We start from the raw sequence: 288,358 nt of genomic DNA on the forward strand, positions 1-288,358 counted from the left end.
CCAGAGAAGGGACTCAAGAAAAGGGATTTAAAATGGGTGCATTTCTAGCGTGGCAGCTGTGGGAATTCTCAACCTCACTTTTCTAATTGTCTAGGATACAAACGACTCACCGTACGTCAGCCCTCAGGTTGCTTAATAGGCAGCCTACGTGTGGGGCTGGCTGCTCCGCTCATTCTTTCCTACAAAACAAAACGTGTCTCCTTCTTAGAGACGAAACTGCACTAACAAACCAAGGTTGTTGTCATGGAACTTTCAGTTACAGGCCAGCAAGGACAAGCCCGCTGCCTTCATCATGTTTAACTGGACACGGAGCAAAGGAGGAAAGAAAGGTCTTTCTTGCTCCAAGGAGCCCAAGACCAGGGAGGCCTTCAGAATACTGGGTGAGCCCAGCTCTGAGGCAGAGCCTGGTGGCACCAGGGGTGAGGGGCTGCCAAGGGGGCATCCTTCTGAGGGGGGCCGGTTTTCTGGGGCTGAGGTAATCACAAGAAGCCTGGGTGAGCAGCAGCCCCTGAGACCACTGCTCTCTGCATGCAGTTCAGACAAGTGAGAAGCTGTTTAAAGGCAAAGATTTGAGCTGCTTTGGGAGCTCTGGCCTTTTCAATGGAGACGCCCAAGAGACCGTCTGTCAAAACAGAAGTCTCTTACTGGAACTACCCAGCTGAGAGCACACCACACGGAGAGGCAGGAGGGATGGGGCAGAGGAAGGGGAGACTGAGGAAGGTTCCGCTCGGCACGACCGCAGAGTCTGGGTAACATGCAGAAAGAGGTTGGAGGAGGAGGACACGGCGGGGGGTGGGGGGAGCAGGGAGGAATGAAGGAGAACGTGTGGGCCTGCCTGTGTCTCTGAAAGCATTTCCCCCCAGACAGCGCGCTGTGGCTATGGATATTTTTAAAAATTCATTAATTCAGTTTTGCAAATAAGAAAGTGGGTTTCTTTGCATTTCCCCTGATTACATCTTCCTCATACCCTTTTCTACCTGATTCTCTCCGCAGCGATTCCCACTGAGAGATTGCTGTGGGGCCGCACTGCTAAAAAAACAGTTGGGTATTCTGCTATTTCTGCACTCCCTTTCCTTTTTAAAAATCATGTCAAAGCCCCTTTCCTTCAGTAATCCTTCATATTCCCTCAGGAGCTGAGTTAAGATTTAATTGTGAAATTTGCATAGTAACTCAGCAAATAAATTCTCCCCTCTCTCTTAGACCTTACACTGCAGAGGGCCGTTTTAGTTCTAAATCACTTATTTCAGAGATCGGAACTGCATCAGCGTTTTGGACCCCTGGGGAAAGTGAGAAGGGGGGAAGTGAAATGACAGGCAGAGTTAGCACTTGGCTTTCATTTCTCTGCGCACGGTGGGGTTGGAGGTAGGGACGAGATGAGGAGTGACTGATAAGTGGCATTTTTTCACCTGCTGCTTCTCCAAGGAAAGCCAGTGTGGTAGTAACCTGGCACTCTGGCCTACTTCCCAGAAAGTTCATACAGCCTGTCTTAGGGTTCTCTAGAGAAACAGAGCTGGTGAGATATATACAAATGAGAGAGAGATTTACTTCAAGGGATTGGCACCATGATTGTGGGGCTGGCAAGTCCAAAATCCATAGGTCAGGTGGCAGGCTGGAGACATCTGCAGACTTGTGTGCCAAGATTGTAGGTCAAGCAATGGGAAAAGTGCAGAGTGGAGAGAGAGTGAGCTCTGCCAGGGTATCTATGTACAGTCTGGAGGCAGACCACACCCTAGGGAAACTCTCCCTTCAACTGATTCATTGATCATGTTATAGTAGATTACATTATGGAAGGTGATTATACTGCATTGCATTGAATTACCTTTCAGAACTGCAACTAGTCTAGTGGAACCATAGCCTAGCCAAGTTGACACAAAAAATTAACCATCCGTGCCCCTTCTCCTTTCAGCACATGCCAAGGTACAGAGTCCAACCCCAAAAACCAAACCCACTGCTGTCAAGTCAATTCCGACTCATAGCGACCCTATAGGACAGAATAGAGCTGCCCCATAGAGTTTCCAAGGAGCACCTGGTGGATTTGAACTGTCGACCTCTTGGTTAGCAACTGTAGCACTTAACCACTATGCCACCAGGGTTTCCAGAGAGATTCCAAAGGGGTAAGCAAAAATTGGAGTCCCTGGGTGGTACAGTTAACATGCTCAGATGCTAACTGAAAGCTTGGAGGTTCAAGTTCACCCAGAGGTGCCCTGGATGAAGGGCCTGGTAATCTACTTCTAAAAAATCAGCCATCGAAAACCCTATGGAGCATATTTGTACTCTCACACACATGCGGTCCCCATGAGTCGGAATTGAAGACGATAACTGGTTTTCTGGCAAGGACTGAACACATATGTGACAGTTAACGTGTACCTCGCCCTATTAGTAATACATTGGAAATCACTGGATAACAAGATAATCACAGTACCTGTTGGAAATCAATCCACAGGTAATAGTCCAAGGAGAGCTATAATCTGATGTAAATATCAAGGTCGAAGAAGACTGTGTCCCCAGTCTAGTCGAAGTTCATCTAAATCTTGGGCTCCATTTGGGATTTAATCTAGAAAGAGGCTTTGTTTGATATTGTTTTGGTCCCCCTTTCCCCAGGCTGTAAACCCCCTCCATGCTGGACCATTCCACAATATTTTAAATACGGTTGCTTGGTAAAATCGAATTAAAAAAAAAAAAAAGATTTTCCCTAGGGCACAGGAAACTTTTTCTGTAGTATCTCTGCATGCTTTATCTTAGTATGACAAGCAGCTTCTCCTCCTTAAACAATGTAAGCATGACTAACATGATGAAGGAAAGTCACAGTGTGTTTCATGACTGTGATAACGGGAGAAAGAAAGGAGTATTATCAGAGAAAATCAAGGAAGAAGACAAGAAAGGGGGATAGGAGGCTATTTGACTATTCACCCTGGTTATCCAATATCTCAGCCTAGAAATACCAAAACGTAAGTGCTACTAAATTTGTTTGAGCTGTTTCTGTCTCCTTTACAACTTTCAAGTCTCCAAGCAGGAAACCCTAGCAACCCTCTTGAGACAACCATTCTTCTGGATGATCAGAGGTTAAACTACTAATAAACTGCTAAAAATATTTTTCAAAGAACAAACAAGAAATTTTATGCGTATATCTTACTTTCACCTAAAAACTCGAAGATTGCTGATCAAACGCAAGCCCTGTAGTCATACTTTCCTCAAACAACTCATTTTGGTTCCTTATTTATCCTTGAGCTGATCAAAACGCAGTGCCCTAATTTTCAAGTTATGCTTGTCAGCCTCAGGAGATGAGTGAAAATTTGAATTCCAGAGATGAATCAACAAGTCAGCGCATCTCAGCAGATTCATATCTCTCCACTGACATGTGACAAGTGGTCCTTCATTACAAGCATTTCCTTCTCTTCTCCTTTTCTAGCTCTCCAATCTAAGTCAATGTGATGTTCTAGCATTCAATTAAAGTTGCTTTTTCCTCCCTACTCTGTAATTAAATCCATATAACTCTTCTCAAGAAAATGTTATCACAAGGAATCATAAGGAATCAAATATTGATATCGGCTAAAGGTTACCTTTTTAAAACCAAATCAGGGTTATGAGTGAAACACTAGTAATGTTATATTAAAATCAGAAGCAAGAAAACGTGTCTAGTTCTATTAGTAATATCATTTTGGAAGTTCTGGTTAATGCAATGAAAAGGTAAAAATAATAGTAATAATGTTGTTGTTGGGTGGTGTTGAGTTGATTTCAACTCACAGCGACCCCATATGACAGAGTAGAACTTCCCCATAGGGTTTCCTAGGCTGTAATCTTTACAGGAGCAAATCACCAAGCCTTTCTCCCGCAGAGCCACTGGGTTAGCAGCCAAGTACTTAACCCTTGCTCCACCAGTCCTCTTAAAAAATCCAAACTCATTAAAAATAAATTAGAATTACTGTCAAGATAGCGAGAAAGGAAACAGTATTCCATTCACTTAGCAGTAAAAGTAAGACTATCAGAAAATTAAGAAGAAGACCTAGAAGAGGCCTAGAGCAGCAATGAGGGAACTACCTTGCGGAAAAAATAACCCAATAAAGATTTCTCGGAAATGGCGTTCGAGTGAAATCTGGCGTGCCAACCATGAGCAGTCAAATGCTGGTTCCCAGGAGACTACCAAAGAAGCTTATATTCTGGAGGAAGAAGACTGGAGGAGTCTTCTCTGATGGAACTGATGAGCCGTGAAAAAAAGGGAGCAACTGACATTTAGGGTATCACCAACAGAAAGGCTGGGTCCCCCCCCCAGTCTTCCTAAAGTAAGGGTCACTAATCAGTAATCCTGCCAGTGTACCCATATTGAAGAGCTTTCAGCTTGTTTTTCAGTGGCTTGTCTATACATATGAGTAGGTACACAAGGATAGCCATACATTTGAGGAAGCCTCAACTTAAAAAACAGAAAGAGTCAAAATAAGATGAAAAGAAAATTTGGTGGAAATAGACACAACAGATGCAGAGAAAAGGGAGAGAAAAAACTTGCAAAATTATCCTCAGTAAAACAAGAGGAGTCATTAATCCATAAAATAAGACCAGTGGGAGACAAAAATGATCATCAGTGAAACAGAAAGAGCCCTCAGAATTAAATTAGGATGACAAAACTTTAGAAAACATATCAAAAGAAGATATGAAAAATAAGCTTAAGAAAAAACTCCCAGAAAGTAGGCTAAAAAGGCAGAGAGCTGCTCAACAGAAAAGGATATAAAATTAGAAGATCCAGCCAGAATGTCTAATATCTAAATATTAGGAGTTTTAGAAAGAAACGACAGATGAAAAAGAGGAGAAATACAATAAAATTTCTTGGGTGTCTATTTCTGATACCACCCAATGTACAGTACATTCAATAAAAATACCCTCACTCATTCATATCAGTTTGAAATTGTTTTGAAATACATGCCAGTGGGGGGCGGAGGGCGGGGAGGGAGGTCCTAGAAGTGTCCAAAAAAAAAAAAATTAAAAAGCCACAATCAAAGGAATATGAATAATAATTGGCTTCTCAAAATCACTATTTGAAGACAATGGTGAAATTCCTTCAAAACCCGAAGGAAAATTATTTCTAACCTAGAATTCTAACTCAGCCAAATTATCAATTAAGTGTGAGTGTAACATAAAAGTATTTTCAAAAGCTACAAATACATTTCAGAGTATTTTCAGCCGGTAGAACCTGTGCTTCACCAAAACTAACTAGCTAAATAAATAAGGCAGAAAAGATGCCTTGAGATCCAGTGAATGATGAGAGCGAAGGCGATTCTTCAGAAGAAGGGCATTTTCCAAGTGTACATTAGGCCCAAAGAACAATCAGTTTATACTGAGACAGGAAGATTCCTGAGAAAGATAATTAACAGATAGATTAGCTAATGTATTGAGAAGAGTTTACACTTTCGTAAATATTTTAGTGAGTAATTAATAAGAAGTTTACAGAAAACGTAAACAAAAATGAAGCAAACATAAAATTTGAAGGAATCTGAGCGTCGAGCAGCTAAAGCAAAAGGAAGAATTGATGAAGTAAAAGAATCGAACAGAAGATTTCAAAGGGCCTCTCGAGAAGACAAAATAAAGTATTATAACGACACGTGCAAAGAGCTGGAGATGGAAAACCAAAAGGGAAGAACACGCTCCGCATTTCTCAAGCTGAAAGAACTGAAGAAAAAATTCAAGCCTCGAGTTGCAATAGTGAAGGATTCCATGGGGAAAATATTAAACGACGCAGGAAGCATCAAAAGAAGATGGAAGGAATACACATAGCCATTATACCAAAAAGAATTAGTCAATATTCAACCATTTCAAGAGGTGGCGTATCATCATGAGCCGATGGTACTGAAGGAAGAAGTCCAAGCTGCTCTGAAGGCATTGGCAAAAAACAAGGCTCCAGGAATTGATGAAATATCAATTGAGATGTTTCAACAAGCAGATGCAGCACTGGAGGTACTCACTCGTCTATGCCAAGAAATATGGAAGACAGCTTCCTGGCCAACTGACTGGAAGAGATCCATATTTATGCCTATTCCCAAGAAAGGTGATCCAACTGAATGTGGAAATTATAGAACACTGTCATTAATATCACACACAAGCAAAATTCTGCTGAAGATCATTCAAAAATGGATGCAGCGGTATATCCACAGGGAACTGCCAGAAATTCAGGCTGGTTTCAGAAGAGGACGTGGAACCAGGGATATCATTGCTGATGTCAGATGGATCCTGGCTGAAAGCAGAGAATACCAGAAGGATGTTTACCTGTGCGTTATTGCTTATGCAAAGGCATTTGACTCTGTGGATCATAACAAACTATGGATAACACTGCAAAGAATGGGAATTCCAGAACACTTAATTGTGCTCATGAGGAACCTTTACATAGATCAAGAGGCAGTTGTTTGGATAGAACAAGGGGATACTGATTGGTTTAACGTCAGGAAAGGTGTGCGTCAGGGTTGTATTCTTTCACCATACCTATTCAATCTGTATGCTGAGCAAATAATACCAGAAGCTGGACTATATGAAGAAGAACAGGGCATCAAGATTGGAGGAAGACTCATTAACAACCTGCGTTATGCAGATAACACAACCTTGCTTGCTGAAAGTGAAGAGGGCTTGTAACACTTACTAATGAAGATCAAAGACCACAGCCTTCAGGATGGATTACACCTCAACATAAAACAAAAATTCTCACAACTGGACCAATGAGCAACATCATGATAAATGGAGAAAAGATTGAAGTTGTCAAGGATTTCATTTTACTTGGATCCACAATCAACAGCCATGGAAGCAGCAGTCAAGAAATCAAAAGACGCATTGCATTGGGTAAATCTGCTGCAAAGGACCTCTTCAAAGTGTTGAAAAACAAAGATGTCACCCTGAAGACTAAGATGCGCCTGACCCAAGCCATGGTATTTTCAATCGCATCACATGCATGTGAAAGCTGGACAATGAATAAGGAAGACTGAAGAAGAGTTGACGCCTTTGAATTGTGGTGTTGGCGAAGAATATTGAATATACCATGTGCTGCCAAAAGAACAAACAAATCTGTCTTAGAAGAAGTACAACCAGAATGCCCCTTAGAAGCAAGGATGGCGAGACTGCGTCTTACATACTTTGGACATGTTGTCAGGAGGGATCAGTCCCTGGAGAAGGACATCATGCTTGGCAGAGTACAGGGTCAGCAGAAAAGAGGAAGACCCTCAACGGGGTGGATTGACATAGTGGCTGCAACAATGAGCTCAAGCATAACAGCGATTGTAAGGATGTCACAGGACCGGGCAGTGTTTCATTCTGTTGTGCATAGGGTCACTATGAGTCAGAACCGACTTGATGGCACCTAACAACAACAACAACAACAAATAACTCCAAGGGGAACAAAAATTTTCCAGAAATTTTGACTCTAGGCGACTCAAGGTGAGCAACGTTGATGTGAATTCTGATGTTCTGAGTTGTGGACCCATCAGAATCCTGTAGAATGTGGAGATTTGGGTTCACGACCAGAGTCAGACTTGAGGAGCCAGACTTGGCTCAACAACAACTAACAACAACAAGGCTGCTTTACATATAACAGAACAAAACACTGACTGGTCCTGCACTGTCTTTGTGACCGTTGGTGTGTGTGAGTCCATTGTCAGAGTTGTGGTGTCAACCCATCTCATTGAGGGTTTTCTGTGCCTTATCTGGCCCTCCACTTTACCAAACATAACTTCGTTCTCCAGCGATCAGTCCTTTCTGATGATGCATTCAAAGTAAGCGAGTCAAAGTCTTGGACAACATTCTCTGATACATAGTGCTTTCATTGGCTAATTTTCTTCCTAGTTTGTCTTTTTCTGAAAGCTCTTCTGGAACCTTTTGACCATGGGTGACCCTGCTGGTATTTGAAATACTGGTGGCACAGCTTCCAGCATCATAGCAACACACAAGCCACCACAGTATGACAAACTGACAGAAGAGAAGAGAAATCGATCCCTGAAGAGTGCAAAGATAGGAAGATGATTTCAGCATTCAGGAGACGGAAAGGCACAAGGTGAGGATCTGCCTGACCAGTTGGTATGAATGGACAGAAGGGCCATTTATGCTGGTAGAGGGGCAGTAGCTGCTACATACATATGCCTCTAATTTGTAAACTGAGTGTCTATAAATTAGGAGCATTCTATACTTGCTTAAGAGGTCTCAAGTATCTCTGATAACGCCTTAGAAAATAGCAAACCCTTCATTCCCCATGCCTCCTGTTTGCTTTATTTTGACCCATATACTTACTCTGACACAGGATACATTCATTAATTCATTGTCTGTGTCTCCCCTCCCCAGTTAGAATGGAAATTTCAGGAGAATAGAGACTGCTTCAATTCATGATTCAATCCCCAACACCTAGAGTAGTACCTAGTATACAATCCAAAAAAAAACACACCTGTTGCCGAGTCAATTCCAACTCCTAGCAACCCTATAGGACAGAATAGAACTGCCCCATAGCGTTTCCAAGCAGCAGCTGGTGGATTCGAACCTCTGACCTTTTGGCTAGCAGCCGAGCTCTTAACCACTACACCACCAGGGATGCTCCATAAATACTTGGGAAATGAAAAAATAGCAATTTTCCCTCTGCATTACACTTTAATAAACCTGGTGGCGCAGTGGTTAAGTGCTATGGCTGCTAACCAAAGGATCGGCAGTTCGAATCCGCCAGGTGCTCCTTGGAAACTCTATGGGGCCGTTCTACTCTGTCCTATAGGGTCGCTATGAGTCAGAATTGACTCGACAGCACTGGGTTTGGTTTTTTTGGTATCACACTTTAATATATACTTCCTAGATTATTGTATAAGATTACATATCTGATTTTCATCTTGATAGCAATTCTTTTTTTTTTTTCCTTTTTTTACCTCTGAAAGCAGAAGGAGAAATATAGAATTATAATTTGACATACTTTAGCTGAGTAGCCTTGTGACATAGAAGGAAGCCATTTACTTCAAAACCTCATAGGACTTTACCATGGTGAGATATCTGGCTTATTAACCAAAACATGTGCGTGTATAAACATTTGTAAAGTGCTAAGGCTCCACCCAAAATGACACATTTATATTATAAATGGGAGTCATTTAAGAAATTCTGTCAGAGAGCCAAAAAAAATTTTTAAAAAACCAAGAATTATTCATATCCTCTTATGTCAGGCTTGTATGTTAAACAATATTTATTAAATTAACGAGACTCTAGCTTTTGCCTTAAAGGCCAAACTAATAAAGCACAAATGAATTTTGATTAAAAGCATCTTGGACTGATGTTGGAGAAAAGATAACACCCAAGATAACACAAATCAGCGCAGCTAACTAAGGTAGCTCCAGGCCTACTTGAATATTTCTTGGGGAAGGCAATTATTTTGAAATAATTTTCACCCCCAGACCTTAATAAATTAAGAAAAGGCTGGGTCAAGACGCGTGCAAATTTAGGGTGCATATTTGATTATGAAAGTGAGATTGGTTGACTTAAGCAATTCTGCTTTAATATTCTGCTAATTAGGTAGGGGACAGTTCTGATTGTGATGAGATTGTCCCACTCTCTTTCAGATTTCCTAGGAGACACATTAATTAAAGCTATTCTCCTTCCTGGTGAACTCAAACTTACCAGAGACTAAGTCTCCCTCCCCCACCCTCACCCTGTCACACACCCAACTCTGTACCTTCCCCCTGAGGAAAAGAGTGACAGCAAAAAAATAAGAGGTAGAAACAGCTTTGCAACCCTAGTAAGGTTGTCTGAGCATTTTTAGAAAGTTCCAAACAGTACAGATATGGTAAATCACCAAAGGCTCAGAAAGACATGACATGACAGATCTTGCTACAACCACAGTGAGAGAAACACCATCAAACAAAAACATTCTAAATGTAAATGTATAAAACCATATGCAAACACATGGGCTCAAGTGCCATATGACAAACAAGTGAAAGAATTCAAACTAAATATACATCATCCCCTGCATATTTATTCAAACCTTTTAAAAAAAGCTACTCTAGCATATCTTTAAGGAGTCTCTCACTGGTGCAGATGGTTAAAACACTGGACTACTAGCTGAAATGACACCCAGGGGTGCCTCAGAAGTAAGAGCTGGAGGTCTGCTTCTGAAAAGTCCGCCTTGAAAACCCTATGGAGCACAATTCTACTCTTCACATATGAGGTCGCCATGAGCTGGAATCGATTTGACGGCAAATAACAGTGTATCTTTATGAAGAACAGTAACAAAACGTTAAAGAAATCCCTATGTCAACAGCTTCCATTGGTTGGCGATCTAACATAGCTAATGATTCGGGATATTTTATGTGTCTAAGTCATCAGTTCCCCTACATCATGGGCAAAGTCATGGCAAAAACCATGAATCAGGGTATGACAGAAGGACCTATTCTCTCTTCTCTTTTATTACTCCATGTGAGTCTTTGGCACCATTACCTTCAAGACACAACAGAAATATACTCACTTTGAAGATACTGTCAGTTAAGTTAATGAGGTCCTACTTGAGCAGGGTGGGTCCTAATCTCTTCTGACCCCATGCACAATGGAACAAAGTACTGCCCAGTCCCGCACCATCCCCATGATCTGTCGCAGGTTGGACTGCTGTGATCCATAGGGTTTTCGTTGGCTGATTTTTGGAAGTAGATCACAAGGTCTTTCTTCCTAGTCCATCTTCATCTAGAAGCTCCACCGAAACCTGTTCAGTGTCACAGCAACATGTAAAGCCTCCACTAAGGGACAAGTGGTGGCTGTGCATGAGGTCCACTGGCAGGGAATCAAACCCAGGTCTCCTACATGGAAGGCGAGGATTCTACCACTGAGCCACCACTGCCTCTCCAGCAATTTTACAGGTCAGGGATTCTTTAATAAGCCAGAAGGAATAAAGATGGAGGGATGGATGAGACCGCAGCATCACTTGTTATTGCTGTTTCGTTTGCTAAAGATAGAAGTATTGCACATCAACTCACACACTACTCCAAAGGCTTGAGGCTCTGTAAAGAGGGGCACATATTAGCTATGTAATGCTCTGGAACAAGACAGACTAAGGACGCAGGGCCACATCAAGCTGACAGAGAGGCGAACTGGTCCCACCAGGTCTGTTGTGGAGCTCTGTGGGTTGTAGAAAATAGGAATGAAGATGGGAAGGTTTTCTGCATGCTCCCGAGCAAGAGATGGTGGAAAGCCCCTATTGTCAAACTCTTTTGGAAACTACGGAGAAGCATGATTCAAGGGAAAGCCTTGCTAGAAGGTCTAAATGGTTTCTTATTTCATCTGAACCAATTTCCCCACCCCTGCCGTTCACCAGGACCAGCCCACCACACATTTGTTTCTGTCCATGTGTTGATCTCTCACTGGAAATGCCTTTTGGCTCCAATTCAAATCCATTTTGGTGCCTAGAAAGAGATATTACTTGTTAAAAGCCATGCCAAGATTGTTTCCAGTGTAAACACTTCTTTTTCTAAGCCCAGGGGCCCATGTTGGGGATGTCTTTAGATAAAAAGTCACAAAGATTAAAGAACTACAGGCCCAATGCTACATAATTTAAAATTATATAGACATGGTTTTTCTGAAACCTTTTTTAGGGTATAGTAAATCCAAATTCCTAAATGCCCTAGGCTGAGTTCATCTCTAAGTATCTTGGGGGCGGGCATGCTATCTATTAATCCACTTTTCTGCATCCTTAGCTCAGGGCTTAGGGATACATAAACTACTCCCTTCGAAGGCTATTACAAAACAGGTCTTCCTTCTGCCTCGAATTCTTCAGCCATCTGGGGTGGTTAGGAATGTGGAGATAATGACTATACTACACATTATAATCCAATGCAAGAAAGAAGTTTGCTATAATAAAGACTTATTTCTATATCAGGGGGTTGTGACTTTTTTGCTTAAAGAATTTTCTAAAATGGCTAAAAAACAAAAAGTAGGTGAGGGAAAAATCAGTGCACAGGATAGATTTGGGCTGGCAAACGATTGTAGTGATGTTCTTGGGAAACTTAGAAAGTGCGTAAGGTAAACGCACAACCCTATTATGGATTTTTAGGGCGGGTTAAGAGGCAGAAACTAACGGTCATCTCTCAGCCTCAGACCAAGGTGATAGTTACTGCCTTGAGAATCTGATTATAGCTAATCCTCCCATCCTAATTCTCTACACTGTATTTATTAACAACCTGGAAGTGCAAAATGTGCTGATAAAAAATAATTACACTGTCTGACAAGGCTGGGAGAAATTGTGAGGAGGGCAGAAATAAGTCACAAAGATGGCCAAGGAAAGAAATTCAGCTTAGATAAGGGAAAGTGATGCTTGCCCTGGAAATCATTTCCAATAATCTTCCTCAAATCCCTTAAAGTGAATACGAGCGTTTAGTGGGAGGCCACAACATACCGCAAAAGCACGGACCTGGTGATTCCAAGGACCAAGCTCAGTTTTAGCCAAGTCAGTTTAAACAAGACACAGCAGAACTCAGAATTAGCCTGAAAAGGGTGACCCAAGTAATAACAGACAAAAAGCTTGGACACGGTGTTCTGGGGAGTGATGTTAACACATAATAAGTTCAGCATGGTATACCTTGACTCCGAGAACTGAAACCAATTAGAAACAATTGCTACCCCTTATCTGTACTGTGGAGAATTCATCACGAGCATGGTCATTCTGAAATATTACCTCCCTAAGCTGTGCCCTCAAAATGGGTCTACTAATTGCAAGCTCCTTCATCAACAATTGGTAAAAGATTCTTACCTATAAGGGGAAAGGATTAAAAGCTAACCATGCCAACTTTGAACTCATAGAATTTTCCATAAAGGACCAGGTTCAAGTTCTCTGCTTTCTTACAAACCAAGTATTGTTGAATTCCTTCACAATTGAGTTTTTTTAAATTGTGTTAAATATATCGGTAACAACACATTTGCCATTTCTACAATCTTCTGTGCACAGTTCAGTGACGTTAAGCTCATCATGTTGTTTAACCATTCCTACTAACTGTTCCTGAATTTTTCCATCGCCCTTAACTCAGTGTCCCCTAGCATACAATTGAGTTTTTGACCCTCTGACGTTCTAAGCTGTGTTTTTGTCTCTGAGGAAGAGAGAAACACAGAAGCCAGAGCCATGTAAGTAGACTAGTCACTTTGCAGCATCATTGCAGGTGTGTGTACATTCTCACAGATTCTGTCTTTCTTGGATAGTGTCCCCTGCCAGAGGTAACTCTGAATTGTCTCTTCATTCCCAACCAATCAGATGATGTGTATTCTGGGAATACAACCTTGGCTATTTTGCTGTAAATCTAAGACAAGTATTGCAGGGAGAGTAAAGCATCACAAAGAAACAGTCCTCCTAAAATGCCATTTTTAAGAACCAACTTTCCTCCACAAAATCTGTCATGGGAAGGCAGTTATAAGATGAGAGAGCAAAGATGACTCTGTCTCTTTCTTCTCCATCATATAAGCCAAAAAACAAGGGGTGGGAAAATAAAGAAATACTGTATTTTCCATAAAAATAGAATCTCCTTACAACCCAAGTCAAAATATACATAAAGCAGACTTGCCAAGTGCAGTGAAAATGGCACCAGGGAGAGAGAGGGCCTGGAGATGTTGCCTACTGCTGTAGATCAAAGCCGACTTCTCCAGAGTAGTCCTGCAGAAGTGGTTGTCCAACACCTGCCCTAGTAGTTGACCACACACTGAGGATTGGGCCTGGCAGGTTGTAGGTACCATGAGGAAGCCAGCCCTTGCATGAACTTCAAATCACTACAAGATGTGGGAAACCTTAATCCCTGAAATTTCAGTAAGGAGCCCAGGATGGTTGGTGCTCTCAGGCTTCTGGCAGAAGCAATTGACAATGGAGGGAAATTTTATCATCCTCTGCCTTACATTATTTCTTATGTTGAATTTGGGGCCATATCCCAGTAAATTGATACAGACCAAATATATTGAGGTCCTAGGATTCAAATGATGCTTTGAACACTAATGATTGAAGACCAGACAAGTTGTGGAATGACATCAAGGACATCATACATGAAGAAAGCAAGAAGTCATTGAAAAGACAGGAAAGAAAGGAAAGACCAAGAAGGATGTCAGAGGAGACTCTGAAACTTGCTCTCGAGCATTGAGAAGCTAAAGCAAAAGGAAGAAATGATGACATAAAAGAATGGAACAGAAGATTTCAAAAGGAAGCTTGACAGGACAAAGTAAAGTATTATAACGACATGTGCAAAGAGCTGGAGATGGAAAACCAAAAGAGAAGAATGCGCTCGGCATTTCTCAAGTTGAAAGAACTGAAGGAAAATTCAAGTCTCGAGTTGCAATAGTGAAGGATTCTATGGGGAAAATATTAGATGACACAGGAAGCGTCAAAAGAAAATGGAAAGAACACACAGACTCATTATACGAAAAAGAATTAGTCGATGTTCAACCATTTCAAGAGGTAGCATATATCAGGAACCAATCGTACTGAAGGAAGAAGTCCAAGCTGCACTGAAGGCATTGGTAAAAAAAAAAAAAAAAAAAAAAAGGCTCCAGGAATTGACAGAATGTCAATTGAGTTGTTTCAAGAAATGGTCGCAGCACTGGAAGTGCTCACTCATCTATGCCAAGAAATTTGGAAGACAGCTCCCTGGACAACTGACAAGAAGAGATCCATATTTATGCCTATTCCCAAGAAAGGTGATCCAACCAAATGCAGAAATTATCTAACAACATCATTAATATCACACACAAGCAAAATTTTGCTGAAGATCATTCAAAAGTGGCTGCAGCAGTATATTATTGACAGGCAACTGTCAGAAATTCAGGCCTGATTCAGAAGAGGATGTGGAACGAGGGGTGTCATTGCTGATATCAGATGGATCCTGGCTGAAAGCAGAGAATATCAGAAAAACGTTTATCTGTGTTTTATTGACTATGCAAAGGCATTCGACTTTGTGGATCATAACAAATTATGGATAACATTGCAAAGTATGGGAATTCCAGAATGCTTAATTGTGCTTATGGGGAGCCTGTATATAGATCAAGAGGCAGTTGTTCAGAGAGAACAAGGGAATACTGAGTGTTTTAAAGTCAGGAAAGATGTGTGTCAGGGTTGTATCCTGTCACTATACCTATTCAATCTGTATGCTGATCAAATAATCTGAGAAGCTGGACTATATGAAGAAAAATGAGACATCAGGATTGGAGGAAGACTCATTAACAATCTGCGTTATGTAGACGACACAAGCTGGCTTCCTTGCTGAAAGTGAAGAGGACGTAAAGCACTTACTGAAGAAGATCAAAGACCACAGCCTTCAGTATGGATTATACCTCAACATAAAGAAAACAAAAATCCTCACAACTGGACCGATAAGCCACTTCATGATAAATGAAGAAAAGATTGAAGTTGTGAAGGATTTCATTTTACTTGCATCTGCAATCAACACCCATGGAAGCAGCAGTCAAGAAATCAAAAGACTCATTGCATTGGGCAAATCTGCTGCAAAGGAGCTCTTTAAAGTGTTGAAAAGCAAAGACGTCACCTTAAAGACTAAGGTGTGCCTGACCTAAGCCTTGGTATTTTCAATCGCATCATATGCACATGAGAGCTGGACAATGAATAAGGAAGACCGAAGAAGAGTTAACGGCTTTGAATTGTGGTGTTGGTGAAGAATAATGAACATACCATGGACTGCGAAAAGAACGAACAAATCTATCTTGGAAGAAGTACAACCAGAATGCTCCTTAGGAAAAAGGAATGCGAGACTGCATCTTACATACATTGGACATGTTGTCAGGAGGGATCAGTCCCCGGAGAAGGACATCATGCTTGGTAAAGTACAGGGTCAGTGGAAAAGAGAAAGACCCTCAATGAGGTGGATTGACACAGTGGCTGCAACAATGGGCTCAAGCATAACAATGATTCTAAGGATGGCACAGGACCAGACAGTGTTTCGTTCTGTGGTATATAGCATTGCTATGAGTTGGAACCGACTGGACAGCACCTAACAATAACAACAACAACAGGATTCAAATAAAAGAAAAGGAGAGAAGAATTTTTTGTGCACACAGGCAAAAACAAAATGAAGCTTCCATAAGGTATAAAAAATAAACAAAAATTAGATGGGCTTAAAGATTCTCTTCTGCAACATTCAGGAAAAGATATATAAAGTTCACAGGGAAAAAAAGGATTAATATCTCACTTAAGTGACATTCTCAGCTGCTACCTGAAAGGTTAGAGGTACAAGTTCACCCAGATTTGCATTGGGGAAATCTGCTGCAAAAGATCTCTTTAAAGTGTTAAAAAGCAAGGATGTAACCTTGAGGACTAAGGTGTGCCTGACCTAAGCCGAAGGTATTTTCAGTAGTCTCATATGCATGCAAAAGCTGGACAAAGAATAAAGAAGACCGAAGAATTGATGCATTTGAATTATGGTATTGGCAAAGAATATTGAATATACCATGGACTGCCAGGAGAATGAACAAACCCTTCCTGGAAGTGCGGTCAGAATGCTCCTTTGAAGAGAAGGTGGTGAAACTTTGTCTCATGTACTTTGGCCATGTCATCAGGAGGGACCAGTCCCTGGGGAAGGACATCATGCTTGGTAAAACAGAGAGTTAGCAAAAAAAAGGGAGATCCTCAAAGAGATGGATTAACACAGCGGCTGCAAAAATAAGCTCAAACATAGCAACGATTGTGAGGATGGCACAGGACTGGGCAGTGTTTCATTCTGGTGTACATAAGGTCGCTATGTGTCAGAACTGACTCAACAGCACCTAACAACAAGAACACTTGGTGTCTTAGTTGTCTAGTGCTGCTGTAACAGAAATACCACAAGTGGCTAGCTTTAACAAAGAGAAATTTATTTTCCCACAGTCTAGTAGGCTAGAAGTCCAAATTCAGGACATCAGCTCTAGGGGAAAGCTTTCTCTCTCTGTCGGCTCTGGAGGAAGGTCCTTGCCCTCAATCGTCCCATGGTTGAGGAGCTTCTCAGTGCAGAAACCCAGGGTCCAAAGGACTCACTCTGCTCCTGGTGCTTCTTTCTTGATGGTATGAGGTCCCCAACTCTCTGCTTGCTTCCCTTTCCTTTTATCTCTTGTAAGATAAAATGTGATGCAGGCCACACCCCAGGAAAACTCCCTTTACATTGGAGCAGGGATGTAACCAGAGCAAAGGTGTTACATTCCACCCTAATCTTCTTTAACTACAGGGAAAGATTATGACTTACAACATATAGGAAAATCACAAAATGGAGGACAACCACACAGTTCTGGGAATCATGTCCTAACCAAGTTGACACACATTTTTGGGATACAATTCAATCCATGACCCTTGGAAAATAGCTAACAGAATTGGAGTACAATTTAGAAAAATGCTGTAAAGTTAAAAACACCTTTCACCCAGTTACTCCACTCCTAAGCATATAATGTATACGATAAGCCACTTTCATATATTCAAGGAAAGCATGATCTATAGAGGCCCCATATTGGAAACAACATAAATATCCATCAATAGGAGAATAAATAATATCCTTGGGGTCAGGAAACTTTTTTGTAAAGAGCCATAAACCATTTGTAAGTGAATGAGCATGGCTGTGTACTAATAAAACTTTATTTACAAAAACAAGAGGTAGGCCAGATTTTCCTGACAGCTGACGTATAAGTGTATAAGAAATATTAAATAGGAAGGATGCACACTAAAACTAGAAGACACAGTTAATGAAAAAAGAATGAATAAAGGAGCTACTAAAAAAAAAAAAAAAAACGTTTTTTTCGATGGCACTAGTTTTTTTTTTTTTTTTTTTTAGTAAAAGGACTGTCAGAAGAAAAATGATTGCAAAATTGCTTTCAAATACAGACATAGAAATTATACCTTAACAAATGGCTCCTTGTGATAACAGTCATGCATTTTCTCACACGTTGGACCCAAAGACAATATGTACATTATTGGTAGAAATATCGAAATAACAGCTAAAGCACTATGCCCACCAGAACATAAGATTAATATGAAAAGTCAATTTTTTCCTATATACCAGCCACAACTGAATTTTGAAATTAAAAACAAAACACCATTTACATTAACACCAAAAAAGAAAATAAATACTTAGGTATAAATCTAACAAAATATATACAAGATCTCTATGAGGAAAACAACAACACTCTGAAGAAAAAAAAGAAAATCTAAATAAAGGGACAGCTATTCCATATTCATGGATAGGAGGACTTAATATTACTAAGATGTCTATCATTCCCAACTTATCGATAGATTCAATGCAGTCCAAATTGAAATCCCAGCAAATTATTTTTTGGATATTGACAAACCGATAGAAAAAAAAAAAGCAAGACTCAAAATAGCCAACACAATAATAGAGAAGAACAGAGTTGGAGGACTGGCACTACCCAACTTCAAAACTTACTATAAAGCTACAATGATGAGACAGTGTGGTACTGGTGCATCGGTGGTGTAGTGGTTAGCATAGCTGCCTTCTAAGACAGCGTGGTATTGGCAAAGGAATCAATAAATAAAACAGTGGAACAGAATAGAGAACCCAGAAATAGACTCACATAAATGTAGTCAACTGATCTTTGACAAGGGAGCAAAGGGGATTCAATGGAGGAAGAAAAGTCTTTTCAACAAATGGTGCTAGAACAACTGGATATCCATGTGCAAAAAAAAAAAAGAATCTAGACACCAAGATAACATCTTTCACAAAAATTAACTCAAAATGTATCATAGGCCGAAATGCAGGAAGCAAAATGATACAACTTCTAGAAGACGACACAGGAGAATATCTAGGTGACCTTGGGTTGGGTGATGACTTTTTAAATACAACACCAGAAGCTTGATTCCAAAAAGAAAAAAAATAATAATAATAAGTTAGACTTCATTAAAATTAAAAACTTCTGCTCTGCTAAAGACTGTGCTAAGAGAATGAAAAGACAAGACACAGACTAGGAGAAAATATTTGCAAAACATACCTCTGACTAAAGATTTATACCCTAGATATACAAAGAACTCTTAAAACTCAACAACAAGAATACAAACAGCCCAATTACAAATTGTGCAAAAGATCTGAACAGACACAGATGGCAAATAACCATATGAAAAGATGTTCAATATCACATGTCATTAAAAAAAAACATGTCATTAGGGAATAAGAAATTAAAACAACAAGGAGATAACACTACACATCTGTTGCAATGGCTAAGCTTCAAAAAACTGGTGACGCCAAAAGCTGGTAACAATGTAGAGTAACAAGAGCTTTCATTCATTGTTGGGGGGAATGTACAATGGTCCAGCCACTTTGGAAGCAAGTTTGGCAGTTTCTCACAAAGCAAACATAGGCTTACCACACAACCCAGCAATTGTACTTCTAGGTATTCTTCCAAATGAGTTGAAAAGACATGTCTACATAAAACCTGCACACAAACTTATATGGCAGTTGTATACTTAATTGCCAAAAATTGGAAGGAACCAAGATATCTTTCAATAGGTCAATGTATTTAAAAAAAATATGGTATATCCACACAATGGAATTCATTCAGTGATAAAAAGAAACGGCCTAAACCAGAGACCTACATTATCCTGAGACCAGAAGAACTAGTTGGTGCCCGGCCACAATTGATGACTGCCCTCACAGGGAGCACAACAGAGAACCCCTGAGGGAGCAGGAGATCAGTGGGATGCAGACCCCAAATTCTCATAAAAAGACCATACTTAATGGTCTGGATGTGACTAGAGGAATCCCGGCGGTCATGGTCTCCAAACCTTCTGTTGGCACAGGAGGGGAACCATCCCCGAAGACAATTCATCAGACATGAAAGGGACTGGATAGTGAGTGGGAGAGAGATGCTGATGAAGAGTGAGCTAATTATATCAGGTGGACACTTGAGACTGTGTTGGCATCTCCTGTCTGGAGGGGGGATGGGAGGATAGAGAGAGTTGGAGGCTGCCAAAGTTTTCACGAAAGGAGAGACTGGAAGGGTTGACTTATTAGGGGGAGAGCTAATGGGAGTAAGGAATAAGATGCATATTAATTTATATGTGACAGACTGACTTGATTTGTAAACGTTCACTTGAAGCTCAATAAAAGTTAATAAAAAAAAAGAATCAATTAAACCATTTAGACATTAATTACACATGACATCAACACGGATGAATTGACCTGTTACAAACTCATTGGTTGGTTGTGTGTTCTTATTGAACTTCTCTCATTTCACATCCTAGAAGTAATCACAGGTTCTCTCTACCTTTCCCTACACCAAAGATTAACCCCAGTACTTTGGGGGTGAAGGGAAAGCAACCATCAAAATTATAAAAAAAGGAGTTATTTTTTCCTATTGTTAATATCCAGTGACTATTTTGAATGTGAGAAGATTTAACTTTAATAACAGTCCTCAAGTCAATGTTGTCATTTAAACTTTTTCATTGCGCACATACGCCCATATTGAGATTGATTTTTCACAATCCCAGTAAGTGGAGGTGTGGGTACCTGTCATACTCTCTCACCAACTGATACATAGTAAGTGGCAGTGCAGGAAAGGCTCTTCTAAGTGTCACTAGCCTCTAAACAGGAGGGAGGACAATCCTGACATTTCAGCAAGGTTGACCCTGACCCTGGAAAAAAAAAAAAGAAACGGCCTATCAATTTTATGAAAAGGCATAGAGGAAACTTAAATGAGTGTTGATAAGTGAAAGAAGCCAGTCTGACAAAGCTATATACTGAATGATTCCAACTATATGTCATTCTAAAAATGGCAAAACTATACAGACCGTGAAAATACCAGTGGTTTCCAAGGCATCAGGGCAGGGGGGTCGGCGACAGGGGAAGCACAGGGCATTTTTAGGGTGATGAAACTACTCTGTATGATACTGTAATGGTGGACACACGACCTTATGCATTGGTCCAAACCTATAGAGCTATACAACCCAAGGAGTAAACCCTAATGTGAGCTATGGACTTTAGTTAATAACAGTACACCAATATAAGTCTACGACTGCAACAAACATGCCGCCGCATGAACGCGAGCTGTGTTACGTGCAGGGGAGGGGAATATACAGGAACTCTGTGCCTTCTGCAGTCTCTCTGTAAACCTAAAACTGCTCTAAAAAAAAGAAAAGTCTATTTAAAAACTGAGCCTCAGGGGTGCCAAGTAATTTGTCCAAGGGTTACATGCAAAAATGTGGCAGATATACAATTCAAATCCAAGCCAATCAACCTCAAAATGTTTACTAGGTTTTCTACACTGGTACGTAGGGAAGGCTGGGGTGCTCCCTTTCTGAGAACTTGGCTGCAGGGCATGGAGGTATAATGGCTATGCATTCCTGGGCCGCAAAGGAAGGAACTGGATGACTTAAGAACAAACAACCATTACTTAATGAGAGTCCATAAGAGTGTAGTGCTGTATTAGGCCCTAATCAAAAATAGAGCAAGTCCAGGAAGAAAGAGCTGGTAGTCATCTATCAGTGTGGTCCCTACATACTTGTTGGATGAATGATGAATGCATGTATGAATGAGTGAATGTCCAGGTCAATACGACTGCTAGAATATTAACATGTCCATAAAAAAAAAAAAATTTTTTTTATGGTAGAGTCACCCTCACTATTACAGAAGAAGCAGGCTCCAAAATACTTTCTAGAGTCTTTCTCTCCCTCTCCCATACACACACACACACACACAGGCACACATAGGCAGTTCCTTTCTGTTCTCTCTCAATCTCTTTCTCACATAATCCCTTTTCTCTCGACCTCTCTCTTTTCTCTCTTGACATCCCTCTCTCATACACACACAATCTCTTCTCTCTTTTCTCTCTCCTCTCTCTGTTGCACACCATCTCTTTTCTCTCTCACACACACAATCTCTCTTAATCTCTCTCTTGTCTCTCACACTCACACACACACACAGACCCACAATCTATCTCTCTCGTTTCTCTCTCACACACACACACACACAATTTCTTAATCTCTCCTCTCTCTCTCTCTCTCTCACACACACACACACACACAGTAGGAAGGTGCTCCTTGAGTACTCCCCTTGACACATGTCCTGCCTCAGACTTGGCTAACTCCCTTTTCTGCCCAACTCACATTCTTGAGCATCTGAAGTGAAGTGGAAACAGGGGCTGAAATAAAGCCATATTTGGTCACACACCTTAAGAGATGCGAAGAAGGCAAGAAGCGCAAGCACAATTAGAGAGCGTTACAGACAAAGGGTTATCAGACAGAGGGAGAAGAAGAAGCTATAACCTGTCGGCCTCTGGAGCCAAACACAGGTGTTCAGCCCTTCTCCCCCTCCCCCTGCCCTTTCTCCTTCTACTAGAGTCAGATGACTGAGGAGACGTCCTCAGACCTTTTAAATGTGTTTGGGTGGGATTATGTCCTGTCACTGACAGGTACATGTTGTCCTAATGCTTCAGCACTGCCATTAGGAAAGACCGGGGACACCCTAACCCATCCTTTGCCAGGTCAGTGCCCTGAGCTGCCATCATTTGTTCCTTTAAAATCACCCCAGCTGAGAGAGCAATAGAATGGTGCGGCCTCATTCAGGCAAGAAAGATGCTACAGGAGTAAATTGAAATGCTCAAGGCTGTTGGTGGAGATGTCGTATTCATCCCGGGAAAGCATGGCTGTTGTCAAATGTTGGTGAGGAAGATGAGGGGAAAAAGAGTCGGAAAGGGAGCGGAGGGGATATTGACTTTGGATATGGTACAGGCACTCGAGAAGACGGACGGAGCGGGAGTGTCGGGAGGAATGGCTTCTTAGAACTCTGCAGCCTAGTGCTGACAGCTCTTGGCATATTTTCAGCAGGAGGTACATTAACAAATAAGGAAAAGCATCCCCCTGGGCCTCTAATAACATTTATTTCATGCATCATTTCCTCCGAGGAATAGTGCACTGTATGTTTTTTTATTCCTGGTGTGTCCCTGTCTAAGGAATAATGGCCAAGCTCACCTGTTTACTTGCGTGTACTTTTCAGCCCTCCTCAAGCTTCCCGTGTCTTCCCCCAATTCCTCCCCTTCTTCTATGGAGCCACACTGTGCAGCCCTAAATGAAAAGCATATTCATGCTAATACTATAAGCTGGAGTTACTGAATCTGTGGTGTCTTAGACAAGACATCTCAAATCATTTATGGAAGAAGAAAGAGGAAGAATCCTAAATAAATAAATTAAATGGCCTCCACAGTTAAACTGAAATTAGAATATCAAAAGAAAAACAACAACAACAAAAAAAACTACAAACCTGTTTTTGTTGAGTCAGCTCTGACTCTTGGTGACCCCATGTGTTGTAGAGTAGAGCTGTTCCTTAGAGCGCTCTTGCTTGTAGTCTTTACAGGAGCAGATCACCAGGCTTTTCTTGTGCTGTGCAGCTGGGTGGGTTTGAACTGCCAACCATTCAGCTAGCAGCCGAAACCAAATAAAAAAAAAAAAAAATTTTTTTTTAAGGGACCTTGAAATTAGGATACAGTAAGCAAAAATTAGTGATTCTCATGCTTTCATCTGTTATCTCAGGCCCAGACACCCGCCAGGTCCTCCTGAGTCCTGTGTTTGTCAGAGTTAGCCAGGGTCTACTTAGTCCACATGCTCACATACTTGGCTGGTCAGAATACCCAGCTGCTCAAGCATTCTTGGCCCTACAGAGAGGCTCCTATGCCTATGAGGCCCATGTCTGGTGATTAGCAGAGTAACTCCAAATTCTGTGTCCCTCTTTTCCACTTGCCCACCAGACCCACACAATAGTCCCTACAAGCCACACCTGGGCCTGTTCTGGAAGGAAAGTGGAAAGGTTGATCTTTCCATGCTATCTCAAGGGCTGTCTTCCCCCAAACCCCAACTTCCAACCCCAATGATAAGAGAAGCCCCCAGCAAGCCCTCAGTGAGAATAGGAAGACCCTGCTGAGCCCTAAGGAGAGACCTTTTCAGCTCCATCTGAGGCCTCCTCAAGGGGAAGGAAAGAGCTGGATGTGACCTGTGGCTGGGCTTCAAAGCCCGGGGGCTACAGGAATGGCATAAAAGAAAATCGTGATACAATGTTAAACTAAAAACAGAGTATGGCACTGTGTCTACATCACAGTTATAACCACATAAAAATGTGTTCATTAGGTAAGGGAACAGAGAACGTGAAAAAAGGAAAATGGTCATTTGTTGAGATGGTGAATCACCCGGCAGAGTTGTTCCTCTCATTTCAATTTTCATTAACATATTATAATGTTATTTCTGGGACACAGGAAACAAATGAAGCGTTGGATCATATCAAGCTGCATACTAAAGTTAGTGGTTGTGTGAGCCGAACTTGCAGTTCAATTTCCCCAAAGCTACAAATGTGCGAGTATGCTGGAAGTACCACCCCTTCACCGCACTACCGGTTCTGCCACCCTGGCTACAGATATTACTGACTACAAAGCCACTCAGCCCTGTCATTCTTTCAGGCTGCCCCTTCCTGGTGGCTTTAAAGGTATGTCAACTTCTGAGCAGTCTGAGGAATTAGGCTGCCAAGTTACCTTATCCCAAAATTTATCTCAGAACAAAGGCGTTTGTCTTCGTCTGCCTTTTCATCTGCCCAGACAAATGTTAAACCTTTCACAACTGAGCGCGTGAGTACCAGGCCCACCTTCATCATTTATTAATTGCCCAGTTGATCAAGCTGATTTGATGCTATGTTTAGTTCTATACAGACAACAGGAAATCAGTTCAAGACATTCTTGAATATCTTACCATGTGCTCAGAATGGCACCAGGCACTGCAAGGAATTAGAAAGAAATAAAGGGAAAAAGGTGCCTGTCCTTGGTAAGGAAACCCTGGTGGCATAGTGGTTAAGAGCTACAGCTGCTAACCAAAAGATTGGCAGTTGGAATCCACCAAGCAGTCCTTGGAAACTCTGTGGGGCAGTTCTAATCTATCCTGTAGGGTCACTATGAGTCAGAATCAACTTGATGGAAGTGGGTTTGGTGGTGGTTCTTGGTAAGTTCCATCAGCTAAGGGATAGCCATTAGCTGGGGCAAGGGAGAGGAGGAGAATTGCTAGTGATAGAAGATTCGAAGGAAGTGAGCTGTGTTAAAACAAGGGGAATTGTTTTCCACATTGTGTTTGCGTAAGCCGAATCGCTTTTGTAACTTAAGAATCCTTCTCTTTCTGGCATGATTTTCCAGAAGGTCTACAGAAAAATGCTGCATATTATTCCCTAGGCACACTTTGCATGGCAAGGAAGGAAAGAGAAGGAGGAAAATGGAAGGCAGAATAATCTTCATAGAAGGAAGAAAAGGTAAGTAAAACAGAAAGTACATAATTAGGTCTGGAAAGAACTGGTATAGAGACAGTCCCAGAAAGATTTACAGCAGTCATCCCCAGTGTTTTTTCACCACTAAGGGCCACCTTTATTACTTTTCTCAGTAGGATGCGTGTTTTCCCAAGTTTTTGCCTGCTAAATGCACATTTATTGCTTACTGATTAATTTGCTTCATCAGTTGTGTTCATCAGTGACATTCAGAATTACCAACCAGAACTTTTAATCATTGCAAACTAACTTATATGAGTACAACTGATTTAGAATGCTACCCTTGCCAAACAAGGGTGACTTTATGGAGAGCCATTGCAGCATCATTGCCAATAGCTATTAAGCTTTTTGAAATATTGAAAATTATCCAAAACCCCAGTAACTACCTCTGAGTCCCTCAGGGTGTGGGAACCCTGGGTTAGGAATCATCGTGGTAAGGTCCACAGCAGCCAAGACTACCGGAGAGTATGGAGAGGCCGACTAAGGGCAGGAGGCAGCTGGGATTGAGCATGGTAGGTTTGCCCAGGTGAAGAGATCATAAGAGTCCTCCGGGAAGTCTGGCAGTCACCAGTGGGCATTGACAAGGGGCAGGCAGGCTAAGGAAATCTAGCATGGTGGTTAATTTTATGTATCAACTCAACTAGGCTACAGTACCCAGTTTTTTGGTCAAATGTTAGTCTAGATGTTGTTATGAAGTCATTCCATGTGGTTAAGTCATTTGGACTTAAGTAAAGCAGATCACCCTCCATACTGTGGGTGGGCCTCATCCAATCAGTTGAAGACCTTCAGAACAAAAAGGGAGCTTTCACTAAGGTGTGTTCTACATCCAGACTATAAATAGACATCTTGCCAGAATTCCCTCTCTCCTCACCAAATGACCTACAGATTTTGGACTTACCAGACCCCTATAATTGCATGAACCAATTCCTAAAAATAAATTTCTCTCTGTCCATATATACATATATATAACTGGTTCTTTTTCTCTAGAGAATCCTAACTAAAACACCTCATAAGAGACAAATAGCTTACCTGTGTGTAGAAGAGTCGTTCCCAAATTGCTCCCGAAGTCTTTTTTACCTTTCTCGATTTTACTTAGCCAATCACGTTTTTAAGGGTTTTGTTTGCTTCATTTTTAAACAGTGCCTTATCATTATTTTCCTAGAGGCAACAGTGTGTAAATTATCATTATTACCTTCACATATGAACTGTCTCTGTCTACATTAGACTATACCCTGTAAATCACAAAGAAGGAAAAAAGAGAGGCCATTTTGGATGTCTTTCTATCCCCAATAGCTTCACACATTGGAAAATGCACTAAGTTGAAGTACAGAATTGGGCATGAAGAAGAATGAAGGCTGTCCCCTGCAGGGGACCATCATGAGCCAACACCATTAGTGGGCAGCACAGTTGGAAAAGGGGCAGCTGTTGAAGAGAGGAGACAGGGAGCAGGAAGGAGCACAGCAGGTCTCCTCAAGGCAAAGCCCGTGGGTAGAGAAGATTCCAGACCTGGCTCAGGAATTGGAGTTTAGTCTACAATGAAAACAGCACAGTAGGAGCCATTTCCCAATATTAAATATACCATGGACTCCAAGAAGAATGAACAAACAACTCTTAGAAGATAAAACCAGAATGTTCTAGAGAAGTGAGGATAGTGAGATTTCAACTCATTTACTTTGGACATCAGAAAAAGACATCATGGTTGGTAAAGTAGAAGGTCAGTAAAAACGAAGAAAACCCTCAATGAGATGGATTGACACAATAGCCACGACGATGGACTCAAACATAACAGCAATCATGAAAATGGCCTACAACCAGGCAACACTTTGTTCTGTTCTAAGTAAGGTCACCATGGATCGAAGCCTATTTAATGGAAAAAAAAAAAAAATTTTTTTTTTTTTTTTTTTAACAACAACGACTTCATAGAATGTTACAGGGGAAATGCTATAGCGAAGGACTTAAATTCTTTGTCTAACACAACAATCCCCAAGGTAAATGAATCACAGAAATCTATGGCACAATATATATTAACACCCCTCACAACCTGTTAATTCTATGGAAATAGTAAGCACAGTGTTTAGAATGTAGAAAATCCACATACTGGCTAGCTGGCCATTGGAATGCTGAGATGAAGGGTACTAATTTAGGAACTCCTAGGATTTTTTTTGTTTTTTTTTTAGGATTCACAAGAGGAGATAATGACACTCAGAAAGACACTATAAAGGGGAAGAGAAATGGTATGAGACCAGGAGCTTATACTCTCACTGATATTCGGGTACCATCAAAAAAAAAAAGGTAAAAAGGGAGACAATGAACTGTTCAGAGAGAGTGTATTAATTTACTAAGGCTGCTGTAATGAAGTACCTTAAACTGGGTGACTTGAAACAACACAGACTTATTCTCTCGCAGTTCTGGCGGCCATCAGTCTGAAATCGGTACCACTGCACTGAAATCAAGGTATCAGTAGGGCCACACTCTCTCTGGAAACTCTAGGGAAGAATCCATTTCTTGCCTCTTTAAGCTTCTGGTGGCTTCCAACATCCTTTGGCTTGTGGCTGTAGTACACCAATCTTCAAGGCCAGCATGGCCTCTCCTTCAGCGTGGCTATCAAATCGTCCTCTGCCACCCTTTTATAAGGACACTTGAGATGGCATTTAGGGCCCACTGGGATAATCCAGGAAAATCTCCTCATCTCAAGATCCTTAACACACTCACATCCGCAGTTAAGTCCTTCGTTTGCTGTATAAAATAACCTTCAAGGTTCTAGTGATTAGGACATGGAAATTTTTTGGGGGGGGAGTGGGCAATTTTCAATCTACCACACTGGGTAAATGAGATGATTTAGAAATCAAGGGAGAAGCAATTTATAAGAAGAAGCAAGTGTGGTCAAGGTTTTCAAATGCTGCAGAGATAACAAGAAGGAGGATAATTTAAAGAAGAAATTGGACTGGTCAATTAGGAACCCACTGGCGGGGTTGGCCAGAGAGGTCCACTGAGGCATGTTCAGGAGAAGCAGAAATAGGAAGAACTTTCCTCTTCTAGTTTTCTCTTTCCAATTTAATTATCATACCCACAAATTGTTGTTGTCGTTGTTAGGTACCATCAAGTCGGCTCTGGCTCATAGCGACCCTACGTACACCAGAACGAAACACTGCCTGTCCTGTGTCATCCTCACAATTGTTGTTGTGCTTGAGCCCATTGTTGCAGCCACTGTGTCAATCCATCACATTGAGGTGCTTCCTCTTTTTCACTGACCCTCCTTATAAATGTGACGTTGTATATAGATTTTCACATAGCTTTAAGCTTTTTTTTTTTTTTTTAAAGCTTACAAGAAAATGGTACATTGGGGTGAGTTTGTTACTTCTTATTTGTATATACATACTTGAGTAATATTTTCCCAGTCCCTACTCAATAGATGAGACAGTTTCTTGAGTCTCCTCTAATTTGTGCTCTATTTTTCTCACTCCACAGTTCCCCTGCCTTCCTCCTTTTATCTCTTACTCCCGTAACCTGTTCCCCCACTAGCCCTGGGTTCCTTCACCCATCTCCCAGTAAGGAACCTGAATGCCCAGCCCTCGCCTAAGTAAGTAGGGTCAGAAAGAGCTAAGAACGAGAAAGAAGAGTCCCAGCAGTAGCAGAGAGGAGGTAAACTGCAAGAATGAGAAAGATTTTATTATATGTTTGATACAAGGAGTAAAATCAGCGATAAGTAAAACCAAAAAACTCAGTGCTGTCGAGTCGATTCCGACTCATAGCAACCCTATAGGACAGAGTAGAACTGCCCCATCGAGTTTCCAAGGAGCACCTGGTGGATTCGAACTGCTGACCCTTTGGTTAGCAGCCGTAGCACTTAACTACTATGCCACCAGGGTTTCCCAGCAATAAGTAGGAAGGGAAATAAGGAGGAAAATAAATTTTAAAACATTTGGCACCAATCAGAAATACACACACATTACCAGGTATGTAGAAACATGGTAGAATTAGCTAATAATAATAATAATTACCATCAAAATAATACTTTAGGGATCTTTCTTCTCAAGAACTCATGTTGTTTTCATATGTGGCTTAGATAGTGAAAGAAAACAAAAACTCAGTGAAGTAAGGGAGCCCAATATATTTCATCTCAAAAATACCTTACCATGTCTCACAAGTTAAAGGCTTTGGAATCCAAATCTTTTGGAAAAGGGAAAAAATAGAGTTTATAGGGAAATTCAAAATTACCGGTCTTTAAATGTTTGTAGAAACTTTATTTGTAATAGCCCAAACTGGAAACAACTCAAATATCCATCAACTGGCGCATGGATAAACAAACTGTGGCCCATCCATACAAGAGAAAACTACTCAGCAATAAACATAAATGAATTATTGATACATGCAACTTGAATTAATTTCAAAAACAATATGCTGAGTTAGAGAAGTCAAACTCAAAAGAGTCCATTCTTTACGATTTCATTTATAGAATGTCTAAGACAGCTAAATGTAGTCTATACTGACAGACAACCTGTTAGCAGTTGCCTGTTGTCAGAGGCTTTGGGGATTTAACTAGGAAGGGCACAAGGATACTCTCCTAAGATGAAAATGTTAATCAACTTTAGACTTTGTTAGATCGATTATGCATGTTAACATTTTAGGGGTAATCTTAGAAGAAAATGTGAATGAACCAAAAGAAGACAGGAAAGGAGGCAAAAAATTAATAGTAGAAAGAGAAAAATAAGTTAATGCAGATAAATCTAAAAAGTCACAATGAATGTGAATGGAATAACTTCTCTAGTTAAAAATTAGAGATCAGATCAGATTGTTGTATAAAACAAAAGCAAAAGTAAATAAATTCCAGTTATAATCTCTTTATAGAAGTCTCAACTGAAGCATAAAGACAAAGAAAGTTTCAAAGAAAAAGAAAAATCCTAACCAAAATAAAGCTAGTTCAGCCATATTAATATCAAACAGCACAGCCTTTAAGGCAAAAAGCATTATTCAGAATCACTATTGATGCAGCGCTGGAAGTGCTCACTCATCTATGCCAAGAAATTTGGAAGACAGCTACCTGGCCAACTGACTGCAAGAGATCCATATTTATGCCTATTCCCAAGAAAGGTGATCCAACTGAATGTGGAAATTATCCAACAATATCATTAATATGATGTGCAAGCAAAATTTTAATGAAGATCATTCAAAAGTAGCTACAGCAGTATATCAACAGGGAACTGTCAGAAGTTCAAGCCAGATTTGGAAGATGACATGGAACCAGGGACATCATTGCTGATGTCAGATGGATCCTGGCTGAAAGCAGAGACTATCAGAAAGATGTTTACCTGTGCTTTTATTGACTATGCTAAGGCATTTGGCTGTGTGGATCATAAAAAACTATGGCTAACCTAGTGAAGAATGGGAATTCTGGAACAGTTAATTGTGCTCATGAGGAATCAGTACATGGATCAAGAGGCAGTCGTTCAAACAGAACATGAGAATACTGCATGGTTTAAAATCAAGAAAGGTGTGCATCAGGGTTGTATCCTTTCAGTATACCTATTCAATCTGTATGCTGAGCAAATAATCCAAGAAGCTGGACTATATGAAGAAGAACTGGACAACAAGATTAGAGGAAGACTCATTAACAACCTGTATTATGCAGATGCCAGAAGTTTTCTTGCTGAAAGTGAAGAGGACTTGAAGCACTTACTGATAAAGATCGAAGACCACAGCTTTCAGTATGGGTTACATCTCAACATAAAGAAAACAAAAATCCTCATGACTGGACCAGTGAGCAACATCATGATAAATGGAGAAAAGATTGAGGTTGTCAAGGATTTCATCTTACTTGAATCCACAATCAACAGCCATGGAAGCCACAGTCAAGAAATCAAAAGATGCATTGCATTTCAGCAAATCTGCTGCAAGAGGTCCCTTTTAAAGTGTTAAAAAGCAAAGATGTCACCCAAGCCATGATGTTTTCAATTGCCTCCTATGCATGTGAAAGCTGGACAATGAGTAAGGAAGACCAAAGAAGAATCGACGTCTTCGAATTGTGGTGTTGGTGAAGAATATTGAATATACCATGGACTGCCAAGAGAACAAACAAATCTGTCTTGGAAGAAGTATAACCAGAATGCTCCTTGAAAGCAAGGATGTGAGACTGTGTCTCACATACTTTGGATATGTTGTCAGGAGGGATTAGCCCCTGGAGGAGGATGTCATGCTTGGTAAGGTAGAGGGCCAGAGCAAAAGAGGAAGACCCTCAATGGGTTGGATTGACACAGCGGTTGCGACAGTGGGCTCAAGCGTAGCAGCAACTGTGAGGATGGTGCAGGGCCTGGCAGGGTTTGCTCTGTTGTGCACAGGGTCTCCCTGAGTCAGAACCAGCCCGACAGCATCTAACAACAACAATTGTTTATATTAGTGAAGACCTTGAAAATATCTGCATGTTCATCAGCAAGAGAATAAATAATGATGGATTTAGCTAATGGAATATTACACAACCTTTAAAATCAAGGAATTAGAGTAACATATTTCAATGCAGATAAATCTCAAAAATTTAATGGTATAGAAGCAAAATTATTATTGCAGAAAAAATACACTATTATACTTTTTATATTGTTTAAAAACAGAAATAACCAGGGCCCTTGAGTCAGTTCCAACTCATGGTGACTCCATGTGCGTCAGGGTAGAACTGTGCTGTGTCCTCAGGATTTTCAATGGCTGATTTTTCAGAAGTAGATTGCCAGGCCTTTCTTTTGAGGCATCTCTGAGTGGACTTGAGCCTCTAAACATTTGGTTACCGATTAAGCTTGTTAACCATTTGCACCTCACAGAGACCTCAAATTTAGAGACAAGTAATAATAATTTTTGCAATCCATTGCATTTCCAGTGATATTTCCCTTCTCTTACCGCTCCATGCCCTTGGAAACTGCAAATCTGACTCATGCCTTAATCCAGGTCTTTCCTGGAATAAGAGACAAATGTGTTTGAATAGCCCAAGGCTTGGCCAACTGGACTAAATGCAGAGTAAAGGACTGTGAACCCCAAAGGGTCAAGCTCAAGGCTTGAATACCAAGGACTGAACAAGACTGGCCTTCATTTTAACTGGATAGCATAGCTTGGAAATAAGGGTTACCCTGGAGCAATTCAACAGGCATTTCAACCTGAAGAGAAACAACCAGGAAAATAACAATTCTTTTGGGAGAAAGGCAGTGTCCAAGCCGCAAAGTTGAAATCAGCAGGCTCAGTAAATAATGGGAAACACATTTTAGAGTTTTCAGCTATTTCACCAGCATTGGGACAGTCAGACATGCATCCACAGATAAAAATCACTATAGCTCAGGAAGTAGGAATTTAAAAAACAAACATTTTTTTGTTTGTTTTTCCAAAGAGGGAATATGTATAAAACACTGGCTATGACAGGCACAAAGGACCCTTGGTGGCTCAGATGGTTTGCTCTCAACTAGTAACCTAAAGGTTGGAGGCTAGAACACTCCAGCAATGTCATGGAAAAAAGGGCTGGTGATCTGCTTCTGAAAAGATCTCAGCCAAGAAAACTCCATCAGCAGTTCTACTGTGTAACACATGGGGTCGACCTAAGTCAGAATCAACTCGACAGCAACAAGTTTGGTTTTGGGTTTTATGACAGGCACATGTCCATTTATCTAAATAATAAAACATCTTCCTTAAAACCCATTGCCCTTGAGTATGTCGACATTTCCCCAGCTGCTCGGATCAATGGCTTTGTGTAGAGCACGGTCATTCGCATTTCACTGAAAAATAGTGGAAGCAGAGGCAAAACAGAGATATGGTCAGTTTAAGGCTAATGGGAAGGCAAGATCATAAATCTTCTGATTGTTACAAAAGGAAACGGAAGGAATCTTGGTTCCCAGGGCCTGAGAAAACAATTCTTCTCCGTTCAGCAGTCGTATGTGGGAGCCAGGAGCTTCTCAGTGATCCCCGTGTGCTGAACCCGCCTAGCCATCAGATGAGATCTCCAGTGGAAAGACTGAGGGTCATGTTCGATCAAGTACACAGAGAATGTCAGATCATCCCAGACCATCTATCTTCTGGGCTCGTCTGTTTGCCACGACTAATTTCAGCCTGTTTTACTTTGAAATATGACATATCCATCACATAATTAGAAGGACAGATTAGAGAGAATCAAGTAGTTGTGTTTAATAATAACTTTATTGGTGCTATTAGATCTCTGCTTTCTTTGGCTGTTAAGAAAATGCATCTACGTGGAAGAGTATCTGGATGAGGTTTTCCTCCCCCTACCCTTCTACCTACTTGTTCTCTGTGTTGCTTTAAAATCACTATGGAAATGAAGTCCTATGCTGGAGTCTCTTTTGGAATATAGATTCTACAGGAATCTCCCCTAATATCTGTCTTTCAGGTATATTATAAAGAACATGCTTTATTTCAGCAATAGCCTGCTGGGCATAGATAGGAACTTCAAACTCAACAAGTACAACTGAGAACTTGCTTATTTCTTCCCTCCTGGCTCCTCCTGCTGCACTCCTATTTTCAATGGTCCATTACCCACTTAGTCTCTCAAATCAGGAATCTGGCTGTGGCCTGGACTTCTTCCTCTTTTCCACCACTCCCCAATCAAGCTTCAAGTGCAAAATGACTCTTAAACTTACTCTTTCTGCCCCATCTCTCCTCTGCTGCCCTACTTTGTTTGTTTATCCCACTCTGGACCATTACAAAAGCCTCTTCACTGTCTTGTCTTTTCTAGTGCTCCCTCAAATCCTAATTCTAAATGAAGAAGAGAACACTACTTATGTGAAAGTCTGGCTACGCCACTTCTCCTTTAAGATCCCTCAGTGGCTTCCATTGCCAGCAGGATGAAGTATAAATCTTAGGACACATGCAATGGACACAGGTTGTTGTAGTTAGTTGTTTCTGTGTCACCTCCAACTCATGACAAGCTTATGTACAACAGAAGAAAATGTTGACCAGTTCCGTGCCATCTTCATGATACGCAGCATGCTTGAGTCCATGGCTACCTCTCAATCTAGAGGGCTCGTCTTCCATCACTATATTGGACAACATCCTGTTGTGATTCATAAGGTTTTCACTGGCTGATTTTTGGAAGTTGATCACCAGATCACCAGGCCTTTCTTCCTAGTCTCTTATAGTCTGGGAGCTCCACTGAAACCTCTCCGCCATGGGTGACCCTGCTGGTATTTGAAATACTGGTGGCATAGCTTCCAGCACCATAGCAACACGCAAACCAGCAGAGTATGCCAAACCGACAGGCGGTGGCAGACACGTAGGGGCCTTCCTGATCAGGTCTGCCATTTTTCCAGCCCCATTTCCAACCCTCTATACCTTCCCTTTTTTACTTCTGCACAACTGAATTGCTCATGTTGCCAATATAACTGGGTCTTAGTTCAGACTAGACCTTATCCCGTTTGGAATGTCCACCTCACATTTTTTCCCTGACCCTCACTTAGCCTTTGAGACCTGGCTTTGGCCTCATCTCTTTCAGCCATGCTTCCTAGACAATGTCATTGGATAAAGGATCTGCCTCTCTCTCCCCATAATGCACTGTGCCTACTTCTTCCCCAGCACATGTCATCTGACCTTGAAATGACTTCTTTCTTGAAATGGTTTCCCATACTGGAAGTTCTTTCCGCCCTGGTCTATCCAGTGACTAGCATGAATCGGAAGGATCAGAGGTGTTGAACAGTCCTGTGCCAAGTACTCCTTTAGGCCTTCTTGTGTATGCTTTCTTATTTGTTTAAAATGTCAGTTACCTGCTGATCAGATTCTTCCCATAAATGGGTGGGAAGATCTATTAGAATTGGGCATTTCCCACTGAAGGCAAAATTTGGGACTGGAGCTTCCTCTGCACTGAATGGAGAGGACCCCCATGGCCTCCCACACTTCAGTACCTCAACATGGGTTGAGGTGGAGAAGGGAAGAAAACCGTCAAAATGAAAATGCTTAAGTTAATTAATTGCAAGCTCGCTTGTAGGACCAGCACGTTTATTTAATCAGTTGCCTAGTAACCCAGCCTGAGTATGAAGCGGATCTGATCAGCCAGAGCAGGAGCCGAGGAGGGGCCGTTCTTGCTACCAGCCACCGGCACTATCCTGTGGCGTTCTCGGGCTTTGGGGTTTAGAAAACGCAAATTGCCTTCCTGTCCAGGAGTTGTGAGGTGGAAATGCATTTGTATCCTCTTCCGCTTTGTCCTCTCAGCCTCTCTCCACAGACACCTCAGCAGAGGAGAGATGCTCTACATGAACACCCCCGATCAGCCGGTGAATCTCACACGACAAGAAAAATGACCCACGTCTGCTTTCTCTCTGGAAAGACCGACACCCCAGGCACGCAGAGGAGCTGTTCAGCTCTCAGAACTGTTGTCACATGTGTCATGACATGGATAGACAAGTGAGGTGTCCACAGAACACAGCGGGTTAAGTCCTGTGCCCAGCCTAATAGACCGACCAAGAGAAATGAAGAGGTGGCTTTGGGCTGTTGGTTTTGTGTCGTGTAAGCTTTTTTAGTGACCTCAAAAATGGGGTGAGAGGAGAAATGCTGCGTTGCATCACGTGAGACCAGCTCACGACCAACTGTGCAGTTTTTGTTCCCTGTCAGAAAAAAATAAAATAACTCACGAACTGACAGCCACCCAACACTGAGCACTCCTTTGGAGCTAGATTTATTGGAGGATTTGATGAGAAGAATTTGCTTGTGAGTTTCCACCTCCCTTATGCTGGCTTCTTAGCAGGTTGTTTCGAGCACCCCTCCTCCATCCTTATCCCCAGCCCTCCATGTTCTTAAACCAAATACAAAGGAGACATCAATGAAATAAAAACCCATGTTTCTGCTTTAACACACCATGACCACATTTTAATACTGTTAGGAGGTGGGTTTTTTCCCCCCATTTGTCCATCTCTGTGGATAAAAGACTCCATCTTCCATAAAGAATTCCCACCAGAAATCTCTATAAACCCTCCATCAGCGACATGCTCGGCTGTCCTGCTGTGCAGAAGCTAATCTAATTAAGGCAGGATCTGCTAAATTTAATAGCCTGCTATGAATTTTTACAGACATCTCGTAACTGGAAGTTGGAGCTGCGCTTACATAGAAAATTCACATTGTCCAGATGACCAATATCAGGGTCAACTTTTTCCTTTTGGGGGGAACCCATATTGTTTTGGGATGGATGCTATTTTCATACCATGATTTCCTGAAGATGAATGTACTGGAAAGGAGGTTGAAAATTAAAGCTTGTAAATCTCAGCCTTCCATCTACAAAATGAAGGCAAAGATACTTGGCGTCAGCTGGTCGTTTTATGGCTAAAGCTGAAAACGTGCATAGGGAGTCCTGGTGGCGCAGCAAGGATCCCTGGTAGCACCATGGTTAAAGCAGTCCACCTAGAGGTCGGTGGTTCAAAACTACCAGAAGCTCCTAGGGAGAACGATGTGGCAGTCTGCTTCGGTAAAGATTTACAGCCTTGGAAACCCTATGGGGTCGCTGTGAGTGAGAATTGACTCCACAGCAGTGGGGCTTTTTTTGGATATGGGGGCTGGCTTTATGGGTATGTAACTGGTACAGCATGCAGGACCCCTTGCTTTGTGTAATGCTCTCCTGTCCTGTCTTGAAATTTTTTTAATTTTAGAACAAAGGGGACCCACATTTTTATTTTATACTTGGCCCTGTAAAATATGTAGCCGCTCATAAAATTCTGCAGCCAGTCCTGTATATATACAGTCCCTTGCCTGATGCCAGTTCCACAGTAGACACGAAGTAATTTTTAGATGTCTCCCCCTCCCATCCTACTCTCCAGTGTAAAGTTGTGGAATTCAGGCTGATAGTTTTTCTTCCACTTCCAAGGACAACTTCTTGACGGTGGTCCTAAGAACTCCTCCCACTGCCTCTACCACCAAGGACCATATTCATTTGTATGAAATAAACAATCATACAAATATAAAAAGCTAAATTTCATAAGGTCTCTATGCTTGTGTGTGCAGAAATTACCAATATGAGAGCTGATAACAATAATTATTGAGGTGCTGTTGTTGTTGTTGTTGTTAGCCGCTGCCGAGTTGGCACTTATGGTGACCCCAGGCACAAAATGCTGCCAGATCCTGTGCTATCCCCATGACTGGTTGCAGATGGGACCTTTTTGATCCCTAGGGTTTTCATTGGCTGATTTTTGGAAGTAGATTGCTAAGCCTTTCTTCCCAGTCTGTCTCAGCCTGGAAGCCCCACTTAAACCTGTCTGGCGTCATAGCAACACACAAGCCCCCAGTGACAGACTGGTGGTGGCCGTACTTGAGGTTCATTGGCTGGGAATTGAACCCAGAATTCTCCCTTACGGAAAGTGAGAATTCTGCTACTGAATCACTGTTCCACTTATCTTTGAGTTTGAGACCTAATTTTAGGGGCTGGTTCTGGAGGAGGAACTATTTTTCACTTTGTACCATTTCATTCTTGTTTCTGTTTTGTTTTGTTATATCATTGGTATGTTTTACCCCATAAAAATAATCAATGCCTAATTTTGTTTTATTTAGATTCCAATAACCCTACGGCGCAGTGGTTAAAATGATTGATAGCAAACCAAAACTTTGGCAGTTCAAAACCACCAGCGGCTCCACAGGAGAAAGATGTGGCAGTGTGCTTCTGTAGAGATTTACGGCCTTGGGAACCTTATGGGGTTGCTATGAGTCAGAATCAGCTTGAGGCAGTGGGTTTGATTTTTTTTTTTTTTTTACACATGTATATGAATATACATTCATTCCTAACTTTGCAACTTGTCTGAAGTGGTGAAACTGCATAAAGTATTAAAAATAAATAAATAAACCCATTGACATCAAATCAATTTTGACTCATGGCGACCCTATAGGGCAGAGTAAAATTGCCCCATAGGGTTTCCAAGGAGCAGCTAGTGGATTCGAACTGCTGATCTTTTGATTAGCAGCCAAGTTCTTAACCACTGCACCACCAGGGTTTCAAAAAATTGTCCAAAGTTCTAGACGTATGAGCGCCATTCCAGACCCAAGCCAGTAGTTGATGTGTAATGGGGCTTAATGAATGTGTCCTCCATTCCCTGTGCATTCCATACTCACTCACATCAGGAAAGGGAAGAGAAGAATACCAATGCTCTGTCCCTGGAGACCCCACCCCACAAAGTCTCCTGGGCTCCCCAGTAAGCATGCGTACTCACAAGCAACATTCTGTGCTGCAGGAAAACAAGGAGAAGTTTAACAACCCATTAAAAACGTGTGTTCTGACAATATTTTGCTCTGGGGCTGCTAAGAAGCATAGCATCTAATAGGCTTTGAAGTGAGAGGAGAAATCCCTGTGAAATGAGATTTTTCCAAAGTATCCGAATGTATCAGTTTGTTTTTCCCCACTAGAGCACAGTGTGAATGACCTTGAGCAATGACAAACAATGGAACACACACCCCAATCAGCCTGGGTAATTACCATGTTAATAATTAAGTATGTGGTCAAAATTTGTGTTCAGCATCTTTGCTGGATTTTGTGGGGCACCCAGAGGTGACTCGTGGGCAAGGGTCATGCTGACTAGCCAGTTCTCAAAATCCCAGTGAAAGAAATCCCCCACCACTTTCTGTCCAAAGAGTTCCAGTCTCCCACAATAGAACCTAAGACATCATCCTAAATAGAGGAACAAAATTCCTGCAGAACATTTTAATCCCATCCCCTAGGTCAACTATCTATCATAAACAAATAAAACAAAGCAAGGAAATAAAACAGAGACCAGCTGCTTGCCCTGTCATGTGTTAGCTGTCTTTCCTGCCTTGACAAAAATGCCATATAGGATGTTTGCCTCTATTACTGTTCAGTCTCTTGTAGCTTCTCTGCTCTGGTCTGTGGGGGACCAGGACACAGTCTGTGTGCTGCATGAGGGTAGGAAAGCACGCTAGACAATGATGCTGCAGTGACGGTCAATGAACGCTAGCAATGAAGATACAGGCCACCCCCTGCTCTTTTCAACCCCTCCCAGCTGTAGCCAGTTGCCATGGGGTTGACTCTGACTCATGGCAACCCCCCATGTGTCAGAGTAGAGCTGTGCTCCGTAGATTTTCAAAGACTGATTTTTCTGAAGTGGATCGCCAGGGCGTTCTTCCAAGATGCCTGTGGGAGGACTTGAACCACCAACCTTTAGGTTGGCAGCGGAGTGTGTTAACTGTTTGCACAACTCAGGGATTATAGCTATAGTTGCAGCTCTTTCTCAGTTCCAGTGCCTCCCAAAATCCTGCCCAGGACATCAAGTCTATCTGTTGCTGCAGCAGCAGAATCAGAATGGAGTTGTGCCCTCGTAGACTTGATGGTTAGTATGTCTGAGGGGAGACTTGGCCAGACATAACTGCTTTGTGCTGTACTTGGCTTAATGTTTGCTTTTCCTTCCCAGCAGTGCTTGGGACATGGAAATGACATAATAGACATGAATAAATGTTAAATGAATAAATCAAGAAGGATATTGGTATTGTTCCCCTGTCTTCAAAGATGCCCAAAGCTCTTTAAACTCCACGCTCCAACTGTTTCAGGCTGTCCTTCAATACTGCTTGTCAGAAAAGAGGCATCAGCTACTTTCTTACTTTCTTCATAAATAGACACATCTTGGTTGGTTTCAGCCATGGAGGGAGCAGTGTCATGTAGTGGCTAACAGCATGGACACTGGAGCCAGATTCCCTAGACTAAAATTCCCACATGACACTTACAAGTTGTATGATCTTGGACAAGTTACTTAACTTGCTCTGCCCTAGTTTCCTCATCTGCAAAATGGAAAAAATACAAGGCCCAACATCACATGATTATAATAAGGAGAAAGTAGATAACATTTCAAAGTGTTTAGGATAATGCTGACACATAATAAGTGCCACATAAATGTTTGCAAAATAAGATAAAATACCATTTCTAATAAAGAGTAATATGAGTGAACTTACATATATTGGTAAAAGATGTCTGAAATTATGTTAGGAAGGAGTCCAAAGCCACTTTTGCTCTTGGGTGAAAGTAGAACCACGGTGATCAATAATGTCTGCCATGAACTCTCATGGGGACACGGCAAGACATGGACCTCCTCATACTCCCCTGATATGTACATGAATTTTGACACCCAGCATGTTCCAAAGACTCCAGAAAATGGGTCACAAGACTAGAAACCCTGAATAAATATTTTTTGAGAAAAAATTCTATGCCAGATATTACACTAAGTGCTAAAACACAAAGAAGATTACATAGTCATTGCCTTCAAGGTGGTTAAAGACCAGGAGAGATGGCCCTATGAATTGTAAGTTAAAATGCAGTGTGCAAAGGTAGAGTCAGGGATGGAGTACACAACAAGCACAGTAAGCACATGTTTACTGTGTCACTAAAACAGGGGCACCAGTTGTGCAAAGCAAAGAACCATAAATGCCAAGCAGACAGGACACAAGAAAAAGTTAGCACCACAGTACAAGGGAACTGGCAGGGCATTAAATGAAACTGATACCAGCTCCAGGGTGTGAGAGTACTGGCCAGAAATAAAGTTTAGGCAAGGTCATGAAGGTGCCCTCTCTCAAGGTTGTTTAAGGTATAACACCCGTACAACCTCAACAACTTGTTGACATGTCTCCTAAGGTCCCCTCCCGTGTAACTGAAACTACTTATCTTAACTGGTCTCTTGGGAGCATACTATTTCCTTCTAATAAACAAGAGGTAGGGGTGGGCTGTCAAGTCTAACTCTTGCTACATTCACTCAATATGCAACTGGATTAACATGAGCTGTTACTGAGCAAGGGCAGATTATATTAATAGATAGTAGGTCTCTGATCCATTCTGAGAGAACCGTCTTGTACATTCATGTCTGCTGACCCAGCAACTCCAGTCAGGAGCGCGAGCAGTGCTCTTTGCCACAAGGGTATGCTGTCACGCACATCTTGGTAAACAACCAATGGAAACTTCAGTCCCAGATGATGCACAGAAGTGAGAGAACTCGAACAAGTCAACCATTATAATGAATTCCATCAAGTTACTTTTTAACTGTATAACATTTACATACAAATTTAAGTCCTAAGCTTTGTAAACAATAATATTTATAACTGTAACCTTAAAATATGTTTAGCATACACAGGGAGGCATCTAGCGTACATTTGCTATAATACTAACATGGGTAATAATTTAATATAATATGAACATAGCAAATGTCTAAAATATGCTGAAAATATTAGTATTTATCTAACATGAACATTGAACAATGCAGGAAGCATCAAAAGAAGATGGAAGGAATAAGAGTCACTGTACCAAAAAGAATTAGTCAATGTTCAACAATTTCAGAAAGTAGCATATAATCAAGAAACAATGGTACTGAAGGAAGAAGTCCAAGCTGCACTGAAGACATTGGTGAAAAATAAGGCTCCTGGAATTGACAGAATACCAATTGAGGTGTTTCAACAAACAGATGCAGCACTGGAGGTGCTCACTCATGCTAACTCAAGAAATTTGGAAGAGAGCTACCTGGCCAACTGACTGGAAGAAATCCATATTTGTGTTCATTCCAAAAACAATGTGTTCCAACAGATTGCGAAAATTATCAAAAAAAAAAAAAATCATTAATATCACACACAAGTAAAATTTTGCTGAAGGTCATTCAAAAGTGTTTGCAAAGTATCAACAGGGAACTGCCAGAAGTTCAAGCCAGATTCAGAAGAGGACATGAATGAAGGATACCGTTGCTGATGTCAGATGGATCTTGATTGAAAGATGTTTACCTGCGTTTTATTGACTACGCAAAGGCATTCGACTGTGTGGATGATAGCACACTATGGACAACATTGAGAGGAATGGGAATTCCAGAACACTAAATTGTACTCATAAGGAATCTGTATATAGACCCAGAGACAGTGATTCGAACAGAACAAGGGGATACCATGTGGTTTTAAAGTCAAGAAAGGTGTGTGTCAGGGTTGTATCCTTTCACCATACTTATTAAATCTGTATGCTGAACAAATAATCTGAGAAGGTGGACAATATGGAGAAGAATGGAGGAAGACTCAATAAATCCTGAATTATACAGATAACACAACCTGGCTTGCTGAAAGTGAAGAGGACTTGAAGCACTTACTGATGAAGGTCGAAGACTACAGCCTTCAGCGTGGATTATAGGGCAACATAAAGAAAACAAAAACCCTCACAACTGGACCGGTAAGCAACATCATGATAAACAGAGAAAAGATTGAGGTTGTCAAAGATTTCATTTTATTTGGATCCACAATCAGAACCCATGGAAGTAGCAGTCAAGAAATCAAAAGACACATTGCATTGGGCAAATCTGCTACAAAAGACCTCTTTAATGTGTTAAAAAGCAAAGATGTCACTTTGAAGACCAATGTGCACCTGACCTAGGCCATGGTATTTTCAGTCACCTCATATGAATGGAAAAGCTGGACAATGAATAAAGGAAGACCAAAGAAGAATTGATGCCTTTGAATTATGGTGTTGGCAAAGAATATTGAATATAGCATAGACTGCCAGAAAAATGAATAAATCTGTCTTGGAAGGAATATAGCCAGAGTGTTCCTTAGAAGCAAGGATGACGAGACTTTGTCGCATGTAATTTGGACATGTTATCAGGAGGGACAAGTTCCTGGAGAAGGTCATCATGCTTAGGAAATTAGAGGCTCATCAAAGAAGAAGACCTTCAACGAGATGGACTGACACAGTGGCTGCAACAATGCGTGCAAGCACAACAAGGATAGTGAGGATGGGGTAGGACCAGGCAATGTTTCATTCTGCTGTACATAGGGTCTCTATGAGTCGGAACTGACTGGAGGACACCAAACAACGACAACATCTAACGGGAAAAGTTTTAATTCATGTGTCGAGTGAGTTTTGTTTTTTATCTGCTGCATGGGACAGAGTGCTTAATATTACTCTGTATATGCTAATAAATGAGGTATCAAGCACATTAAGAGAACACAAAATTCAATATTTATTTCTTATGCAAAATATGTTTCTGTTTTCCACCAATGGGTGTGTTTCTAAATTTGTCTTCCAAGAAAGCCACAAAAGGTGTTTATCAGAATATAACGTTTATATTTTTTTCAGAATATTTACATATCTCTGTATAAGGAAATTGAACAATTCCTCAAGGAAATAAATTAAATTAATGTTTAAGTAATAAAAATTATATAAATTTATTTTATATTTCCCTTCAGATTGACTTTCTTTTAAGAAATTGATTGATATTGTTATAACTGACAAAACAAACTTGCTTGTCAAGAAGTAGTGCTACTGTTAAATCAATTATGGGTGTATCTCTGAATGTGGGGGGTTGACTAATTCCACAAAGAAATAAAACATACAGTTTATAAATTTTGTATATGATAACAATTATATTTTCCTTTTCATTTCTGACCAATTGGGTATAACCTCACATTCAGTTCTCTCTCATTGACCATGTAAGAATGTGGCAGGGGCACTATAATAACATGACTCATAATGTATCTGCTCCTGTTCTGTGCATAGAGAACCAAAATGCAGCTCAGATTGCGTATACTCTTGCATTTGTATCATGCTCTTTTCGATTACGCTCACCACTATCAGGTTTCGGCAGGTCAATGAACTGTGAAAACATAGTATCAAAGGATGAAAAGTGAGTGTACAAGTTTTTAAGTACTATTTCAAGGCAAAAAATCCTCATGGAGATTTGCAAAAAGCCTGCCAACAAACATCGTATGATAAATGAATGAAATTATTTCTGAATGCTTTGTAATTACTATTTCTTTTGACTATCTCAGACCTGAAGAACAAAGTCGCATATTCCAAATCAATTTTTTTATTTATTGATTTTCAAATACAAATTGTGTGTTAATTGTCTAAATTCTAATGTAAGTTTTATTTTAAATTTTTATATGTTTTATAAATTTTATTTTCAATTATTCAAATTTGCTACATTAGAACCAAACTTAAAAAGTGACAGAATTTTATATCCAGGTAAAATGAAATGGAAACAATTAAATGGAGAGCAAAAACTAAAGCTCACAAAGGATGAAAAGAAATTGTGAACCCCTAAAGACATTTCCAAAATTAACTTCCTTTTTAAAATGTAATGAATCAGAAGAGACTTCTTCCATTGAACATTTGAGTTTAGTGGGTGCAAATCATTATACTAGTACCACTAGTGATGAAATTACTTACAGCAAAACAAATATAATTGAATTTGTTCCAAATTCTGCATCCATTTCTTGGATAATGGTGTAGAAAGTGAAACTATTTTAGAATCTGAAATTGTTCCATCTGCAGACCTTATAAATAACAGAAATACAGATCCTGCTTTGTGGAATAATTTTTCTTCTAATTATTTAAATAGTTGGATAGAAACAGGGCCATGTGATTGTCAACATTACAGTGGACCATTTGAAAATTCATGTCAAAAATTTCTGGTTGGTAAACAAACAAGGTTCTGTAGCCAGAATATATTTCTAGGGTTCAAAGCTAATGGTGAAATTTATAAGATGGAGTGGCTTCTGTATTCTCTATCAGTCAGCTCTGTATATTGTTTTGTTTGCAAACTATTCAGTCCTAAACTATTTAATTCTCAATTTGCTACAGATGGATTTATTGATTGGCTCCACTCAAATGCTATTGATAAATATGAAAGCAGTTCAATTCAGGCATTATATGTTGTCATATTTAAACTGAAGACATGGTTTTGGCTTGACTTGTGAACTGGAAACACAACTTAATGAAGAACATCAGTATTGGAAAGCCGTTTTACAATGAGTTGTTGCTGTTATTATAACAATTGCTAAATGTGGACTATCTTTTTGAGGAAGAAATGAGGTGTTTTGATCCCCACAAAATGGAAATTTTGGGGGCTTACTTGAACTTATTGCTCAGTTTGATCCATTTTTAGCAGGTCTCATCTCAAAATATGGTAACACAGGAAAGGGCAACCCATCGTATATGTCTAAAACAACATGTGAAGCATTAATAGGCTTGTTGTTGTTGTTGTTAGGTGCCATCGAGTCAGTTCTGACTTATAGCGACCCTATGCACAACAGAATGAAACACTGCTCAGTCCTGCACCAACTTTACAATCGTTGTTATACTTGAGCTCATTGTTGCAGCCAATGTGTCAATCCACCTCGTTGAGGGTCTTTCTCTTTTCCGCTGACCCTGTACTCTGCCAAGCATGATGTCCTTCTCCATGGACTTATCCCTCCTGACATGTCCAAAGTATGTAAGACACAGTCTTGCCATCCTTGCTTCTAAGGAGCATTCTGGTTGTACTTCTTCCAAGACAGATTTGTTCATTCTTTTGGCAGACCATAGTATATTCAATATTCTTCGCCAACACCACAATTAATAAGCTTAATAAGTGATAACGGTCGATCAACTATTTTCAGTGAAATAAATATAGCTCAATATTTCAGTTTGTCTGTAGATTCCACTCCTGATCTTTTTCACTTATATCCTGGCTTAGTGGTTAAGTGCCATGGCTGCTAACCAAAAGGTCGGCAGTTCGAATCCGCCAGGCGCTCCTTAGAAACTCTATGGGGCAGTTCTACTCTGTCCTATAGGGTCTCTATGAGTCGGAATTGACTCGACGGCAGCGGGCAGGTTTTTATCAGCTAAATATTGTTATAAGATACATATCTCCAACAGACGGAAAACCTATCGAGTGATTTATCACATTTACTAGCTTAAAAAGTCACACTGGTGAAATTGCAAATCAAGTATTTCACTATTTACATGAAGTTTGCAAAACTGATTTTTCTAAGTGCAGAGGCTAGTCTTATGACAATGCTGCAGATATGTCAGGGCATTATAAAGGCATGCAACAGAAAATTGTAGAACTTGATGAATATGCCATTTTCATACCATAAGCTGTGCATTCGCTTAATCTTGTAGGACATAGCGCAGTAGGTTTCTGTCCAGAAGCAGTTTATTTTTATTTTTTTCTACTGATCAGTTACTCTATACATTTTTTGCTGCCTCTACTTACGGATGGGAGGTTCTTAAAATATATTTAGGCAATGATTATTAAAATGTCTTTCTAATGCATGTTTGGAAGGGCATGCTGCAGCAATGAGTGCAATCCGAGAGCCATACACTCAGATTCTAGATGCCTTAAAACATACTGCTGAAGACCAGACACGAAAAGGAGATACCAAAAAAGAAGCTGAAAATATGGCCAACAAACTGTAAACACTTCAGTATGTATTTCTGTTGGTTATGTGGAATAATATATTGCAGCATCTTCATCAGATAAGCCAAGCCTGCCAAGATTAAGAAGTAAATTTGAAGGCATGCACAGATCTCTACTAGTCACTAACAGAATATTTATATAATTTAAGAGATTTTGAAAATTTTGTAAACACAACAAAACAAATACTGCCAAATACTGATAACAAAGCAGCTCGCTGTAACAGAAGCATTAGAAACAAGGAAATGACAGAAGTGCTCCAGAAGCTCTGAGTGCCAGAGAACAGTTTCCTACAACCACATGCTACACCATCATTTACAACCTTGAATCTCATACAAAAAGAATGAAAGTGTATGAAGTTCTTTCATATCGATTTTCTTTCTTAGACAATGTGGATATATATACCTGATGAAGAATCCATGGAGACATCCAAGAAATTAGTGCAGGCTTACCCCAATGGCTTAAATGCAAACCTTTATAGACAAGTGTGATAATTTCCTTCTTACGTTAGAACTAAGTATACAGATTCAGGAAAGACACATTTTACTCATGTAGGCGTGTATGAGTCTATAACAGAAGATAAAACACAATGCACATTTCCCAATGTAAAGATTGCTTTATACATATTCCTAAATCGACGGCACTGGGCTGGTAACATTAATGATCACAAACCGCACAACAGAATACTAATTTTCATCCCTGAAGAGGCTCAAAAATCATCAGCATATGGCAATGATTCAAGAAAGACTTGATGCATTACCCTCATAGTGTGGAAGTAGATATTGTTCAGCAGCTTAATTGTGATGAAGTCGTTGAAGAACTTGTAAGAGCAAAGGACAGAAAAAAATGTTTTTACTTACAACGTGTTAGAGACAAAAGAAAGGTGATCCAACAGAATGCAGAGATTATTAAATATCATTAGTATCACACACAAGTCAAATTTTGTTAAAGATCATTCAAAAGCAGTTGCAGCAGAGAACATTGACAGGCAACTGCCAGAAATTCAAGCCAGCTTCAGAAGAGGACGTGGGACAGGGGTTATCATTCTGATGTCAGATGGATTCTGGCTGAAAGCAGAGAATACCAGAGAGATGTTTACCTGTGTTTTATTGACTATGCAAAGGCATTCTACTGCGTGGATCATAAGAAATTATGGATAACATTATGAAGAATGGAAATTCCAGAACACTTAATTGTGCTCATGAGGAACCTGTACATTGACCAAGAGGTAGTCATTCGAACAGAGCAGGGGGATACCGCATGGTTTAAAATCATGAAATGTGTGCGTCAGGGTGGTATTTTTTCACCATATTTATTCAATCTGTATGCGAAACAAATAATACAAGAAGCTGGGCTATATGAAGAAGAATATGGCATCAGTATTGGTGGAAGGCTCCTTAACAACCTGTAATATGCAGATGACACAACCTTGCTTGCTGAAAGTGAAGAGAAATTGAAGCACTTACTGATGAAGAACAAAGACTACAGCTTTCCGTATGGTTCACACCTCAATATAAAGAAAACCAAAATCTTCACAACTGTACCAATAAGCAACATCATGATAAATGAAGAAAAGACGGAAGTTGTCAAGGGTTTCATTTTACTTGGATCCACAATCAACACGCACAGAAGCAGCAGTCAGGAAATGAAAAGATGTATTGCACTCGGTAAATCTGCTACAAAAAAAAAAAAAAAAAATTCTTAGAAGTGTTCAAAAGCAAAGATGTCACTTTGAGAACTAAGGTGCACCTGACCCAAGCCATGATATTTTCAATTGTCTCAGATATGTGGGAGAGCTGCACAGTGAATAAGGAAGACTGAAGAAGAATTGATGTCTTAAAATTATGGTGTTGGTGAAGAATATTGAATATACCATGGACTGCCATAAAAACGAACAAGTCTGCCTTGGAAGGAATACAGGTGGAGTGCTCTTTGGAAGTGAGGATGGCAAGACTTCATCTCATGTACTTTGGACGTGTTATCAGGAGAGGCCAGTCTCTGGAGAAGCACACCATGCTCAGTAAAGTGGAGAGTGAGCAAAAGAGAGAAAGGTCCTTGACGAGCTGGATTGACACAGTGGCTGCAACAATGGGCTCAAACATAACAATTGTGAGGATGACTAAGGACCAGACAGTGTTTCTTTCTGTTGTACACAGGGTTGCTATGAGTCAGAACTGAGCCAACAGCATCTAGCAACAACAGCAATAAACCTACACATATAAAAGCTAATTAATTTTTGACAAAGGTGCCAATGTAATTCAATGGAGAAAGTATACTCTTTTTTTTTTTTTCAACAAATTAGTGCTGGAATGATTGAATATTCATGTGGCAACCATCTTCCAAGACGATCCTCAATAATCTTTGCTCCCTGATATTCATGCCTTTGTGTAGTGCCCTCCCATTAATTCAGGACTGGTTTGTGTGACCAGTAGGATATAGGTAAGTGAGGGTGTATGACTTCTAAGATGACCCTCAGTATGCTCGAAATATTCCAGTAGCTTCTGGTCTCACTCAGAATAAAATCCAAAATTCTTCCCTTGGCTTACTAATATCTTTGATTACTAGCTCTCTGAACTCATCTTCTACCTCTCTCTCCCTTTCTTTGTTGACACACTGACCTTGTTACTATCCCTTGAACTTGCCTTGAACTTGAAATCAGCAACACTTGTTCCCTCACTTGATTCCAGTCTCAGATTAAATGTCACTTTAACAGAGAGGCTTCCCTACCTGTCTAATATAACTGAGACTTCCACAGTCCTGAGACACTCTATCCCCTACTCTGCTTATCTTTGTAGCACCTATAGCCATGGGACATACGGTGTATTTGCATGTTTACTTGTTTATTACCTGCCTACTAACTGCCCCCAACATCCCTCATCACCACATACATATTGAAACACAAGCTCCAAGTGAGCAGAGACTTTGTTCTATCCAATGCTGAACCCATAATATCCAGAAAAACACCTGGTGTGTGGTAGGTGTTCATTAAAATTGTTGAATTATCAACTGAACCTCTGTACTTTATCTACCACCCATCTGTCAGTTTGTCCGACTGTGGTGGCCTGTGTGTTGCTATTGCTATGATGCTGGAAGCTATGCCGCCAGTACCTCAAATACCAGCAGGGTCACCATGGTGAGCAGGTTTCAGCAGAGTTTCCACACTAAGGCAGACTAGGAAGAAAGTCCTGCCAATCGACTTCTGAAAATTAGCCACTAAAACCCTTAGGGGTCACAACAGAATATTTTCTGGTACAGCGCTGGAAGATGAGTTCCCTACATTAGAAGGAACTCAAAATACGCATTGCCTCTAACAATGAACTCAAGCATACCAATGATCAAAAAGATGGTGCAGGACCAGGCAACATTTTGTTCTGTTGTACAAGGGGTCACCATGAGTCACCAGCAGCTGACAACAACAACTTTGTTATCATACTGGGAAAATTGTAGACAGCAAGAAGTTAAAAATGAGCAGAAATTCTAGAGGAGAAATGAAAAAAAAAAAAAGGAAGGAAAAAAAAAATTTTTTTAATCAAAGCATCATGCCAGCTCCAGATTGTGCTCAAAGACTCCTAACAAGGTGAGTCAACGGGTGAAAAATAAAGAAATATTTCAAGGCTCAACCAATATGGAAAGTCATCTAAACAGCCCAGGTTACAGGCATGTGGTCCTGTTGAGAAGACCCCAAACCCGAGAATAAATAACGTGGTCTAGGAACATCTTTTGAACTAGCTACTGGAAAAGTAATTACTCCAAAACTGGGTTTTCTGGGTTATTGTGATAAGGAGGTGAGTCAGGTGAAAGAGTATGTCATCTTGGTTGAAGTGGGAATTTGAAGGCACATTATGTTCAGATCCTGACAAATATAAGGAAGGGGACGTTATAATCCAGGATGCTAGAATCCACCCTTGACTCTACTTTATTCACCACCTCCCATCCTGAAGCTCTAACTGTCTGTACTGATTTCCCACTAGTGTGGAGTGCAGAGACACCACTGGACACCTTGATTGGGATGGAGACTGTTGTCTGTCAATAGCCATTTTCCTCCTCTTCTCTTTCATTGCAGATGGCTCCCACCTCTGGGTTTTACCTTGGCTCATGGCCACCTAGCCATAGACTACAATGCTGAGCCTCCATGGCTGCTAGGGATTTCCTGATGAATGCTTTTCAGGCCTTTGGGATTCAAATGGCACTGCTGTATGCAAATCCTTGGCCATCCTCTTGGATGTGCTTCCCATGGACTTGGTCCTTCATGTTAGCTGGAGCACACAGCCTTATCCCCTAGAAGACTTTGTAGAGGAAAGTCCTCCTACCTACCCTGGACTGTCCCATAAGAGAGAAATGAACTTCTTTCGTATGTTTCCTTTTTTTGGCTACATATCCAGTTCTCTAGATTCTGTGGCAGTACAATGCTCCTCAAGCACAGCCACCACCTGTCAGTGGACACTTGCATGTTGCTATGATGCTGAACATAGTTCAGCAGATCTTCTACTCTAAGACAGACTAGGAAGAAAGTCCTGGAGATCTACTTTTCAACATCAACCAATGAATACCCTATAGACCACCACATTCATTGGGAAGTTTCAGAACCAGGCAGTGTTTTTTCTCATTGTGCATGGGGTCACCATGAGTTAGGGACGACTCAGTGGCTGCTAACAACAACAACCGTATACTGAAAATGTGTAAAATCCTATATTCAGAACCCACATGTACCACTCACCAGGCACATGACCCTGAATCTTTTTTTCTCATAGTAAACAGTTACAACAAGACTGCCCTGCAGGGGGGGTTACATTATTACAACTCAAAAACTATGTAGAGTGCCTAATCTTTGGTATGTTGTTGTTGTTAGGTACTGTCAAGTCAGCTCTGACTCACAGCAACCTTATGTACAACAGAACAAAATACTGCCCAGTCCTTAGCCATCCTCACAATCATTGCTATGCTTGAGCCCATTGTTGTAGCCACTGTGTCAATCCATCTCACTGAGGGTCTTCCTCTTTTTCGCTGACCCTCTACTTTACCAAGCGTGATGTCCTTCTCCAGGAACTGATCCCTCCTGACAACGTGTCCAAAGAATGTGAGAGGCAGTCTCATCATCTTTGCTTCTAAGGAGCATTCTGGTTGTCCTTCTTCCAAGACAGATGTGTCCATTCTTTTGGCAGTGCATGGTATATTCAGTATTCTTCGCCAACATCATAATTCAAAGGCATCAATTCTTCTTTGGTCTTCTTTATTCATTGTCCAGCTTTCGCATTCATATGGAGTGATTGAGAACACCATGGCTTGGGTCAGGTCCACCTTACTCCTCAAGGTGACGTCTTTGCTTTATAATACCTTAAAGAGATCGTTTGTAGAAGATTTGCCCAATGCAATGCATCTTTTGATTTCTTGACTACTGCTTCCGTGGGCATTGATTGTGGAGCAAAGTAAAATGAAATCCTTGGCTTCAATCTTTTCTCTATTTATCATGATATTGCTTATTGGTCTAGTGGTGAGGATTTTGGTTTTCTTTATGCTGAGGTATATTTCATATTGAAGGCTCTGGTCTTTGATCTTCATCAGTAAGTGCTTCAAGTCCTCTTCACTTTCAGCAAGCAAGGTTGTGTTATCTGTATAATGCAGGTTGTTAAAGAGTCTTTCCCCAATCCTGATGCCCCATTCTTCTTCATATAGGCCAGCTTCTTGTATTATTTGCTCAGCATATGGATTGAATAAGTGTGGTAAAAGGATACAACCCTGAAGCATGCTTTCCCTGACTTTAAACCATGCAGTATCCCCTTGTTCTGTTCAAACGACTGATATTTGGTATACACTCAGTAAAGTGGGAGTTATTATTAATTCTATTGGCCATACACAAACATCTACAGAGCCCTCAAGAACGTCAGTGGAAAGAATGGCAAAGGAGAAGGAGGCAGCAAGGTCCTGGGATCTGATGTGTAATCTACCCACCCCTCATTCCTCATTTCTTAGGTAGTAGCTCCCACCTTCAAGTCTTCCATACCAAATGCTGACGACTGTCCACCCAGGTCATTGCCAGCAGTCTGCATAGCTTCCCTGGGCCTTCTCAAGCTTTCTTAATCTTAAGAAAAGGCATTCCCTTTCCCCAATCCATTACTTCACAGAAGCCTCGGTGATGACAGACTGGGCCCTTTAGCTCAAAAAGTAATGACTGAAGACAAAGCAATTATGCCACAATCCCCAAATAGTGTTTCTTTGGTTTTCAACCTCAATGAGGAAATGCCTGGAAATAACTTCTCCACTGAAACAAGCCCAGTACTGTACAAGTCCTCCAAACCCCCGGGGGACCATCCCCTCCTCCTCCCTGAAACTCTCCCCTTGAAAGAAATCTGCACTCCCATTTGCAACTTTCACATAAACTGTGAAAATCTCAGACACACACAGCAAAAAAAAAAAAAAAAACAGCCCAGATATGATGTACTGTAATGTTTACCATTTTAAAAGAGTCACTTCTTAGTCTGCTGCACAGTAAATAACCCATTTGTTTCACTCAAACCACTTCCCATAATAAAGGACTTGTGTAAATTCAGCAGGAGTTCTGTCATCCCGAGGTGATGAGCTGGCATGGGAGGATTTATCTCCACCATCCACCAGTATGAAAAGCTGGTGCTGCGCTTTTTCACACGACGAAAACAGTGAGAAGGTTGCAGTTCTGGCTTGTGAATTCATCAAGAGCTGACTTCATGAAATCTTAATGAACAAATTCAGGCAAGGGCTGGGGATAACTCATTCTAGCAAACAAAAATGCATTAATGCAACATTAAGCCCAAGAAAATATAAACCTAGACCTTCTGAAATTTTAGTCATTGCAGGTAAAATAAACAGTATTATCCTTTTGCATATATGTATATATGTGTATATACGTATGTACGTGTTGTTGTTGTTAGGTGCCGTCGAGTCAGTTCTGACTCATAGCAACCCTACGCACTGCCCGGTCCTGCGCCATCCTTACAATAGTTATGCTTGAGCTCATTGTTGCAGCCACTGTGTCAATCCACCTCGTTGACGGTCTTTCTCTTTTCCGCTGACCCTGTACTCTGCCAAGCATAATGTCCTTCTCCAGGGACTGATCCAGCCTGACAACATGTCCAAAGTATGTAAGACGCAGTCTCGCCATTCTTGCCTCTAAGGAGCATTCTGGCCGCATTTCTTCCAAGACAGATTTGTTCGTTCTTTTGGCAGTCCATGGTATATTCAATATTCTTCGCCAACACCACAATTCAGTCTTCCTTATTCATTGTCCAGCTTTCACATGCATATGATGTGATTGAAAATACCATGGCTTGGGTCAGGCGCACCTTAGTCTTCAGGGTGACATCTTTGCTCTTCAACACTTTGAAGAGGTCCTTTGCAGCAGATTTGCCCACTGAAATGCATCTTTTGATTTCTTGACTGCTGCTTCCATGGCTGTTGATTGTGGATCCAAGTAAAATGAAATCCTTGCAACTTCAATCTTTTCTCCATTTATCATGATGTTGCTCATTGGTCCTGTTGTGAGGATTTTTGTTTTCTTTATGTTGAGGTGCAATCCATACTGATGGCTGTGGTCTTTGATCTTCATTAGTAAGTGCTTCAAGTCTTCTTCACTTTCAGCAAGGAAGGTTGTGTCATCTGCATAACGCAGGTTGTTAATGAGTCTTCCTCCAATCCTGATGCCCCGTTCTTCTTCATATAGTCCAGCTTCTCAGATTATTTGTTCAGCATACAGATTAAATAGGTATGGTGAAAGAATACAACCCTGACCCACAACTTTCCTGACTTTAAACCAATCAGTATCCCCTTGTTCTGTCCAAACGACTGCCTCTTGAGCTATGTAAAGGTTCCTCATGAGCACAATTAAGTGTTCTGGAATTCCCATTCTTCGCGGTGCTAGCCATAGTTTGTTATGATCCACACAGTTGAATGCCTTTGCATAATCAATAAAACACAGGTAAACATCCTTCTGGTATTCTCTGCTTTCAGCCAGGATCCATCTGACATCAGCAATAATATCCCTAATTCCATGTCCTCTTCTGAAACCGGCCTGAATTTCTGGCAGTTCCCTGTGGATATACCGCTGCATCCATTTTTGAATGATCTTCAGCAGAATTTTGCTTGTGTGTGATATTAATGATATTGTTCTATAATTTCCACATTCGGTTGGATCACCTTTCTTGGGAATAGGCATAAATATGGCTCTCTTCCAGTCAGTTGGCCAGGAAGCTGTCTTCCATATTTCTTGGCATAGATGAGTGAGCGCCTCCAGCACTGCATCTGCTTGTTGAAACATCTCAATTGATATTCCATCAATTCCTGGAGCCTTGTTTTTCACCAATGCCTTCAGAGCAGCTTGGACTTCTTCCTTCAGTACCATCGGTTCCTGATCATATGCCACCTCCTGAAATGGTTGAACATCAACTAATTCTTTTTGGTATAATGACTGTATATTTCTTCCATCTTCTTTTGATGCTTCCTGCGTCATTTAATATTTTCCCCATAGAATCCTTCACTATTGCAACTCAAGGCTTGAATTTTTTCTTCAGTTCTGTTAGCTTGAGAAACACCAAGCATGTTCTTTCCTTTTGAATTTCCATTTCCAGCTCTTTGCACATGTCATTATAATATTTTATCTTCTCGAGATGCCCTTTGAAATCTTCTGTTCAGTTCTTTTACTTCCTCAATTCTTCCTTTTGCTTTAGCTGCTCGATTCTCAAGAGCAAGTTTCAGAGTCTCCTCTGACATCCATCTTGGCCCTTTCTTTCTTTCCTGTCTTTTCAGTGCCCTTTTGCTTTCTTCATGGATGATGTCCTTGATGTCATTCCACAACTTGTCTGGTCTTCGGTCACTAATGTTCAATGCATCAAACCTATTCTTGAGATGGTCTCTAAATTCAGGTGGGATATACCCAAGGTCATATTTTGGCTCTCGTGGACTTGCTCTGATTTTCTTCAGTTTCAGCTTTAACTTGCATATGAGCAATTGATGGTCTGTTCCACAGTCAGCCCCGGCCTTGTTCTGACTGATGATATTGAGCTTTTCTATCATCTTTTTCCACAGATGTAGTCAATTTGATTTCTATATGTTCCATCTGGCAAGGTCCATGTGTTTAGTCATCGCTTATGTTGGTGAAAGAAGGTATCTGCAATGAAGAAGTTGTTGGTCTTGCAAAATTCTATCATTTGATCTCCGGCATTGTTTCTATGACCAAGGCCATATTTTCCAACTACTGATCCTTCTTCTTTGTTTCCAACTTTTGCATTCTAATCACCAGTAATTATCAATGCATCTTGATTGCATGTTCGATGAATTTCAGACTGCAGCAGCTGATAAAATTCTTCTATTTCTTCACCTTTGGCCCTAGTGGTTGGTGCATAAATTTGAATTACAGTTGTATTAACTGGGCTTCCTTGTAGGCATATGGATATTATCTTATCACTGACAGCGTTGTACTTCAGGATACATCTTGAAACGTTCTTTTTGACGATGAACGCAGCACCATTCCTCTTCGAGTTGTCATTCCCAGCGTAGTAGACTATATGATTGTCCGATTCAAAATGCCCAATACCAGTCCATTTCAGCTCACTAATGCCTAGGATATTGATGTTTATGAGTTCCATTTCATTTTTGATGATTTCCAGTTTTGGTAGATTCATACCTCATACATACCAGGTTCCGATTATTAATGGATGTTCGCAGCTTTTTCTTCTCATTTTGAGTCGTGCCACATCAGCACGTGTCTGTCAGTTTGTCATACTGTGGGGGCTTGTGTGGTGCTGTGTTGCTGGAAGCTATGCCACTGGTATTCAGATACCAGCAGGGTCACCCATGGAAGACAGGTTTCAGCTGAGCTTCCAGACTAAGACAGACTAGGAAGAAGGACCTGCCAGTCTACTTCTGAAAAGCATTAGCCAGTGAAAACCTCATGAATAGCAGCGGAACATTGTCTGATATAGTGCTGGGAGATGAGCCCCCCAGGTTGGAAGGCACTCAAAAGATGACTGGGGAAGAACTGCCTCCTCAAAGTAGAGTTGACCTTAATGATGTGGATGGAGTAAAGCTTTTGGGACCTTCATTTGCTGATGTGGCATGTACGTGTATGTGTATATATATAGAGAGAGAGAGAGAGAAAGAGACAGGATATATATTAAATATCTATAACTCATGACACAATTATCTAACAATGCCCAGTTCAGTAAAGATGGGTTCATAACCTCACATCAAAGGATGACCTTGGACTTCCCCAGGAATATCCTGTCAGCAAAGGAGAACTTGACCTAGCATTTTAGTCCGAATCTCAGAAAGTAGAATTTACCCCAATGTATGGAGGAACATAACAGGCTGACAGTGTCCAATTTTTGTTTTTCATGGACCAAAACCAAAAACCCATTGCCATCGAGTCGATTCCAACTCATGGCAACTCTATAGGACAGAGTGGAACTGCCCCATACGGTTTCCAGGACTTTACAGATGCAGATTGCCACATCTTTCTCCTGAGGAGCTGCTGGTGGGTTTAAACCAGGAACGAATTACCCAACAAGCAAGGTACGCACGAGCTTACTTACACTTACTAATCTGAAGTGCCCTATTTCACCTGTTTTACACCATATCAAAGGTGTATCAAAGTGAAAATTTTCACTACAGATTAGAAAGTAAGTACAATTAAGCCCATGTGTACCTTGCTTGCTGTAAACCCATGCATATCTTGCCTACTGCTTAATCCACCGCTGGTTCAAACCAACAACATTTCAGTTAGCAGGAAAGTGCTTACCCACTGTGCCACCAGGGCCCCTCTTCACACACATGAATGCTTTTTCTGTGCTAATAAACCGAACTTCTGCTCTCTGCTTGTGTCTCCTGAGGTGTGCTCTGTTGGCGACTGTGGTCTTCAGTCTTCACGCTCCTCCAGGTGGCACACCCACTGATCTGAAATATACAGGCAGGATAGGCAGAAATCTGGGTGAGGTTTCCAGCAAAAATGAGAGCAAAAAAAGCACAGCATGGTAAGGAGGCAATTTATCCCAATTGTCAGCAACAGACTGAAATGATGGTGGACTCGAAGGTTCAGCAAATATTCATGAACACTTTCCCATACGCTAGATGGTTGCATATTCACAGCAATGCTGTGAAGGTAAGTTTTCCAATTCTGATTTTTCTGGCAGGAGAGAGAACCAAGACTCTGAGATGTAAGGAGTCTCTCTCATACTTGCTTTGCTAGTTACGTGGGGAGCCAGGATATAAGCCCAAGATCTCCTGCTTTTTCACTAGTCCATGCACCATCTTGCGATTTGGGGTCATTTCTGCTGTTCATATGAAGGTCCCCATCTGTCTTAGTTTCTTAGTGCTGCTATAACAGAAATACACAAGTGGGTGGCTTTGATGAACAGAGTTTATTCTCTCACAGTTTAGGAGGCTAGAAGTCTGAGTTCAGGGCACTGACTCTAGGGGAAGGCTGTCTGGGAAAATCCTTGTCTCAGCTTCTCTGGCATTCTTCTTAGCGTTCCTTGGCGATTTTCACCTGGCATCTATTTTTCCCCATTTGTGCTTGCTTCTCTGTGACTAATGTGCTGTTTTTGTATCTCCAAAGTGAGTAGGTTTAAGACATACCCTCCACTTATAAGGTCTCATTAACAATACAGAGGAAATCCTATTCCCAACTGAGATTATATCCACAGTTACAGGAGTTAGTATTCCAACACATATTTGGGAGGGGGAGGCATGATTCAAGTCATAACACCACCCTTACCCTTGGGGGACACAATTCAATCCATAATGCCAAGAATCTATGGCTCCTTCCCCCAGTATCACCTGCAAAGTAACAAAGGCCTAAAGCTGACTAAAAAAAAAAACAAAAACAAAAAAGCTGAGTGTGAAGTGGAAAGGCGTGGTCCCCAAGGAGTTCATTTGAATTGTAAGTGGGAATGGCGAGGGCAAGTTTGTTCCTTGTATCCGCAGGCACCAGGCTGCACTGTTCCTTTCTTAATGCTGGTCACATACCCAACTGAAATCAGTCTAAGCAGCCAGCTAGCACAGCCTTCTTGTTAAATAAAAGTGCTTCTCATTCAGAACATCTCAAAATGCTGGAAAATAGACACAGTGCCGGAGAGATACCAATTGGATTATTGGAGCTAATAGTAGTTTTCTCTTGCTATAAACATTTTATTAGGAATTCTCTAAGTGGTTAATATGAAACCCTTTACCAATGCTTTCATTTCAGAGTACTTGGTAAAATCATCTACTTGTTAGGTATATAACTGGAAGAATTGTATAATACAAATATAAGTGATCACATTTTGGTCACACGTGGTTAATCTTTCTTAGATAAAACACGGAGGAACTCAGTATGGAAATGTCAAAATTGCCTCAGAGTGAAAAACTCAATTTGAATATTTATGTACATGCTCCAAGTTGAGGCAATCCAGCAAACTGTTTAATAAAGACAAAAGGATTGAGCTGTTTGAGCATTTTAATTTGCAAAACAAAGACCGTCCCATAAATGTGATTTAGTTATATTATTACACACTTTAATTTATTATTCATGCATCTTATTTTCTATAACCAAAACAACAAGACATGTGTTCCAAAATATAAGCATTGCCACAATTTATACCACTTAGAGCAAAACTTTAGTTGGCCAGTCCACATTCAACCTGGGGGTCCAAATTTAACAAGGATATATATATATAGATACATATATGCACATGTGTGGAAGAGAAAAAGAGGGAATATTTTTATCAGTAAAAGGAAAAATAAGATGAATTAGGTCAGGGTGTAGAAAAAAATGAAATTTCTGAACACTGTGCCACTACCAGTTATTTTTGTGTTCAGTGCGCTTGTTGATCAAGTCCAGCACCCACCAGAGTGTGGGCTCTATGAGACTGAGACCTTATCTCTCTTCTCTACTGTTTCCCGGGGTCTTTATCAGGGGTCGCCTCTTTATAGGTGCTTAGCCATCCAGATGCCTGAAAAGATGAATGATCCCAGGGCATGGGTATACCTTGAGGTCTGCATGACTACTACAGATCACACTACCATGAGCCCAGGTCCCAAGAGGCCCTCTGACATGCTCAGTTTTGATAGCATGCTCTGTTTGTTGTTTAATTCATTCTGAATATCTTTAGTTGGGGTGTGCCTTCCCCAATTCCTCAGGTCTTACCACCCTTTCTTCTCCTGGCTCCTTCACCCAGTGTGGCTCATTTACTCCATCTGCTCATGCCTTTCAGTGAAGACTATGTTATGCTGATTACATTCTGCTTACTAAGTCAAGAATAGGAATAAACCCATCCTTCTTGTTGTTAGGTGATCTCAAGTCAGTTTCAACTCATAGCGACACTACGTACAACAGAACAAAACACTGCCTGGTCCTGCACCATCCTCACAGTCTTTGCTGTTTGAGCCCACTGTTGCAGCCACCGTGTCAATCTATCTCATTGAGGGTCTTCCTCTTTTTCACTGACCCTCTACTTTACCAGGCATGATGACTTCCTCCAGGGACTGGTCCCTACTGATAACATGCTCTAAGTCCTGAGACGAAGACTCGCCATCCTAGAAATCCACCCTACAAATCTAGTATTAAACCAGAAAAGGAGTTTCTAATTAACCCCTGGTTAATTATGGTTAAAAAAAAATTTCAGAAAATGTCCATTCCTTGAGGAGTTCAGGCATTTGAGGTTTTAATAGGTAAAAGGTTGAGGGATATTCTCCGTTTACTAAATCCTGAATCATTCCACCAATTCTGATGTGATCAAATTGGCATATGTGTGCACAGAGCATACTCTGACAAAAATGAAGGAGGCTGCCAAAATTCCTTCTCTTCATTCATTCATCCTTTTACTAAATAAAATTTTATTAAGTGCCTGTAATTTGTAAGGTAGTGTACCTCTAGTTCTGCAGACACACTCATCAGCAGAACAGGCATAGCCTTGGTCCTTGGGATGCTCCCTATCTCTTGAGGAACCAATATTAACCAAATAGTACCCAAAGGAATGTAAAATTTCAGCATGAAAAAAGTGCCAGGTGAAACCAAAACAGTGAAAGGATCATGGTGTGACAATAGCAAACAGCAGGAGACTCTGACCTAGCCCTGTGGTGTGTGTATGTGTGGCAGGGGTGTGGACGGACAAGACAGTAGTGTTTTCCTGCCATGTCCTGTGGCATGTGTATGTGTGGAAGGGGTGTGGACGGACAAGACAGCAGTGTTTTCCTGCCGTTTTGACAATGAGTATGAGATACTCTTACCACATGAGAAATGGGATGAGTGAGGGTCTGGCTATCCTCATTTTCTTTTCCTTTCCATTCATTCATTGATCAGAGTCAGTCAGTCAACACATTTTACTGAGGATCTACTATGGGCCAAAAAGCCAGAACAATGGACTCAGACATACCAACAATCAGGAAGAAGGCACAGGATCGGGCAATGCTTCCTTCTGTTATACATTAAGTTGCCAGGAGTTGGAGCCAACTCCATGGCAACTTACAACAACAATACTGCGTGCTTGGTGCACTGTTAGGCACCAGGAATATAAGGATGCAGAAGACAAACATGACCCTTAGCTTTTGGAGCTCAGATGTCATTGGGGAATCACACAAAAACCCAAGGAATGGCGCCAATGAACTAATTGCAAACGCTATGGGGACACTGAAGGAAGTCAGCCAAGACTGAAACAGAGAATAGAATGGTGGAGAACCACTCTGATAAGGCGGTCAGGTACGGCTTCTTTGAGAATGTAACATTTAAGCAGACTCCCAAAAGATAAAAAGAGCTGGCTTCACGATGAAATGGTGGGAAGAGCATTGCAGCCAAAAAGAACAGCATGAGCAAAGCTGGGGATGAGACTGGCCAGTCCGCACAGTTGGAAGAGCACTGTGGTTCCAGAGCAGTCAGGGGTCCGATGAAGTCTGAGACACGGGCAGGAGCCTCGCAGGTCTTGGCCGCGAGCTCAGGGCACGCAAGACCTAATTGCATCTTAAGAAGACTGCTCTGGCTGTGGTGTGAAGCATGAATGGGATGCCATCGAGGAGGCTGTTGGAACGGCCCAAATAAGAGGTGGTTGTGGCCCGGACCCTGCATTTCCATTATTTTATTATTTATTTATTTGGATGCCCTCTCCTAGGAGAAGGCAAGCTCTGCAGGGAAGTCTTCTTGTCTGTTTTGTTCACTGCTGCATGGCCAGGGCCTCACAGTGCCTGGAAGGCAAGAGTCAGTGCCCAATAATAGTTGTTGTTATTGGTAAATAAGATACTCAGCCCTCTGAATAATCTCTGGAAATGTTTGCTTAAACACATCAAGATAATGACCAGAGTGAATTCACGGCAACAATATCTGAGGTGGGGATTCTTATCATTTTCACTTGGCCTATGAAATCTCAGCGAGCATGCCAGCAGTCTCAGTCTATTCTCAAGCAAAGATTTAATATCTGGACGCAGCAGTAAGATTGCAAATCACTAAGGCTTCATTACCTTTACAAAACAGACTACAGGGCATTTACTCGTGCGCTCTGAAATATTATCATAAAGCTAAACCTCACTTGTCAAAACAAACAAGCAAAGTAAATTCCATGAGGCATTATAGCCTCAATAGCAATTGCATTATTTTTACAAGCTAATTTATAAAACTAGATAATTCATAACGCCACCCCCTCCCCGCCGCCGCATAAATGTGAATGTGTGAGACTCTATAGCATTAATCCCTCACTGCAGATGGGTAAATAACGATACCGGTCCCTCAGTAAAAGTGTTTTATGCTCATCACAATTGGGTAAATACGCCATCTGAATAGTGTGCTTCTGCTTTCCCCTCTAAAAATTTAGATTCAGAAAATTCAGAAAAACTAAGTTTGATTAGAGGTTTCCAAACTTCAGAAGAGGAATACTAATGATAATTAACAATCATACTGGTACTAATAAAAAAAGCACTTGGTGTAGAAGGCTTACTCAATCACATACTTCAGCATGAGTCGCTCAGACGTTTCCAATTATTCATGTGTTTTAGCACCGTGCAGATAAAACATCTGAAAGACTGCACTTTTCTCATTCAAGTGTTTTTATTCAAATTTATTACAACTTTTAGAGGAAGCACAGTGCTTTGAGTTGTCAAGGATTTCATTTAACTTGGAGCAGCAATCAATGCCCATGGAAGCAGCAGTAAAGAGGTCAAATGATGTTTTGCGTGGGGCAAATCTGACGCAAATGCCTCTTTAAAGTGTTAAAAAGCAAAGGTGTCACTTTGAGGACTAAGGTGCACCTAACCCAAGTTATGATTTTTTCAATCACCTCATATGCACATGAAATCTGAACAATGAAAAAGGAAGAGTAAAGAAGAATTCACACATTCAAATTGTGGCGCTGGTGAAGAATATTGACTATACCATGAACTGCCAAAAGAACAAACATCTGTCTTGGAGAGAGTACAGCAGGAATGCTTCTTAGTAGCAAGGATGGTGAGACCTCATCTTGCTTACTTCGGACACATCATCAGGAAAGAGCAATCACTACAAAAGGACATTAGGTCTGGTAGAGCAGAGGGTCAGTAAAAAAGACTGAAACCCTCTATGAGATGGGTTGACACAGTGGCTGCAACAATGGGCTCAAACATAGCAAAGATTGTGAGGATGGCACATGACCGGGCAGTGTTCCATTTCATTGTACATAGAGTTGCTATGAGTCGGAACCAACTGGATAAAACCTAACAACAACAACAATTTTAATTGACCGAAAATCCTTACCTGAAATCACTGGAATTAGAAGTCAATAATTAGAACTTCTACTTTGACTTAATAGCAGTTTTGTTTCCAGGATTTAATCACAACTGCAAGTCTGTATCCAACAGATGCAATGGACCTTATTTCTCCATCCTTATGTAACATTCGGTTCATTTGGAATGTAAATTGGTATTTCCAACTGAAATGATCACATGCCTATTAAGGGCCTTCTAATAGGCAGCATCTGAGTTGCTTAAAATACAATACCAATAGATGTAATACAACCTGGACTGAGGTGTGTATGCAAGGTAGTGGGTTGGAGGGGTCCTGGAAAAGGTGAGAGATTATTGAATTGAATTGTGGAAAGGAGGAACAGGAAGATTTAAAATCAATGAAATTGAAAAGAAATGAATAATATCTGTAAGCACACTACAATATCATATGAATTTGTTCTTGAAAATACCTTGACTTGAAAGCTTTTGAAATTCTTTGACGGAAATTGCCACATAAGCACAAAGCATTAACATTATCAGTAATTATTGTTATAAAACAGTAGTTGAAAATAGCAACCCAGGAATCGGTAATGAGTCTCACAATTGTAAATATCACATATCCTGCTAACACTTCAGTGAAAAACAAATGAACGCATCCGCTGATTATTATTTTTACTCTTTCTGCACCTGGAAAACAAATATTACAACCCAATGAGTAAAGCTATAAAATTTCTCAAATGACAGTCAACAGCCTAGGAATAGGATCCCTAAAAGAATGGCTTCCTTTCTTAGCATGATTTTGTTTAACCCAGCTCACTTCTTCGACAGTTGCATGTTGAGTGCTAACTACTTCCAGGCACTGTGCTGACCAACAGGGCCTTCAATGCTCCAATGAGCTAACTACACACAAGTTTATAGGTTTTATTATTATTAGGTTGAGTCTCAACACAGAGGAAAAACAAGAAATGTTTCCTTTCTATGCTTCTAAATGTACAGCCAAAGGAATTTCTAGGGTCCTCTGAGATGGTAGAGGAGGTGTGGGGAGTGGTTCTCCATCTTCTTTCCAAATACAACGCACTTATTTATCATGGAGCCTGGTGGTGCAGTGGTTAAGAGTTTGGCTGCTAACCAAAAGGTCAACAGTCCAAATCCACCAGCAGCTCCTTAGAAACCCTATGGGGCAGTTCTACTCTGTTCCATGGGGCCGCTATGAGTTGGGATTGACTCGACGGCAACAGGTTTGGTTTGGTTTTTATTTCTCATTAGGTCTTGATGGAAAAGGCTACTTCCAAGGGCCTCTTACCTTCAGCAATCTCTAGACCACAATCTAGCCTCAGTGCATTTTTTTAGGTGTGCCCCTGTTTTAATTTCCTGGGGCTGCTGTAACAAATTACCTCCAAGTGAACAGCTAAAAATATCAGAAATGTATTCTATCTTAGTTCCAGAGACTAGAAGTCTGAATTCAGGCTATTGGTAGGGCCATGCTCTCTCCAAAGACTCCAGAGGAAGATACGTGTCTCTTCCCACTTCTGGTGGTCCCAGGCATTCCTTGGCTTGTAGACCCATCACTCCAGTCTTTGACTCCATCTTAGCTTGGCTGTCGTCCCTCTGGGTGTCTGTCTCTGGGTCTCCTCTTCTTGTAAGGACACAAGTCCAATCAGATTAGGACCCACCCTACTCTTATATGACTTCATGTTAACTTAACCAACTACATCTACAAAGACCCTATTTCCAAACAGGTCACAGGAATGAGAGGTTAGGAGCTGAATATATTTTTTGAGGGTATAATTCACCCATAACAGCTCCCAAACCCCAAGAGAAGTATACAGTAAATAACCAATTCAGATTCAGTAGTTAAAAGGCCAAGACAGAGAACACAAAGATAGAATGAGACTCTGCAGAAGTAATTCCCAACCCAAACCCAGGGATTTAGGGAAGACTGAGGTCTGGGTTGACTCACAAGATAAGATAGCCACAATGAAAAATAGTATTTAACTTACTATTCCTCATGTCTACCACGCATAATTTTGAAGCCAGGGCACCTCCCTCTCTTCTGTATAGTTGCCCCTGGGCCTCTCAAGTTTTAATTCCAATTTTAGTCACATTGGAGGTTGAAAGAGATGATGGATAATTTGTGGAAGGATCATTTATCTCATTTCTACCAGGGGAGTCAATCACCCTGTGAACAGAGGAAGAATTGCGCTTCTGAGTTTTCCCTTCAAAGCAATATGAGAATAACTGAAGAAAATGCTGCCGTGTGGAAAAAAACAAAGTGAAGAAAACACCATAATGTATAAACCAGAGTGTAAATGGTGGGAACTACGAATTAACCCCCCAAGTTCACTAATGAAATGGCAATGTTGAGTCTTTCCACCAAAAAGGGTCCAGATGAAGGCACTACCAGTGTTTAAAAGTCTAGGGGCAGTGGGAATATTTCCACTACAAGAAGAACACTAAAAGGCAGTTTTTAGTCCATGTCAGCATAAGAAAGAGGGGCATGGGCATTGAGGACTGGAGGAATTGAAAGGGTCAAGCGGCAGCAAGGGGAATTTAGGCTATGTTGGTTCCAGAAATCATCACTCACTCACGTGCTTAGGGGAGGCCATTGACCAGATCTAGGCGTCGCGATGACTGCCTAGCCAGAGGAGGTCAAGTTCCATGAAACCAGAAGCAGTTGCCAACGCCCTCCGGAACTACTTGTTCGCAAGCCACAGTCCTGTAAGGCGAGAAAGGCATTCTGGCTCCTCTGCTACAACCCTTTGCCGTTCACCTGCATCAGTAACTGCATTCGAGAGCCCAGCAGAGAGGAAACGGGCTTTCAGCAAATGATGGGCCCAAGGCAGAAGGTTAGCTAGTTTGCTTTCTTTTTCTTTCTTTTTTCCCTTCCCTTTGGAGTAGTTTAAATGTTCTGGTTCTTTGTCTTTTTTTTTCCTTTAAATAGAAGTAACACAAAAATAATCTAGCCATAATTATTCAAAACAAAGCATAATCACATAGAATACAGGACTGTGCACCAGCCAGGGCAATAGCCACTAGCCAGTTGTGGCACTTGAGCGCATAAAATGTGGTGAGTCCAAACTGAAAAGTGCTGTAAGTCTAAAACGCACCTGGATTTCAAAGACTAAGTTTGAAAAAAAGAATGCAAACTATCACATTAATCATTCTATGAAGCTTACATGTTAAAATGATACTATTTGGGATATGTTAGATTTCATAAAATATACTATTAATTTATTGCCATTCGTATTATTATTTTTTTTACTTTTTAAAATGTGCCTAATAGAAAATTTAAATTTAAGTGGTGGCTCACACTTATGGCACTCAGTGTATTTTTGCTGGGCAGTGCTAACATGGACGATAAAATGAAAGTTCCCTTTTATTCTCCCTATTTCTCTCCCCAGAGAAAGCCTTATAACATCTTGTGTGTATTCTTGGAGACTTTCTTTGCTACATATACAATTAAAGACCACAGAAGAAAGGCCTGGTGATTTGTTCCGTAAACATTACAGCCATGAAAACCCTAGAGAGTGGTTCTACTCTTAATACATGGGGTAGCCATGCATCAGGGGCCAAGTCAACAGCAGCCACCAACACCACCACCTGGCAGGAGGTGACAGGCCAATGATCTGGTATCTCTCTCCAAAGAGATTCAAAGAGAAGGACAATTTTTAATTTTGATAGGTTATCAAATTGTCTTCCAAAAAGTATTGATCAAATTATATTACCACCTAGTATGAAAATAGCCATTTTTTCATATCCTTGCCAAGCATTTAAAATTTTGTCCAGTTTGGTGGATGAAATGGGTATCGTTTGAATTTGGTTTTCCCTGATTACTGCTGAGTCTGATATTTTCCACATTTTTATAACCTCCACATTGACTAAACAGGAAACAATTTGATTCATCTCCACAGGTTCTTGTTCAAAACCCAAGCTGGCAGTCAGACTTTGTCTTCCTCTTCCCTTCTTTTGGGAGAGATTTGAAAAATCCCTTTGGTTTCCAATGACTAACAGAAAGTAAAAATTCTTTTTTTTTTTTTTTAATCACAGGAACAATCTCGGTACACACCAGGCTCATGAGCACAGCATCCTTTGTTTTATTCAACTTAAAGCCGTTCTGTTCTACAGCTTGGCCTCTTCAGGCTGGAACACCTCCCTACCAGCCCCAGGGAGGAGGGGGTATGTTCATTTTATTTCTCTGTCTTGCAAGTCTCCCTTCCTCCTCATCCTCCCTGCCCATACTCATTTTAGGTTATTAGTTTTTCTTGATGTTTGTGGAAGCTCCCTACATATTTCACATACTTTTTCTGATGTATATGTTGCCACTATTTTCTCCCAGCCTATCACTTTTTTTTTTTAATTTTATCTTCTACCAAAAATAGATTTTAAAGGTTGACTTATCAATCTGTTCTTTTAATTGCTGGGGTTTGGGTGCTTAACAAAATCTTCTATCTGCCAAGATTACAAAAATAGACTGCTTTTTTTTTTTGTAAGAGCATTATTGAGACATAATTCACAAACCTTACAACTTACCCATTAAAGTATTGAATTCAAAGGATTTTAGTATATTCACAGAGCAGTGACACCATGAACACAATTGCTTTTAGAACATTTTCATTATCCCAAAAAGAAATCTCCTCCCCTTTACTATCGCCCCCCAAACGCCTCGTCCCCACCAGCCCCAGGCAACAACTAATCTACTTTCTTTCTCTATAGGTTTATTAATTCTGGATTTACTTATTTCATATAAATGAAATCATACAATATGTGGTCCTTTGTGACTGGCCTTTTTCACTTAGCATGTTTTAAAGGTTCATCCATGTTGTAACATTTATCAGTCCTTTTTTTTTAACGGTCAATTAATATCCGACCATAGTACACTTTATTTATCTATCCATCAGCTGATGGACATTTGGGTTGTTTCTACCCTTTGGCTATTATGCATAATGTTGCTTTGGACATTCATGTACAAGTTTTTGTTAAGAAATATGTTTTTATTTCTCTTGGATATTTAACTAGGAATGGAACTGTAGGATCAAATGGTAACTCTGGAAGAAATCAAAAACTAAGACTTCCTCCCATTATTGACTCTATTTCTGTAGGTTTTAGTTCTGTTCTGTTTTGTGTCTTCTGCCTCTCCTTGGTATACCTTAATATTTTGTAAGTCTTGTTTGCTTATCTTCAGATCCCTTGCTACTTTTTCGATTTAGGAGAGGTAGCTTGCCTTAGAGGAAAAGAGTAACTGTAAGCATTTCTCTCCTAAACACACTCTCTTTCTGCACCCATCCCCTCGCTCCGTAGCCACAATTTCTGACACCTCTTGGGGTGGAATTGGGGAACAGAGGAGAAAGAGAATCTAGATAAGATACAATAAAAGTCTTACTGATTCGGCAAAAATGCAATCTGGTGATGGTGTCCTCTGAATCTGGTATATTCCCAATGTGAGTGTGATGGTTAAGATTTTGTCAACTTGGCTGGGCCGTGATTCTCAGTGTTCATATGTGATCACCCCCATGATGGGATCTGCTGTAAGTGGCCAATCAGCTGAAAGGGAGTTTCCTTGAGCATGTAGCCTGCATCCTAATATAAGTGCATGTTCTGGGTTTTGCCCCCTCTGGATCCCGCAGCTGCCTCCTGTTCATCTGACCTCCGGTTCTTGGGACTTGAGCTAGCAGCTTACCTGCCAATCTTGGGATTCGTCAACTTTTGCAGCCTATGAGCAAGAGTACTGCTCTCAGATCTACCGATTTTAGATTTGCCAGCCCCTGTGGCTACATGAATCAGGAGAAGCCTTGTGGTCTTGCCTGCCAATCTTGGGGTTCATTGACCTTCACAGCCTGTGAACAAGAGCCCTGATCTCCAACCTACCGATCTTGGGTTTGCCAGCCCCTGCAGCTAGGTAAATTAGGAGAAGCCTCTATCCTGATTCACAGACTTGGGAAGTTCCAGTCTCTACAATCATGTGAACTGTTTCCTTGGCGTAAATCTCTCTCTCTCTCTCTATATATATATATATACATATATTTATAAGCTTTACTGGCTTTGCTTCTCTAGAGAACCCAGCCTAAGACAGTGAGTCTTTTATGCATTGGCACTGAGTGGGTTCCTGAGAACTCCTTCTAGAAACCTGTAACTGCAATTCCTTTGACACAAATTGACAGTGGAAGACTCCAACCCCCAGACCCAGATGGGTGTCCTCACAAGCTTTCTTTGTGCAGGCCATTACACTATAGGAGACCTTGCTGGGTAAAGTCTCTTTACAGCTCCAGGCCAGTTGCAGGTCTAATTGATTCACAGCTAAAAGAATTTGAAAAGCAAGTGAGCAAACAAAAAAGCAAACCATAACCCACTTTGGGGGAAAGTGCAGCTTGCCCCCAAACCAAACAACTCTCCTCACTCTCACTGTGGTCTTTTTAAAGGTTTTAATTTCTTAGACATAGGTCAAACACCAGTCACTTGTGTTCCCCCCAAATTCCAATGAAAACATATCAGACTATCCAAATGGTCTCCTTACATCTCCTACCTCCCCCTGCCCACCCCGCCCCGCCACACCCTTTGACCTTAGGTGAAGAGGAGGCATCCCTGGCAAGAGGTAATAGGCTAATGATTTCATATCTCTCTCCAAAGATGTCCTCTCTTCCTGTGTCCCCATCTCCTACCTCAACCTTTTTATAATTTCAAAATTTTCTTTTTGGTATGTGTTTTGGCAATCGTATTTAAGAAATCTTTTCCTATCCCAACATCATAACAATATTCTATTTTTATTGTCTTCTAGGGGGTTTTAAGGATTGGTTTTAGACATTTAGGTCTTTGATAAACCAGTGCATTCTTAATTACCCTTAAAATCATAATTTACCCTGAGGTTCTCCATGTATTAAGAAGCTGTGTTTCAGTGCTATAGAACATGAGTAGGCTCTAGGCAATGGGTAATTCCAATTAGAACACAGAGTCATTGTTCAGTTTTGGTTTCAAATTGGATTTTTCTTTTAAGACTACAGTGGGAAAATTGTCTCAGGAACTAGGGTTCATTAAGAGAGAATTGGTTTCTAGATTCTTAAATCTCCCTTTGCATGTCGAGAGAATGCCTAACCAGTTTAGGTATAGAGTTTGACTAAGGGAAATTTCCACTAGCCTGGGAAGGAAGTGAAGTTTCCTAGTCTTGGATGTAGGAAAGGAGAGAAGGAGAGGAACTGGAGAAGAGATTAAAGACCAGTATCTAATGTCTCCCTCCAGCCAATACTCTGGCTGGAAGCATGGGGACAGGTGGAAGCAGGAGAGGGGAATCAGAGTTGTGGGCTTCTCCATCACTGCCTCTGGAGCAGACTGTGAAAATATTAAGTGCCCTTATGTAAGTACCATAGGAGCCAGGTGGTACAGCAGTTTGCAATCAGCTGCTAATCTAAGAGTTGGTGGTTCACACCCACCCAGTGGCTCCACAGAAGACAGGCCTGGTGATCTGCTTCTGTAAAGATTACAGCCAAGAAAACCCTATGGAGTGGCTCTACCCTTAACACATGGGGTAGCCATGAGTCAAGGGCCAAGTCAACAGCAGCTAACAACAACAACATACAATTGCCCTATCCAACATGGCACCAATCAGACAAAATGACTAAGGGAAGAATAATATAGTTACAGAAAGGACTGGAGATAATGTCCTCTATACCAGTTGCCAGAGCCCTGATGGTGCAGTGGTTAAGACCTCAGCTGCTAACGAAAAGGTTGGCAGTTCTAATCCACCAGCTGCTCCTTGGAAACCCCGTGGGGCAGTTCTGCTCTGCTCTATAAGGTTGCTATGAGTCAGAATCGGCTCAACGGCAAGGGGTTATACTAGTTGCCGTTGAGTCAACTCCGACTCATGGGAACCGTGTGTGTGTCAGAGTAGAACCACGCTTCACAGGGTTTTCAACGGCTGATTTTTCAAAAGTAGTTCACCAGGCCTTTATACCAACATGCCTCTGGGTGGACTTGAACTTCTAGCCTTTTGATTAACAGCCAAAAATGCATTAACTGTTTTTACTGTCCAGGGACTACCAGAGCTTCCTCAATTCCCATATAGAATGAAAGGGATCTCTTTCTTTAGGCCAAAGATATTTGCCACGTTTTGTAGCAGATGCATAGGACAGACCCCAATAATCCCAAAGTTTCCTAGAACTTGGGGTGTAAACCCAGGACTCTGAATGCATCTGGTACAGAGCTGCCAGTATGAAGCTATGAAATGGACATATTCTAAGACATTTATGTCTATTTAGGAAGAGTCCTGGCTTGAAATACAGAGAAACCTGTGAGAGCTGGGACTTGACAGAATTGCCTTGTTTTTCCAGGTCTAGTAAATTTTCCATCTTTGATAGGGTTCAGTCTTACCACTTTTCTATCTTTCTCTATTAGTGGAAAATATTTGAGTTTTCCTTCTCTGGCACATTTCCGCCTTACCCACTTTCCAACTTTCACAAGTTTTACTATATTTTATTCTGGGCTTGATATTTCTGTCCAACATTCCCAAACTAATTTTCACCATTCTTTCTTTAACTCTACTGCCACTTGTAGGGAAATTCCTGAGAGTTCCCAGCGGGGGGAAAAGGAAGATCACAAAGCTGATGTCCAGTGGGCCTGCCAGGACCAACCCTGATGACAATGAGACGGCTGGGTAACAGGTGCTATACCGAAGCTAGAGAATCTAAGAACTGGATAAAAAAATGTAGCTGAGACTCAGAAGAGAGATGTCCAATGCCAAGGTCAAGGGCATTGGTTATGCCAAAGAAAAGATTTATGTTCTTCCAGTGGAAATGTCATCCCTGGATGGTGCAAAAGGCTGAGCGATCAACTACTAACTTAAAGGCTGGTGGCTTGAACCCACTCAAAGGCACCACAGAAGAAAACCCAGTGATCTACTTCTGAAAGTTCACAGCCTTGAATACCCTACAGAGCACAGTTCTACTCTGCAAACATGGGGTCACCATGAGTCGGAATTGACTCATCAGCAACTGGGTTGCTGTTTGTTTGTTTGTTTAGTGGAGATGCCGGCATGGCCTTTACTCTGTGGAAGGTGAGGGGCACACTGCACCTGGCCAGTGATGACCAGGTAAGGATACTGTAATATGAAAACACCTAGTCTTCCTCCTATGCCCAGACACCACCTGGCAAGAAGAAAGGGCATGGATAGAAGCTGTAAAGACCCAACCCTTTATCCAAGAGAAACTAAATTAACTTCAAATATATCCTTTTAGAGGAAAGAAATTGATTTACTTTTCACAGGCAATTTTCCCTCCATCCATAGAAGGACAGGGCCTCAAGTGTAAGGTGAGGTAAATTATAGAAAAGCAAAGAAAACTACATCTTCTTTTGAGATGAAAACTCAACTCAAAGCATCATCCCCGCTGCACAAACTAGACCTGCGACAAGTATCTTTAGACACTGCTGGCTCTGGTCTAATATTTTTTGAAGAAGACCTTCACTGCTAGATTGTATTAATAATATTGACAATGAAATGCTCTATGTTTTTAGTGTCACAAATGTCAGGCGCACGCAGTGTGCATTTTCAACATCTGACGCAGTTGCTAGACTATGGGCCGGAAGTATATGGTTGAAGGTAGAAAGCCCATTACTTTTGCGGACAATCAATTACTTAACTGCAATTATAGCAGGAGATGAAAAACGTTTCACCTCCTCTTAGCTCCACTATTTGCTTCTTCCTTGGGAACCATCGGACGGGCGGGCACTTTTAGATGCTACCGAAGATAGTCTTCCTACTGTAAAAGGCTATTAGTGGGATTGCAAGATGGGCAGAGTCTCAGCAAAGAGCACCTTCGCTGTGTGAAGGACACGGGGGCTTCTAATGGAATTACATTAGGAAAGCGGACTCGACAAAAGACTTCTGAGTGCACTGCAAGATCAAAGGGAAAGGCCCTGGGCCCAATTATGTCAGACCTTGACTCTCTGGGTCAGAAAGGGCTGAGGAAATGGTTCAGCTTAAGTGAAAGGGCTGCTCAGGCCAATTAAGGGACAAGAGAAAAAAGCCGAAATGATAGAAAAAGATAATAATAGTTAAAGCTCGGAATCTTAAAAGCAAGTGAAGGGAAGAGAAATTGGTAGGAGTCGAGGAGAAAACACTATTAGGGAAAACATTCTGCTTCAAAATAGCCAAACGATAAAAGCAAAAGAAAATAAAACCGAAAAGGGGCCTCCCCCCTTCTCCCCCACTTACAGGAAGATTACCCAGGAGAATTGAAAACAAAGCAGCCATAGGGTTTCATCCCAGGAGATTGCTTACCTGTGCTAGCCCCCTAACCCTGGGCTCCCCCAGCTCCAGCGTACCATTAGAAATGGCTTGTTTGCAGCTTCCAGAGAGTTCCCCTGTCCTCTCGCAAACTTACTGAAGCGCTGAGGATTAAGTGCCATATTCCTATTTATTGTTTCCCCAGTCACTAAAATCCCAGAAGGAACTATCTTGTAAACCCCAAACCACTGGAAGCAGCACACAAGATTTAATACTGAGCTACAGAGAAAAGAAAGGGAAGGACCAATTCTATTAGGTTTGTAGAAATACTGTTCTCCTAGTCAGATATTTCCTGGCAGTTAATGACCAGCTGTGCTAACTTCTACATCTAGTCATTAAGTTCACAGTGACCTTCCCAGCTGCCACAAATGCTTAATTAAATACTTTAAAAGACAATAAGTAGAATAAATGGCACATGCGCTCTAGAATTGGCAGCAGAGTTCAAGAAAGAATGATGGTTAGTTTTGATATAGTGGACAGAAACACTTAGACTAGAGCAAGTGTTTGAAACCGGGGCCCTTCCCAGGGAGACGTAAATGTCTTAGTACGTGAATGTTTGTAGCTTCATACTGACAGCTCTGTATGATCACATGCACTTAGAGTCCTGGATTTGCACCCTAAGTCCCAGGAAACTGAGGTTATCAAGGCCTGTTCTATGCATCTGGCGCCTTTCAAGACTTCTAATATTTGAAAAATTGCATCATTTTAAATTCATGATTCTTAAAACAAGAACTTCTCTGCACACTTCTTCTACCTGAAAAAATACATTCCTGCAGAAAAGTAAGGGGACTCTATAATGAAATAAGAAGCACTTGGCTAGGGTACCCGAAAGGTTGGCAGTTTGAGTCTGCCCAGAGGCACATCACAAGGAAGGCCTGGTGATCTACCTCCAAAAAATCAACTATTGGAAAACCCCATGGAGCACAGTTCTGCTCTGATACACGTGGGATCACCACGAGCTGGAATCGACCTGATGACAACTGCTTGCTTTTGTCTTTGTTTTATAAAGAATAATAATGGTAACAACAACAAAATTCCCATAGGTGTAAGGTCAGATCACAGTAAATTAATGGGCACTAAAGAACACATATTAATAGAGTATTAATTCAGTATGAAACTGTGCCAGTGACATCAGGAAAACCGAAACGCTCTAGGTGTGTCAAACAGAGGGAATTTAATATAGGGAATGGGTCACATAGAAGACTGATGAATTGAAAAGCCCAATAAGGGGGAGTGAGGCACTTCAGAGACCTACAGCAGCAGGAAGTCCTTTCCAGTGCTGCAAGGCCACAGAACAAATTGGTGTTGATACCAGAAGCAAGGTGGTAAACCTCAGAGGAGAGGCTGTCCAGCACAAGCCAGACCTCAAAGGAAGCAGAGCTGCTGCCAGAGACATGTCCAAAGCAGAAAGATATGGCGAGAGATATCCTGTCTCTCCCCTGCTCCCATCCTCCAATCTTCTGCCAGTATCTCCTAGCAGCAACCAGAAGGTAAGGTAGGGAACCTGGTAAATATAATTCCTACAATCCAAAGAAGGGGCCCTAGTGGTTCAGTGGCTAAACACTCAGCTGCTTACTGAAAGTTTAGCAGTTCAAAAAAGATGTGGCAGTCTGCTTCCATAAAGATTACAGCCTTGGAAACCCTATAGGATAGTCCTACCCTGTCCTATGTAGGGTCACTATGATTTGGAACCGACTCAAAGGCAATGGGTGTGGTTTGGTTTTGGACAGTCCAGAGTAAAGCAGGGAAGGGCAAGGAAAGGATCTGAGAAGAACCAAGCAAATGATCTGCACAAAAATCGATGGTATTCTTCACTTATCGGGAAGCATTTTAAACTGATTTTCACTTAAAAGAAGAGGAATGAGTTTTTCAAAAGCAGCAAATTAAGATTTTCATATGTAAGAATGTTTATGCTGTAACCGCTGGTATTTAGTAATGATGTGATTGAAGAGTAATATATACTCGCACTTATTTTGGTGACAATATGACTAGACAATAATGTATACATTAACAACTGAATAGTAAATATCACTAGATACAACCTGAATTTTTTCAAGAAAAATTAGGAAATTTTACCATTGTTGTTGTTAGGTGCTGTCGACTCCAACTCATAGCCACCTCCTTCACAACTGAACAAAACACTGCCCAGTCCTGTGCCATCTTCACAATTGTTACTATATACTTGTGCCCATTGTTACAGCCACTGTGTCAATCCATCTCGTTGAAGGTTTTTGTCTTTTTCGCTGACCTTCTTCCTTACCAAGCATGATGTCCTTCTCCAGTGACTGATCCCTCCTGACAACATGTCAAAAGTATGTGACACATAATCTCGCCATCCTTGCTTCTAAGGAGCATTCTGCTTGTACTTCTCCCAAGACAGATTTGTTCGTCCTTTTGGCAGTCCATGGTATATTCAATATTCTTCGCCAGCACCACAATTCAAAGGTGTTAATTCTTCGGTCTTTCTTTTCATTGTCCAGCTTTCGCATGCATATGAGGTGATTGAAAACACCGTGGCTTGAGTCAGGTGCACCTTACTTTTCAAGGTGACATCTTTGCTTTTCAACAGTTTAAAGAAGTCCTTTGCAGCAGATTTGCCCAGTGAAATGGATCTGTTGATTTCTTGACTGCTGCTTCCATGGGTGTTGACTGTGGATTCAAGTAAAATGAAATCCTTGACAACTTCAATCTTTTCTCTGTTCATCATGATGTTGCTTATTGGTCCAGTTGTCAGGACTTTTGTTTTCTTTATGTTGAGGTGTAATCCATACTGAAGGTTGTGGTCTTTGGTCTTCATCAGCATATGCTTCAAGTCCTCTTCACTTTCAGCAAGCAAGGTTGTGTCATCTGCATAATGAGTTTTCCTCTAATCCTGATGCCCTATTCTTCTTCATATAGTCCAGGTTCTTGGATTATTTGCTTAGCATACAGATCGAATAGGTATGGTGAAAGGATACAACCCTGACACACACCTTTCCTGACTGTAAACCATGCAGTATCCCCTTGTTCTGTTCGAACGACTGCCTCCTGATCTATGTAAAGGTTCCTCATGAGCACAATTAAGTGTTCTAAAATTACCATTTTCTGCAATGTAATCCATAATTTATTACAATCCATACAGTCCAGTGCCTTAGCATAGTCAATAAAATACAGGTAAACATCTTTCTGGCACTCTCTGCTTTCAGCCAGGGCTCATCTGACATCAGCAATGATATCCCTGGTTCCACATCCTCTTCTAAATCTGGCTTGAATTTCTGGCAGTTCCCTGTTGATATACCGCTTCAGCCGCTTTTGAATGATCTTTTTGCTTCCATGTGATATTAATGATGTTGTTCAATAATTTCCGCATCCACTTGAATTACCTTTCTTGGGAATAGGCATAAATATGGATCTCTTCTTGTCAGCTATCTTCCAAATTTCATGGCATAGATGAGTGAGCACTTCCAGCGCTGCATCAGTTTATTGAAACATCTCAGTTGGTATTCTGTCAATTCCTGGAGGCTTGTTTTTAGACAATGCCTTCAGTGCACCTTGGACTTCTTTCTTTAGTACCATCAGTTCCTCCTGATCATATATTACCTCCTGAAATGGCTGGACATCAACCAATTGTTTTTGGTATAGTGACTCTGTATTCCTTCCAACTTCTTTTGATGCTTCCTGTGTTGTTTAACATTTTCCTCACAGAATCTTTCAAAATTGCAACTTGAGGCTTTATTTTTTTCTTCATTTCTTTCAGCTGGAGAAATGCTGAGCATCTGTCAGTTTGTTGTATTGTGGGGGCTTGTATGTTGCTGTAATGCTGGAAGCTATGCCACCGGTATTCAAATACCAGCAGGGTCACCCATGGAGGACAGGTTTCAGCTGAGCTTCCAGACTAAGACAGACTAGGAAGAAGGACCAGGCAGTCTACTTCTGCAAAGAATTAGCCAGTGAAAACTTTGTATGAGTTTTACCACTGTATTTCATTATCATTGTTCTTCGTGCCATTGAGTGTGGTCCAACTCATTGCGACCCTATGCACAACAAAACAAAACACTGCCCGGTCCTGTGCCATCCTCACAATTGTTGCTGTGCTTAAGCCCATTGTTGCAGCCATTGTGTCAATCCATCTCGTTGAGGCTCTTCTTCTTTTTTGGTGACTCTCTACTTTACCAAGCATGATGTCCTTCTCCAGGGACTTGTCCCTCCTGATAACATGCCCGAAGTATGTGAGACATAGTCTCGCCATCCTTGCTTCTAAGGAGCATTCTGGTTATACTTCTTCCATGACAGAGTTGTTCATTCTTTTGGCAGTCCACAGTAGTTTCACTATATTCAGCTTCGTATTTGATTTCACTCAAATCTGCCTCTAAGCCTGTCCTCAGAATCCACTTCATCAAGTGGTCATAAAATCGTCCCTTTGGTCTCTCAGAAATTTCCTGTGATTTGGGCTAACATGGGGCCATCTTTAATGAATCCTACTCTCTGGGAGAGTATTTCTAAGAGAGACAAATTTATTTTTAAGACAGAAAGTTAATTAATGACCTTTAAAAAATGGGGGAGAGTGTTGCCCATGTGTAATGTGACCCCCTACTTGCTTTGTAGAAAACCATGGTTGATAGATTCTATCTGATTGGCTCATAAGTCTTCAGTCTGAATTATTTACTCTCGGAAAGAAAAAGGAATTTATCAGCCCAGTGTATGACCTCCTTTGACTAATTGGCCGCTAACTCCTTTGGAGTTTTTCTCTTTGACTCATATCTTTCTCAGGCTCATAGAACAATATCCTTCTGAAAGAAGATGTCAGTGGGAACACTTTTATTATTTTTTTCCTGTGTTAAAAGTGATTATTACTAAGAACACTTATTGGCTTTACTAGTGATGAAAACTAGGACTTATTACTGATCAGAAGATCTCAAGTTTATTTTTAATTACCAGGTAAAATTCAATGCAGAATCAACCGCCTTGTTAGCTTTTAGCCCAATTCTTTCATAAGGCACAACTGCAAATACATCAGAAAAAACCTTTAATGTGAATTTCCTGGGCCCCCTTGTCTACTCAGCATTTCCCTTTGTTCCAATTATACTGGGTCTCCTGCTGCTTGAGCAGTAAGTCCCTTGTGCCTTTGATCCCCACTCTGATGGGGCTGTTACAACACTTGATATTAATAATCAGAGAGCTGCATGCAGGCTAGTGTTACATATTCAGAATGTGCTTTTCCTTTCAATGAGAAGGAGGATAACTCCCCTGATAACAATAGGACTGACGGAGGTATTCAATGAAAAGAGGGAGGCTCCAGTAGGACCACGTTGAATTGAAGAGTGTGGGACAGGGTCCAGCTTTGCCCAGCATGATGAACACAGGCTAGTATCTACTGAAGAGGAAAATGACATAAGACCACTTGGAATGGAGGCAAACTTTTATCTACTACAGAGAAAGAGCCTCTTGGGGAAATACGGGCCTGCTAGGAAATAGTACCAGGTATCAAAGGTGATTAATGTTTCCTGTAGTCAGTTCTGAACTAATTCCCAGAATGGCGTGAAGGGATGCCAATTTGAACAGAAGACAAACTGTGCTCTCTGTCCATTTGAAATCACATCACCTACAAGAGTTGTACAAATGGCTTGGATTTTTTAAGGTCATTTACTTCTAAGGAGGTCCACGGGCTCCCTACCCATGATCTCATTAACCAGCTTTCAGTGAACTCTGCTCTTCCACATGCACAAGAAGCGTGACTTCCCTGGGTAGAAGAGAGAGGTGCGTCCCCTGTGCCCCTCTCTTTACTTAACCCTCTGCACAGGCAGAGGAGAAAATTAGCCAGCTCTGCCCAAACTGGTGTCATTAAAAGAGCGGGTTCTTTCCAGTCAGAAGACATCCACTTAGATCTGAGTTTGTTCTGCAACTCTTCATCTGGGTAGACTTGGCCAAGTCAGTTAATCTCTCTGGACCTCATTTTATTTGCCTATAAAATGGGTAAAATGATTCCTACCTTGGGGAGTTGTTATGAGGTACAGAACTAATACAGGCAAAATGCTTCTAACGGTGCTTGGCCCATATTTGGTGTTCAATAACTAGTAGTATTCAATCAATAGTATCAATAAAGTTCAAATAAACAGTATCAAACTTTGTGTTCATAAATAATGTAGTGTTCAGTCAAGAGATTAATGAAGTTCAATAGTATTAAATAGCATTGAACTCCATGTTCAGTAAATAGTGTTCAAGCAGTAGAATCAATAAAGTTCAAATAAATAATGTTGAACTTTGTGTTCAATAAATAGTATCATTTGTTATTATATATTTAGTTGACCCTTAGGCAGTCCCGTTCTGCCGGAACCTAGAACTTTTGCTACCAGAAATTGGTATGGCTTCTCAAATAGATCTCAGACATATCTACTTCATTGTTGTTGTTAGGTGCCATTGAGGTTGTTCTGACTCAAAGTGACCCTATGTATGACAGAACAAAACACTGCCCTGCCTGGTCCTGTGCCATCCTCACAATTGTTCCCTTGAGCCCATTCTTGCAGCTACTGTGTCAACCCAAATCATTGAGGGGTTTCCAGTTTTTTGCTGACCCTCTACCAAGCATGATGTCCTTCTCCAGAGACTGGTCCCCCGTGATAACATATCCAAAGTATGTGAGATGAAGCCTTGCCATCCTTGCTTCTGAGAAGCATTCTGGCTGTACTTCTTCCAAGACAAATTTGTTTGTTTTCCTGGCAGTCCATGGTATATTCAATATTCTTTGCCAACACCATAATTCAAAGGCATGAATTCTTCTTTGGTCTTCTTTATTCATTGTCCAGCTTTCACATGCACGTAAGGCAATTGAAAACGCCATGGTTTGGGTCAGGTGCACTTTAGTCCTTAAAGAGACATTTTTGCTTTTCAGCACACTTTAAAGAGGAATTTTGTTGCAGAATTTGCCCAATGCAATGCATCTTTTGATTTCTTGACTCCTGCTTCCATGGGCGTTGATTGTGCATCCAAATAAAATGAAATCCTGGACAACTTCAATCTTTTCTCCATTTATCATGATGTTGCTTATTGGTCCAGTTGTAAGGATTTTTGTTTTCTTTACGTTAGGGTGAAATTTACACTGAAAGTTGTCGTCTTTGATCTTCATCAATACGTGCTTCAAGTCCTCTTTACTTTCAGCAAGCAAGGTTGTGTCATCTGCATTTCTCAGGTTGTTAATGAGCCTTCCTCCAATCCTGATGCCACGTTCTTCTTCACATATGCCAGCTTCTCTGATGATTTGCTCAGCATAGAGATTGAATAAGTACGGTGAAATGATGCAACCCTGATTCACGCCTTTCCTGACTTTAAACCACCCAGTATCCCTTTGTTCTATCAGAACGATAGCCTCTTCGTCTAAGTACAGGTTCCTCACCAGCACAATTAAGTGTTCTGGAAATCCCATTTTTCTCAGTGCTATCCATAGTTTGTCATGATCCACACCATTGAATGCCTTTGCATACTCAATAAAACACAGGTAAACATCTTTTTGGTATTCTCTGCTTTCAGCCCAGAGCCATCTGACATCAGTAATGATATCTCTGGCTCAACATCCTCTTCTGAATCTGGCTTAAATTTCTGTAAGTTTCTTGTTGATGTACTGCTGTAAGTGTTTTTGAATGATCTTCAGGAAAATTTTACTTGCGTGTGATATTAATGATACTGTTCGATAATTTCCACATTCAGTTGGATCTCCGTTCTTTGGAATGGGCACAAATATGAATCTCTTTCAGTCAGTTGTCCAGGTAGCTATCTTGCAAATTTTGGGGCATAGATGAGTAAGTTCTTCCAGCACTGCATCTGTTTGTTGAAACATCTCAGCTGGTATTCTACCAGTTCCTGGAGACTTGTATTTCACCAGTGCCTTCTTTGCAGCTTGGATTTTTTCCTTCAGTACCATTGGCTCTCGATCATATTCTACCTCCTGAAATGTTGAACATCGACCAGTTCTTTTTGGTACAATGACACTGTATGTTCCTTCCGTCTTCTTTTGATGCTCCCTGCTTCATTCAATATTTTGCCCATAGAATCCTTCAGGATTGCAACTCGAGGCTTGAATTTTTTCTTGAGTTCTTTCAGCTTGAGAAATGCCAAGCGTGTTCTTCCCTTTCGGTTTTCTAACTCCAGGTCTTTCAACATTTCATTATAATACTTTTCTTTGTCTTCTTGTGCCATCCTTTAGCATCTTCTGTTCAGCTGTTTTACTTTATCATTTCTTCCCTTCATCTTACCTACTCTACATTCAAGAGCAAGTTTCAGGGTCTCTTCTGGCATCCATTTTGATCTTTTTTTTTCTTTCCTGTCTTTTTAATGACCTCTTGCTTTCTTCATGTATGCTGTCCTTGATGTCATTCTACAATTGTCTGGTCTTTGGTCATTAGTGTTCGGTGCATTAAATCTATTCTTGAGATGGTGTCTAAATTCAGATGGGGGTATACTTACGTCCATACTTTAGCTCTTGTGGGCCTGTTTTAATTTTCTTCAGTTTCAACTTGAAATTTCATATGAGCAGTTGATGGTCTGTTCCACAGCCGGCCCCGGCCTTGTTCTGACTGATGATATTGAGCTTTTCCATAGTCTCTTTCCAAAGAGGTAGCCAATTTGATTCCTGTGTTTTCCATCCAGTAAGGTCCACACATATAGTCATTCTTTATGCTGGTGAAAAAATGTATTTGCCATGAAGAAGTCATTGGTCTTGCAAAATTCCGTCAAGCAATTTCTGGCGCCGTTTCTATAACCAAAGCCATATTTTCCAACTTCCTTTGTTTCCAACTTTTGAATTCCAATCACCAGCAATTATCACTGCATCTTGATTGCATGTTTGATCAATTTCAGATTGCAGATGTTGGTAAAAATCCTTTTCTTTGGCATTATTGGTTGGTGCGTAAATTTGAATAATAGTTGTGTTAATTCCTTGTAGACTCACAGATATTATCCTATCACTGACAGCGTTGTTCTTTAGGATAGATCTTGAAATGTTCTCTTTGAGGATGAATGCAACGCCATTCCTCTTCAATTTTTTATTCCTGGCATAGTATACCATAGGATTGTCTGATTCAAAATTTCCTCTTCAATTTTTTATTCCTGGCATAGTATACCATAGGATTGTCTGATTCAAAATGGCCAACACCAGTCCACGTCGGCTTACTAATGCCTAGGATATGAATGTTTATGCATTTCACCTCACTTTTGATGGCCTCCAATTTTCCTAGATTCATACTTTGTACATTCCATGTTCTGATTATCAATGGATGTTTGCAGCTAATGAGTGTGCAACTCATTTTGAGTCATGCCACATCAGCAAATGAAGGTCCTGAAAGCTTGACTCCATCCACATTATTAAGTTCAACTCTACTTTGAGGAAGAAGCTCTTCCCCAGTCATCTCTTGAGTGCCTTCCAACCTTAGTGGTTCATCTTCCGGCACTATATCAAACAGTGTTCCGCTGCTATTCATAAGGTTTTTGCTGGCTTATTTTTTCAGAAGTAAACCGCCAGGCCCTTCTTCCTAGTCTGTCTTAGTCTAGAAGCTTAGCTGAAGCCTGTCCACCATGGGTGACCCACCTGGTATTTGAAATACTGGTGGCATAGCTTCTAACATCACAGCAACATACAAGACACCACAGTAAGACAGACAGATGTGTGGGGATCTACTCCATAGGTCTCTCCGATTCATTCAACAAGTATTCACTGAGTCCTAGCAATATGCCAGGCACTGTCTTAGACTGTGGGATCCAGGACTGTCCCCTTGAGAACCTCCCAGCATAGTGAGCAAATTGATCTTTTACACATATTCAAAATAAAGTAAGATACAGGTCCATATATAGAAGAGTTCACATGTTTTCTTTTCTTTCCTGGCAAACCCCAGTTTGCTGCAGAATAGAGCTTGGGGAGGTATTTGGATCTCTGTTTTATCATTCAGCATTTCAAAATTACATCCTAATTTTTTGGAAGAGAGCGGTTTTTTGGAAGAAAATATATCACATACATAAATCATCATTTTTTTTCCCCTGAACTTCCCCCTTGCTATTACAAATTAGTTCTCATGTTACTTACTAAAGTAGTCCAAACTTTATTAACACAATACATCTTGATTAGTGGTTTCCACATGGGGGCATTGGTGGTTCAGTGGTAGAATTCTCACTTTCCATGTGGGAGGCCTAGGTTTAATCCCCGGCCAAGGCACCTCACATACTTTGGACAGGTAACCAGGAGGGATGAGCCCCTGGAGAAGGACATCATGCTTGGTAAAGTAGGAGGCCAGTGACGAAGAGGAAGACCCTCAAGATGGACTGACACGGTGGCTGCCACAATGGGCTCAGGCATAACAACGATCATGAGGATGGCGCAGGAGCGGGCAGTGTTTTGTTCTGTTGTGCATAGGGGTCGCTATGAGTCAGAACCGACTCAACAGCACCTAACAACACCAGTAACAACTCACTTCGTGGGCAGGTGCCACCTGTCTGTCAATGGAGGCTTGTATGTTGCTCTGATGCTGAACAGGTTTTGGCAAAGCTTCCAGACTGAGACAGACTAGGAAGAAAGGCCTGGTGACCTACTTCCAAAAGTCAACCATTGAAAACCTTATTGATCACAATGGTCTGATCGGCCCCCAATCACAGGGTTGGCACAGGACTACGCAATATTTCATTCCATTGTGCATGGGTCACCACGAGTCAGGGCTGACTGGACAGTAAAAAAAGCTAACAGCAAAGTGGTTTCCCCAATTTAAGGAATCTTTGGGTGAAAGTGTATTTCCCCAGCTATACGATCACATAGAAAAGTAACTATTATTATCATCATCAGTTTTGTGGGATTTTTTTTTTTTTGTCACCAAATGTATTTATTGTCTAGAGAAAAAAAAAAATAAAAACCTAGTTGTTTTCTTGTGCCTTCTCTGCAGACTAAACACCAATGTTGCAAATCAGCTTGTATAGAATATGTTCCTAATAGACACAGCCCCCACGAGCAGTTGTTCCGGAACATTCCCCAGCCACTGTTAGAAATTCCCATAATAAACTCAGCATCAAGGGCCCCCGAACCTCCTTCCTCATTTGGCTGCCACTCTGCGGGATTTACCCTGACACTTTCCAAACAGACTACACGAAAGAGATGTCTTGCCTGGTTTTGCCGGTTATCATTCTTTTTTCTGAGCGATTTCAGAAAAGACCATAAGCTTGTGACAGAGTGAATTTGTGATCTTATCCAATCATCTGGGCTGTTTGCAAAACTTCAGTAGGTGGCAGCGTTTTGTTGATAAATGTTTTGTTAGCCAAGTGATCTCATTTAGTGCAACTGTTACAATATTAATAAACTGAACTTATGATCGCGTTTGCCAGGACTGAAAATATTGCCTTTCCATCCAGCGGGTGCTCTTATCTGAACTGACAGCAACATTCATTGTATTAGAGATGAGGGAGGGCTGCTCTGTGTGATTGTGTGTGTGCTCTTACGAGGAGAAAAGTGATGGAAGCAGGGAAATCGGTTGAGGAGGAAGGTGTGTGAATGAAGAAAGGGAACATAGAGTAATAAAGTAACTCAGAGGCCATGCACACTGCATACTTCTAACAAACCCCTAAAAAGAAAAAAAAGAAAAAAGTTGATTTGCACTCATGGCTACCCTAAGTGTGTCCGAGTAGATCTGTGCTCCAGGGGGCTTTCGGTAACTGATTTCCCAGAAGTGGATCACCAGGCCTTTCTTCCAGGGTGCCTCCAGGTGGACTCAAACCTCCAACCTTTCATTTAACAGCCAAGCACATTACTATGTGCACCACCCAGGGACTCCAAGCAAAATCCAGGGTGGGATTAATGTTCACTCCTTCTCTGGGTGCCCTGTGTGGTCCTCATGACCTTGAAGGCAATCTCTGAGGTCCTAAGGAGGCTGGCTGAGGTTCACCGGCTGAGTGAGCAATTCAGACCTTTTGCGGCAAACATCAAATGGTCCATGGAGACTGAATCACTGTAACTCCCATTGTGTGCAGCCAGGTTGGAGAGTTCCAGATGTGCCCCCAAGCTTCCTTGGGCCTGGATGGACAATGTCCTCCACTTCTCCAAGTCAAAACAACTTCAGCTAGCCCATCATGGAGAAGCAGGGAGGATAAGACCGAGTGACCTCTAGAAAGAGGGCGATCAAATGATCCTTTACCAAAAGCCTCAGCCCATCTCCCAAGGCCCTTCAGTTCTGACCCACTCAAGCTTGTCATCTGACCTTTCTCCACTCCCCTATGTAAACCCTTCTTTTCAGGTTGCGAACACCTGGCTGGTAAACAGAGCCTTGGGTAGGTTCCTGGTACTACACTCTTTCTGAGGAGATCTAAGGACACTCCCATCACGCTAGAAAGTTTTCAATCACTTAAGCCAACATTCCGGGGGGTTCCGTGTGAGAATCATGCACCTTGATCCCAGAACATGTTCTTTAAGTCTAGGATGTTTTTGCTGCCATTTCCTTCACCCCTGTTGAGGTGCCGCTTATTCTGTCACCTTTACCTGTCAAAAAGATGTATTTTATGAGTAAACTCAAGTCCTTCCTCAGTGACAAAGCCTTCTCTGATGGCCCCAGCTGGTATGGACAGCTTTCCTTTATGAAACCCCACTGCAATTATTGCTACACCAGCTGTGTGGCTTTTTACTGCACTGTGACAGTAAGATTGCTTGTCTTCACTACAACTGGATTGTCACTTCTCAAAGGACCGTGTCTTATATGTGCCTATAAAAACCCTGTTGCCATCGAGTCAATTCCAACTCATAGCAACTCTATAGGACAGAGGAGAACTGACCCAGAGGGTAGCCAAGGAGCAGCTAGTGGATTCGAACTGCCAACCTTTTGGTTAGCAGCCAAATGCTTAACCACTGCACCACCAGAGCTCCGTATGTGCCTATGGGCACCCAAACTTAGTTATTGCAGCGCTTGCACTGCTTCCCATGTGCACCTTCTTATGTGACTTGCATTCGCCTTGTATGGAAACTGCGGAGTACCTAATGCATAACACCTGCTTTTGCCTCCAGACTGTAAGCTCTTTGCATTGTTGTTGTTGTTAGCGTTCATGAAGTCAGCCCCAGGCTCATGGAGACCCCATGCACAATGGACCAAAGCACTGCCCGGCTCTGTGCCATCCCCATCACTGGTTGCAGATGGCATTATTATAATCCATGGGGCTTTCATTGACTGATATTTGGAAGTAGATCACCAGGCCTTTTTTCCTAGTCCTTCTTAGTCTAGAAGCTCTGCCGAAACCTGTTCAGCATCATATCAACACACAAGCCTCCACTAACAGACAGGTGGGGGCTGTGCGTGACGCGCACTGGCTGGGAATTGAACCCAGGTTTCCCATTTGGAAGATGAGAACTCTGCCACTGAATCACCAATGCCGCACGAGTATTTGCATACAGAGGCCATTTTGGAGTTGTCTTTGTATATCCCTAACACCTAGCACACTGGCGTAGCAGAAATGCCTTTTGAATTAATTAATGATTAATTGATGCCTCGATATTCAAATTAACACCCTAGTCAGTCTCACTGTTACCTGAGAATGCCTCCTTCTATCTTCTTTTTTTAAAGTCATTTCTCTGAGCTAAATTCCTCAGCAAGGAAAGACCCACATCAACCATTTCCATCATTGTAACACAAGGCTCAGACCTCTGATCAGATACTGAAACGTTGGACTACTTGAACAGACCAAAAATTAGAGCTCCTTCTTCTTCAAGATGACAAGAAGCCTTTTCCTTAACATTGATTAGTAATCCTTCTTATTTCTATTTATGATGTCTTATCAAGACCAGATTGACCATTTACATGGAGAAGATCATTGCTTCCTTCCTTGCCAAGTCCTCAGTTCATCAAGAATTTCGGAAGGTATGATCACTTGTTGTAGAATCTGTCAGATTGTCCCGTATGGTCCAGAAGAGCACACACTCTTCCTTAGATATACCCCACGTTACTAATGGGAACAAATTAGAACCGAAGCCCATTTTCCTTGCACAATGCCTATTGCCCAACATGAAATACTTTACCAACACTGATTTATTCATTATTTCATCATGCCATTGTGAGCACGTCTTCCCATGTACAACGAGCATCATCAAGTTCAAACATTTTCTGAGAACCCACAGTGAACATGTGATGTTCTATACTAAAAATCTTCTATGGAGATGGAAAAGATGACGTGATTTGGAGAAAGTATTTGGCTGCTAGGAGTATTTGAGCAAGAAGCATTTATAACCATTGCTTATGGCCATTCTGTTATCTCTCATACCATGCCTGCTAACCTAAAGGTTGGCAGTTTGAATCCACCAGCTGCTCCTTGGAATTCCTATGGGGCAGATCTACTCTGTGCTGTACGGTTGCTGTGAGTTGGAACTGTCTCGACAGCACGTAACAACAACAACAACATACTGCAGGAAGGAAAAACAGGGGGCTTTGGTGGCATTACTAATTCCTCCAGAAAGACATTCCAAGGACTTCAGAGAACCTGTTGCCATATATTTTATAAAACCCTCTCTCAGGTTGGGGTAGGAAAACAACTTTCCTTCAACTCTTGTCCCACAATCTGCAAAGCTGCAGTTCTTTATATAATATTACAGTTCAAATGAATGCTTTTCCTTCATCCTACTCAGTCAATGCACACACACACACACACACACACACACACTATAATATCCTCAGATCCCTAGGGGCTTCTAACTATAAAAACTACAGGTACCTCATAAAGCTGCAAGTAGGGCTTTAACAAAGATTCCCCTGATGTGTACCCTAGAGCGACAAAATAATGTGGGAGTGAGAGGCTCCACCACCAAGTTTAAGTTCACAACCAGAATCACTTGATTCTAAAAACATCATCCTGGTTTCAGACATCAACATTAGCCAACAAAATCATGCTCATTTATTCTGCTTCAAACTTCTAAGCCATAATTCCCTGGAAACTTTGTATCACAGTAGACCTTCCCATGGTTCAATTCAGAGTGATCATTAGTACAGTCAAGTCCCATCAGGTAATTGGCCATCACGTTCAGGAACAGCCCATTGTGCCATGCTTCCATGCTTCAGCCCACACAAATCCCAACTTACTGAAGCAATTAAATAGCTACATTACAGACTGCAGAAGAAAGTACACCCCAGAAAAAGTTAATCCCATCACAGTAATGACATAAACTAACTACATAATTATGGGAGACCAAGTAGAAGTATTTTTCATGACTTGCTCCCATAATTCTTTCTCCCTCATATTGTTATCCCTCACGTAGTTGTGCCATTATTGTTGGGAAATTAAAGTCGTTCTGTGTTGGAGTCTGATTTTTCACATATAACAATAAATAATCTGCCTGAAGGAAGGCCTAGAATTTACATTGCCAACCTGACATGAGTGGGCACTGGATTGATTAGAAGTACAGCTCTTAATTTTAGAATCTAGTCTTAACTTCATGGTTTGGAAAGGAGAAGGGCCTAGATTGTCAATTTGAATATTCTCATTATCATTCTCATTTTCCTAACTAATGATGAAATTTTAAATTCTCATAAGGTGTCATTATTTCAGTCACTCATTATTAGTAGTTTGGAACCAAATAAAGTTAATTTCATATCAATATGGCCTATACTGCTGGCAGGAAGTGACACTAAAATCCATCACAAGAGCTGCCTCTCACTTCACAATCACGCAGTTGTCATAAGTCAAGAGACATGTCAAAAGAAGCAGTGTACACAAGTCTCAAATCTGGGTACTAGGTCCATTTCTATCCCAAACCAGATGACTTCATGCCAGTCACTTTTCTTCTCTGGGCTTCTGTTGCTTTGATGGCAAATTAAGGCCAGATATTTGCTAAGGGACCCCCAGTTTGAACAGTTTATGATTCTATGATGTTGATTCAGGAAGCCACAAAATATTTTGGAAACTTTTCCAAGAAGATATCAAGCCAACAGTTAACAGCTGACTTGGGAGATGGAAAAGGCTACTGGCGTCACGTCCACAAAGGACTTAACTTGAGTAAAAAAAAAAAAATTTTTTTTTTTTTTTTTTAACTTGAGTAGGATAGTGGTTTTTCAGGACTTGCCCCCATAATTCTTTCTCCCTTATATTGCTATCTCCCATGCAGCTGCACCACTGCTACTGGGAAAATTAGGTCATCATATGGTCATATTTAAACTGAACTGCTGTTTAGCTAAGTTGGTAAAGAAAGTTCACCATGAGCGTTGAGGTCTTTTAACCTTATTGATGAAGTTTTATAGAACAGTGCTTATGCATGTGTGTGTAGCACCAGCTATGGGAATTATAATGAGGTGAGCAAACCTTGCGTTTGGTCCACCATCTCTTCTATACTTGTTCAGTCCCTTTCCAAGTTTCCAGGACCTTTGGTGTTGGACTCAGTTTAGGGCAGAGTGGTAGGGTATGTGTAGTTTTTTACATTCATCTCCTAACGTGCTGACTGTTCACACTTTGAATTCATGATCACTAATCTCAAGTAGGCCCTAGATGCTGCCTGGAAATCAGTCTAAATGGCCCTAGTCCACTGACTCTTCTAGATGACTTTTTTCATACCTCCTCAAACCTCTAACACTTCCTCCCTCATTTTCACTCTGACATGATAACTTTGCTTCCTATATCAATAGAAAAGAGGAGCCATTAATAGCGTAGTTCAACAAGCTGTCACCACCATCTCTACCTATCTACCAGCATCAGTGCCCATATACTTACGTTTCTTCCTTTCCTTATACCATGGAGGAATAAGCTAATACCAAGCCCCCCATTTTTCCTCAAGGTCCCATCCCTTCTCACCTACACAAATGCATTGCTCTAGCAATTCTCCTATCTCTCACCTGCTTCTTCCTTTTTCCCCCTCTTTAGTGGATCCTTGCCATTTGCATACAAACATTGCTATTTCTACCATCGTGCAAAAACAAAACAACAAAAATCTCATGTAACTCCACTTTCCCCTCTAGCTTTCCTTTCTTTGCTCCCTTTTACAGCAAAACACCTTGAAAGAGTTGTCAGGTACAGATTAGTTGCTCAATAAAATTGTTTTGAATGTTTGAATTGCATGAATTAATCAGGTGTGCTAAGGCTCATATAAGGTTTAGTATATAATCTCTTTCTTCCCAAGAGAGTGATTTAGCCCAAAGAAAGGAATCTTACTAAGGACTATCAGCAATAATGGAGGGGGTTTTTACTGGTGATGGAAGAAACGACAAAGGAGAGAGGTGAGGTGGGATGATCACCCTCCCAGTACTCCTCACACTTCATGGGAAACCACTCTCTCTAGAATCATCGGTGTCTATGTATCTTTGTACTTTAATAGAGTGAGCAACTGATTCAAGAGACCATTCCTGGCTTCTATAACACAGAGATGGGTTGTCTTTGAAGATTAAAATCCTACTAAAATGTCCCCCACAGAGACTGAATGCTGAAAGAGAGAAAATACAAGCAGGGGAGAAAAAGGTAGGGTGAAGAAAGGGAGAGATAAAAAAAAAATAGACATCATCTCCAGTGTAATAATTGCTGTATTGACACCTGAATGGCTAATGTGCATGTGCTGTGGCATGTTAAATGAGGAATTTCAAAGATTGTAAACATAAGACAAATGTGAGTGCTTGACCCTAACAGTTGGTATTCACAGGCAGGCAGCAGTTGGCATATATAGACACATATTCTCCAGCCCACACATGTGGAGAGATGCTTGTTCCCAACATCCCCCTTCCTTTAATAAGCCAATAAATATTGATTCTGACCTGGTTGCTACTTTTTCTCTTAACACCTCCTTTCATTCCAAGGCTTCTTGAAACTATAAAAAACTCATTTCCCAGTTCCCCGTCTGGCCAGAAGGACTCAGGGTTTCAATCAGATCTCCCAGAGGTCTGATAGCAATCATTACGAATGAGAAAGGCATTTTGTATTCTTCCCAGCTTGGTAGCAGACTGAGGGAGCAGGGCTAGTTACCTATGGAGGCAATGGTGAAATTAAAACACTTGTACCTGCTACTCACCTTGGAAGGATCACAGACGATCTGGAACAGCCTTCTGACATTCAAAGAAAGGGTCAACAGTCACTGAAAAATGAAGCTTTCAGACTGAAGTTATGATCAAAAGCTAACAACTACCCTCATTTCTCACTGCCAGGCTTTTATCACAGGCAACAACGTTTTGAAGAACATGATTTTCAACAACATATATGATGATTAAATTTGAGTTTTAAAAAAGCACATGGCTGGAAGAAGAAACCTGACCTACATTTTGAATCAAACTTTTTCATTTCTCAGTCTCTAAGTAATCGATAAGAATATATTGAGAATCTACTAAATGCCTAGCATTGTTTGAAGTAGGTCATATGGGTATCAGACGAGAGTTGTAAGGCTTAACTCTCTAACTCAAAAGAGCTTTGAGTAAGCGTAGTGTTAAAATTCCACCCATGTACACTCAGATTTTGTTCTAAATATTTTTGGGGTCATGGACCACTTGGAGAATCTGATGCCATGATGAGGTCCTGTCTTAGAAAAAATTCAAATATGCATACAATTCTCTACTACACTTTAGAAAACTCACACACCTCCTGGACAGTTCCACAGGCCCAGATGAGGGTAGACTTCCCATCACGCTTTCACTTTCACATAGCACACTTGGAAACCCAAGTCACAGGTTTTTATCTTGGTCATACCACCTAGCAGAACTCAGGCATATAGTAAACATTGTCAAATAAATAAATGGATGAATGAGTTGAGACTACCTGCATTGGACTTACTATATCTATTGAGACTGGAGGAACACGCGTATCTATTGCTCTGAGAAAATCTTCAAACTATGAACCAAAATTATCCCCTGAGGTCATCTTTAACCTAAACAACAGTTTAGTTAAACTAGTAAAAAATGTTGGCCATGGGCATTGAGTTCTTTTAAAGAATTATCTATATGAGATCAAATTGTCAACAGTACCCATAAAGCATAGATGAGAAGTTTAGGGGGTTATAAGTCCAAGTCAATGGTGGTGAAACAATACGGGGAGAAATAGCAAGATTGGTGACACAATGTGAAGAATGTAACCAAAGTTATTGAATTGTATGTGTAGAAGTTGATGAATGGGCATATGTTCTGCTGTGTGTATTTTCACCATAATTAAAGAAAAAGGAAAAAGAAAAAGAATGCCTGCACTGAAGAGTATACAAAGCAGAGTGTCAATGGTCAATGGTTTGGGCCAAATTTAGGGTTACAATAGACTATAGTAATAGAAAATCCATAAGGGCTTGGACACTTGAGAAAGTCATCTCAAGACAATTCGAGATAAAACCTGACAAATGAACAGGATTCATATGTGTAGAGCAAAGAAATGAGAAAACGATATCATCAAATCATGAAGAAGAACGAGAACCTCTTGTTGGTAAGACAGTGAACCAGTTCCCTAGATCTGAATCCAGGTATTTGTTGCCTTCTGGCTATGTTGGAAAAGGGGGTTTATTTTAAGCTCATCTTGGATTCCTAGAATCAATTAAAGCCACAAAGACAGAGGTTAGAAAGCAGGGAGAAACCATGGCCATCCCAATGGCTGGGCAGCATGGACCACAGATAAGGACAGGCCTCCACTGTGATGAGTCTCTCTGCCCAACTGTAGGCTTTGTATTATGTGATCAGGACTCAAATTCCAGGGAGACAATACTGATATATCTGCCCCCAGGTGTAGCATATACACATAAACAAAGGGTTTACCCTCCTACCCCCACAGCTTCTGTAGGCAGAGACAGCAATGAGAGGAAGACACAAGAAGTAGGCACTAAGAAATCCCCCCTGCTAGGACTCCACACAGCGGTTCCCCTCAAATGGATGTCAAGTGCTAACATGAAATGGTGTAAGGGTGGATGCAGAAAGACAAAGCCAGCAAGTGTCTGAGTAACCATGGGCAAGGTAACTGTCAGGGATTGAATTGTGTCTCCTCAAAAATATGTGTCAACTTGGTTAGGCCATGATTCCCAGTACTGTGTGGTTGTCCTCCATTTTGTGATTGTAATTTTATGTTAAGAGGATTAGGGTGGAATTTTAACACTAGGCTTACTCAGGTAACCTCTCTGATCCAGCATAAAGGGAGTTTCCCTGGGGTGTGGCCTGCACCAACTTTTATCTCTCAAGAGATAAAAGAAAAGGGAAGAAAGCGGAGAGTTGGGGACCTCATACCACCAAGAAAGCAGCACCAGGAGTAAAGCGCGTTCTTTGGACACAGGGTCCCTGCGCCTGAGAAGCTCCTCGACCAAGGGAAGATTAAAGACAAGGACCTTCTTCCAGAGCCAACAGAGAGAGAAAGACTTCCCTGGAGCTGACGCCCTGAATTTGGACTTTTAGCCTACTTTACTGTGAGGAAATAAATTTCTCTTTGTTAAAGCCATCCACTTGTGGTATTTCTGTTACAGCAGCACTAGATGATTAAGACAGTAACCTCAGGTTTCTTCTCAAGCCTGTTTCATCATATGCAACAATCGGGGCGATGATAACAGCCACCTCAGTGCTTGCGGAAATTAAGTGAGATCGTTTATGTAAAGCATTTAGTTGGGTGCCTGGTGCAAGCTCTTATCATTGTTGCTATTATTGTCATTATATTATTTGGCTGGACAAGTTGGACAAGAATTGAACACCCAAATGCATTTAACTTCAGCCTCCTAATTTATCCTAAGTTTAGTTCTACCTCTGGAAGGCCCAAAGGGCAATGAGGAAAGCAAACGTTGGTGAATCAGTGAAGTATGATACAGAAAGATCACATACTCACTTTCCAAGAAAAAGATAACCTTCTTCACCTCCCTCATGAAGAGCTCACTCTTTACTCAATCTCTTTTCCTTCCCTGCTTGTTCAGCTTTACTTCATGTCCCAGTGTCAAGGATTTCTTCCAAGTTCACTAGTCCCAAAGCCTGGAACAGCTTTTTTCTTGTTCTCCCCCATGTCCTCCCCACTTCTTTAAAGTCCAGGCTAGTCACTTGCCCTTAAAGAGACTCTCCCACACAGACAGAAGGGGATTTGTATTCACACCTGTTTACCATAACTCAGTTGCCTTCTTCCCAACAATATGAAGGTGTGGTCACCCAACATTCACCTGGAATAACTTGGATTGTTTATACTCAGTGCAAAGTAAAAAAAGAAAAAAAAAGAGTCCTATGTAGATCTGATTAAAGGTTGTTAAATGCTATGCTATTTGTCTGAACTTTCTAAATGTTTCAGAACCCTCCCCTGAGATACAACCACACACTTTCCCCCATGTTTCTTGACGGCAGTATCTTCACTTTGAATCAACTACATAATCCTATCCCATGGTTGGGATACATAAAATTAAGGAACTCATAGTGACTTTAAGTCATCTCCACCATTTCTGAATAGATGTGATTTAGTCCAGAGAAAACGTTCCATCATATTCTTTCCTATATTCCTCTTCTATTGCCAGCATGGGAGAATACGTGTGATGGAAGGTTGAGGGACAGATAAAAAACACCATTAGGGTTTTATGAATGAGGTCAAAGCTGAGAGGAGATATAACAAAGCTGATTACAACTCTTGGTGACCCCATGTGTGTCAGAGTAGAACTGTGCTCCATGGAGTTTTCAATGGCTGAATTTTTGGGTAGTAGTTAGCCAGGCCTTTCCTCCAGGGCACCACTGGGTGGACTTGAACCTCCAAGCACTTTAACGGTTTACACTGCTTCCCTTTCCCACTTTTCATGTTTTAACCCCTTAATATAAATAGTGGGAAGCTATATGACTGACCGAAGTAAATATTTTGGATAGTTCTTCTCATACTCATTAGAAACAAACACAGCGAATATCAAATTGCAACCATTTTTATAACTGCACATCAGCAGCCAGGAAGTCATGACAAAGTTTCTGTGTGTTCTTAAGTGCCTTCTTATACAGTCAGACCTTGCCTGCGGACTCGTAGCACTTAGCTGAAAGCAGATCCCACCCAATAAAAACCTCAATCTATGTAAGTAATCTTTTTCTATCATCTTGATCTGCCTGTATACAGACTTTTCTAAATTAGCAAAGATGGACATTATCAAAAACATATGGAATGCCAACCAAAATACAATCAGCAAACCCCGGGGAGATTCTGAAGGTACAAGGCTGATGATTACTCACAAAGATGTTGAGATGTTGATGGCCTTATGTCTATTCATTTATCTGCTTGAATCAAAGGGTTAGTGGTGAGGAGAGGGGGAAGGAAGGCGGGAAGCCTACGCATGATTAACAATGGGTGCAAGACGGGGTGAGCTAGATTAAACTGCTCCATATGCAAATTATACAAGTCTGATTGCATCAAGCCCTGCACAGTTTAATGAGTAGAGTAAGACGCCTTTATCTCTGCCTGGATGTGTTCTAAATGGAAGACTGTCCCCAGATAAAGCACAGCTTAATAAGGAGATTTTTCATTACACAGCCCACCAGCATTTGCATTTCTCTCACTCAGCTTCAGGCTTCCTCTTTATTTTGCCCTCTCTGTCTCTTTCCTTCTCTCTCTCCCCCTTTTTCTCCCTCCATCAAATTCCCTCTCTTTGCACCCATCGGCCTGTCTAGGATCCACACAGCTTTTCGGAATCCTCTCTGTTTTTTCTTTTTTTTTGTAAGAGACGTCAGTAAACATCTGCGTGTTGTTGGCATATACTTTAGAAGTGTGCACGCTCAGTGCAAATTAAAGAGCCCAACACAGTAGAGATTAAAATCTTTCAAAGGTTATTTGAGTAGTTATTTATCTCTGCGGATTTTCAATTTGTTTAACATTGCCATGTTTTAAAAATTCTTTAAATGGTTATTTAAATCTGTTCTGGTAAGGTACTATTTATACATTTCAGGTTTTTTGTTTGTTTGTTTGTTTCACCTCACTGCTTTGCCATGTAGGTTTAAACCCAATAATAAAGGCTTTGGGGTAGGAAGCCCTGCTCTACCTCCTACTTACATGTAATCCGGGACACGTCGCTTCACCTCTGTGCCCGTCTTCTCCTCATCTGTGAAATGGTGACGATAATACCTACCTCATAGAATCGTTTAAGGATAAAATTATATACAGCACAGAGCTTGACACGTAATTCATTCCTCAGTAATGGTCGATTTTCTCAGTAGGAATTTTTTCAGAAGTGTTCAATGTGTAACGAGGAGTCGGATAGTTACTGCATATATGTACATATATGTACATACAGATACATATGCAAGCATGTATATGACTTGATTGCTTCAACACAGCAAAAGCGAACTGTGTGTCCTAGAATGCTCTTCTGGGGCCACAAAAGATATTCTGTAAGAGATTTGGAGGGCAGAAGTGGAGAAGCAGGCATCTTGCTTTGAGCACTTGGAGGGTCGGAACAGAGCTCAAGACAGTAATGCAGCTCAGGTATGTTCTCACTTATTTTCTGTCTTACTTGACTTTCAACTTGCCTAACTTCTGCACCAGATGCGTATTGAGCTCCATGATGAAGGATATCGGCTTCTCCTAAAGGACACCTACATCGTCAAAGTTAAAGCTTGAAGGTGGTGGGAGACCAACGCAGGTTCCAGTCTAAAATTGTGGGCTCTGCCTTCCCCCACTGCATGTCTATTATAGATTGAGTTGTGTGCCACCAAAATGTGCGTCAACTTGGCTAGGCTACCATTCCCAGTATTGTGTGATTGTCTACCATTTTGTCATCTGACATGATTTCCCTGTGTGTTGTAAACCCTACCTTTATGATGTTAATAAAGCAAGACTCAATCTACAAGATTTGGTTGTGTTTTAAACCAATAACTTTTGAGATATAAAAGGAGAAGTTAGCAGAGAGCCATGGGGACCTCATACCATAAAGAAAGTAGCACCAGAAGCAGAGCTTGTCCTTTGGACCCGGGGTCCCAATGCAAAGAACCTCATAGGTTAGGGGAAAATCAATCACAAGGACCTTCTTCCGAGCTGACAGAGAAAGAAAGCCTTCCCCTGGAGCTGGAGCCCTAAATCCAGACTTGTAGCTTACTAGACTGCGAGAGAATAAACTTCCCTTTGTTAGAGCCATCCACTTGTAGTATTTCTGTTGTAGAAGCACTAGGTATCTAAGACAATGTCTGTGCCCACCTTCTCTGCCTGAACACCCGGATGTGGGCTCCAGGCTCTAGTACAGCAAAGCAAACACAGAAACAATCTCACATGGGTACTGTAAGCTGCTCCCAAAATTGTGTAAGGCCAAATCATACATAACAATGTTTCGTTCTGTTATACGTAGGGTCACTATGAGTTGGAGCCAACTCAATGACACCTAACAACAACATATACACATACACATATGTGTATATGTATATGTATATATATGATCACATGTATTATGGAGTCCCCGGGTGGCACAGATGGTTAAACATTTGACTACTAGCCAAAAGATTGGCAGTTCAAACATACCCACCGGCACCTCAGAAGATGCTGTTGTTGTTGTTAGGTGCCATGGAGTTGGTGTCCTTAATGACCTTATGTATAATAGAACGAAATACTGCCTGCCCCTGCACAATCCTCATAACCTTTGTTATATTTGAGCCCATTGTTGCAACCACTATATCAATCTATCTCTTAGATGGTCTTCCTCTTTTTTGCCGATGCTCTATGTTATCAAGCATAATGTCCTTCTCCAGGGGCTGGTCCCTCCTAATAACATGTCCAAAGTATGTGAGACAAAGTCTCGCCATCCTCCCTTCCAAGGAACATTCTGGCTGTACTTCTTCCAAGACAGATCAGTTTGTTCTTCTGGCAGTCCATAGTATATTCAATATTGTTCGTCAATACCATAATTCAAACTATCAATTTTTTGTAAGTCTTCTTTATTCACTGTCCAGCTTTCGCATGCATATGAGGCAAATGAAAATACCATGGCTTGGGTCAGGTGTACCTTTGTCCTTAAAGTAATATCTTTGCTTTTTAACACTTTAAGAGGTATTTTGCAGCAGATTTGACCAATGCCATTCATCTTTTGATCTCTTGACTGCCACTTCCATGGTCGTTGATGGTGGATCCAAGTAAAATGAAATCCTCGACAACTTCAATCTTTTCTCCGTTTATCGTGATGTTGCTTATTGGTCACGTTGTAAGGATTTTTGTTTTCTTTATGTTCAGGTGTAATCCATACTGAAGGCTGTGGTCTTTGACCTTCATCAGTAAGGGCCTCAAGTCCTCTTCACTTTCAGGGAGCAAGGTTGCATCATCTGCATATTGCAGGTTATTAATAAGTCTTCCTCCAATCCTGATGCCATATTCTTCTTCATATGGTTCAGCTTCTCAAATTATTTGCACAACATACAGATTGAATAAGTATGATGAAAGGGTGCAACCCTGATGCACATCTTTGATTTTAAACTATGCAGTACCCCCTTACTCTGTTCTAACGACTGCCTTTTGGTCTATGTACAAGTTCTGCATGAGCACAATTAAGTGTTCTGGAATTCCCATTCTTCACAATGTAATTCATAATTTGTTATGGTCCACACAGTCAAACGCCTTTGCATAGTCAATAAAACACAGGTAAACATCTTTCTGGTATTCTCTGCTTGCAGCCAAGATCCATCTGACATCAGCAGTGATGTTCTATCTGAATTCAGCTTGAATTTCTGGCAGTTCCCTGTGGATGTACTGCTGTAACCACTTTTGAATAATCTTTGGCAAAATTTTAGTAGTGTGCGATAGTAAGGATATTGTTGGATAATTTCCGCATTCTGTTGGATGAGTCCTGCATCATCCTAAAAATCGTTGTTATGCTTGCGCCCATTGTTGCAGCCACAGAGTCAATCCACCTCGTTGAGGGTCTTCATCTTTTCCACTGACTGTACTTTACCAAGCATGATACTTCTCCAGGGATCGATCCCTCCTGACAACATGACCAAAGTATGCAAGATGCAGTCTTGCCATCCTTGCTTCTAGAGAGCATTCTGGTTGTACTTCTTCCAAGACAGATTTGTTCCTTCTTTTGGCAGTCCATGGTATATTCAACACCACAATTCAAAGGCATCGATTCTTCTTCGGTCTTCCTTATTCATTGTCCAGCTTTCACATGCATATGATGCGATTGAAAATACCATGGCTTGGGTCAGGTGCACCTTAGTCTTCAAGGTGACATCTTTGCTTTTCAACACTTTAAAGAGGTCTTTCGCAGCAGATTTACCCAATGCAATGCATCTTTTGATTTCTTGACTGTTGCTTACATGGCTGTTGATTGTGGATCCAAGTAAAATGAAATCCTTGACAACTTCAATCTTTTCTCCATTTATCATGATGCTGCTTATTGGTCCAGTTGTGAGGATTTTTGTTTTCTTTATGTTGAGGTGCAATCCATATTGAAGGCTATGGTCTTTGATCTTCATTAGTAAGTACTCAAGTCCTCTTCACTTTCAGCAAGCAAGGTTGTATAGAATCCTTCAAAATTGCAACTCAAGGCTTGAATTTTTTCTTCAGTTCTTTCAGCTTGAGAAATGCAGAGCATTTTCTTCCCTTTTGGTTTTCTACCTCCAGAGCTTTGTGCATTTCATTACAATATTTTACTTTGTCTTCTTGAGTTGCCCTTTGAAATCTTCTGTTCAGCTCTTTTACTTTATCATTTCTTCCACTTGCTTTAGCTACTTTACGTTCAAGAGCAAGTTTTAGAGTGTATTCTGACATCCATTTTGATCTTTTCCTTCTTTCCTGCATTGGAAGATAAGCCTTGCAATCTGCTTCAGAAACGTCAAAGCCTTGAAAACCCTGTGGAGCAGTGCTACTCTGACACAGATGAAGTCAGCATAAGTCAGAATCAACTCAAAGGCAGTAACATTATATATTCTACATCTTCTATGTCTGTTTGCAACATAATTAATAACTTAGATAAAAAATAATCACTTTCCAATAAGAAAATTCTGTAAAAATAACTTTCACAGTTTACAAAGTACTACAGAAAAGCTCTTTACGTTTTTTCCAAAATGGAAAGATTACTGAAAGCAAAAACCATGTCTAATTTGTTTCTATTTCTACTTTCTAACACTGAATCTAGCACTCTCTAAGTAGTTGAGACATGGGAAAAAATTTCTATTGAAATTTTAGGAGGATTTCAGTGGTATAGGGGGAGGAGAGGTTACATATAAATGACAAACAATAAGCTGCACATCTTAAAGTATAAAATTTGATATGTTTTGCTATATGTATATACCCCTGAAACAGTCACCACAAACAAGATACTGTTGTGAGGGTGGCATAGGACAGAGCAATCTTTCGTTTTGTCATACATAGGATTCCTACAAGGTGGAGCTGACTCGACAGCACCTGAAAACAACATATGTATATGCATATGTAGGTAGGTAGTTAGATAGACAGACAGACAGATAGAAAGATGTATGATTATATATGTTGTACAGTCCCTGGTGGGCACAACCACTTAAGCATTCTACTACTAGCCAAAAGGTTGGCAGTTCGAATCCACTCAGAGACACATGTTCGAGATAGTGACCATTTCCATCACCCCCAAATTTCCTCATGCCTCCTGTTCCTCCTCTCTTATCCTCGGAAAGCCACTCATCTGCTTTCTGTCACAACAAATTAGTTTGCTATTTCTAGTCTTTTATATATATGGAACCATACAGTATATACTTTTTATTTGTATGACTTTTTTCACTCAGCATATTTATTTGGACATCTATCCATGTTGTGTGTATAAATAGCTCATAGTCTTTCATTGTGGAGTAATATCCCATTACATGGATTTACCAAAATATGTTTATTCATTCACCAGTTGATGGACATTTGGTTTGTTTATAAATAAAACTGCTGTAAACATTTCTGTGCACATATTTGTATGAATGTGTACTTCTTTGTCTCTTGGGTAAATACCTAAGAGTGGAATGTTCAGATCATATTTTAAGAATAAGCTTAATATTTTAAGAAACTGCCCCAGTGGTTGTACCATTTTATATTCTCACCAGAAGTTTACAAGAGTTCCATTTCTTCCACATGGTTGCCAAATTGCTTATTGACAGTCTTTTTAAATTTAGCCATTTTAGTAAGTATATAGTGGGTATCTCGTTGTTCTTCTTTCTCTCATGTCTTGAGTTGGAAGTTCAGGTCATTGGTTTGAGAAGTGTCTTCTTTTCTAATATAGGTTTTTAAGGCTAGAAGTTTCACCTTAAGTTCTGCTTTGTAGCCCTCAAATAGTGACAGGTTTCCTTTCAAATTAAAATAATTTCTAATTTCCTTCTGATTTATTCTTTGACCCACAAATTATTTAAAAGTGTGGTATTTAATTTAGTTTCCAAATATTTGAGGATATTCCAGAAAGGTTTCTGTTACTAGTTTCTAATTTGATTGTGATCAGAGAATCTACCTGATATTGCTTGAATCCTTTTAAATGTATTGAGATTTGTTTTATGGCCTAGGATATGGCCTTTCAATAAATGTTCTGTATGAAATTGAAAATAATGTAATGCTGTGACTGGGTGGAGTGTTCTGTAGATATCAATTAGATCAGCATAGTTGAAAGTGATATTCAAGTCTTTTATAGTCCTAGTGGTTTCCTGTCTACTTGTTCTATAGATTATTGAGAGAGAGTTATTGAAATCTGTCTATGCTTGTGGCTTTGTCTATTTCTTCTTGCTGTTCTATCAGGTTTTGCATGCACGTATTCTGGTGTTCTGTTATCGGGTACATAGACATTTAGGATTGTGATCTCGTCTTGATAAATTGACTTCTTTATTATTATGGAACGACCTTCTTTATCCCTGATAATATTCTCTATTCTGAAATACATTTTGTCTGACAATAATATAGTCACTCCACATTTCATTAGAATGGTGCTAGCATGGTATATTGTTTTCCAGCCCTTTACTTTTCACCAGCTGTGTCCTTATATTTGAGCATGTCTCTTGAAAGCAACACATACTTGGGCTTTGCTTTGTATCCAATCTGACAATCTCTGTGTAGTGTTTAGGCCGTTAATATTTAATGTGATATCAATATGCTTAGGTTTCAGTCTATCATCTTGCTATTTGTTTTCTCCCTCTTTTATTGTTCTCCCTTTTCATATATTAATTACTTTTCATGATTTCATTTTATCTCCTTTGTTGGCTTATTAGCTATAACTATATTGTTATGTTAGCGACTCATAGCAACCATATATATACATACATATATATATAGTTATGTTAGTGGTTGTGATAGTGGTATACATTTTTAATTTATCACAGTCTACCTTTAAGTGATATTATACCATTTTAGGTACAGTATAATAACCTTACAATAGTGTACTTCCATTTTTCCCCTTGTGGCCTTTATGTTACTGTTGCCAAACATTTTACTTTTGTATACATTGTTATTATTTTTGTTTAAACAGTCCATTAGATTTTAAAGAGGATTAAACAAGAAGAAAAAAACTTATGTGTTTTTCCATGTAACTACTATTTCTGGTGCTCTTCAGGTGCTCTTCATTCCTTTGTACCAATGCATATATCCGTCTTATATCATTCTTCCGCCTAAAAGTCATCCTTACCATTTTTATGTTGATTTGCTGGTGATGAATTCTTTCAGTTTTTGCATGTCTGAAAAAGTCTTTATTTTGTCTTTGTTTTCAAAAGATATTTTTGCTGGATATAAAATTCTAGATTGACCATTTTGTTCTGTTTTTAAGTTTTGAAATCTGTTTCTCTACCATCTTCTTAGGTGGTATGAGGGCTCCACAAAGCAGGGCTTGAATTCAGGACAAGCCTTCATTCTCAGGAAAAAGGTACCAAACACCAGCCCAACTAGACAATCACAATGAGTATTCAGGCTATAGGCATATCCAGGGCAACCCATGACATATGAGTTACCAAATCTGTTGGCACTAAGACTAACTGCAGATCCAGTCACATGATTGGGAGGTGGGATCCTACCCTTGATTGGCTCAAACCTGGGTCTGTGGGTGGAAACTACCCATCAGTGGATGGCATTTGGGGGGCTGGAGAAGACACAGGCAGGAGACACACTGGGACACAGTAGGATGAGTTTCAAGACATGATATATACTTAAAATTTGAATAGAGTATGAATGACTCCTTCACCACATTTCTAGCCCTCTGAGGTATACATGAGCCTTCAGCTCTATGAACCAAAGATGAATTTGCCTAACACAATTTATAATTGAGACCCCAACCTACTCGAGGTTAAATAATGGAATATATTGCTCCACTATTATAGGCATTTGAACCTATCACCAATCAGTATTTGGATTAAACCTGTTGCCACCAAACTGATTCCGAATCATTGTGATCCCACATGTGGCAGAGTAGAACAGTGCTCCACAGGGTTCTCAGTGATTTTTCTGACGCAAATCATCCCATCTTTCTTCTGAAGCACCTCTGGATGTACTCAAAGAACTTCCAACCTTTCAGTTAGCAGCTGAGCTAGTTAGCTGTTTGTACCACCCAGAGACTCCCAGGGACTCCATGGGTAGGCTGAGCAAACCTAGTATACCAATGCTATCATAGGCTATTTTGATCAAACATCTTTCTCCAACCCAAGATGGTAACCATTAAGCAGAGATATGAAGGCAGTTTCATGTCTTCACAAAATCTTTGACCATTTAGAACCATTTTTTTGTTCTTATTGGTGAGGGTCTTGGTGATAATTTGATTGCTGCCTGAGGTTTGAAAAGAACAGAGCAAATCAATTTCATTCCTTTGGATGTTGTCCTTGAGTTATTAAATTATTTTAAAATTTTATCATTCCAAAGAGCTATTTTTGTGCTATGATTCTACCAGACTTCACAAGCATGTCAATGGTGTCAGTAACTAAAAGGAAGAAACCAAATCCCTTAGCAAGAGAAATGTATTTTTCTGGATGAATCCTAAACCATGGCTTCAGACCTGGGACAGAGTAAAGAGGGACTATTGCATTCATTCATTCATTCACTTATTGCCCAGATTTCTATTGTTTTTCTGCATTTCAAATAAAGTTTCTAACGTAAGTTTTGACAGCTGCTTTAAACAATGTATGGCATCTTGCATAACTGCAGATATTTACACTTATGGTCCAGGACACTAATGTCACCCTCATTCTAAGAATATCTTCTCCTTCTCACCTTTTTATGCCATCTGAACTAATAGAGTGTAAGTCTTTGGTGGATAAGGATCATGTATCCTAATTCTTCCGAGTCTGTGCATATAAATAGATACCCCTTAAATTATAAAATGACCCTTGCCTTTTTAAATTAATTATTTTCTTAACGCTGTTCTTAGGTCTACCAGAGAACACATTTCTCAAATGAGGAATCCAACCAGGATCATTGAACTATTGTACCCGTGAACCAAAACAAAGGCTCAAAACTTCCTGGGAGAAACAGAAGCCGTGAACAATTCTTCCCGTTAAAGCCCAAAGCTAAAATTCTCATTAACCTATTTTTTGGCAACTATAGTCCCTGTGAGTGTTGTGCACTCTTCGTCAAACTCCACGAAATATTTAGTAATTCCAAGACATCTAGAAAAGAGTAAGTAAAAATAAAATACGTTCCTTTGTACATGTGATGTTATTCTTTTTATGATATGTAGACAGCTATATAACTAATAAATCCTGGGGCCTCATGTGGCCTGTTCTCTGTATGAAACCTTAACAAAGACACATAGCCCAGCAGCCAAAAATAAACTTTAAAAGGGAACGCTAATCTTTACTTATGTTTCTAGAAGAACATTTAAAAGGAAGCCAGTTAATAACCCACAACAATACTACTGAAATTCCTTTCCTCACTCCTCTTCTACGCAGCTTCTTACATCCAAAAACCCAGAATGGACCCACCGTCCAGGCCATAATGTTTTCCCTCCTAGCTTCTCGTATCTTCCAGTCTTTAATAAGAAGATCAGCTTAGTTTCTCTGGCTCTGGCTCTGCCCCTTCTCCGGTCTTCGGGCCTTTGAGGTCCTGCTTCTCTTAACTCAACATTAGAACCAGGCTAGAAAAATATTTCTTTTAGTGGGAGGAATGGGTAAATCCATTGCCATCAAGTCGATTCTGACTCATGGTGAGAGAAATAAGGTAGAAAAGACTTAATTATCAAAAAACCACATCCCTATCACACATAGTAAATATAGACTCTAAGAAAACCAGGCAATTTTGCAGAATTTGGCTACATGTGGCAGAAAATTAAGGTCCTAACAATACATCAACTCAATTATCCAGATATTTTAGCAATATTGATATTTGGGCTATACTTACTACCTGAATTCTTCAGTTCAAATAAAAAATGTGACATATCCCTTAATAGCATAACTCAACTACCGGTTCACAGAAGCAGACAACAGTGAGCTATTTCTGCATAGCCCACCACGGGAACATTTTTTACATTTTTAAATGATTGGGGAAAAATAAAGAGAATAATAGTATTTTTGAAAAATTATGTGTAATGCAAATTTCAAGTGTCCATAAAGACAGTCTCATGGGAACACAATCACCATTATTTACATATTATTTGTGGCTGCTTATGCACCTCACTGCAGAGTTGAGTCTTTGCAACGGAGAACTTTTGACTCAGAAAGCCCAAAATATTTACTACCTGATCTTTTACAGAAAACATTTGCTGACCCCCACTTGCCCCCTAACACTGCAGTCTGATTTGGCTTGGGAAGTTATACCGGTTTCTGCTTAACACTTAGGCAGCAAAGCGCCGTGGTACGTACCCTGAAGGCTCTCTCCATCCTGTGTAAAATACGGCCACACCGAATTTTTTGCCCTGCAAAACTGCAAGCTTTTAATTGGCTGAGTCTATAAAGAAAGTGCTTATTTACAGAAGAAATAGGGCCCTCGGTTTTACTATTTTTATTTTTGTTAAAACAGGACGAAGGACTTTTGTTATTATTGTTGTTTTTGTTATCCTTGTAACAAATTTAATTCAGGACTAGACCACAATTCCTTCACATGAATGACTGCCTTTACTGTTTCAGTTATATTCTCACATATCATGCTTTCTCCTCCTCATTGAGGAAGGTGTCTAATGAGTTCGTATCACATAGCGGTTCTGTTCTACCCGAGAGCTGGCTGCAATGGGGGGACATTGTATAAGAGCGCATGTGGAGACGATACTCGTGAGGATGAACGAACACGCGTGAAGCCACCTGCACTTCTTCCAGAAGAAAAGCACCATGCAGCTCCTAAACATGTTATAAAAATAAGAGGCTCCAATACCACCCCCAAAATTATAAAATTATTCCACTCTGCTCCCCCCCCCCCCCGCCCCCCGCTTCTTCTTTTAATTTGAGTCTTGGAAATTTCAAGTCCTGTTCTTGTTTCACCTAAAAGCCAGGCTTACTCCCCACTGTGCCACTCCCCCTCGCCTTGTCTCTAAAGCACTTGAAAACACTCATCTGTCCAGCCTTGGAGGTAAAAGTACTCTGAGAACTTCAAGGTGACAAAATGCAAAAGCTGTCGTTTATTTCTTTCACTGTCAGTATACTGAAAGCACAGAACGGAAAGCATTAAAAAAGAAAAAAAAACAAGAGGAGTTCTTAAGACATTTTTTAAAAAACAATATTATTCAGTTAATAGCCTTGTTTAGAGCTGCGTAGCAGGTACAAATGCACTGTTAAAACTGATTTAAAAAATAATAAACACAAAATATATTATTAATGTGTTTGAAAAGCTGAATCACTGGCAAGCGTTATATACGTGGTATAGAGAGAGAAACATCTGAAGTTATCAAAGCAAAAAGTCTGGGTGTCACAGAGAAAGAAACTTTAGTCTAAAAAACAGTTGAAGCTTCTACTTTTAAATGCTGTGAATTTTGCAGTCATCCAAAAGAGGTTTAGAAGAAATCAAAATGTTCAAGAGCTGACAGCTGAAATGGAAGGAATAATTGGTGAGATCTGAATAATGAATTGGGAAGTTCCAGAGAGCACAGCTTGGAGAGAATAATTGCCCTAAAATGTTACCTTGTTGTTGTTGTTAGTTGCCATCAAGTTGTCTTCAACCTTATGTACGAGAAAACGAAACATTCCCCAGTCCCGTGTCATATTCATAATGGCATATGTTTGAGACCATTGTCGCAGCTATTGGGTCAATCCATCTCATTGAGGATTTCCCTCGTTTTCATTGGCCTTCTTTGTTAACAAACGCAATGACTTTTTCTAGTGACTGATCTTTCCTATGATATGTCCAAAGTAAGCGAGCCAAAGTCCCACGATCCTCACTTTTAAGGAGCGTTCTGGTTGTATTTCTTCTATGCTTGACTTGTTTGACTTCTGGTGGCTCATGGTATATTCAATATTCTTTGTCAACACCACAATATCAGTGCATCAATACTTCTTCTGTCTTCCTTTTTCATTGTCTAGCACATGAGACGATTGAAAAGACCATAGCTTGTTCTTAGTCATATAAGCAATACTACCTGTATGATACAGTAGGAAAAACATTAGAATTGTAGAGTTATTATTTTAGTGAAAAATAATCCCCGGCATACTAAAGTTGGCATTCAGACATTATTCTTTTGTGATCCATAGGGTTTTTACTAGCTAATTTTCAGACATAGATCACCAGGCCTTTCTTCCAAGTCTCAGTCTAGAAGCTCCATTGAAACCTGTCCACCATGAGTGACCCTGCTGGTATTTGAAATACCAGTGCCACACAAGTCACCACAGCATGACAAACAGACAGATGGGTGGTGGAAACTGTCTATTCTCCTTTTTATAAGTAGTTTGGTCACTATGAGTCAGAATTGACTTGACAGCAATGGGTATGGTTTTTTTTTTTTTTTTTGTCATAACAACACATAAACACGCCACACATACATTCAGACACATACACATTTCTTACATCCTAACAACGTTTCAGGTCTTATTCTGGTGTATAAGAGACATGTAGCACGTTCTGTTGTTGTTGTTGTTAGGTGCCATCAAGTTAGTTCCGACTCATAGCAACCCTATGTACCACAGAACAAAACACTTCCCAGTCCTGCGCCATGCTCACAACTGTTGTTATGCTTGAGCTATTGTTGCAACCACTGTGTCAATCTATCTTGTAGAGGGGCTTCCTTTTCTCCGCTGACCCTGTACTTTACCAAGCATGATGTCCTTCTCCAGGAACTGATCCTTCCTGATAACATGCCAAAGTATGTAAGACACAATCTCCCCATCCTTGCTTCTAAGGAGCATTCTGGTTGTACTTCTTCCAAGAGAAGCATGTTCTAGGTTCTAATAATATGTCAGGAAAGCAGAGATCAATCCTGACTCCAGGTCTCTGTTACCTAGGGCCCCCGTAACAGAAATGCCACAAGCGAGTGGCTTTAAAGAACAGAAATTACTGAAATTGATTTTCTCACAGCTCTGGAGGCGAAAAGCCCAAATCCAGGTCTCAGTTGTGCTGACTCCTTCTGTGAGCCTCTCTCCTATTTTCTGGTGTCTCCCGGTGATCTTTGTCATTCTTTGCTTGTAGACAATCCTCACAGTCTTCTTCTGTGTGTGTCTGTGTCTATACTGCTCTTTTTATAACTCAGAAGTGACTAGGTTTAGGACACATCTTACGTTGGAACGACCTCAACTGATTAGGCAATTACATTGCATTAGATCACATTACGGGATCATTATATCGCATTGCACGCTGACACACAAAATCGACCATCACACCCTGCTATCTGCCATCTGTCTGACTTTAGGCAGAATATAGGCTCCATGAGGGCAGGCAGTTCTGTTTCTTTTGTCACCTTTTGTGTTCTCACACCTTGAATAGTCCCCAGCACTTAGTAGTCTCTCAATACTAATAATCACAATAATAATACATTTATCGAATGGAAGAAAACGTGAGTGAGTAATCTCAAGGTTCCTGATCTGTTTCCTCACCGTGAAGAGAATCATCACCATCCTGCTGTAGAGGGGCATGGTCAGCATCAAAGGAGAAGACATACACACGTGTTTCTTTATCTGCCGAGGACCACGCTGGAAGTATCCTTCCTCTTCATCACCATCATCACATCGGTACATGATGCACGGTTATTCCAAACCTCAGCTTCGTCATAAAATGAATATGAGAGTTGTTTGTCTCAGAGCGAGACCTGGTGGTACAGTAGTTAAGTGCTCAACTGTTAACTGAAAGGTTGGCAGTTCAAACCCACCAGCCACTGCTTGGGAGAAAGGCCTTGTGATCTGCTCCCATAAAGATTACAGCATAGAAAACGCCATGGGGCAGTTTTACTCTATCCTATGGAGTTGGAACCCTGGTGATGCAGTGGTTAAGACCCCAGCTACTAACCAAATGGTCAGCAGTTCAAATCTACCAGCCACTCCTTGGAAATCCTAAGGAGCAATTCTGCCCTGCCCTACAGGGTTGCTATGAGTCGGAATCAATGCAACGGCTTTGTTTTTTGTTTTTATTTTTTAGGGTTGCTATGAGTCAGAATCAACTCAATGGCAATGAGTTTTTTTGGTTTGTCTCAGAGGGAATGGTAGAAAAGTGAATTATTTGTTATTACCTGGAAAAAACCTAAGAATTCTTTAATGACTGACATTTGAAAACAATTATTATTAATATATTATTACTGTGAGTGTTCTGAGGCTGGAAAGACACACAAGTTCAGGATATATAGCTGTCAACATGCCTCCAAGCAGTGACAAGCGCTTTGTGCAATTAGTACCCAAGTAAACAATTATGAAACACAGGCAATTGGAAATCTTTATAAGATAGGGGTCATTTTCACAAATATTACAGTACTTATTGTACCCAAGTGTATTTTTGTATAACTCTCATAATAATGCAGAATTACTCTCTGTTTTATAGGCAATGCTACTTATTTATGCTAAGGGAACAGAGATATCAAATTTGCAAGCTAGGCATTTTTTTAGCATTCAAAATATGACCACAAGAAAGGTGATGGCAACCTAATTGCTTCAAAATCATACTCCTAGATGTACAGTTTGTCATTTTCAAGCAGTTCATTCACACTCAATCCCTGAATTATTAGCCCACAATTTCTTGGATTTTGTCATATTTTTGCCAAAGAAAATTAATAAGGTTAATCTGATTTTAGAATAGTGAGTAAGATTTGGAGACAGAAATCTTAAGTTTCATTTCCCTCTTCACCATTCTGGATATCTAGCTGTGGGCAAATTAAACCTTCGGAGCCTCCATTTCCTTATTTGTACAAATGAAAGCAATGATGCAGACCGCACACATTACAAACATAGGCTCTGGAGCTGTCTACCTCCAGCCTCCAATGCCTGGCAACCCTATGTGTGTCAAAGCAGAACTGTGCTCCATAGGGTTTTCAGTGGCTGATTTTTCAGAAGTAGAAGATCACGAGGTCTTTCTTCCAAGGCTCCTTTGGATGGATTCAAACTTCCAGTCTTTCAGTTAGCAGCCAAGTGCATTAACTGTTTCCACTACCAGGGACTCCAGCGTTACACTACCTGGATATAAATCCTGCCTCTTCCCCTTGCTGGCTGTGTATACGAGAAAGCGATTAACGAATGTTTTTAGGCCTCAGTGTCCTTGTTTGAGAGCGTTAGGGATTGAATTGTGTCCCCCAAAAGATATGTTCATATCCTAACCCCTGGGACCTGTAAACGTGAGCTTGTTTGGAAATAGGGTTTTTGATGATGTTGTCAGTTAAGTGAACACGAGGTTATACCAGAGGAGGATGGGTCCTAATACAATCCAAGTGCTGTCCTTATCAAAGAGGAGAACAGACAGAGAGACAGATGCTACAGAGGCCCAGACACTGCAGCCATCAGCCACGAAACACCTGGAGCTGGTAGACACTAGAAGAGAGGCGTGGAGCTGGTAGACGCTTGGAGAGAGGTGTAGAGCTTGTAGATGCTGGGAGAGAGGCACGGAGCTGGTAGACACTAGGAGAGAGACGTGGAGCTGATAGACGGTAGGAGAGAGGGAGGCATGGAGTTAAACTGGTAGACGCTAGGAGAGAGGCAGGGAAGAGATTCTTCCTCAAAGCTCAGAAGGAATCAACATGCTGATATCCTGAAATCAGATTCCTACCCCTGAACTGTGAGACAATGCACTTCTGTTCTTATAAGGCACCCAGAGTGTGGTACTTTGTTATGGTGGCCGTAGGAAGCCAAGACAGACAGGTGTCGTGCATAGCATGTGGTTTGGCACTGCACACAGGCACCAGCTTAGGGGGCGTGGGACAGGAAACACTTCTCTGCTACAACCTGAATGCCTGGCACACCTTGAGCCTCAGCAGTGATCCTGAGCGAGAGAGTTTAAGGTGCTATGCCAAGGTCTCCAAATGCCAAGGTTGCAGGAGGAGGTTGGCCAGAGACCAGAGGCAGCACCCCGGGTGAGCTTGCTGAGGCAGGTCATCCAGGGGAAGGTCTCTGAGGGGACTCTGCCAGCCATCAGATGGATGGACGCACTGACTTCTACAAGATGAAGGAGCTCAGGATCCAGTTGCTACCACCCTTTTGTGTCCGCAAGGGGCATACCCCGAAGGCACACCTGGGATGCAATACATGGGAGGTAGCTCTGGGAAGCTTAACCCAAAACCAAAACCCCAGGACAGGATCTGAGAGCACTCAGGAGTCTGGCCTGCTCTACATGCAATGTGGGTGCCTACTTCTGGTCTGCCCTAGGACAGCACCTGAGAGTACCCAGGAGCATTTCGTAAGAAGTCCAGTATTTGAAACCCAAGGAGATTGGAAAACTTTTCTCTGGTATTACAAGGAGAAGGAGAGGAGGAAGAGAACTTCACGTCTGTTGTATAATTTTCCCTTAAACAATCCTGCATGGTAAGTCTTTTCGTCACCATTACATAAACGAAGAAGCTGACGCTCAGGGAAGTTGAGCAACTCACTCAAAGCCACCCAGCTTATAAATGGTGACATCCAGATTTGAACCTCGAGCTAGACAGATAGATAAAAAGCTGTCAAGTCATTTCTGATTTATGGTGACCTTATGTACAAAAGAACGAAACATTGCCTAGTCCTGTGTCATCCTCACGATCACCTCACAATGTTACTATGTCATCCTCACAATGCTGGAAACCATCACTGCAGCTATGGGGCCAACCTATCTCACTGAAGGTCTCCTCAGTGAAACTCACGCTACCTGACTCCACTTTCATCTTTCTTTCCATTGTACTGTTCTGCTTCCTTTTATACACCAAACTAGATTTGGATTAGGTTAGCAGTGTTTAAAATAAACAGAAATATCTACTGCCTCCCTCTCCCATCACCCCCAGTTAGCCACATATTTCATTTGGTCACTAACCAGTGCGGCCTTTGGAGTTTCTCCCCAAGCCCATTCAACATACCCATTCGATCTTTTGACTTCAGAAACACCCAAGATAACTCTTGAGCTGTAATGTTGGCACATTCTGTTGCTTTTCTTCTCCTTCCAGGCCACAGTAACTATCACAACAGCAGTAATGATAGTGTTTTTTGGTTTTTTTTTTTGACATAAATCCTTTTTATCCATAAGTATTCAACATCACTTTAACATAAGTGGTAGAGGAAAACACTGAAGAGTTGCCACAGCTTAAATAAAATTTAGTGGGAACAATGCCAGAAGAATCTACCTTAATTTGGCATACAAAGAACTATATTTCAGCTCTATCCAATTAGCAGTGCTCAATAATATTAAAATCTGTTGACAAAGAGGAGCAGCTGCTCCATTTCCCTTGATGCTAATTAATGAAGTTTTTATCTCTAAAAATTTTGGAGAAACCGGATCTTTTATAATCAGAGAGCTTTCGCCTACACAAAATCTACGTCTGGAAAAAAACATGTAAGTGTGTCAATATTTAAAAAGGAGAATTATCCTTTGAATTCTCTGGATCTTCATTTCTCTGTCTCAGTATTCCAGCTCCAAATATGCACCCGTTTCCACTGAGATAAACAGTGATAATAATTACACAGTGGAAATTCTTAGGTATCCTTGGCTGACACTTTTATGGTGAGGATGGCTCATTGGCGATGCTATGCAATTAGGAGAAAATGGTAATAAACCTAATGAGGAAGCTCCACCAATTTCCAACCTAGACAGCGTAATTTTTATGAATGTTGATTTTCTAACTTCCTACTGAAATTTGCAAACATTTCAGACATATACAAAAGCAGAGAGAATAACATGGTGAACTCCAATTACCCATCACCCAGCTTCAACCATTATCAATTCCTGGTCACTCTTTCCTCATTTATACACCAGTCATTCTGTTCCCTCATTGTGTCACTTCATGCATGAATATTTCAGTATGGATCACTAAAAATAGGGACGCTTTATTTAAGTACACACACAATAGTTTTATTACAGCTTTAAAGATGACACGAATTTATTTCTTAACATCAGCATACAAATTTCCCTGATTATCTCATATAATTTTTGGTTGTTTGGTTTCTTTAAACCAGGAGCCAAATAAGGTTTGAATATTGCATTTAGTTACAATAAACTATAGCAGAATCTCCCTAGTTTAAAACATCAATCATTTATTTCTTGGTCATATGACACCAGGACTGAGCTGTGGCTCAGCTCCACGTATCGTCTCATCCCGTCCAGAAGAAGCAACTCATAGTGACCCTACAGGACAGAGTAGAACAGCCCCATAGGGTTTCTAAGGAGCAGTTAGTGGATTTGAACTGCCAGCCTTTTGCTTAGCAGCCATAACTCTTAAGCACTGCACCACCAGGGCTCTGGGAAGGAGCAACTACTATCTGGGACATACTGTTCTCAGGGTGGAGGGCAAGAGAAAGGCCACACAGCTAAAGCATGCAAGTACATTGAGATCTTCTGCTCAGACTCAATGTTCCTCACATTCCATTCACATTGCATCGGCCATAGCAAGTCTATCTGGCCTCCAGCCAATGCCAAAGATTTTTGTTTTGCTGCAGGAAGGGGAAAGGAGGTTTCTATGAAGAGTGTTTTAGTGGACTATTGAAGGTTGTTGTTGTTAGTTGCCTTGAGTCGATTTTGACACTTGGTGACTCCATGTGTGCAGAGTAGAACTGCAGGCTGTAACCCTTCAGAAACAGATCACTAGGCCTGTCTTCTAAGGTGCCTCTGAATGGGTTCAAACTGCCAACCTTTTGCTAGCAGTCAAGCTCATAACCAACTGCACCACCCAGGACTCCTTAGGGGCTACTCATCCTCCTCACCTTGGATCATTGTTTCTGGAGCTTCATATGCCGTTAATACGTGCTGTAGAAATAAAAGGTGGCTTCCATGAAAAAATGCTGGATTGAACCCAGTTAATGGTTTTCTTGGTCACAGGTCTTCTCAGAGACGTAAATACACACTGTGCATTGTAGTCTCACAGATGGGGACATGGAGTGGGCATTTCTAAAATTCATTTGAATGCAGAATCCTCTTTTCAGAGCATCTTGAGGAAATCATGTTCTGAGGAGAGTCTCTGGAAACTGTTTGTCAGTCTGAATGATGAGAAGTCCTTCCAGGATGTGATCGTTTCTGAAGTACCTGTAATTCCAAACTTCTTGACTGGGCTGTTGATCCCACCACCACCTGATAGCATTACCTGAGCTTCATTCAAAAGAATCCTGATGCATGAGTCCTCCTCATCCAAAGGATCTAATTGGCAGGTGTGGACCCTGGGGCACAGGTATTGTATAAAAGCTCCTCCCGTTATTCTACTCAGGCCGGATATTGAGAACCCTGACCTAAAAACATCCATTTCTTGTTCGTTTCCTTCATGTTACTGATGTGACTAGTAAGTTGGTTATTTTGTCCCCTCTGATGTTATCATCTGATGTTACCACATGTAGAAAGATAACTTTTCTAAGTTTTCAGTCATTGCTTAGACAAAACTACTTTAAGCCACCTTAGGGCATGTCACACTGCTTCTAAAACTAGTTGATCAGCAAAGTCAACTACAGCAATTTGAAAATGCATATCCCTGGGCCTCAACCCCAGACATTCTGACCCAATCAGTTGGTGGGACCTAAGGATATCCGTGTGTGTGTTTTCAGTTTTTCAGGTGATTTCTATGGTCAGCTGGTTTTAGGAACCACCAACCTACACAACATAACTCCATCCTCGCCTCTCTGAGATGACCCGAGGCAAAATAACTCTAATTCTGACATGCTCCAACTTGGAAGCAGGAAAGCTTTGAAGCTCTAGAACCTATGTGCATAACACTGAAGCTTTAAAACTTCTAAGTAGTATGGGTCAACAAAAATGAGTGAAAACTGCAATGAGCTGGATTCACACAATAGCTACAACAATGGACCCAAACATGGCAATGATGGTGAAGATAGCACAGGACCGAGCAATGTTTCATTCTGTTAATACATAAGGTCACAGGAGTTGGAGCTGATTCAACAGCAACTCAACAACAAAAAAGCATTCCTGAGCAGTGTCATGTCAGTCGCAAACATTTGAGACTTCATGACAACATAGAGTTGAAGACCCTTTATTTTCACAAATCTAAAGGAAAAAAAAAATGGCAGAAAATACTATCATTTCCATTTTGTTTTTCTTGCTAATAATTATGGAAATGTTTAACTAGTCCTGAGTCAGAAGACGGTTGGCTCAGAACCATTTATTTTGGGGATTCAGAGTCCCTACCCACAAGGAAATAAAAGACACAAACACCAAGAGTTACAATAGCATAGATGAGAGTTCTCCGACTGATATAAACCGAGTTGATTAGAGTGTCTAGTCCAGACCTGGAGGATGAGATCAGGAAGCGGTATTTGAGGTGGGTTTCAGCACAGGCAGGAGTGGGCTTGATGAGGAGGAAAGGGCTAACATGGCGGGCACAGCACGTGCAAAGGCTTGGAGGCAGAAACAGGTAATGGGCCACTTGAGGAAAAACTGGTTAACCATGCTCTGCGTAATAAGGCCAGTTGTGGAGTCAGCTCCAACGCGATGGCAACCCCGTGTGTGTCAGAGGAGAACTGTGCTCCATAGGGTTCCCAGTGGCTCATTTTTTGGAAGTAGATCACCGGGCCTTTATTTCAAGGCACCTCTGGGTGAACTCAAACAGCCTACTTTTCTGTTAGCAGTGGAGTACTTGAACTGTTTGCACCGGCTTCATCCATAAAAGGAAATCATCACCATGGTACCTACCAGAGAGAGGTAATGTGAAGATTAAATTATGTAATTAACCCTGAGCGCTGAAAACAATGCCTGTCCCCACAGTACGTGCTCAGTTCATATGAGCTGGTGTTGTCTATTGTTTGTTCTCTACGATATTAGAATTGGCAGAGAAAGATGCAAATATTTTATTCCAGCACAATTTCTAAGAACGTCTCAAAAACTTCAGAGAACGGGTAATATTAAAACACTGAACGGCGGGGACAAGACATTACGTTTGGTGCAGTCTTTAAGAATTGAACTTTTTTTTTTTTTGCAGAATGACACGTTTGTGTGAGAGTTCAGCTAAGATGCCTGGCATGAAGGTGACATTTGATGTGTCTGTGATCTCGCCCGCCTGAAGAATGTGGGTTAGTGCTGGAGTCAGGACCGGCTGGGGCTCCTCGCTCGGGTTCAGGAGGGGAAAGGTGGGAAGAGGCCAGCGCTGTTTGTGCACAGGCTGCAATTATCCTGTGCAACCCCAAGCCTGACAGTCACTGCTCCCCGGCCATCGACACTGCTCCCTGCTGCTGGCTGCTTCACATTGCCGAGGTGATGGGACCTGAAGGGGTCAGCGAACAGGTGGTAATTATGACTGACACAGTGACAGCGCACGCAGACACCGGCTCCTGGAACAAAATACCGCAGTTAGCTAACAAGAGATCGGACACGAGGTTTTCTGCCGGCGCTGGGTCGCCTGTCTGACACTTCTGAAATTGGAGGGAAGGAGGGAGCGACACAGTAAGCCTCGGGATTCAGAGGGATAATAGGCCAGCTGGGCTAAAGGCAGGATGCTTAGCATTCGTTCCTGGAGCCGTGATTCTGTCAGCCACTGGTTTCCTGTTGATTTGTCCACAGTGCTCTTTGGTGGTAATTTTTCCTTTTGAAAAGGTGTCCTTTGGGTTCTTTCTTTGCTACGGTACTGCTCACACGCACATCCAGCATTTTAAACAATTTTCAAACTGTTTATGGATTTCTTGATGTTGCCATTCATAATATATACGAAAGGGTTGTTACACTATAAAACCAAACCAAACCTGTTGCCCTCAAGTGCATTACGACTTATTGCAACCCTATACCACAGAGCAGAACTACCCCATAGGGTTTCCAAGGAGTGGCTGGTGGATTTGAACTGCTGACCTTTTGGTTAGCAGCGAGCTCTTAATCACTGTGCCACCAGGGCTCCTGATAGGCCATCTTTGTCTCCCTTGCCTTGATGGCTCCATGGATATTCTGGGTCCCTTGCTGAAGATGGAGTCCCTGGGTGGTATGAACAATTAATGTGCTCATCTGCTAGCTGAAAGGTTGGAGGTTCAAGTCCACCCACAGGCACCTCTGAAGAAAGGACTGGTGATCTAATTCCAAAAATTCAGCCATTGAAAACACGACAGAGCACAGTTCCACTCTGACACGCACAGGAGGTTACCCTGAGTTGGAACCAACTCAACAGCAACTGACTTACTGGCTTCCGAAGATAAGGAAACGAGATTGGGGTATGTCCTTCTGTCAGTACTTCTGCTTAAATGCTGTGAAGTAGTAGAAGTCACCTACAGTGCGTGAGCCCCGGAGTCAGAAAAAAATAGTAACAAATTCTATAATAGCAAAGAAGTGCATTTTTTAAACCTAAGGTATTTTTAAGGCTGTTTTACTAGATTCCTTTCCCATACTAGTTTTATCTCAAACATCCCTTGGCCATCTCATCGCTGTACTAGTTGATCTGGCTCAACCAATTTTACGCCTTCACCTGTTGGTTTCAAAGTCGTGTAACTGAACTCCTGGGTCTATTCCAGGGTCCTGTTGCAGCAACGCATGTGCTGTTTGCTGAAGAAAATGCTTTTCTTCTTTTCTTTAAATAACTAAACGTTAGCCTATTCTACATGACACCAAACAGGTTTCTTGAGGAAGAGTGAATGTGTTTGGGGGTGTGGGCAGTAGTTTATTGACCTCTTTATTGATAATCTATTAAAAATCTACCTGAAAGAATCAGCCATTATAACTGCACAAGTTAAAATATAACTTTATTCTTTCCCCATTTATGTTGGAAGTTTCCTGTCTTGTGGATGCTTAACACGACCATAAAAAGGATACATCCTAGCAGCTTCTTGTGAATTGAATTGTGTCCCCCCAAAATGTGTTGAATTCCTGACCCATGCACCTGTGCGTGTGATCCTGTCTAGAAAAGAGGCTTTTCTTTTGCTATGTTATGTCATACCAGTGTACAGTGAATCGTAAACCTTATCGCTTCTGAGTGATAAAAAAGACCAGAATAGTCCCAGAGACACACACAGGTGGAAGACGGACATCAAATGGCACGAAGGAATGCCCAGGATCACTGGCAGGCACCAGAAACCAGGAGAGACGCTCACAGAAGGAATCAACACAGCCAAGACCCTGCTTTGGACTTGCAGCCTCCACAACTGTGAGAAAATCAATTTCTGTTCTTGAAAGCCACCCACTTGTGGTATTTCTGTTACAGCAGCACTAGGTCACTAAGTCACAGCTCTCTGTGGGGTGGTAGTGGCAAAGTGGTCTATTATCCATGGGCTAGGGAGGAGTTTGTAAATCCACCCGGCAAGTAAACTTTAATTTCTTACCTGAACCCAAACCACTTAGTTTATGCAAAACATCCCTGGAGATAATTTTCTCCTTTAGTTTTCTATGGCACAGAGCTTCACTGACTCTCCTCCCACTCCGTTTGAACTTGCCTTTCAGGAGGATCTTCCTCCTTCCACCCCCAACTCTTGGTATGCCCCAAATGCTGGCTTTAACACTTTGCAGTTGTTCTCTCTAAATTAACTCCATTATCAAGCTCCTCTTACTTATATAAAGATAACCCACAAATTTCCTACTAAAACATGACAAACAAACTGGTTTCAACTGGATGGAGCTTCTGTATCTCATTTGAACATGTTTCAAAAAATTTCCTCTCAAGTGTCCCGATTATCACTCCTAACTGCCTAATTTCTGTACGTAGGTACAACTATTTTCCCATTCTTTCAAACTTAAAACCATTGGCAGGCATCATCTCGAGTCTTTTTTTTTTTTTCACTTCCTTTTTTTCTTATATTTCTTGCACTAGAGATTTATAGTTTGAAAGAAAGCGAAGGATTGAGATCAATCCTTTTGTAACTGAGAAATCTGCAGCCCAAATAAAGTAAATTGTCAAAAAATACACCAGTCTTCAGAGACCTGGTGTCAAGACTGGGACTCATTCACCCACTCAAGAAGCATTTATAGAACACATACATGGGCCAGGAGCTGTCCTAGAGGCTGGGTTAAAAATAGGAATATGAATTCCCTGACCTCTCCATGAGGAGGGTGCAGTTCAGGAGACAAGACCTACTGAGACAACCAAAGGACAGTTTCTGTAAGCTCAGTGATGAAGACAGGCAGAGGATTATTGTGGGAGCTCCACACAAGGGCGTTGGATGACGGGAGGAAAGGGTAAGATCGTCAGAGAGGCTGTTGTTGCTGTTAGCTGCCATCGAGTCGGCCCCCAACTCATGGTGGCCCCAAGCACAACTGAACTAAATGCTGCCTGGTCCCTTGCCAATCCCATGATTGGTTGGGAATCAGACCATTGTGATTCAATGTTTTTCACTGGCTGATTTTCAGAAGTAGGTCACCAGGCCTTTCTTTCTAGTCCATCTTAGTCCGGAAGCTTCGCTGAAACCTATTCAATATCATAAAAACACGCAAGCCTCCAGTGAAAGATAGGTGGTGGCTGGACGTGAGATGCATTGGCCAGGTATCGAACTCACATTGTTTCCCACATGGAAGGCAAGAATTCTACCACTGAACCACCAGTGATCCTCAAAAAGGAGACAGAAATTCACCATTTTCTCTTCTCTCTGACTATCCTTCATGGCCTTACTAGACAAATCTTGCTAGAACAATAAAATCAGTGTGGGAGCTCCAACATTTTTTAGGGACAGCTGTGACTTAAAGGGAGCTAGAGGATTTACATAACTAATCTTTACTTTTATTATATTTTTATTTGGGGGGTAACTTGAAGCTGCATTTTACATAATGGTTTTATTGAGCAAGCTCAGTTCTGTAGTATGCAAACAGAAATTAACTTTGTGTTTTCAATTACATTTTTTTCCAATGAACTCCCTGGACTTACACTTTCCTGACCCTGAATGAAATGTGTGCCCTCTCTTGGGTCAAATGGCTCTTCAGGTAGCTTTCTTGGGTAGGGTGTCTTTTAAGAGGACCCCAAGTTGGCTTCCTTCTGTTGGACCCTCATCTCATCTAGAGACAAGCACCCTTGCCCTACCATTGATGGGTGTGCCTCTCACTTAGAATTTGGGTCTCTCTTTTCTCTGCCAGCTCCAGCTAGCATTGCACTTTACAGAGATCTGTTGTTATTGTTGTTAGGTACCATCAAGCCAACTCTGACTCATGACAACCCTATGGATAACAGAAGGAAATATTGCCTGGTCTTGTTCCATCCACAGTCATTGCTGTGTTTGAGCCCATTGTTGCAGCTACTGTGTCAGTCCATCTCTTTGAGGGTCTTCCTCTTTCTCACTGGCCCCTCTCCTTTACCAAGCATGATGTCCTTCTCCAGGGACTGATCCCTCCTGATAACATGTCTAAAATACGTGAGATTAAGTCTCGTCATCCTCGCCTCTAAGAAGCATTCTAGCTGTACTTCTTCCAAGACAGATTTGTTTGATCTCTTGGAAGCCACTTATGTATTCAATATTCTTTGCCAACATCATAACTTAAATGTTTCAATCCTTTTTCCATCTTCCTTTTTCATTGTCCTTGCATCCCCCAAACTCCAGATGTGGCAAGTGCTCTGCATGTTCTTCTAGAAACTCCCTCCTTCAGTTCATTTCACTAGAAGGGAACCATGTCCTCCTCACTGCTAGGGTGGTGGAGGGTATACAACACAGTGACCACGGTGTCTAAGCAGTCTCATTATCAGCCTTCACCTGCCTCTTTTTTAAAGACTAGAGGTGTCAAGACAGGACTGAACCACAAAGCTCTGTCATGTACTAGCTGTTCTTGTATACAGCTTTAGATCAGGAGACACCTGGCACCTATGATATTGTCCTCAGCTTTTCGGGCTTCAGTAGAATGAAACAGAATGACTTCAGGAAGAGTCACATTGACCATCCTATTTACTACATAGGGAGGAATGCTAGTCTAGCCAGAAGGGGTGCGGGGGTCTTGTTATTCAGGGTGAGCTGAGGTGGGGATGAATCAGGTTGAGGGCAGCTAAAGCCCTCCTCCTCCTCCACCAAGCAGCCCTTGGCATATGACTCAAATTCACTTAGCTCACCTGAAAACTGCAATGGCTTTTTCCTTAACAAGAACAAACTTTGGGAAGCAGACTCTTTTGCCTAATTTTATGGATTTACCTAATCCAACTGGACCTAACCATTCGACCTTACTTCCTACTTCACAATATCTCTTTTTGTTGTTGAATTTTATCTGATGCCATTGGCCAAACATCCATCCTATTATTCTCCAAAAGTCTTACCTCTTTGGCATGTTTTCAGATTCACAATGAAGACTATTTGGCAATAAGTTAATGAAGGGTGGATAAAACAACTTTCTTCAAATTTCTGACTTTGGATTTCAAATTTCAAGAATTAGTGATATAAGTTTGAATAGGGATTTACTGGGTTTTTTTTTATTGTTGATGTTGTTTGTTTGTTTTTAGATTCAGGCTTTCAAATACGAAAGTTTGGGAGGAAGTATTTTGGGGCCAGGCTCTCAGCAGTGGGATTCTGAGGTCACACTCATGGCCTCTACAGCAAGAAAATACAAATTGGTTTAATTAGTTAGATCCACGTACACTATTGTTGTTAGAGGAGAAGTCGAGGGCAGATCAACGAAAGACCTAAATTCCTACTTTGTTTAATGATTTTGAAGTATATGAAGAGTGGTCCAGGAAAAACACTGGAGGCAAAATATTGGAATGTAATCATAATTCTTAGCTTCAAACAATACACATATCCTAGACTGAAAATGAGTTAAGAAAGAGACTGCATTTAGATAGATAAGGGCCCAAGTCTCTTGAGTTCTGCCATTCAAATCACATATTAAATATGCTAAACTCTATACAATAGAAAACCACGGAAGATTTTTTAGCAAAACGTCTTAATTCAGGAGAGCTCACAATAAATCTGCATCTGGGTGGTGCAATTAACAAGCTCAGCTGCTAACCAAAAGTTTGGAGGTTCGAGTCCACCTAGAGGTAGCTGGGAAGAAAGGCCTGGTGACCTACTTCTGAAAAATCTGCCATTGAAAACCCTACGGAGCACAGTTCTACTCTGACACATATGGGGTCGCCATGAGTCGGAGCTGACTTCACGGCGACTGGCACTGATCGTAATAAATCTATTTGAGATCATGGGGCACTAGTTACCACTGAGCCAATGGTCCCCTCCTCAGCCCCTGACACCCAGAGAGACGCCCGGATGCTCCCATGCCCTCCCTTCAGCCCAGCAGTCGGAGCTCATGAGCACACCCATGCTCCCTCACATGGTGCAGCCTGCAGGTTCTAAGAAAAGGAACTCTAAAGTACATAAGTCCTGGCTAGAAAAGTTTCTCAGGTATCAAAGGGACATCATTTTTGATTAGAAGAATCAAACACAAATGATGACTCAGAGAACATTCCCTTTAAAACAGAAAAGGAAGAGGAAAGAGTTTGGCATTTGTAACCATCTTGTTTTCTACCAACCCTCAAAAATTTGGAAAATTAACCAGGTCCTCTGTAGAAAGAGGAGCCCTGATGGCGCAGTGGCTAAGAGCTACGGCTGCTAACCAAAAGGTCAGCGGTTCGAATCCACCAGCCACTCCTTGGAAACCCTATGGGGCAGTTCTACTCTGTCCTGTAGGGTTGCTATGAGTCACAATCGACTCAACAACAACAACATGTTTGTTTTTTTGAGTTTTTTGTTTGTTTTCTCTGTAGAAAGAAGCCACTGACTATACTTGCTCTATACTATACTAATAACATGTGCTTCTATTTTTCTCCTGTAGGGAGGAAAATTGCATCCAAGTAAGCAAGTGGGTAAGGGAGAGTGTATCCACCATTCTGGTTCAAGCAATATTTGGATCAGAGTTAAATAAAACAAGTCAGACAAGGTGCTATCATAGGCAGATCACGGCCACCACCACCCGCTGCTGTGGCGTAGCCTCCAAGTCATGATGACCCCACCTGTGTCAGAGTAGAATTGTGCCCCAGAGTTGTGCTCAATGGCTGATTTTTTGGGAAGTAGATCAGCAGGATGTTCTTCCCAGGCACCTCTGGGTAGGCTCAAACCTCTAACCTTTCAGTAAGCAGCTGACAGCATTAACCCTTTACACCACCCAGGGTGGTGTGTGGGCCTTGGAATTAGGTGCTTCAGCTGCCATTTAGCATCTGTCTTTGTTTCAGCGCAACAGAAGTTGGCCGACCAACTTGATCTTTCTGCGCTTAAACTACACCTTCTGTAAAATAGCAATAATAGCTGTCTGCCAGGGTTCTAAGGATTAAGTGAAATCATCTTTTTAAAAGTATTTGTGCCACGGTGATAAATGTCTTACTAATATTAGTATCCCTTCTTTTTTGCCTTTGCCAAGGAAACACATGCAGGTGGATCTTACCTTCAGCCAGACTCGCATCTACCCCGGTGATTCTCAACCTGGCTGCATATTAGAATCATTTGGGGGAGACTTTTTTTTAAATACAATTTCCTGGGAGTGGACCTAGGCATTGGTATGTTTTAAAAGTTCCTCAGGTTATTGCGATGTGCAGCCAGGGTTGAGGGCCACTGCTAACCTTTCTAAGCCCTTTCTTTGCAATGTAGTTTATTAGAATCTTCACTCTTCACTTTCTAATACAGCAGCCAGTACTCATATGGGCTACTGACAACTTGAAATGTGGCTAGTCTGAATTGGGATATGCTATAAGTGTAAAACCCTAGTGGCGTAGTGGTTAAGTGCTATGGCTGCTAACCAAAGGGTCGGCAGTTCGAATCCGCCAGGTGCTCCTTGGAAACTCTACGGGGCAGTTCTACTCTGTCCTGTAGGGTCGCTAAGAGTTGGAATAGACTCAACGGCACTGGGTTTGGTTTTTTGGTATAAGTGTAAAACACACAACATGTTTCAAAGATGTAATATGAAAAAAGAATGTAAACTATCTCAATAATTTTATACGGATTAAGTGTTGAAATTAGAGCCCTGGTGGCTCAGTGGTTAAAAGCGCAGTTGCTAACCAAAAGGTCAGCAGTTCAAACCCATCAGCTGCTCCTTGAAAACCCTATGGGGCAGTTCTACTCCGTCACTCTAAGTCAGAATCAACTTGATGGCAATGGGTTTGGTTTTGTGTGTGTGTGTGTGTGTTTGTACGTTGTAATTATAATATTTTGGAAATGTTAGATTAAATAAAATATATTATTAAAATTAATTTCATCTCTTTATTTTTACTTTTCTAATGAGGTTATTAGAAAATTTAAAATTGCACATGTGGCTTAGTTTATATTTGTATTGGACAGTGCTGGTCGGGATGAATGGCTCGTAAAATATCATGTCTGGACTGGAAGCATCAGCATCAGCTGGGAACTTACTAGAAATGCCAATTCTCAGCCCCTCCATATCTCCTGTATCTGAAACTCTGGATGTGGGGCCCAGCAGTGTATTTTAATAAGCCGTCCAGGTGATTCTGGTATGTATTAAGTTTGAGAGCCACTAGTTTTACCCTACATGATTGTCAAAAAATACATTCCTTTTCAACTATGTTCCCTTGTTCTCTTCCAAGTGGTCTACAATTTAGGAACGAAATGCCAAGCGACTTTCTTTGGAGACCTCCTGTGTGACATTAGAGACATGGACAACTTGTACCTAAGAGTAGGTTCTTGTTTACAGATACAGAGAAAGCTCTTACTGAACTAAAAAGCAAATGATACACAGTTACATTTTAAGGAAAATATTAGACTCTTGATGCCCTTTTATCTCTATTAATATTTTCTACATTACTTATATAAATTTTCTTTAAAATCTTTAAATATCAAGAAGTTGATAAGAAGGCCATTTAAAAACACATACTGTGACATTTATGTGGCACTAGATATAATCACCAAATAAGATGTGGATTGTTTCTGTTCTTGAAATGATGCCACCAATCTCTGACCTATTTACTTGCTCCTTGATCCATATGTTTATGCTTATAAGCTCTCTGTGTCTTCTCCGGAGCATCTTAAATCTCATCTGTCAACCGTTTTGTCATCTCTCCTTCAAAAAGGAAAAAGAAAGTAATTCAAGGTCAAGCATCTCCCTCATCAGGAAAACTTTAACCTAATTTGCCTGAAAGGAGATTTGAATTCTCAAAAATAAGCCTAAATTGGAAGCCAGCAAATCCAACCCTGACACCCAGAGAGCACTAAGAGGCTGCCTTCTGAACAGGTGTTCTGAGCATCTCTGGAAACTCTCAGGGGTCATAGGAGGCCACCAGGCAATAAGTGCCAGGCATTCAGTGGAGACCTGATGGGCTGAGGGCCCTGTCCCTCAAGGAGTGTAGTGGGAATGGAAGCAGGACTGAGCTTGACTACTGACCATGTGGAAGAGCAAGGCAGACCCAAAGTGAAGGGAAACAAAAGACAAAACTCGATCAACCCGTAATTTCACCTAAACCATATTTCCTGGAATATTTCATAATGAAAATTAATAACCTGAGAACAATAATTAATGTATATTTGGTTCTCTTTCAACTAGCAAAACACAAACATGACAGAAACGGTCCTAATGGAGGACGGAAGACCACGGCAATGGCAAAGAATCCAAGGTCCGATTCTGCATCCATCCAAGTATATGGGAGTTGTGAATACAAAAAGATAGGTCATTAAAATACTGCCATGTGATAACAAAAAAATCTTACCTTGAGTCAAATAAAAATGAGAACATCATCTCTACTAAATCTAAGACACTATTAACATTGTTTTAGCTCTTTTAAGATTCTCCTAGAATATTAGTTAAACAGCATAGAGTAAGAGTTCAAAACTTGGGCTCTTGAGCCAGACTACCCTGGCCTGAGATCCAGTGCTGCCACTAGTTGTAGGACCTTTAGGATCCTCACTTCTCTGATAGTGTCCTCACTTCTACAGTGGTTCTGCTGCCAACCATTCCATGGGGCTGTGTTGATAGGCTTAAATGAGATCTTTATTTTAAGGGCTTAACCTAATACCCAACGCATAGGAAGCACTCAATAAATGGTTGTTGTTGTTAGTACCATCCAATCGGTTCCAACTCATCGTGACCCTATGTACAACAGAACAAACCACTGCCCCATCCTGTGGCATCTTTACAATCACTGTTATGCTGGAACTCATTGTTGCAGCCCCTGTGTCAATCCTTCTCATTGAGAGTCTTCCTCTTTTTCACTGTCTGCTTTACCGAACAATAAATTTAGATATTATTAGTAGCTATTATCATGATCTATACCATCACTATTATCATTTCCAAAATGCACAGGCTCACACATATCAAAGAATAAATATATGTTTTTAAAATGTTTACTGTGTGCAAGGCATGCTATTGATATAATTTCACCCTCACAAACATGCCTTAAAGGTAGGTCTTACTCCGCCTTTTGTTGTTGTTGTTGTTACTTACTGTCAAGTCAGCTCTGACTCATGGTAAGCCCAAGTACAACAAAAGGAAACACTGCCCAGTCCTGCACCGTCTTCAAGATCGTTGGTTTAAGCTCAAGACGATCGTTGCAGCCAGTGTGTATTTTGACTGTCTTCCAACCCAGGGAGCTCATCTTCTAGCACCATATTGAATAATACTCTGTTGTGATCCACGGGTTTTTATTGCCTAATTTTTGGAAGCCTTAGTATGGAAGTGACTCTGCAGGTATTTGAAGTACTGATAGCAAAGCTTCCACCATCATAGCAACACACGACCTATCACGGTATGACAAACTGACAGACGGGTGGTGCTCTACCTTGTACAAATTGAAAAGAAGGCTCAAGAATGTTAAACGATTTACCCAAGATCACACAGGTAGAAAAAGACAGAGTCGGAACTTATAGACCTGTATCTAGTTGGCTCTACAATCCAGTCTTTGTACTTAAGCATGTAGCCTACTTGGAATTCTTATCTTTGAGGAGGAAAAAAAAATCCCAATATAGCTTTTTTGGGAGAGGGGATTTTTTCAATATTTATAGATAGAAAATTAAATTTTAACCAGGATGTGTACAACTGCAATATATACTGGAATTAGTAAAATTTTTCGGTTTTTATTTGGGCCCTCAGACTTAAGGCCCTTAAACTCTGGGCTAATACTGGGTCCTACCACTCACCTGTCAGTTTGTTGCACTGTGGTGGCTTGCATGTTGCTGGAAGCTAATCACTGGTGTCTCCAACACCAGCAGGGTCACCCGTGGTAGACAGGTTTCAGTGGAGCGTCCACTCTAAGACAGACTGGGAAGAAAGACCTGACAATCTATTTCTGAAAAAACTGGCCAGTGAAAACCTTACGTATAACAGCAGAACACTGTCTGATATAGTGACGGAAGATGAGCCCCTCAGGTTAGAAGGCATTCAAATACACTTGGGGAAGAGCTGCCTCCTCAAAGGAGAGTTAACCTTAATGACATGGATGGAGTAAGCTTTCAGGACACTCATTTGCTGATGTGGAACAACTAAAAATGAGAAGAAACAGCTACAGTCCATTAATAATCAGAATGTGGAATGTACAAAGTATGATATGAATGAAATAAAAAGGGAAGTTGTAAAAAATAAAATGAAATGCTTGAAGATCAATAACTTAGACATTAAAATAAAAAAATCAAACCCATTGCTGTGGAGTTGATTCCAATTCATAGCGACCCTACAGGACAGAGTAGAACTGCCCCATAGATTTCCAAGGAACACCTGGTGGTTAGCAGCTGTATCTCTTGAAATGGACTGGTATTAGCCATTTTGAATTAGACAATCATATGTTCTACTATACTGGGAATGACAAATTGAAGAGGAATGGCATCACATTCATTATTAAAAAGAACATTGCAAAGATTTACCCTGAAGTACAACACTGAAAGTGATAGGATAATATCCTTACACCTACAAGGAAGACCATTTAATACGACTATTATTCAAATTTACACATCAACCACTAATGCCAAAGATGAAGAAGCTGAACATTTTTACCAATCTCTGAGTTCTTAAATTGATCAAACATGCAATCAAATTGTATTGATAACTATTGGTGATTGGGATGCAAGAGTTTGAAACAAAGAATAAGGATTAGTAGTTGGAAAATATGGCCGTGGTGATAGAAACGCCAGAGGTCACATATAGAATTTTGCAAGACTTGTTCATTGGAAATTCCTTTTCAAAGAACATGAACAGTGACTATACACGTGGACTTCACCAGACGGAATACACCAGAATCAAATCAACTGCATCTGTGGAGAGGCACTGTGGAAAAGCTCAATATCATCTGTCAGAAAAAAAAACAGAGGCTGACTGTGGAGCAGGCCATCAATTGATCATATGCAAGTTCAAGTTGAAGCTGAAGAAAATTAAAAACAAGTCCAAGAGAGCGATTTTGAGTATATCTCATCTGAGTTTAAAGATTATCTCAAGAATAGATTTAATGCATTGAATACTAATGACTGAAGACCAGAGGACTTGTGAGGAGACATCAAGGACATCATACATGAAGAAAGCAAAAGGTCATTAAAAACACAGGAAAGAAAGAAAAGACCAGAATGGATGTCAGAAGAGACTCTGAAACTTGCTCTTGAACATAGAGTAGCTAAAACAAATGGAAGAAATGACAAAGTAAAAGAGCTAAACATATTTCAAAAGGCAACCCAAGAACACAAAGTAAAATATTATAATGAAATATACAAAGACCTGGAGTTAGGAAACCCAAAGGGAATATCATGGTCAGCATTTCTTAAGGTGAAAAAACTGAAGAAAAAAGTCAAGCCTCCAGTTTCAATTTTGAAGAATTATATACTAAAAAAATTAATGACATAGAAAGCATCAAAAGAAGATGGAAGGAATACACAGAGTTGCTATGCCAAACGGAATTGATCTACATTTAACCATTTCAGGAGGTAGTGCATGATCAAGAACAGGTCGTATTGAAGGAAGAGGTCCAAGCTGCACTGAAGACACTGGTAAAAAACGGGGCTCCGGGAATTGACAGAATATCAACAGAGATGTTTCAACAAACAGGTGCAATCCTGGAAGAGCTCACTCTTCTATGCCAAGAAATTTGAAAGACAGCTATCTGGCCAACCAACTGGAAGCGATCCATATTCGTGCCCATTCCAAAGAAAGGTGATCCAACCATCTGTGGAAATTATCAAACAATATCACTAATATCACATGCAAGTAAAATTATGCTGAAGATAGTTCAAAAACTGTTGCAGCAGTACATCCACAAGAACTGCCAGAAATTCAAGCAGGATTCAGAAGAGGACGTGGATTAAAAGATATCTCTCATTGTGGGATAGGGAATAGGCATAAATATGGATCTCTTCCAGTCAGTTGGCCAGGAAGCTGTCTTCCATATTTCTTGGCATAGACGAGTGAGCACCTCCAGGACTGCATCTGTTTGTTGAAACATCTCAATTGATATTCCATCAATTCCTGGAGCCTTGTTTTTCGCCAATGCTTTCAGAGCAGCTTGGACTTCTTCCTTCAGTACCATTGGCTCATGATCATACGCCACCTCTTGAAATGTTTGAATATCGACTAATTCTTTTTGGCATAATGACTCTGTGTATTCCTTCCATCTTCTTCTGATGCTTCCTGCGTCGTTTAATATTTTCCCCATGGAATCCTTCACTATTGCAACTCGAGGCTTGAATTTTTTTTTCAGTTCTTTTAGCTTGAGAAACACCAAGTGTATTCTTCCCTTTCGAATTTCCATTTCCAGCTCTTTGCACATGTCATGATAATACTTTGCCTTCTCAAGATGCCCTTTGAAAACTTCTGTTCAGTTCTTTTACTTCATCAATTTTTCCTTTTGCTTTAGCTGCTCAATACTCAAGAGCAAGTTTAAGGGTCTCCTCTGATATCCATCTTGGTCTTGTCTTTCTTTCCTGTCTTTTCAGTGACCTCTTGCTTTCTTCATGGATGATGTCCTTGATGTCATTCTACAACTTGTCTGGTCTTCAGTCACTACTGTTCAATGTGTCAAATCTATTCTTCAGATAGTCTCTAAATTCAGGTGGGGTGTATTCAAGGTCATATTTTGGCTCCCATAACTTGCTCTGATTTTCTTCAGTTTCAGCTTGAACTTGCATATGAGCAATTGATGGTCTGTTCCACAGTCGGCCCCTGGCCTCATTCTGACTGATGATATTGAGTTTTCCATTGTCTCTTTCCACAAATGTAGTCAATTTGATTTCTGTATGTTCCATCTGGCAAGGTCCATGTGTATAGTCACCGTTTATGTTGGTGAAATAAGGTATTTGCAATGAAGAAGTCGTTGGTCTAGCAAAAGTCTATCATTCAATCTCCGGCATTGTTTCTATCACCAAGGCCATATTTTCCGACTACTGATCCTTCTTCTTTGTTTCCAACTTTCACATTCCAATCACCAGTAATTATCAATGCATCTTGATTGATAATATCTTAAGGTCAAGAACAATATCATTAATATCACATGCAAGCAAAATTTTGCTGAAGATCATTCAAAAATGGCTGCAGCAGTATATCCGCAGGGAACTGCCAGAAATTCAGGCCAGTTTCAGAAGAGGACATGGAACCAGGGATATCATTGCTGATGTCAGATGGATCCTGGCTAAAAGCAGAGAATACCAGAAGGATGTTTACCCATGTTTTATTGACTACGCAAAGGCATTCAACTCTGTGGATCATAACAAATTATGGATAACATTACGAAGAATGGGAATTCCAGAACACTTAATTGTGCTCATAAGGAAACTTTACATAGATCAAGAGGCAGTTGTTCGGAAGGAACAAGGGGTTACTGCATGGTTTAAAGTCTGGAAAGGTGTGTGTCAGGGTTGTATTCTTTCACCATACCTATTCAATCTGTATGCTAAGCAAATAATATGTTAAGCTGGACTATATGAAGAAGAAAGGGGCATCAGGATTGGAGGAAGACTCATTAACAACCTGCGTTATGCAGATGACACAACCTTGCTTGCTGGAAGTGAAGAGGACTTGAAGCACTTACTAATGAAGATCAAAGACCACAGCCTTTGGTATGGATTGCACCTCAACATAAAGAAAACAAAAATCCTCACAACTGGACCAATGAGCAACATCATGATGAATGGAGAAAAGATTGAAGTTGTCAAGGATTTCATTTTACTTGGATCCACAATCAACAGCCATGGAAGCAGCAGTCAAGAAATCAAAAGACGCATTGCACTGGGTAAATCTGCTGCAAGGGACCTCTTTAAAGTGTTGAAGAGCAAAGATGTCACCTTGAAGACTAAGGTGCGTCTGACCCAAGCCATGGTATTTTCAATTGCATCATATGCATGTGAAAGCTGGACAACGAATAAGGAAGACTGAAGAAGAACTGATGCCTTGGAATTGTGGCATTGGCAAAGAATATTGAATATACCACGGACTGCCAAAAGAATGAACAAATCTGTCTTGGAAGAAGTAAAATGAGAATGCTCCTTAGAAGCAAGGATGGCAAGACTGCGTCTTACATACTTTGGAGGTGTTGTCAGGAGGGATCAGTCCCTGGAGAAGGACATCATGCTTGGCAGAGTACAGGGTCAGCAGAAAAGAGGAAGGCCCTCAGTGAGTTGGACCGACGCGGTGGCTGCAGCAATAAGCTCAAGCATAACGATTGTAAGGATGGCTCAGGACCGGGTCGTGTTTCATTCTGTTGTGCATAGGGTTGCTATGAGTCAGAACCGACTCAACGGCACCTAACAACAACAACATCATTGAGGATGTCAGATGGATCTTGGCTGAAAGCAGAGGATACCAGAAAGATGTTTACCTGTATTTTATTGACTTTGCAAAGGCTTTCAATTGCATGTATCATAACAAATGATGGATAGCATTGAGAAGAATGGGAATTCCAGAACACTTAATTGTGCTCATGAGGAACCTGTACATAGAACAATATGCAGTCATGATAACAGAACAAAGGGTTACTACATGGTTTAAAGTCAGGAGAGGTGTGCTTTAGGATGTATCCTTTCACAATACTTAATCAATCTGTATGCTGAGCAAATAATCCAAGAAGCTGGACTATATGATGAAGAATTTGGCATTGGAATTGGAGGAACAAGCTTCCATATGCAGATGACACCATCTTCCTTGCTGAAAGCAAAGAGGACTCAAAGCACTTACTGCTGAAGATCAAAGACCCCAGCCTTCAGTATGGATTGCACCTCAACATAAAGAAAACAAAAATCCTCACAACTGGACCAATAAACAACATCATGATAAATGGAGAAAAGATTGAAGTTGTCAAGGATTTCATTTTACTTGGATCCACAATCAATGCCCATGGAAGCAGCAGTCAAGAAATCAAAGAACTCATTGTACTGGGCAAATCTGCTGCAAAAGACCTCTTTAAAGTGGTAAAGAGAGATGTCACTTTGAGGACTAAAGTGCACGTGACCCAAGCCATATTTTCAATCGCCTCATATGCATGCAAAAGCTGGACAATGAATAAGGAAGATCAAAGAAGAACTGACGCATTTGAATTATGGTTTTGGCGAAGAATATTGAATATACCATGGACTGCCAGAAGAACAGACAAATCTGTCTTGGAAGAAGTACAGCCAGAAGGCTGAGATGCAAGAATGGTAAGAGTTCATCTAGTGTACTTTTTGACATGTTTCCGGAGGGACCAGTCTGTGGAGAAGGATATCATGCTTGGTAGAGGGTCAGGGGAAAAAGAGGAAGACCCTCAATTAGATGGATTGACCCAATGGCTGCAACTATGGGCTCAAACATAGCAATAATTGTGAGTATGGCATGGGACTTAGCAGTGATTCATTCTGTTGTGCTTAGGGTCATTATGAGTTGGATTGGACTGGACAGCACCTAACAACAACAATGTTGAGTTCCAGCCAATAGCAACAGGGAAACTAGTTCTCGAGAGACCTAATATATCAGAACAGATGCCCAGTTACATATATGTTTAATTTTAACAAATAGTTTTTCATAACTATAGGATTTTCTATATTTATTAAAAAAAAAATCTGGCACATGAGAAAATATCAAATTGTGCTATTCCATCTCCATATGTGCCAGTTATCTATAAATATAGAAATGCAATAATTATCGCTAAAACTGTTACTTGTTAAATCTTTGAAAACAGATAAATTATGAATACGAATTTAAGAAATAGTTTAAAGACTTAACAAATGGATAAAGATCTAGAATCACTGACTCTCTAAATCAGATGAGACCCTGAATACCACCTAGTCCAATACCCACGTAAGATATTTGACTATGCTCTACCAAATGGTTGGGAAGCTTCTGCTTAAACACCTCCAGGGACAGCAAACTCAGTACCTCTGAAAGCTCTCATTTGCTGTAAGGTCACTCTATTTGTTGAACATTCCTTTCTTATGTTTATGAAAAGTCTGTTAACACTAATGCTACCACTAAAAAAAAAATGCTACCACTAGCATGCGTGAAACCACCACTGTATGGCAGGCATCCTATTACCAGCAATGGATTCATTGACACACTGAGTCTTTTGCCCAGCCCTATGAAATACTCACATGTTCATATTGGACACATTAATTAAGGTGCTGAAGATAACACAGCTAGAAAGTGCCCCGGTCTGCCTGGCTCCAAGACTTGCCCTCTTTCTACTGCCCAGCAGAGTTCCTGGTGATATGTACCAGGTGGTATCCTACCAGTTTGGGCTACTGGGTGGCAGGGGCAAGTTCAATCCTGTTCCCTTAGACACCTCTTCAAATACATGATAGATAGCTATGCTGTCTCCATAAATGTTCTCTTCTCCAAGTTAAATATTCCTGATCCTTCTTTTGTTTTGTGTACATAGTAAAATCTTGTTTTTCATTACCTTCCCAGACATTCTTCTACTGATACATTCTAATTTGCCAATGTTCCTGTTCAAGCATGGCTACCAGAGCCAGACAGCATACATTAGGAATGATCTGAAGATTAAAGAATAGACAGAATCATCACTTCCTCACTATGGATACTCTAAAAATAAGTGGATGTAATCCTGTCTGGACATAGGGGTTTTCTTTGTTATGTTCATAAGGCCATAGTCTGTGTAGAGCGTACCCTAAACTTAATCACTTCTGAATTATAAACAAAGATTAGCCATACAAATACAAATAGCAGATTAAACACAGGGCTACTTGCACACGCAGAGGAAGGCAGACAACATACGAGAACCCTCTACAAGTCAAGGAACAAAGGAATGTCCAGACTACCAACAAGGAAGGCCCTGACATGGCCAAGCCCCTGATTTGGACCCTGAGCCTCCAGAACCATGAGAAAATTAATTTTGCTCCTTTCAAATGTCCCACTTGTGGTATTTGTGTTACAGCAGCACTACATAACTAAGACACTCTCCCTCCTTAATTTATTTTTTCTGATCATACATAAAAATACAGCAAAATATCCACATTCACCTTGGAGAAGTAGGAATAATTCATTTTAAAAGGTTAAACTTTGCAGGGCTTTTTGATTGTTGTACATTCCAAATGAAAGATTCGACCCAAGGATTTCTAGACCGTGGAGATCTATAAAGTCCCAAGAAAGCTCAAGGTCAGTTTCATTAGGGTTGTGCTGCACATCCCATTGGCTGGAATAGGAAGAAGCACAAAAGCAGAGGCAGGGCTCAGTTTGCAAGGGCAATAGGTTCACCAACACCCAAGGGCATAGCACGCTGCCCCCCACAGAGCCATGGCTATCCAGAGCTCAGGGTGCTAATCCCTGCAGCTCTCTAAGCTTTCACTTACTTCTCCCTCCTCTGCCCTGATCCCAAGGCTGAGAGACAGCAGAAACAGCAAGTTTCATCTTTTATATTTTCCCATCCAGCTTACTCTAGTTTCACATTTGAAATAATATTTCTATCACCATAATAAAAAAGAAGTATGTCAGCTAGCACCTTTATTGGGGGCAAATCTTACTGGTAAAATCCTGATTACTGTGGCTTATGGTAATCACTACCTCCTCGGAACTCATAGCTCTTGCTGGCTGTACTATTCAATTGTCATTTGGCATTTGGAGCTTTGTGACATATCTTTTTGTTTTCTTGTATTGTCGTCTATCACTGAGTCAGCGTCAGTAAATTCGCTAACAAAATTTGACATCATCATTGCCTTGGGGCTGATTGTGCATCCCTTGGCTATAGAAGAAAAACATACACAGATCTTTTCTTTTGATTGTTCGGCATATTTTCTCCAACTTTGCTGTCTAAACTGGTGGAATCCGAACTGCCACTCACTATTTGAGATCTCCAGCCTCCCTCCCTCTCTGCGCATGGCTGTCAGAATTATCTACTTAAAATGCAAACTGATTGTGTCACCTCCATGCTTAAAATCATTTTCATTCATTTATTCACTTAATGTATATTTTTTGAACAATCTAGGTGGAGTAAGAGTCAGGCCCCGAGTTGGTGTTGGGGATACATGGATGAGAAGTGGTATCTCCTGTCCTCACAGTGCTCAGGGTCTAGTGAGAAGACAGACCTGGCACCAACTGCAACACAATGTGATCGGGGGCTAATAAACGTGAGTGCATGGCATCATGTGGCACAGTGGTTAAGTGCTCAGCTCCTAACCAAAAGGTCGGTGGTTCAAACTCACTAGCTGCTTCATGGGAGAAAGATGTGGAAAGCTGTTTCCATAAATATTACACCCTTGGAAACTCTATGAGGCAGTTCTATTCTGTCCAATAGGGTCACTATGAGTGGGAATCAACTTGACACCAATGGGTTTTGTTGGGTTTTTTGTTTGTTTTTTTTACAGAGCTCCGCAAGACATAAGGGAACATGTCACATAGGCACTTAGGGAAAGCTTTAAAGAAAAGTTTCCTTCCCACTGGAAAACACCTGATGATGGGAACCCCCATCTCCCCACTTGAATTCTCCTTCCTTCCTTTGAACTTCAGTACTGGAAGCTTGGCATTAGTCTTAAACATCAGCATCAACAAGAGAGAGTCCTTCAGAGACAGCACTTTCGAAACACTTGGTAGTCTGAGAGAAGATATTTTCAATATACACATACTTGACAAAGGAGTCTTAGAATATACACAGAATAACATAAATCCAGAAAGAAAAGACAACTCAACTTTACAAAATAAGCAAAACACTTGAACACACATATCATAAAAGAGGATATCTAAATGGCAAATAAAAAATGGCAAATAAGCACGTAAAAAAGACAATGTCATTATCCATGAGGAAAATGCACATTATAAGCATAATGAAATATCAAGACACACTCGGTCGGAATGGCACGAATTTAATACCCTGACAATACCAAGTATTTGGGAAGATGTAGAACATCTGGGTCTCTCCTCTACTGCGGATAGAAATGTAAATTACCGCACTCTGGAAAATTTTTGGCATTGTGCACAACTGGTATAGGAATGTTCACATGAGTTTTTTCATAAGAGCCTAGAGTTGGAAACAATTCAAGTGGCCATCAACAGTAGAATGGATCAATACACTCTGGTACATTTATATAATGAAATACTTGTTGTTGTTAGGTACTGTAGAGTCGGTCCAACTCATAAAGACCCTGTAATCAACAGAACGAAACACTGCCCAGTCCTGCACCATCCTACAATTGTTGCTATGTTTGCATCAACTCTGATTCATAGCAACCTTACAACAGAACAAAAAGTAATCCAATCCTTTGTCGTCTTCATGATTGCAGGCACATTTGAATTCACAGTTTGGCTATTGTGCCAATCCACCTCACTGAGGGTCTCCTTACCCTCGCTGGCCTTTACTTCACCAAACGTGATATTCTCCTGAGCTATTTCTCCTTCTTGAGGATGTGTCCAAAGTAAGTGAGTCAGACAATGTTCTAATGTCATCCATAAAATTTTCATTACCTAATTTTCAGAAGTGGATCATCAGACCCTTCTTCCTAGTCTCTCTTTGTCTGGAAGCTCCACTGGAACCTGTCCACTGTAAGCGACCCTGCTGGTATTTGAAATACCAGTGGCGTATCATCCAGCATCACAATGCAAGTCACCAGAGTACAACAAACTGAGAGATGGGTGCTAGTATATTTATATATATATATATATATCCCACTGCCATTGAGTCAATTCTGACTCATAGCGACCCTATAGGACAGAGTACAACTGCCCCCTAGAGTTTCCAAGGAGCGCCTGGCAGATTCGAACTGCCGACCTCTCAGTTAAGAGCTGTAGCACTTAACCACTATGCCACCAGGGTTTCCCATATATATATATACACTATACACGTGTGTATATATATATATGTATGTATATTTTGCAAATCTGCTGCAAAAAAACTGCTTTAAAGTGTTAAAAAGCAAAGATGTCACCTTGAGGACTAAGGTGTGCCTGACCCAAGTCATGGAATTTTCAATCACCTCATAAGCATGGAAAAGATGGACAACGAATAAGGAAAGCCAAAGAATTGATGCATTTGAATTATGGTGTTGGCAAAGAATATTGAATATACCATGGACTGCCAAAAGAACAAACAAATCTATCTTGGAAAAAGTACAGCCAGAATGCTCCTTAGAAACAAGGATGGCAAGACTCCATCTCACGTACTTTGGACATACTATCAGGAGGAGCCAGTCCCTGGAGCAGGACATCATGCTTGGTAAAATAGAGGATCAGCGAAAAAAACAAAGATCCTCAAGGAGATGGATTGACACAGTGGCTGTAACGATGAACTCAAACATAGCAACAATTGCGAGGATGGTTCAAGACCGGGCAGTGTTTCGTTCTGTTGTATGTAGGGTCACTATGAGTTGGAGCTGGCTGGAAGACATCTAACAACAATATACACATACACATACACATACACATACACATACACATACACATACACATACACATACACATACACATACACATACACATACACATACACATACACATACACATACACATACACATACACATACACATACACATACACATACACATACACATACACATTACACATACATATACATATACATATACATATAAACTCATTGAGCGATATACTTAATATTTGTGCACTTTATTGTATATAGATTATACCTTAATAGAATTGATTTTTAAAATGATTAATTCCTTTGAGCCCTGGGTATCCTAGTTGCCCCTGCCCTATGCCTGTCAGGTCCAGTACCCACTCTGGGATTGAAGGCTCCTCTGTCCATAGTTGATTGTTAGAGTTTATATCAAATAACAAACTGCAGGAATCCAAATGGTTTATATATATATATATATATAAAGCTTTTAAAACTCTTAAGCTGCTCTAACGGATGGCATAGCTTTGATGATTATCTCTGCTTGGTTGTAGACAGAAGCTACCAACTGTTCAGAGACATCATCAATAGACAACTTTTTTCCCTGATGTAAGCAAAATCGTAAAAAGGAGAACTTGGGTCTGAAAAACCTCTTCCCAGCAAAGAGGAAGGACACTCTGTTCTGCGCCACACACCATTCCTTTGAATATTTAAAGCACTGGGCAGCCATTCCGGGGACAAGGCCCAGATTTTCTCTTACACAGGAATTCTGCAGCCAAATTTAGTTGGGGGAAGTATGTTACAGGAATTCTAGGTCTCTGACCAGCAGTTGTTGAATGGTCTCCATATTCTTAATTGAATGAGAAAATATCTGTAAATCTGAAATCCTGCAGCAGTGTCTCCCAGAGTGGTTCCTCACTTAAAGGCAGTCATTATTGATTGGGCTATGTCAATTCCAAGGCTTTATGGAGCAGAAGCAATTAGAACGATAACAGCCAAGGACAAAGTTTCTTGGTGACATTACTGCCTCACAGGACTTTCTCATCTGCATCGACTGAGTTGAAGTAAGATAAAAGCATTGAGTTCAAAAGATCTGAAAGCTTCCAGACTGAAACTCCTCAGGAGGATGCAGTAAGGCTCCAAGTGTCCCATTAGAAAGTGGCTTCCTACATGAGTAGAGCCTCGCCTCCCTCCCCTTGCCCCTGTTGCAGTTAGACATCTGTTTTCAATACATCTCCCTAAACACCCCTTCAAATTTCAGTCCAGATAAAAAATATTAAAGGCAGAAATGAATTTACGTCATCAATCATTGTATAGTTCATCCTTGTTTGAGTGTCTGCTCATCAAGGTAAGAAGGTTTTTGTATTCTTAGAATAACTTCAACATCTGCCTCCACCCATAAGTGATCTACACACTGTCTTTCAAAACAAAACCTTTACAAAGACTAAGGTGAACTTGATCCACTGTATTTTTTTTATTATTGGACCTGATACTAAACAAAGCAAAAGAAAGGGGAACTTATTTTTTCAGTAACCGTCAGTATCATTCTTATCAAATGAAATAGAATCTTACTTCTGAATCATATATCCTCTGATGCTCTTTTAGCCTTCTATACCACTATGGTAAGCAGGGATCAGAAATCTTGGGGTAGTTTTGCTGACCTTAAGAAAAATGATACATTGGGTTTATTTATTTTTGTTTCCCTGAACGTCTCCTGTTCTTGTTTTGGTTTGTTTGTTTATTTCACTGCCCCAGGATTCCCTTACTTCTTCAGGTATCATTCTACCCCATAGAATCTAGGAAATGCTTCAAGTGGCTTCAATTAAACAGTAGAGGGTTGGTGAAAATGAGGGAAACCTCAATGAGATGGATTAACACAATAGCCCCAACAATGGACTCAAACATACCAATGATCATGAGGATGGCACAGGACTGGGCAGTGTTCTGTTCTGTTATACATAATATCGCCATGAATTGGAGCTAACTCAACAGCAGCTGATAACAACAAAGTGTTAACCTTTAATATAAATATAAGCAGGTGAGAGCTTAAGGTGTGAACTCCATGATCAGGATATCTGTATCTTCGAAGAGATTGGAGAGAGTCCTCATGGCTCTTGCTCTCCAGACACCTTCCCAACACTGCTCTCCAGGGTCTCACGAGACAGGAGTTCAGGGGACTGCCCATTCACTCCATGAGATTGGTGGCGCCCCCCCACTCCCCACCGGACAGAGTGTCCATTTTTGCCTCCCGAAAGCTTGCGTGAAGGGCTGATGAACCTGGACGAAAATAGCTTGAATGAGAAAATTTTGTGCCAGGAGCTTAGCAAAGCTATTCCTCAACACACTAGGTTCCCTGCCTGCAATTCATGCATCACAGAGTTCCAGGGCTTTCATCTCCAGGAGGTGTTCCTTTGCTCTTTGCAGGAAGGTAAAGAGACTAGATTAAGGTGCACAGAGATGATACTGAAGAATCTAGGCTTCTGGCTCAGAAGTCAGGCTATTCAAGGCCTCTGGTCCCACCTCAAAGATGGCCAACGTGTGTGTTTATACCAGTGTTAGAATTCATGATTTTGTTTTCTGCTGTTACAGAATTGGAGGAGGTTTTGAGGATAAGCCAAGACGGGAATCATCAGTTTGCATCTGCATGATTTTAAACTCTTCGGCCCAAAAAACCTGTTGCCGTTGGGTTGATTCCAACTAACAGTGACCCTATAGAACAGAGTGGAACTGCCCCATAGAGTTTCCAAGGAGCACCTGGTGGATTCAAACTACCAACCTTTTGGTTAGCACCCAGAGCTCTTAACCACTACACCACCAGGGTTTCCAAACTCTCCAGGGGAAAGAGGAAAATGCAGATGTGGCCCAGCCTGGAAATTCCATCTCTCAAACTGGAGCTAAGCACCATGCTAGATCCTGGGGATAATGAGTTTAGTTTTTGACAGTGTCTTAGTCTTCTAGTGCTGCTATAATAGAAATACAAGTGAATGGCTCCAACAAAGAGAAATTTATTTTCTCATAGCCTGGTAGGCTAGAAGTCCAAATTCAGGGTGTCAGCTCTAGGGGAAGGCTTTCTCTCTCTGTCAACTCTGGAGGAAGGTCCTTTTCGTCAATCTTCCCCTGGACTAGGAGCTTCTCCTGGCAGGAACCCTGGGTCCCAAGGAAGCGCTCTGCTCCCAGCACTGCTTTCTTGGTAGTATGAGGTCCCCCTGTTTCTCTGCCCAATTCTCTCTTTTATATTTCAAAAGAGATTGGCTTAAGACAATATAATCTTGTAGATCTCATCAACATAACTGCCACTAATTCACCTCAGCAACATCATAGAGACAGGATTTACAACACATAGGAAAATCACATCAGATAACAAAATGGCGGATAATCACACAACACTGGGAATCGCGGCCTAACCAAATTGATACACACATTTTTGGGGGACACAATTCAATCCGTGACAGATGGCTTGAATTTGAAACCCAGGGGACAACTGGAAACCTTAGAAGGGAGTTCAGGCATGAGATCAGGCCTGGAGATATGATCTTAAACTCATCCATGGAGAAGACAAGGTAGAAGTCATGGGACTAGATAAAACTGCCCAGCAAGAGCTTATAGAATAGAGAAGAAAGATGAGGCTAGTACCAAAAGGAGGGTCAACATTTAAGGGGAGGGTAAAGGGAGAGAAGCTGGCAAAGATTAAATGAGGGTATATCAAAGAAATGGGAGGAAAACTAGGAGAAAAGAGTTACAAGGCAGAAAAATAAACACTAGGGCCAGGCTACTGGGAGGCCAGTTAAGAGGAAGATGAAAGCAGATGATTTGATGTGACAATTAGAAGCTGATCATTGTTGACCTCTCCCAGAGCAATATCTATGAAAATGGGTTGGGTGGGGACCAGGCTGGGGCCCAAATCAAATTGTGTTGATGAGTCAAGAATAGGTCAGAAAAGAGAGAGATCTATTTTAAAGGGAGTTTGAGAAGGATAATAGTTAAAGGAGACACAGAAGTTTTTGTAGGATATGTTTTTCTCCTAAGATGAGAGAGATCTAAGTATGTTTGTAGCCAGAGGGAGAAGGAGCCAGTGTAGAAAAAAAGTGTAGAGAAAGAGTAATTGAAGATTTAAGAAAGAGAGAGAATAATTGATGTAGTAGAGACTTTGGGGAAACAAAAGGAGATAAGATCAAGAGCTTACAAGTGCCAGGGTTAGCATGCAAAAGAGTGAAGTTGAGGATGGAGGAAAAAAAAAAACTCAAGCTGGTAAATTGGAGGAAGAAAGCAGATGGAATTCATTCCTGAGGTCTTTGGTTAGGAGGGAAGGAAAGGAAGGCTCCACTGATCAGGGTCCTCCACACTTTGCCAGTGTGAGTGAGCTCCTGGAGGGAGTGGGGTGGGAGGAGCCCAGGGAAGAGCAGACACAGGGAGGAGCCCATAGGCAGAAAGCAGGACTTCTGAGTAGATGATTTCAGGGGTGAGGTTTGACATATTTCCAGGTGTACGCATGGAAAACACCAGGAGAACTTTCTCTAATTCTATGGAACACCCCAGCACTGCCACAGCTGATGGAGGGAGAAAAAGCAAACGTTTTGAATCAAGATTTGAAAACGGTTAGGAAATTGATTGATGCTAATATATCAATGAACACACCATATGGCCCAATTCTGGTTTTCCAATATGAGTTTGACACTAATGTTAATTTAGCAAGTAGCTCAAAGCTGGACTTGGAGAATTGAAAACAAAAATACCAGAAAACAAACAAGACCCAAGGACATTTTATGTTACTTGTCCTGATTTTTTGCTTGGTGCTTTTAATTGTAGTTTTCCCATTTCCAAGTAGGTGTGTATTTGCAACACTAAATGCATTTTCTATCCTTTCCTCTTTCTTTTCTTTTTATTCCATTTTAAAAATATATTTTCTCATTAAATTTTTTTCCTATACCACTTTTCATTTACCATCTCACTGCAAAGCCATAAGCTAGATTGGTGTTGAAAATCAGTAGGCTTGGGGAGGGGGAAGCCAGAAAACATTTTCTCCTATCTCAATTCTCCTCTCCTTTTTCCAGCTAAGTCCTTGATATAGCCCCTTCCCCATGTTTCCCTAGGCCACCTGAGGGTGAGGGAAGAGGTCAGCAGTGGCTTTTATGGAAAAAAAATATTTCCCTATATTTTTCCTACCGTGTTTGTCTTCTATCCTTGAATTCATCTGCCATTTATCAAAGTTATCATTTTTATGAACTCTCTTTAGGGGAGTATAGGTTAAGAGAAACCATGACCCATCTTTCAGTTTGTTGTACAGTGGTAGCTTGCATGTTGCTATGATGCTGGAAGCTACTCCACCTGTATTTCAAATACCACCAAGGTCACCCATGATAGGTTTCAATGGAGCTTCCAGGCTAAGACTAGGAAGAAACACCTGGAAACCTACTCCTGAATATCAGCCAGTGAAAATCTCATGAATCACAACATAACATTGCCCAACTGGCTTGCTTTGGACACATAATTAGGAGGGATTAATCACTGCAGGAGGTCATCATGTTTGGTAAAGTAGAGGGTCAAAGAGGGCAAGAGAGATGGATTGACATAATGGCTACAAAGGCAGACTTGAACATGCTGGTGACTGTGAGAATGTTGCAGGTCAGGACAATGTTTCATTCTGTTAAATACAAGGTCATCATGAGTCAGAGTCAACTCGATGGCAGATATTTCCCAAAGTTAAGAGGTAAGCTTTGGGTTCTATAAAAGAATCTTAATCGAAAGGGGGAAAATGCAGAATAGAATTTCAAATTCTTATGGAATTTAGGTTTTCTGGAGCCATAGAGGCTGGATGAACCCCCAAAACTACCACCCTGGGATCATCTTTAAACCTGAAGCCAAAAATATCCCCCAAAATTTTCTTTACGCCAAACAATAGTTAAGCTTAATTAGAAAAGACTGTCTGCCTTAAGCACTGTACTACTGTGCTCTTTTAAAGAACTGTGTTTGGGCTGGGACACGGGATAAAGTTGACAACAGCAACTGGAAAGGCCTAAAGAAGAAGCGTAGGGGGCAGTGAGTTCATGTTAATTGTGCAGGAACAATTTAGAACAGGAGTGTGAGAATGGTTGCACAACTTGAAGAATATAATCAATCTCACTGAATTTTAGGCGTAGAATTTGTTGAATCGGTGTGTGTTTTGCTGTGGACATTTTAACAACAAAAACAGGTAAATAAAATTCTTTTAAAAAGGCAAAAGAGACAGAAGCGCTGGAATGACTACATTGATTTTCGTCTCTGGAAACAGCATGATTCCAAGGCCAGGAGGCCCAAGAAACAGACTGGGCAGTGACAATCACAGTTCAGTCCTCTCTACCAGCCAGCAGGACCACAGGGGAACCGCAGAACTCACCCTCAATGTGCCGCTCACGCAGGGAGTCGCCCCCTGGAGGCCAAGAATGACAAGGCGCCAGCACAGCTTCCCAGCCCTGGTGCTGCTTGTGCCGAGGCTGACAGAGTCCCCTGGGACACACGCGTTTTCCTCTGCAGGGTTGTCAATCCGCTGCCTTTTGTGACGACTAAATGCACTGGGAAAAAAATTCAAAATTATTTCAGCAGCAGCAGTAGCTTCTGAAATTCTCCAAAGGCAAGTTTTTAGCTCTCTAGTTCCCTCAAGTTCTATCGCCTCTCAGGCCCGAACGCCAAAATTCTGCTCTCATATCGCTGAAATTTGCCAAACTATAAAAACCTCAGATCTCAGCTTGGGGTTTTTTTTTTTTTTTTTTTTCACCTTGCCAAAAAAGACAAAAATTATTCTCAACTGAAAATAAGAATATCAGCCATAAAACTGCAGCCCACAGATCTGTTGAACCTTTGACCATGTTTCCTCCTGTTTGGCCTGACGGGCTGGCCCTAATTTGATTCCGAATTTTCATTTCACCAGGTTGTCATCTGCTGCTTCAGGACATGCCTACAAATCCTGGAGCTCTGGATTTGACAGGTATCTAAAAAGACGGATTTTCAAATGCAGCACTTGGCTTCAGAATGTATTCATTAGTGAGTTTTCACATCGGAACATTTTCTCACTGATTTAGAAGTTTAGGAGGTTCTCGTTATGTATTTACTGCAGCTATTTAGTTCACCTAAAAGAAAGCAGAAAAAACCTTCATTCCGCTTCCCTTTCTAATTACAATCCCATTTCCTTAGCAAGTCCTTGAAAAGAGAATTCCCCAAGCCTCTAATCATCTCTCTAGTCGCAATCTCCATAATTGCGTCCTTTCCAGCTTCCTTCTTGGCACAGCCCAGACACTGATTTGCTCCATGTGGTGAAAAACCTTTTATTTTATGCCAGTTAGGGCTTGTTTGCACGGCTTGCCTTCTTGGGCCTCGATGCCGCATGGGATGCGATTGATCACTGCAGATTTCTCTTCTGTCACCAAGGAGTGATCTTATCCTGGTTCTACCTTCTTAATTGAGGTGCAGACTAAACGCAGTTATAATCCCTGATGGGATTATAACTGTGGAGGTCCACCAGCTGGTCACTTCCTGTCCATTTTCTCTTACCGGTTCAGTTGATCAGTTCAATGTAAATCATTATAAAGAGAATTATTTCTCCCTTAACACCAAGTCGAACCAAAAACTGAGGTTCACTGATTTTCGCACATTCTTAAGACCAGTGGGTCTCAAACTGGGGTGATTTTGCACCCGCTCCCCTGCCTTTCTCGGGGATATTTGGCAATATCTAGAGCCTCCAAGCGGTGTAAATGATTAAGCACTCAGCTACTAGCTGAAAGGTTGGAGGTCTGAATTCACCCAGATGTGCCTTGGAAGAAAGGCCTGGCGATCTACTTCTGAAAAAGCACCCATTGGAAACCCTAGAGACAGTTCTACTCTGACACACACGGGGTCGCCTATGTTAGTCATCAAAATATGGTATGCAGCGACCACACTGTATTCCAACAAATGGATGGATCATGTTTTGTTTAGCTCTTCTCCAATTTTTGGACTCTTCAGTTGTGGTATGTTTTATTTTGCAATTAACTGTCATTTTTCACCTTCTTTTAGTTTCTCCTTCTTTAATTCTGAAATATTTGAGGCTATAAATTTGCTCCTGAAGGCCCCTCTACCTTGCAAGTATAGTACTGTCTTTTGCTATTCTCTCAATAGTGTATGAATCTAGTTTAAATTAGCTGTGAGGCCTTATGGAGCCCTGGCGGTGCAGTGGTTAAGAGCTTGGCTACTAACCAAAGGGTCCGCAGTTTGACTCCGCCAGCCACTGCTTGGAAACTCTATGGGGAAGTTCTACTTGGTCCTATAGAGTCGCTATGAGTTGGAATCAACTCAAGGGCAATGGGTTTGTGTTTTTCTGTGTGTGTGTGTGAGTTGTTATATCAAACTCAACCCATTGCCATGGAAGAAGCTCCAACTCATAGTGACTCTATAGAACAGTAAAGAACTGCTCCACAGGGTTTCTAAGGCTGTAAATTTTTACAGAAGCAGACTGCCACATCTTTCTCCTGCAGAGCGCTGGTGGGTTAGAATCTCTGACCTTTAGGTTAGCAGCTGAGCACTTTAACCACTGTGTCACCAGGGCTCCTGTTGAGGTCTTCTAGTTATATAAAAATACTTTAATAAATAAAAAGACAACATTGGCTGATCCCTTAACTAAAACCTTTATTTGACTTGCTTTGCATTTTTCCCCTTGAATAAAGGTCAAAGTATGTAACTTAAGACAGGACACTGGATGATACAAATGGTTTGGTTTGTGCTCAGATTCTAATTGAAATGTTAGTGGTTTGAACCCGCACAGTGGCACAGCAGAAGAAAAGTCTGGTGATCTGCTCCTGTAAAGATTACAGCCAAAAAAAAACCCTATGGCATTCAGTTCTACTCTGCAGTACATCGGACACCAGGAGTTGGAATCGACTCTATCGCAACGAGTTTGGTTTTTCGGTTTTCTATAACTTATGCATTTTGTAACGTTTTGGACCTCAGTTTTATATTCTATCAGCTCTCACAAAAGCAAATGCATGTTCTGCTTAATATATAACCATTATTTCAATCTAAATGCATTATTTAAATTCTGTATACCATTTTTTATTTTGGTCTCCACGATCTCTGAAGGCTTAGAAATTTGTGTTATGTCTCCCACAACAGTCTTTCAATCAATTTATCTTTCTTTTAAGAGAGTTTGGTTGAAATATAGTTTATGTATGTTGTTGTTGTTCTTAGTTGCCATTGAGTCGATTCTGACTCATGGTGACCCCGCATACGCCACCAGGGACTCCTTCAGTTTAGGTGTGGGGCTCTTAAAAGAACATTTTTATTATTAATTGTATCTTTTATAACAATAATAGACCCTCTTTGGTTTAATATTTTTGCCATAGTATCTATTTTATCTGATGTTAACTCTGCCACTATATATTGTTTGCTTTTTTTGTTTGTCTGTTTTGCTGATAAATATTTGCTACACATTTAACTCTTTTTTGTTGTTGTTGAGAAGCGGCTCTTGTCAGCAGATTGTAGTTGAGATTTTATTTTCCTCTGTCTTAGTGTTTTCCTCTGTTCATTGTCATGCATGATACATGTGGACTTATTTTTACCATTTTATTTTTCTGTTCTTTTGATTTTCTAAGTATATATCTTGTTTGTGATTCTATTAATGGTTTGATTTATGGTTTCAAAAACATCGTTATTTAGGGACTGGGTTCAGTTAACTGAAATAGAAAATCATCCAGTGGTTTTACCAAGCTGGGACCCCCTGTTCCCATGTAACCAGAATTCAGGGCAGAGAAGGGCAGGGTTTGTGCAGCTGCCCCACGGTGTCATCCCTGCTCAGGCTCCCGATGTCCTGCTCTGTCATCCTAAGCATGAGGCTGTCATCCCAAGGAAGAATAGGTATCCTGGACGAGTGCTGCACCTCCGACCTACCATCCACATTCCAAATAGGAAGAAGCAGGAAGAAACAGAACAGAAAGGCCGTTCCATTGCCTGTATCAAACCACACCAAAACCAAACTCATTGCTGCTTCAGTCAGTTCTGACTCATGGTGACCCTGTGTGTTACAGAATAGAACTGCTCCATAGGATTTTCATGGCTGTAATCTTACAGAAGCAGATCACCAGGCCTTTTATTCTGCAGTGCCACTGGGTGGGTTCAAATTTAGGTCAGTAGTCAAGCGTTTGTACCATCCAGGGACCAGTAGTCTGTTGCAGGGCAGTAACACTTCCCTGAACCTCCAGCAGACTCTCTAATGCATCAATGGCTAGCATTGTGCCCCCTCGGCCACCTCTAGCTACGAGGAGTCTGGTATAGAGGATTTGTACCTGGGTAGTTCGCCACCCTGAACAAAATCTGGGTTTCCTTAGTAGAGATGAAGGAAGAATAGATTTTAGGCAGACAATTAGAAATTGTTTACCAACTATGGTTATCAAAGTCAAGAGTGAAACAGGATGTGTTGTCTGCCTACTTTTCCATTCATTCCCAGCCCACACCTACAACCACACTTCTGCAAAATGGATTTTAACTCGGGATGTCCATGGATTTAAGCTTAAATTTTCAACCCATTTTTTTTCATTAAGTCATAATTTGACATTCTATTACTTCTTTTTGAAAAGTTTTAAAATCTCATTAGGGTTTTTAAAGCACTCTCAAACACTCCCACCCTTAAATTTATAATTATTGTGTTGCAATGTTTACTACAGATTCTCTTATACTATGAAATTGCCTTTCTTACATCTTGAATTTTGTCCCTTTTCTCAATCGTCTAGAGTGTCTTCGAGTGTTTTTTTTAAAATATGTGTACATCAGTATGAGTGTTTTTTTTAATGTGTGTACATCAGTAATGTATATTTTGAACTTTTGCATATCTGAAATTGTCTTCCTAACAACAGTCCAGGGTCTAACTTGTGCATCTTATCTGAAAATAATTATCATTAAAGACAACCGCGTTTTATTTAAACCTCTAATTACTGCATTATACTTTTAATGCCCACCCCGCATTGTTCTTGATTTTGATCGTTTGTATCTTCTCTCATTTTTCGTTGACCAATATGGCTAGAGGTTTGTCATTCTTTTTTTCTTTCAAGGTTTCTTTGATTTTCTCTATTATTGTTGTGTTTTCAATTTCACCGATTTCTGCTTTTGACTTTATTATTTCTTTTCTTATGTTTAGTTTTGGTTTCAGTTGTTCTTTTTCTAGCTTCTGAAAGTCGATACACAGATTATTTATTTCATATCTTTGTTCTAATCAGATCTTCTAATATAAACATTTGGTACTATGAAATTCTTTCAAAGTACTGCTTTAGCTACATCCTGCAATGTTGCTATGTTGTATTTTTATTTCTATTCAGTTCAACATATTTTCTCATTTCCTTTGAGACTCTTATCTTTGGCTTATGAGTAATTTACAAGTATATGGTATGATTTCCAAATGTTTGGAAATATTTCAGATAGCTTTCTCTTATTGATATCAATTTTGATTTTATTATAACCAGAGAACATAGTTTGTCCAATCTCAATGATTTTATATATTTTTAAGGTTTGTTTCCTCACACATCTGTCAGTTTGTCATACTATGGTGGCTTGCGTGATGCTGTGATACTGGAAGCTATGCCGCCGATATTTCAAATACCAGCAGGGTCACCCATGGCGGACAGGTTTCAGCAGAGCTTCCAGACTAAAAAAGACTAGACAGAAGGACCCAGTGGTCTACTCCTGAAAAAAATCAGCCAGTGAAAACCTCATGAATAGCAGCAGAACATTGTCTCATGTAGTGTCAGAAAATAAGCCCCTCAGGTTGGAAGGCACTCAAAACATGACTGGGGAAGAGCTGCCTCCTTAAAGTAGGGTAGAGGGTCAGCAAAAAAATAGGAAGACCCTCAACGAGATGGACTGACAGAGTGGCTGCAACAACGGGCTCAAGCATAGCAACAATTGTGAAGATGGCACAGGACTGGGCAGTATTTTTGTTGTTGTACATGGGGTTGCTAAGAATTGGAACCAAATTGATGGCACCAAAAAACAACAATAACAACAACGAGGCTTGTTTAATTGCCCAAAACACCATGTATTTTCATGAATGTTCCATGTGAACTTAAAAAGAATGAGTAATTATACTACTGTAGAGTGAAATATTCTATAAATATGTATTTGCTCAAGTTGATAACAGTGTTGTTCAGGTCTTTGATAAACTTGCTGATTTGATATCTACTTGTTCTATAAATTAAACCCTGGGGGCATAGTAGTTAAAAGCTACAGCTACTAGCCAAAAGGTCAGCAGTTTGAATCCACCAGGCGCTCCTTGAAAACTCTATGGGCCAGTTCTCCTCTGTCCTAGAGAGTCGCTATGAGTTGGAATCGACTTAGTAGCAATGGGTTTTTTTTTGGGGGGGGGTTGTTTGTTTGTTTTGGGTTTGTTCTATAAATTACTAAAAGAAGACTATAAAAGTTTTCATCTGCTATTTTCAATCTGTCTGTTCCCCCTTTTAGTTCTATCAGTTTTTACCCCATGGATTTTGAAATTCCGTTGTTGGCTGCATACACATTTAGGATTGTTATGTCTTTTTGGTGAACTGACCGACTTATAGCGCCCGCATAAGGTTTCCAAGGCTGTAATCTTTACAGAAGCAGACTGTCACATTTGTATCCTGTGTAGTGGCTGGTGGGTTTGAACTGCTGACCTTTCAGTTAGAAGCCAAGCACTTTAACCACTGTGTCACGAGTACTCCTTGTCATTACGTTATGTCCATCTTTAGTTTTGGTAATTTTTTTTTTTAACTCTGCTTTGTCTTATATTAATATAGCATCTCTACTTTCTTTTGACTATCGTTTGCATGGTATATCATTTTCCACCTTTTTTACCTTTTTACCTACCTATAGTGTTGCATTTACTGGGGATTTCTCACAGAGAGCATGTATTTGGGTCTTTAATATTTTTTCTCCAAGTGAACAATCCCTGCTATTAATTGGTTTATTTAAACAATTTACATTTATTGAAATTGTTGTCAGGGTTGAGTTTAAGCCTACATTTTATCATTTGTTCTTTGTTTTTGTTCCTTGATTCACCTCCTTCCTGTCTTCTTCTGGATTAAACGTTTTTAAATATTTCCTTTTAATTTATCTATTAGATTTTTGGCTATACATTTTTTCTATTATTTCTTTAGTTGTTGCTTTTTCACAGTCCTGTTTGAGCTAATATCTTCCCACTTAGAGCCATATAGGTACCTTTTCTCTCCTTCCTTTATGTTACATTGGTTATATGTATTATACTTAAGTATTGTCTAGTTGTCTATGACTCATAGCACCCCCAAGTATAACAGAACAAAACATTGCCTAGTCCTGCACCATCCACACAACAGTAGGTATCTTTCAGCCCATTGTTGCAGCCACTGTGTCAATCCATCTCACTGAGACTCTTCCTCTCTTTTGCTGACCCTCCACTTTGCCAAACATGATGCTATACCTACATACATTGAAAACACACCATAAATATTGTAATTTTTTCTTTCAACATTCATATACATTTTTAAAAACCCAAGATGAGAAAAACAACAGAAAATTTTCCAGAGATGGCTGTTCTTCCAGCTTTTAATTTCTTACTTGTCTGCTATTGTTTACTTTTCTGAGCCTTCAAGTAGCTGCCTTTTGTAGTCTGCCCACAGATCTGAGTTCTAATCGGAGGAAGAAATAAGAAGCAGTGGGCTTCTTCTGCCTTGGCCAGAGCCAATGTCATGTGCTCATGGTGCAGAACAATTTGTCTCTTGGCTCCATATGCACCACCTACATGGTAAATGCTTATTTTTCTGTCACAACAACATTGATTATACTGAAGAGACACTAATGTCTCATGAAGAATTATACCTGCCTGTCCACCACAGGTTTGTGTTCTCCGCACCCCCCACCCTGATTGCTGAGGGGTGTATCATATTAAGACCATAAAGTTAAATTAATACAGCTTTTGTGGGATATGCCCATCATTCAACTTACTAGTAAAGGAGGTTAAATAATGCTCACGACAGAATAACATGTAAAGTATGAAACTTTAAATGAACTATCTGCTGTTAAGTTAGGATTGTCATTTCATACAGCTAAAATGTGTCTGTAATAACATGTCTCTTCCTCTCCCACGGGAGTGTGATTAGAAAGGCACCATATGGTAGCAGTCTGTGTTTTATATATAAATGGGGCTGGGGGAGGAGGAGGAGAGAGAGAGGGGAATGAAGGTAGTTTTGATTGTTATCCAAGTTTGGTAAGAAAAATCAAGATGAATTCCCTCTCCCTAACAAATAGAATACCTACTATGCAAGGCAGAGTGAGGAAGATTAAAAAAAAAAAAATGCCTAAGGCAAACTTTCCTGTTTCTTAGGAGTTTGGCAGGGAAGATAACAATTATTTTTAAATACGTCAAAGAGCAATAATGCCCTACTAGTAGTCTGTATGAACCACAAACCATATTCTGAAATGGGAGGCGGAATGGGAGCATAGGCATAAACTTTATGAAGGAGAAAGGGAGAGGTGGGATTGGGGAATACAGTGATTGGGGGAAATGCAGAAAGAACAGAATGAGTGGGAAAAATGTAGTGAAAAATATAAAGTGTAGAAAGGAAATATCACACTTCAGTTTTTAGTTGAGTGCTTGGAGAGAAAACTGAGAAAGTAAGTTAGGACCAGCTCATAGGGGGTATTAAAATCTAAGGCAAAAAAAAAAATAATAATAATTAACTTTGGGAGTTAATGGAGAGCCATAATCTGAAGTTGTTGACCAGGAAGAGAGGCATAACCAGGGGCAGGATTTTGTAACTCCCCTTTGTAGTGCATGAACCGAGATGACGTGTGAGGTGGAAAGAAGATGGAGGGAAAGCTTTCAGACGGATTGCCACGATGATCTGGACAAGAGGTAACAAATGTCTAGGGTAATGAGGATGAGAGTGGAATGGGAAGAAGAGGGATGGGTTCAAGGTATAATCAGTTATGGTCCTATGTGCCTTGGAAGTGAGGAACACAGAGGACTGAGTGGTTCTGGGGGAAAGTATCCAAGTCTTTTTGTTAGAAATATTGAGTTTGAATTGCCTGTAGGACAACCTGCTAGAGATATCATCAGACAGGTAGAAAAGAAGAGCTCAAATGCACAGGAGAAAGGTCAACTCTGAGAACAGAGAGGCAGATGACGTGTTCATAAGTGTGTGTGAAATTGCCAAGAGAGCGAGAAAAGAGAAAGGGAAGATGAGAGAGCCGTCAGAAGCATCCCACTAGAAGTTTTACAAAAGAGGAAGAACCAGAATCAATTCTGTACACAATCTCAGAAGACGAGGGAAGAAACAATTTTAATGAGAGGTAACAGTGCTGCGAAGGGTTGAGGAGGGTGAGCGCTGAGACAATTTGCAACTTAAATCCCTGGTAACCTTTACAGGAGCAGTTTCAATGGGGCAGTGAAGGCTGAGAAGCCAGGCTGCAGGGGCTCAGGAGGAAGAGGCAGTGACTGGGTAAAGGCAGTGATCGCATTCCTCTGTTTTGAAAAAGCCTGGCAGGAAGGAGCCGGGTTCCATGGGCCTGAGACAATCTGGGCTCTAATGGGTACACCTATTCAGAAGGAAGGAGCCCTGATAGCACAGTGGTTAAGAGCTCGGCAGTTCAAATCCACCAGCTGCTCCTTGGAAACCCTATGTTCAATTCTACTCTGTCCTATAGGGTCACTATGAGTCAGAACTGACTCGATGACAATAGGTTTTTTTGTCTTGTTTTGTTTTAATCAGAAAGAAAATGGGGCACCAGCAATTTGAGGGAGGCAGCTGTCAAACGATGTTGATTTTCTAGGTGATTAAGACAAAAGATCAATGTGGGAAATAAGAAAAGATTGAGCCAAGGAAAAGAGGGTCTTTCTCATGCAGGGAGATAGGATTTGCTTTTTTTTTCTTCAAGAATCTCTCTCCTCATTTCATAAAAAGTTTTCTTCCCCATCGACATGTCTTTATTGAGTCTCTATTGCCACAGAAGGCAAGGGCATGCTGGCAGGTTCAGAAGATGCTGACTACAAGGAAGGGTATTCTCTTCCCTAGCAGCTGGGAAAAAAATCATGCAATGATCTGGGAAAATTTGATGGCAAGCAGATGTATCACTTTGGTCTAACAGTTAATCTTGAAGCCAAACTATTGCTATAACAGCTTCTCTGCTTGGGAATTTCCAATGGGAATCCAACTATTCCTCTCATCCTTCTCCACTCCACTCCATGATTTGTGTTGTTATTATCAGCGCCCCCTCCCTGCTCCACGCATCACACATCTGCCACCTGCTTCCAGGTGACATTGAGGAGGCAACAGAAAGGGCAGGGGTGTTGCAGAAAACTGAAAAGGGGGTGCCTATTCCTACCACAGCCATGCACTGGTAAACCCAAACCTCAGGGTCTCAGGGTTCGCCCCTTTTGAGGTGGGAGCCAGAATGTAAACATTTTGCTTTAAGACTTCATACAAATGTGAAGAGTCAGGGCGGTGGGGCTTTTCCGTATGATGATGCAATGGTGGATACATAACATTATGCATTTGCCAAAACCCATGAGGCTGTACAATGTGAAAAGGGAAGCCTAATGTAAACTATGCGCTGTCGTTTATAACGATGTATCAATATTGGTGCATCAACTGTAAGAAAGGTACCACACGGATGCAAGATGTTAATAACAGGAAAGGCCATGTGCAGGAGGCATGAAAACTGTCTGTATTTTATGCTTAACTTTTCTTTAAACTGAACACTTCTCTAAAAAAAAAAAAAGTTCCTTTAAAATAATAATAACAATTTGAGGAGGAGGTCCTTGGAAAAAAGTTAGAAGGTTTGTGATGTGTTCTGTTTTGAACCCTTCCCCAGGTCTCACTGGGGATGTTTGACATGAAAACTTTTAGGGAAATATTATAGTGTGGCATTTTAAAAGATTCCTAAAGTTACTTAACACTACCGTCTGTCAGCTTATCAGACTTCGGTGGTATGTGTGTTGCTAAAATACTGGAAGCTATTTGGCACTGGTGTTTCAGATACCAGCAGGGTCACCCATGGTGGACAGGTTTCAATGGAGCTTCCAGACTAAGACAGGCTAGGAAGCAAAGCCAAGTGATCTACTACTGAAAATTAGCCAGTGAAAACCTCGTGGATCACAACAGAACATTGGCCAACCTACTGCGGGCAGATGAGCCCCCTAGATTGGAAGGCACTATGCAACAGCCACACGATGGACTCAAACATACAAATGATCATGAAGATGGAACAGGACTGTGCAATGCTTCCTTCTGTTATACAGGGGCAGATTATCCAATAACAGAGGTAAGCACAGCGCTTGCCTGCAGTGAACAATTTCACATGAGTTTCATCACATCTTCGATGTGAAATTGTTCACTACAGATTAGTAAGTAAACACAAGTAAGCCTGTGCTTACCTTGCTTACTGGGTCATCCACCCCTGTCAGGGATTACAAATTTGAAAAGAGGCTTTGATTTTGTAGGAAAGTGGTGTGGGTTGGGAGAGAGACAGATGCCAACCATATCTAATAGCAGAACCTTTGATGTGGTGAAGAAATGTGAAATTATTCACCACAGCTGATCTGGTATGCAAGGTAAGCACCGTGCTTACCTTGCCTGTTGGATAATTGGCCACTGCTTATTCATAAGGTTACCATGAGTCAGAGCCTATTCGATGACAGCAACTAACAGCAACTAAGTTACTTAACACTTATTTTTCGAAGTGCAACGAAATGGGAAGTGAGTGAATGGCAGGCAGTCTCACCGTTTACTCTCGCCTCAGCCTTCTCAGAACCTTTATCTAGGATGCAGCAGAGATTACATGCAAACTCATTTTACCTAACAATTGTGAGGATGGAGCAGGACCAGGCAGCATTTCCTTCTGTTGTGCATAGGGTCGCTATGAGTCAGCACCGACTCAATGGTACCTAACAACAACAGGACTGACCTAGAAGATTATAAACCTAGGGATCAAGTTCTCCTGGGAAATGTTACACTGGTGAAGTGGTCTCCCTCTCTCTTTTTTCTCTTCTCTGTCTGCAGGGATATTTTGGATGACAAAGTTTAGGGCCAGGACTACCCCATGCCCTTGGGTCTCCGGTCCCAAGAGCTGGGGAAGGTGAAAGGGGGACAAGGTCAGGGTGGAGGAGAGGAACAAAATGCTAGTTGCCCAGGACTGGCTCTGCCTAGACGTTAACCAAAGCGACAAGTTGAGTTCAGTCAACTAAACAAACAGGGTAGGGACTGGGGGAAGAAAGAAGCCTAGAACAGAACTTAAATTGCTCGCTAGAGCGTCCATTTCTTTCCTTCTAAAAACGCTTCTCAGCAACCTGAGGAAAGAGAGGTGATGGACAGGGGCTAACACAGCCAGGAACAAAAACCCTACCCAGTGCCTCACCGGGGATGGGTCCCTCTGAGTCATTTTGTGAGAACAAGCAGGAAGGTCGGGGGGGAGGCCAGGAGAGATGAAGGAGACACAAAGTCCACAATGGGCCAAGGTCACGCTATCAAAAAACAGGGATGGAATCATGAATTATGTAACCCAAATAAGCCCCATGACCAATGGAGCAGGAGAATTGTGTTTTCAGGAGAGGACGGTGGGAGGGGCGGCGAGGGAGGAAGAGCCGAGGTTCGCAGGCCCCTGTGGCTGCCGCTGAGTGGCACCCACAGGCTAGCAGGGAGGCCCAGCTCGCCCGGACTTCACTTAGACAAGCCTAAAAGAACATAAATAACCTGTTATTAAACATTCCTATGCTAATAGTATGACTGTGTTTACGCAGCTCGCTGCCAAGAGGCCAAACCTTTATCCAGGAGAACAGAACAGTTGATCTTAACACCTTTGAACAGATGGAAACGGCACCAAATGGGAAACGCAGGAACAGAAAAGGAAAATATACCTCTTATGAGCTAACCTTGGCCCAGAAAGGACGTAATGTGGAAAGGGGGGCTGCCAAGAGGAAAATCACAATCTCTTCCGAAGTCAATGCACCTTTAATTTCAAAAGTACAGCGGAGTCCCATTTTCGAGACAGATGATCCCACTCCGTATCTCTTGCTGTTCCTTGGATAGCTTCTGTTATTTCTTTTCCATCTGTTATTTTCATTTATTTCAGCTAGATTTTTCCAAATTGGAGGATCTTATTTTTGGGAACGATATATTCCAGAAACGTTACCCCATTTAAAAACAACTTTTTTTTTTTTTTTTTTAATTTAGAAAAGTCTTTTCTCTGTCCAGGAGTTAAGTATATTTTCTAGGTTCAGAAATTAACAGTCTTCCCTGCAGAAGCTTGCTGCTGCATCTCCTTACCCAGCACTGTGGGGTGGGGAAGTGTTTGGCTACACTCCACTGCCCATTGACAGAAGTCTCCCTTGCTCCATTTCACCCAGAGTGCTCTAAGTCCCCCTTGAAGAAGTCTTCCATCAGCCTACAGCTGCCTCTGGGATTCTGGCAGCACAGGAACTGAAATAGAAGTAAGTGGGTATCTGTGACTTATCCACAGAACCAGCTCTCAAAAGAAGGACCAGAACTTTCAGCAGAAAAGCAAGGAGGAGGAGAGAGAAAGATAGATAGATGATAGATGGATGGATAGATAGATAGATAGATGATAGATAGATAGATAGGTAGATAGATAGATAGATAGATAGATAGATAGATAGATAGATAGATAGATAGATAGATAGATAGATAGATAGATAGATAGATGATAGGTAGATAGAAGATGGATGGATGGATGGTTGGACGGACGGATGGACGGACGGACGGACGATAGAGACAGCTGGCATCGAGTCAACTCTGACTCATGGCAACATTAGGTACAACAGAACGAAACGTTGCTTAGTCTTGCGTTATCCTCACGATCAAAAGCATGTTTGAGCCCGTCATGGCAGCTATTGTACCAATCCATCTCACTGAAGCATGCACGGTGGTAATCTAGATGAAGCCTCAAATTCCTCTTCAGCCCAGTATATCTCCAATATGGCGTCATATCACAGACGGGTCCTTTCCAAGGAACACGATATTCAGTCATGGGTGTGCCTCCAGTAATCTGAGTATGAATCCCCCAGAAGATTTTGAAAACATGGTGGCTGGAAGTACATCTTCTTATAATGAGATTGGGATCTGGAAGTAGAATATTCCTGTGTTGCTGGTGAGAATATTTTAGGGAGTCCGTTTAGTGATGTCAAAATAAACAAATATCTCCTGAATGGAGAGTTAAGAAATCAGTGAAGAGCTAAATTTTAATAACGTAAGGGGGGAAAAAAAGGCATAGTAATGTACAGAGTAAGAGTGTGTTTTTATTTAGAATAAATTATTTTATTCTCTGGGAACCTCAGAGGAATTAATTGAAGCAGGTACAAGAAGCCCTTGTGAGGCAGTCACTTCCAAAGCTTGGGGATAATGTGTAGAAAAAATATTGCAAAACAGAAAAAAAATATATTTAGTTTTAAGTTTTTTTTTTTTTCTGTTTTGCAATATTTTCTACACATTACCCCCAAGCTTTCAGTAAAGTGTACCAGAAGTATGGCTCAGCCTGAGGAATTCACTACAAGATAGCAGAGCACGAGCAGCATGAAGAAAAACAGCAGGATTGTGGCCAAGTGGGGCCACGCTAGTCAGTGACAATAAGGAAGGCTTTGAGGAACGTGAAGGTCATCTTCAGAGTCCCAGAAATACTTACGGAAGCACCTCCTGAATGTTAGTCATTGTCTAGCTGATGGACGGAAACATAAATACGCTACAATGTCCCATCTAAGATGAAAATCAGATATACACTTGGCTAGAGTTTGATAAACCAATTGAACTGTGGTACACCAAGGTGTCTGCACCAGAGTTGATCTGTGGACAAAACAGTAGAAAACACAGAAGATAATCAATTATCTGTTTCTCAGCCTGGCACCTGGGCCAAGGCTGAATGCTGAGAAGAGAGAAGTACTACACAGAACACTGTTACCTTCTGACATTTGCAACTGAAGGTAACGTAAAGGTCCAAGAACCTTGAGGATTTGGAGCCCAGGGCTACAGCTCTCTCCACAGTGGCACTATCTCCGAGACAGCATCAGCAGAAAGAGTGGTTATCAGCGGACCTTCCTCACATAGGAGACACTTCCAGAGGCCTCAAGAATATATTAAGAAGAAACTCAGTCAGGAATGTTAGGGTCCTTCATCAGCCAGCAAAAGGGATGTCCATACTGTTAGCATGGCCTCATCTGAAACACAGTAACACTTAGGGATTAAATTGAGTTCACCAAAGATAAAAGGTTCAATCTGTAGCTGCTGGGAACACACAGTATAGAAGTGGAGAAAGCATGTGAATAATTACAGAACAATATAAAGTCTTAATACAGGAAGATATAAAACAAGAGAACAGAGAAGAAGGTGTGCTGGACTACATGCAAGATGTGAGATCTGGGAAGGCATCAAGGAGGAGGCAACATTTCAAAGTATTCCTTTGTTATTGCTAGTTGCTGTCAGATCAGCTCTGACTTATGGCAACCTTACGTACGAAAGAATGAAATGTTGTCCCATCAGCGCCATCTTCATGATTGTTGGTATGTTAGAGTCCATCCTTGTGGCTCTTGTGTCAGTTCATCTCATTGAGAGTCTCCCTCTTTTTCCCCAGCCCTCTACTTTAACAAACACGATGTCCTTGTCTAGTGATTACTCTTTCCTGATGATAAGTCCAAAGTAAATGTGCTGAAATCTTGCCATTCTCATTTATAAGGAGCATTCTGGTTGTACTTCTGCCAAGACAAATTTGCTCATTCTTCTGGCAGTCCACAGTATATTCAGTATCCTTCTCCAGCATCACAGTTAGAATGCATCAATTCTTTGTCTATCTGCATTTTTCATTGTTCAGGTTTCACATGCATATGAGGTGATTGAAACGACCATGTATGGGGTCAGGCTCACCTTAGCCATCCAAGTGACATCTTTGCTTTTTAGAACTTTAAAGAGGTCTTTTGCAGCAGATTTGTCCAATGCAATTGGCCATTTGATTTCTTGACTGTCACTTTCATAGATGTTGACTCTTGATCCAAGTAGAATGAAATCATTGACAGCTTTGATTTTCTTCTTCTTTAGAAGTTGAGCTAAACCAAACCAAACCCGCTGCCATCGAGCTAACTGCTGACATTTAGATAGCAGCCGAGCTCTTAACCACAGCACCACCAGGGCTCCCTGGAAGTTGAAAGTGTAGGTAAAATGAAAATAAAGGGATGACATTCCTGACAAAGGAACACTATGTAGAGGGCATGGAGTTATGGCAAAGCCTGGAAGAAGCTGAAAGGAGCAGACTATGGCCGGGACCCCAGGTTGGGGTGGGAGGGCTACTGAATGATCTTAGCCAGGGTATCCCATGAATGCCCTTGAAATTCAGAAAGTTAACTCCTGGAGCAGTGTAGTAAAAATGCTGAGACACATTCTAGGAGAGTCAAGTTAGAATCACTTCACTGGTCCTGGTGAGAGCCAAGGCCTGAGCTAAGGATGTTCTCTTTTTTCATTTTAAGACACAAAATACAGGCCATTTCTTGATTATATCCACCATGTCCTCTGCCACCACCTCCTTCTCCTGGGCACTCTGGGCTGCACCCTAAGAATATTTGCTCTCCTGCATTTTAACCAAATTTGTGATATGCAAATCTGTCTTTTTCATAAAGGTTTAGAGTTAGGTGGGAAGGGCAGACTTGCACAGATCTCCTTACAGATTAGGTTTTCAGTTGAAAAACCATTAGAAGAAAATGAAATTCATGGTGAGGAAGAAGTGTTTGGCTTAACAGCTTTAAGTTTCCTATGGGCCTTCCTGAGTCATCAACTGACTCATTCCACCTGCTCAAATTTATTATTAATTCAAAAAAAAAAAAAAAGAAACCCAATGACAACTGAGTCAAAATTATGCTACTTGTTTTGATTTCTTTCCTCCCATTGCATAATTCTCCAGTTTTGCCCACATTTTGGCAGTTACTCTCACTATCCATGCAACAATGAGAAACACACTTTTAAAAATATTTCCAACCCCCTCACATGCACATGAAAGTGTTTCAGCTCTAACTTTGTTTCAGCCCTTACATAAGACTCATTGCTTTCTAATATTAGAGCATTGTGTTGTATGTGACTTACTTCAAAAGCACAGTGGTCGTTTGCTGGTGACAAATCCCTGATCTGAGTTTCTCGCTAAAGTTAAAAAAAAAAAAAATTCCATTATAATATGAAAAACAATCCCATTTGTTAGATTTTTTTTTTTTTTTAATTTACAATTGGGTCACTCTCTTAGTCATCTAGTGCTGCTGTAACAAAAACACCACAAGTGTATGGCTTCAATGAACAGAACTTTATTTTCTCACAGTCTAGTATGCTACCAGCCCAAATTCAGGGCATCAGCTCCAGGGGAAGTCTTTTCCACTCTGTCGGCTCTGGAGGAAGGTCCTTGTCATCAATCTTCCCTTAGTCTAGGAGCTTCTTCACACTGGAACCCTGGGTCCAAAGGATGTGCTCTGCTCACAGCGCTGCTTTCTTGGTGGTATAAGGTCCCCAATACTCTGCTTGCTTCCCTTTCCTTTTATCTCTTGTAAGGTAAAAGGTGATGCAGGCCACACCCCAAGGAAACAGGTATGTGACCTGGGTAAGGGTGTTACATCCCACCCTAATCCTCTTTAATATAACCTAATCTTGCCTCTTGCCTCATTAACCATTGGCAGAGATTAGGACTTACAACACAGGAAAATTACACCAATCATAAAATGGAGGACAACCACATAATAGTGGGAATCATGGCCTAATCAAGTTGACAGATGTTTTGGGGGGACACAATTCAATCCATGACAGTTACTTTGAGAAGACATATGTTTGTTGTTATTATCCATATATGTGTTTAAGGGGAACCCTGGTGGCACAGTGGTTAAGCACTATGACTGCTAACCAAAGGGTCGGCAGTTCAAATCCACCAGGTGCTTCTTGGAAACTCTATGCGGGGGTTCTACGCTGTCCTATAGGGTCGCTATGAGTCAGAATTGACTCGATGGCACTGGGTTTGGTTTGGTTTTTTGGTGAGTTTAAGCATGTATTTGTGTATATGCCTGTGATGGTTAAGACTATGTGTCAGCTTGGCTGGGCCATGATTCTCAGTGGTTCAGCAGTTGTATGATGTAATCACCCCCATGATGGGATCTGCTGTGTGTAGCCAATCAGTTGAAAGTGAGTTTCCTTGGGCATGTAGCGCACATTGAATAGGAGTAGACATTCTGGCAAAGCTCGTGGGCTTTTGCTTGCTCTGAATCCTGCAGCCGGCTTCTGTTCGTCTAACCTCTGGTTCTTGGGACTTGAGCTAGCAGCTTTTCTGTGGTCTTGTCTGCCAGTCTTAGAATTTGTTGATCTTTGTAGCCTGTGACCCAGAGCCCTGCTCTCTGACCTGCCGATCTTGGGTTAGCCGCCCCCGTGGCAGCATGAGTCAGAAGAAGCCTCCAGCCTAACCTATGGATTTAGAACATTCCGGCCTCTACAATCCCATGAGATATTTCCTTGATATAAAACACTCTCTCTATATATATATTTATACGATTCACTAGCTTTGCTTCCCTAGAGAACCCAGCCTAAAACAATGCTATCAAATTTTGAAATGTGACAATCTGACTAATCCTCAAAAGTCAGTGCAGGAGGGGGGGCCAAGATGATTGACTAGGTAGACGCTACCTCGGATCCCTCTTGCAACAAAGACTCGGAAAAACAAGTGAATCGATCACATACATGACAATCTACGAACCCTGAACAACAAACACAGATTTAAAGAGTTGAACTGAGTGACAGAGACGGAGAACGAACAACTACGGGGAAGCAGCAACTGTTTTCGGAGCCTGGAGCCAGCGTCCCAATCAGGAAACCTTGGCACCGGGCTTAGGACTGGGCGTAGGGGAGCTGAACATGACATCTGTGACGGCGCAAACACGGGGCGCAGCCCTACCCCCCTGAACTGACCCCGGGAGGGGACCCAGCCTGTACGCGCGGGCGGCGTGGCCACGCAGCTGGTGGGAGGAGAAGTCCCCGGGAGGCAGTGACTGGTTTTAGAGCCAGGAGTGCAGCGTCTCAGCCAGGGAACCTTGGCGCCGGGCTTTGGACTGGGCACAGGGGAGCTGAACACAGCATCCGGTCACGGCACAAACACGGGGCACAGCCCTACTCCCCTGAACTAACCCCGGGGGGGGCCCATCTGGTCTGCGGGGGAGGTGCGGCGACGTAGCTGGCGGGACAAGAAGTCCCTGGGAGGCAGTGACTGATTTTGGAGCCAGGAGTGCAGGGTCCCAGCAGGAGAACCTTGATGCTAGGCTTTGGACTGGCAGCGGAGGATCTGACCGTGGCTTCAGCAGGCCAGACCCTTGGGGACAATCTCCACACAGCCAGCACACATAGGCGACACGCCCCTCGGGAATCTCAGATAAAATAGTCATCCCAAGCAAGATAAGCAACTTTGGCTATATTCCGGGGTGCTACTCTCGCCTGTTTTTCTGAACCCTCCCCTCCCCTTCCCAGGCGGCTTCATTAACATTGGAATTTCCTGAGCCAGAGGGAGAACAGCTCCATCTTCTCGGTTTGCTTTTCCCTTTTTTTTTTTTTTTGGTCTTTTCCTAACCTATTCTTGCGGCCTGAGAGAAGCAAACACAAAAAACCCAGGAACCAAAAATCCTTCCCTAATTGGACTAAAAACACAGAACCAGCTCCAGCCAAGCATATATGATCCAAATCTCGGGCTTTCATCCTTACAGGGAACAAGGTGGCTGTTATAATGCAAAGGCAGTTCTGATAGGGATCTGACTGCATTTTTTTTTTAGCAGATTTACTGGAAAAACAAGTTTCCCAGGTCTGATATCTCTGCTTATTCAACAGAGCCCTAAATGACCCACAACAGGGAACTGAGGGCTGAAGCTCCCCCCAGACCACCTAGCCTCTTGCCTTAGGGGTCTAAGGAGGGTGACACCTACCAATCAGTAGAGGTACTTGCATTGGGGGCCTAAGGTACAGCTGCAGAGCCCTCCCACCAAGGTGCTATAGGAATAGAGACACACCTACCTCACTGACACTTGGGGGAAGCCTGTCAGCATCCTGCCCCCCCAGAGTGTGAACCCCAGCTGCTAACAGAATCTGCTGCACACAACTATCACTACTACTTCTCGAGGTGGATAGGTGTTAGGGTGCAGCACACACTTGATGACCCAAAATCAGATTCTACTCAAGAATAGTGAATAGACTCAGGCATATATATCTGGCAACAGCCCAAACCAGCTGGTAATAGGTCATAAGTAAGTCAACAGCTACAACAAACAAGACAGCACAATCTAGTAGCCCATCCACATATATTGAAAGAAAACAAAACAAGATAAGACTCAGTGAGTAATTATAGAATAAATCACTACCATATCTTTTTTTTTTATATCTTAGTGATGGCTCAGAGACAGCAGTCGATATCAAACCACATAAAGAAGCAGACCATGACAGCTTCTACAACCCCCCAAATGAAAGAATCAAAATCTTTCCCAAATGAAGATACAATCCTGGAATTATCAGATACGAATATAAAAAACTAAATTACGGAATGCTTCCAGACATCAGAAATGACCTCAGAAATGAAATAAGGCAAACTGCAGAAAAAGCCAAGGAACACACTGATAAAACAGTTGAAGAACTCAAAAAGATTATTCAAGAACATAGTAAAAAAAATTAATAAGTTGCAAGAATCCATAGAGAGACAGCAAGCAGAAATCCAAAAGAGTAACAATAAAATTACAGAATTAGACAACGCAATAGGAAGTCAGAGGAGCAGACTCGAGCAATTAGAATGCAGACTGGGAAATCTGGAGAACCACGGAATTAACACCAACATAGCTGAAAAAAAATCAGATAAAAGAATCAAAAAAATTAAGAAACCCTAAGAATCATGTGGGACTCTATCAAGAAGGATAACTTGTGTGTGATTGGAGTCCCAGAACAGGGAGGGAGGACAGAAAACACAGAGAAAATAGTTGAAGATCTGCTGACAGAAAACTTCCCTGACATCATGAAAGACGAAAGGATATCTATCCAAGATGCTCATCGAACCCCATTTAAGATTGATCCAAAAAGAAAAACACCAAGACATATTATCATCAAACTTGCTAAAACCAAAGATAAAGAGAAAATTTTAAAAGCAGCCAGGGATAAAAGAAAGGTCTCCTTCAAGGGAGAATCAATAAGAATAAGTTCAGACTACTCAGCAGAAACCCCGCAGGCAAGAAGGCAATGGGATGACATATACAGAGCGCTGAAGGAGAAAAACTGCCAGCCAAGGATCATATATCCAGCAAAACTCTCTCTAAAATATGAAGGCGAAATTAAGATATTTACAGATAAACACAAGCTCAGAGAATTTGCAAAAACCAAACCAAAGCTACAAGAAATACTAAAGGAAATTGTTTGGTCAGAAAACCAATAATATCAGATACCAGCACAACACAAGGTCACAGAACAGAACATCCTGCTATCAACTCAAATAGGGAAATCACAAAAACAAATTAAGATTAATTTAAAAAAAAAATGCTCAAAACAGGGAATCTTTGAAGTCAATATGTAAAAGATCACAATAATCAAAAAGAGGGACTAAATACAGGTGGCACAGAACTGCCATATGGAGAGGGATACAAGGCGATATAGGACAATACAAGTTAGGTTTTTACTTAGAAAAATAGGGGTAAATATTAAGGTAACCACAAAGAGGTATAACAACTCCATAACTCAAAATAAAAGCCAAGAAAAACGTAACGACTCAACAAACATAAAGTCAAATACTATGAAAATGAGGATCTCACAATTTACAAAGAAAAATATCTCAGCACAAAAAAGTAAGTGGAAAAATGAAATTGTCCACAACACACATAAAAAGGCATCAAAATGACAACACTAAACACTTATCTTTAATTATGCTGAATGTAAATGGACTAAATGCATCAATAAAGAGACAGAGAGTCTCGGACTGGATAAAGAAACACGATCCGTCTATATGCTGCCTACAAGAGACACATCTTAGGGACACAAACAAACTAAAACTCAAAGGATGGAAAAAAATATATCAAGCAAACAATAAGCAAAAAAGAAGAGGAGTAGCAATATTAATTTCTGACAAAATAGACTTTAAACTTAAATCTACCACAAAGGATAAAGAAGGACACTACATAATGATAAAAGGGACAATTGATCAGGAAGATATAACCATATTAAATATTTATGCACCCAATGACAGGGCTGCAAGATACATCAATCAAATTTTAACAGAACTGAAAAGTGAGATGGACACCTTCACATTTATAGTAGGAGACTTCAACATACCACTTCCGGAGAAGGACAGGACATCCAGTAAGAAGCTCAATAGAGACACGGAAGACCTAATTACAACAATCAACCAACTTGACCTCATTGACTTATACAGAACTCTCCACCCAACTGCTGCAAAGTATACTTTTTTTTCTAGCACACCTGGAACATTCTCTAGAATAGACCCCATATTAGGTCATAAAACAAACCTTTACAGAATCCAAAACATCGAAATATTACGAAGCATCTTCTCAGACCACAAGGCAATAAAACTAGAAATTAATAACAGAAAAACTAGGGAAAAGAAATCAAATACTTGAAAACTGAACAATACCCTCCTGAAAAAAGACTGGGTTATAGAAGACGTTAAGGAGGGAATAAGGAAATTCATAGAATGCAACGAGAGTGAAAATACTTCCTATCAAAACCTCTGGGACACAGCAAGAGCAGTGCTCAGAGGCCAATTTATATCGATCAATGCACACATACAAAAAGAAGAAAGAGACAAAATCAGAGAACTGTCCCTACAACTTGAACAAATAGAAAGTGAGCGACAAAAGAATCCATCAGGCACCAGAAGAAAACAAATAATAAAAATTAGAGCTGAACTAAACGAATTAGAGAACAGAAAAACAATTGAAAGAATTAACAAAGCCAAAAGCTGGTTCTTTGAAAAAATTAACAAAATTGATAAACCATTGGCTAGACTGACTAAAGAAATACAGGAAAGGAAACAAATAACCCGAATAAGAAACGAGAAGGGCCACATCACAACAGACCCAACTGAAATTAAAAGAATCATATCAGATTATTACGAAAAATTGTACTCTAACAAATTTGCAAACCTAGAAGAAACGGATGAATTCCTGGAAAAACACTACCTACCTAAACTAACACAATCAGAAGTAGAACAACTAAATAGACCCATAACAAAAAAAGAGATTGAAACGGTAATCAAAAAACTGCCAACAAAAAAAAGCCCTGGCCTGGATGGCTATACTGCAGAGTTCTACCAAACTTTCAGAGAAGAGATAACACCACTACTACTAAAGGTATTTCAAAGCATAGAAAATGATGGAATACTACCCAACTCATTCTATGAAGCCACCATCTCCCTGATACCAAAACCAGGTAAAGACATCACAAAAAAAGAAAATTACAGACCTATATCCCTCATGAACATAGATGCAAAAATCCTCAACAAAATTCTAGCCAATAGAATTCAACAACATATCAAAAAAATAATTCACCACGACCAAGTGGGATTTATACCAGGTATCCAAGGGCTGGTTTAATATTAGAAAAATCATTAATGTAAGCCACCGTATGAATAAAACAAAAGACAAAAACCACATGATCTTATCAATTGATGCAGAAAAGGCATTTGACAAAGTCCAACACCCATTTATGATAAAAACTCTCACCAAAATAGGAATTGAAGGAAAACTCCTCAACATAATAAAGGGCATCCAACCGCCAACATCACTCTAAATGGAGAGAGCCCGAAAGCATTTCCCTTGAGAACGGGAACCAGACAAGGATGCCCTTTATCACTGCTCTTATTCAACATTGTGCTAGAAGTCCTAGCCAGAGCAATTAGGCTAGACAAAGAAATAAAGGGCATCGGATTGGCAAAGAGGAAGTAAAATTATCTCTATTTGCAGATGACATGATCTTATACACAGAAAACCCTAAGGAATCCTCCAGAAAACTACTGAAACTAATAGAAGAGTTTGGCAGAGTCTCAGGTTATAAGATAAACATACAAAAATCACTTGGATTCCTCTACATCAACAAAAAGAACATCGAAGAGGAAATCACCAAATCAATACCATTCACAGTAGCCCCCAAGAAGATAAAATACTTAGGAATAAATCTTACCAAGGATGTAAAAGACCTATACAAAGAAAACTACAAAGCTCTACTACAAGAAATTCAAAAGGACCTACTTAAGTGGAAAAACATACCTTGCTCATGGATAGGAAGACTTAACATAGTAAAAATGTCTATTCTACCAAAAGCCATCTATACATACAATGCACTTCCGATCCAAATTCCAATGTCATTTTTTAATGTGATGGAGAAACAAATCACCAACTTCACACGGAAGGGAAAGAAGCCTCAGATAAGCAAAGCATTACTGAAAAAGAAGAAGAAAGTGGGAGGCCTCACTCTACCTGATTTCAGAAGCTATTATACAGCCACAGTAGTCAAAACAGCCTGGTACTGGTACAACAACAGACACATAGACCAGTGGAACAGAATTGAAAATCCAGATATAAATCCATCCACATACGAGCAGCTGATATTTGACAAAGGCCCGGTGTCAGTTAATTGGGGAAAAGATAGTCTTTTTAACAAATGGTGCTGGCATAACTGGATATCCATTTGCAACAAAATGAAACAGGACCCATACCTCACACCATGCACAAAAACTAACTCCAAGTGGATCAAAGACCTAAACATAAAGACTAAAACGATAAAGATCATGGAAGATAAAATAGGGACAACCTTAGGAGCCCTAATACAAGGCATAAACAGAATACAAAACATTACTAAAAATGACGAAGAGAAACCAGATAACTGGGAGCTCCTAAAAATCAAACACCTATGCTCATCTAAAGACTTCACCAAAAGAGTAAAAAGACCACCTACAGACTGGGAAAGAATTTTCAGCTATGACATCTCTGACCAGGGCCTGATCTCTAAAATCTATATGATTCTGTCAAAACTCAACCACAAAAAGACAAACAACCCAATCAAGAAGTGGGCAAAGGATATGAACACACACTTCACTAAAGAAGATATTCAGGCGGCTAACAGATACATGAGAAAATGCTCTCAATCATTAGCCATTAGAGAAATGCAAATTAAAACCACAATGAGATTCCATCTCACTCCAACAAGGCTGGCATTAATCCAAAAAACACAAAATAATAAATGTTGGAGAGGCTGCAGAGAGATTGGAACTCTTATACACCGCTGGTGGGAATGTAAAATGGTACAACCACTTTGGAAATCTATCTGGCATTATCTTAAACAGTTAGAAATAGAACTACCATAAAATTTTTTTTTTTTTTTTTTTTACATACAACCCAGAAATCCCACTCCTCGGAATATACCCTAGAGAAATAAGAGCCTTCACACAAACAGATATATGCACACCCATGTTTATTGCAGCTCTGTTTACAATAGCAAAAAGCTGGAAGCAACCAAGGTGTCCATCAACAGATGAATGGTTAAATAAATTGTGGTATATTCACACAATGGAATACTACGCATCGATAAAGAACAGTGACGAATCTGTGAAACATTTCATAACATGGAGGAACCTGGAAGGCATTATGCTGAGCGAAATGAGTCAGAGGCAAAAGGACAAATATTGTATAAGACCACTATTGTAAGATCTTGAGAAATAGTATAAACTGAGAAGAACACATACTTTTGTGGTTACAAGGCGGGGAGGGAGGGAGGGTGGGAGAGGTTTTTTTACTGATTAATTAGTAGATAAGAAATGCTTTAGGTGAAGGGGAGCACAATACTCAATATATGGAAGGTCAGCGCAACTGGACTGGACAAAAAGCAAAGAAGTTTCTGGGATAAACTGAATGCTTCAAAGGTCAGTGGAGCAAGGGCGGTGGTTTGGGGACCATGGTTTAAGGGGACTTCTAAGTCAATTGGGAAAATAATTCTATTATGAAAACATTCTGCATCCCACTTTGAAATGTGGCATCTGGGGTCTTAAATGCTAACAAGCGGCCATCTAAGATGCATCAATTGGTCTCAACCCACCTGGATCAAAGGAGAATGAAGAACACCAAGGTCACACGACAACTAAGAGCCCAAGATACAGAAAGGGCCACATGAACCAGAGACCTACATCATCCTGAGACCAGAAGAACTAGTTGGTGCCCGGCCACAATCGATGACTGCCCTGACAGGGAGCACAACAGAGAACCCCTGAGAAGCAGGAGATCAGTGGGATGCAGACCCCAAATTCTCATAAAAAGACCATACTTAATGGTCTGACTGAGACTAGAGGAATCCAGGCGGTCATGGTCTCCAAAACTTCTGTTGGCACAGGACAGGAACCATTTCCGAAGACAACTCATCAGACTTGAAAGGGACTGGACAGTGGGTAGGAGAGAGATGCTGATGAAGAGTGAGCTAATTATATCAGGTGGACACTTGAGACTGTGTTGGCATCTCCTGCCTGGAGGGGGGATGGGAGGATAGAGAGAGTTGGAAGCTGGCAAAATTGCCATGAAAGGAGAGACTGTAAGGGCTGACTCATTAGAGGGACAGCAAGTGGGAGTACGGAGTAAGATGTATATAAACTTATATGTCACAGTCTGACTTGATTTGTAAACGTTCACTTGAAGCTCAATAAAAGTTAATTAAAAAAAAAAAAAGTCAGTGCAATGCAGACAAAAAAGCCCAAGCAGTCCTGATACGTCCTTCAGGTATCAACGCTCAGACTGGTTCTAAGCTATCAAGAAACAACCACAAAGCTGAAGCTACATTGACCAAGAGAAGAAAGGTTTCTCTTAGCCTTCAGAATTTTGGTGGAAATTGTCTCAAAACTGAACATTGAACATTTGAACCAAAAATGTGAAATAATGTCTCACTAATTTTACCAAGTTACTATCAAATTGTCATTGTGGAAAATAGTGTCTAAGACTAGATATTCAAGCCTCGAGTTGCAATAGTGAAGAATTCTATGGGGAAAGTATTAAATGATGCAGGAAGCATCAAAAGAAGATGGAAGGAATACAGAGAGTCACTATACCAAAAAGAATTAGTAGATGTTTAGCCATTTCAAGAGGTAGAATATGATCAGGAACCGATGGTACTGAAGGAAGAAGTCCAAGCTGCTCTGAAGGCATTGGCGAAAAACAAGGCTCCAGAAATTGACGGAATATCAATTGAGATGTTTCAACAAACAGATGCAGCGCTGGAAGTGCTCACTCATCTATGCCAAGAAATATGGAAGACAGCTTCCTGACCAACTGACTGGAAGATATCCATATTTATGCCTATTCCAAAGAAAGGTGATCCAACTGAATGTGGAAATTATAGAACAGTATCATTAATATCACACGCAAGCAAAATTTTGCTGAAGATCATTCAAAAGTGGCTGCAGCAGTATATCAACAGGGAACTGCCAGAAATTTAGGCTGGTTTCAGAAGAGGACGTACAACCATGGATATCATTGCTGATGTCAGATGGATCCTGGCTAAAAGCATAGAATACCAGAAGGATGTTTACCTGTGTTTTACTGACTATGCAAAGGCATTCAACTGCGTGGATCATAACAAATTATGGATAACATTGCAAAGAATGGGAATTCCAGAACACTTAATTGTGCTCATGAGGAAACTTTACACAGATCAAGAGGCAGTTGTTCAGAAGGAACAAGGGGTTACTGTATGGTTTAAAGTCAGGAAAGGTATGCGTCAGAGTTGTATTCTTTCACCATACCTATTCAATCTGTATGCTGAGCAAATAATATGAGAAGTTGGACTATATGAAGAAGAACGGGGCATCAGGATTGGAGGAAGACTCATTAACAACCTACATTATGCAGATGACACAACCTTGCTTGCTGAAAGTGAAGAGGACTTGAAGCACTTACTGAGGAAGATCAAAGACCACAGCCTTCAGTATGGATTGCACCTCAACATAAAGAAAACAAAAATCCTCACAACTGGACCAATAAGCAACATCATGATAAACGGAGAAAAGATTAAAGTTGTCGAGGATTTCATTTTACTTGGATCCACAATCCACGGCCATGGAAGCAGCAGTCAAGAAATCAAGATGCATTGCATTGGGCAAATCTGCTGCAAAGGACCTCTTCAAAGTCTTGAAGACCAATGATGTCGTCTTGAAGACCAGTGATGTCACCTTGAAGACTAAGGTGCGCCTGACCCAATCCATGGTATTTTCAGTCATATCATATGCATGTGAAAGCTGGACAATGAATAAGGAACACCAGAGTAGAACTGATGCCTTTGAATTGTGGTGTTGGTGAAGAATATTGAATATACCATGGACTGCCAGAAGAACGAACAAATCTGTATTGGAAGAAGTACAACCAGAATGCTCCTTAGAAGCAAGGATACTCACATACTTTGGACATGTTGTCAGGAGGGATCAGTCCCTGGAGAAGGACATCATGCTTGGCACAGTACAGGGTCAGCAGAAAAGAGGAAGACCTTCAATGAGGTGGGTTGACACAGTGGCTGCAACAATGAGCTCAAGCATAACAACGATTGTAAGGATAGCGCAGGACTGGGCAGTATTTCGTTCTGTTGGGCATAGGGTCACTATAAGTCAGAACCGACTCAACGGCACCTAACAACAACAACAACAAGATTAGATATAGGTTTGAAGTTAGTTTGGATCTGGTGTTTTTTTTTCACTGAGGTTGTGATGAGAGGTGAAGAAAAGGAAGGTGGAGGGCAATGTGAGAAAACTAGGACAGGTTTGTCTTTCTTGCATGGGTTGAGTTTCACCAGCTGCCACATCTCAGAGGCCAAGCTTGTGATTTGCACACGAGGTCACTAGACCTCATGTCTGCACTAAGCCTCCTTGCTCTGTGAGGATATCAATGGCTTAGCCCAGTTAAATTGAATATAGCAACCTTCCAAAGATGTGAGTTTCTCTTACACAAAATTCTAGTCCATACCAATTTATTTCAACATGGCCTTGCAGTATCGTCAACATTTCTGCTCCTTCTGAAGAAGATTGCATTTCAGCTCCTGGTATAGAGGCAGGGGTGGAGGTGGGAACCGGGGGATGGCAGAAAAGAAAGAAAAACTTTGCTATAAAATATAAATAAAGATAAAGGAAAGTAAATTCATCCTTCAAACTATACTCTAGTGTTAGTGATGAGAGAGACTTGGAATACGTATAGAATTAAAAGCGTTTTCCCAACTCAAGCACTCAAGTTGCCCTGCATCTTGGGAAAACCATAGAGGTAGAAGTCCAAGGGCGCAGAGCTGGGGAAATACCCCAAGGCATGAGGATACTCAGAAAAGCATTGAGTGTCTTGTAAAAGGACTGGACAGAAAACAAAATTAAGTAACTCTTGATAGGCACATGCTTGAAAAACAGCAAAACAAAGTCACAGTTATTCCCTTGAAAAATCCTGAACAGTGTCTAGCAGACAAGAGATGGCGAAAAAAAATTTTTTTTGGTTTGGTTTTCATTTTATATATGAGGAAGCTGAAGTTCGAAAAGGTTAAGAAACAGCAGCCACACAACTACTAATTACAGAGTGAGGGTGTATGGAAAATGGCATTTAGGTCGTAGGTGATCGTTTTCAGTGTGCTGTCCTTACTGTTTTATTCAAGTAGAAACAAAAATCTTGACAAGGATTTTCGTAGATAAGTAACAGACCATGGTTCTTTTCATCCTATTGTTTGCATGTTGCTGTGGTGGTTAGCTGTCACCCGGGCAGCCCCAGGCATGAGGGGATGAAATACTGCTGAGCTCTGCACCATCCCCGTGAGCAGTCACAGAGCAGCCCCTGTGATCCATAGGATTTTCGCTGGTATTTGGCTCTGGATTTTCCTTGATATTTGGGAGTAGATGACCAGGCCCTTCCTCCTAGTACCTCTCAGTCTGGAAGCTCTGCTGAAACCTGTTCAGCATCATAGCAACAAGTAAGCCAGGTGAGTGGTAGCTGTGCATGAGGTACATTGACAGAGAATGAACCTAGGTCTAATCCTACAAATTCTCATTCCACAAAAAAATCTCTAACCATTCATGGAGGGGCCGTGCACCAACTGATTTTTAACCAAAAAAAAATCTCCGTTAAAAAAGTAAAATTGTTACTATAAAACCAAACACCAAACCAGGTACAATATAGTCGATTTGGGATCATGACAGCTCTATGTGTGTCAGAGTAGATCCATGCTCCATGGAGTTTTCAACGGCTTGGAGCATGATTTCTTGGAAGTAGATCACCAGGTCTTCTGAGGCACCTCTGGGTGGGCTCAAACCTCCAACTTTCAGTTAGCAGTGAGTCCTTTAACTACTATTATCTTCATTTTGATCCTCAAAAGAATTTCTGGAAACAAGTGTATTATTAGGTGCTATGGAGTCTATTCTGACTCATGGTGACCCTATGTACAACAGAACAAAATACTGCCTCGTCCTGCGCCATTCTCGCAGTAATTGTTATGCTTGAGCCAATTGTTGCAGCCACTGTGTCAATCCATCTCATTGAGGGTCTTCCTCTTTTTTGCCAGCCCTCTAATTTTCCAAGCATGATGTCCTTCTCCAGGGACTGATCCCTTCTGATAACGTGTCCAAAGTATGTGAGATGTAGTCTCTCCATCCTTGCTTCTAAGGAGCATTCTGGCTGTACGTCTTCCAAGACAGACTTGTTCGTTCCTCTGGCAGCCCATTGTCTATTCAATATTCTTCACCAACACCACAATTCAAAGACATCAATTCTTCTTCAGTCTTCCTTATTCAAGTAGGACAACAACTATTATTCCCAATACTAGAGGAGACAACTGAAACTTCGAGAAACTCGTGATTGCTTAAGATTATACAGCTTATAAAGAATGGACCAAAACTCAAACCCCGGTTTTTGTTTTGCTTGTTTGTTTCAAAGTCACAGTTCTGTCTGCTATATGCCTAGAAGATAATTTAGTATGTGATTTACAGAAATACAAGCCTGTAGAAAAGTTAGATAGCTCACTAATTAACTTCTATATTTGCTTCATTCCTGCCTAATATAATCCTGTTTATGTTTTTGTTCCTCTTTTTGTGTTTTTTACCCCTGCATTTATAATTGATGTCTCTGAATTTTAATAAAGATGCTCGAGGGGGAACTAAGACAAGCTTAAGGATATCAGGAAACATACTAAAGCCCCTTTGGCATCTCATCTGGTCATGTATTTCTCTCCTAACAGGGCAATCTTTTATTGCCTATTAGGTGAAAAGACAAATGAATACATTTAGCCTTAATAGCATTCTTTTCAACTAAAATGTCTTGCCATTTCTCTTCTCCACCTTTGTTTCCCCATCAGAATAAAACATTCATCCATTTATTCCAAAATATATAGTGAGTGTGTTTTATTTGAGAGGCACTAGGGGACGTGTCGGTGGAGCCCTAGTGGCCCAGTGGCTAAGAGCTCGGCTACTAACCAAAAGGCCGGCAGTTCAAATCTACCAGCTGCTCCTTGGAAACCCTATTCTGTCCTATAGGGTCGCTATGAGTAGGAATTGACTTGACAGCAATGAGTTTGGCTTTGGTTTTAGGGGTCGAGTCGGCAGTTCTGCAACGAAGACACTCGTACCCGTAGTAGCTTAGTCAGGAGGGCTGTGGCTTGGTGAGTCAAGCCTTTCTGGTTTGAGTCCTACTTTAATTATTGGGGGCGAAGGTTATGATGGTCCTTCCAGGGAAAGGTAGGAGTAAAAATTTGGGGATACCCTCCAGCTGTGGGCAAAAGCAGAATATCATGGGAACATGAGCAAGCACCTACTATTCTGGAGATGAATATGGGCATAAGTCCAGAAACTAAAGTTTCTAAAGAAGAAATACCAGATAAGAGAGAGAACAGAGGCCAAGCACATATTTGTCCACTTGGGGATCCTGGTGGCTGGCAAGATCCATGTGACCAAGGAGCAGCCCCAGGTATAAGCACCAGGCTCCAGGATCAGAGCCACCAGAAGATTCCACAACCCTTTGTGGTAGCCTGTGGTCAATGTGGACTATCGGTTGCTGAGATGGTCCTGGTCCTACAGCCTGCTGGGACTGCCTTGTGTGGTGGGGTGAATTGGGGTAAAACCTTTCTGCTCTCAGGGGAGTCATTTGGAGATCAGGAAAAAAGAAACTATATATATATTTGAGAATAGTGTTGGCTCAAACAGAGACCCTCTCAGGTAACGAAAGCACCCTTTGTAATACAGAGTTCCAGGAAGGGTCCTTTGGAGAGTAAGACCGAGGTTATCATTCCTCAAGAAGTAGAATAAAAATCATGTTAATAAAGCAAGCGTCCATTTCTCATGAAAGGCTAAACTGTATGATCATATAAAGAACATGAAGACTCAATGGTGGGCTACTGTTAGTTTCCCTTTGGTTACACAGAGGAAACAGGCCATAGTCATGATGGGGGACAGAGAATAAGCCCATGTAGAAGCTTCTTTACCTTCTACCTGATGACACAGCTCCCTATCCCTCTTTCAAATAGGAAAACACTGGCTGAGGAAAAACCTCATTGACAAAGGCAGCAGGATTTTCAAAGGACCAAAAAGTGAGTGGGATCTGGATAGGGGTGGGGACAGAGATTCCAGGCCACGTGGAAGGGTTAGACTCAAAGAGGCAGCTCTGCAGAAGGAGGGAAAGCAGACAAAACTAGGAGGTGAGGGAGCAGCCACATTGCCTCGCAAAGCCTGAAGGGTGAATCTTGTCCCCTTACCCTGTCCCCAGTGTAAGCCAAAGACACCTAGTAGCTGAAGTCACAACTCTCAGGCCACAGTCTTCAGGGAACAAAATCTTGACCTGTTATCAAAGTTCAGTTTGCTAACTAATGAAGGTAGGTGTTGTGGCTTCTACACACCACGCCTGAGGTTGAAGGCTCTGGTGCTCCCTTTGAGGGCTCCTCTGGGGCGAGGATGACGGGGTTTCAGACCTCTGAGTCCAAACTCAGAGGCTACAGAACCCATTCCCCACTCATTCCTCCCTCTCTCTTCCCTCCTCACCCAGCCCTATGTTCTGTGAGACTTGTAAGGAACTCTCCCTGCGGAAGGAAGGAGGCTGCGTTCCTGATGCTGTCCAGGGAACTTCCAGTCTCCTCCCACTCACTGTCTGACCAGTAGCTCCCAGACTTGAGGGGTGGAAGCTTCTTCTGCCTCTGCTCTCCAGCTTCCAGCTAAACTCAGCCTCATACACTCTGTTTTCCTGCCTGTTCTCTTGTCACTGTCCCCACATCCACCCAGGCAGGGAACAGAGCCCCTTTCCCCAGAGTACACAGAGACTTAGAGAGACAGAAAAGAATTCAATAGTAATGCCCAGCTAGCAGCCAAGTGCTTAACAATTGTACTACCAGGGCTATGCACACACATAGATTCACATACACACACACACATAATTAATTCATAAAGCAGGAAGTCCGACTACTGAGCACTGTGGCATGGTTCTGGGGTCAGAGGAGGGACAGAATCAAGACCTTTTAAACCTGGAATGCAAATGGATAGAGAGACTGAGCTCACTGCCCATCTACCTGTGGCCAGACTCCTAAGTCTAAAGCAGTAACAACTTAAAACTAAACAAAGATGGGCATGTTGGACATTCGTGTCTTCTTCATTTCTTTCCGTCCCCACCATTAATAGGAATTTCTAACTGGCTAACACATCTTCCCACGCTTCCAGAAAGCCCTGCTCATTCTCCCTCCCTCTCTCCTTCTCAACCTGTCTTTAGGTTACACTCCTGTACAAAGGTGTCCATCTCTCACATGGAGGATGTGAGCCATCTCTTGGCTTCACTGTTTCGTTCCAACCCAATCTCTTGAGCATTCAAATGTTGTACCAAAAGTTCTCCATCAGCATATTTTGTTTAAATAAGAGGATATCTAGTCTACAAGTAAGTCATGTCACTCCCTTATGGGCTAAAGCAGTTGAAGTTGGTTTTATTCGCCTTCTTTTTCTTTTTCTATTACAAATGTTTGGCTAACCATCCCCTTTAGAATTGCAAAACAAGCCTGGAACACAAGAGAAACAAGATGAAATTTTTTTTTAATTGTTGTTGTGTGCCATTAAGTTGTGTTCAACTCACAGCAACCCCATATGACAGAGTAGAACTGCCCCATAGGGTTTCCTAGGGGGTAATCTTTACAGGAACAGATCACCAGGTCTTTCTTCCTCAGGGCTTCTGGGTGGGTTCAAACAGCCAACCTTTCAGTTAGCAGCCAAGCACTTAAGCGTTGCGCCACTAGGGCTCCGTGGTAAATTGGAGAGCAAGATTTATCCCCTGAAGAGGTCTGAACTCAAAGCCAAGGCTGAGTCACTTCAAATGCCAGCAAAGAAAAGTCCACCTCCACCCTCTCTGGCCCAACACGTTAGCCTGGTATATTTGTCACAACTGTTGTTGGGCACTGTCGAGTCGACTCTGGGTCATAGAGACCCCGTGTGACAGGGTGGAACTGGCCCATGGGGCTTTCTAGGCTGTAATCTCTATGAAAGCAGATCACCAGGTCTTTCTGCAGTGGAATTGCTGGGTGGGTTCAAAATGCCAATCTTTCATTAGCAGCCAAGTGTTTAACCGTTTGGGCCACCAGGGCTTATACATACATATATAGTTAACTCATAAAGCAGGAAGCCTGATTACTGAGCTCTATAGTGTGCTTCTGGGGTCAGAAGAGGACCAGGATCAAGTCTTACTAAACCCTAAATTCAAATGGGTAGCGACTGAGCTCACTGCCCCACCCGCCTGCACAAGGACTCCTAAGTCTAAGGCAACACTGATCGTCTGGGTGAAGGTCAAGGAGGTTTGGGCACTGGCATTAAATAGATGTAGGAATGGGTACCCAGACTGACCGTGAGTTTAGGGGAGGCTCCATGCTTGCAGTAAAACAGGAAAATTGAAAAAACATAATTAAATTGAAATGAAGTATAATTGTATTGGTTAACTAAAACCCTCCCTTGCCAGCCCTCAGCAGAACACTCTTGGATTCAATTATAATAAATAACTGATGCAAAGTAGATGTGATCTGAAGCGTACAGCACCCAGGATATATATTTTTTTTTCTAAAAATAATATAGTCTTTTTTAATCATACATCGAATCTTAAATACACACATTTCAGAAATCAGAGATAAAGGTAAATTCCTAATCAATGTGTATTGCTATACATTTTAAAGTTGGAATGTAATTTGATAAATTTGCACATTAATTTAGCAGCAGCCATTTTAGACGAGTGAGTGATAAACTAGTAATTTTATTTACTAAAGCTAATTTAAGGAGATACTTATGAATTCATTAAAAGGTGAATCATATTCCATTCAACAAGCTTATAGAGAATATTTAGGACATGTGTTTATCACAGTAAATTAGGAAAAAAGCACCACTAAACAGAAGAGACATTTAAATAATGCTATTTAATTCAAAGAAGGAGTTATGAATGCTGGGCCTTTTTTTTCCCCCCTAACTAATGTATAATTATGTTAATAAAACAAGCATATGTTTTTTTTTAATTTTAGCTATTTTAGGTATGAAAGTTGAAAATATATGCATTATGCACAAAGATTAAATTATTTCAGTCATATCAACTCAGGAAACTTCAAATATCGGGTTATGCAGCTAACTTCATCCAACTTCCTTCTCACATGCTTTTAACCACTGTGAAAGAAAGATAAGCTGTCTTTTTTTTCAGTCCCCAGATGACTTTAATACTGAGAATACATTTGAAAAGTGTTCAACTATGACAAAAATGAAGTTAAAATTAAAACAACTAAAGACCATTTAAAATAAAATTTTAAGTGATAAGCTTGATAACCACGTTGGGGTGCTTCAGGCCCATTTTTTGGACAGCAATCTGCCCCAGACAATAGGCTATCCAGACATACCAAAATAGTCTTTTAGAAAGTCCTTTTACAAAAAAAAAAAAAAAAAATCCAAGAGAAGAAGAAAAAAGATATTTGCAAAAATACTCCTTACAATGCTAAAGCAGAAGAAATACGAGAACGGTTAAATTTTCAATTTGGTAGATTATCATCAGGCAGGTTAAATAATAACCCAAGGCTTTATAATGGTATGGAGAAATGCTTGTTGTACAACGTTAGCTAAAAATGTGAGCTTTACGATCACTTCTACAGTACTGTTATAGCTATTATGGGAAAGTAATGGAAAAGCAGCTTAGAAGGGAAAATAAAAAGGGGTCTGCTATAAAATAAAGTCTCCCATAAGACCTCCCCCATCCTCAGCCCAGACTCATCCAGTATAGTGTTGTTGTTGTTGTTGTTGTTGTTGTTGTTAGCTGCTCTGAGTCAGCCCCTACCTCAGGCCTTTCTTTCCAGTCCATCTCAGTCTGTTCAGCATCAGAGCAGCCTGCAAGCCTCCGTTAACAGACGGGTGGCGGCCATGCGTTGGTCCGGAATCCAACTCAGGTCTCCAGCATGGAAGCTGAAAATTCTACCACTGAACTATCAATGCCCCCTCACAATGTGGTATTACCTGCCTGTTATTATCGGGCACCATTTCCTGGGAGAGCAGATACTGTTTTAAGGAAGGAATGAAAGAAATATGTACATGTATTATAGGGATAGGCAAACCCCGGTAGCGCAGTGGTTAAGAGCTATGGCTGCTAACCAAAAGGTCAGCAGTTCGAATCCACCAGGCACTCCTTGGAAACCCTGTGGGATACTTCTACTCTGTCCTATAGGGTTGCTATGAGCTGGAATTGACTTGAGGGCAGTGGGTTTGGTTTTGGTTTTTTTTGGTTGTAGGGAAAATAAATAAATTACATGGGAAAAACTTTTTAAATTTATTCTCAGAATTAGAACATAGGAGGCAATATGGGCTAAGCAGATATGAATATAAACAAGGTAATTAACATAGGAATACCTATGAGGCAAGAAATTTAAGCATTTTTCTATACATGTTATAAGAATGGTCCTTACAAAACTCTTTAGAAGTCGAAGGGCAAGAGAATCATTTTGAAACTGCAATGGGCAGTGCAACGTGGTGGTTTTTACATGTACCCTAAGGCTAACACCATCACCCCGCCCCCGCCAGCCAATGACTTTGAGAAAGTTACAGCTTCTCAGCGCTTGTTTCTTCCTTTGTAAAATGGTGATAAAAATTGTCTCATTGGGCTATTGTGAGAGCTACATTAGTTAATAAATGTAAAGCAATGAGAACAGTAGCTGCCCCATTATAAGATTCAATAAACGTTAGCTATAATTATCATGTCTGACTAAACATTTTGGTTCCAATCCCATTTTAGGATTCTGAACAGTTCAGAGGCATATTTTTAGAATGCATATATCAATTTGTAAATTACTTATTCCACCATACCAACACTTTTCCCTTCCAAACCCCACATAATTCCTACCCAAATTGACTTTTATAACCTCAGGAGCATGGCTCCGACGCTCACCTAAAAGACATGAGTGGACAGGGAGAGGGAGACAGTGAAGGGAAAGAAAAGATTGCTGACTTGAGTCCCTGTGTAATTTAAATTCTATGAAGCTGTGTCAGAAAAGACCAGAGGGGATTGGAGGTGCAAATGCAGCCGTTTGACAAGACAGGTGCTCAGACAAGCAGCATCCATGCTGTCACTTCAGGAAATGTGACATCAGCCTTAGTTCTTCTCATAGTGATCCACAATTGAGTCAGGATTGCTCAGGAATTTGTGTCCCACTCAGTCCAGATTTTCGTACTCACTGTGAAACTCTCCCGGAGTCCCTGGTTGGCAGAAATGGTTAACGCACTCAGCTGATAACTGAAAGCCTGGAAGTTCAAGTCCGCCCAGAGGCGCCTCAGAAGGAGGTCCTGACCATACACTTTTGAAAGGTCACGGCCTTGAAAGCCCTGTGGAGCACAGTTCTACTCTGACACACATGGAGTCGCCACGACTCGGAGCCGCCACGACTCGGAGTCGCCATGACTCAGAGTCGTCTCGAAGGCAACTGGTTGTATGAAACTCTCCACGTGACAGGCCTTCCAGGGTCATAAGAGCAGTTCTAGATGACAGCATGATTCAGGAGGAGGGGTGATCTATTTTCAAGGTGATTCAGACAAACAGGTCACATATTTGTCCAATACCAGGCCCAACCACCCCTTTTCACAGTGCCCATCAGCATCAGCTAACAGTTGTCACCATCCTGTTATCCAAAACTTCCAGGTATTTTAAATATTTACTGTCACCATAAGCACCTTGCCCACCTCTCTGGTAACTTGTGTGTGCCATTCCCTGGGCCTCCTTCTTTCCTTAGCTAATGGGGCAATACGAGACTGGGCCTCCAGCTAAAAAGACGAGATAGTTGAAGAGCACTTACTGTGGGAAGCACGGCCCTGTTCAGTTTCAGAGATTTCGAAAGAATATTTCATAGGTCTGAAGGCCAAATCCAAAATTTACTCCCATCGAGAATCTAATTCACTATTTAAATGTCTCTGACTAATCTTCTAGGCTTTCTTTTATAAACTAAGTATAACATAAGATTGACCTGATAACCGTGTCTATTTTTTTTTTTTAGTACGCAACTTGTCAAATTCTCTCCGACTCATGGTGACCCCATGTGAGCCAGAGTAGACTTGTGCTCCACAGCGTTTTCAGTGGGTGATCTTTCAGAGGTAGGTCACCAAGAATTCCCTCTGAGGTACCTCTGGGTAGACTCAAACCTCCAACATTCCAGTTAGCAGCCAAGCACGTTAACCGCTTGCACCACCCAGGGACCCCATGCAACTTGCAGTAGTATGCAAACGGGATTTAGTTCCAAGCACGCAAAGCTCATAACCACCCAAGGAATAAACACACAAAGTAAGCGGGCTTGACAGATAACGCGTGTTGTCAACAAAACCAAGAAAAGGGTCTTCGTAGAGAAAAGGCGGAAATTGCAACTCACATTCTGAGTGATGTTTGGTGCTGATACGTTGCTGGCACCTGAAAGAGGTTTATTGGATGTCAGCTGAAGAAGAAGAAAAGAAAGGAAACTGAAAAAAAAAAAAAAACATATATATATATACATATATTAGCTGAATGAGTACAAGTGAAAAGATCAATAACTCCCTCTGATGTTTTTTTGGCAAATTGGCTAAGAAAAGGCTGAAGCCTTTACTGGCTGACAATTCTGGCATCTGTCCCAAATAGAAATGTTGCAGCCAAAAAACACACTTAGCAAATTTAGTGAGACAATTAGTTTGGGAATATGTATTAAAAGGCAGAGCACAGACTAACAAATTGACTGTAGTCCAGGCGCCAAGGTCCATCCCAATACTGTGCATTGGCACTGGTTTATGTCACCTGGGCCAGGCCTCCCCGTGGTGGGGCACAGGGATTCCAAAGCCCAGGTTATGGGCTCACCGTCCAGCAGAAATAGTGGGACCACATAATTTACCATCTAAATCAGGCCACACTGGGAATTAAAGGAGACACTGTTAATAATCAGTCACACTGGGCAATACATGTAAACCTAAACTCTCCCAGGCAAACCAGGTGTACTGACAACCTGACAGGGGATACTTCTTCTTTTTGCTGTTAGTTGCCATCAAGTCAGCTCTGGCTCATGGCAAACCTATATACAACAGAGCAAAACACGACCCAGTCTTGCTCCATCTTCACGATTGTTGGTGTGCTTGAGTTTATTATTGCAGCCATTGTGTATCTTGAGCGCCTTCTAATCTAGGAGGCCCATCTTCCAGCTCCGTGTTAGACAATACTCAGAGGTGATACACAGAGTTTTCATTGGCTAATATTTGGAAGGAAATTGCCAGACCTTTCCTCCTAGTCTGTCTTAGTCTGGAAGCTCTGCTGAAACCTGTGCACCATGGGTGACCCTGCTGGTATTTGAAATACTGGTGGCATTGCTTCCATCATCACAGCAACAATCAAGCCACCACAGTACGACAAACCGACAAACTGGTGGTGCTTTCCTAAAATTCCACTGACTTGTATCATAGACTACGATCCTCGATCCAGGTGGTTATTTTTATAATATCGGTCTTTAATCACAAGACCAGTGTTATAGATTGAATTGTGTCCACCAATAATATGTGTTTTAAACTCCTAATCCCTGTATCAGTGGATGTAATCCCATTTGGGAATAGGCTTTTCTTTGTTCTGTTAATAAGGTCATATCAGTATTGCCTGTGTTTTAAACCAATCACCTCTGAGATATAAAAAGAGCAGATGAGGCATAGTAGCAAGCAAGGACCAGTGGAGGAAAATCGATGCCATGTACAGAACCTAAGAAGAGCTCTAAAGAAGCTGAGCCAGCGATTTTTGCCAAGAGCCCACAGACAAAGCCTTCCCCTAGAGCCAGCACCTTGAATTTGAACCTCTAGGCTCCTAAACTGTGAGAAAATAAATTTCTGTTCAATAAGACTCTCCACTATTAGTATTTCTGTTATAGCAGCACTACAAACTAAGACAAAGTGGAAGGCAAGCGGGGCGGGGGGAGATATGATGACTTAAATTTGTCATTCCTACTGGAAAAAATACCTCATAGCACCTGTCCATCTGGCTTGGGGACAGGAGTTCTATCCCTCTGTGTTACCACACTATCTTAGTTGTCTAGTGCTGCTATAACAGAAATACCACACAAGTGGATGGTTTTAACAAAGAGAAATTTATACTCTCACAGTCTAGGAGGCTAGAAGTCTGAATTCAGCACTCCAACTCCAGGGGAAGGCTTTCTCTCTCTGTTAACTCTGGGGGAAGGTCCTTGTCATCAGTCTTCCCCTGGTCAAGGAGCTTCTCAGAGCTGGGACCCCGGGTCCAGAGGACATGCTATGCTCCCAGCACTGCTTACTTGGTGGTATAAGGTCCCCATATCTCTCTGCTTGGTTCTTTTTTTTTCTATCTCAAAAGAGATTGGCTCAGGACACAATCTAATCTTGCAGATTGAGTCCTGTGTTATTAACATAACTGGCACTAATCCTATCTCATTAACATCATAGAGATAGGATTTACAACACATAGGTTAATAGAAAATCACATCAGATGACAAAATCGTGGACAATCACACAATACTGGGAATCATGGCCTGGCCAAATTGATACACATATTTTGGGGGGACACAACTCAACCTATGACACACACCTTCCCTTCTGACCTAGTCAAGATTTGCAACCCAGAATTTTCATTATGGATTAAACATGGACAGGTAAGCATCCTTGTTACGGATTAAAATGGAAACAGAATTGAAAAACACAGCAGTTTTCTCTCTTTGAAACTGGGGCATCCAACACTTTGAAAAGAAGGGAGGGCTCCAAGTGCAGTGACAAAGTGCTAGTTTGCTTCCAAACCCAGAAATTCAGTCAGTTATATCATAACATTTTCATTAGTTCAATTTTCATTGTTTTCGGTTCTGTTAAACACTTTTTTTATTACCATAGAAATATGTTTCCCCTCTCTCTTGCTTCTTTTTCTCCCTCCCCATGCCACCCTGCTAGTTCAGTTTTGAGCTGTAATAGATGCACATTCATTTTGATTATTAAGTTTTGAATCAAGCCACGAAAATAAGCTTGAAATAGAGGCATGGAAACCCTTGTGGAATAGCGCCCAGTCTAGAACATGGAAAATGGTCAGTAGCAGCCGGGACCTTCTGGCCACAACTTTTAATTCACCGTAAGCACCCTGCCCCAGACACCCTGAGCTTCAGGCATTGCTGACATGGCTGCCACTGAGATGCGCCTCCTGTCCTAAGTGCAGCTAAAGTGATAACCTCTGTATATAATACGTTTTACTTTCAAAACTCCTTTCCAAATAGGAGCCTGTTTTACGTTTAGGAGAATCTTCTGAGTGTCATGAAGAAAATGCAATTTTGTCCATTTAGCAGATGAGGAAACTGAGACACCAAGAGGAAAAGCTAGTTGCCCAGGGCCACACAGTTGACTGGGGACAAACCTAGCTCTAGGCACCAAGGCTTCTGACTTTGGAGCCGACTCAATTTTTATAGAAACTCCTTACTCGATTCTGCCATGTAAGATGTTAAGATTTGTCACCTTCTTATTCATACCCAAGAGCCCTTGTGGCACAGTCGTTAAGACAGCTCAGCTGCTAGCCAAAGGGGCAGCAGTTTGAATCCACCAGCCACTCCTTGGAAACCCTATGGGGCAGTTCTACTCTGTCCATTGAGTCGGAATCAACTCGATGGCAATAAGTTTTTAATTCACATCCATCCAATTTCCAAAGGAATCTATTAATATCTACTTTCTATAATGCGGGATGTAAAATTATAAGTAAGCAGATCATATAATTGTGCTGTTATGTGTCCTTTGCCTGGTAACCTGTTAATCAGCTGCTGTCAAGTTGACGCCAACTCATGGAGACTCCATGTGTTTCAGAGTAAAACTATGCTCCACATAGATGCATAGATTTTCAATGGCTGATTTTTTGGAAGTAGATCTTCAGGCTTTTCTTCCAAGGCACCTCTGGGTGGACTCAAACCGCCAACCTTTTAGTTAGCTGAGCGTGCTCACAATTTACACCACTTAGTACTCAGCTCAAACATGAAACCCCTACTTAGAACCCCAAAACGAGGGCACTTAAAAATATTTTATGTACCTTACTGAATTTAAAACCTTTAAATTTCCAAGAAAGAAAACTTCCATAATTACATCAACCACACTTAAAGAAGAATGATGTGGGCAACCACACTTAAAGAAGAATGATGTGGGCTCATATGTGTACACTGGCTAAAGTTATCTAAGTTTCTGGTTCCACATTCCCCCACCTCTCCAGTATCAGGACTGCATCAGAACATTTGATATAAACTCTTAGAATAATGGTCAATATTTTAAAAAACCCTGCTAAAGATAGGGTGATCATATAATTTATTGTCCAAGTCAGCAAACAGAACATCGAGACGGGAGGTATCAACCAGGACCACAAGCATCAGCTGGAGCTGTCCTGAGCGCACTGGCCTGTGTATCACTCTTGCTAAAGCCAAGGGGAAACAGGAGGAGAGATTTGTAAAGATCATGTTGACAAGGTAAAGATTTTAATAGGAGATACTATGAATGCTCTTTTCTAACCAAACTCAAACAATGATCTCTTTTTGTGATTAACAGTTCATGCTAAAAGAATAAAAATCCTATTTTCCCATTTCTGCTCATTAAAAATAAACAAATAGACAACCTCAGAGGAGATAGTCTTCAGAGATCAAACATGAGAGGAACTGCTCTAGGAAGGTGACTGGAACCCTAATGACATGTGATGTGATGGGGCGGGAGGTTTGGAACACAAGAGACCTACTGAGTTTTTGGAGTGGGTTCTCAAGCTAGGCCCCTTCTAAGGCCCCTTGGTTTTCCTTTGTGCGTGCTGACTCTTCGTGCTTTGAAGTCCCAGCCAGCAACGAAGAGAATGACTCACAGTGGTATTTTGAGTTTGGCTGGGCACTGTGATTTAGCTAACACGCCCCCCATATATGGTCTGCCAGCTGATGTCCCAGGTTGCATAGAGCCTTCGATAATCATCTAAATGTATCATGGAAATGAACACAGGCTTAGGCTCTTTCAAGATACCTCGTAAAACCACAAAATTCACCTACACAACTAGAAAGAATAACCTTTTGTCATTTATTTGAAGAGGTTAAAAAAATTTTTTTTTTTTCATTAAGCTGCCTATTAAAATGTAAAAGCAGCCATGAGTTCCTTCATTTAAATTTGGATTCCCTGGCACTGGTTTTGTGATCCTGTAGGGACATTCTCATTAGGACTTGTTGCTTCCACAATCAGTGTTATTAGTGGCAAACTATTAGGCCAACAGGAATGCCCTGTTCTTTTGTTCTTGAAGGAAACATCTGTTCTTTTGTCAGGGAGCACGTGCCAAAAACTCAGTGATTATGAGCCGGGGCTCTTCAGGGAGTAGTCAAGGCATCACGCACCTCGGAGCACGTACCTAGGAAACTTCCACACGGCACCCCTGCAGCCCCGTGGAGGTCAGAGAATTGCACCTCCTTTGGTCGTGATGAATTCTCCACCCATAAGCCCCCAAGCATCAAGGCTGAAAGGAGGCAGGAAGTAAGTGGAGAGGTAAAGGGGTAGAGTAGACAGTGCGGTTAGTTATCAATGAGGCTGCAGAAAAAAGTGTCCATATACTTACTTGGCAAGAGTTTCTTAGCCACCCACATGGATCTGGATCCTCTGAGTACTCAGGGTACCCCCTTGTGATGCATTGAATTATGTGACCCAAAAATGTGTGTATCAATTTGGCTGGGCCATAATTCCCAGTATTGTGTGATTGTGCTCCATTTTGTAATTGTTATTTTACGTTAAAGAGGATTAGGGTGGGATTGTAACACCCTTATCTAGGTCACATTCCTGATCCAGTGTAAAGGGAGTTTCCCTGGGGTGTCACCTGTACCACCTTTCATCTGTCAACCAATAAAAAGGAAAGGGAAGCAAGCAGAGAGTGGGAGATCTCATACCACCAAGAAAACAGTGCCGGGAGCAAAGTGGGTCCTTTGGACCCAGGGTCCCTGAGCAGAGAAGCTCCTAGTCTGGGGGAAAACTGAAGAGAAGGCTGATGGAGAGAGAAAGCCTTCCTCTGGGCCGGCACTCTGAATTTAGACTTTTAGCCTACTTTTATGTGAGAAATAAACTTCTCTTTGTAAAGGCATCCACTTGTGAGATTTCTGTTACAGCAGCGCTAGATAACTAAGACACCACTGTACCACACTTACTGCTCATGGCTAAAGGAAGAAATGAGCCTGAGACAAGCACAGGCTGGGAGATGTGCAGAGAATGACTGAAGGAATCACCCAAGAACCTTCAAACCTCTGACCTCTAATTCTCTCAAAGGTGTGAGTGTCTACACCTCATCTTCAGTCTACACTGGCACATGAGCTGACTCAGGACCCTAGCTGCTGAGTCTGACTCCAGGTGCCCTAGCTCTCTAGCCCTGGAGGAGATACAAGCTCTCTGAACCTCAGTTTCCTTTTCTGAAAATTGAAGCAATAATGGTAACTGTGGCATAAATGAGCTAAGATATGTAAAGCACATTACAACAGGGCCTGGCATATAGAATCTGTTACTACTGCATGGTGCAAATTGTTAATGTGTTTGGCTGCTAAGTAAAAGGTTATAACTTCACATCCACCCAGAGGCATCTCAGAAGAAAGGCCTGGCGATCTACTTCCAAAAAATCAGCCATTGAAAACCATTTGGAGCACAATTCTACTCCTGATACACATAGGGTCTCCATGAGTCAGAATCCACTGGACTGCAAATGTTTTTTTAAAATCATTACTAAGCATAATAGGCACAGTTATAATACCTGTGAGCATTATAGGGGTAGTGAGAAAGTTTCAAATGGGGAGAAAAAAATCAGACAAAACAAAACCTGCAAATTCAAATGAAAGAGTGTTTACACAAATTCCTTCATAATTTAACATTACAGCAAATGCATTTACTGCTAAATTCAGTATTCATAAAAATGTCCTAACACTGAAAACAATTACTGAAGATGATGGCTGAGAAAACATGGTCAATCATATATTTAATAGCTCACTCATAGCCAAATAAGTTATCAAGTAAAAAAAATTAAAATTCTAAAATGGGTACACTTTAATATTTTTGACATGATGTAGGATGTGATCTTCAAAAGCAAGAGTACCTAAGCTCTGCAGAAGGAAATTTTCAAATACAAGGGCACTCATCTCAGGACAGGAATGGAGGGATCAATATGCATTCCCAGAAAGCAAAATGTTAGTATGCAAACAATTTATTGCTAGGAAGAACATGTATAACCCAAAATCGCTGGTACCACTCACCTAGGGAGTAAAACTCACTCCCTGTCTAGCCAAATGGCCAGCCCTTACATTTCAAAGGACTCCAAAGCTGAAGCTGAATCACTCATTAACCTCCTACCTTTCCTTTGTTCTCTATGCATTAAAAACCCCTAACTCAATAGAGACAGTGAAGTGCTTTGTATTTTAGCACTGCCCAGCTCGAGCTGTATAATTCCTCAAGAAAACTCCTTTTCTTTCACTCCTAACAGAGTATGAGATTTTCTTCTTTGATATTGCCAGTGTAAGAAGCAGGATTTTGAAAGTGCATCATCTTTGACAATCCCTGAGGCATCTGGACATGGGCACAGTGCCTGCTGAGCTGCTTTGGGCTCTCCACCTCCACGATTTCTTGGGAATCATTTAAGGTAAAAAAAAAAAAAAAAAAAAAAAATTCTCAAATCTGAGCTCCACTCCCTTGCATTGATACCTCTTCAAGTTTTATTGTAAATTTGTTTTGGTACTTACAAGTAAAAGTTTGTTGTAACTGTCATTATAAAATGGGGGAGATTTGGAGCCACCTCTGGGACTCCTACTCACTACATGAGCAAGCACTGTGGTCCCTAATAATGCATGTTCTTGTCTTTCTGGCATAATCTCACTTGAGACAGTGTGGAAAATTAGTAGCCCCCTTGGGGTTCTTTTGATTTCTCTAGCTTTTCTGTGCAGTAAGCTAGAGAACCAATGCTTCCAGATTAAACAGTCTCAGCAGAGTCTCAGTGGGATACCTGTTTTGATTAGTATTTTGAGGTCTATAAGAAATATCAGGACAGTGAAATTCATTCCCTGCAGGATACTGTCTCTAAATTAAATAAGAAGAATAAAGAATTACAATGTCAAATTTCACTTTCCACGACTTCTGCTCCCCTGCTGGCCGCTACCTTTTTATACCCTTCTTTGCTTTTATACTCTTCTAATAACACTTTATCTGAACTTCTCTTTTTCCCTAAAGAAAGAGAAAATAAACCTTTGCCTGAAATGGCCTTTAAAATCTGCCCCAGCAGTGATGCCAAAGATTCCCCATCACTTTTGCCCAGTGGACACACTCAGAATTACGTAGCATTGTGAAGAATTTTCCTAAACTCCGTCAGGATGCCTACAAATTTTTTGAAGAACTTAAAATTCTTGTTAAAATCTGCCAGCCTGGAATCCCTGACTTATATCAGCTTGTTCACTGGCCCAGAGAAAGCCCATTTATAGCTAGAATAGGCAGAATTAAAAGACCCCAGTTTTACCTTAAATGTTGGTAAAATGATCACTGAACTCTTGGAAGACTCTCAGGCCATGAGTAAAAAATTGCTAGAGGTTATTCCTAAAGCTTTTCCTGTGATAGCTCTTAATCCACAAGGAGAAACTATTAACAGAGAATCTTGCAATTTTTTATTGACACTGGAGTCACATTGTCTGCTACTAAGCCTGTTTACAAAAGCCCCTGCCCTAGAGTACTAAACCTCAAATGCAGTGGGGGTCACCAATCAAGAACAAATGTTGATTCATCTCAACCTGTTTAGATATCTCTTGGTTCCTGTTGAAGATTTATACCCTTTTTTGCTGAATTCTGATGTCCCTGTCAATCTATTGGGAAGAAATCTTTTATCCAAATGGAATTACTATTTACAATGTAATGAAATGGAGGAAATATTATTGAGTCTACCTGATACCCCTAAGTCAACAGAGACAATATTCAGAAAAAAGAAGCCATATATTATATGCAAGCACTTGTCATGCCTCTCCAAAATTCAACCCGGCCTTGTTCTCTCACTTCTGACATATTTCCCTAGTTCCTGAAACTTTATATGCCACCACATCCACAGATGTAGGTCTATTTTTGCCAGTTGAGCCAATTAAAATTCAAATAGATTTATCTATACCTCTGCCAAAAATTCCCCAGTACACATTCAAATAAGAAGCAAAAGAAGGACTAGCTCCCATCATTCAAGATTTCTTTTCTAAAGGTTTAATTGTCCCTTGAACCAGCCTGTAATGCTCCTGCTCTTCCAGTTAAAAAAACAAAATGAAATAATAGGGGCTGGAGATTTGTTCAAGATTTGCATGTAATCAACCTCATTTTTATTCCTAGGTTCCCAGCAGTCCTTAAACCTCATTTATTACTTTCCAATGTCCCTTCAGATGCATCTCATTTTATGGTTGTAGGTCTTTGCAACACCTTTTTTAGTATTCTTGTGCATTCTGAAAGTCAATATTTGTTTGCTTTTACCTGGGAAAATGAACAATTTACCTGGTGTGTAATAGCCCAAGAAGTTACTGAATCTCCCACCTATTTTTCTCAGATCCTGCAGGCTAGTTTGCAGCCTTTACACTTCACAAACAAAATCCACATTGCTGTAATATGTTGACGATTTGCTAGTTTGTTCAACCTCCCAGCAGGCCTGCCTGGCAACAGTTTAGCTTTACTAAAACATCTGGTTGCTTGTGGATATAACGTTTCCAAAGAAAAATTACAAGTATCTCATCCTTCTGTTAAATATTTGGGCCATCTAATTTCTGCAGAAAATATCTCTACTAACCCTAAATGGAAAGAAGCTATTCTTGTCTTTCCTATGCCCAATACAAAGTAACAGCTACAGGAATTTCTAGGACTCTGCGGCTATTGTTGAATCCAGATTACCAATTTTTCCTTGTTGGCTCAACCTTTATACAAGTATTTAAAAGCCTCTGTTTTTGGTTTTTTTAGCTGAATTCAGGAAACCCTGGTGGTGTAGTGGCTAAGTGCTATGGCTGCTAACCAAGAAGCTGGCAGTTCAAATCTGCCAGGTGCTCCTTGGAAACTCTATGGGGCAGTTCTACTCTGTCCTATAGGGTCACTATGAGTCAGAATCAACTCGATGGCAGTGGGTTTGGTTTTTTTTTTTTTTTTTAAGCTGGATTCATTCCAAATTGTACCAGGAGATCAATTAAGAGGGTCTTTAAAGAACATGTCCACTCCAGGCTTTCCACTGAGATTTTTCTTTATTTGTACATGAAGTATCTAGAAACACTTTAGGCATTCTAACTCAAAACCATGGAGGACAACAAAGGTCTGGTTTTGTCTTTGGATGGTTCTTATAGCCTACAGCCGGACCCTGTAGCTAGTGGATACCCTCCCTGCCATAGGGCAATGGCTGCTACTGCCAAACTAGTGGCAATCACAGCAGATGTGGTGCTGGAAAAGTTTTTAGATGTCTGTGTGTCCCACTCTGCATCTCCCTTACTTAATTCTGCCTTGACAAAATATCCTTCTGCTGACAGGCACACCGCCTATGAAGTTCTCCTCCTCATTGCATCTAACATTAGACTACATTCCATAGCCTGTTTAAATCTAGATACTCTTCTCCCAGCAAATAATGAGAGTAACTATCCTACACACAATTTTCCAATGGAAACCCTGGTGGTGTAGTGGTTAAGAGCTACAGCTGCTAACAAAAAGGTCAGCAGTTCGAATCCACCACATGCTTCTTGGAAACCCTATGGTGTGGTTCTACTCTGTCCTTTAGGGTAGCTATGAGTCAGAAACGACTTGACAGCAATGGATACACATGGTTGTCTAGTCTCAAATGAGCAATTTTAACCCCTCAGAAATTCTTAAAAGAGACCCCTTTAACTAATTCTGATTTTTTTTTTTTTTTTTTTGTGGCAGGTTCTTATTTAAAACCTAACCCTACTAGTCCTCAAGGTTACATTTAAATGTCCCTGTGCCCAGAAGCAGACAACCTTTGAGGTAAACAGCTTACCAAAGACAATGGACCAGGTCTGAAAATGCAGCTTTTTATCTTTTTTTCTTTTTACCTTTGTTACAATAATGCCTCTACTAATGTTTTCCTAGATTGGGCAGATGCTTAATGCTTACCACTTTAAAAGATTTAATTTTTGGATATGTAGTACCCTCCCCCCTGCCAAGCGTCTGTCAGTTTGTCGTACTGTGGGGGCTTGTGTGTTGCTGTGATGCTGGAAGCTATGCCACCAATATTCAGATACCAGCAGGGTCACCCATGGAGGACAGGTTTCAGCTGGTTTCCAGACTAAGACAGACTAGGAACAAGGACCCGGCAGTCTACTTCTGAAAAGCATTAGCCAGTGAAATCCTTATGAATAGCAGCGGAACATTGTCTGATACAGTGCTTGAAGATGAGCCCCCCATGTTGGAAGGTACTCAAAAGATGACTGGGGAAGAGCTGCCTCCTCAAAGTAGGGTCGACCTTAATGACATGGATGGAGTAAAGCTTTAGGGACCTTCATTTGCTGATGTGGCATGACTCAAAAGGAGAAGAAACAGCTGCAAACATCCATTAATAATTGGAACCTGGAATGTACGAAGTATGAATCTAGGAAAATTGGAAATCATCAAAAATGTAATGGAATGCATAAACATCAATATCCTAGGCATTAATGAGCTGAAATGGACTGGTATTGGCCATTTTGAATCAGACAATCATAGAGTCTACTATGCTGGGAATGACAACTCGAAGAGGAATGGTGTTGCATTCATCATCTAAAAGAACATTTCAAAATCTATCCTGAAGTACAATGTTGTCAGTGATAGGATAATATCCACACACTACAAGGAAGACCAGTTAATACGATTATTGTTCAAATTTATGCACCAATCACTAGGGCCAAAGATGAAGAAACAGAAGATTTTTATCAGCTGCTGCAGTCTGAAATTGATCAAACATGCAATCAAGATGCATTGATAATTGCTGGCGATTGGAATGCAAAAGTTGGAAACAAAGAAGAAGGATCAGTAGTTGGAAAATATGGCCTTGGTCACAGAAACAATGCCGGAGATCAAATGATAGAATTTTGCAAGACCAACGACTTCTTTATTGCAAATACTTTCTTTCACCAACAAATGGCAACTATACACATGGACCTCACCAGATGGAACACACAGAAATCAAATTGACTACATCCGTGGAAAGAGATGACGGAAAAGCTCAATATCATCAGTCAGAGCAAGGCCAGGGGCCGACTGTGGAACAGACCATCAATTGCTCATATGCAAGTTCAAGCTGAAACTGAAGAAAATCAGAGCAAGTCCACGAGAGCCAAAATACGACCTTGAGTATATCCCACCTGAATTTAGAGACCATCTCAAGAATAGGTTTGATGCTTTGAACATTAGTGACCAAAGACCAGACAAGTTGTGGAATGACATCAAGGACATCATCCATGAAGAATGCAAGAGGTCACTGAAAAGACAGGAAAGAAAGAAAAGACCAAGGTGGATGTTAGAGGAGACTCTGAAGCTTGCTCTTGAGCGTCGAGCAGCTAAAGCAAAAGGAAGAATTGATGAAGTAAAAGAACTGAACAGAAGATTTCAAAGGGCATCTCGAGAAGACAAAATAAAGTATTATAATGACATGTGCAAAGAGCTGGAGATGGAAAACCAAAAGGGAAGAATGCACTCGGTGTTTCTCAAGTTGAAAGAACTGAAGAAAAAATTCAAGCCCCGAGTTGCAATAGTGAAGGATTCCATGGGGAAAGTATTAAATGATGCAGGAAGCATCAAAAGAAGATGGAAGGAATACACAGAGTCATTATACCAAAAAGAATTAGTCAATATTCAACCATTTCAAGAGGTGGCATATGATCAGGAACCAATGATACTGAAGGAAGAAGTCCAAGCTGCTCTGAAGGCATTGGCAAAAAACAAGGCTCCAGGAATTGATGGAATATCAATTGAGATGTTTCAATAAACAGATGCAGCGCTGGAGGCGCTCACTCATCTATGCCAAGAAATATGGAAGACAGCTTCCTGGCCAACTGACTGGAAGAGATCCATATTTATGCCTAGTCCCAAGAAAGGTGATCCAACCGAATGTGGAAATTATAGAGCAATATCATTAATATCACACACAAGCAAAATTCTGCTGAAGATCATTCAAAAACGGCAGCAGCAGTATATCAACAGGGAACTGCCAGAAATTCAGGCCAGTTTCAGAAGAGGACGTGGAAACAGGGATATCGTTGCTGATGTCAGATGGATCCTGGCTGAAAGCAGAGAATACCAGAAGGACGTTTACCTGTGTTTTATTGGTTATGCAAAGACATTCGAGTGTGTGGATCATAACAAACTATGGATAACACTGCGAAGAATGGGAATTCCAGAACACTTAATTGTGTTCATGAGGAACATTTACATAGATCAAGAGGCAGTTGTTCGGACAGAACAAGGGGATACTGATTGGTTTAAGTCAGGAAAGGTGTGGGTCAGGGTTGTATTCTTTACCATACCTATTTAATCTGTTTGCTGAACAAATAATACAAGAAGCTGGGCTACATGAAGAAGAACAGGGCATCAAGATTGGAGGAAGACTCATTAACAACCTGCGTTATGCAGATGACACAACCTTGCTTGCTGAAAGTGAAGAGGACTTGAAGCACTTACTGAGGAAGATCAAAGACCACAGCCTTCAGTATGGATTGCACCTCAACATAAAGAAAACAAAAATCCTCACAACTGGACCAATAAGCAACATCATGATAAATGGAGAAAAGACTGAAGTTGCCAAGGATTTCATTTTACTTGGATTCACAATCAACATCCATGGAAGCAGCAGTCAAGAAATCAAAAGACGCATTGCATTGGGCAAATCTGCTGCGAAAGACCTCTTCAAAGTGTTGAAGAGCAAAGATGTCACCTTGAAGACTAAGGTGCGCCTGACCCAAGCCATGCTGTTTTCAATTGCATCATATGCATGTGAAAGCTGGACAATGAATAAGTAAGACCGAAGAAGAGTTGACACCTTTGAATTTTGGTGTTGGCGAAGAATATTGAATATACCATGGACTGCCAGAAGAACAAACAAATCTGTCTTGGAAGAAGTACAACCAGAATGCTCCTTAGAAGCAAGGATGGCGAGACTGCATCTTACATACTTTGGACATGTTGTCAGGAGGGATCAATCCCTGGAGAAGGGCATCATCCTTGGCAGAGTACGGGGTCAGGGAAAAGAGGAAGACCCTCAACGAGGTGGATTGACACAGTGGCTGCAACAACGAGCTCAAGCACAACAACGATTGTAAGGATGGCACAGGACTGGGCAGCATTTTGTTCTGTTGTGCATAAGGTCGTTATGAGTTGGAACCGACTCCATGGCATCTAACAACAACAACGTTAATCATATGCAACATGTAGAATCTCACCATACCAATCCTGTTCCTTCCTTACCTGATATTATAAGTAACTGATTTTCTGGTGGATAGTGGAAAAATTGCTACTTTATTTTGGAATCTTTATGTTCCTCCTCATTTCTATTACTATAATTATAAACTGCTATTTTGCCTTGATTCAACATATTTTATCCATGAAATGCTATACTTCAAATCTTCTGACTCTTCACATAAAGTCACGCTGGTTTCACAGGCTTTCACCAATGACTGAGTTGTTTAATCACCTCCCTTTCGTCTCTCTGGGCATGTTTCATCTCTGTCGTTCTGTCCTGACTGAGAAATGTTCCTTGAATGTGCCCTTGTCCATCAAGATGTTCTCCATAAAACCTACTCACCCTGAAGATGAGGCCTATTAGCTCAAGAATGTGAAGAAAATTATTTTTATTAACAAAGACTCCTTAAGAAAACAGACAAAGTCCTTGCAGAAGAAAGGCTTCTCTATTGTGGGTGATCAGCGCCCTCTAGCAGAAGCTTGATCAAAAGGGGAAAATATGCAGAAGGAAATTTTCAAACATGGAAGCACTCACCCCAGACAGGAATGGTAGGATCGCCATGCATTCCTAGGAAGCAAAAGGTCAGGATGTGAACAATTTGTTCCTGGGAGGAATTTGTCAGGATGTAAACAATTTGTTCCCAGGAAGAATGTGTATAACCAAATCAGCTAGTGCCGCTTACCTAGGGAATGAAACTCACTCTCCCTTGACCAAATGGTCAACCTTCACATTTCAAAAGACTCCACAGCTGAAGGTGAATCAATCATTAACCCCCTACCTTTCCTTTGTTCCCTATGTGTAAAAACCTCTAACTTGGTAGAGACAGTGGAGTGCTTTGTATTTCTACTTAACAACACCCAGCCCAAGCAGTTTTATTCCTCAATAAAACTCCTTTTCTTTCACTCCTAACAGAGTACAAGATTTTCTCCTTTGACAAGTCAATGAAAGACTTAAAAAGGATTCCTGGCCCCCCTGTTCCCATTCTGAACCTCTAAAGCCAAGGTTAGTACATAGTTCTGTGACCTCAGAAAAAATGCAAATCTAAGTGACTCAAACAAGGAAAAAAACAGAAAAATCCAAAAGTTCCTGCACTAACCAAATGATCATGTTCTTAGCGTGAGGGATTAGAAGCCATGTGTTTGAAAGCTCTATGCAACAGCTGGGTTTCTCTGTCTTCACTAGCACTAATGAGAGTAAACACTCTGAACGTGGGACATATTAAGTTTTAAACTTGAATATCTTGTTTGAACAGCCATGTTATCTGAATACTCTTTTGTACATTGTTGTCTAATCTCAAAACCAAAATCTAGAAGTTCTAGAACTGACAATACTATTACACAGTGATAGAAATCAGATTAGTGGTTTCAGAAGCCAGGGGTTAGGGGTGAATTGGCTGCCAAGGGGCACAGGAGAACTTTCTGGAGTTGAAAAAAGATTTTATATCTAGATGGGATGGTGGTCACACTGGTGTATACATTTTTGAAAACTCATCAAACCCTACAATTTAAATGTGTGTAAAATATACTTAAAGTTTATTTTTAAATGTATCAAGCCTGCTTTCCATATTCCTAGTTACTTTTTTACTGTAAGAGGGAGAAACATTTAAAGTGATAGCCAAAATTTCTTTACCATGTCTTCAAAAATCATGTTTGAAAAATTTACACAGGCAAACAAGCCACCCGCATTATCACTACATATATAATGTTCTTACATGACACTTTGGTAGAATTTTTTTTTTTTTAAGTAAATTTTGCTAAGCACTTAGATAATTTTGTTTGTCATACTTCCATAAAAAAGGACAGTAAGATTTGGTTTCAAGGTAGAATCAATGCAACCTCCTAAATATGTGTTGTTGTTGCTTGTTAGTTGCTCTTGAGTTGGCTCTGACTCATGGCAACCCATGTACAACAGAATAAAATGTCGCCTGACCCTGCACCATATTCACAATTGTTGGTATGCCCAAGTCCATTATTGCAACCACTGTGCATTTTGAGTGCCTTCCAACATAGGGAGATTATTTTTCAGCACTATTTTGGAAAACATTCTGTTGTGGTCCTTAAGGTTTTCACTGGCTAATTTGCAGAAGGATATCACAAGGTCTTTCTTCCTAGTCTGTCTTAGTCTGGAAGCTCTGCTGAATCCTGTCCACCATGGGTGACTCTGCACATATTTGAAATACTGGTGACATAGCTTCCAGAATAGTAGCAACTCACAAGCCACTACCATGTGACAAACTGACAGGTGGTGGCCCCAGATATGTAGCCAAATGAAATCCTTCATCTAACTCCTTAGACTGCAAAACTTATGCTAAGCTCCCTGCTTGCAGAAAATTTCCCAAGTAGTACACCAACTATCTATTTATCTAAAGACATACACATAGATGGTATAGATAAAGACCAGCCAATAACCTGAGCACCAACTATGAGCCAGCTCCAGTCAGAGAAATGGAAGAGAGAGGTGAAGATCCACACCCTGCAGAGAGCGGGAAGACAACTGTTAGAAAACATGAAGGCCTTCTTTGAGAGGTAGCCAAAAGTCCAGTGTTACAGCATTCCATGTAACATGCTCAGACCATGAGGAGTTTTGTTAAAACAAAATTTTGTAAGAGGTAATGTTTATCTGACTGGTAAAACCCAGATATTATACTTAATAATTAGAAGGGCTCTTTGGATATTTTTTAATTTTTATTACATTTTTTGAGTGTCCAGCATTGATCTGAGCACTTAAAAAATATTAGCTTACTTAATCAACTCAGTAACCTAGTGAGGGAGTTGCTATGATTAATACTCCTGTTTTATACGTGAGAAAAATGAGCTGAAATTATCTGCCCCAAATCACAAGTGTCAGAGCCAGAACTCAACCCCAGGCAGTCTGACTAGAGTCTATGGTCCTAACTTTCTTGATAATGAATGACCCTACACTCTGAAATAAGAGCTACTCGTTTGACTGTTCATACATGTCATGTAAGTTTTTGCCATCAATTTCCAGGACTTCTCACTAAGAAGCCAGGGAATCCTTTTGGTGGGATTGAATTATCTTTTTGTCTCCCAAAATTCTTGCACCTTATGATCTAGGACCAGTTGCCGTGGAGTGGATTCCAGCTCATGGCCACCCGACCTGTGTCAGAGTAGAACTGTGTGCTCCAGAGGGTTCTCAACGGCTGATTTTTCAGAAGCAGATTGCCAGAGCTTTCTTCCAAGGTTCCTCTGGGTGGACTCAAACTTCCAACCTTTGGGTTAGTAGCCAAATACATTAACCATCCGCACCACCCAGGGACTATGATATATAGGCCAGTGGTTCTCAAACTGTGGTCTCAACAGCAGCATCAGTATTGTCTGAAAAATGGTTAAAAATGCAGATTCCCTGGCCCCACCGAGATGAACAGAATCACAAACTCTGAGTGGGGGCTTTCAGGTAATTGTGGTTCTCAAGCCCCTCAGGTGATTGTGATGTGGCTAAACGTGAGGACCACTGGCCAAGAATATTGTCTTCATACTTAAGGGTTGTGGGTACTGTTAGCATTTAAACACTGAGCCTCTAACTTCTGATTTGCAGAGAAGGCTTTCTTCTTTAAATTCTCCCAAAGCAGCAGTCGCTGGTGATGCTATGTTGCCTGTGGTGACAGCAAGGTTCTTATGGGAAACGGCCTTCTTACTGGCATATTCCAAAAAAAAAAAAAAAAAGTGTTTTTCTTACTACGGCTGTTGAAGAAGAGTTTCAAAGTCCCTTTGGCAGGAAAATGCTCTCCAGGGGCAGGTTAATCAGTATGCACAGGTATACACCGGCTTACAGTAAGCAAGGTAGGCACAGGCTTAATTGTGTTTACTTACTAATCTGTACTGTACTATTTCAACTGAGTTTCACCAGTCTTTGATGAAAATCAGGTGAAATTGTGCACTAAAAATTAGTAAATAAGCACAATTAAGCCCGTGCCTACCTTGCTTATTGAATACTCCATCCCTGGCCCTACCTGTTTGAAGGAAAAACTAAAAGTGAGCCCCTTGTTATACAGACACAAGAATGCCAGGTTCTAGAGTCAAGTTATAAACCTTTTAACAGAGATTTTATTGGGAGTAACCAAAGCGCTGCAGCAAGGAAGCCTGGCACTCCAGAGGAAATGCCGAGGACTTTGATGTGAGAAAGATAGCAGCGTCCTTATATAAGAAGCTTTGAGGAAGTTAGCTGGGAAAAAAGGCATAGGTTCTGGAAAGTTGTCATTTAAGCAAAGGTAGGTCCTTTCTAAGTAGGGCAGGGGTGGATTAGCCAATAGGCAAAGTAAGCACGGTACTTATCTTGCTTACTATATCACATTTTTTCACCTGGGGACAGCATTTCGATAGTCACAACAGGGTAGGGGTGCTACTGGTATTGAGTGATCATTTAATAGGGTGCTAAATAGCCTGCAATGCACAGTACAGTTCCCCCACTCCCCTACAAGAACTCTCTGGCCTCAAATGTCAATAACCATGAGGCTGAGGATCCCCATTCCCTGCAGGGACGGAATGTCGAACAACCAAGGTAAACACGTAGTTTACCTCCCTTATGGGATCATTTGTAGTGAGCAATTTTACATTTTTTTCACCATACCAAAGAGTCTGCTCCTAGGTACGGCTAGCATCTGTCTCCCTTCCAAGCCCACAGCACCTTCCTACAGAATCAAAGCCTCTTTTCAAATTTACAGTCTGATGGCAACGAGGTAACAGAAGTGGATGACTCAAGAAGCAAGGTAAGCACGGGCTTGCTTGTGTATACTTCCTCATCTGTAGTGAACAATTTCACATGGGTTTCACCACATCAAAGAAAAATAGGTGAAATTGCTCACTACAGATGAGGAAGTATACACAAGCAAGCCCGTGCTTACCTTGCTTCCTAGGTCATCCACCCCTGGGCAGGGGCAAGTTTGTGATTGGGTCCAACGTCCTTTCTTTCATTTGTAGTAGGTGCAAGGGTTCTTGGCTTTCCTATGATGAATTCCCAAGAGAATGTGGGTTTGGAGAATACCAGTTAAGTAAGTTGTAGAGGCGGAAGCACCTGGGGCTGGTCTAAACTGGTGTTAAAAATAATCAAAACTCAACGAAATTTGAACGTAAGATTTATTCTGAGCAGTTATTCTATATGCATATTGGGAAGTCATTTTGATTCCAGAAAACGCGAAGGACTCCAAGAAACTAGGTACCATGAGGCTTATAAAGAGAGGAGGAGGGAGAAACACAGATCATCCCTTGGCTAATCTTCACATGATTGACTAAACCCTGTCCTCCTGCATTTACTGAGATCAACTGATATCAGGTCACAAGATGGTCTCTGGTCGTCCACCAACCATAGCTTTTGAAATCCAAATTCTGTAAACTTGGCTTGAGCAGGAAAGAAAAGGTTTGCAACACTGGCTGAAAGAAAAGCCGCTGGCGGATTAATTTTGGCTAGGAATTTGTTTAAAATGAATATTTGGTTTCATCAGTAAAAAAAATCCTGAAATCAAAGCGAGATATCTGCTATCAATTTCTCTCTTTGACACTGGTTATGGTCGTTTCTAAGGCGCCCTCGTGATGCAGTGGTTAAGCACTCAGCTGCTAACCAAAATGCTGAGGCTGGGGCCCACCAGCTGCTCCAAGGGAGAAAGATGTGGCAGGCTACTTCTTTAAAGAGTACAGCTTTGGAAACCTTGTGGGATAGTTTTACTCTGTCCTATAGGGTCGCCATGAGTCAGAATTGACTTAACCGCAATGGGTTTCGTTTTGGTTTTTCTATGTTCATTTCTGGTTGACACATGTAACCCCCTTAAACATCTTTCTGGGACAGATGAATGCCTCAAGTTCTTACTGTCCAGTCACTTTGGGCCACAACAGCACATCAGAGGAGGGGAGTTCCCGTGGGCCAGGGGTGGTGAGATTCAGACCCAGGAGGAGGAGGCAAGAGCACAAACAATGAACGCAGGATTGGGTGTCAATAGTAAAATCCCACATTTCTCCCTGTTACGAGCATCAAGTGGGAAATGATCTCTGCTTTGGAACAGAAATAAGAGTTCTACTTTAATAAAACAAGAACACACATTGCCACCCACGCACGTGGGACTTGGCAGTAGACCACGGCTGCAGGGAGGGCAAAAATGAGGAGGGGATCAAAGCCCGGCCCCAGACTGCAGGGCTCATTATGAATCACTATTTTTAATTAAGAAATGAATAGCTTGGAGAAGAAAATAATCAGTTGTGGAAATGAGTTAAGAGAGGCAGAGAGGATCTGATTAAAGTTATTCTCAAGGAGCTGGAAGGGATGTTAGATATCTTCTCTTGGACAGCCTCCTGATTTTACAGGAGACCTGAGTCCTTCCGGTTGGAGTCAAGTAATTTTGCAAACAAAGTCAATAGCTCTTTAGGGTTGGAGGTAGGGACACAGGCCCTGGACTCCTTGGCTTCAATTTATTTTGGGAGGTTAAATCCCCTATATTCCCGAAAAGTGCCATATGCCTGAACTAGAGACAAGGGAGCGACCACGTAGACTAGCAGTTCAGGGGCCTATTTAACTAGAAAAGTGAGGCTTAATTTAGGCTTCCAGTGAGATGAATATCAGAGCTGGTGTGAGAATGTGGTGGCACTTTAGTCCCTGGGAAGACGTCATAAAGTATGAAGGATGTATCCCCAGCCCAGGGAAACAAGGTTCTAACAGGCTTCCTCTGGAAAAGAAATGGGCTAATTTTTTATAGTGACATACCAACCAAAAAACCAAACCCAGTGCCGTCGAGTTGATTCGAACTGCTGACCCTTTGGTTAGCAGCCGTAGCACTTAACCACTACGCCACCAGGGTTTCCACACAGTGACACACACACACACAAAAAAAAACAGCACCTCAAAATTCTGCTTTATGGTCGACCTAACAAAAATGGGTTTTTTAACAAAAAAGGCACAAATCATAAGTCCACTTCCAATGTTTCTACTCAGGAGTCCTGCTCGCCCCTGATGGAAAAGGAGAATCTTAACAGTGTCCAGGAAACCCCGGTGGTATAGTGGTTAAGTGCTACAGCTGCTACCTAAAAGGTCAGCAGTTCAAACCCACCAGGTGCTCCTTGGAAACTCTGTGGGGCAGTTCTACTCTGTCCTAAAAAAAAAAATTCCTACAGGGTCACTAAACCCAGAGTCGGAAACCACTCAATGGCAGCGAGTTTAACAGTGTCTAGGAAGAGAATTTGAAAAGGCAAACAAGCAAGAAGTGTCATTGTGATGCTAATGGAGGATGCCACAGTTTGGAGTTGTTACCTACAGTTCTTAAAAAACTTACAGAAGGTGTTTCTGCCCATATTTGCATTCTAAAAAAAAAAAAAAAAAGATCTTTTTTTTTTAACATTATCTAACATTGTCCCCCTGAACTCAAAAATAAAGGGAAAAGAATAGTTAACATTCACAACGTTTAAACTGTGCACAAATAAAGGCAAATAAGAATAAAAAGCAGTGCCTCTTTGTTTCAGCCTGCCCTTAAACATCCGGTGAAAACCCATCTCATTATGTTCTCAGGTCCTAATTTAAAGAATAACAGACTCAGTAGGCGTCCAGTGACTGTTAATGCTGCTATAGTTAACATCATGAGTGGTGTGGGGCTTTTTCCTACCCAGGCTTCACATTTTGGAACAAAAGAAAGGAACAAGGTGGTTCTGCTATTACCCAAATCGGCCGCTGGCACCTACTTACTGTAGGACGTGACTGAGGCCCGGCTGCTCTTTCTCAGGTGTGTGTGGGGCATACACCGTGTGACTAACCTCACTGGCCACTGGGTGTGACCATGACCCACACAAGAGGAAGTGAAGGCTGTTCTCAAGGGCTTTTTCCTGGCAGAGTTTAAGCGCACGCACGCAGACACACAAACACCGGGAAGTCTCACCTTCAGGAGATAAAGTTAAAAAGTCACTTCATACTTGTTCTAACTTCCAAATAGTCACTTCAGGGCAACCTGATTAATTTCCCTTTTACTCCAAAAAGATTATAACCCATCCTTCTATTAGGTCTTGATTCAAGAATTAGAAACACACCAAGTTCTGTATTTCCAGTAACACAAATCAAAAAAGCCCTGTATTCGATGTGCCAAAAACGAAAAGAAAAAAAGATGTATGTGGGGAGGGGGTGGGATCCCTTAAAAACTCACCGGCAAGATATAAATACCTCTGCAGCCAAATCTGTCCATCCCACAGTCATGTGACCAACTCACAACTAATGGTGTATGTTGCTGGAATTGCAGAAACAGGTATTCCAGGAGCCATGCTAGTACAGTGGTTAAGAGTTCAACTGCTAACCAAAAGGTTGGCAGTTGGAATCCACCAGCCGCTCATTGGAAGCCCAAGGGGACAGTTCTACTCCATCCTATAGGGTCGCTAGGACCGGCACCTGACTGCAACGGGTTTGGTTTTCTTGGTTTTGAATGGCCAAGCCAGATACATTTGTTGTAGTGAATTAGACCCATACCCATCACAATTTTAAATAAAACTGATTCAGCTGTGATAAGGACTGGGGTTCAAGTGACATGGAAGACAACTTTGCTCAATGGCACCTCATATTATTGGATGGATATATCTATATATATAATTTTTGTTGTTCCTTTCCAAACAGGAAACCGTGGTGGCACGGTGGTTAACTGCTATGGCTGCTAACCAAGAGGCCAGCTGTTCACATCCACCAGGCGCTCCTTGGAAACTCTATGGGGCAGTTCTACTCTGTCTTAAAGGGTCGCTATGAGTCGGAATCCAGTTGATGGCAACGGGTTTGGTTTTTTGGTTTTTTCCAAACTCCTTAAATGGTAGAGGTCAGGGAAAAGGGATAAAATGCAGTATTGCATAGAAAAACAAACAGGCTAACCACTCGCATTTTTAATTCAACCTTCTGACTACCTCTGCTTCCAGTCTCCAAATAGGTACACACACACACACACACACACACACTATGGAGCCTGTATTCCTGAATATTAAACTATAGTTTAAATTGTGCCATTCTCTTAGAGCCTTCACAAAGGAGTAAAAAAAAAAAAAACCCTTTTTTTGGGTTTTTTTTTTTTTTTTAAGGTTCACCATGCTTTCACAAGGCGATATTAATGAGTGGAAACACCCATGTTACAGAGTCCAACCTCACCCTTAAGAGCACATCCTGTTTTTCTAGCGCCTTATTTCAAAGAAATCTTAATGTGTGTGTGCAATACTCAGAAAATATTTGTTGACTGCTAATGCTGTGTCTGAAAATCACTTGGAAGTTGTTTTTCCAAGCCTGCCAATTCACAGAGATAAGCTAAGTGCCTGGCGTTCCTCCATGTTCCTTAGCTGAGTGTATTTTTCCTTAAAGAGATGTCTTTGTGGAGAGTCTAAAACCTGAACTGCAAACCACAGACCCAGAAACACTGGACATCTTCAGTGGGCCCTAGAATCATTGTACATTTGTACCAAGCATGACAACTAGCATTTTCCTTTTAAACAAAGTTTTTCATCTTCTGAAATTTCTTAGTGCTTTATAAGAAATTTCAGCACAACTAATGAATACAAAATACAACTCACTGTCCTTAAGATTTTTAGGCATGTTATTCCTTACCTTGATTTTGTTTAAAAAAAAAATTTAAAGTAGTGTTAGTGACCAAAATTGTATTGATAATATATTTTAACGTCCCAGGATAGTAAAAAGAGTGGCTGCATTGTTTTCTTTTTTAGAAAGGAAATTTTAAGTATATATTATCCTTGTTGGAAGGCAGCTCAGAGACCCGATTCACTTTGTGCTGTTTTCCGGTACTACTCTGAATTCAAATCAATTCCAGCAGTAATGAGCTAAGTAAGAGGGTAGTTGCTTTAAAGTTATTCTCCATGTCAAATTTCAATGGTAGTTTATAAGCACCAAAGATAAAAACTGACTCAAAGACTAATCTATGTTGTGAATTCTCTTCAATTTAAACAGTTCACCTGATTGAGTTTTCCATTGCCTCAAATGGAGGAAGATCTACCTTCCCTGGGTTATTTCTATCGCACAAGCAGATACAACCCAACTGGTGCTTCTGTAGCCGTAGTGATGATCATGACTCCGACGGTCACGCTATAAGAGAGATTCTCAGATCGATAGTGTCAGCCCTGGGGTTTTTCTCAAGAGCTGGTTCCATGTTTCTAACAGGCTATCATGCTTGGGATCTCCTCCTCAATATGATGGGTCCAAGATAACCATAAATGGCAGCTGGTCCACCCATCTGAACTGGAGGAAAATTTAGTTCGGGAAAATTAAGCTGGAAGCTGAATGAGGTTGTGTTTTTTTTTTTTTTTTTTTGCTTCATCACCACTGTATTCCCAGCACAGACACCATAGAAGGTGCTCAGTAAATATTTGACGAGTGAAGAAATATCACAAAAAACTCTGGAAATTCAGATTTTATTCCATTTACTACATATGTAAGGACATGTGGGAATGAAATTACTATATACATAGTAATTTGTGATATATATATGTACACACACACACACTTATAAAGCTTTCTTGTTAGTTGCCGTTGAGTCAATTTTGGCTCATGGCAACCCCATGTGTGCAGAGTAGAACTGCTCTATGTGGTTTTCAAAACTGTGACTTTTTGGAAGCAAGTCTCCAGGCCTGTCCTCTGAGGTGACTCTGGGTGGATTTGAACTGCTAACGTTTCAGCTAGTAGTCAAGCACTCAGCCATTTGCACTACTCAGGGACTCTTAGTATGTCCCAAAACCTAAACCCACTGCCGACCGTTGAGTTGATTCCAACTCATAGTGACCCTACAGGACAGAAAAGAACTGCCTCATATGGTTTCCAAGGAGCCCCCAGTAGATTTGAACTGCTGACTTTTTGGTTAGCAGCCACAACTCTTAACCACTGCACCACTAGGGTTTCCCCCAGTATATATGTAGTATTTATGATATATATAAGCATATATATGTATAAATATGTGGAGCCCTGGTGCTGTACTGGTTAAGAGCTCGGCTGCTAACCAAAAGCTCGGCAGTTCGAACCTACTAGCCACTCCTTGGAAACCCTACAGGACAGTTCAACTCTGTCCTATACAGTCACTACGAGTCAGAATCAACTCAACGGAAACAGATTACATATATATATATATATATATATATATATATATATATATATATATATACACCCACACTCATCTGTCAGTTTGTCATACTGTGGTGGCTTATGTGTTGCCATGATGGTGGAAGCTATGCCACCAGTATTTCAAATACCAGCAGGGTCATCTATGATGGACAGGTTTCAACGGAGCTTCCAGACTGAGAAAGACTATGAAGAGAGGCCTGGCCATCTACTTCCAAAAATTAGCCAGTGAAAGTCTTAAGGAATATTGTTCAATATAGTGCTAGAACGTTAGCCCCCCTAGATTGTAAAGCACTCAAAATACACAGTGGCTGCAACATTGGACTAGAGCAGACCAACGATCATGAAGATAGCACAGAACCAGGCAGTAATTTTGCTGTTGTACACAGGAGCACCATAGCTGCAGCCAACTCGGCAGCAACTAACAACAACATATATATCTGTGTGTGTGTGTGTGTGTGTGTGCGTGTGTGTATTTATTATTGTTGTTAGGTACCGTCAAGTCAGTTCCGACTCATAGCAACCCTACGCACAACAGAACGAAACACTGCCTAGTCCTGCGCCATCCTTACAATCATTTTTATGGTTGAGCTCGTTGTTGCAGCCACTGTGTCAAATCTCACTGACAACTTCTATTTTCTCTCTGTTGGTGGTGATGTTGCTTATCAGCCCAACTGTGAGGATTTATATTTTTTTCTTCTTTAGGTATAATCCATACTAAAGGCTGTAGAAGACCCTCAAGGAGGTGAATTGACACAGTGGCTGCAACAATGACCCTGTTCTTTGCCAAGCATGATGTCCTCCAGGAACTGATCCCTCCTGACAACATGTCCAAAGTATGTAAGACGCAGTCTCACCATCCTAGCTTCTAAGGAGCATTCTGGTTGCACTTCTTCCAAGGCAGATTTGTTCGTTCTTTTGGCAGTCCATGGTATATTCAATATTCTTCACTAACACCACAATTCAAAGGCGTCAATTCTTCTTCGGTCTTACTTATTCATTGTCCAGCGTTCACATGCATATGATGCAATTGAAAGTACCACGGCTTGGGTCAGGTGCACCTTAGTCTTCAAGGTGATATCTGCTTTTTAACACTTTAAAGAGGTCCTTTGCAGCAGATTTACCAAATGCAATGCGTCTTTTGATTTCTTAACTGCTGCTTCCGTGGGTGTTGATTGTGGATCCAAGTAAAATGAAATCCTCAACAACTTCAATCCCTTCTCCATTTATCATGATGTTACTCATTGGTCCAGTTGTGAGAGCTTTTGTTTTCTTTATGTTGAGGTGTAATCCATACTGAAGGCTGTGGTCTTTGATCTTCCTCAGTAAGTACTTCAAGTCCTCTTCACTTTCAGCAAGGAAGGTTGTGTCATGTGCATAACACAGGTTGTTAATGAGTCTTCCTCCAATCTTGATGCCCCTTCTTCTTCATATAGTCCAGCTTCTCGGATTATTTACTCAGCGTACAGATTGAATATGTATGGTGAAAGAATATAACCCTGACGCACACCTTTCCTGACTTTAAACCAATCAGTATCCCTTGTTCTGTCTGAATAACTGCCTCTTGATCTATGTGAAGCTTCCTCATGAGCACAATTAAGTGTTCTGGAATTCTCATTCTTTGCAATGTTATGCATATTTTGTTACGATCCACACAGTCGAATCCCTGTGTGTAGTCAATAAAACACAGGTAAACATCCTTCCAGTATTCTCTGCTTTCAGCCAGGATCCATCTGACATCATCAGTGATATCCCTGGTTCCATGTCCTCTTCCGAAACCGGCCTGAATTTCTGGCAGTTCCCTGTCGATATACTGCTGCAGCCGTTTTTGGATGATCGTCAGCAAAATTTTGCTTGCGTGTGATATTAATGATATTGTTCGATAATTTCGGCATTCAGTTGGATCACCTTTCTTGGGAATAGGCATAAATACGGATCTCTTCCAGTCAGTTGGCCAGGAAGCTGTCTTCCATGTTTATTGGCATAGACGAGTGAGCCCCTCCAGAGCTGCATCTGTTTGTTGAAACATCTCAGTGGATATTCTGTCAATTCCCGGAGCTTTGTTTTTCACCGTTGCCTTCAGAGCATACACAGAGTCATTACACCAACAAGAATTAGTCGATGTCCAACCATTTCAAGAGGTTGCGTATGATCAGAAACCGATGGTACCAAAGGAAGAAGTCCAACTTGCTCTGAAGGCATTGGTGAAAAGCAAAGCTCCAGGAATTGGTGGAAAGTATGTATAGGGTCGCTTTGAGTCGGAATCGACTGGACGGCACTGGGTTTGGTCTGGCTTGTTGGTATGTATTTATTAGAATATGTTATTTTAAGAAACAGTAAAATAGGCAATAGTTAGTGCATTTCAACAAAACAGTTTATGAGCATTACAAAAACAACCCTGAATTAGGCGTAAATCAATGTACTAAACGATTGCATGGCAACAAATTTAAAAATTAGTAAAATTATCCAATAGTGCAGTTTGTCATTTTTAAGCTTTTTTTTTTTTTTTTACGTTTGCTTGCATAGTTATTATAAAGCGCAAAGACCAGTAAGTTCTGTTTTGTTGTTCATATTTTTTAGGAATATACCCTTCGTTTATTCACTCTTTTTTTTCAGTAAGCAATTACTGCATGCCAGCTAAGGGGCCAAGCACAATGCTAGGTAATTACTGAGAAAATGAGATACACTTCTGCCTTCAGATACTTTCCAGTCTCATGGAGGAAAAGGACACTATATGGGTAGTTATAATACAGTGGGTTAAGAACAATGAGGCGAGAATGGTTTGCCACAGTAAGGCATAGGCATAACGCACAGTCAAATCAAATCAAGGAGTAGAAACGCGGTTCCTTTAGGAAGATGAGCCTTTGCTCATTCTCAAAATTCAAATAAAACTAAATTGAGGAAAAAGTTGGAAAAACAACAATCCAGTAGAGGAATATACGTGCAAGAGCTTGGAGACAAACCTAAGTATATCCTGTCTAAAAAGTGAAAAGAAATTCTGTACTGCCAAACAGCAGAGGATGGTGGAGAGACACCTGTGCCCCATGGCAAAGATTCGATCTTATAGACTAAGCATGACATATATTCTATCACTCTCCCTTTGCAGCTCCATGGCAGGCATGACACTAATTGATCGCATCATCCTCTCAGAACCCAGATGGAGCCTCAGAATCCTGCTCAGCATGGCACTTCAGGTGGTCAACTCCAACCCATCAGAATATAAGATGAGATCCATTTGCCATCTTTAATATAGGTGATGGGAGCCTTTGAAGGTTGTAAGGAGGAGGATGACAGTAGCCAGTTTTGCGATTTAAAAAGATCTCTGGGGTAGAACTGTAGATAGCAGCTTTGGGGTGCTTACTGCCTGGCCTGTTGCTAAGCTTTTCTGAGGCACCTATCACTGTTATGTTTAGACTTCAGGACAAAGATATCAGACTGAAAAGGGAAAGGTAGTGCAGGGAAGGCGAGGCAGGGACGTGTAGTGCATAATGAGGAGTGGGTACTGTTACATCTCATATACAAATCATCATTGAATGCAAATTCTTCTCAGAGCTCACGTTCAGAAGTGAATTAAAGAGAAGTGGCACAGGGCCCATGGAAAGGAAGTGAGCTGGCATTGTGTTTGGCCCTACTTAACACCAAATTCAATATTGAAGGATTCTACAGGGAAAATATTAAATAACGCAGGAAACATCAAAAGAAAATGGAAGGGATACACGGAGTCACTATACCAAAAAGAATTGGTTGACATTCAACCATTTCAGGAGGTAGCATATGGTCAGGAACTGATCATACTGAAGGAAGAAGTCTAAGCTGCACTGAAGACATTGGTGAAAAGCAGGACTCCAGGAATTGATGGAATACCTATTGAGATGTTTCAGCAAACAGATGTAGCACTGGAAGTGCTCACTCATCTCTGCCAAGAAATTTGGAAGATAGCTACCTGGCCAACCAACTGGAAGAGATCCATATTTATGCCTATTCCCAAGAAAGGTGATCTAACTGAGTAAAGAAATCACTGAATAATATCATTAATATCGTACACAAGCAAAATTTTGCTGACGATCATTCAAAAGCCACTACAGCAGTACATTGACAGGGAACTGCCAGAAATTCAAGCTGGATTCAGAAGAAGACAAAGAACCAGGGATATCATTGCTGATGTCAGACAGATCCTGGCTTAAAGTAAAGAATACCAGGAAAATGTTTACCTGTGTTTTATTGACTATGCAAAGGTATTCAACTGTGTGGATCATAATGAATTATGAATAACCTTGCGAAGAATGGAAATTCCAGAACACTTAATTGTGCTCATGAGGAATCTGTACATAGATCAAGAGGGAGTAATTTGAATAGAACACGGTGGTACTGTGTGGTCTAAAGTCAGGAAAGGTGTGTGTCAGGGTTGTATCCTTTCACCATACTTATTCAATCTGTACACTGAGCAAATAACACGAGAAGTTGGACTCTGTAAAGAAGAATGGGGCATCAAGATTGGAGATGACACAACCTTGCTTGCTGAAAATGAAGAGGACTTGAAGCACTTACTAATAAGGATTAAAGACCACAGTCTTCGGTATGAATTATGCCTCAACATAAAGAAAACAAAAATTGTCACAACTGTACCAATAAGGAACATCATGATAAACTGAGAAAAGACTGAAGTTGTGAAGGATTTCTTTCTACTTGGATCTGCAATCAACACCCATGGAAGCAGCAGTCAAGAAGTCAAATGATGCACTGCATTGAGCAAATCTGCTGCAAAGGATCTCTTTAAAGTGTTGAAAAGCAAAGATGTCACCTTGAGGACTAAGGTGCACCTGACCCAAGCCACAGTGTTTTCAATCACTTCACATGCATGCCAAAGGTGGAAGACCAAAGAAGAACTGACACCTTTGAATTGTGTGTTGGCGAAGAACTTTGAATATACCATGGACTGCCAAAAGAACCAACAAATCTGTCTTGAAAGAAGTACAACCAGAATGCTCCTTGGAAGCTAGGATGGTGAGACTATGTCTCACATTCTTGGGACATGTTATCAGGAGGGATCAGTCCCTGGAGAAGGACATCATGCTTGGTAGAGGGTCAGCGAAAAAGAGGAAGAACCTCATGAGATGGATTGACACAGTGGTTACAACGATGGGCTCAAGCATAACAATGATTGTGAGGATGGCACAGGACCAGGCAGTGTTTCATTCTGTGGTACATAGGGTCGCTATGAGTCGAAACAGACTCGACTGCACCTGACAATAACAGCGACAGCACCAAAGTGTAAAGAGAACAGATTTTAGCATTTTCCCTCAGAAGTTTTGATATCTCAGCTATGCTAACATTTGATCCTGGAAGATGAGTGTACTAAAGTTTATTTAGAAAAAAATAATAATAATCAGCTGAGAAGGAATGACACCACCTTAATAAGGAGGAAAGTATATTATTTGTAGCTGCTATTTTACCACTAGAGAGAAGAGATCTAGAAACTTCCATAAGAAAAACCCAACAAGAAGGGAAGAGTAATTTAGTTTGGTCTACACCGGTGTTACATACAGCAAGACTTTAACAATCAGCTCAACTGGGCTTGTCGAATTAAGAGAGTAAGCCATTTTTTTCCACTTTTCCTTAAATCCCAACAGAACTGCCACTTGTCAGTAGATTTGTTTTTAATTCCCAGGTTTCCCTGGCTTGTTTGTAGCACTATGTTTTGTTTTGTTTTTTCTGTCTTTCTTTTTAAGTGCATGAGGAGGGTTTTGATAATCCATGTCCCCAAGAAGGCCCCAGGGATAGAGGGAAGCAAACAGAGCAAGTTGAGACGGGATCTATCAGGAGGAAAAGCAGTAGATAGGAAGGCTACACAAGTGAGGTTTTCACAGGAGTGGTTGGGAGGTGACAGATCACAGAGAGAGGATCGGGTATTTGATGCCAGGCATTTAGCACGAGGAGATGGGAAGAGGAGATTTGTCGAGACTTTTTTAAATACAGGTAGGACTCAGCAGCGGGAGGCACCTGGGCTTGTTGCTAAACATTTCTGTGGCACCTATCGCTGTTAAGTCTAGACTTCAGGATAAAGATATCAGAGGGAAGAGGGAAAAGGGAGTGCAGAGAAGGAGGGGCAGGGAGATGCAGTGGGTAATGAGGAGGGGAAATTCCTTTCTCAAAGGACTGATACCAAGAGAGTGAAACCAGGAGAACAAAGAGTTGTGCTGTTTCAGTTGACAGAGAGAAGGAGATATATATTTAAAAGTGACAGAGGAGGTTGGGAGTCTGAGAACTCTGGCCCCAGCCTCTGTCTACCACCATGTAACTAAAATACATTTCTACTACCGTGCTGTTTTCTATTTCTTTTGTTTGGTTGGTTTGGGGAAGTGTTTCCAGAAGAACAAGGGAGAGAGTGTAGTATTAAGAAGTTTAAGTGCATATACCAAAAAAAAAGAAGGAAAAGAAAACAAATCATCTGCCATTAAGTCAATTCTGACTCATGGTGACACCATGTTTTACAGAATACAACTGTTCCATAGTGTTTTCTTGGCTGTAGTCTTCACTGAAGCAGATCTCCAGGCCTTTCTTCCATGATACTGCTAGGTAAGTTGGAACCATCAATTTTTAGGTTAGTAGTCCAGCACAAGAAGGAGCCCTGGTGGCCTAATGGTTAAACGCTCAGCTGCTAACTGAAAGGTAAGTGACTTGAACCCACCAGCCACTCCATGGGAGAAAAAACCTGGCAATCTACTCCTGTAAAGATTACAGCCTAGGAAATCCTATGTAGAAGTTCTATTTTGTCACATAGGGTAGCTGTGAGTCAGAATCAACTCAACAGCACACAACAACAACAACAATTCAACGCAAACCGTTTGCCTACCCAGGGAAACCTTTATAGGAATATATGTGTGCTTTATTCTAGAAAAGACTTAAGAGGGATTATAATGGCAAAACATGGGTGTCAAAAAGTTTATCAACACTCATAGAGTCCCTTCTCTTTGATTTTCACATTTAAAAACAAACCCTTTTGACTGCCACTGAATTAGTCTGCTCTTTCTCTTTCAAGGAACAGCTGTCATAATCAAAAATCAAGGTTCCTGGGCTTACAGAAGTGAGTGATGAAGAAATGTGAGTAATGTAAGTTAGGTCTTTGGTTTGATATAAGTAAACTTCCTGTCCACACAGGAAGCTGTCATGTGAGCTAATCACACAAACCCACAGGGTCTAGAATAAGGTGTGACTAGGTCTTCACTTTTCCAACAGAGGTGAATCTACATTTACACAGCCATTCTGTTTTCTATTTCTTTTGTTTGTTTGGTTTGGGGAAGTGTTTCAAGGAAAGCAAAGGAAACACTACAATATTAAGAAGTTTAAATGCATATACCAAAAAAAGAAAACAAATCCTCTACCATCAAGTCAGTTCTGACTCGTGGTGACGCCATGTTTTACAGAATAGAAATGCTCCACAGTGTTTTCTTGGCTGTGATCTTTACTGAAGCACCCTGGAGTTCCTTTCACTTCCAATCTCCCTCTCACTTCCACACTTTCTTCCACCCCAAAATATTTATGATTCTACTCTTCTACGCTCCTTCCAGGAGGATTCTGGGCAATGATTCCTGTCATTCAGAATGCCCAGAGTGGAGCATCTACAGCATAAATTAGCATTTTTGTTCTTGCTAATACGGACCACCTCCCCTAAAAAATGCTGACCCAGTATTTTCTGTGAACAAAATGAACATCATTTTTGTAATCTTGCCAGACCGTCTTGTGGGTGGGAAGGAAGAAAAGAAGGAGGAGGTAGAGAAGGAAACATCTATTCTGCCACGAAAGCTCTGTTTTCTAATTGTGCAGATGTTAACTGTTTCTCTTCACTTCCACACCAAGAGGAATAGCAGTGAGGCAGATACATTTTAGAAGGTAGAATCTGTGTTTCTCACATAGTTGTTGTTGTTGTTAGGTGCCCTCCGTTCAGACTCATAGCCACCCTGGTCCTGCACCGTCCTCACAATTTTGGAGTTTTTTTTTGGTTCATGACGGTTTCTGTTTTAATAGCACCTCTTTAAATATCTGCCGGCTCAGCTGTAAAAACTTTGCTCTGGATTGAAAGATGGCATGCATAGCTGTAGGCCTCGAGCAGCCTTTTTTGCACTGAATTTGGGTTAAGTCTGATCAGACTTGTCTCAAAATTGCGAATGTGAAAATAGAACTCAGGAGTGTTATGAGTTCCCTGATATTTTGTGTTCCTACTATGTGAGATGGATTCACAGTCAACGCCCCTGGAAGCAAGAGTCAAGAAATCAGAAGACACATTGCATCTTTTGGCAAAAGGCTTCTTTAAAGTGTTGAAAAGGAAGGCTGTCACTTTGAGCAATAGGGTGCGCCTGACCCGAGGCATGGTATTTTCAATTGCCTCTTTTTTTTTTTTTCATGTTCACGTGAAAGCTGGACATTGAATAAGAAAGACCAAAGAAGAATTGGTACCTTTGAATTACGGTGTTGGCAAAAAATATTGAATATACCATGGGCTGTCAGAAGAAGGAATAAATCTGTCTTGGATGCAGTATCGCCAGAATGCTCCTTAGAAGCAAGGATGGCGAGACTACGTCTCACATACTTCGGAAATGTTATCAGGAGGGACCAGCCCCTGGAGAAGGACATCATGCTTGCTAAAGTGGAGGGTCAGCTTAAAAGAGGAAGGACGCTCAATGAGATGGATTAACACAGTGGCTGCAACAATGGGCTCAAGCGTAACAATGATTGTGAGGATGGTGCAGGACCAGGCAGTGTTTCCTTCTGTTGTACACAGGGTTGCTGTGAGTCTGAACTGAGGGCACCTAACAACAACATCTATGTGAGAAACACAGATTCTACTTTCTAAAAAGAGAAGTGGCCAGTCAATGATTAAAATGTCTTCCTTAGGTACGTGCCTATACCTGTGGATGAATGAGTTTAAATCTACAATACGTTCATTCATGTACTGCACATGCACAGTTTCAAATACTGAAATGTTGAGCAAACTCCAAGCCCCCACTTTCAACCCCCACAGGGAAACTGACTGTCACCCAGGCCCAGGATGAAGGAAAGCAGTGCTCAGCTGGCTGTATCCCCAGCCCTATCTCTGACCTGAGACAACACAGGCAGGTGAGGGTGGCGGGAGCCTGTGGCCCCCACCGGAGCATATGGTCTCTCTTGGCGGGAGGCCCAGCATGTGGCAGCACTTGTTGACACACACTGCTCAACTTGTCAAGAGAGCAGCTTGGTTTCTTTCATCCCATTTATGTCCCTCCTGTCTGTGACCACCCGCCAAAGCACTGGGGGTGGCCGTGAAATCAATCAACCTCTAAACTATCTATTTCTCAGCCCACATATTTGGAAAATATTCCTCTTATTTACTTCTATTCTAGTTCACATTTTTTGAAGTTTTTTTTAACTATATTAATGTGACCCCAAAATGAAAACATTTAAAAATGCATACGGTCTTAAATGCATATTGCTAAGTGAAAGAAGCCAGTCTGAAAAAACTACCTACTGTAACATTCCAACGCAGAAGTCCCCAGGTTACAAACAAGGCCCATTCCTAAGTCTGTCTTTAAGTCAAATTTGTAGGTATATTGGAACATGAACATACAATTCTTATTTAGCATCAGTTAGTCAATGTTTATCTTAGTATATAGTATATATTTTACCTTTCTAAGGGTTTTTTTTAAGGGGTAGGTAAGTATATAAAACACTTAAGAAATACTTCCAAACCACACAATATATTCATGAGTGCCACAAAGTAGTGAGTTCATTATTACAAAACATTGTATTTAACTCAAATATTTAATATAATAGGCTTTATGGCAGTCCGTTCTTAAGTACAAGTTGTCCGTAAGTCGAACATTCGTAACCCGGGGACTGCCTGATTATGACATTCTGGAAAAGACAAAACTATAGAGGCAGTGAAAAGATCAGTGGCTTCCAAAGGGTTCAAGGGGAGAGGGGAGGAATAAATGGATGAAGCCCAGGTCATTTTTAGGGCAGCAAAACTATTCTATATGGTGCTGTAATGGTGGACACATGACATCATTCATTTGTCAAGACCCATAGACTATACAACACAAAGAATGAAAACCAAAAACCAAACCCAGTGCCGTCGAGTCAATTCTGACTCATAGTGACCCTATAGGACAGAGTAGAACTGCCCCATAGAGTTTCCAAGGAGCGCCTGGCGGATTCGAACTGCTGACCGCTTGGTTAGCAGCTGTAGAGCTTAACCACTACGCCACCAGGGTTTCCACAAAGAGTGAAACCTAATGTAAACTATGGACTTTGTTGTTGTTGTTAGGTGCTGTCAAGTCAGTCCCGACTCATAGCAACCCTATGTACAACGGAACGAGACATTGCCTGGTCCTGCGCCATCCTCACAATCCTTGTCATGCTTGAGCCCATTGTTGGCAGCCACTGTGCAATCCATCTTGTTGAGCATCTTCTGCTTTTTCACTGACCCTTTATTTTACCAAGCACAATGTCCTTCTCCAGGGACTGATCCCTCCTGCTAACATGTCAGAAGTATACGAGATGAAGTCTCACCATCCTCACTTCTAAGGAGCATTCTGGCTGTATTTCTTCCAAGTTTAGTTAATATTAATGTATCGATATTTGTTCATCGATTGTAACAAACGTATCAGAAGAATGCAAGGTATTAATAACAGGGGAAACAGGGGAGGGCAACATATAAACTGACTGTACTTTGTGCACAATTTCCCTGTAAACCTAAAACTGCTCTGAAAAATAAAATCTATTTTTAAAAATGTGTACAATCCCTGTCCTCTTTCACACTTTCTCGCACCCCTAGAAGAAACCATTTGTATTGATTTCTTGTCGGTCCTTCCAAGGTTTCTTTACGTAAAAACTAGTAAATAGGAATGCATATTGCTATTTTCCCTTCTTTTGTATTACACTATTCTCCACCCTGTCTTTTTCACTTAACAATATCCCTCCATTTTAGTACATAGAGATCTTCCTTATTGATTTTTCATACCTGTGTAATATCACACTGTGTGGCTATAGCATTAACCATTCACTTTGTTTTATGGACTTGTGCTGTTTCCAGTCTTCATATATTACCTGTTCCATCTCTGTTTTCTAACTCATAAATTTGTTCTTTTGTCTTTATTAAGTATCCTTATACTCTGTTCTCCAACTTTTTCAGTCATATATTTAATTAGCTTATTTTCATTGTTTCATTTTTTATAGATGTAAGTATTTTAGGCAACTTTTTTTTTCTCTAGAAGTTGGACTCTATGGAGAACGCAGCATCAGGATTGGAGGACAACTCGTTAACAACTTGCAGCATATAGATTACACAACCTTGCTTGCCGAAAAAAGAAGACAACTTGAAGTGTTTACTGATGAAGGTTAAACACTACAGCTTTTGTTGTTGTTGTTGTTGTTAAGTGCCATTGAGTCGGTTCTGACTCATAGTGACCCTGTGTACCACAGAACGAGACACTGCCCAGTCCTGTGCCATCCTTACAATTGTTGTTATGCTTGAGCCCATTGTCGTAGCCACCGTGTCAATCCATCTTCTTGAGGGTCTTCTACAGCCTTTAGTATGGATTATACCTAACGAAGAAAAAAATATAAATCCTCACAACTGGACTGATGAGCAACATCACCACCAACAGAGAAAAAATAGAAGTTGTCAGTGATTTCATTCCACTTGGATCCACAATCAACATCCATGGAAGCAGCAGTCAAGAAATCAAACAACCTACTTCATTGGGCAAATTTGCTACAAAGGAACTCTTTAGTGTTCAAAAAAGCAAAGATGTTACTTTGGTTACTAAGGTGAGTCTGACCCAAGCCATGGTCTTTTCGATAGTCTCATATGTATGCAAAAGTTGGACAAAAAAAAAAGGAAGACAGAAGAAGGACTGATGCATTCAAACCGTGCCATTGGTAAACAATGTTGAGTATACTGTGGACTTCCAAATCAGTCATAGAAAAATACAACCAGAATGTCCCTTAGAAAACAAGATGGGAGACTGATTCACCTCCTTTGGACACACCATCAGGAACGACCAGTTGCTAGAAAAGGGCAACATGCTTGGTAAAGTAGAGGGCCAGAGATAATGAAACTCTCAGTGAGACGTGTTGACACTATAGCCTCAACAATGGACTCAAACGTACTAATGATCACGAAGATGGTGCAGAACTGGGCAAAGCGTCGTTCTGTCATCCATAAGGTCACCGTGAGTCAGAGCTCACTCTATGGCAACTAAGAACAATTTTTCTCTTAGCATTGATTTAGCTGTATCCCAAGATTCTAGTATATGTTTTTATTACTATTAAAACTCTGCACTTTTGGTTTACATTATCTTTGATCCAATAATTGTTTAGCAGTTTCCTTTTTTTGCTTTTTTTTTTTTAATTTCTAAGTGAAAGGACCTTGTTTAGTACTGAATTATAGTTTCATTGCACTGTTTTTAGATAACTTTGCTGTGCTATTTCCACTTCTTTAGAATTTATTGTGATTTCTTTGTGGTCTAATTAATATGTGATCAATTTTTGCGAAGGATCTGATGGCACTTTAAAATGGGGGTTATTACCCATTATCGGGGTGCAGAGTTAGATATATATACATAAGAGTTAATTTATTCATTAGCTTGTTTACATCTTCTCTATCAGTAAGTTTTTTCTTGACTACTTGATGTGTCTTATACTGAAAGAGGTGAACCATAAAAAAAATAAAATAACCATAGCCTCCAGTAATCAGTGAAATTCTTGTATCTGCCGTGGTTTTTGTTTCATGAAAGTTCTCATGACATTTCTGCACAGATATTCTTAATTACTATTGCTTATGTGAGCAACAATGTGAATTATAGCCTTGAGCATTAAAAAGTGTGTCTGTCTAATTTAATGCTCTTTGAACTTCATTCTACCTTGGTTCATATAAAACTGTGAACTTATTTCTTTTTGTTTGTATTTTTCTGGCATAATTTAACCATCCTTGTAGTTAAATTTTCTTAATCACTTTGTTTTAGTTGTATCTCTTGTTTCCATCATAGAACTATCAGTGCTTTGTAATCCAGGGTGAGTTTTTTCTTTTTAATAGATGAGTTACGTCTATTTTTAATTACTCATGTGACATGTATAGTCTCTAGTTTATAATGTTAACTCCATCTCATGTTTATGCACATATATCTCTATATGGATATGTACATGTACTTTTCACAATGTGATCTGTTTTATTTGCTCTTTTCTGTTTGCTGTTGTCAGTTTTTGTTCTAATATTACAGAAAGTTATTTTGTTTTGGGGGTTACTTTTATACTAAACTTGTATACGATACCCTTAACCCCTCTTTGTTTTAGGCATTATATAAACAACACTAAAAAATTAGTTTGTAAGCTCTTTCTCTTCCTTTACCACCTAATTTTAAAGGATAAAGTTATTGTCTTTAGTGTTAGTGTTTATACTATTAAATAAGCTAAAACTTTTATAACCTGATTTATCAGCTTTAAAGGATAGCTTTTAACTCCCAACTATTTGTAGTGGTTAAGAGCTACAGCTGCTAATCAAAAGGTTGGCAGTTCAAATCCATCACACGCTCCTTGGAAACTCTGTGGGGCAGTTTTACTCTGTCCTATAGGGTCACAATGAGTCAGAATTGACTCAATAGCAATGGGTTTGGGTTTTTTTGTTTATTCCCTCTGAGGCAAACTGTGATTTTATAGTACTTTCCACCTCTGTTTCCCATTCTCCCATTTTTAGCAGGTGTATTTTATGGAGTCCCTCGATAGTACAAATGATTAACACACTCAGCTGCTAACCAAAACATTGGCAGTCCGAGTCCACCCAGAGGCATCTCAGAAGAAAGGCATGGCAATCTATTTCTGAAATATTAACCAGTGAAAATCCTATGGAGCACAGTTTTACTCTGACACACACACGGGCTCACCAGGAGTCAGAATCAATTTGACGGCAACTGGTTTATTATTTCTACATTTTCAAAACAGGTAACATGTATATGTTTTGCTGTTACGGTTATCTATAATTTTCATTTAGTCTTAGGTCCAAAGTTAAATATATTTAATAGCCCCCACTAGTCCTTTTTCTGAAATCGCTCCCATTCCCTCTTGGTTGTCTAAAGCTCATCCTCTAGTAGGTCCTCCAAGAAGACACGTTCAAATAGTTCCTTGGAGCCTTTACACCTGAGGACAACTTGGCTGGACATGAATTCTTCGGCTTGCACTCTTTTTCCTTGTGTATTTTGTAAGTTGCTCTGTGGCTTCTTCTGCAGGGCATTGCTTTTGAGAAGTCTGATGCCAACTGACTTCTTTTCTCCCAAAAGGACTTCTCTTTTGCCTGGTTGTCAAAGAGATTTTTTATCTTTAAAATCAAATACTGTAATAGGTTATGAGTTTGTATTAAAAATTTTGGGTCAGTTTTCACTTTCAATATACATGTTTATTTTTTTTTATTCCAGGAAAGGTATCATGAATTATGGAGCCCTGATGGCTCAGTGGTTAAGAGCTCAGCTGCTAACCAAAAGGTCAGCAGTTTGAAATCTACCAGCCGCTCCTTGGAAACCTTATGGGGCAGTTCCACTCTGTCCTATATGGTCACTATGAGTTGGAATCAACCTGACTGCAATGGGTTTGAATTTTTTGGTTTAGTCATGAATTATAGTTTTAATTTTTCTTCTGTCCCATTGTTTTCATTTTCTTTGGAAATCTCAATTGTCAAAATGTTAGATTTCTTTTGCCCCTCTTCTATATCATTTTTTATACCCATTTTTAAAATATTTTTTTAAATTTTATTCATATTGTCTCATTTCTAATCTTCAAGGTCATTATTGTTCAACTCAGGACAATTTTTCTTTGTTCTGTGCAATTTGGTCTGCATTTCTGAAATGGTCTTTTTCTTCTAATGCAATATATTCATGTTGCATTTCTCTAAATGTTGAAATTTAGCTCTTGCAGGAATCACGAAGTCTGTATATTAGTGTGAATAAAAATGAGGGCTTACCATTCCTTTCTGCACCAAATTAGGCATTTAGCCTTGGAAATAGAAATGGCATTAAGATTACAGTGAAAAAGCTATTTCACAGGTGGGCCATACAAGAAACTTAACAGAATACTGTAGCATCCTATATTCATCTTATCAATCTAGTTCATTAGGGTTGGGTTAGTTCATTAAAGCAGACAATCGGTTTTGAAATTACATATACACACGCACGTGTAGGTGTAGGTATGAAATATATATAGCCCTTAAATATTTTATCTAAAAATATTCAGTCACCAATCAGTGGTCAGTCCTTGCTTTTGAATGGGTGGCCACTGAATAGTGCTGCTGTACACTTTTTTTTTTTTTTCCGTAAATCACACTCATAGCACAACTCCCATGACTTCCACTTTCGGTTTTTCCAAAGCTGACAGAGAGTTTAGGGACATTTGGGGAACAATACGAGGGCAGAATCCCTTATGGTTTTTCTTTATTTTATTTTTATTATGCTTTAGATGAAGGTTTACAAAGCAAACTAGTTTCTTGTTAAACAATTAATACACATATTGTTTTGTGACATTGGTTGCCAACCCCATGACATATCAACACTTCTCGGCCTTGGGTTCCCCATTACCAGCTTTCCTGCTCCTTCCCTGCCTTCTCATCCTTCCCCCTGGGCTGGTGTACCCATTTAGTCTCATTTTGTTTTACGGGCCTGTCTAATCTTTGGCTAAAGAGTGAACCTTGGGAGTAACTCAAGGGGTTTCTCTAGTCTCTGTCAGACCAATAACTCTAGTTTTTTGTTTTTTAGGTTTTTTTTTTTTTTGCCTCACAGTTTTTCTGATCTCTTACAGTCATCTCATTCACACCTAAAATAATAGCAATGCTTCATTGACTTTATCAAGTCTTTATAAAATATTGAACTTGGCTTTAATAGGCACAACAACCCTTTTCACAGCTATATTTCATTATATTGTTGTTGTTGGGTGCCATCTAGTCGATTTTGATTCATTGCACAACCCATATGACAGAGTAGAGCTGCTAAGTGGTAACCTTTACAAGAGCGACCTCCAGGTCTTTCTTCCTTGGAGTCATTGGATAGGTTCAAACTGCCAACCTTTTGGTTAGCAGCCAAGCATTTAACCATTGCGCCAGTATTAATCAATATATAAAATTACAATATGCTCAACTGGCATAAGCTCTCTGACTCTTAGACCTGGTGGGAGCAGATGGGGCACACTAGAAAATAGCCTCTGTGAGTGGTGAGCATCAGTCAGTAAGTTCTACCAAAGGAGCGAAAAAAATTGGTTAATTTGGCAAGTCGGCTTTGTGTGTGCTAGTTAAGAGAGTTTCTACTACCTGTTCAGTTTATGCTCCTTCCAGGGCACTTCAGAACTTTACAGAGCTCTTCATTCCTTGGAAAGACAACACAGGCAGCTCTCTTCTACTTTACTGCTGGGAAATGTAGATTGAGAATTCTGCTATGATATGCTCAGTGTTACAGGATCTTGACACTCCCCACTTTCATCCCTCTGCTCTTGCTGAGTATTGAGTTCTTTATCCATCCAGCCAGTGTTCCTGACCACATCGTTCATTTCTTCCTGCTCCAGGAGCTTCACTATCTTGTCAAGAGCGTTGGCTGTGTTCAGGACCCTCTGAAATGTACTGTGGCAATTTTATTCCCTTGCTTTATTCCTTCGCATCAAGCCTATCGTCAAAGCGAGTTCATTGCTAATTTTCCACTTTATTTCTAATGAGGTAGCTGAGTTGTATTGATAAATCCCCTTTGCAAGAATGTCAGTTTCCACTAAGACACATCGGTTTTCAAGGAGTTTACAATATACAAATGCCATCCACTAAATGATTGCTGACCTTTGAAGGGTTAAGAGAATATTTAGAAGGATTTGGAAGTCACACAAATGAGCACTTAAATAGTGTCCCTTCACAGTCCAGTCGCAGTTGTGGGAAGAAATAAGATATTACCAAGGCCAGAAGGGTAGGCTCAAACATTGGCATGTGTGGACAGCAACACCTCCGACATCAGAAGGATTTAAGTGAGGAGAACATACATCACTGCCTCCTGAGGTAACACAAATAAAGTTAAATCAGCTAACATTTCTGGAAAACCAAAGGAACTGAGACCCTCTGATTGTCAAAGACGGTGATCTGACCTCCACTGCCCATGCAGCATGTCTTTCTCCTTTCTAGAGCTCTATGCTCTTGGTTCCTTTCTTGCTTGCCTTCATAATTCCACAGTCCTTTTGGAGGTTTTCACTGAAAAATTTGCAAGCCTCATCTTGCAGTCCTTAGCAAAGAGGTGTTACAAAAACGTATACAATAAACACAGAAAATTCTTAGAAGGAAAATGTGTTTTGAAGTTAGATGAGTCAAACGGTAAAATAATTGCTTAGAAAGAGCACGTCGATTCAGATATGGATGAAAGATCACAGTGGAAAAAGCAGGTTAAAAAATCTGCGCATATTATGATCACATTTTTGTAAATGTAAGAAGTGTGTAAATATATGTATATACTCACTCATTGCGTTTGAGTGAGTTAATGCTAAGGAAAAAAAAAAAAATCTGGAAGGATAGACACCAAAATGTTAATAGTTATCTTTAAGTGTCAATCTTAAAAAGGCTTTTTTTTTTCTTTTTTATATTGTCTGAATTTTTAACATGAGAATGAATTCTATTTTTACTAGCAAGAAAAAACTGTTTATATTTGTTGGAGAAAAAGGAACTTGGATTAATTTATGCTACAAGTGCATCAAATTATATTTCTGACCCTTTATAGAGTTTAAGAAACCATGGTGGCACACTGGTTAATTGCTCAGGCTGCTAACCAAAAGGTCAGTAGTTCAAATCCACCAGCCACTCTTGGAAACCCTATGGGGCAGTTCTACTCTGTCCTATAGGGTTGCTATGACTCAGAATTGGCTCAGTGGCAATAGGTTTGGTATAGAGTTTAATGTCATCCAGGTCTATTTTATAACCCTTCCAAGATAGATTACTACTCATTAATTTACTTAAAATACCTCTTTGTCTCCTTGGCATGGACCTGAAGACATTGAAGTCAGTCTTCAATGTGTTCATACGTCTGTATAATGGGGAGATATAAAGCTATTAGGGGAAATCACTAGTCATGATGAAAGTCCACAAATTGTGAAAAACCATGTTTGAAAGTTAGAACCGAAGAAATATGACTACCTTTATCAAGTACAAAGACCAAAGAGATGAAGCATAGTACTTCTTCATTCTACCCATGCGTCAGTCAACTAGATTATGCCTCAAGTATCAATCTGCCTCAAGCAAATGCTGCTAAAACACAAAAACCTTCTTTGTCAGCACACTGCCAAATTCAGAGAGTAAGGAATTATTAATACAGTGAAAAATCTAGGGCTTTATATTAATTCATAATTTTTTTTTTTCAGAGTAGGCCTAAAGAAAGCCTGAGAAATGAAAAGTTCAAGGGCCCATGGAAGTACAAATTGAAGTTAAACTGGGGAAACTGAGACGAACCAGATGTGTTACATAGCCCAATGAGGAGTTGTGGCAGCCTCCTAAGATATTCAGTGTTTGGAAGAAGAGAGGAAGGCACACAAATTATTTATACTTATTTCCAAAATGGCAATGGGTTTGCTTTGGTTTTTTGGATTTCCAAAATATGGTGGTGGTGTTGTAACTGTCAGCTTCTGTTCAGTCACCTCCAGCTCATGGCAACCTTATGTACAACAGAACGAAACATTGCCTAGTCCTGCATCTTCCTCACATTCACCAGCATGCTTAAGTTTATTGTTGTGGCTACTGTGCCAATCCATCTCACCAGGGGATTGCACACACTCATTGGCCCTCTATCCCTTCTTACCCCTACTGACCTTGCTACTCCTCCTCTGGCAATTGATCTCTCCTGATGACCTGTCCAAAGCAAGAAGTCAGATAATGTTTTTTTGTGATCCATAAGGTTTTCATTGGCTAATTATTGAAAGTGGATCACCAGGCATTTCTTCATAGTCTGTCTTAGTCTAGAAGCTCCACTGAAACCTGTCCACAATGGATGACCCTGTTGGTATTTGAAATACCAGTAGTATAGCTTCCATCATCACAGCAACGAGCAACCACCACCACAACAGATGGGTGGTGGTCCAAAGTGTAAGACCAAACAAGTAATATCAAGCCTTCTCTATTGGCCCTGGTCCATTTAAGGCCAGGTTGAAAGAATTCTTCTGCTTATTGATTTAGAAGAGGTAAGGATGAGCACCACAGGAGAAATGAAAACAGCAAAATAAATGAGCCATCTGATATGATTCTGATTTGCAGATCATAGTGCCAAATACTTTGGACATGTTATCAAGAGGAATCTGTCCCTGGAGAAGGACTTCGTGCTTGGTAAAACACAGGGTCAGTGAAAAAGAGGAAGACCCTCAACCAGATGGATTGACACAGTGGATGATACAACAATGGGCTCAAGCATAACTATTGTAAGGATGGTGTAGAGCCACCGGGCAGTGTTTCCTTCTGTTGTACAGCAGGTCACCGTGAGTCAGAACATACTGGACAACACCTAACAACAACAACAACAGTCCCAATTAGAAAGCAAAGTATTGATTCTCCAGAGTTTTCATTACCTGGATCCACCCTTCAAATAAGGGGGAGGATGCAAGTTCATCTGTTTTAAATGACCCGTTTTAAGAAAATCACAATCAAGTGGACCCTCACTCATTCATTCCTCCAATTTTTTATTGAGTCATTGCCATGTGCGAAGTAATGTGCTGAGGATATGACAGTGTCCAAGACATGATCTTCACCCACAAGTTCAGGAAGAAGTTAATTAAGGACAGCATTTCTGCAAATATCTTTTCTTGAATTTTTAAGAAGTCTATTTCAAAATTTATCCATTAATGAATAATGAATTTTTACAAGTTTCTAGAATATGCCAGGATCTGTATCCAGGAATGAAGAGATAAGTAGTAAAACCAGTCTTCATGGGTAAAATAATCCAGCACAGATTCAGATATATTAACAATCAAACAAAACATAAACCTTCCGATTTAATAATATATTTTTGTAGACTCAGCCACCATCACTCAGCTACAAACATGTTGAAATAATGGATAAAATAAAACTAAGGCCAAATTAAAAAAAGAAAAAGAACACAAAAGAAGGAAAGGGAATTCTCCAGGTGCCAACAATTATAAAATTTATAGCTTTTTTAAATGGACAGGGGAAAATTATAATAACTAATAGTCGACGGCACTGGGGTTTTTTTTTTTTTTTTAATAGGGTCACTATGAGATGGAATCTACTCGATGGCACTGGGTTTGTTTTGGTTTGGTAATAATTAACCATGTATTTGCCTTAAAGGCCATACCAAGTAAATTAAGAGGGCTTTTTTGTTTGGTTTGGTTTTTGTTGGGGATTTTAATGAAGAAATGCTGAACTCTAAACCCCGTAGAGCATTAGAAATGGATTCTGATATATATATATATATATATTTTTTTTATATATAGGCAGTACATATTCATCTGAGCTTTTCTTTTCCCCCCAACAAATGTAAACGGCCTCGTTTTTCTGATATAAAATAATACACACTCATTTTTAAAATTCAGAGGATACAGAAAAACACAAATAAAAAAAAACCCTTTTTAAATTCCAGCACTTAGAAAGAACTACTATTAACATTTTGGTATATAACCTTCCAGAGTTTTTTCATTGTATTTACCTACTGAAATACAATATGCATATAAAAACCACACCCATTGCCATTGAGTCAATTCTGACTCATAGCGACCCTAGAGGATAGAGTAGAACTGCCCCATAGGATTTCCAAGGAGCAGCTGGTGAATTCAAACTTTTTGGTTTGATTCGGCCTTTTTGGTAGATTCCACCTTTTGGTTGGCAGCCGAGCACTTAACCACTGCATCACCAGTATGAGTATGTACATATGTTTATACATTTCTTACATTCATGAAAATTGAATATCATGCAGATCGTCTCCTCTGATCACTGTGCACTAAAATTAGAAATCAAATATCATATGTATATAAATTTAAAGTTATTATTAAATTATTCTTGGATTTCTGGAAAATTCATAATGTGGAATTTATAGAATATCTAAAACAGAGCAACAATAAAAATGACAAACTTTATATCAAGCACTTACAGTTTTGGAAAGCTGTATATGGAAGAGATTATTATCTTTATGTAGTAATAAAAGAAAAAAATATAGAAAAGTAATGAGCTAAGCATTCAAATCAAAAAGTTAGAAAACTTCCTGACGTTCACTCTTCAGCCAAAGATTGAACAGGCCCATAAAACAGGAATAAGACTAAAGGGACACACCAGCCCTGGGGCAAGGACGAGAAGGCAGGAAGAGACAGGAAAACTGGTAATAGGGAACCCAAGGTTCAGAAGGAAGAGTGTTGGCATGTCGTGGGGTTTTGAACCCATGTCATAAAACAATACATGTACTAACTGTTTAAACCTTCATCTAAAGTACAGTAAAAACAAACAAAAAGAGAAAAAAAAACTAATGCTAAACTCAAAGAAACTTGAAGAGAGGAAATAAAAAATTAATAACAGATTTAATAAAATAGAAAATGAATAATTAATCTGGAGGATCAACAAAATGAAATTTTATTTCAAAAGTCTAATAAAATTAACAAAGCATTGGTAAGACTGCTAAAGAAGAAATACCCCACTGCCGTCGAGTCGATTCCAACTCTATAGGACAGAGTAGAACTGCCCCATAGAGTTTCCAAGGAGAGCCCGGCGGTTCCGAACTGCTGACCTTTTGGTTAGCAGCCAAAGCACTTAACCAGTACGCCACCAGGGTTTCCTAAAGAAGAAAGGAAGTCACAAATAACACTATCAGAAATAAAAAGAAAGAAATGCTAGCAGATAGAGTAGCAGTTTTAAATTTAAAGTGATATTATGAACAAGTTTATGTAAATAATTATAAAACGAGAAAAAGGAAAATAATTCTCTAGAAAATTTTCCAGTACTGACTCAAGAAGGTACAAGAAAGCCACTAAACCAATACCATTTATTGAATCACTATTCCAAAATTTAGCCATTAAAAAAATCCACTAAGCTTAACTGTAAGTAATGTTCCAAAAACATGTATTTCCTATCTAATACAAAACTTTCCAGAAAATAGAAAGGTACAGCTCTTTAACTCATTTTAGAAAAGATAAAATAATTTTGATAAAAAACAAAGACAATAAAAGAAAGGAATACCCACCCATTGCTGTGGAGTTGATTCTGACTCCTAGTGACTCTACAGGACAGAGTAGAACTTCCCCATAGGGTTTCCAGGGAGTGGCTGGTGGATTCAAATGCTTAACCACTGTGTCACCAGGGCTCCAAAAGAAGGGAATAGTATAGGCCAATCTCCTCCAGGAAAAAAAAAAAAATTCAAAATAAAATATTAACAAACCAAATTCAGTAACGACACTCGTGTCTTCAAAAATTTAAAGCAACAGAAATGTCTAGTATTTTGATAAACATCAAAGACTATTTTTTTCCTCCTCTTAAGTTCTTTGCAATATGTCCGATTGTTGAAAGCGAAACATCACATTGCCTGCTGGAGGTGTCAATGTATGCAGATGTAATACATATGACAACTATAACATGAAGGTCAGTGGGGAGAGTACTGAGTTATATATAGTTGTAGGGATTCTACATTTTACCTGAAGTGGTAAAATATTAACTCTAAGTAGATTTCAGTCCACTTGTTCTGTCAATAATCACTGAGAAAGCAGTGTTGAAGTCTGTAGTTATAATTGTGGATGCTTCTATTTTATTTTTCATTTCTATCAGACTTTTTTTTAACCCCTAGAGCAAACACTGGAAAAAAAACATATAAAAGAACTTAACTTCAACAGTTAAGTCAATATGAAATATTAAAACAATTTTAATAACTCAAAAGAAGGCGGGAAAAGATGAATCAGAGGACAAAAAACGTAAATACCCATTATATCAATATCAACCATCCTATTAAATGTAAATGGTAAATAATCATAACCTATCAAAAAAAAGACAGAAATTGTCGGACTGAATTTCTAAGCTTCTCCCTTAAGATTTCTATTTCTGATTATAATGGACTAGCTGCTCTCTCGAGCCAAAGGACAAGGAAGAGGCAACTAGGAAGACAGAATATTTTTAGGCAGTAACTGCTTTACTCCAGCCAAACACCACAGAAAAAAACTGTGGTCAGACCCCCAAACCCACCTGCAAAAACCAATTAGAGTGTCTAGACTTCTACCCTTATCAGGCTGTAACAAGATGCCCTAACCACCCCCACCCCCCTACAACCATCACCACCACTCATTGGGGTGGTGTCAGAGGAGGCCAAGTTGGGAGACAGATTTTCATCCCCACCTGGTGATAATGATTCCCTCCCCATGTCAAGGTGCCAGTGAGCACCATGTGGAAAGCCCAGGCTTCCACACCTATCCAGTGGTAAAGAAAAACCTCTCTCCCACCATGCTGGGGTGGTCCAAGAAAGCCTAGTGGAGAGTCAGGCCCTTACTGCTGCTAAGTGGTAATGAGGCCACAGCTCCTGCAGTGTCCGTGGAGGCCATGTGGAAACAATGAGGCACCACTGCTCCCTTCAGCCAGAATAATATCAGAAAAGGCCTAGTGGGAAGCCAGAACTCTAAATCCCTCCCACCAGTAATTTAAAAAAAAAAAAAAAAAAAATTTTTTTTTTTTTCTTCTACCCCAAATGTCAATGGAGGTGGAGTGGAGAACTTGGGCTTCAACTCCCAGTGGCAATGTGGAGATTGTAGTCCCCAACCCCCACTGGAAGGGGGAAGTACCAGAGGAGGCGTGAAAAAAAAAAAAAGAGAGAGATTTAAATAAGATGTAGAGCATCAAAGTATAATACCCAAATGTTCAGGTTTCATTTGAAAATTATTTGTCATACCAAGAACCAGGAAAACTTTAGCTTGAATGAGAAAAGAAAATCAAGAGATGGTAACATGGAGAAAACACTGATTAGAATTATCTGACAAGGATTTTAAAGCAGTCATCAGAAAAACACCAATGGAAGTTATGAACGTGCTTGAAATGATTGGAAAAAAATACATGTGAAGAAGAAGAAAAAAGAAAAAGCAGATATAAATAAGAATAAAATAGAAATCTTAAGAACTGGAAAATACAATAACCAAAATAAGAAACTCAAAGAATGAGCTCAAGAGCAGGATGGAGGAGACAGAGAAATGAATCAGTGAACCTGAAGACAGAACAATAGAAATTACGCAATCTGAAAAACAGAGGGAAAATAGATTGGAAAAAAAAATTATCGGAGACTCAGGAACCTGTGGGACTAAACAGAAAGATCTAATATTAATGTCACTGAAGTCTCAGAAGCAGATGAGAACATATTTGAAGAAATACTTGTTAAAATTTCTAAAATTTGGTAAAGGACATAAACCTACAGTTTCAAGAAGCTGAGCAAAAATCACACAGGATAAACCCAAAGAAATCCATTCCAAATACAACATAGTCAAACTTCTAAAAACAAAGAAAAATCTTAAAGACAGTGAGAAAGAAATATAAGTAGACTATAAGAAAAAAGATGGAAAAATTCATATTGCACAAGCATTAATCAAAAGATGGTACAAGTGACTATATTAACATGAGATAAAGAAGATATCAGAGCAAAGAAAATTATCAGAGGCAGAGAAGGACTTATAATGATAGAAGAGATGATATACCACAAAGACATACCCATTGCCTTTGACTTGATTCCAACTCGTAGTACCCCTATAGAACAGAGTAGAACTGCCCCATACCATTTCAAAATCCGTAAGCTTTACGGCAAATATCTTCCTGGTATTCTCTGCTTTCACCCAAGGCCCATTTGACATCTGCAATAATATCCCTCATTTCAATACCTCTTCTGAATCCATTTTGACTTTCTGGCAGTTCCCTGTCAATGTATTGCTACAACTGCTTTTGAATTATCTTCAGCAAAATTTTACTTGCATGTGGTATTAAGGATATTGTTCAATAACTCTCACCTTCTGTTGGGTCACCTTTCTCTGGAATAGGCATATATATCGATCTCTTCCAGTTGGTTGGGCACGTAGCTGTTTTATTGACTATAAAAAGGCATTCAACTCTGTGGATCATAATATATAATAGATAACATTGCAAAGAATGGGAATTCCAGAGCACTTAATTATGCTCATGTGGAACCTGTACATAGACCAAAGAGTAGTGGTTTAAACAGAACAAGGGAACACTGCATGGGTTAAAATAAGGAAATGTGTGCATCAGAGTTGTATCATTTCACCATACTTGTTCAATCTACATGCTGAACAAATAATCCAAGAAATTGGACTGTATGAAGACGAATGGGGCATCAGTACTGGAGGAAGTCTCATTAACAAACTGCATTATGCAGATGACACAGTCTTGATTGCTAAAGTGAAGAGGACTTGCAGCACCTCCTGATGAAGATCAAATACCCCAGCCTTCAGTATGGATTATGCCTCAACATAAAGAAAACAAAAATCCTTACAACTGGATCAATAAGCAACATCATGATAAACACAGAAAAGACTGAAGTTGTCAAGGATTTCATTTTACTTGGATCCATAATCAATGCCCATGGAAGTAGCAGTCAAGAAACCAACTGACATATTGCCTTGGACAAATCTGCTGCAAAAGACCCCCTTAAAGTGTTAGAAGGCAAAGATATCATTTTGAGGACTAAGGTGCACCTGACCCAAGCCATGGTATTTTCAGTTGCCTTATATGCATGTGAAAGTTGGACAATGAAGAAGGAAGACTGAAAAAGAAATGATGCCTTTGAATTATAGTGTTGGTGAAGAATATACCATGGATTGCCAGAAAAATGAACAAATCTTTCTTGGAAGAAGTACAGCCAGAGTGCTCCTTAGAAGGGAGGATGGCAAGACCTCATCTTATGTACTCTGGACATGTTATCAGGAGGTACTAGTCCATGGAGAAAAACACCATGCTTGGCAAAGTAGAGGGTCAGTGAAAAAGAAGACCCTGAAGGAGCTGGATTAACACAATGGCTGCAACAATGAGGTTAAACATAGCAATAATTGTGAGAATGATGCAGGACAGAACAGTTGTTCTTTCTGTTGTACACTAGGTCAGAACCAACTCGACTGCACCTAACAACAACAGCAAACCTTTATGAAAGCGGATTGTCACATCTTTCTCCCACAGAGGAGCTGATGGGTTCAAACTGACAACCTTTCAGTTAGCAATCAAGTGCTTAACTGCTGCACCACCAGGGCTCCTCCAAAAAAGACATATCAAACCTAAATGTTTATGTACCAAATAAGAGAGTTGCAAAATATATGAAGTAAAAACTGCAATGCACATTAAGAGTAAATAGATAAATCTGCAATTATACTTGGAGGCTTCAACAACCCTCTCAACAACTGACAGAACAAGTAAATAGAAAACCAGTGAGGATATAGAAGGACTCAAGAACACCATCAACCAACAGGATCTAATCAACATTTATAGTACACTCCACCCAACAATAGCAGAATACACATATTCAACTCATATGGAACATATGCAGAGACAGATCATATCCCAGGTGATGACATAAACCTAACAAACTTAGAAAGACTTGAAATCATACAGTGCATTCTCTGACCATAGTGGAATAAGACTAGAAATCAATAACCAAAAGATAAGAGGAAAATCTACAAACACTTGAAAACTAAACTACTAAAACAAAAAACTTCTAAATAATTCATGGACCAATGTGAAAGTCTCAAGAGAAATTAAAAAAAAAAAAAAAGAACTCAACTACAATGAAAATACAGCTCATCAAATTTTGTGAGGTGCAGGTAAAGCTGTGCCAAGAGGGAAATTTTTAGCATCAAAGGCTTACATTAGAAAAGAAGAAAAATTTTAAAGTCAGTAATCTAAACTTCTACCTTGGGAAATGAGAAAGAAGAGAAATGTAAGCCCAAAGCAAGCAGAAGAAAAAAACAATAATTAAAAATTAGAGCAAAAATCAATGAAGTTGAAAACAGGAAAAGAACACAGAAAATCAAAAAAACACAATGCTGTTTCTTTGAAGAGATTAATAAAATTGATAAGCTTCTAGCCAGGATAACCAAGATAAAAACAGAGAAGACACAAGTTACCAAAATCAGAAACGAAAGTGGAGTCATCACTAATTATCCTCACTGAAATTTATATATATATACTTTATTTTATACATATATGTATACATAATTTTATATCTACATGAAATTTATATATATATATGTATAGGATCCCTAGTGACACAGTGGTTCGAACCTACCAGCCCGCTCCATAGGAGAAAGATGTGGCAGTCTGCTTTTGTAAAGCTTTCCAGCCTTGAAAACCCTATGGGACAGTTCTATGCTATCCTATATGGTTGTTATGAGTTGGAATTGACTCAATGGCAATGAGTTTATACGTACATATATGTATATAGAGAGAGAACACCTTGGTGACATAGTGGTTAAACACTCTACTGCTAACTGAAAGAGTGGCAGTTAGAACCCACCAGCTGCTCCATGCGAAAAAGCTGTGGCAGTGTGCTTCCATGAAGTTTGAAACCTTGGAAACCCTATGAGGCCTACTCCATCCTATAGGGCTGTTAGGAGTTAGAATCAACTTGACAACAATGGGTTTTATATATATAAATAAATAAATATATATATATATATACACACATATATATGTAGATATAACATGTATGTACATATATGTATATATATATGTATGTGTGTGTGCATGTATAAAAGAAATTGAAGCTATATGGATGGCAGGTAAGCAAAAGAAAAGATGTTCAACATCACCAAACAGCAAGGAAATGCACATTGAGACCATAATGAGATAATAAGATATCGTTAAGCACCTATTAGAATGGCTAAAATAAAAAACTGACAATACCAAGTGCTGGTAAGGATGTGGAGAATAGTTTGGCACTGGAAAATAGTTTGGCACTTTAAAAACTAAAAATAAGTTAACCATAAAAAAAAAAAAAAAAAAAAAACCACTGCCTTCGAGTCGATGGCCTAGTAAACACACTCCTGAGCTTTTATTCCTGAGAAATAAAAACTTACTTTCACAAAAAAAACCTGTACACGAATGTTGAACTGATTCCTAACTGGGAGAATCAATTGATTCTCCAGGTGATTTAGTATGACCGTGACAGTAAAAGCTAGTTGCGATTGAGTGATTCCAAGTCATGGCAACCCCAGTGTGTCAGAGTAGAACTGTGCTTCGTAAGATTTTCAATGGTTGATTTTTCTAAAGCAGATCACCAGGTCTTTCTTTTAAGACACCACTGGATGGAATCGAACCGCCAAACTTTCAGTTAGTAGCCAAACACATTAATCATTTGTGCCACTCAAATGTGGTTACCTTTTCATGCATTACATTGTTGTTTTTAGGTGCCATTGAGTCGATTTCAATTCATAGCAACCCTGTGTACAACAGAGCAAAACACTGCCCGGTCCTGTGCCACCTTCATGATCATTGTTATGCCTGAAACCATTGTTGTAGCCACCATGTCCATCCATCTCATTGAGGGTTTCCCTCTCCTTTGCTGACCCTCTACTTCACCAAGCATGATATCCTTCAGGGACTGAGCCCACCTGATAACATGTCCAAAATATGTGAGATGAAGTTTCGCCATCCTTGCTTCTAAGGATCATTCTGGCTGTATTTCTTCCAAGGCAGATTTGTTCATCCTTTTGACAGTCCCTGGTATAGTCAACATTCTTCATCAACACCATAATTCAAAAGCGTCAGTTCTTCAGTCGTGCTTATTCATTGCCCATGCATACAAATGAGGTGACTGAAAACACCATGGCTCGGGTCTGATGTACCTTAGTCCTTACTGACATCTTTGCTTTTGATGCAAACTCTGAAGAAGTTTTTTGCAGCAGATTTGCCCAATGCAATGTGTCTTTTGATTTCTTGACTGCTGCTTCCATGGGTATTGATTGTGGATCCAAGTAAGATGAAAACTTAGACACTTCAGTCTTTTCTCTGTTTATCATATTGTTGCCTACTGGTCCAGTTGTGAGGACTTTTGTTTTTTTTTTTTTTATGTTGAGGTATTATTACTGAAGGCCATGGTCTTTGATCTTCGTCAGTAAGTGTTTCAAGTCCTCTTCACTTTCAGCAAGCAAAGTTGTGTCATCTGCATAACACAGGTTGTTAATGAGTCTTCCTCCAATCCTGATGCCATGTTCTTCTTCATACATTGCATTACGTTGCAAGGCCCAAATGAAACATTTCCATTCTACAAGTTTGATGAGGATAAGCAGAATTCACAAAGGTTAGAATGGAAGATTCAGTTAAGGGGAACTGGAAGAAAATATTCGTTTTAATGTGAAGAATAGTTATAAAATTTTAAGATAAAGAAAAGAAGAATAAGACATTAAAAAAATATATTTGGAAGGACAAAACAGCAGCTGTTCTTTAAGAATAAGATGCAAAATATATTGGCATAGGCTACCACCAGCTAGTACTGTTTAGTCTGAACGTTTGAAGTTTTGTCTAGGGTAACACCATTGGAGTTGTTCCTTTTTTCTTATTGAAATGATCATAAATGTACCAAAGTGTGAGAGGGAACAGAAAATTTGCAAGGCTGCAGAAATGTCTTTTATATTCCATTTTCAAGGGCAATAGAAAGGAAGCCAAGAAGATGTCTTTATTCTTCTGTGAGGGTTCTATTGTTCATCATGTTCTAATTATGAAATTTGAACCTAAAAGGATGAAAGAGAAGCTCCATTGACAGTGTACTTTTTCTGGAAATAGTCCTTAATGATTTAAACGGCAGGCTTAGGTACCCCAGGCTGACCCAATAGTTAACGTGATACACTGTAATACTCAAAACAGTCTGCAAAGCCGCCTTTCTTGATTCATTTTGTGTTCCAGACAAATTAGAAAACTGTATAGCAGAGAGAAAACACTGCTAATCTTTCGTGACTGTTAGACATTTTACTGAAATGTAATTGTGGAAATAAATTTATCAGGTACCAAAAAAAAAAAAAAGTGAAGCCATTTTCTTCAATTCAAAATGAACTCATTTATTCCTTAATCACAGAAAAGTTCTTCAAATACAACTAAAGAAAATGTAGGGAATTTCCACAAAAGAGAATTTTAAAATTAGATGAATAGAAGACTTCAAGAATACTTTGGTTCCTAAGGGGAACTGCGGCCACAGTAATCCAGAATAAATATCTTACATGTGGAAAATCAACATATTTGGGAACATGAAAAAAGGAAAGCTACATGAAAGAAAGAATCTTGAGTCATTATGCATCCGCGGCGTTCACCTCACTCAGGCATGCTCAGACATACGTTAAAGATGCCGCGACTTCCATTTGAGGCATTTTTTCACTAAATGAAATTGCAACCACAAAAGCAGTTGACAACGTGAAATTACAAAAATGCTGTCAGAAGGCCTGCGTGGGAGATACGTTCACCATAGGCACAAGTGCTAGGAATCTGAGAAGCTTTTTAAATGGATTCAGAGACCTTTGATAAAAAAAAAGGTCTCCTTCTCCAGTAATTGAATTTGACACCAATGTTCTTTGGATGCTAGGGCTGTACTGGGTATTTTCCCAACCACATCTAGGCTAAATTGGAGATGGTGACCTCTGATAGACTAGAGCAATCCAGGAAGTAATAGAAACCTCACTTCATAGAAACTGGTGACAGGTTGGGATTAAACGCTGGCTGGCCAGGAAGAGTCAGCTTCTTCTCAGAGAGCCCACAGGCTTCCGAAGGAATAGAAAATTTTAAAACACTCCATAAATGCTTCCTTTTCCAGCTTTCTCTGACTAACTTAAAACTTATGGTCTATGATCACCTTAGATTTGGGACACAGGCAGGTCTTAAATCCAAATGAGATGTCATAGATTCCTAAATACAATACCATTTTTACAGAACTCGGGAGCAATGGAGAAGGAGTACTGTGGCATGTAGACAGAGGTTTATGTATAAGGATGTTCCCTGTGCTGCTGTTCAAAGTTTCAGAAAAGCAGAAACACCTAAGCACTCAAAAACAAGGCGTTGGTTAAACTGAAAAAAAACAAAAAACCCACACCAGTTGTCCAGTCGATTCTGGCTCATAGCAACACCACGTGTTTCAGAGCAGAACTGCAGCCCGTAGGCTTCTCAGTGGCTGTGACCTTTCACAAGTGAATCACCAGGCCTTTCTTCCAAGGTGCCTCTGGATGGATTTGAACCACCAACCTTTTAGTTACCAGCCAAGCACTTAACCATTCATACCACGCAGGGATCATTAGTTAAGCTGAGGTACATAATAACGTGGAACTTTATGTAGCCATTAAGAAGATAAATGTTTTTAAAGAATATTTAAAGTAAAATTCTGAAGCTACATTATTGTGACAGCAAGATGCTGAAATATACACGCAATGAACATTCACATATGTGGATATATGATGCACGCATAGAATAAAAGATCAGAATTGTTGAATGAACACCACTAGGAGTTAGGATTTAAAATTTTTTTTTTTTTATATATCCTTTTGCTTATTTACACGTTTACTGCCATAAAGACATACCGTTTTTCAAACAACTGAAAAACATTAAGAGAAAGAAGATAGGGTAATAGTCCTTTTAACCACTGAATTTTTTGTCATATTTGCTTGTTCATTAATTGCTAATCCATTTATTGAACAATATTTTTAAAAAACATTTTGTTAGGATTTGAAAAAGAAGTTCTAGAGAATAGATATTTGCATAACTCTCCTTCTATAAATTTATAGAAGAGGAAAAAAAAAGAAAATAAAGAATAAAATTTCATCTGTTATAAAACTATGAAAATGACACAAACCTATACAACAAACTCCAATGAATACATGTAAGCTGTAATTAAAATTTTCCGTTAGAGGAGCTTCTTCTCTAGTCATCTCACTTAATGATTAATTGGTTGAATAAACTCTCATAAATCCATGCCATTAGGAAGAATGATTCAGAATTATGCCAACTGACTTATAGGAATAAATTATTTAAAAAGAAAAGATACAGAAAGCATATGAACACAGGTATAGAATAGGTAAAGATATACATACAGATACATTATTTTAGTTAAGTGGGCCTGGTGGTACAGTGGTTAAAGCACTCAGCTGTTAACTGAAAAATAAGCAGTTTGAAACCACTAGCCACCCCACAGGGGAAAGATGTGGCAGTCTGCTTCCGTAAAGATTTACAGCCTTGGAAACCCTATGATAGAGTCGCTATGAGTCAGAATCAACTTGACGGTAGTGGGTTTTTTGTTGTTGTTGTTGTTGTTTGTATTTTAATTGTATATTTCTATAAATAAATATATCCATTTGAACATATACAAATAATTATAAACAAACCATGATGTCCAAACTCTATATGATCAAGAATGTATGTGTAAGAAAAAGAGAATGATATGATTCAGACAGGGAAAAATTATGAAAGAATTGACACACACAAGGATGTTTACCTTAAACAAAAAAGAGGAGAGAGCTATTTGGATGTCATGTATAATAATCAAAAGCATAAAAAAATTATATACATAATGCCCATCAATAGATGAATGGATAAACAAACTGTGGTATATACACACAATGGAGTATTACACAATGATAAAGAACAATGATGAATCTGTGAAGCATCTCATAACATGAAAGAATCTGGAGGGCATTATGCTGAGTGAAATAAGTCAATCACAAAAGGATAAATATTATATGAGACCACTACTATAAAAACTCATGAAATGGTTTACACACACAAAAAAAAATAATCTTTGACGGTTACAAGGGAGGGGAAGGGTAGGAATGGAAAAACACTAAATAGACAATAGATAAGTAGTAACTTTGGTGAAGGATAAGACAGTACACAGTACCATGGAAGCCAGCACAACTTGTACAAGGCAAGGTCATGGAAGCTCCATAAATACATCCAAAGTCCCTGAGGGACTGAATTGCTGGGCTGAGGGCTCTGGAGACTGTGGTCTCGGGCAACATCTAGCTCAATTGGCATAACATAGTTTATAAAGAAAATGTTCCACATTCTACTGTGATGAGTAGCATCTGGGATCTTAAAGGCCTGTGAGCAGCCATCTAGGATACTCTGCTGGTCTCACCTCTTCAGGAGCAAGGAAGAATGAAGAAAACTAAAGATACAAAGGAAAGATTAGTCCAAAGGACTAATGGACCACATTTACCACGGCCTCCACCAGACTGAGTCCAGTACAACTAGATGGTGCCCGGCTAACACCACTGACTGCTCTGACAGGAATCACAATAAAGGGTTCCAGAACTGGAGAACTGGGGAAAAATGTAGAACAAAATTCTAACTCAAAAAGAAAGACCAGACTTGCTGACCTGACAAACTGGAGAAACCCTGAGAGTATGGCACCCAGACACCCCATCAGCTCAGTAATGAAGTCACTCATGGGGTTCACCCTTCAGCCAAAGACTGAATAAGCCCATAAAACAAAACAAGACTAAAGGGGCACATGAGCCCTAGGGCAAGGACTGGAAGGAAGAAGGGGACAGAAAAGCTGGTAATAGGGAACCTAAGGTTGAAAAGGGAGAGTGTTGACATGTCGTGGGGTTGTTAACCAATGTCATAAAACAATATGTGTACTAACTGTTTAATGAGAAACTAGTTTGTCCTGTAAACCTTCATCTAACTGTTTAATGAGAAACTAGTTTGTTCTGTAAACCTTCATCTAAAGTACAATTAAAAAAAAAAAAAGCAGCAGCAATGAAAACAACAGTGTGTGCTTATAGCGAACGCAGATAAAAACCACGTGATCGGAAGCAAAAAAAATTATATACATAAACTTCTGCTTCTGGCCATAACTGGTACTGGACTTGCCTTCCCAACAATTATAAAACAGGACAAAATACATGAGCAATTGTTTTTAGACGTTGAAAACTGGGTAGTACAAAGATGTACTCATGCAGAGGAGTATTACAGATTAAATGTGACCTCAAAAAAGATATGATAACATCCTAATGTGACCTTGTTTGGAAAAAGGGTCTTTGAAGGGCCTTTTATAATATGTCATGTTGTCTGTTAACATGAAGTCATACTGGTGAGGATGAGTTCTAACCCTGTATGACTAGACCCAAAAAACCCAGTGCCATCGAGTTGATTCCGACTCATAGCGACCCTATAGGACAGGGTAGAACTGCCCCATAGAGTTTCCTTTTTTGTATGACTAGAGTCCTTATAAAAGAGAAGACATGCAGAGACAGAGAGACAAATGGAGGAAAACCATGTGACGCTGCAATAACAAGCCAAAGAATGCCCAGAGATACCAGAAGCTAAGAGAGAGGCAGGAAACATATTCTCCCTCAAAGCCTCGAAAGTAATCGGCACAGCTGACACCCTGATCTTGGACTCCCAACCTTCAGAACAGTAAGACGATAACTGTCTGTTCTTATAACCTGCCTATTTCCTATTATTTGTTAGGATAGCCCTCGGAAACTGATGGAAGAAGAGACACATATGAGATAAGCCAGTTACTCCACAATTGCCATGATTTTCTGCCTAAGGGTATTTTCCGCCACAAATCAGGAAGGTCGACTCAAGCCAAGCAGAGCAGAAATCTTGCTGAGTTGAGAAGGCAGATATGGGAGTTTCAGTTTGCTGAAATTTTCAGGGTAGAGTACATGAGAAAAAGGAGGTACATGGAGGTAAGCGCAAAAGTCTCTTGGGGATTCACTCCTGTACTAGACTGAGATTTGGCCTGATCACGAAACATGATAAGATTATGCAAGCCCAAAGCGAGATGGCTTCCTACAGTGACGGGAGCTAAACAATGATACTTGAGGTTGTGCAGTGCTGGGAGACACTGTAGGTCCAGCTCAGACACAAGGAAGGGCCATACTGAGCAATCCATTAAAGGCCACACCACAGAGTAATAAACTTGTTCTCGAGTAAAGGGTTGAACCTGGCACAAAACTGAAATAGACCAACTTTCGCAAAGAATAAAAGCACTTCTGAAAGGATCAAAAGAATTTGACAGTCTTTGTCATTTAGGGAGAGAAAAAAAAATTCAACCACTTTTAAAGGAACACTGGAGCACTGGCAGCACAGTGGTTAAGAGTTTGGCTGCTAGCCAAAACGTCAGCAGTTCGAATTCACCAGTCACTTCTTGGAAACCCTATGGGGCAGTTCTATTCTATCACTTCTGAAGCACTTACTAATGAAGATCAAAGACCACAGCCTTCAGTATGGATTGCACCTCGACATAAAGAAAACAAAAATCCTCACAACTGGACCAATGAGCCACATCAGGATAAACAGAGAAAAGACTGAAGTTGTCAAGGATTTCATTTTACTTGGATCCACAATCAACACCCACGGAAGCAGCAGTCAAGAAATCAAAAGACGCGTTGCATTGGGCAAATCTGCTGCAAAGGACCTCTTCAAAGTGTTGAAGAGCAAAGATGTCACCTTGAAGACTAAGGTGTGCCCGACCCAAGCCATGGAGTTTTCAATGCATCATATGCATGTGGAAGCTGGACAATGAATAAGTAAGACCGAAGAAGAACTGACACCTTTGAATTGTGGTGTTGGTGAAGAATATTGAATGTACCATGGACTGCCGGGAGAACGAATAAATCTGTCTTAGAAGTACAACCAGAATGCTCCTTAGCAGCAAGCATGGTGAGACTGCATCTTACATACTTGGATATGTTGTCAGGAGGGATCAGTCTCTGGAGAAGGACATCATACTTGGCAAAGTACAGGGTCAGCGGAAAAGAGGAAGACCCTCAATGAGGCGGATTGACACAGTGGCTGCAACAATGGGCTCAAGCATAACAATGATTGTTAAGGATGGCGCAGGACCGGGCAGTGTTTCGTTGTGTTGTGCATAGGGTTGCTATGAGTTGGAGCTGACTCAACGGCACCTAACAACAACAACAAGGTAGCCATGAGTTGAAATCAACTTGATGGCAACAGGTTTAGTTTTGTTTGGTTTTTTTTTTTTTTTTTAGTTTATAGGAAGACAACATAACCCAGACTACCTACAACATATCATTCACAATACCAAACATAGACTTTACTAGCAATGTGAAGAAAGAGGAAAATGTGATCCATTAGCAAGAGAAAACGTAGTCAATAGGAACAGATCCCAAAATGACCCAGATGTTGGAAACAATAGACAAGATTTTAAGGCAATTATTATAAATATTTTAAGGTCGTAAGGGAAACTATACTCATAATGAATAAAAAGATGGGTATATTTGGTAGAAAAGTACTATAAAAAAGAACTAAGTAGAAATACAATAAATGAAATGTTCAATATCGGAAATTATAATTCACTTCATGGGCTTGCCAGCAGGTTAGAAACAATACAGAAAAAATCAGTGAACTTGAAGACAGATGAATAAAATTTATTCTGCGTGAAGGAATAAAATAAAAGGATTGTAACAAAATGTACAGAACAATAATCTTGAAGAGAATATTAAGTGTCTAACATTCATATAAGTGTAGTCACAGAAAAAGAAGAGAAAATGAGGCAAAACAAAAACATGAAGAAATAACAGTAGAGAATTTCCCAACTTTGGTGAAAGAGATCAACATATACCTTCAGGAAGCTCAGAAAAATGCAAACAGGACAAATATAAAGAAAAGCACAACTAGATACATCATAACCAAACTGCTGAAAGCCAAAGATAAAGAGAAAATTCTGAAAGTAGCAAGAGAATAACCACACATTACATACAAGTGAACAACAGTACATAAACAGCCAACGTCTCATCAGAAACAACAGAATCCAGAAGAAAATGGAATATCTTTAAAGTGCTGAAGGAAAACAAAATGTTATCTCAGAAATTTATATCCAGAGAAAATATCCTTCAAAAATTAAGGTAAAAGATATCTTCAGATAACAAAAAGTGAGAGAATTTACCAACAGCAAATCTTTATTTTAAAGAAAACTCTAAAAGAAGTTCTTCAGGATAAAGGAAAAATGATACCAGTGGAAACTCAGATCTATAGAAAGGAATGAAGAACACTGGAAATGTTAAATACGAAATTATACATAAAAGACATTGTTTTTCCATTAATATATTTAAAAACAGAGAACTCTTTAAAGCAAAATTTGTAATACTGATTAAGAGTTTAAAATTTATAAGAATATATGCACATATAGAACAATAAATACATAACGCATTAGAGAAATATAGAACTACACTGATGCAAGGCAATACCTCTGTAAAGGATAAAATATTTAGTCTAAAAAGGCAGTGATAAAATAAATACGCATACTGTAACTCCTAGAAACAAACCTTATGAAAATAGAGATAGCTAAAAAGCCAATACCAGAATAAAATTAAAATAATAAAAATTACCAGATTAAAACAAAAGAGGGCTTATAACAATAAATGGGAACATCAAAACAGACAGGACAAATAAGGGCAAAATAGCAAAATGGAAGATTGAAATCTACCCATGTTAATAAACATTTTAAATGTTAATGGATGAGACACTCCAAATTTAAGGCAGAAGTTGTCAGATTAAATAAAAAGTAGAAAAAATCAAGGCGTTATTTTAGCTATATGTTGTTTATAAAAGATATTCTTTTAATAAAAAGAGACAAAAGATACATGAACATTGAAAATTTAAAAATGGATAACCCCAGCAAGACTCATCAAGAAAAAAGGAGAGAAAACACTAGTTATAAAAATTAGGAATGAAAAGAGGATATATCCCAGACATTATAGATATATTAAAAAACAAATAAGGAAATATTGTGAACAACTTTATTTCGATACATTTGACTACACAGATGAAGTGAACAAATTCCTTGGGAAAAAATAGTATATAAAAATTAAAACAAGATGAAATAGAACATCTAAATATGTTCTGTTTATTTAAGAAATTTCAATTTGTTATCAAAAACTTCCCATAAAGGAAACTCTAGACCCAGTTAGGTTTTACTGGTGAATTCAAATATTTAAGGAAAAAATAAAGCCAATCTTACACAAAGACTTTAAGAAGATATAGAAGTAGAGAATATTTCTCAACTCACATTATGAAGCCATCATCGTTGTTGTTAGGTGCCGTCAAGTCAGTTCTGACTCAAAGTGACCCTATGTACAACAGAACAAAACACTGCCCAATCCTGTGCCATCCTCACAATTGTTGCCATGCTTGAGCCCATCATTGAAGCCACTCTGTCATCCCGTTGCGGGTCTTCCTCTTTTTTGCTGACCCTCTACTTTACCAAGCATGATGTCCTTCTCCAGGGACTGATCCCTCTTGACAACATGTCCAAAGTATGTGAGACATAGTCTTATCATCGTTGCTTCTAAGAAGCATTCTGGTTGTACTTCTTCTAAGACAGATTTATTTGTTCTTTTGGTAGTCCATGGTATATTTAATATTCTTCTCCAACACCACAATTCAAAGGAGCCAATTCTTCTTTAGCCTTCTTTATTAATTGTCCAGCTTACACATCCACATGAGGCAACTAAAAACATCTTGGTTTGGGTCAGGCACACCTTAGTCCTCAAGGTGACATCTTTGCTTTTCAACACTTTAAAGATTTTTTTTTGCAGGAGATTGGCCCAATGCAATGTACCTTTTGATTTCTTGACTGCTGCTTCCATGGCTGTTGATTGTGGATCCAAGTAAAACAAAATCCTTGACAACTTCAATCTTTTCTCCAATTCCCATGACGTTGTTTACTGGTTCAGTTGCGAGGATTTTTGTTTTCTTTATGTTGAGATATAATCCATACTGAAGGCTGTGGTCTTTGATCTTCATCAGTAAGTACTTCAAGTTCTGTTCACTTTCAGCAAGGAAGGTTCTGTCATCTGCATAATGCAGGTAGATAATGAGTCTTCCTCCAGTCCTGATGCCACAGTCTTCTCCCTATAGTCCAGCTTCTTGGACTATTTGCTCAGCATACAGAAGCCATCGGAAGCCTTTTTTAAAAAAAAACACATGAAGGGATTATAAGACTAGAGATATTATAAGAAAAGAGAATCAGACCCATTTCTCTCATGAATATAGACATAAAATCTTCATAAGAATATTAACAACTTGCATATACCAATACATAAAAAGGATAATACACCATGACCAAGTAGTTTACCTTAGAAATGCGAAGTCGTTTTAACCTAAGAAATCCAACCAATATAACCCATGACATTAATAGATTTAAAAAGAACCATTGATCATCCCAACAGATGAAGGAAAAACATTCGATGAATTTCAACACTCAGCAAACTGGGAATAGAAGGGAACTTCCTCAACTTGAAAAGGAGCACTTTTACTAACTTTGCAGCTAAGAGCATATTTAATAGTGAAAGACTGAAATGTTCCTCCTAAGACCAGGAGAAAGGCAAGGATGCCTGCTCTTAGCAATTCTATTCAATAATGTGCTGAAGGTCCTAGCCAATGCTGTAAGATAATAAAAAGAATTACAGTACACTAAAATTTTAATGGAAGAAGTAAAATCGATTCCATTTGCAGATGACTTGATAGTCTCTATAAAAAAATTATCCTAAGAAATATACAAAGCAACTACTAAAACTAAAAGTGAATTTACCGAGTCAAATATAAAATAACAAATCATCTTTATATATACTAAAAACTAGCAGCAAACAATTGACCAAACCTTAAAAACAATAGAATCAAAACCACTAGACCTAATAAATGAATGTAGCCATGCCATAATTACAAAGTCAGTATACAAAAGTCAATTGTATTTCTATACACGAATAAGAAATATTTGAAAAACGAGAACAAAAACAAAATTTACAATATAATTCAAAAACATAAATAGGCACAAATTTAACAAAAGGGGTACAAGAGGTCTACACTGAAAACTACAAAAGTTTACTCAAAAAAATTCAACATGACTTAAGCAAATGAAGTGATATACAATGTTTATAAACTTGGTGACTTAATAGAGCTAAGGTATCAGTTCTCCCCATATTGATCAATAGATTCATTGCAATGCCAGTCACAACACTGGCAAGCTCTTTTTAAGACACAGTAATTCTAAAATTACTACGGACAATAAAAGAAGCTAGAATTTCCAAAACACTCTTGAAAAACAAAGTTGGAGGACTTATTGTACCTGACTCCAAGACATTAGGTAATCAAGACTATACGGTATTGGCAAAGAAATCAATAAAACAGAATTGAGAAACCAGAAGTAGACCTACACTTAATACAAACACTTTTTGACAACAGACACCTAGGTAATTCAATAAAAAAAAAAAAAAATTCAATGGGGAAAGGAAAATCATTTCCACAAATGGTGCTGCAACAACTATATCCAGACAGAAAAGAAAAAAAAAAGAACCTCGATCCTCACCTTATACAATACACAAGAATTAATCCAAGATGGATCATAGACCTAAATGGAAAAGCTTCTAGTAGGGAAAAAAAAAAAAAAACAGGAACAGAAAAATATCTTCACATCTAAGTATAAGCAAAGATTGCTTAGACAAAACACAGACAGCAATGGCGATAAAATAAAATTAAAAAAAAATGATAAAGAGGACTTCATTAAATTAAAACCTTTGCTCATGAAAAGCATATCATGAATATGAGTAGACAACAGTGAGAGAAAAAATACACAAAATATGTATCAGACAAAAAGCTTGTGTCCAGAAAATATAAAGAACTGCACTCAATAATAAAAAGCGAAAAATCCCTTTAAAAATGGGCAAAAAAAAATTCAAGAGAGGCATTACAAAGTGATCAATATCATTAGCTATTAGGAAGATGCAACCTAAAATCACAATGAGATACCCCTACATACCTCCTAGACTAAAGAGACTGTCAACCCCAAATATTGACAAAGATGCAAAACAACTGGCACGCTCACATACTGTTGGCACAAGTATGCAATGGTACAACCCTTTGGCAGATCATTTGACAGTTTCTTACTCAATGCTCTAGCAATTCCACTCCTAGGCATTTACCCACACGAAATGAAAATACTCAGCCACACATGAGGGGAAATTCCCCTCAAAAATAAGGATCTCTATGTATCAGGAAGCTGTTTCCTGGATGTTTGTTTCTGTTATTTCTCTACATCCTGAGCATGGGATCAATAAATAAAGTATTATTTAAAAGACCTGGAAAAAAAAATACATATATATATATATATACATTCAGCCATGAATGACTTGCAGAAGAATGCACAGTTACTCTCTTCATAGCAACCAAAAATTGGAAATGACCCAAATATCTGTCAATGGGAGAATGGAGAAGAATGGATAAACATGTTGTGGATTACGTATACGGTGGAATACTGCTCAGCAATACCAAGTCACAGGCTCTGATACTCATAACGTGGATAAACGCCTATAGGCATTACGCTGAATGAAAGAAACTGCACACAAAATACTACATATTGTATGATCCCACTGATATGAAATTACGAAGAGAAAAATGATGTAAGGTTAAAGATCCTCAGAAGAGCCTCGAGGAGCTAGATGGGCAGGAAGGGGCAAGAGGGAACTTTCTAGGTGATGGGAATGTTCTGCGTCTTTACAAGAGTATGGGTTACACAGGAGGATGAATTTTGTCAAAATTCACCAAATTGAAAGCTTAAGGTTTGTCTCACAGTGTATAAATTTTACCTGAAAAAAAAAAATGAATTAAAGGAAAAGATATTCTGAGAACAGATGGTCCTTGATCTGCCTCTGGATGTGGTCATGGCTCAGCACGACTCCTGGAACTGCTGCGGCCTTCTTGTGACCGTGAATGTGTGAGGTTCAGAGAAGAAAAGCCTGCCAACTGAGGAGGACAGAGCCCCTCTGACTATGCCACTCCTGGAGCCACCCCGACTCTGGGCTTCTTGTTTTGTTGTAGGTACGTATGTGTGTACATATGTGTGTGGGGGCGGGGGGTGTATCTGTGTACATAAAAGATTCATGAAAGGTTGGTCACCAAACACAAAATGTTTAAAATGGCTACTCCTAGTGATGGAATTTTGACTGATTTTTACTTCCTTATGTTTTAATGTATTATTAAAATTATTTACCACAAGCATGATAGAAAAATATATAAGTTAAATTATGAAGTTATATTGAGAGATAAAAGTTAGTATAAATGGAAGATTTTGTTCTCAGGGTGAAAGATTCTATAAAGATGTCAATTTTCTGTAAATTAATCTATAAATCAATGCAACTCACACCAAATTCCAAAAATATTTTCCACTACTAAATGATTCCAAAATTGATCTGAAAAAAATTAATAATTTAGGGGAAAATTAAGAGAGAAAAAAAGAAAGATACTCGCTTGATGGTTTGGATTTTGAACAATTCATATGGTTTGTCTCTCTCAGGAATGTTAACCTTATAATTTGAAAGCATAAAGTGTGTTTTATCCAATTACAATGTGTTCATCATTAAAAAGGAAAAAAAAAATAGAAAGTAAATCACTTATTATCACTACTTTTTTTTTTTAAAGACAGCCACTGACACAATGTAAGATTCCTGGGCTAAAGTGACGAACGTGATAGGAGTTCCTTATTAGTTTCGCAAAAGGATTATGCTAATATATATTCCAATCAACAATTTACCTACATTGAGTTGATGCTGTTGCCATAGAGCCAACTCTGAATCATGGCGACCTTATGTATAACAGGACAAAGCATTGCCTGGACCTGTGCCATGTTCATGATCATTGACATGTTTGAGCCCATCCTATATTGAGTAGAGTCAATTTGAATTTTTTTGTTCTTAAATCATCCATCCCTTCAATAACCAATGAGCAGTCTGTGAGATAACAAACCATTCGTGTATCTTACCCATGGAAGCAGCAGTCAAGAAATCAAAAAATACATTGCATTGGGCAAATCTGCTGCAAAATAATTGACGCCTTTGAATTGTGTTGGCAAAGAATATTGAATATACCACGGACTGCCAAAAGAACGAACAAATCTGTCTTGGAAGAAGTACAACTAGAATGCTCCTTAGAAGCAAGGATGGTGAGACTACATCTCACATACCATGGACATGTTGTCAGGGGGGATCAGTCCCTGGAGAAGGACATCATTCTTGGTAAAGTACAGGGTCAGCGGAAAAGAGGAAGACCCTCAAAGAGATGGATTGATACAGTGGCTGCAACAATGGGCTCATCATTGTTGACATCATTGTGAGGATGGCGCAGGACCGGGCAGTGTTTCGTTCTGTTGTACATAGGGTTGCTATGAGTTGGAATCGACTTGATGGCACCTAACAACAACAGGGTCCCCCAGAGCTCTGGGTATTTATGCTTACCTGCCTAGCATGCCAAAGTGACCTCCCCCAGAACAAAAGGAGAGGCCACTGAGGACAAAGTCCAGTTTCTACCTCAGAAGGCAAAAACTTTTCAGGACTGACAAAACGGTACTTTTTTTTTTTTTTTAATTGCCAACAATTTTAAGACCCACATTTCCTCCTAGCCACAGGGAGAAGAAAAAAAACAAAAAAAAGAAATGACAAAAAAAACTCCTATCAGTTTTATAGCAGTGGTGTTTACCATACGAAGAGATGACAATGAGAGCTCATTTTTGTTTGAATTCACACTGCTTTGATGGCAATCATTCATTCCTGATTTATCTTGTTCTCCTAGCTTCTGACTCTTACCTATCCATTCTGTGTATGTCTCCACTTCTCAGATCTATGCTCTGTGTAGTTACCTCAACTTCCTGCTACACACAGGCCAGTAGACCATAAAACTAGAAGGCAGGAGCCACCAGATAGAAGGAGAGAAGTAATATGAAATGTAGGGAATGGTTCTAAGGAGATGGTATAGGGGCTAGCATATTTCCCTGCCAGGGGCCCCACAGGAGCCATTTGAACTCTACAAGCAGCCTGGGTCCCCTAGGCCCTGTGCTGGTCTTGCACCAAGTTTCATTACTGAGGCTCTTGTTGTTTTCTCTGGAACAAAGCTCCCTGCTTTATACAATTCTAGTAACTATGCCTCCACACCAATTTTGCTTTTACCCATTCATTAATTCAACAATATTAATTGGCTAAGCATTAGGATCACAGCAGTCAACCAGACCAAGACTGTCCTTGCCTTCTAGTAGTGAACACAGACTTGAAATAATTTTGAAAAAGGGTTATCAGAAGGTGCTATGAGTACCTTATGCCAGTTCCTGCCTTGGTTTCCTACTTGATGCCTCCTTCCTCACTTTCTCAGGGGCCATGGTACTACCTTACTTCCCCAAAGCCTCTTCCTGACCCCAAGACTTTGCACCTACCCCTACCATTCTCCCACCAGCCCCCTGCCTGCATAAACCTCTAGACTCCTTGACCCATGGTGTTACCACCTGCTAAAACATTTTCCTACCTCAACTCATCCTGAAGCTCAGGACCTCTTAGATGCTGATGCTCACTTCTAACTATTTTTTTCCACCTGAACCTGTCCAGCCTCCAATCCATAATCAGCTTTAATTTGGAGACAAGAAATGACCAGATGCAAGGAATCCAGGCATATGGTTAACACAAGCTTAATAAAGAAAGCTACCTATGGTAAACTGTAAACTAATACACCCAACTTTCTAAATAATGATACCATCATTCGTCTGTCAGTTTGTTGTACTGTGGCGGCTTGCTTATTTTTATGATGCTGAAACCTATGCCACTGGTATTCCAAATACCAGCAGGGCCACCCATGGTGGACAGGTTTCAGCAGAGCTGCCAAAATAAGACAGATTAAAAAAGAAAGGTTTGGTGATTTACTTCTGAAAATTAGCCATGGACCCTATGGATCACAACAGAATATTGTCCAATAGAGTGCTGGAAGATGATCCTACTTGGTTGAAACTCACTCAAAATACAGTGTCTTCAACAATGGGCTCAGGCATGAAGATGCTACGGGACCAGACAACATTTTGTTGTGTTTTAAATGGGGTTGCCATGAGTTGGCCCCAACAGGGCAGCAGCAAACAATAAAAGAGTGATAACTTGTTGTATTTTTCTAATCCTCATTACTTTACCATCTAAATGAGTAAATAGGCACTTAAAATGGGAAGAAAGTTAGTCAGGCTTTAATTAAACAACTTGTTTTTCTAACCCAAGACTTGTCCAGTACAGAAGGTTTTTTGAGTATACGTGCACTGAGTCAGGTGTCAGAGTCAGATGCTTTAAATAAAGTTCTGTTTTGTTTTGTACAAAACAGAGCATAATATACCAGCATAACTTATATTAACAATTTGTAATTAATGGACCACCTTTCTTGGTAGTGTAGACTTGGGAGGGGTGGGGGAAGTCTTTCTGTTCTTGTATTTTTAATATAGATTATAAAGGTCTGCATCATTCATCAAAAGAAGAGAGAAATACCCCAGCCTCCAAAGTATAGATGTTATTGACTTCACTGATTTTTAAAAAATTGATCCCTCTGTAAGTACAATAAAGGAGAAATTAATTTGTGGCTGACAGAGCAAATTTGACAGAGCAAATTAAAGCCACAAATTATATCTTTGCTGGTGCAATGAAGCATTGCAATATAAAATGGAGCACTGGGCACAGAGACACAAGTATTTACTTACTAGAACTGCTGATTTTATCCCTTTATAGACATAAACAGCAGCCACATTTAATCAAATAAACATGCAATAACTCATTGGAATAATGTCACTAAAATTTTATCTGCTCCAAGCTCCAGGAATGTGTCTTTTCTTCCTATTTTATCAGCATAGAGCACAACATATAGACATACTTTAAGGGGGAATATTGATCAAACCCCTATTAAAGAGTGATGTATCATACTCTAGTACAGAATTTTACTCTTCTCCATTCTGATGTTGTTAGCTACTGTCTCATTAACAGTAGTGTCTGCTTTCCTATCACACTTGCCTGAAGGCCCACCTTTACAACACAGGTCAGAAATTTTGTCTACAGCAAAGAACACTCTTAGAGTCTTTTGAAAAGGACTGTGCCTGGTAATTTTTAACGAATGCTATTTCAAGAAATAGAACTGATCAGGTTTTCCAAAACTCTTTTGAATTCAATACCAGCTAGCTCACGAAAGCTGATTGATGGCCCAAAATCAAATGAAACAAGAATAAACTAAACAGGACTCTGAGAAAGTAAGAGCAACATCTAAATGTGATTTTTTATTTTGAAATCATGTTGGTAGAGTTTTTTTAGTGTTCTATTTTCTGATGGCTGCATGAGAAAGTCTTTTCTCTTCCATCTTGATCTAGTTCTAACCTTCAATTTAATAGCTATGCTTTTACAACTTGTTCTGTTGGTTTCCTCAAGCTTTACAAAAATATACTCTTATTGTTTATTTTTAGTGGCAAAGTAGTCATTTGGATTAGCTTAATAAAAAGTTATCTTTCTATCCTTACAACCTGAACAAATAGAAAATGAGAAACAAAAGAAGCCCTTGGGCACCGGAAAAAAAGCAAATAATAAAAATTAGAGAAGAATTAAATGAAATGGAGAACAGAAAAACAACTGAAAGAGTTAACAAGACCTAAAGCTGATTCTTTGACAAAAGAAAAACAGGAGAGAAAGCAAATAACCCAAATAAGAAATGAGATGGGCTATATCACAACAGATCCAACTAAAATTAAAAGAATCATATCAGACTACTATGAAAAACTGTACTCTAACAAATTTGAAAACCTAGAAAAAAATGGACACATTTCCAGAAACAGACTACCTGCCTAAACTAACACAAACACAGGTAGAACAACTAAATGAACCCATAACAAAAGAAGAGATTGAAAAGGTAATTAAAAAAAACTCCCAACAACAAAAAAAAAAGCCCTTGCCCTGACAGCTTCACTGGAGAATTCTACCAAACTTTCAGAGAAGAGTTAAAACCACTACTACTAAAGGTATTTCAGAGCATACAAAAGGACGGAATACTCCCAAACTCATTCTATGAAGCCAACATTTCTCTGATACCAAAACCAGGTAAAGACACCAAAACAAAAAGAAAATTACAGACCTATATCCCTCATGAACTTAGATACGAGAATCCTTAACAAAATTCTAGCCAATAGAATTCAACAACATATCAAAAAAATAATTCACCATGACCAAGTGAGATTCGTACCAGGTATGCAGGGATGGTTGAACATTAGAAAAACAACCAATGTAATCCTTCAAATAAAAAAAAAAAAACAAGAACTACATGATCTTATCAACTGATGCAGAAAAGGCATTTGACAAAGCCCAACACCTATTCGTGATAAAAACTCCTAGCAAAATAGGAACAGAAGGAAAATTCCTCAACATAACAAAGGGCATTTATACAAGGCAACAGCCAACATCACCCTAAATGCAGAGATTCTGAAAGCACACCCCTTGAGACAGGAACCAGACAATGATGCCCTTTATCACCACTCTTATTCAACATTGTTCTCTAGGTCCTAGCCAGAGCAATTAGGCTAGATAAAGAAATAAACAGCATCCAAATTGGTGAGGAAGAAGTAAAAGTATCTCTACTTTCAGGTGACATTACCTTACACAGAAAACCCTAAAGAATCCTTAAGAAAACTACTGAAACTAATAGAAGAATTCAGCAGAATATCAGGATACAAGATAAACATACAAAAATCAGTTGGATTCCTGTACACTACAAAGAGAACTTTGAAGAGGAAATCACCAGATCAATACCTTTACAATGGTACCCAAAAAGATAAAATACTTAAGAATAAATCTAACCAGAGACATGAAAGACCTATACAAAGAAAACTACAAAACACTACCTTAAGAAACCAAAAAAGACCTACATAAGTGGAAAAACATGCCTTGCTCATGGATAAGAAGACTCAACATTGTAAAATGTCTATTGTACCCAAAGCAATCTATACATACAATGCAATCCCAATCCAAATATCAGTGATGTTTTTAATGAGATGGAGAAACAAAGCACCAACTTCATATGGAAGGGAAAGAGGCCCTGGTTAAGTGAAGCATTACTGAAAAAGAAGAACGAAGTAGGAGACCTCACACCACCTAATTTTAGAAGATATTATACTGCCACAGCAGTCAAAACAGCCTGGTACTGGTACAACAACAGACATATAGACCAATGGAACAGAATTGAGAACCCAGATGTAAATCCATCCACATATGAGCAGCTGATATTTGAGAAAGGCCCGAAATCTGTTACATGGGGAAAAGACAGTCACTTTAACAAATTGTGCTGGCATAACTAGATATCCATCTGCAAAAAAATGAAACAAGACCCATACTTCACACCATGCACAAAAACTAACTCAAAATTGATCAAAGACCTAAATATAAAAATTAAGAAGATAAAGATCATGGAAGAAAAAATAGAGACAAAGCTAGGAGCCCTAATAATGGCTTAAGCAGTATACAAAACATTACTAACAACGCACAAACACCAAAAGAAAAACTAGATAACTGGGAGCTCCTAAAAATCAAACACTGATGCTCATTCAAAGACTTTATCAAAAGAGTAAATAGATTACCTACAGACTGGGAAAAAGTTTTCGGCTAAGAGAAATCCAATCAGCATCTGATCTCTAAAATCTACATGGTACTGCAAAAACTCAACAACAAAAAGACATATAACCCAATTAAAAAATGGGCAAAGGATACGAACAGGCACTTTACCAAAGAAGACATTCAGGCAGCTATCAGATATATGAGGAAATGCTCACGATAATTAGCCATTACAAAAAAAAAAAACACCAAACCCAGTGCCGTCGAGTCAATTCTGACTCATAGCAACACTACAGAACAGAATAGAACTGCCCCACAGAGTTTCCAAGGAGCACCTGGCGGATTCAAACTGCCGACCCTTTGGTTATCAGCCATAGCACTTAACCACTATGCCACCAGGGTTTCCAACTGTCCTTTTGCAACTGACTAATTTCAATCGGCATGATGCATTCCAGATTCCTCCATATTATGAGATGTTTCACAGATTCATCATTGTTCTTAATCATTGCATAGTATTCCATTATGTGAATACACCATAATTACTTATCCATTCATCTGTTGATAGGCACCTTGGTTGCTTCTATCTTTTTGCTATTGTAAACAGTGCTGCAGTGAACATGGGTGTGCATATATCTCTTTCTGTGAGGGCTCTTATTTCTCTAGGATATATTCCAAGGAGTGGGATTGCTGGATCATATGGTAGTTCTATTTCTAGCTTTTTAAGAAAGTACCAACTCTATTTTCAAAGTAATTGTACCATTTTACATTCCTACTAGCAGTGATAAGTGTTTCAGTTTCTCCACAACCTCACCCTTTCTCTAACGGCTAATTAGAGAAATGCAAATCAAAACTACAATGAGATACCATCTCACTCCAACAAGGCTGACACTAATCCAAAAAACACAAAATAATAAGTGTTGGCGAGGTTGTGGAGAAACTGGAACACTTATCACTGCTAATAGGAATGTAAAATGGTACAATCACTTTGAAAATCGATTTGGTAGTTCCTTAAAAAGCTAGAAATAGAAATACCATATGATCCAGCAATCCCACTCCTTGGAATATATCCTAGAGAAATAAGAGCCCTCACAGAAAGAAATATATGCACACCCATGTTCACTGCAGCACTGTTCACAATAGCAAAAAGATAGAAGCAACCAAGGTGCCTATCAACAGATGAATGGATAAGTAATTATGGTGTATTCACATAATGGAATACTACACAGTGATTAAGAACAATGATGAATCTGTGAAACATCTCATAACATGGAGGAATCTGGAATGCATTATGCTGATTGAAATTAGTTGCAAAAGGACAAATATTGTATGAGACCACTATTACAAGAACTCAAGAAAAAGTTCAGACACAGAAGAAAATATTCTTTGATCGTTATGAGGGTGGGGTGGGAGGGAAAAGGGTATTCACTAATTAGATAGTAGACAAGAACTATTTTAGGTGAAAGAAAGACAACACACAATACAGGAGAGGTCAGCACAACTGGACTAAACCAAAAGCGAAGAAGTTTCCTGAATACAATTGAACGCCTCCGAGGCCAGAGTAGCAGGGACAGGGATCTGGGGGACCTTGGTTTCAGGGCACATCTAGGTCAATTGGCACAACAAAATGTATTAAGAAAACATTCTGCATCCCACTTTGGTGAGTGGCATCTGGGGTCTTAAATGCTAGCAAGTGGCCATCTAAGATGCATCAATTGGTCTCAACCCACCTGGAGCAGAGGAGAATGAAAAACACCAAAGACACAAGGTAAATATGACCCCAAGAGCCAGAAAGGGTAACATAAACCAGAGATTCCATCAGCCTGAGACCAAAAGAACTAGATGGTGCCCAGCTACAACTGATGACTGCCCTGACGGGGAACACAACAGAGAATCCCTGATGGAGCAGGAGACCACTGGAATGCAGACCTCAAATTCTCATTTAAAAAAAAAAAAACAGACTTAATGGTCTGACTGAGACTAGAGGGACCCCAGAGGTCATGGTTCCCCGACCCTCTGTTAGCTCAAGACTGGAACCATTCCCAAAGCTAACTCTTCAGACACGGATTGGACTGGACCATAAGACAGAAAATGATACTGGGGAGGAGTGAGCTTCTTGGCTGAAGTAGACACGTGAGACTCTGTGGGCAGCTCCTGTCTGGAGGTGAGATGAGAAGGCAGAGTGCTATAGGAGCTGGTTGAATGGACGTGGGGAACACAGGGTGAAGAGGAAGAGTATGCTGTCTCATTAACGGGAGAGCAGCTAGTAGTACACAGCAAAGTGTGTATAAGTTTTTGTATGAGAGACTGAATTGATTTGTAAACTTCCACTTAAAGCACAATAATTTTTTTTTTTTATAAAGTTATCTTTCCTACCAGAATGTAATCAAATTGAATGTATAGTCAGGACATGGGGTACCTTACTTTAGAATAAGTCTCATTTAATCAGATATGAGAAGGCTCCAAAGTTATACTTCCTGGGTGGAATATCAATGCCTACAAAGCTCTCCCAGGAAACTGCTCCAAAGCCTGTTTTCTGGCTTACAAGGTCTCAGCCCTGGGGGTCAAAAAACAGGTCACTTCCTGTCAGACTGGGACCTTTAGGAGATTTAGGGACATTGCAGAGAAAGGAATCACACACATTTGTAGGTACTTCAGGCAAAAGTTAAGGGAGATATATTTTTTGGGTTTGGTTTCTTAGCCTGAAAATAGAAGAACGAATAAAAGCAATATTTTTTTTAATCTCTGGAGAAGAGAGGTTATTGAAAATTCAATGCTAGATCCCTTACAAAATCTCTAGACAGAGCTTTATTCTGGCCTTAACAGTCGCTCAGTACAGTGGGATTCCTGATTTGATGACCATACACACTGTAGCGTATATGTGTTAATTTAACACCGAATGCTGCACCTATGTAAATGAACCAGGCAAAAGCACAATGACAGGGGCGTTTTCTGAGATCTAAGCATAATCCCTGGAGACAATTTTTGAACACAGTGAGGGATTATTAAGAAAAAATATCCAAAATGTAGAAATAGATGCAAGTTTGACTCATGTCCTTTCAAAGTACTAGCATTATCTAACGGGACTACCCAAGGATGATCTAATTCTCCAGACCATGTGACTTTATTTTAACTTATTAAACTGACTATTAATTAGGATATTTATAAGGATAGACTTCGATCTGTTGAAAACTGATAACCATGCAAGTTATTTGTGTATGTGTCAAAGCAAACAAATCCTGTCCTGTAGATTTACAAATGGTTTTTGTCTGATAGAGAAGATTGCAACTCCAAGGTGAGTACTGTACTACCTGTAACTGTGGTATTAACCAGTCTTATGACATTAACCAATTTTATATGCAATGTGTCATTCTTTCCTGACTATCAATAGTCCTGCCTCTCCTAAGCTTTGTAGAATCTGCTTTACCATCCTGGTTTCCTCATTCACAAGTTAAATAAATCCTTGACATGTGCTCACTTAAAAAGAGAAAAAGCTACAAGAGAATGGCAAGTCAGACTAACTGCAGACTTTTTTCATGAAAAACAAGAAAGCACAGGTTACATTGGAGTACTACCTTGAAAGTGCTCAGAGAGAATAACTGCCAAGTTAGGTTAGACTTAGTTCATACATCATTCCTGAGCGAGGGGAAATAAAGATATTCTTAGACGCCCAAATATAAAGAAGGTGAACTACTCTTTTAAAGAGCTATTAAAGGAAACATTTCAATACGAAGAAAAGTAAACTAAGTAGGAAGGAATGAGATTATTTTTTAAAAAGGAAATGTATAACTAAAATTGTAGACAACTGTAGCAGGAAAGTTGGGAAATTAAAGAGAGATTAATGCATGTGAAAACCTTTCTTCTTTTGGAGACTGAAAAAATAAAGAACCATCTTAGGTTTTTTTGAAAAATTTATGGTTTCCTGTGTATGTTTAAAATTTAAGTTTACTAAAAATATTAGAGATATAATTTACAACTTCCAAACCAGCAGACAGAAAATAAAGAAATAAAGAGAAGTCTATCAAGCCAGTAAAAGGGAGAAAGAGTAGGGAAAGAGGCAAATAAAAAGGACAGTAAATCAGTAAATTAGAAGGTAGAAATAAGTATAAAAATATCAGTAATCATAAAAAATATAAATGAATTAAAATCATCAATTAAAAAATACAAATCATCAGATGAAATTTTTTAATTCAGCTATATTATAGTTTCAAGAAACACTAAAGCAAAACCTCTCAGAGAAATGGTGCTGGCAAAACTGGTTGTCCATCTGTATAAAGGTGAAACAGGAACCGTTCCACACACCATGTACAAAAACTAACTCAGAATGGTTCAAAGGCCTAAATATAAAACCAAAATGTTGTAGATCATGGAAGAAAAAAATAGGGGCCGTGCTAGAGGCCTTAATCCACCAAACCCACTTAATATATGGCATAAATATAATACCAAACCTAACCAAAAATGCACACACAGCAGAAGATGAACAAGGTAAATGAGATCTCTTAAAAATTAAATACTTATGCTCATCAAAAGACTTTAGCAAAAGAGTAAAAAGAGAACCTAGAGACTGGGAAAACATTTTTGGCTACGACATATCTGACAAAGGTCTAATCTATAAAATCTATAGAATACTTCAATACCTCAAAACAGAAAGACATATAATCCATTTAAAACATGGGCAAAGAATGTGAGCAGATGTTTCACCAGAGAAGACATTCTGGTGGCCAACAGACACATGAGGAAATGCTAGTGATCATTAGCCATTACAGAAATTCAAATCAAAACTACAAGGAGATACCATCTCACCTGATATTACTGGCACAAATCAAAAAAACAGAAAGTAACAAATGTTGGCGAGGCTGCAGGGAGCTTGGAACACTTACACGCTGCTGGTAGAAATGTAAAATGGTACACCCACTATGGACAACAATATGGTACCTCCTTAAAAAGCTGGAAATAGAAACATCATACGATCCAACAATCCCACTCCCAGGAATATATCCTAGAAAAAGAAGAGCTGTCACACAAATAGACATATGTACACCCATGGACATCACAGCATTATTCACAATAGTAAAAATATGGAAACAACCTAAGTGCCCATCAACAGATGAATACATAAGCAGATTATGGTACATATACACGATGGAATACTATGCAATGATAAAGAACAATCATGAATCCTCGAAATATCTCACAGCATGGATAAACTGGAGGGTATTATGCTGAGTAAAATGAGTCAATCACAAAAGGACAAATATTGTATGAGACTACTATTATAAAAACTCAAGAAAAGGTTTACACACAGAAAAAAAAAATCTTTGATGGCATAAGGGAGGGAAGGGGGATGGGAAGAGGATATCACTAACTAGATAACTAGATAGTAGACAAGTATTAACTTTGGTGAAGGGAAAGACAACACACAATAAAGGGGAAGACAGACAACTTGACCAAGGGGAGGTCATAGAAGAAGCTTCCTAGACACATCCAAACACCTTGAGGGACTGAGTTACTGAGGCTGAGGGCTGAGAATCATGGTCTCAGGGGACATCTGGGTCAATTGGCATAACATAGTTCATAAAGAGAATGTTCTACATTATGCTTTGGTGAGTAGAGACTGAAGTCTTAAAAGCTTGCGAGCGACCGTCTAAGATACATCTATTGGTCCCATCCCGTATGGAGCAAAGGAGAATGAAGATAACCAAAGTCTCAAAGAAAATATTAGTCCAAAGGACTGATGGACCACATCAACCACAGCCTCCAAGCCTGAGCCCTGAACAACTAGGTGGTCCCCAGCTACCTCGCTGACCATTCTAACAGGGATCACAATAAAGCAATAAAGTCTTGAGCAGAGCAGCAGAAAAACTTAAAACAAAATTCAAATTCACAAAAAAAGGCCAAATTTACAGATCTGACAAAGACTGGAGCAACCCCCAAGACTATGGCCCCTGGAAATCCTGCTAACTGAGAACTGAAGCCACCTCTGAAGTCCACCTTTCAGCCAAAGATTAGACCAAACCAAAACCAAACCTAGTGCCGTCGAGTCAATTCCAACTCATAGCAACCCTATAGGACAGAGTAGGACTGCCCCTTAGAGTTTCCAAGGAGTGCCTGGCAGATTACGAACTGCCGACCCTTGGGTTAGTAGCCGTAGTGCTTAACCAGTATGCCACCAGGGTTTCCAAAGATTAGACAGACCTATAAAATAACACAATAACACGCATGAGGAACATGTTTATTAGTTCAATCAAGTACACCAGACCAAATAGGCAACACCTGCCCAAAAGCTAAGAAGAGCAGGCAGGAATGACAGGAAAACTGGATAAATGGACACAGGGAACCTGGGGTTTTAAAGGAAATGGGGAGAGTGCTGACACATTGCAGGGATTGCCAGCAATATCACAAAACAATTTGTATAAATTTTTGAATGAGAAACTAATTTGCACCATAAACTTTCACCTAAATCTCAATAAAATTAAAAACAAATGAAAAAAAAAAAAACTCACAGAGAGGTTGAAAATAAACAAAATAAATACATTCTAGGCAAAAACTAAAAGTAATAAAAAGCCAATACAGCAAATTTAAACCAGACGAAATGGAATGTAAGGCAAAATAATTAATAGAGATAAAGAATAAAACTGCATAATAACAAAGGGAAATTATCTTACAATAAAGCCAATAAAATCATGAAATTGCACGCACCTAGAAGCATAGCTTCAAAATATGTATAGCCAACAACTGACAGGATTACAATGCCAAAACTGATACACCTCTATCAGAGAGAAAGCTCTAGCAGGGAAGCTATTAGGAGGCTAAAGATAAAAAAATATATATATATATATATTTTTTTTTTTAAAGATATGAATGACAAAATCAAAAAGCTTACTCTAGGAGCAAACATAAAGTATTTGCAAAAAAAGTTAATAGATTACAAAGGATACCGCAATAAATTTCAAGGCACTGATACTGTTGAGACTACATTCATCAATAACAATTCAACTAAATTGGAGATCAAACCATAAAGAGATGACTAAACATATATAGAGATATATGACTGGATCTATACCTGCCTCTTTCATCACAATAAAAATAACAATAGAGAGCAAAAGAGCTATAAAATCTGTTGCTGTCAGGTGCCATCTAGTCAGTTCCGACTCATAGCGACCCTATGCACAACAGAACGAAACACAGCCCGGTCCTGAGCCATCCTTGCGATCATTGTTACGCTTGAGCTCATTGTTGCAACCACTGTGTCAATCCACCTCGTTGAGGGTCTTCCTCTTTTCTGCTGACCCTGTACTCTGCCAAGCATGATGTCCTTCTCCAGGGGCTGATCCCTCCTGACAGCATGTTCAAAGTAAATAAGACGCAGTCCCACCATCCTTGCTTTGGCAGTCCATGGTATATTCAATATTCTTCGCCAACACCAAAATTCAAAGGTGTCAGTCCTTCTTCGGTCTTACTTATTCGTTGTCCAGCTTTCACATGCATATGATGCTATTGAAAATACCATGGCTTGGGTCAGGCGCACCTTAGTCTTCAAGGTGACATCTTTGCTCTTCAACACTTTAAAGAGGTCCTTTGCAGCTGATTTACCCAATGCAATGAGTCTTGATTTCTTGACTGCTGCTTCCATGGCTGTTGATTGTGGATCCAAGTAAAATGAAATCCTTGACAACTTCAATCTTTTTATTGTGATGTTGCTCATTGGTCCATTTGTGAGGATTTTTGTTTTCTTTATGTTGAGGTGCAATCCACACTGAAGGCTGTGGTCTTTGATCTTCATTACTAAGTGCTTCAAGCCCTCTTCACTTTCAGCAAGCAAGGTTGTGTCATCTGCATAAAACAGGTTGTTAATGAGTCTTCCTCCAATTCTGATGCCCTGTTCTTCTTCATATAGTCCAAGTTCTCAGATTATTTGCTCAGCATACAGATTGAATAGGTATGGTGAAAGAATACAAGCCTGACGCACACCTTTCCTGACTCTAAACCAATCAATAAAAATACTACATACCAAAACTTATGAAATAGAGCTAGAATGTGATATAGAGAGAAACTATATGGCCTAGATATATTTTTTTAAAAGAAATATTGAAAATAAATGAACTAAATATCAGCTCACAAATCTTGGTAAAATCAGTAAATTCAAAGATAAAATGGAAGGAAACAATAAATATAAGAACCAAAATTAATAAGAATGAAATATATAAAGATTATTTTTAAGACACATTTTAAAATATATATATAAACTACATAATACAACACTAACCAAGGGAAAAAAAGTAAATATACAAATAATTTTAGAAAAAGAGGCAGGAATATAATTACAAAATTATTTGAGATTTTTTAAAGCCTAAAGAACATTGTCAACAATTTCATGCCAACAAATTTAGTCAAAACGGACAATAGTTACTCAATAACAATTATATGAACCATTACGTAAATGTACTTTTAGTATCTTCCTCTAAGGAAAGATACAAAGCTCAGAACACTTAATGAAACTTAACCGTCAGTAAACAAATGATCTTTTTTTAAAACAATTTCAAAATATAGAAAAAGAAAGTTCCCTAGATATCAAAACATGATAAAAACTGTTCAAGAACAGAAAGTTATAGGTCAATATCATAAAAGTAGATGCACAAAAACATTCTAAATAAAATATTAGCCTACGTCATCTAGTAATACAGCAATGTTTTTTTTTAAAATCAACAAAACACAACAAAAACTAGCATGACCAAATAGAATTTACCTCTGAAACTCAAGGACAGTTTTCTATTAGAAAAATAAAAGTACCATATTAGTAGAGTCAGGAAGAAAAATTATATGAACATCACAATAAAAATGAATTAAAAGGGATTTAATCAAATTCAACACTCATTAATAATAAATACCCTTAATACTCTAAAGCTGGAAGGTAGGTCTTTTAAGCCTCAATAAGAATTTTTAACAAAAATCTACAGCAAAGTTATAGATAATGGTGACACTTTAAAAAACATTCTCTGCTATTACTATTTTTATGGTGCTAGAATTTTTTAGAAGTATTAGCAAGAACAACAAATACAGAAAAAAAAATTAAATGTGTAAGAATTAAAAAGGAAGAACCATAATTTTCATTGCTTACAAATGATGCAATTACCTACATAGAAAATTCAAGCAAATTTACAGAAACTTTCTTAGAACTGATAAGAAAGTTCATCAAAATTGCTAAAAAAACAGCAGTCACTCTGTAGGTAGCCTGCTCTTTCTGTTTGGAATCCTGCAGGCTTTTATTTTTATCCTCTAAATTCATGATTTTTGCCCGGATGTGGCTGGGTGTCTGTTTTTACTCCTCAGTCCTCCTTGGAACCCTGAGAGCCTATTCAAGCTCAACAACAGTTCTCAGGGCAGCTCAGGGAATTTTAGCATTTGTTTACTAATACAGAATACCTATTATTGTCTTAGTTTCTTAGTGCTGCTATAACAGAAACATAAGTGGGTGCGTTTAACAAGCTAAATTTATTTTCTCACAGTTTAGGAGGCTGTAAGTTCAACTTCAGGGTACCGGCTTTAGGGGAAGACTTTCTCTCTCTGGCAGCTTCAGGGAAAAGTTCTTACCTCTTTTCAGCTTCTGTTCCTGGGTTCCTTGGCAATCCTCATGTGGTGTGTACCTTCCCCTCCATTTGTGCTTCCTTCTCTGTGCCTAATCTGCTCTTTTTATAACGCAGAAGTGATTTGCTTAAGGCACACCCAACACCCAAATGGTTTCATTAGCATAACAAAAAAAGTCCTATTCCAAAATGGGATTATATCCACAGGTATAGGGGTTTAGAATTTACACACATATTTTCAGGGGACATAATTCAATCCATGACACCTATTATTGACATCTTAAGTCTCCTGAATCAATCCCTGTCTCTTATGTCCATATGATTTCTGTCTCTTTATATATTTGCTCTCTGCACTGAGACAATTCTTGTGCTTGATTATCTAGTCTACCGATTAGGATCTCAATAATATCACTGGGGACCAGAGGACTGGTGCCTAGCAGGATATCTTCCAGCAGAGATGAAAACAGTCTGAGGCCTAACCCACACCTAATAGCATAAAGCTGTGTGCAGTCAACCGGAGAGGCAAGTAGCTTGGATTATAGGAGAGACAGGGAGATATAATTGGTTGTGCATTTCCGGGGTTCACTCCTGCACTTGATCAAAAGATCCCATTCACATTTGCACTGAAATATAATATATCTAGCAATATATGCAAGAAAAATATGGAAAATCATTATGGAAAAAACTCTAAAATGGCATCGAAGGCCTTAAATGAAGACCTAAGTAAATGAAGAGCTATACCATGTTCATAGACGTGAAGGCTCAACATAATAAAAATGAAATGTCTCTCCAAATAAGTCTATAGACTCAATGGAATTCATAAAAAAATCCCAACACAATTTATGAAGCTTGATGAATTGATTCTAAAATTCATATGGATGACTGTAAGTTCCAGGAGAGCCAAGCCAATTCTAAAAAATAAAAAGAAGAATGAAAATTTGCTATATGGCATCTCAAGTCTTCTTTTTAAAGTTAGAATAACTAAGACACTCACGCTATTAAAAACAAAGAATTATAGATAACTGTAATAGATCTTGGTGGCGTAGTGGTTAAGAGCTATAGCTGCTAAACAAAAGGTCAGCAGTTCGAATCCACCAGATGCTCCCTGGAAACTCTATGGGGGCAGTTCTCCTCTGTCCTATAGGGTCGCTATGAGTTGGAATTGACTCGATGGCAGTGGGTTTTTCTTTTGTTTTTCTTTTTTGGTAATAGTAGCACAGGACACATAACACACTCAAGTATTTTTGAGACTTCAGTATGTGACAGTGGAATCAATCTACCAGTGGATGAAATTACACGTTTCTAAACTTTTAAGACTGGTAAATATGACCATTATTCAAATTTATACATCAACCACTAATGCCAAAGATGAAAAAGTTGAAGATTTTTACCAAATTTGGCAGTCTGAAATTGATCAAAACTGCAATCAAAATGCATTGATAATTACTGAAAATTGGAATGTAAAAGTTGGAAACAAACAAGGAGGATCAGTAGTTGGAAAATATAGCCTTGGCGAAAGGAAAGACGCAGGAGATTGCATGATAGAATTTCGCAAGAACAACAACTTATTCACTGGAAATACCTTTTTTTCAACAACAGAATTTATGGACCATATAAAGGAAATGGCTCCCGAGGTTTTGGATGCTGGCAAGTCCCAAATTCACGGGTCAGGTATAGACTTCTCCCTGGCCCTAGGTCTCTGCCCAAAGGCACTCAACTGTCTCACGTGGGCCAGGAAGCCCACTGCACTGTCTCCTGCAGGCCTCTACTGCCAGTTCTGCTGCATGTCCTCCTTCTTTGGTGGTGGACAGCTCTCCTCTTTGCTCTGCAATTGGCTCTCTTTTAAGGCAAAACTGACCAATCCCTTGGTAGGCCACAATTAACTATCACACAATCACCTGGGTGGAAGTTACAAGACCATGGCTATAAAGGCCACACACAGAAGTAATTAATCCACCTCAACATCTGTGGAAAGATGGGAAAGTTCAATATTATCAGTCAGAACAAGACCAGGGCCAAACTGTGGAATGAACCATCAATCACTCATCATATGCAAGTTCAAGTTGAAGCTGATGAAAATTAAAACAAGTTCACAAGAGCTAAAGTATAATCTTGATTATATCCCACGGGAATTTACAGACCATCTCAAGAACAGATTTGATGCATTGCACACTAATGACTGAAGACCAGACAAGTTGTGAGACGGCAGGGAGGATATCATACATGAAAAAAGCAAAAGGTTATTAAAAAAAAGAAAAGAAAAAAAAATACTAACATAGGTGTCAGAAAAGACTCTGAAACTTGCTCTTAAACATAGAGTAGCCAAAGTGAAAGGAAGAAATGATGAACTAAAAGAGATGAACAGAAGATTTCAAAGGACGTCTCCGGAAGACAACGAAAAGAATTATAACGACATGTGCAAAGTCCTGGAGTTAGAAAACCAAAAGGGAAAAGCATGCATGGCATTTCTCAAGCTGAAAGAACTGAAGAAAAAATTCAAGCCTTGAGTTTCAATGTTATTGGATTCTATGGGCAAAAGAATTCAACAACGCAGGAAGCATCAAAAGAAGATAGAAGGAATACACAGAGTCACTGTACCAAAAGAATGGGTCGACCTTCAACCATTTCAGGAGACAGCATATGATCAAGAACTGCTGATTCTGAAGGCAGTTGTTTAAGCTGCACTGAAGGCACTGACAAAAAGCGAGGCTTCAGGAATTGAGGGAATATCAACAGAGATGGTTCAACCAACAGCTGCAACGCTGGAAGTGCTCGCTTGTCTATGCCAAGAAATTTGGACGATAGCTACTTGGCCAACCAACTGGAAGAGATCCATATTTATGCCTATTCCCAAGACAGGTGATCCAATGGAATGTGGAAATTATAGAAGAAATCATTAATATCTCACACAAGTAAAATTTTGCTGAAGATCTTTTAAAAGCAGTTGCAGCAGTACATTGACAGGAAACTGCCAGAAGTTCAAGCCAGATTCAAAAGAGGACATGGAATGAGGGATATTATTGCTAATACAGGATCATGGCTGAAAGCAGAGAACACCAGAAAGATGTTTACCCATGTGTTACTGACTGCACAAAGGCATTCAACTGTGTGCATCATAACAAATTTTGAATAACTTTGCAAAGAATGGCAATTCCAGAACACTTAATTGTGTTCATGCGGATATTGTAGATAGAAAAGAGGCAGTTGTTTGAACAGAACAAGGCAATCCTGCTTGGCTTAAAATCAGGAAAGGTGTGTTTCAGGGTGGTATCTTTTCACCATACTTATTCCATCTGTATGCTGAGCAAATAGTCCAAGAAGCTGGACTATATGAAACAGAATGAGACACATCAGGATTGAAGCCTGTGGACTGAAGCCTGTGATATGCAGATGACACAACCTTGTTTGCTGAAAGAGGGATTGAAGCACTTACTGATGAAGATCAATAACTTACGGCCTTCAATATGGATTACACCTCAACATAAAGAAAACATAAATCCTCACAACTGGACCAAAAAACAGTATCATGATAAGTAGAGAAAAGTTTGAAGTTGTCAAGGATTTCATTTTACTTGGATCCACAATTGACACTTATGGAAGCAGCAGTCAAGAAATAAAATGATATGAATTTTATTAGGTAAAATTTTGCTTTAGATAAATCTGCTGCAAAAGTCCTCTTTAAAGTGTTAAAAAACAAAGATGTCACTTTGAGGACTAAGTTGCATCTGACCCAGGCCATGGTATTTTTAATCACCTCATATGCATGTGAAAGCTGGACAATGGTTAAGGAAGAAAAAAGAAGAATTGATGCATTTGAATTATAATGCTGGTGAAGAATATTGAATATGCCATGGCCTGCCAGAAGAACAAACAGATCTGTCTTGGAAGAAGTGTAGCCAGAATGCTCATTAGAGGTGAGGATGGGCAGACTTCATCTCACATACTTTGGTCATGTTATTAGGAGGGACCGGTCCTTGGAGAACGACATCGTGCTTTGCAAAGTAGAGGGTCAACGAAGAGAGCAAGAGCCCTGGTGAGATGGATTGACACAGTGGCTACAACAATGGGGTCAAACATAGCAATGATTGTGAGGATGGTGTATGACCCGGCAGTGTTTCGTTTTGTTGTATAAAGGGCCACAGTGAACTGGAACAGCCTCAACGGCACCTAACTACATAACGAACTTTTATTTTATATCACTTTTAGCTAAAACTGAAAGATAAAGTAATTTTGACCAATACTTAGTATGTGAACAGACATTGGCACCCTTCCTATTCCTTGTTCAGTTGACAGGGGTCACCTACGGTGGAACAAGTCTCTGAGGGAAATGGAAGTCCCACAGCTCAGAGAAAAAAAAAGTTGCCCTCAATTGCCAGGAGCAGAATTTTAATAATGTGTCCAATTCAGTTTGGAGAGATAATACCATACATAAAACACATTCACATTTACATGAAGATCATGGCAGCACAGGTATTGAAGTCAGAAATGAACAGAATGCTACAAGTTCTAGCCAACGCAGTTCCTCCCACTAAAACAAGCCCTTTAAAAAAATGCAGTACAAAATGTACAATATTTCATAATAACATGGCTGAGAGAAGATAAAAATCTGCTCTTCTACAAAAAGGCTCGTTTATCTTGTAGCAAGTTATTTAAAATAATTGTCAAATTTACAGATGAGCCACATATTTCCTTCTACAAAATGACAAGTGCTCTCAGTTTCTTGACCTTTTCTGTAATGAAAAGCAGCTGTAAGTAGTTTGCTACTAAAAAAAAAAAAAGTTTTCAAAAGAAAATAAATAAAACACATTTAATCTGGCCCTTAAGAAGCAACGTAAGTTTTTCACAATGGGTGAGAAACGAATTACTTTTCAAACCTCAAGCTGTGGATTGAGCATATTGAAAATGAATGTTTGGAAATACTTCCCATCATTAGGCAATTTTATTGCTACAACAATACAAGTATATGTCCTATAAAATTTTCCATGAGTTTTGAACCCAGGCCCTCTACCATGCACTAAAGTTCATGGTAAACATAATCCACACCATTATAGGGTCAAGTGGGAAAGACAAATGAGCAGATCAGCCATTACAATAAAAGTTCTGTTTCTCCATGGAAATTGTTCTCTTCATCACAGGCAATTGAGCTTTCCCAAGATCAAACATCATTTCCAAAGGTGGGCTATTGAGATAGCAGCAATCTGGGATACAGCCCCTCTAATTGTAATATTCCTTTGAGACTGAATGGCTCCCAAGTATTTAAGTGTTACGTAGGTAGGGCTCGTAATTCATTTTCAAGATGGAAATGAATGCTTCCTGGAAGTAGTGATATCATAGCTGAAATCTGAAGTTTACTTATGAAAATGTGTTGGAGGGGAGGTAGTAAAGAAAGTGGGATGGGGAAGGTTTGAGGTTCACCCAAATGGACCTTGGCATAGCAGGTCTTCTGGCTTTAGAAAGAATCTGGTCTTTCCAGTTTTGACATCACAGAACCTGATCTTAAACTGTTTGGTGGGTCTTTCAACTGGGAATTGAGACTAGTAATGCTGCTGAGCACGATATGGGAAGATAAGGCAGCTGAGGTCATAGCAAGCCTGAATGCAGGAAGCCTTCCTCCTTCCCATAACCTTACAGCCCTAGCCTTTCTCTGTTCCTTGGAGTATTACACCCATGCGGCAGGATCAGTAACCCCAGGACCAGCCATGTCACTCTTTATTTCTTAACTCTTCCCTGTATATGTTGATAAGAAAAGTCATATCTGAGATTGAGGTTTAGATGCAGGAAGAAATAGGGTGATTTATGACTCTCCCCATGCTCTGATCTAGTTTACCAGAGTTCTCTTCATTAAGGTTTTCATCCCAAGCCCAGCTAACAATGCAATGTTACTTTGATTTCCTTTGCTATTGTCCACTATGTGTAAATCTCCCTTGGGAACAGCTTGGGGTATAAGAGGAAAAATTACTGAGCCCCTAACCCAGTACTGCTCGTCCTTTAATTGGCATACAAAGAAACTGGGAGTTCTGTCAAATACAGATGCCTATTCAGTAGGTTTAGGGTGGGACCTGGATTGTGCACATCTAACAAACTTGCAGGTTAACAAGACCTTAGCCCATCTTGTTCCATTCAAATCCTCTCACCAGTTTCCTGAAATAAGAAAGTAGCTGGTTCCTTTAAATAAAATTAAATATCATTCAGATATTGAGTGCCTATAATCTCTGGGAAGTAATGAAAATAGTACAGGTACCTGTATGTTAGAGATAGGCAATTTCAAATAGTCCATCTGACTTTCAAAAATAGGAACAGCCCGAGTTGCAATAATTACAGATGGGTACGTTTGAAATGAATTCCATTGGCAAAGTTTCGGACTAGATTATTAAACAGGTGGTTAACGAGCTCTTAGAAATGGAAGCCATTACGACTCAAAGCAAAGCTAGGTTTGAGCTAGCCTTACTTCCTGTATTAATAGGATACTAGATGGTGATCGGGGAAAGCCACTGTCATAATAGATCTAGATTTCAGAAAGACATTTGGAAAAAGGCAGTCACATTATCCTTCAGGGGAAGGTAGAGGAATGAGGACCGAAAGGGATTTAGCATTGGGCGGACTTGTGGTCCATTAAACAGGTATGACCTTAGAGTCAATCAAAGAAATGTATAAACTTGAAGATTAAGCCCCACAGTTATGCCCATAACAATGACCAGCTAAAACTCTCTAATTGTATTCATGCAAACACAGAAATCATGTACAGCAAAGATTGCTCATGTTTCCCAGTAACTGTTTTCCCCTTCATTCAGAGAATAGAATTTTCAGCTGAGCAGATGAGTGTAGAGACTAAAGACTGCTTTTCCTAGCCTTCTTAGCAAGTTGGTATGGTCATGTGACTAAACTCTGTCCAATAGGAGGAGAGCAGATGTAATGTGTTCTGGGAACCAAACCAAACTAAACCAAACCAAACTCATTAACGTGGAGTTGATTCTGACTCATAGAGACCCTGTAGCTATTGTAGGACAGAGCAGAACTGCCCCCATAGAGTTTCCAAGGACCTCCTGGTGGATTCAAACTGCTGAACTTTTGGTTAGCAGCTGTAGCCCTTAACCATATGGCACCAGGGTTTTCAGTGTCCTTAAAATGAAGCGGTTCCCCTTCCCTTTTGCCCCTTCTTATAGACTAGGGTGTTGGCATTATGGTGACCCAACTTGGCCCTACATACGGTGAAGAAATAAAATAGAAAACACTTAGATTTCTGACCCTGTGGAACCATCCTACTAGCCCTGGAGTGCTTAGACATAGACAGTTAAGAAAGAGAAATGAACTTCTATCTTGTTTAAGCCACTGGTATTTTGAGTCTGTATCTGAGCACCTGGACCTATCTCCTAAGTAATTGAGTATGTTTATCTGATTGGCAGAAGACATTAAGCTCAGGAGAACAACCAATACACTCAACATCAATCAGGATAACAAGAAAATCTTAATAGCCTGGAATAAGGGGCCTAAAGTCAGGTGATGCATTTTAAGAGTCTCTCATTTTTATGTTAGAATAATCGATTTGCATAATAAAGTGTAAGAAGGTCCACCATAAAAGAAGTTCTTGTCTTTAAAAAACATATAAAAATGATTTTAGCTGACTAAAAGCTCAATATGAACAGTTTTGGCTGCAGTAAGTAAATGTGCCATCCCCATCAATGAAATTAAGAGCCCTGCCTGTTCTGTCCTGATTAGATGACAGAAGAGAAGCCAGAGGGTGACCAGGATGCAAAGTGGGCTGAAAACAAAGTAGCCCGTTCACTGAGGGGGCTGCTCTCTATGGGTACATAAACAGAATACAGCTCTGTTTTTCTCCCACACAGACATACCCGGTTGAAGCTCTCCCATAGTCACCACTTGACATCTCCCACAAACTCCATGGCTTTAGGCCTGTTTTCATTTATATTACTGGTCTCATTTTGCTCATTCAAAGCTCGTTTTCACCTATCAAATATTTCAGTCTTAATGAAGGACAGTTGTGAGGAAGAGATGTTTCACCATATAACTTAGGTGTTTGAACCACGTGAAGGTATTAGCTAGTAAAATAATTAAATAAGTTTGTTTTTTTTTTTTAATTTCAGTATAAATCAAAATTTCACTGTTACGTCTAATTCAAAGCTTCTCCCCTCCCCCAGCTCAGGCTCGGCTCATGGCTAAGGCAGCAGGAAGAGGCAATGATCTGTGTTCACTCTCTCTCTCCTGGATCTTCCAAGCTCTTCTCCCACTCACACTGCTTCTTCAGGTGGAGCAGGTCAGAACAGGGGTAAAGAGAAACAGAACCAAAGTCTTTCCAATTAGCTGGTGCTGTGGGTGTTGTCTCTTGGCTAATGTCAGCTGCGTGTCCCATTCTTCATCATGATAGAGACCAAATGCTGGCTACTCACGGGGCCATTTACAGGTTTGTGACCCCTCATAGAAATCTCTAAACTACACAACTTCATGACTTACGTAAGGACCCCACCTGAATTTTTGCTAGTCTCCTTCATATCCAAGTAATCTAGCCACAGACCACTACTGATCACTTACACAAGGGCTGACCTCTTGTGCAAGGGCTCATCAGGACAGCTTAAGCTTAGGCACCTTCTGCAACATTCACATGGACCATGTCTAGGACGTATCCTTGACATTCCAGACACTAGGATTGCAGGCTGCTCTCACTGCTATCCCTCCCCTGTCCTTTCACCACAGACAGATTCCACCAGCCTCCTGTCTTCAGTATTCTTCAGGCAGGAAGCAAATACCAGTCTCCATGTTCACATCTGCCCGCAGACTTCAAGGCACATGTGTTAGGTTCCCTCGAGAATATTGCGATGGTTGCACAACATGACGAACACAATGTCATGAATTGTACATGTGAAGGATAATGGTATGGCAAATGTTTTGTTACACACATATTTACCATAACAAAGAAGAAGAGGAAGAGCACATCCTCACTCCTCTCTCCTTGGATGAGGATCCTGACAGTTTCACTCACTCCAGGCTCACCCACTTGTAGGAGCTTCCATCACTATAAGAAACTCTCTTGGAGCCCTTCACATTTGCTTGGGGCATCCCTTCATTCATCATGGGAAAGGAAGGAGAAAAGCCAATTATTTCACTCTAAGCCTACAGAGCCCTGTGCTAACCCAATCAATTCTCTCTTTGAACTGTGCCTATATAGGCCAAGTAGACTGCTGGAGGTGAGGACAGAAGAAACAATTCTTTCACCTTTTATTAAGTCCTCGAAGGATATGTCTAGCAACTCTTCCTTAAAATGTGAAGGGACTGGGGACTTGAAAGAGACTGATAATTGTCCCCCAAAATATGTTCTCCTTTTCTTTCTTTCGTAGTGGTAGACTTTTAGCACATAGCCAAAAGCACACAGCTGCCCAGCCAGTAATTATATTTCCCCTCACTTCTATACAGCTAAGCTTCTGGATTTAAATTTAGTTCTAATGATTAGATGAACATGTATGAGGTCAGAAAGCAGTAGGGAGGTGCAAGCCTTCTTCTGCTTATTGCTGCTGCCTAGCAAGGCTGTGGCGTAGTAGCTAAGAGTTAAATTTGCTAACCAAAAGGCTGGCAATTCAAATCTACCAGATGCTCCTTGGAAACTCTATGGGGCAGTTCTACTCTGTCCTATAGGGTCGTTTTGAGTCAGAATCGACTCGACGGCAACAGGTTAGCAGGTCTGTGACTTCCACTTTAGACCATGATTCCTGGCAGGGCCCCAGGTCTTATCTATTTCTTCATTTCAGCATCGTTTCTTCATTTCAGCATCATTCCCCACTTGGAGAGGCAGGAAATTATCAAAGCCACCAAGTCTTGGCTCCTTTCTGTTTAACAAACCTCCCTTCCATTTACTGTTTTCCTCACATTTCAGCATAAGCAAGAAACAGCCAGGAGGCACCTTCAACATCTATTTGAACTCTGCTTAGCTAGTTTTTTTTTTTTTTTTTTAGCTAGTGACCCAGTTCTTTTGGCACACTTTTTACTTTCACGTTAATGCAGGCAACAATGCTGCTAAACTCTCTGCCACTATCTAACAAGAGTTTCCTTTCTTCTAGTTTCCAGTAAGTTTTTTCTCACTTTCATCAAAGCCCTCACCACAGGCTCCTCAAAGACCAGTCTGCTTCTATAGTTTCTGTAAGGCTCTTCAAGCAGTCACCAATGCCTTCTGTAAAGTCCTTTCAGCCTGTGCCCACTGTCCAGCTCCAAAGCCACTTGCACATTTTCCATGTTTGGTATAGAAGCACCCCACTTCCAGGCACCAAAATCTGTACTAGTTATTGTTGTGTAAGAGCTTATCCCAAAATTTAGTGACTTACAACATCAAACAATTATTACCTCACAGTTTCTTCAGGTCAGGAATTTGGAAGTTGCTTAACTGAGCGGTACTGGCTCTAGGTCTCTCATGAGTTTGCTGTCAGGATGTCAGCAGGAGCCACAGTCATCTGAAGACTTGACTGGAGCTGAAGGATCCTATTTCAGGATGGTGCTCTCACACAGTTATTAGCAAGAAGTTCCTTACCCCCATGGACCTCTTTAGGATTCTGAGGCTGGGGCAAGGAAAATATAAGATGAGGCTGGAACATCTTTTAGTGTTAGAAAGTAAGGAAGGAATTTAAAAAAATTTTTTTTTGAGATAAGATCATGTCAAAAGGACATAAGAGTCAGTCTAAAAGAGCTCCCAATGGCCAAAGCTAATATAATTTGAGCAACATAATAAATAACAATACTATTGGATTATCACCCAAAGAATAAAATAAATATCCAAGAGTCCATACCGATATAAGTAATTAAATAAATAAATTATGGTGAAAAGGGAATAAATCTTCCTTACAGAAGAATTCCAACTAATAAATGCAGATGGAATGAGGGAAATAGAAAATAGCCATTAGAATACCACAAAGATAATTGCTGCAGGCAACATCTACTGATGAACGTTAACAACAGTGGATGGAACTTTAAGGAGAAACAAGAGATTTGCATCCTATTCGTATCTCTCCTCAAATTTGCTAATTACTGTTGTGGTTAAAACATGTGGTTAAAATCATGACTATGGAGTCTTTGAAACTCCTCCTATCCGGAGATGGAATTTAGCTCCCCTCCACTTGAATGTGGGTTAGATTTAATGACCTGCTTCTAATGAACCCCCTCCCACCCCCCCAAAAAAAAAGATTGCCATGGAGTCAATTCCAACAGTATAAGACAGAACAGAACTGCCCCATAGGGTTTCCAAGTAGCAACTTGGATTCGAACCACTGACTTTTTGGTTAGGGGCCGAGCTCTTAAATGCTGTGCTACCAAGGCTCCTTCTACTGAACAGAGTATATTGTTTTCTTGAGTGCTGTTCAGTCAATTCCAACTCATAGCAACCCTATGTGACCGAGTAGAACTGTCCCATAGGGTTTCCTAGGCTGAAATTTTTACGGGGGAAGATCGCCAGGTTTTTTCTCCATGGAGACACTGGTGGGTTCAAACTGCCAACCTTTGGGTTAGCAGCCAAGTGCTTAACCATTGCATCACAAGGGCTCCTTGAATAGAGTATGGAAATGGAAAAATAATAACGTAACAGTGGAGAAATCTGGTAGATATCACCTTAAGCAAGTGATCAAGGTTAACATCACTTATAATAGGTCATGTTGATTTTAAGTGCTCACTGATATGAGGTAATGAGAAAGGCATACACCTTCGTAATATTCTTCCCCACAATCCACAGCCTCAGTATATTTATGAGAAAACATCAGATAAATTGGGGGACATGCTACAAAATATCTGATTGGATCCTGGAACAGAAAAGGGGCATTAATGGAAAAACCGGGGAAATCCAAATAAAGTCTGGAGTTTAGTTAATAATACTATTTTTAAAATGCCAATATTTATTTCTTGGTTTTGATAAATGTGCTAGGGTTATGTATACTGTTTACATTAGGGGAAGCTGGGTGAAGGGTATATGCGAACACTCTGTACAATCTTTGTAACTTTTCAATAAATCTAAAATTATTTCAAACTAAAAAGTTTGTTTTAAGTAGATATGGATGCAAATAATTTGGTGAAGGATGTCTCTTTTCTGTGAAGTAGGATGTCAAGTAAATTGCTGAGAGAAATGAGGGCGGGTCTGAGTAGGACGAAGAGGCTGCTGGAGGCCCTTTGTTACGGATTGAATTGTGTCAAAAATGTATACCAACTAGGCTAGGCCATGATTCCCAGTATTGTGCAATTGTCCACCATTTTGTCATTTGCTGTGATTTCCCCATGTGTTGCAAATCCTGCCTCTATGATGTCAATGAGGCAAGATTACAGGCAGTTATGTTAACGAGGCAGGACTCAATCTACAAGATTAAGTTATGTTTTAGGTCAACCTCTTTTGAGATATAAAAAAGAAAAGCAAGCAGAAAGACAGGGGGACTTCATACCACCAAGAAACGAGAACTAAGAGAATAGCATGTCCTTTGGACCTGGGGTCTCTACACTGAGAAGCTCCTCGACTGGGGAGGATTGAGGACAAGGACATTGCCCCAGAGCCAACAGAGAGAAAACCTTCTCCGGGAGCTGGCGCCCTGAATTTGGACTTCTAGCCTCCAAAACTGTGAGAGAATAGATTTCTGTTTGTTAACGCCATCCAGTTGTGGTATTTCTGTTATAGCAGCACTGAATAACTAAGACACCTTATTCCTACTTCCCAGAAAGTCCATTCTGCATTTTAGGGAATTAGTTATTCAAAAGATGACCACACTGTGATGTAATTGCGCTACATCTCCATATAGCTGCCACTCTTCTGGGCATGCTGTAGTGATATAAGTGGTCCACGTCCACCTCTTCAGCAAAAAGAAGGGTTTCCCAATTGGTTGGCTGAGGCGAGAAGCCCTTTCTTCTCCCTTGGGCAGAGCATGGATTCCCAGACACCTCCTCTATGGCACCACTAAGCATCATCCTGGGCCACTGAGGCCCCAAGTATTATGTTCAACCTTATAACATCTCAGTCACGTTGGCTGCAAATCACTGATATAGAACTAAGACTAATAAGAAATATATACTGTTTTCCCAAATTTCACTTTTATAATTTCAAATTATATTGGTGTATAGTTCATATACTCTATATTCAGTAGGTATCTCACTAACATCTTTTTTAAATGCAAAAAAAGTAAATAACATTTAGCAGGAGCTTCACGAAAATCATGAGTGCGTGGATAGAATGAACGGTTAAGTCCTCAGCTACTAACCAAAAGGCTGGCAGTTTGAATGCACCCAGAGGTACCTCAGAACAAAGGCTTAACAGTGTACTCCTGGATAATCATAGCCATTGAAAGCCCTGTGGAGTGTAGTTCTAAGCTGAAAACACAAGGGGTCTCCATGAGTTGAAATTGACTCCATGGCAGCTGGTTTGTTGTTGTTTGCTTTTGTTTTCCTTGTTGTTTTTTGTTTGGTTGTTTGGTTTCATAAGATATCTAGAACAGTGTCTTAATTTTTTTTTTCTATAATATTTGATATGTTACACCACCCAGATAGAAAATAGGACACAGAGGGTTAGCATACACACATACTAACCATAAAAACAACCACATTGTAAAACCAAAATACATTTGTAATATTGGTCAAGGAAATTGCATTTAACATATGCTGTCATGATACAAGTACTTTTTTAATGAAATAACACTTTGTATTTATATAGCACCTTTCTTCTAAGGAGCAAAAATATGGCTCAGATATTATTACTCATTCTCACACCATCCTTGACAGGTGGGTAAGTAGCAACATTTACACCAAGTTTCAATTGCTGGGAAACCAGGACATGCATAGAAAGAGCAAACAAACCACACACAGTAAGCCAGAAACTTGGAATTTACCAGCCCCTAATGTTTTGTTTTGTTTGTAATGCCCAATGTGTTCTACCCACTCAAGCTTGTCTCTGAAAATTTAAAAAGCTAGTTTGAATACTGGCGAAAAAAAATGTAAAGGAACAGTTGAGAGATGAAATACTTTTATGCCAGTTTATCCAAGGAGTTGATCGTAGAACCTAGACTGGAAACTGTTTAGAGAGTTAAAAACAATGCCCAAACCTTGATCATTTATGGACAATCTATACTGCCTAAAACAAAACAAAACAAAACCACTGCCGTTGAGTTGATACTGACTCATAGCGACCCTACAGGACAGAATAGAATTGCCCCATAGGGTTTCCAAGGAGTGGCTGACAACTTCAAACTGCCGAGCTTTTGGTTAGCAGCCGAGCTCTTAAGTACTGATCCACAGGACTCCATCCAGGTAAAAATTAAAGTATCGTTCCAAAATATAGGAATTCCTGGGTAGCACAAACAGTGAAGTGTTAGGTTACTAACCAAAATGTGATGGCTTAAAACCATGCAGGGGTGCCTTGGAAGAAAGGCCTAGCAATCTACTTCTGAAAAATTACAGCCATTGAAAATTCTATGGAGCACCCTTCTACTCTGACACACATGGGGTTGTAATCAGTCGGAATGGACTTTACAGCAACTGGTTTGGTATTTGGTTTACCAAAACGTGTCCCAAATTGTTGCCAATGCTTTCTGTAGTTACACTAAAGTTGAAGTCAAATCTTATTCCCCAGCCAAACTGTCACACAATATGCAGGTACCCATACCCACCACTGTCATGACACTATAGGACCGAGAAGAACTGTCCCATAAGGTTTCCAAGGCTGTAAGCTTTACGAAGGCAGACTGCCACATCTTTCTCCCATGGAGTGGTTGGTGGGTTTGAACCGCCAGCATTTCAGTTACCAGCCAAGCACTTAACCACTGTTCCACCAGGACTCCTTCAATATGCAGGTGGTCAACTGCAAACCAATAAGCCTTATAGGATAGACAAATTTGAGTAGCATAAAACTTAACTTGAATAAAATAGGAAATTTTGTATGATACGTTCCTGAGAAACTCTAAAACAATTATTCAAAGAACTAAAAAAACTCTCTTCAAAGATAAATGCAAATTATAGTCATAGAGCCTGAAAGTATGTCTCTAATAAGAAACTTAGCAGAGGATGCATTCCTTAAGAGCATGAATGTCTTTAGAAAGATTTCAATATATTTAACCTCCGGTTAACCCTAAGTTATCCAAAGGTACAGTACCCTTTTTTTCAGATAATATGCAGTGTCTGAGAACCAATGTCAGCCAACCTAGGGGAAAATCATACATAAAGGGAATTATGAAATGTTTAGGGGTAAATTTCTAAATGAGTTGAAGGATCAAGAAAGGCAAGTCATATTATTTTCTAATAACAAATTCAATAATGGGAAAGAAATAATAATTAATTTTTATTAAGCACTTTCTATGCACTAGGGCGAATTGATCGATGGTCAGTCATTTCAGGAGGTAGCATATGATCAGGAACCGATGGTACTGAAGGAAGAAGTCCAAGCTGCACTAAAAAAAAAAGGAATTGGCAAAAAACTAGGCTCCAGGAATTGCCAGAATAACAATTGAGATATTTCAACAAACAGATGCAGTGCTGGAAGTGCTCACTCATCTTATGCCAAGAAATTTGGAAGACAGCCACCTGGTCAACTGACTAGAAGAGATCTGTATTTATGCCCATTCCCAAGAAAGGTGATCCAACTGAATGTGAAAATTATCGAACAATATCATTAATATCATGTCCAAGGAAAATTTTGCTGAAGATCATTCAACAGCAGCTGTAACAGTATGTTGACAGGGAACTGCCAGAAATTCAAGCTGGATTCAGAAGAAGACGTGAAATGAGGGTTATCACCACTGATGTCAAATGGATCCTGGCTGAATGCAGAGAATACCAGAAAGATATTTACCTTTTATTGACTATGAAAAGGTATTTGACTGTGTGGATCATGAAAAATTATGGATAAGATTGAGAAGAATGGGAATTCAGAACATTTAACTGTGCTCATGAGAAGACTGTACATAGTTCAAGATGCAGTTGTTCAAACAGAACAAGGGGATACTGCATGGTTTAAAGTCAGGAGAGGTATGAGTCATGGTTGTATCCTTTCACCACGCCTATTCAATCTGTATACTGAACAAGTAGTCTGAAAGGCTGGACTATACGAAGAAGAGTGGGGCATCAGGATTGCAGAAAGACTCATTAACGACCTGTGATACGCAGATGACACAACCTCGCTCACTGAAAGTGAAGAGGACTTGAAGCACTTACTAATGAAGATCGAAGACCGCAGCCTTCAGTATGGACTACAAGTCAAAATAAAGAAAACAAAAATCCTCACAACTGGACCAATAAGCAAGCTCATGATAAGGAGAGAAAAGACTGAAGTTGTCAAGGATTTCATTTTACTTGGATCCACAATTAACAGCCATGGAAGCAGCAGTCAAGAAATCAAAAGACGCGTTGCATTGGGTAAATCTGCTGCATAAGACCTCTTTAAAGTGTTGAAAAGCAAAGATGTCACCTTGAAGACTAAGGTGCACCTGACCCAAGCCATGGTGTTTTCAGTAGCCTCATATTCGTGTGAAAGCTGGACAGCGAATAAGGAAGATCAAAGAAGAATTGATGCCTTTGAATTGTTGTGTTGGTGAAGAATATTGAATATACCATGGACTGCTAAAAGAATGAACAAATCTGTCTTGGAAGAAGTACAACCAGAATGCTCCTTGGAAGCAAGGACAGTGAGACTATGTCTCACATACTTTGGACATGTTCTCAGGAGGTATCAGTCCCTGGAGAAGGACATCATGCTTGGTAAAATAAATGGTCATTGAAAACGAGAAAGAATTTCTACAAGTGGCTCCAACAATGGGTTCAAGCATAACAACAATTGTGAGGACGATACAGGACTGAGCAGTGTTTCATTCTACTGTACATAGGGTCGCTATGAGTTGGAACAGACTCGACGGCACCTAACAACAAAAATGCACTAGGGTAGAGCCCTAGTGGTGAAGTGGTTAAGTGTTCAACTGCTAACCAAAAGGTCGACAGTTTGAATCCACCAGTAGCTCCTTGGAAACCCTACGGGGCAGTTTTACTCTGTCAGAATCAACTAACTCAACGGCAATGGGTTTGGGTTTTTTTTTTGTTTGTTTTTTTGTTCTGGTTTAGGGCGGGTACAAGGAGCCCTGGTGGTACAATGGTTAGGTGCTTCACTGATAACCAAAAGTTTGGCAGTTCTAACCCACCATCCTCTCCTCAGAAGAAAAGACCTGGCAATCTGCTCATGTAAAGTTTACATCCTAGGACACCCTATGGGCCATTTCTACTTTGTCAAATAGGGTCACTGAGAGTTAGAAGCGACTCAATGGCAAACAACAACAGGTGGGTATGGTGCTAGGTACTTTTTTTTTTTTTGCCTCACTTAATAATCCCCAAAATCCTTTGAGATAGTCCCATTTTATAAACTCAGGGAGGTTAAGAAACTTGTTAGAGATTAGAGGTCATACAGGTAGAAGTAGCTGTCTGACTCCAAAACCCATTCATTGGATGACTCGATTAGTGCAGAGAACAGAGTCTACTTTTCATTTCTTCTCATGCACAAAAACCACCATTTGTAACAATGAATACTTAGAATCAAAAATCCATTAAAATCTTATATATAGAAACATTTCCCAAAACCCCATAGCAAGAAATTCAGATGAAAACACATATTCCCACTACTTTGATGTTCATGGGCTTAAACCATATGATTTCTATTTTGATCTCATCTTTCCCTATTTGATTGATTTCAAACGTATTAGACTTCACCATGAAGATTGAAATGCTGTTAAGGAATTTAAAAAATAAAATAGGCAACCAATTTCAAGGTAGTTCATAATCTGTTCAAAAACCTAATTTATATGAAGAATACGAAATTACAATTATATGTCTTTAGTTAATTAATTAGTGCCGCTGGCAGGTATGGTTTCCTTAAAGCTTCCTGGCCCCCAAAGAAGAGGAAAAAGCAATGATCTTTCAGCGGTCTCCGAACTTCTGGACAGGTGGAGGCTCACCTTCAGGGAGCATGTCCTCTGTGAGACCACAAAGATGTTTCTGTCTTCAGGAACACACTTTACGATCAGACTATGTGCCTACTTGCCTTCAATGAATCAATGAGGAGAGAGATCCCTGGTTACAAATAAGCAAATCAGACTAGTCATCTCCTACTTGGGTTTCCTTATCTCCACCACTGAACAGCTTTACTTATTACGTGTGCATGTGGTAAATATGGAGTCCCTGGGTGGTGCGAATGATTAACTTGCTCAGCTGCTAACTGAAAGGTTGGTGGTTGGTGGTGCCTTAGAAGAAAGGCCTGGCTTTCTGAGAAATCAGCCGTTGAAAACCCTGTGGAGGACAGTTCTACTCTGATACACCTGGGGTCACCATGAGTCAGAGTTAACTCCATAGCAACTGGTTGTTGGTGGTAAAATATATGTGTATATATAGAGAGAGAGAGAGAACAAAATATTTACCGTTTCAGCATTATTTATATGTACAATTTAGTGACCTCAACTGCATTCATCAATCACACTACCTTTAATCTGACTAATCACTGACGCTCAGGACCTCCCCCCTACCCAGGACCCCAAGGAAGAAAATGAGCCCAGAAGAGTGCATCTGCCAAGACCCGGCCCTTGGAACAAGGGCCTTTTCTATCACAGTCACCTCCTTTACTGCTACCACTACCACCCTATCTACTACCACTGGGCTGATTTTATTTCACTGCTATACACTCCATGACTTTAAAGCACCAAATGACTTTTCTGCTGCCTATGGAAACCTCAGGATAAAAATTCATTAAGTTACAAAAAACGTTGGGTCCCAAATTGAGTTGACTGGACGTAACTAGTTAAATCAGGCTCTGCATGGGCTTCCCCTCCTATTGGCGGTTCATCCATTTGCATTGCTCAGGCCTCCCTCCCGGCACCCACACCTCAGGTCCAGGTTGGATCTTCTCTGTCAACCTAAACCACAAGTAACACGAGTGGCTCTCTTCCTTCCAATTTTGAAGAAGGTGAGATCTTTCTGCCACAGTTATGCAGATTTCAGGCTCATGTGGAGCCGCCAACAGCACTGTCATGGGCATCCATGAACACAATTCTCCCAGAGTCTGTCTCTCCTAGCACATGACCAAAGTCTTTTTCCCTCCCTCCCCTGACCTTCTTACTACTTCTGAGGACTTCCATGGCATTCGTTCACTTCTTCAGCCTTTTGTTGTTGTTGTTGTTGTTGTTGTTGTTGTTTGGTGTCATCTAGTTGATTTCAACTCATGGTGACTTCATGTGACAGAGTAGGACTGCCCCATAGGATTTCTCAGGTCTTTTCTCCTACAGAGCCACTAGGTAGATTTGAACTGCCAGCCTTTACGTTAGAGGCAAGTGCTTAACCATTATACCATTCAAATCTTTTAACTGATGTTTACTTAACAAACATATCACATACAAGCAAAATTATGCTGAAGATCATTTAAAAGAAGTTCCGGTAGAATATAGACAGGGAGCTGCCAGAAATTCAAGCCAGATTTAGAAGAGGTTGTGGAACCTGGGATCTTTGCTGATGTCAGATGGATCATGGATGAAAGTGAGAGTACCAAAAAGATGTTTACCTGTGTTTTATTGACTATACTAAGACATTCGACTGTGTGGGTCATAACAAATTATGGATAACGTTGTGGAGAATGAGAATTCCAGAACATTGAATTGTGCTCATGAGGAATCTGTATATGGATCAACAGGCAGTCATTCTAACAGAACGAGAGGATACTAGATGGTTTAAAGTCAGGAAATGTGTGTGTCAGGGTTGCATCCTTTCACCATACCTATTCAATCTGTATGGTGAGCAAATAATCTGAGAAGATAAACTCTGTGGAGAAGAACGGAGCATCAGGATGGGAAGAAGACTTATTAACAACCTATGTGATGCAGATGACACAACCTTGCTTGCTGAAAGTGAAGAGGACTGGAAGCACTTACTGTTGAAGATCAAAGATCACAACCTTTAGTATGGATTACACCTCAACATAAAGAAAACAAAAATCCTCACAACTGGACCAATAAGTAACACCGTGATAAACACAGAAAAGATTGAGGTTGTCAAGGATTTCATTTTATTTGGATCCACAGTCTACACCCATGGAAGCAGCATTCAAGAAATCAAAAGACACATTGCATTGGGCGAATTGGCTGCAAGAGATCTCTTTAAAGTGTTGAAAAGCAAAGATATCACCTTGAGGACTAAGGTGCACCTGACCCAAGCCATGGTATCTTCAATTGCCTCATATGCATAAGAAAGCTGGACAACGAATAAGGAAGACCGAAGATGAATTGGTGCCTTTGAATTGTGTTGGTGAAGAATATTGAATATACCATGGACTGCCAAAAGAATGAATAAATCTGTCTTGGAAGAAGTACAAACAGAATTCGACTTGGAAGCAAGGATGGAGAGACTGCGTCTCACGTACTTTGAACATGTTGTCAGGAGGGATCAGTCCCTGGAGAAGGAAATGGTGCTTGGTAAAGTAGAGGGCCAGCAAAAAAGAGGAAGACCTTCAGCAAGATGGATTGACACAGAGGCTGCAACAATGGGCTCAAGCTTAGCAACAATTGTGAGGATGGTGCAGGACTGGGCAGTGTTTCGTTCTGTTGTGCATAGGGTGGCTATGAGTTGGAACCAACTAGACAGCACCTAACAACAACAACAGTATGGTCCAGGCACCAAGCTAAGTATGGGGAATACAGAGTTGAATGAGATACAGTCCTTGTCATCAAGATGCACATGCTCCTGTGAGAGAGACCAGCCACAAGATCACTAAAGAGCGTGGTGGAAGTACAGGGACAATAAGCCCAGCATGTTATTTAAAAAAAAAAAAAAAGGTTGTCATCAGGTACATTCCAACTCATGGTGAACCCATGTGTATTAGAATAGAACTGTGCTCCACAGGATTTTCAATGGATGATTTTTTGGAAGTAGATCACCCTACCTTTCCTCCAAGGGGCCTCCAAATGGACTTGAGCCTGCAACATTTTGGTTAGCAGCCAAGTGTGTCAACACTTGTACCATCCAGGGACTCCTCAGGAGCTTCTAGGGCCCCACAAAAGAATCAACTTACTCAGCCAGTCTTTCTCCTTTCTCTTTGCGTTCCAAGTGCTTCCAGACCTTAGTTTCATTAAAGGATTTGAGTATTTCCCTTCCTGTCAAGCTTCCCCAGAGACATCATGTCATCCTTCCTGACTCCCAATCTGAAACATCGTATTACTTCCCAACCAGTAACTCATATATACCTAGGCTTATCAACTTCTCAATATAAATACTACCAAAGGATACTCAAAACCCCATAATCAAAGCCACCTAGGTCTGTTGGAGTTTTCTTAATCCACATATGATTTTGGGAAGGAGGATTTTCAATGCAGTTATGTTTACAATTACCTTTGAAACTAACCAACATTCACTTTATTCTTTTGCCTCAGCTCCTGATCTGAATAAAGAAGAAAATAAAAACCCTTAGTTCTTTTTAATCCTTAGTTCCTCAGTGCTATTCTGCATGCAGCCTCAATGATTGGCTTTTCTTTTACTTATCTGGGTTTGAATTATGTTGGCCAACTTCAGAAAAATCATCTTTAATAAATTGGCTCTGAAAGTAATTGAGGCAGAAGATATACGCAGTCCCTCAGCGATTGTTTTAGCTGCCTTGTCAGTTTTGAAATAAACAGCCTAATAAGGGGTCAGAGACATGGGGTTTAAAAGCCTATTTATTTATTATATGTTCCAAACCCTTAATCATTTTATAAGCCTCACATTAAATGTCAGTTGTCATTCTTTTTTTCATCATGATTCCTTAACAAATCAAAATACCATTATGCTGTCCCTTTTCTAGAAAAAAGAAAAAAAAAAAAACTAACTCGAACATGAAAGAAATAGAGATCTAGAGAAACAGTAACAGGGCATAGAATCTGGGGCCAGAGAATCCAGCTCCAACCCTGCTCTACCACTAGCTTGTTGACAAGCTGGGGCAAATTGCATAACTTCTTTGAGCATTAATTCTCTTACCTAACAAAGTGAAGATAAGAATGAATTCTGCCTCACAGGTGTTTTTGAGGACGGGTGACAGGTAGTGAGGGTGAGTGACAGTCCTCATCTTGGTGGGCTTGGCAGCAGTCACTGCTGACCAGCCCCTCTGCCTGAACCAGTCTCTTCCAGCCCGCCATGTCGCCACACCCCTTGAAATCCCTGCCAACTTTTATCTTTTCTCTGTTTATCATGATATTGCTTATTGGTCCAGTTGTAAGAATTTTTGTTTCCTTTCTG

The sequence above is a fragment of the Elephas maximus genome, chromosome 1 (genome assembly GCF_024166365.1).
Source record: "Elephas maximus indicus isolate mEleMax1 chromosome 1, mEleMax1 primary haplotype, whole genome shotgun sequence".
Lineage (NCBI taxonomy): Eukaryota > Metazoa > Chordata > Mammalia > Proboscidea > Elephantidae > Elephas > Elephas maximus.